This window comes from Syngnathus acus, chromosome 2, assembly GCF_901709675.1.
Source record: "Syngnathus acus chromosome 2, fSynAcu1.2, whole genome shotgun sequence".
Taxonomy (NCBI): Eukaryota; Metazoa; Chordata; class Actinopteri; order Syngnathiformes; family Syngnathidae; genus Syngnathus; species Syngnathus acus.
This window is the reverse complement of record NC_051088.1, coordinates 8,534,456-8,817,988: the sequence shown is the minus strand read 5'-3', so window position 1 is coordinate 8,817,988 and position 283,533 is coordinate 8,534,456. Positions and strand designations below refer to the sequence as shown.

General features: G+C 39.9%; 3 protein-coding genes and 1 long non-coding RNA gene across 5 annotated transcripts; all 4 read left to right on the top strand.

The window, feature by feature from the left end:
- Positions 1-6,134: 6,134 nt before the first annotated feature.
- On the top strand, positions 6,135-10,930 carry trim107 (tripartite motif containing 107). The gene is made up of 4 exons (XM_037239793.1): positions 6,135-6,809; positions 7,563-7,702; positions 9,043-9,210; positions 9,754-10,930. Exons 1-4 carry the CDS (start codon positions 6,333-6,335, stop codon positions 10,460-10,462), a joined length of 1,494 nt encoding a protein of 497 aa, XP_037095688.1. The 5' UTR covers positions 6,135-6,332; the 3' UTR covers positions 10,463-10,930.
- Positions 10,931-11,177: 247 nt separating this feature from the next.
- Positions 11,178-35,552, top strand: LOC119139882 (MICOS complex subunit mic25a-like). The gene is made up of 8 exons (XM_037280941.1): positions 11,178-11,398; positions 12,655-12,727; positions 13,044-13,167; positions 14,165-14,288; positions 23,320-23,403; positions 25,255-25,325; positions 30,368-30,503; positions 34,974-35,552. The coding sequence occupies exons 1-8, from the start codon at positions 11,315-11,317 to the stop codon at positions 34,995-34,997; spliced, it is 720 nt and encodes a 239-aa protein (XP_037136836.1). The 5' UTR covers positions 11,178-11,314; the 3' UTR covers positions 34,998-35,552.
- A 21,470-nt stretch (positions 35,553-57,022) lies between these two features.
- On the top strand, positions 57,023-215,132 carry LOC119119674 (plexin-A1-like). Of its 2 annotated transcripts, none has more exons than XM_037246165.1 (33): positions 57,023-57,204; positions 82,304-83,595; positions 101,519-101,701; positions 139,570-139,701; positions 150,375-150,475; positions 150,580-150,703; positions 151,176-151,329; positions 151,782-151,881; positions 158,780-158,894; positions 167,145-167,345; positions 175,219-175,315; positions 178,699-178,922; positions 181,996-182,147; positions 183,167-183,287; positions 183,732-183,868; positions 185,316-185,483; positions 188,329-188,422; positions 188,891-189,127; positions 189,915-190,058; positions 195,198-195,432; positions 196,321-196,463; positions 201,162-201,259; positions 201,414-201,572; positions 202,099-202,165; positions 204,502-204,648; positions 204,992-205,151; positions 205,717-205,820; positions 205,905-206,001; positions 208,103-208,293; positions 208,977-209,146; positions 209,901-210,113; positions 211,626-211,776; positions 212,693-215,132. In XM_037246165.1, the coding sequence occupies exons 2-33, from the start codon at positions 82,441-82,443 to the stop codon at positions 212,786-212,788; spliced, it is 5,670 nt and encodes a 1,889-aa protein (XP_037102060.1). In that variant the 5' UTR covers positions 57,023-57,204; positions 82,304-82,440; the 3' UTR covers positions 212,789-215,132. The 2 variants fall into 2 exon arrangements, with proteins under 2 accessions (XP_037102060.1, XP_037102059.1); XM_037246164.1 differs by having other exon boundaries at positions 196,321-196,469.
- LOC119119676 lies at positions 114,577-129,592 on the top strand. Its single transcript, XR_005097376.1, has 3 exons — positions 114,577-115,382; positions 125,819-125,825; positions 129,580-129,592. It is a non-coding gene; the product is annotated as an uncharacterized LOC119119676 (long non-coding RNA).
- Positions 215,133-283,533: the final 68,401 nt, after the last annotated feature.

The following is a 283,533-nucleotide window of genomic DNA, read 5'->3' as shown; positions in this document are numbered from 1 at the left end:
GTAACATATTAAGAGTTATTCAAATAACTATGACATAAATAAGTTTATCGAACCATCTGTGTCACTCCAAATCATTAAATCCATCGAAATCCTTGTCCTCTGTGTCAAACAACTCCGCTGACTCCAGAAGTACATGCAGCGCTGATGTCTGACTCATCGTCAGTTACGGTTCCAGTTATGCCACAGACCTATATAACTATATAAACTATATATAAAATGACTATAACATAAATAACAAGTTTATCGAACCGTCCGTGTCACTCCAAATCATTAAATCCATCGAAATCTTCATCCACTGTGTCAATTATAAACAACTCAGCTGACTCCGGAAGTAGATGTGGCGCTGACGTCAGACTCATTGTCAGTTGCAGTTCCAATTATTCCACAGGCCTAGAGCGCCCTTATATTCCGGCTCCTTCATGTGTGGAGCTTGCATATTCTCCCCGTGCCTGCACGGATTTCCTCCAAATACTGGGGTTTCCTCCCACATTCTGAAAACATGCATGGTAGGCCGATTGACCACTTCAAATTGCCGGTAGGTGCACTTGTGAGTGCAAATGGATGTTCGTCTATGTGCCCTGTGATTGGCTGGTGACCTGTTCAGGATGTCAGCTGGGACAGGCTCCAGCATACCCGCAACCCTTGTGAGGAAAATCAGTCCATAGAATTGATGAATGGATGGAAATCAGTATACAAACTGTTTTACAGCTCCTTTAAAAGTATTTTACAGAAAAAGAAAAAAAAAAAAAAACTGGAAAATAGAAAGTGTGATTCAAACTTTTTTTTTTTAGGTGAGCATCCGTCACAGTGCCTAGTCATTGTGTTGCATGGGAAGATGGCCTACCTGTAGGCACCTATAAATAAATCACAGTATGCTATGTAATATTTCCACTGATGTTGAATTTTAGAAGGTGGCATACACTTTTAATGAATGTTTTATTCCTGGCTTCAGAGGAGTGTTGGAAGTTTGTGTGCCGGTTTACTGTTTGGCCACATAGGAGCACAGAACAGCCAGTTCAGGATGATCTGCTTTTAGATTTATGTACTGCACTTTAGTCTGTTGTTGTTTGTTGTCGTTTATTAGTTGGCAATACCTGACCTAGTATTTCAAAGGACAGTTAGAGATAAACAAATTGTGTCCGACAAAAAGTCATAGGCTGAATTAAGTTTTCTCCAACTGGTCTAAAACTAGGAGCATATGGCTCAACTGTCCTCATGTCACAGGACTTTGTTCCTTGTAAAATTTAAAATAATTTTGTCTGATTGAAGCCTAGTGGTGCACTGGTTAGCACGTCCCCCTCACAGTTAGGAGGGTGGCGGTTCGATTCCACCTCTGACCCTCCCTGTGTGGCGTTTGCATGTTCTCCCCGTGCCCGTGTGGGTTTTCTCCGGGTACACATCCCAAAAACATGCTGGGTAGGCCGATTGAGCACTCCAAATTGCCCCTAGGTGTGAGTGCGAGTGCAGATGGTTTTTTGTCTCTGTGTGCCCTGCGATCGGCTGGCAACCCGCCTACTGCCCGATGACTGCTGAGATAGGCTCCAACACGTCCGCGACCCCCGTGGGGACAAGCGGTATAGAAAATGGATGGATGGATGGATGGATGGATGAAGCCCTCGTCTGGAACTAGTCTGTAGATGCATGAAAACAATTATAACCCCACCTATTAAAGGGACACTATTCACAAACTAATAAATAAGTATTCTCTGAAGAATAAACTGTTTTTTTGGTACTCTTTCTACACAATATTGTAAGATCCCACAAGATGGTGTCAAAGCCCAGTGCCCCACATCATTACTGGTATCCCAGGTTAAGATGTGTTTTTTTTTAAACCCTTAAAATAAATACAAATTTTATTCTATGATCATTCTCTAATTCTGAAAAATGTAGACATTGTTGACCAGACACAGAATCAAGCGCCTCTCATTTCCCAGACCTCAAACCCTGTGGCAAAAAAGCTGTGGCATGGGCTAAAGTGTCATGTCTCGTCCCCAGTTCTGTGTCTGTGTGCTTGCCCCTCCCTTCCTGTGTGCCCTTGATTTGTGTAATCACACGCACCTGCCTCTCGTTACCTGTGTCTTATTTAAGTTCTGTTTGCGTGTCACTCGCCGTCGGAGCATTGCACGAGATGTGCGGACCATGCATGTCTCACTGTCACGCGGTTTGTTTTGTTCCTGTCTTTTGTTTCACGCTTTGGCGGTCAGTCCTTTTGGTTTTGTTTAGTCACGTCAGTTTGCCGGGTTTGAATTTTGAGTTTTGTGCAATAAACCCTGGTCCAAGCTGCATTTGGTCGCCCTCGCTCCGTTCCTCCACCCCGAAGCCTGACAGAATGCTCCGACCAACACAGCGACCAGCGCTTGGACCCTCCGCCATCAGCTCCCGTCCGCGACGCCCGATCGACCTCCATCGTCCGTGACGGTTCCGGCGCCATCGGACTTCGCTCCAGCGACGCCCGATCCACGTCTATCGTCCGAGAAGGTTCCGGCGCCATCGGACTTCGCTCCAGCGACTCCCGATCCACGTCCATCGTCCGAGAAGGTTCCGGCGCCATCGGACTTCGCTCCAGCGACGCCCGATCCTCGTCCATCGTCCGAGCAGGTTCCAGCGTGATCGGACTCCACTGCCGCTGATCGCGGCCCTGACTTTACAAGTTTCTGCCGAGCACGGTCCCGATCCCCGAGTTTCCGCCCGAGTGCGGTTCTGTATCCCCGAGTTTCCGCCCGAGTGCGGTTCTGTATCCCCGAGTTTCCGCCCGAGTGCGGTTTTTTTATCCCCGAGTTTCCGCCCGAGTGCGGTTTTGTATCCCCGAGTTTCCGCCCGAGTGCGGTTCTGTCTCCCCGAGTTTCCGCCAGAGTGCAGTACTGTTCCCCAGTCGCCGCCGTGCGCCGTTCGAACCACTTCGAGAACCAGTAGGGCCATTTGGACTAGTGCGCTGCCCCCCCGCCCCCCCGCGTGCCGCCGTGGGGGGTTGTTTTTGGGACGTCGGGAGCCGTCCCTTGTGGGGGGGGTTCTGTCATGTCTCGTCCCCAGTTCTGTCTGTTTTGCTTGCCCCTCCCTTCCTGTGTGCCCTTGATTTGTGTAATCACACGCACCTGCCTCTCGTTACCTGTGTCTTATTTAAGTTCTGTTTGCGTGTCACTCGCCGTCGGAGCATTGCACGAGATGTGCGGACCATGCATGTCTCACTGTCACGCGGTTTGTTTTGTTCCTGTCTTTTGTTTCACGCTTTGGCGGTCAGTCCTTTTGGTTTTGTTTAGTCACGTCAGTTTGCCGGGTTTGTATTTTGAGTTTTCGGCAATAAACCCTGGTCCAAGCTGCATTTGGTCGTCCTCGCTCCATTCCTCCACCCCGTCGTGACATAAAGAGGAGAGTGCAAAGGACATGACCCAGGTTGCTGGATGGCTTAGGGAGATTGTGCAAAGAGTAATCCTCCAATCTTGTGAAATATTATAAAAGAAGATAAGGTGCACTTTGGTTGGCAACAGTACACAAATATTAACATTGTCACTTTGCCAATCTCTGCTCTATATTCACCATGTGTTTACGTACCATGAAATGTAGGAGGCAGTTCCAGTATGGCGAAACCGGACTTTTAGTTCTATGGGAACTGTTGGTGAAATTCCACTTTCTATTGACAATGACAGAATTGAACAATATGGGGACGTCAGTTGTTGTAGTTTATAAACGAAAGCATTTCAATCTTGCTTCCTGCTAATCTAGAGCGGTAGGAGGATGATAAAAAAAGTGACTGGCAAAAAGTTGCGATCCTGTCTTACTACATTCCAAGTCTGTCGGTACATACGTGAGAAATTTGAAAACGTTTGGAACTGCATCAATATCTGCTCAGTAATAAAGTATGTGGCAGATGTATCTGGTTGTAAACAAGCTTCATGTCGCTCAATGAATCCTTTTAATAATTTCAGTGGTTAACAAATACTAAAGCCTCCACATTTCAACAATATCCAATGTTATTGTAGGACTCACCCAGTGAGTCTTCTCCGATGATGTAATGCGAGCACATTAGTACTAAGTTCAATGCGAATGTTGCGACGTGCTTGTTCTATGCACAACGATGAGGTGGTCTTTTCAAACAAATCTCAGACTAATTTGTCTGTGTTCCTCATTCTCTGGTAGAAGCTGGGAAAGTCCGTCAGTTGGTTCAACTTCTTCCGCCTGTTAGTACAACCGCCAGCAGCGCAACAAGCTACCGAGGCGTGCAAGACATTTTTTAATGCAATTATGGCTAAAATACAGTTCCTAAACATTGCTTCTGAAGCGAAATTTATTGTAACCAATGGGAGCATTTGACCGGAAGTCTGCTACCGGAAGTTCCTCCCATAGTAGTTCCTTCAGGACATACCTCAGGAATAAGGAGGATGCATTGTTTTTGTCCGCTTGTTTAATATTCAGATATTACCGTAATTTTCGGACTATAAGTCGCGGTTTTTTTCATAGTTTGGGTGGGGGGGCGACTTATACTCAGGAGCGACTTATATGTGGTTTTTTTTTTCAAAAAATTTCAAAAAAAAAATTTCAAAAAAAAAAAAATGAAACCGCGATAAACGAACCGCAATGTAGCAAGGGATTACTGTAATTTGAATTTCAAGTGACGACAGCAGCGCGAAACCATCTGCGTCACTCCAATTCATTAAATCCATCAATCGTCCTTTGTCAACAATGCGTGCGCGCCGCTGACGGCTTTTGCACTTAAAAATATTCCACAGGCCCATATAACGATATATAAATTATATATCAAATAACTATTATATAAGCAATAATGTTATCAAACCATCTGTGCACTCTAAATCATTAAATCCATCGATCAAATTCCTCGTCCTTTGTCAACATCGCCGCGCGTGCGCCGTGACGCCAGCCTCGTCGTTATTCCACAGATTTACTATATAACTATATTGTAGCGTTAACAAAGTTCAAGGAAAGACGTGGGTTTGGTAAACGGCTCTTTATTTAACAAAACAAACTTACAGGCGTGTGGCGGCGTGGACGTCCAGCCACGAAAGGGGACGAGAGCTCCATACGATAGGACCGGGCGTGCGTAGAAGCCATGACCGAGCTCCATGCACCGTCCTCGGACAGCCACCCGGCTGAGCGCCGGCCCTCGACTTCCATCCACGGAGCTGAAAGGCAGCTCGGTAGAGTAGGACCGGGCGTGCGTAAAAGCATTGTCCGAGCACCATCCACCGTCCCTGGACAGCCACCCGGCCGAGCGCCGGCGCCCGACTTCAATCCACGAAAGTGAAAGAAAGCTGGACGAGTCGATCTTTGTCCTTTATGTAAACAACCGTCGCGCTGCTGACGCGCGACCGCGACGTCGCGTCGCGCTGCTGACGTCAGCAGCGCGACGTCGCGCGTCACTCGTGTTTTTTTTCACTTTTTTGGGCATTTTATGGCTGGTGCGACTTATACTCCGGTGCGACTTATAGTCCGAAAATTACGGTAATTATTCCATGTGTATTTTTTTTTTTTAGTCATCTTAATCAATCAGAGCAGTCAATCAGAGTTCATTTTTTACTAAAACAAATCTGTGGAATCACATTGGACATTCATGATTGCCTTGCAAGTTGGAACCCTGTTCAAGGTCATGTCCTTGATCCCGTAGTTATTTAAAAAGCATTATCATATCGAGCTAATTCTTCTCTATTTTTATAAGGAGATTTTTCCACTGACACGTGAGCTGACAGTAACTGCTGGCGGATTTTTATACAACTGCTCAGTGAAAACAAGAAGGGCTTCTCTGACCTCTGTTTACCGGCAACATGAGTCATCCGGTCCATGTGATTCAATTGTGTGCACTAAAGCAGGTTCCCACATTTACTGTTAGCCCAATTCCAAGCAATGCGTAAACGTTTGCTCGTGTAAAAGCATTTGTCTAATAATACAGAAATAAGAGAAAAAAGCTCATTCCACAGAGTAGTCAGCAAAAACATAATTTTGTGTACGTGATGTAGTCTCTAACTGGAGACTAGCGGCTATTTACAGCTTATCCAGATTGAGAGAATACAATAAGTGTTGATCTGTGTTGCATATTTTTACCACAAACAACCCTCATTGTGCGGTAGCTCTGGAAAGGAATGTTGTTCTGCTTGGTGCGCATGTGCACATACTGCCTATCAAAGGAGAAATTAAGGCAACCGACATTTTCTTGTTGGACTTGCGTGCAGCATAGAACATAGTCTGTTGCTGCTGCTGTTGCTGCTGCTGGTGCTGCTGCTGCTGCTGCTGCTGGTGGGATCGGGAAGATTACCAATGAGTTTTGAAAAGCTCTAAAAGGCAATCAAGGATAGAGCAGCAATTATTCATCATCACCTTCCACCATGAGTTCAACCATGCGAGAGGAGCTCACTTGTCCCATTTGCCTTCAGCTCTACTTAGACCCTGTGGCTCTCCCCTGCGGACACAACTACTGTCAAGTGTGCATGTTGCAGACCCTCAGCAACACCGATACGAAGCTGAAATGCCCCGAGTGTCGCCTGGAGTTTCCGGGTCCCGAATCCATGCAGAAGAACTTCAAACTAAGTAGTATCATCACTGGCTACCTAGCATCAAATTCCGGCAATCAAAAGGAGAACTTGCAGGGGACAGGACAACCGTCCGCGCCTCCTGCAGACGAGGCATTCCATCCGGGAAAGGAGTGTAGCATCCACCATTTTCCCCTTGTGTACTTTTGCTCCACCGACGTGACCTTGCTGTGTTCCAAGTGTTTCATGGAGGGGCTACACCAGGGCCATGAACTTCTCACCTTCAATATTGCTGAGAGCGAAATGAGGCATGCCCTCGAGGTCCGCAGCAAGGTAAGTCTCTTGAATTTGTCACATTTAATAAGAATTACTCGTAATAAATAATGTTGGTCAAAAATACAGACTGCTTTTAATAGTCAGTCAGAATCCATGTTTGCATTTTAATTACCTATTCAACCACTTAATCCTTACTTTCACATAATCCTTACTTTCACCTATTCACCCACTTCATCCAAATTTTCACTTGCTTGGGTCATTATCATTGAGCTGCACGTGAAAGGGAAAATTTACATGTACAAATATTTTTTTTAATAATAGATCAAGTCTTCAAGAGGCTTTATTACAATTCAAAGGTAATCCGGACACAAACATATATGAGAACATGGCACTATACTAATTACCATGTTGGCTCTCCTCCAAAAACATGATATCACTGAAGAGTTAATTGCTCATAGGTGAGTGAATGACGACCTCATCTATACTTAATGTGCACTGTGTTAGACTAACAGTCAGTTAAATGAATTAATATTCCCTGATTGGAAAAAGAACACTATATTTTCTGAGTGGATTTCTACATGTGGAAAACACTAGTGCTTATACTTTGTTTGGACAGTCACACTATCAGTATACATATAACAAAAATAATGTATGAGGGACTAGTGGTGCGATTTGGTTCCGATGTGCTCTTTGTGGAAGCCGATTGTTGTCCCCATTTTTTGTAACGGGACTAGCACGCACAAGTCAGTCTGCCATACCTCTGTATATTGTGATTTGTGATTGACACCTGCAATAAATGTGCCTTTGCAGGTTGTTTCCAACAGGCTACAGATGACTGACTTCCTGGTAGAGCGCGTCAAGGAGCAACAGGATCATTCTCAAGCCATTGGAGACAAACTGGTTAACAAGGCCATCACAACGGTAGAAGTCATGGCTAGGCTGGTCGAAGGGTAAGTAAACAAGAAAAAAAAAACTGGTTTTGTTCTAGCCAAGTTAGGAAAAAAAGAAGCCATACACACTTGGATTGAAAGCTAAAGCTGCAGGTTTATTTTCATGCTGGGTTGCTGGTATGGACAATTTGTCTTCGCAAAATGTCACACCACACAAAAATGCCACAAAATATACTGAAATAATTAACTCAAAATGTATTTGCCTAGTGTAAACTGGGCCTGTTTAACTGAACACAAAGTTATTGTTCTGGTAGGTGAAGGCAACTTTCAAACGATGGCATAAATTGCACATGACGGTGTTTGTCAGGAACGTATGACAATTTTCTGAATTGAATGAAATCGGATAATCCTCGATGACACACCTCTTATAGCAGCATACAATTGCGTTGGGAATCATTGCATAAAAAGCAAGATTGTGAGTGGGTACAGTACATTCATGTTACAATATTTTGTGATACAATTAAAAATTTGGAGTTTACGAAACCTTGCCATAGAAGAAAGGAAAGGCTGTGGATCATTTTGACTCGTGTTACAAAACTGATGACAAGTATCCGTAATGTAATAGGCCTGTGACCTGCATGTCAAATGAATGTTATCTGTCTACTTGTTGAGTCATGGTCTTTCTCAAGTGCACGGATGTAGACAACCTGTTTTTCAAAGTTTCAGACCTTTGATCACACGCGTTGATTTTAAGACAGTACAGGCCACTATTGGAGGGCATTGCTAGACATACTTGTTATTACAACTATCATGTCATGTCATATATTTTCCCATTGAGTACTTTTCAATTATTATTACACTACACTGAAAAAATAATTTCATCAATTGATTTCACGAAATGGAAGCATCTGGATGTTTTTGTAAGTCGAGTAGTAGACCTTTTGAAAATGTATCTGGATCCAGATGAACTTCTCACACAAGTAGCTATTTGCTTATGACTTCAAACTTGAAGAGCAAGACTCGGCACTGTTACCGATAAAAATGCATACCTGACAGTCATTGTAATCTTATCTCGTTTGTCTGCATTTCATTCCACTGATAATATGTCTATTTTCTGCCATGTCAGCACTGTAAAGATGCCTCCAGTCAAGTCACATGGAAAGAAATAACTTATTGATACTGGTTTTTTGATGATGTATATTTTTAGGACCAATTAAAAGCTCTGGTATGATTGTGACATTTCACAAAAATATGACATCCTGTATGATTTCTCTTTTTAGAAAAAAAAACACATCACTATAGGAATAGCAATTCTGTAAGTTTAGAACCGAAGAACATTCTGGCATTATGTTCTCTGGTTAGTACTCAACTTTTCTTCATTTGGGGGGGGATGTGCTCAGGTACCGCGAGAGACTACAGACGCTCCTGGATGAGAAGCAAAGCCAGAGTCGAAGCAGCTGGCAGGTGGGCGTGGGCTCGCTGGAGGACCAACAGAAGCTGCTAGTGGATGCCCAACAAAGTGCAACCGAGGCCCTCAACATGACGGATTCATGCAGCTTCATAAACCAGTATAATTATGTTTTTATTTGATGATTTTACATATTTACAGCTACCATCACCTGACCTAATATAGGTTCAGTTTCCACTAAGTGACGGTGTGAATGAATGCTTGTCTGAGCCCTTGACTGACTGGCAACCAGTCGAGGGTGTAGTTTGCCTTTCACATGGAGACACCTGGGATGACTTTATGACCTCGTATAGCATAAGCCATAGTGAATGGATAAATTGTGGAATCGGATTATTGATCAAAATTGTAATTCAACATACAATTCAGTTTCATTTTTAAAGGGACTGTCTCATAGAAACTTTAACAACATTGACAGTTGTGTAAATCTATTTTTATACATTATTTTTTACTGAATTAACTTACTTTCAAACACTTAAGCACAAAAGCTGTATTACAAAAAACCCTATTCCTTTACAAATGGAACTCTTTGAGTTCAAGTCTTGCGAGACGTTTGCATGACAAGCTTGGGCTGTTTGCACAACTTAAATACTTTTCTGATGAAACAAGGGACATTTGATAAAGCATTTTTCTACCTATTTTTTAGGTTTATAATGATAGACGAGAAGGTAAGGATGGCTGCCACAATCCCAATTTCCTGCAACATCCCCGCAAACGCTCCACTTACCACCAAGCAACTGCAGACAGGCCTCAGGACCGAGGCCTTCCGAGCCGAAATGAGCCGCCTTGCTGAGTACCTTTGCCTCCTCTTCAATCCTTTGGAGCTCACCTTCAACTCGAGCACAGCCCACCCTAGCCTGCAACTGAGCAACGATCTGCGCACGGCCAAGTACAGCGAAACCAAGCAGTCATTCACTGAGAAGAAGGAGCGCTTCACCAGTGCCCCGCAGGTCATGTGCAACGAGGGCTTTTCCAGTGGCGAGCATATTTGGGTGGTGGAGGTGGGCCCAGACAGCATGTGGTCGCTAGGGTTGTGTTACAAGAGCATCCCCCGACGCGGCGACCACAGCCGACTGGGTCACAACTCAGTGTCCTGGCGGCTCCAGTGGAAAAACGGCAAACTGACGGCGTGCAAGTCCTCATCCACTGTAGTCCTGCGTGAAATGGCAAGTCAGCCGCTGAAGATTGAAGTGGGACTGGACTATGAGAAAGGCACTTTGACGTTCCATAGCATTAAAGGCCAAAGAGAGCATCTCTACACGTTCAACGTTGCATTTAAAGAGACTGTTTATCCAGTTTTCAGCATTCACTCCAACACGCCAGACTCTTGGATCACACTCCAGTGTGGCTTGTAAGCATATCTGTTGTATTTCATACGCCATGGTGAATCTGAGTGTCAGTTTATTAAAATGGCACCAAGGTGAAAAACCCTTGGTGTCTGCATTTTAGATTCATTACAAAACTTATATTCTAAAAATATTTATACTCCATCTAGTGCAACTACTGTTATGTGTCACTGTAATTAAGGAAATACAACCAGAATCAGAATCAGCCTTATTAATTTAGCACGATAACATTAAATCATCACTTAAAAAGAGCAGTCAAATCATAGTTTGTTTGTTTACAACAGAGACATTGTTCAGTATCATTATTGACTGTTTAGTTGTTTTGAATAATATTCTTGGCTTTCACATTTTCTTGTTTCATTTAAAAAAAAAAGTATATTGTTGATTGCTAACCCTCAGGAAATCAGCCGTGTTTTTCTTTTACATTATATTTACCAGTATGATCATGCATTGTGATTTATAGATACAAATAAATGATAATGATATTTCTGTGTTCAGTATTATAACTCAATATAAATACAATAATGGCATATTAATTCAACTATATACCCCACTAAAAGCATACATTTTTATACACAGTTATTAGCACTAATTATTTAAATTGAAAATTTTAAACCCCTCTTCAATCTTTATTGCATTCACCTTACTTTTTCTCCGTATAACCTTGTAGGGTTAGGTTTAGGGTTAGGTTTAGGGCTAGGTTTATGGTTAGGTTGGATGGGGGATGCTTACTACAGTCTGGCAACCCGATCCCATTTATTATTGGGCAGTACACGATTATCATTTAAAGTTAGAAGGCATACGCCTTAACTGTATGAAATAGATATAGAACCGATAAGCCATCAAATCACTCCAGGCGGAATGGGCTCTGGCGAAAGTACTACGAGAAAAGTGTCTTTCGGTGTGGACGACGAGGACAGAGTCAGGATTCTTCGCGGAGTCAAGGTAATGCTAAGTCAGCTAGCGTTTGTTGATAAGCTATGCTAACTTGATCCATGTCACCACGCGTCAAGCTAATGAACGGAATCGGAACTATTTAGAGCTCGATCAAATGGACCGGGGGTAAGACTCTTCAACTAAGCAAGAATGATGCGTGTAGGATGCAGAAGGATGCGAACAAGGACGTACAGGTTGATAGTCTCTACGGACCCGAGAGGCCAAACTTCACTCTGCAGCATTTTGAAATGTGTCCTTCTAATTAAGAGTCAATAGATCATTAATGTCTTGTAAGGCGACAATGTCTTGGTTGCTTATCTATTCTGATAAATTCGGCGTGGTTTTCCGCCCAGTATTTCCCATATCTTGCAAGGGGGGGAAGGCGGTGAGTAGCAAGCGCTCCTCCGATCGCCAAAACCAAAGTGTTTGCTACGTAAATTACATTTATATTTAAGTGTTCTAAATCAAAACAAACATCCGGATGTTTGTTGTTAAAACATGGGGCTGAAATAATGTCCATATATTCATCGGAGGTCTGCTGTTGGGCTTCTGACAGCGGTGCCTTCAAGTGCTGTGAAGTGTCGGAATTTTGTAAACTACCCTGAAGGGCGTCAATGTCATCTCTCAGAGTGATGTCAGGGCGTCAGAGTGCATTTCCGAACACCCCCTGTTGATGGCAGCAAACAAGTTCCCATGAAATTTCCTTTCTTCAATAATATTTTCTTGAGCAATATTTTCATTCCTTTCATTTACTGTTGGGAGAGGGCTTTTTTTTGTTTCCCCTCCTTGTAACAGCATGCGTTTCCTTTTTTTCTTTTCTTCAATACAATTATTTTCTTGAGAAGGCATCATCTAGTTGTTGTCAAATGTTAAGGGGGAAAAAAAATCTAAAACTATCCAAACCGTCATTTTACACCAGGTTGCACATTCTAATGTTGTTAGTCTTAGAAATAGTGAGTCACTGGGTTTGACGGTTTTTGGTGGAGCTTGACACAGACATGCTCAACAGTAAAGCTCCTGTGATCCGCTAAAGAACTTTTGCTCCCAGATCATTTTCTTTCCAGCATTCGCAAAAGATGAACAGTTTATATTTAATAATAAATCTTTCTAACTGGAATCCATTTTTGAAAATTTTAACCTTATCTGGTAATAAAGTGCCAAAAATAACCCTTTTCTAAGTTTCTTAAAAAAATGAAACAAAAAAAAGTGATTACAAAAACATTGTTTTTTATTTTGGTAAACATGCTTTCTACATCTTCTTCTAGCTTTCAGAAGATGTTCTCCAGAGGATGAGGGGTGTGGCCAACATTCCTCCACAGCCTGCACAGAGAGACACAGGTATAGTTGCCCCCCCAGTTTACAGCTGGTCCACACAGTTCTCATCATTTTAACGGTTCAGCAATTTGGCATATGAAAATGAGCCTACCATGGCTTTTAATGTGTTTTTTAAATCCTTGTGCAAAGTGAAAGTTAGTTGCCATGACTAAGTTGCTGTTTCATCATTTTCTTTGTTGTCATCATCTTCATCGTCTTCTTCTTTTAAAGACAACAAAGAAGCACTTCCGCCGAAATATCATGTAATATTACATAGATGACACTGAATGTTTGTCAACCATTAACCTTCTATTTGCTATCAACTCTCTCATTACTTCAGGTTCCTCTTTCAGTGCCAGCTCCAACACCCGACCCCAGCAAAAGCCACAACCCCAGACCCAGTCAAGCACCCACTCCAGAAGCACCAGCAAAACAACTTCAAAAGTCAAGGAAGAATCGCTCAGGTTGGTAACAATCATTGAAATCTATTATTTCCTTACTGTTGTTTTAGGGCCTATTCAGGGTGTACTCCGCCTACTGCCCGAAGACAGCTGGGATAGGATAGGGATTATTTCAGTCGTCTGTTCTGCAATGAAAATTTGTGACATTGCTGTGGAAAAAAGGATGTTATTTTCATTTTCCTCAAATACACCGGTGAGGCTCCGTTTGGAGTCACAAAATAGTAGTATTATTTTATCTTTATTTATATACATATTGGCGGCACGGTGGCGCACTGGGTAGCACGTCCGCCTCACAGTTAGGAGGGTGCGGGTTCGATTCCACCTCCGGCCCTCCCTGTGTGGTGTTTGCATGTTCTCCCCGGGCCCGCGTGGGTTTTCTCCGGGCACTCCGGTTTCCTCCCGCATCCCAAAAACATGCTTGGTAGGCCGATTGAAGACTCCAAATTGTCCCTAGGTGTGAGTGCGAGTGCAAATGGTTGTTTGTCTCTGTGTGCCCTGCGATCGGCTGGCAACCGGTTCAGGGTGTCCCCCGCCTACTGCCCGTTGACGGCTGGGATAGGCTCCAGCACTCCCGCGACCCCCGTGGGGACTAAGCGGTTCAGAAAATGGATGGATATATACATATTTTTACTTTTACTCGCTGATATGAGTATTATTCCCACTGGTCAGTTTTCTGAGATTAAGGTCAGAATTCTGATTTTTGAAGTATGGATTCTGCCTTTAAAATCTGAATTCTGAGAATTCACTTTAAAATACGGATTCTCCCTTTAATGTTGGAATTCTCTGTAATTACTGCAATGTTTTTTTTTTTTTTTTAATTTATTTAGGATTTTTTAACTTTGAAATCTTAGGTCAACTTCCCCAATGAAATCTGAGTGATGGTCTATGCTGCCCTCTTGAGGTAGCCAGTATTGAGGCATTGTGCATTGAAGGCATTGGAAGTCAGACTTTATAGACGGCCCGTGGGCAATAAAAGCATGATTGTGTGTGTGTTTTCCAGAACTGATCGCCAGCAGAGTAAAGTGAGGGAGGACTTGGCCCAGATAAGAGAGGCGGAGACAATTAAGTCAATGAGTCAGGAGAGACAACACAATCGCCAGGAGGCTGAGAAGGCCAAACAGTTGGTACATGCACGCACGCGCACGCACGCACGCGCACGCGCACGCACGCGCACGCACGCGCACGCACACACACACGCACACACACACACACACACGCACGTGCACACACATCCACGCATGCACACACACACACGCATGCACACACACACACGCATGCACACGATTCAAATTGAGATTTTTTTGTCATTACAAGTGTAACCAAAACCTGCAACAGTCACAGGCAAACTGTAAGTTTTTTTTAAACTTGTCCATTATATTTTAGGGTTTTCTTTTTATAATTTTGATGATTATAACTGGCGCTTTATGAAAATTCACCATCTCAAGAATTCTGATACTGAATTACACAAGGAGGTCACAACCTAGGTAAGATTTGACCTTATGAAAAGTATTTTTCCGTGACTCTATATTGTATAAACTTTTCACTTTTCGCATTGAGCTAATTAAATAATCTAATTTCACCACAACCTGTTCTAATGCTTGCAAAGTGAGTCACAGGACATTACAGCAGTTTTTGGTTCTTTTCAATGATTGCCAACTTCCTTTGAGTATTGTCTAATTTAAACAACACCCTCAATCCTGAATTTGGCTGGGTTTACAAATATTAAGATGAAATACTTTTTTTTTATTGACCCTAATATTTAGTAGTTGTCAGCTTCATGAATATTCTAAACATTAATTTATTTACCCGAATATCTCTCTTAGCTAAAAGCATGTTTGTGTCTGAAAGCTACGGCTTTTTTAGGCACCATCTTGTTGGGAATGCATCACACCATGAAATTATATTCATCCATCCATCCATCCATCCATCCATCCATCCATCCATCCATCCATCCATCCATCCATCCATCCATCCATCCATCCATCCATCCATCCATCCATCCATCCATCCATCCATCCATCCATCCATCCATTTTCTTTACCGCTTGTCCCCACGGGGGTCGCGGGAGTGCTGGAGCCTATCCCAGCAGTCATCGGGCAGTAGGCGGGGGACATCCTGAATCGGTTGCCAGCCAATCGCAGGGCACACAGAGACGAACGATGATATTCACGTAGGGGAAATTAAAAAGGAAACCTGTAACAACTTGCAATAAGTTTTATGTTTAGTTTGTATTAAATTATTGATGGGATTTTGTGCACATTTGTATAATTTAAAAAAAAAGATATAATAATTCTGCTCATTTATGTTACTGACAAATAGAGCTGAATTGTTCCTGGTATGGATTTCTTTGAAATCCCATGTAGTGGCTCAAAGTGAGGGCCTGGATGTCATATGTAATTGCATTTAAGTCGTCTTTCTGCCTCCTCTTTTTTTTTTTTTCAACATTTCCACTCATCTTGACTCCTTCCATCTGGAACTTGCTTTGCTGTTTTCTTTCATTCTGCTATTGTTCTACCTTCCCTTTTACTGTATCGCTCCTGGTCTTTCACCCTTTCCATCCCAACCGATCACCTCACGCCTCCTGCCCTGGAGAGACTGCATTATCAGCACAGTGCAAGTGGTAAATTGCAGCCCGAGAGTTTCCTGGTATTGGAGATAGCAGTGGTGTGGCGGTGGGTTGGTTGGAAGCAGAGAGGAGAGCTTGTTTTACACGCTGGCCGTGGCCCATTTCGTTTGACTCTCCTCCTCTCACACCTGCTTCCCTCCCTCGCTTTGATAAGATGTGCTGTAGTGGCTGCCTTATCTTCACTCCAGCACTCTCCCGCTGTTAATAGAAAGTCACTAGAGGGACATAGTGAGCACAACAACTGGTCCAACAAGACTGGACGTGCTGATGCCAAAGGCGCCTTGTAATTACACTCTCCTGTGCTATGAATACTTATATGCACATGCAAGTCAAGTGTGTGGCAGCTTTGCGTTCATTCATGCGGAACTCAAATTAGATTCCTGTTATCGTGTGAGTGAAGGTAATGGCTCAACGTTCACGCGCTGTGAATGCTCAAGCAGTTGAAGGTGCATAGCTTTTACCTTTTTAATTACTTTTTTTTTTTAATGCATCATGGTATGGTCATCATAGCATAATGGTCAATTTCAACTTGCAGTATTAATGGTTTATAATGTCAGGGGCATGTGTTTCAAAAATTTGTTTTGTTCATTTAAATAACAATTTGTTATGGTACAATTATGTAAAAAGTCATTTCCAAGCAAAGAAACACTACATTTTGGTTTTAATACTTAAGTAATAATCAAATATCATTAATGTGCTCGACACAACACTGATGTGAATCTTTCTTGATCTCATTGCAAAATACAGTCAGAAGAGTGTGGACCTCAGCAAGATTGTACATTGTCCACATTACCCTCCCTCACCATAATGCAATGGGCATGTATATAGCCCATACTATCCTCCATTAATTAGTTTTAGTTTTTATACCTGCTCAAAACTGGGAAAAAAAGTCTTTTGTTCTGATAGAAAAAGACGAAAGGAGAAACCTCAGATGTTTTTTTATAGCATGCAACAATGCATGAATGACTCACTTTTGGCTCATGTAATGTTTAATTTAGTGAAACAATAACATTCAGGTGATATTTGTCATTAGGCTATAATTTGTCATGAAGAGGTGTCGAAACTGTGCGGGGAAACCCCATTAGAATTCGAGTCCAACACATTAACTTGTCTGGCAACATGAGTACAATTCTTAGTTGGAAGTGGTTTGGCTAGGCAAAATTTTAAGTCAACAGGTTCACTGTATTGCGTCTCAACTATTGCCCCCGCTGTCTAGAAGAACAATTGGGGGAAGAAAAAAAAGGAATTGACTTGATGGAAATACAGTTCAATTGCGTAAAAAGCATTAAATGGGAAGCAAAGTAAACAATATTGAAATGTGAATATTTTGGAATATGGTCTATGAATGATCATCAGCACCTCTACATGTTTTAATAGCTTTTTGTATGCTTAAATGGAAGAAATCTTGTTGAAGGAATGTCTCATTTGTTCTTAAATTTGTCTTAATATGTTAACCAAATTCAGCCCTTTGAATATCTGACACAATGTCAAGGATGCCCCCCCCCACCCCCCCCTCCCTCCACTTGCCTCAGACGCACACACAACACACGCAATTGACCCTGAGCAGGATGAACCAAGTGGATTCATGCATGGTTGTATAGATGGCTGCCTTCTCCTCTCTTTGGTTATGCCACATGCTGAATATTAAATTAAATCACGTTAAATACAGTGTGAAATTCTCTCCATGGACAACTCTTTGCTTATCCCCGTGATAATCCAATTTACCTAATCTCTATAACAACTATGACCCTTGTTATCCTTTTTTCTTTAGAAAGTGGCTACAGAGTAACACAATGGTATGGAACATTGGATTCTAATGTGGTAATCAAGACAAACAATCATCACTGAAATAACTTGGAGCTACCGTGGCTGAAATTTGCTGAAATGCATACTGATGAGCTGCAATGCTTTTGGGACAATGTTCTTGTGATGATTCTGGGTTTTTCATTCATTCACAGATGGGTTCCAACTATTTTTCCAGTGATTTGTGTACAAAGAAAATTATACAGTACCTTCTATGAAACAAGCATCAGGCCCAATTATGTTTTGGTGCTGCGTTGGTAAATTTGGCACAGGGTGTCTTGAACCTGTGCTCGTTGCAAAGATATTTTAAGACGATGTATTTGTGACTGATTTGCACTGCCCAGTTTCAGAAAGGTTGGTTACAGATGTAAGTCATGGATCTTGCAAGATAAAGAGACAAATGCATCTTTATTAAAAAAAAGAATTGATAAGAATAAAAGCATCAAATTACAGTATTTTCTGCACTATAAGGCGCACTGTATTATAAGGCACACCTTCATTGATTTTTTTTATTTTAGAAATTATAAATGACATAAAAACTGTTGCGGAACAGCACAACAGAACAACCCATGACATTGTTACACACATTTGTCCAGATATAATAATACAAAAGCTGAGTTATACAGTCCAGAGAAGGCACCTTTTAACCCGAAGTGCTTGGATAATTTTACTCTTCATCAGTGGCCAAAAATACCAGAAGAGACATGCTAAAAGTCTCATTGATTGCAGCGGTTCACTCAAAACTTTAAAGTTAGTGGTACCAGCATATTTGGCTGGACCATTTTCATTAGTATGTGCAAGATAATTCTTAAAACGATGTCTGATTCAAAAACAATATTCCTTCTTAATTTTGTCCGTTTAAAGAGGCCGCCAACCCCATTTTTTTTTTCTTTACAATAATATAACAGCGCACCTATTTTTTGAGTTTGGACATGTGACATTTGCAAGCTGATCTGTGGTTGGTTGTGTGGGTCTGAGTTATTTAAAAAAAATCCAAATAAGAAATGTTTTATAATACATATATAATAATGATAGATTATTTAATTGGCTAATATAGAAATGTCTTCCTGTATGATATAATGACATGATAAAGAATTTTCTGTTTTACTGGGGCCTTCCATCACTCATCAACCGTAGAGCCTCTCACATCTTCAGATTGTTGTTTTGTTTCTTCTAATCAGGAATTATTTTTGTTCAGTGTTGAAATGTTTTTGTGTTTGCCTTGGCATGCGCAATGCTTCATGCAGCACCACTTCCTCCTACCCCTCCACAGTATATCAGAGCTTCTGTGCAGCAAATGTGTGTTGAGATAGAAATTTCTAACATGACATCTCGTGTCGAAAAAGGGGAAACAAAAAAAGGCATCTATTTTATAGAAGCGGCTGCACCTGGTGATGAATCGGGGCACAACTTCTCTTAGAGCGGAGGCTTCTATTTAAAGGAATAAGGTAGTTCCACTTTCACTCTTGTCCATCAATCTGATATTGAAGCCGCACTGGTAAATTGATCCAGATGTTTTCTTTGATTGGACTCACCTACCTACCTTGTTTATACTTAATGACGTGTCGTCAGCTAGAGATCCGGCAGCGGCGTCGTATCCATCTGAGTCGGGGAGCGCTTTCAGGCTTTGGTAATGGGTGTGAAAGAAACAGCTGTGTACACGTTTAGAGAAAAGCGAGCGGATGCAGATGGGGACAAGCTTCATTACCATGCTACGTATTAGCCGGTGAATTGCCCCATCTTTTATCATGTACTTCTCCGACTGCTTATTTAGTCTGACATATTTCATCTCGATGATGTTAAGCAATGGGAATGAGTAAGAACAAGTTAAATGCGCGCGATCTCTTGAATTTCAATCGATTTGCCAGCCTTTAGGCAAGCGTTATTGTTGAATGAATATGCTGGTGCATGCTTAGAATATTACATTCTAATTTGCGTCTTTAGTTTGAGTTTTATTCCATTTAGCCACAGTGCATACAAGCAGGGGAAGGCATTGGGTAGCAGCAAAGATCAGGTGTCATGAGGAAAAAAAACAACAAAATAAATATCAAGATGAGAGGAAATTTTGAAGAGATAGAGGAGCACCAGGGGGAAAAAAACTGAGTACCGGGGAGATAACTGAGGCTATAGTCGAGGGGAAAAGTGAACAAAGGCGCAGACAGGAGAGGAAAAGGCTGAGGTGCTGATAAGGCAACACCTGTATCGGTAATTGTAATCTGCAGGAACTGATACGCTTCTGCATGTTAAGATAGTAGGCTGGCATTACACGCGTGTGCGTGTGATTTGCGAGCGCTATACCATGCTCCGTACTAAGTGAGGATCTAACTACATTAGCCTGTGACTTTTCTGATGATGTCTTTTGACAAGATGTGCTTCTGATCCTTTTAGTCACACATTTAATTCTCCCAAATGAATGCTTAACAGTGACACAGATGCTTATAGTAAATGCAGAAATCTTACAACAAAAAAGGCCTTAATTATTCCTAAAAATTGCACTAATGCTTAAAAAACAATATTTATATATCTCAAAAGAGATGAAATGTGTTGTTGCCATACTGTACGATCTTTGGAAAACAGAGATAATGTTTCATTTTGGTGAGTGTGCAGATAACCCGCTTTAAGCAATGTCTGTAATGGATATGGATGTGGAAATGTCAATTGTCCCAAAATCGACCCCACAAAATCACCTCATAGCACCCCCTGAAAATTTAGAAAAATATTTTCCCCCTGACAGCCTGAATCTTAAACAAGCTCACTGAGGTTATGGCGCCTTTATTGTTGTCTCAGCAATAATTTCTAATTATTTAAATGCTGCAAATGTTCTGTGTAGCAGATTTGATAAAAAAGAAGATACGCTTTTAGCGGATTCTTTATTGAGACAACTTGCACTCATATTTAAAATGTGTTATCTACTGGGGAGCAGTTGTTATATAATGGGCCAAACTGTTAATGGCAAACAAGAGAAGCTGTAAAAAAAAAAAAAAAAAAAAAATCAAATGGCTCAGATTGTTCTTCCTTCTCTGTGTAGCTGTCTGGTCGTAATTACCAGTCCAATTATTATTGAGTGCTAATTTATTGTCTAGCTGGAAGCTATGTGTTAAATAAACCCAGTGGAGTAAATAATGAGAAGAGGAGAACTGGGAAAGAGGCGAACAGACTGCTGGTTTTATCAGATGGTATTAACACGCACACGCACGCGCACGCTGCCCACTGAGAAGCAGTGAGTCGATAGTCATATATCCTTTGACTAATATCGCAATGCAAGTTCTGTATTATTTGGCCGTGTGCTGTGGATGGTCCATTAGACCAATGATCTTCATATTTTCTAGACTCTGTGCTGTATCCTTACACGGCTTTTGCATCGACTTACTGTTAAGATTATGGAAATAAGTAGAAACTGACACTGTTGAACAACACTGAATATTTTTGCCTGGAAAGTATGAATTTTGAACTACATGACCTTAGCAGCCTACTTTTTTTTTTTAGAGGGCCGAGACATCACACCATACACATTACCATGTTAGCATTCAGCGTATAGGTTAACCTGCATTTGGCTATGCCATCGTAGTTTTAGTGGTATTCAAGATCACAATCAAGTCATCCCCCGATGATGTTTATCTAGATTCTTTTCGTCTCCTTAAGACAAAATGGGTCACTATTTGTGTGTGTGCCCGCGCACGTGTGTCTGTAGTTTGGCTCGTGTGGGCTGCGGTGTGTGCCGAGTCTTGCCTGGCTGCTTCTTATCTAGCGTAGACTTGCAGACCCCTGCAGGGACAACAGGGGAGTTGTATGATTCACTCTCATTTTCCTCTCTGGCTGCAAATTAAATCTGGAACAACACAGTAGGCATACAGATAGGAAGAGTGTGCTTACTTTCATTTGAAGGCGCTCGCTTGTAACTCAAACTTTCCAAGCATAAACCCCATCTTTAATATCAAACAGACAGGTGAACTCATTTAGGCCCTATTTTTCATGGGTACTCGTCCCATCTTGGCTGTGGAAGCATAAACCACATCTGAATCTTTTTTTTTTTTTTTGCCTCGGTTTGTTTATACTCCACCTCTGATTTGATTTGGTGTTCAGCGGCCGTGATAATTATGATGAATCTTCTTCCTAGTGTGTACATGTGTGTCTCTGTTATTGCTCTGATGTTTACACTGTGCCCAAAGTCTCCTACCTTAAGTAATCAGGACATTCTTGTGGATGTTGTGATATAGTTTAGAAAGTTTTGATAAAATATTATTTCATTATTTTTCTTTCCAGGGATAGAACTTTAGGTTATTGTTTTTGCGCAAAATATGGAAGGTGTGGTGTGGTGTCTTGAAACTTCTAAATGTCCCATTTCAATCTGAAATATGTTTATTTGAATTCATTTTGATGCAGTGGTTACTTGCCTACGGTGGCTTCTTCTAATGGTTATTTTAATAATAAATTAATTTATCCATTATTTTGTCAATTAATCAGAAAATTCCTTTTTTTTTTTAATTTTCAACGTTTTTTCCAAGAACAGAGTAATATTTCAAATTGCCAGTAAGGAAAATGCACAAACAAATTGATTGATTCCTATACTGATTTGTAGCATTTTAGAAAATGGGCACAAATCTCAATCATTATTTTTCAAAATAAAAGCATTTAGTTGTAACTTGTAAATGTTTTCTTTTGATTAAATGCAAATATAATCAGTCTCTTTCATAGAGGACTGCTAAAATTTAAGAATATTTAATGTTGACAACTACTATTCTGAAGAGTTGGACAATTTTAGGTAAACAATGTCCCTAAATGATTAATCTATTGTCAAAATAATTTTTGATTCATTTCATAGTTGATTAGTTGTCGATTAATTGTCACACCTCTTACCCACTCCAAACAAGTAATAACGCATCATAAGTATTAAATTTACATCAGTGATGATTTGTGTTATTGATTATATGTACAGTATAATATGCACAGTGCTGGTAAATTCAAGAGGAAACGCTGAGATCTCGGAGATTATTTGGACATCCCAAATTTTAAATTTATCGTTAGGCAGGGTAGGCACTATCTTTCACTAGCGCTTCCAATTCCATCATTTCAAACTTTATTTGCCTGCAGAGTTTTCCCAAATGTCCCACAGTGAAAACCATCAGCACTACCTGAAATGTTAAAACCCTCTTTTACGCCTGTTGCCAACCGCGTACACAATCTGACTGAACACAAACTGAGTGAACACGCAATTTAGCAATGGGTATTTGGCGAACTTTGTAAATCTTTGCAATCTCAGTACATTACAAGCAGCACCCCTACCAACAGTGCTTTTAGAGTAAGCATTCAATTTAGTGTTATGCTTTAGTGATATTTTGGTCTCTGACAATTTGACTACAAAGTGTGAGACTCAGCGGTGTTTCTCTGTTTTGTTATTGTTAGGTAGCATAATAGCTGCAGCGCAATAATTACAGCAACTGGTTACAATGCACAATACAAGCATCATTACAGGGGCATTTTTTTTTGCCAATAAATTGAAATCACAGTGTTTCATCATGTTTTTTCAGTTTTCACAATGTCATACTGCGTTTCATATTTAATCAAAGAGTTTTCTGTTGAAGGAAGTTTTTCATGTTGAGACTTTTGGTTTTGGTCAAACTGCCTTATTACTGCTTCTGTAGACCTGACTAATCCACCATATAGCATTTTGTGTTTAATCCACCTTCATATTTGTGTGTGTGTGCTGCATGCGTGTCCTCATGCAGGCTCAAGAGCTCCAAAAGAAAGAGTTACGACTGAAGGCACTGGACGCATTCTACAAGCAGCAAGTAGCTCTCCTGGAAAAGAGGGTACGCTACATAAACATGAACACATCAATACACTTTCAGAGGCGTCACTTTTACACAAACTAAAAACAGACAAAACTAGAAACTGGTATATTTCGCAAAATCACTTAAGCAAACATACACAACGGATTCTTCAAACAGAAAAGATCAGTGATTTTTAGTAACCGTGGTCCACTGCAGGGAGCCATTTTATTTGTTTTCATTCCCTTTCAACTGTTTGACATTTGCCGGACGGAAAAACGGTGTATTCTCATTGAAGTCTCAGTCTCACTGGGTGCCAACCAATAAGAACCTTTGCATGGCCTTTTGTTGGCAAGCAGTTCCTCCATGTCCTACACGGAAAGGTCCTCTTAAAACATAAACAGTAAAAGTCTACACACCCCTGTTCAAATGCCACATATTTGTGATGTACGTAAAACATGAGACCAATAGATTTATTAAGTTTTATTTATTAAGATAAAGTAAATTTGTGTTGCCCATCATTAATGCTACCTGTAAGCTGAACAACTCAACTGAAAACCAAGCTGAACTCTTTTAAGGGGACCAATTAAAACTGTACAATAACACCATTGCATAAATATACCCTCAAACTAATACTTTCTTGCAGGTTTGACTTTTATTACAGCACCGTTTTTTTTGGGGAAGGACCCCATTAATGTATTTTTGTCCACTCTTCTTTGCAAACATGCCCCTTTCTAATAGAAGCTTGAATGTTTTGTGCTAACATTGACTGGTATTTGGAACCGTACTGTAGGTATGGCGTTGTTCTGGCCATGAGCGGTGTTGGGTTTCACCCAAACGTATAACATGTATGGCACTGTTAATGTTGCTCTTGCTACACCACAAAATTCTGATCTTCAAATTATTCCTCTTTTTGGTGGCAAAACTCACCCCATAAATCTGAGAAAACGCTGATGAGGGTCTAGTCGATTTATTTGGTTGATTCTAAAGTTGTCTTGCACATTTCAAGTCTTTGGCACGCTATCCCAGTGTCAGACGTGCGACTATTTATGAAAGTCTCATTAGCAACAGGTTTGGTATACAGAGGGCCTAGAAGACTGGCAAGCTGGCATACGGACTGTGCAAGCTGTGTTTGCTCTTGGGCCTTGGATGTTTGCTGATATACCTCTCCGCGAGTGCGCCTGTGAAGGACAGAAAGATGTAGAGAATGAGCCCCGTCTGCATTTTTCCATGCATTGTATAATCAGGTGCGCTGCCTGCGTACTGTACAAATGTGTGAATTTCTCTGCTTGTATGCGGGGCTCAGTGTGCTTGCTTTACTGTGCTGTGGTTTAGTCTGTTTGACTTTGCAAAATGTTTTCATTACAGGAGTTTGGCTGCACTGAATCAAAAATGATGTGAGCCTATTGCAGCTTTTCTTATATTAACATTGTCTTACTACTTGATTATTCAGGTATTGCACAGTTTGCCATCAATTTCTAAATATTAAAGGTTGTATGAAATGTTAGCTTTTTTTTTTTAGCTTTTCCTTTTTCATACAATAATTTCAGGAGTTTTCTCTCATTTTCTTCTGCCATCCTTCATTCTCAGCTGGTATAGTTTATTGGTTAAATATTTGGAGAGAATGCTGCGTGTGTGCAGGGTTATGCTAGAAAGCACAGCAGAAGAGAGGTTGCAGTTGTTATGGATTGGCACTGTTTATTTAGTTTTTCCTTAGGAACACTGTCCAATTCTCCATTATTTAACAAAAAGAATGGTGGGAGGGAAAATCATTTGTCTCTTCCACGCAGCTTATATTTACGTTTGGACTTATAATAAAACTTACAATAACTTTCAATCGCAAAATAGTTTACCTGACCTTGTCAAATGTTTTCTGTGCTTTTCGGTGTGTAGAATTTGGAAATATATGAACAGAGCAAGGAGCAGTTCCACCAAGCTGCATCCAAGACAGAATCAATTGTGAGGTAAGATATACACGCGCACACACACATAGATGCACCCACACGCATACACACACAATTTCCCTTTCTGTATTAGCCCCTCAGGGCTTTGACACACACATACACACAATCTGCATGTACCCCACACAGCAGACTAATAAGTAGTAATAGATAAGGATCTCTTCTTTTCCTCATTTTGTAACCAGTTAAATGCTTGCATTCTCCAGAGCAAACCTGACTAATATGATAAGTGTTTTAATTGGTAACTTTAATTAAGTTGAGTTAAACAATACGCACACTCCCTGTGGTCAGTGTGTCTCACAGCGAACCTTTAATGAGCCACACTTGGGAAACGTGCTTCAATTTGAAATACTTGCAGTCAAAGTAAAGACCAAAATTGTGCTTGCAGTGAACGTTTCTGGCAGTGCTTTCTATTACTGAATCACTGTGACTACCAAATAACTTATAAACAAAATTACCGTATTTTCCGCCCTAAAAGGCGCACCGGGTTATAAGGCGCACCTTCAATGAACGGCCCATTTTAAAACTTTGTCCATATATAAGGCGCACCGGATTATAAGGCGCATAAAATAGAAGCTATACTGCAACAAACTGAGGTTGACTAGGGTTGCGGTATGCATCCACTAGCCAATAACCAACGAGCCCTCTGTAAACAATCGCGTTTCTCAAACGATCTCCTATAAAATGATCGGAACTGACTAAAGTTCGATCTAACGCATTGGTACTACTTACCTATGTTTCCCTTCCATATCGATCCGTAGATTTACTCGAAACATTAACAGAGCAGCCTATTTTGACATGAAATAGCCTGGTACGTATAGCAGCTATCGTTATAGCATTAGCCATCCGCAAAGTCCCACGAACCTCAGCTCGCAATCTCCCATGAGCCTCAGCAAAGTGTAAACAATCGCGTTTCTCAAACGATCTCCTATAAAATGATCGGAACTGACTAAAGTTCGATCTAACGCATTGGTACTACTTACCTATGTTTCCCTTCCATATCGATCCGTAGATTTACTCGAAACATTAACAGAGCAGCCTATTTTGACATGAAATAGCCTGGTACGTATAGCAGCTATCGTTATAGCATTAGCCATCCGCAAAATCCCACGAGCCTCAGCTCGCAATCTCCCATGAGCCTCAGCAAAGTGTAAACAATCGCGTTTCTCAAACGATCTCCTATAAAATGATCGGAACTGACTAAAGTTCGATCTAACGCATTGGTACTACTTACCTATGTTTCCCTTCCATATCGATCCGTAGATTTACTCGAAACATTAACAGAGCAGCCTATTTTTAAATGAAATAGCCTCGCGGGTACAACAGCTATTCGGTGACGCCCCCTGACTACAGTTACCGTAATGTTGGGAAGCGATGCGACCTTGTAATTTACTAGTCGTACTAAAACGTACTGAAACATTTTGGCAGAGCACTGTGTACAACCAGTATGGATCAACAAATTCATCAATTGGTCCATATATAAGGCGCACTGGCCTATAAGGCGCACTGTCGACTTTTGAGAAAATTTTAGGTTTTTAGGTGCGCCTTTTAGGGCGGAAAATACGGTAAATGTGACTCCAATAAAGCCCTCATCCAGATTGTCTTGATCATTGGGAACCTTTCATGCCATCTCCATTTTACTTGTGCTCACCATGGTCGGTGTACACCATAGACCGGTTGGCAGCCAATTAAAGGACTCGTGATGCTGGTGTAGGGCAGAATCCTAAATGATGCATGGATATCAAACAATGTATTTCCCTAAACATAGAAATATATACATCTTTTTAAACACACATCTCAAGTTCATACTTTAAAACAAAGAACACAACTTCAAACAGTTTCACGGTTTATATTTCGATATCTGGGCTGTGAAACAATTCAAAGTTAAACAGCACAAGCATTGCAGAGTAAAATTTAAGTAACACTAAAGTGATGTCAGAACCACAGTAGCAATTATGCTGGCTGAAACACAACATTTAAATAGACATTAAAAAAAATCATCTCTAGGAAATAAAACTGTGTCTGACAGAGTTATTTTTGCCTATTAAACAATTATTTATAAACAGTCTGACGACGGTCCGTATTATGGGCCATTTGTTTAGCAGCAAGCTGTAAGCTACTTGCGGCTACACTGCCAACAGGTGCTGTATTAGACAATGTCAGTGCCATCAATTAATTAATTTATTTATTCATTTTCTTCAAATGGCGTCCTTGTTTTCCATTTGAACATCATTTCAGGATGACATAATGTTGATGTTGGTGGCAATAATAATAGCAATCGTAATAGCAATCGTAATTTGAACTGGGCCCCAACTATCAGATTTCCAGGCAGGAAGACAGGTCAAGTGAGCTACCGCCCCATCACGTGCTTCAAGGAGCAACTTTAAAATATCAGCATACCGAAGCAATGATACCTGTAACTTACTGTATTTGGAAATATTTTATTTTGAATTTGAGATTCTCACCACATTTGCGGCAGCGTAGCATGCTGTAGCTGATTGACACCAATTAAAAGAGTGCCGGAGGCTGATTTTATTTTATTTTTTAATCAAAGTACTCGAATTACTTGCGAACTAGTTTCACCCCTTGGGCACATATAGTCAAACAATCATTGCCCATGGATAATCTCGAGTGCGCAATTAACCCTCCATGCATGTTGAACCGCTCAAGTGTTTGGGCAGATGTGCTAAATGCCATTGCACCGTGCTACCGCATTCTCATGTTGTCTTATGTTAACTTCTCTTCCAACCAATATCTTAACTTGACATTTCCCTTGGACACATTTGTTGTCGACGCGGCATTTAACAAAGAAAGTTTCTGTTCAAAGTAATCAAATTAAAGTGTGTTATGGTTGGTGAGGAATGCTGTTTGGGGCTGATAAGAGTATATTATTAATCACACACAAAGCTATAGATATATATTTATGTATAAAAAGAAAAAACAGCTTTTGTGTAGCTGCGATATTTTGTATCTCACCATTTTTTAATTTGCAGCTCTTTTCATTATTTGTTCTCATTTCTCTTTGTGCCGCTTAAGCTCCTCTGTGTGGTCCACAAGTCTGAGGCCTCTGTGTTGTCCGCCTCCACATTACGGGCAGAAATTAAAAATAACAGGCAGCACTGTTAATTAAGTATCTAATCTTACTGTTTATATTTTCGTAGATCAGTCACAGAGAACATCGAATACATACACACAGCAAAACACCACTTTCAGGGCTTGTCAGTGAATGTACTTATTTTAGGTCTCCTCTTTGTCATCTGAAGTACATGGAATTATTGCTTGTACGCATTGGCACCCCTTTATTAATAAAAGAAAAACCCACGGTGGTCACAGAAATAATGTGAATTTGAATCGACTCGCTGTTTTTTAGTAAATCTCCTCTGGTGGAAAGCACTGGCATGTAAACAGAAGATCATCCGGCCATGTGTGCATTCAAAGGTTATAATAATAATAATAATAATAATAATAATAATAATAATAATAACAACAACAACAATAATGATAATAATGCAATTTCATTAATGGAATGCTTTGTTACTAGATAATAATAATGCAATTTCATTAATGGAACGCTTTGTTACTTGATAACCCAAGATGCAGAATTGTTATTGTTTTTTTTTTGTATTCAACACACCTACTATGTCATCAATAAATTTACACGTCAAAATAACATCAGCAGCATTTGGCTTGAAAAGCCTCGAATAAAATGAAGCCCTTGGACAGCCTTCAGGTTGTTGTGGCTTGTAGGCAAAGCTTTACCGGCTCTTTACTCTCTCAGTTTATCTTCAGGCGCCATTATTAATAAGCTCCCTCTGCTATCAGGAGGCTTTGGGTCCACAAATAAAGCCCATTTATTTCAAATTAAAAGACGGCTACTTATCTTTGGCAGCTTCATCACTTGCAAGAGATAAAGATAGCGCTTTGGTGTCTCCTTTGTGTTGCAAATATGATGTGAGAGGAAAGTAAGAAAAATGAGTAAACTCAAAAAGCAAAAGATTAAACAGAACAAAAACTCAGATACGCCATAATCTTTAAAAATGTGTAGAATAACACCAATAGATCCATCCTTTGTGACTTCTCATCTTTTATCGCACTTCTGTCTGTTTTTATTTTCCTCTTTCCTTGTGATATCATTAGCACATTGATGAACTCAACTGTTGTTTGTCAGATGATAATGTGCATTGCACACATGGACATGGATGTACTGCAATTAAAATGTTGAGGTCAGCCTCCTCTGGGTATGAAATCTAAAAGAAACCTTTAATTTGTTTTCCAATTAAATTTGTTAACTACTCTTCACAGAGTAGCGGCATGTGTGCGCTAATTGGATGTCTTGGCATGCTGGATGTGTGTGTGCGTGTCTGCGATGTACTTTCACAGGATGTGTGCGTGCTGTGTAGCTACTGTAGGCGTATGTAACTTGTTGGTCGCCGCTTCAGTCAGTCAGACGGATGCACCCAGACATCAAACCTGTCATAGTTAACAATCACAGATAGACGGACGGGCCAATTATTATACAACCCACATAGCTAATTAAGCATGGCTAATTCAATATCTCAACATAGACTTTTCGGTTGTATTCGATCAGAATGAGCCTTTCCTCGCAATTAAATGTTATTTAGCACTAATTGGGGGATTTGCAGCGAAGCATATAGTGTGCCGTCCACACCGTCAGTTGCTAAAGTGGGTTGCCGTGGGTGTAACTGATATATTTCTTTTCATCTTTCTGTGACCTCGATTTACGATGTACTCGCCTCAGTACAAATGTTTTTTTTCCCTCACGACTTTCTGCCTAGAAAACACAAAAGAAGCTCAGATTGTATTATTGTGAGCTGAATGAAACTTTGAAATTGAAAACTGGGCTCAGATATATTTTGTTCCTAATAGGTGTTTGAAAAAAATAATGGAAGAACACCACTAAATAAAAATAAAATATCCCCTATTTCCACGTAACAATTCATAAAGCAACAGGTCACCAATTATTTCTGAACATTTTGAATTAAAACAACATTTTGCGCATCTTCATTTTTGCGTGTCTGTTGCAGTTCTCGGAACACCGACGGCGTATGTCCCGGCCTGCAGGCTCAGCTTTTATCATGCTACAAGGTGAACGGAAAACAAACTTTAAGATGTTCCGACCTGGCCAAAGAATACATGCAATGCATCAATGCCGCAAAAAGGGTAAGCACATCCTTCAATTTAGTCTTTAGAATGAAATACCTCAGTTTTCTGATTAAACTTTCAGCCAACACTCCTCTGACAATCTGATGATCTAAAGAAAACTATTTAATTAATTTAAAGTTACAGAATAATGATATTAATTCTCAAGAATATATAATACCGTAATTTTCGGACTATAAGTCGCGGTTTTTTTTCATAGTTTGGGTGGGGGGGCGACTTATACTCAGGAGCGACTTATATACATATATATGGGTTTTTTTCACTTTTTTGGGCATTTTATGGCTGGTGCGACTTATACTCCGGTGCGACTTATAGTCCGAAAATTACGGTAATGTTTTATCACATTGAAATGTGCCATTCTGACATGTATTTTTTTTAATTCATATCTGTGGAAATTCAAGAAAAAAACCTTTAGTTGGGATTGGACTCTGAAATGAAGTGTAGAAAACTGTGTCTCAAATGGAAAAGTTAAAGCAACAAACCGTGTTTCTGAGTTTTGTGAAATATATTTTTTTCTTTAGAATCTTTCTCTCGACACAAGCAAAATAATGGACTGTAAATGAAGACTAAAGTGCATTTTGAAAATTAGCAGCTCAAGTTAAATGTAGCATTTGTACGTAAGTTTGATACTACTTACTTGAAATTCATAAAATGTTAAGTGTGAATATGTTGAGACAAAAACCGAGAATACTGGATAGTTGCTTCCACTTGCTGTCACTTCAGAATTATGTTTCACCAAAAGCTGTCATAAGCCTGAGCTACGGTAGTCCAAAAACAATTTAAAAACAAGAAAAGACCAAAACAAGCATGCTGTCTTTTGAGCCGTTGGTCACTGCATAATTTTAGTATGTCTAAATTTGTTGCGTGTTCCAAATGCAAGCCAAATATGAGGAGTTGTCTTCATCATTTTCTTCTCATGTTTGAAAGTCCAATACAAAAGCATACTTTTTATGATCAGCTTCACAGCACGTTAGGGATCAAGACTGCATGTCAGAGTGGTCTTACTGCGGCATGACACTTCCACCTGTTCAAAGTGTTTTGTTATGCATACTATGCTGTAGACCAAATGACAGAGACCCTGCAGAGCTGAATGAGACCGACCGAGTCTGACATGAAATGGTGATATAACTCAAGCGCACTGTCCAGACACTCAGCAGGATTCTCCTGGCATTTATCTGCAGCCTTACATGCAAACGAATGCACCACCCTTTGAGCTGTACAGTCTGATGCTGTCCTCGAGTCATTTGGGGACAATCTCATTATGTCAGTGGCCTGGCTCTCACAGAGGAAGCGAGAAAGAACAGACAGACCAATGGCTTAAAGAAGATCAGGGGAGATGTTAAAAATAAGATTTTAGTTTAAGAAATTAGTTTAAGAAAAGGCAAGGAAATATCTGGCCTGAGCACAAAAAGACAAATGATATTGAGTGCAAAACTGTAGCAGTTAAAATGTCAGCTTCTATTTTTACAGAAAAAGAATACAATATTGTTTATCAATCACAATTCCTGCCATCTTGCACATTGCTATTTTCTGCTTAGTAAGGTGAAAGTTAGTTTGTTAGATAGCAACCAGGATTATGCAAAAACTACACAAATCCAAAGAATGTGTTTCATCATCCTAAAATGAGGAATACTGTTTGTAATCTCATCTCGGATTGTAAACATAAACTAATTTTCTGGTTTATGTCAAATTTCTCTTAAATTTGATTCTCCCACTTTGTGAAAAGGACACCCTTTTGCTTTTGTTTTAGTGTTACCAAATGATTTTGGTCTTTTAAGTCTGTTATTGCTCCATCCAGCAATGACTCCCCATTAGTCAAATACTAAGTTTTAATTGGAATGAAATTCTATTTAAGGATGCCGAGGGAGTATGTAAAGAGATACTGTTAAAACGGTCTTCTCTTTTTGAGATGCAGTTTGTGTAAAACTTTGATTTCTTGCTGTGTCCAAACCAGAGGATACCATCAAGCTAGAATGCTTATAACAAGCACAAACAGAAACACTTTCAAAGCAGACTCCAACTGTTTTTACTGATATTGATTTTATATTTCTTAATATCCTGAAGTATTAAAGGGCATGCTGACTTTTACCAAACAGCCACTACAATAATTGAGTATTTTACAAAAAAAATAGTTTAAAAAGTACATTTTTCCCCCTTCCTTTTAAGAGCCGTGCTGTTACTGAGACCACATGAGCATGGCTAGTGTGCTTGTCAATAATGAGGCAATCAAATGAGAATATTAAGAAGACAAAATGGGACTGAGATAGTGGACAAACGTGTTTAAAATATAATTGAAACTGGTTGGGCAAAAGAACTCAATGATTGCACCGAGAGAAAAATAAGTACATGTGTACGTGACATGTCAAAAGTATGATCTATTGAAATGTGCAAACAAGGAATCAGAAAAAACAACAGGGAGGAAATAGTGCAAACTTGAGAAAATTATAAAAGGGTAGGCGGTTAACAGTTGGGGAGCAGAAAAAGAAAGCTCAATATTGACTTCACATTTGACAAAATTTGCAAATAAATGGTCCGGTACAAAAGTCACGTCATCAATCATAGAAGGAGCATAAAAACGTTACATTGGCAAACTTGGTCATATCACATGCTTGATCAGTCGTAGTTTGTCACAGTCACTGAAATAACCTGTGGCGAAAGCTAAACTGTGACAGGGTTGTTACCTTCTGGACCTCGATTTGAGAACTTTGAATCCAAAAACCTTATTGATGCTGGAAAATAACAATTAGGGCATTGCATGACGCCTTTACTTCGACAACTAATCATGTAAATATGCTCTGACGTGCCACAACGTGCATGTACCCTTCTTTCAAATCTGAGTAAAATACCCTGCCTACCTTAATCATTCTAAGCTTGTGTTGTGACACGTGCAGTCTTCATTCTTTTTCATTTTCCATTCCCTTTATCAGCCAACCATCTTTCTGTCCCCATCCACCATTATCACTTCACTTTTCTTCCTCTTTCAGTCCGGCCTTTTGTTGCTCTGCCATGTACTATCAAGCAGTCAAATCTCGAGCCTCTTTTATCTAGGTTGTGGCCTTCAGACACAGTTTCCAACGAAGAAAAAAAAAAGTTTGCAGGTGCAGAGACATACTAGAAGGAAGCTTCTCAAAATTACCTTGGTTGTGAGGCATTTTTGTACACCTCACAGAGTGAACCCTGACCTTTCCAGCAGTCGGCTTGACCTCCTTCAACACACTCTGATAGGGGGCCCTGATAATAATTCGACATCTGCTTGTATTGTGTTCAATAGAAAGCCTCATCACCCCTTAACCTAGCACTCATTTCAGTCTGGATTTTGCCGCTTCCACCTTCACACACGGGAAGCGGTATTGTGGAACTCAAGGCCCCCCAGCTGGGATAAAAGAGGCCAACAGGGGGGGTGTTCACTGTTCTTTGTTGCATCCAAGTCACTGTATTATCAAAGCAGTCCATTTTATACCCGCCATCCATTTTCAAGTCCTTTTGTCACACATTCCATCTGTCTCTTTTGTGATCGCCCCCAGATTCAAACCTGTATTCCCAGAGAGATCAATTTTCTTTTCTTCTCTTGTCTTTTGTCAATAAATAAACAAATACCATTGCAGTATTCTTGCCTTTCATAGCTGTTTTGAAGACCCGCATCTGGAACTTTAAAATTGCTCATTTGCTGCTTTCCAATAGTTTGCCTACAAAGGCTCACTCAGATTTAGATTGTCCTCTCATTTTTCTCATTGATTTTTTTTCGTGTTTTGCCAAGTGAAATTGTCATCATCGAACAGATTAAAAAAAAGTTTTTGATTTGGTTGTACATACAAGTTTTTTTGTTTTTTTTATCTGACAATTAAACTGACCCTGTGTGTACCAACCTGAGATTTTCAAGTACCTGTCAGCAAGATGTGTGTTTTTTCTATTCTGGCTTTTTTTTTTTCGCCAATAATTAAGCCACGTGCAATAGAGTTTACGTGTAAGCAAAATGGGATTTTTCTCAAGCATGCAACCTGTATAATGCATGGCCGCTTGACAACATTGAGTCATAGAGCTCTATTTTCATGACCGCCGCAAATCCTATGCGTAGTAATTTTGCAGGTGCCCGCAAACTTGCACATTAAAAAAAAAAGGCAGGAGGGGATCGTGCCATTGTGGGCGTGAACACAACCAATCAAAACTTGTATTTCACTTGAAGACATCTGTGGAAAAAAGCCGCAGTTATCTGTGACCGGAGCATAGTCACTGCTCTTGGCAAGCAGACAGTGAAAGCAGTCACAAATCCAGAATGAGCTCGTCATCACCGTTGATGACAAACCTTGTGTATCCATCCCTTTTACTGTTTGCATGCTGGCCACAAGGGTGACGTAAAAACTGTTATAATAATGAAAATAAAAATGTATGCCGCTTTCATCTTTTATTCATAAGATTTTTTTATTTTTTTAATTCTTATTCTCAATAAAGTTTTCATTTTTCTTCTTTTAGAACTACTTGGTCAACCATGGATGAAGATGGAGAATTTCTGACAATGGCTTTTGCTATACCGCTAAGAGCATCACCCTCCATCACGATTTTGTGTTGAATTATGGCAGATTCGAGTTGCTTATCTGTTATCATGCCTCGTTGCTCAAATGTCCTTGTATGCTATTTATCGGCAGTAATAGAAATTCTGCTATTATTATGCACTGCTACATTTTACACAGTACAAAAAAAAAAGTCAATAGTGGCGGGTTCGAGGTCTGACTCAATACAATTTGGAATCAATCTGTTACAAGACCATTAGAGGCCGTTTGCCCGATTTAAACAGTAAAGATTCATTCAAGGCTCTTTTATGCGCACATGAACTTCAACTTCACTTTGCGTCCAGATTTCTGCTGCTTGTGCTGTGATAAAAAAGATGAATGTATGGGGACTGTGCTCGGCATTATTATTTATGTAGATGGACCGCTTTGAAAATGTTGTGGTTTTCTATTTCACACAGGAAGTTTTGTTCCGCATCACCACAAATTGAGTACAACTGGGCTGTACAGTATCATTTGATTTTATTAAACTATTTATAGTTTATTTTTCCTTGTCTGTATTCAATTACTTAACAGAATCCAACTAAAAAGTTGAAGCAGGACAATGAGATGAAGCTTTCAGTTCAATATCACATATGAAATATATCCTACAAATTAGAACGCGAGAAAAATAATTGAGTTTTAGCTGGAGAAGTGAAAATGTATCATGAGGGGAACATGCAAATTCCAAACAGTAAGGCCAGAGCTGAGAGTGAAACTCACAACTGTAAGGCAGACACCTGACCACTAGTCCAACGTACTGCCCTGCAAGAGAACCCATAGGCGGGAAATGTGTATTTATGTAGTCAATAAAAACCAAACCATAGCTTTCAGCAGTAAGGCAACTCTCCCCTTCTTCCGTCTTCTCAGAAATCTGGACCTCTATTAGCATCCTGATCCTCTGCACTACTGCTCCGCAGCCAGTCATGCTTGTGTGTGTGTGTGCGCTCTCTGTGGAAGCCACACACATTCCATTCTGTAACCCTTATTGAAGACTTCCACCTCTCTAATGCCATTAGATGGGATGAGAAAAAGAAAGGTGTTTTAGGGAATGGACAGCCTGCTTAACCCCCACCGTTGTGCAGCAAGAGAACAGTTTAATCTTTTTGTCGTAGGCCGGATTAGTGCTGCGTTTTATCACCACTGGCTCTTTTCGCTGGACCTTGCTGTCATTTTTCCCCCCTCCCTTCTCATCCCTCCTTTCACCATCCACTCTTCTTTCTGTAATGCTTGTTCTGGTACTCAGTGGCCTAATGCATTATAATGCCACGGCTTCCCTTTATCTGTCTATTGTCATTACTCTTTCTTCAGGGTAATACGTTCTTATTGTGAAGACTCTGTCAAGTTGAAATTGTGCTGCTGTGCGTGCAAACTGGGGTGGGACATAAATTTTCCACGTCCACATATTGTCGATGATGAAGCAGAATTGGATTTAATAATATATAATAACATAGTGGATGTTTGGGGATATTTTATGAGCATCTACTGTTTAAGTTCACGAAACATTTCAGATTCAAGCAGGTGAGTTCATTTGTTCTTTATACAATAACGTAATAGCAAAGATGTCATGCTCTGGGAGTTTTGTATTGTTTGAATACATTTGGGTTTGTTTCATTCATCAACATATCAGTGTTCAAAACATTAATCAAAATTCTAAAACCAAATGATCAGACTAGCAAAACATGCTCATCAATTCGATACTGCAGTGATTTATGCCTGCTTGGATGATGCTATTATCTTTGTAAAACCTTCAAAAGAACGCGCTGGCCACTAAGTTGGTGAATATTTCTTCTTTTGGTGATCTTTTTTAGAGCCAAACTCCTTTTCATGGAAAATGCGTAGAGGCGGCTTTTGAGTGTTTCTGGAAAGAATTTGGAGTATGTTTTTATGTTCTTATTTTTTTTTTATGCATTTCCATTGTCATCAATTATTCGTGGATAATCATTACTCACGGGCCAGCCTGTTTCCTATACTTCGCGAACAGCATCAACTGTACACTTTTGCTTAAAAGTTGATATGCCCTGGCAGACTTTATGAAATATTTTTAAATCTTTAAAAATAGGACTGTTTACCAAACGTGGACGTACTATATTCTTTATTGCTTTGTTGAAAAATCCTGCTATATCATAAAACCTTGAAGTTTCATTTGAAAACAAAAAATACGATAACTGTGTTTTGCCCAATCACTCTTTTTTTTTTTAAGCATAATATACAGTGCACATCTTACTAAATAAAGGGTAAATAAACTGTTGAGCACAATTGCACTAAATGAAGTGCTGCTGTCTCTGTCTGGCCGTCCGGCAGATATGCCTCAGAAGTTCCTCCTTTTCATTTTGATATTTTATGATACTACTGGAGATTTCATATTTTTCAAGGCGACACCATTCATGTCTGACGCCTGCTGTCGAAGCTTACAAATGCTTTACGTCAACAGCTCTTTTGAAATGACCGTCATCATGTGTCTGGCTCTTGTGGGCATGGCCACATCCTTGACTCGTGAGAGAGTAACCCAGCGTGCACTGTCTCCTTGTGAGCAGCACTCTGCTAAAGGTGTCCTGACATTGCCCCCGTCATGTATTCACAGGACTGTGTTCGGAAACACACGGCATGGGTTTTATGTTGAAGATATTTACGAGCTCCGAGGGGCTGTCGGCTCTCTTCGACAATTATCTTGAGTCTACGGGACGAACGTGTGAGCACTGTGGTGGCAGGGTTTTGGTGAACTCGGCGTCTTACTGCTGGGTTTGAAAAATAGCTACCAAAATAACTCATTGCATAAGAAATTAAATCACCATTGTGCAAAAGATCATATAATATACACTTATGTAATCCATAATAGCAATAAACTATAACTATGGTTAGCTTAAATTTGCCCGATACAGAGCCTTTAATGGCCTAACAAACAGTTTTGGGATGATGCTTTTGGAGATAGGGGCATTCCGCTTCAAGCCAACTAACCATTCCAGCGACGTGTCTCCTTTAGCTTGGTACCCACCCCAGAGTGGATCGATGCAGCTCTGATTTGCTCAGGGTCAAATCCATCCACTCGTAGGCATACAGGGTACATTGGCTGATTTACTGATGCAGTTTGCCCATCAGTTTGCCCTTTCCAAACACAGCCATAATGCTAAAAGGAGCCTATGAGGTCTGACGTCTGGTCAGCATAGTGTTGACCAATGTGAGCTGTCAAGCGGTGCCAATTTTTTTTTTCTCTGTGGCTACAATTCGCTTTTTTTTGGACATGTCGACTAAGAAATATGATATCAGGTGAACAGAAGGTATGTTCTGCACTTTTAGATATGATGCATCCATCGTATCTAAATGTTAGGACATCTGTGTCACAGTTGGAAGGTCTGGGGTTTGAAACTCCACTCAGGGGCTTCCTGTGTTGTTAGCATATCCTTCCCGTGCTTGTGTCGAATTTCTCCTTTGAAGATCCCAAATTGTCCATGGCTGTGAGTGTGCCTTGTGATCTGCTGTCATCCCACGACACTAATGAAGACATGTGCAATATAAAGTGAATGTATAGAAATAGAATCGCACCTTCCTGGAGTCCAGTTGGGGCACTGTGGAATATAATGATGCTTGCACTTTAATGCTGTAATGATTGCAACATCAGCTTTAATTTTTGTGCTGGTGAGCATGCACGGCGGTTTGTTTGATGCTGAAGATTACAAAGTATGTTTTGAAGTACAGTGACAAATCACCTCTGCAATGCTATTGCAACACAACACATTGAGAGTATTTATTACACCCCAGTAAAAATGCCCCTTTTTTAAATCCAATTTTATTGTACTGTGTTTTCTTTGAATGGATGGGCCAATGTGCATTTTACGTCTATAGAAAGAGAAAACGGATCCATGAAATAACTAGTAACATAACTAAATGAATCAACTTTAGCGTGTCATGTGCAAGATGTAAAATCACATATTTTATACATTTAGCATTCCAACAAGTCAACCAGGTCAAATTATTTGAGGATTAGTAGAATATAGCCACTGCTCGCCTGCAAGTAAAAATGCATTATTTACAATGAGCCAGGGGCAAAACATCAAATTATTTTCGAGCAGCCAGTCTGAGGCTGAAACTGCCCCGTGGACATCATTATTTACCCAACCATAGCAACACTGCATTTTTTATATGGCTCCATCCACAGGTTTGACGCCAAACTCACCTTAATGATGCATGGCACAAATCCTAGTTTGCTTTCCCCTCTGGTCCAGGGATTGACGCACAGGCACTTGACACCAAAAGGAAGAACCCTCGTGTATGTCATCCTCCCACTTTGCAGAGGCTGCATGCAAATCAGCAAGTGTGCACATTTTAAAAAGTATACTATATTCTCTTACTATTTGTATTATCTGCTTCGAAGCAGCTGCAAATTGTGTGACTGCTATAAACATACATGGACAGATAAACAATAATGTGATAATGATAATTATCATAACGTGGCACGTTAGGTCGAACATAATCGATTCCAGCTGGACTTTGGAGTACGTTCCTGGATCACCATTTTAAGTGTTTCATGCATCGTTTTAACATTCTCCCATACAACGGTTAAAATGACTAACGGTAAATGAATGCGCTGCGCAAAAAGAGATGAATGACTTACGTTGTGACACATAAAAAAACAGTTGCAATAACAACAAAACACAACATACTTTTGTGTTTGAGTATGTCAGAGTGTGAGGCCAACCGTTAACTGAGCGTCACGCAAATGCAACAGATTTTCATGAGTTGCTCTTTTCTGTCTTTGTAATCTCCACTGACAAACAAACATACAAGCTTGAGCTGCCACGACAATCCACTTTTCCTTCACAATTGTGCCATAGTTTTTTGCGATTCAATCAAATAATGGTGGCACTTCAAAACTATGCTAGACTCCCCGGGGTCTCATTTTTTTGTTGCAATGATTTGGTAGGTCTGCAAGGGTCAGTCGGCAACTGAAATTGGTTTGCGATTATCCGGTTCTGTCAAGTTGCTCTTGTGTGCGCCTGGCTTTATTATGAAACTCCACCAATTTGTAGTACCGTATTTTCCGCACTATAAGGCGCACCTTCATTGAATGGCCTATTTTAGGAATATTTTCATATATAGGGCGCACCGTAATATAAAGCGCATAGAGTAGAAACTACTACAGTCAAACGTTTGACTGGGGTTGCGTTATTTATCCAATAGATGAAGTAGTGCTAAATAGAATGGCAACAAAACAATCAAATAGGTCATTCAGTCTAACTTCATTAATACAATATGATATACAATACAATAACTGGAGTCTATTAAATTTAAGTTTAAATCACACGTTAGTGCATTCATAATACGCATTTAGGCAATACATCTAGAATATAATAACTCTCAAAATTGTTCAACTTGCGTTTAAAAGTTAGTGCTTTCACAATAACTGAACGTTGTTCAAACGTTAATATTCACAATATCGAACAGTTGGACGAGTATGGCATCCAATATGCCCGGCTCCCCCTTGTCATGTGTTTACCACTGTTAGTACTTTGGGGACGCCCCTGACCACGGTAGCCGTAATGCTCCAAGCGTATTCTACCAGTTGTACTGAAACATTTTGCTAGAGTGCTGTGTACAACAAGTATGGATCAACCAATTCACCAATTGAGCCATATATAAAGTGCTCCAGATTATAAGGCACACTGTTGTTTTCTTGAGTAAATTAAAGGCTTTTAAGTACGCCTTATAGTGCAGAAAATATGGTACAACATTCACCTTTTTTTCAAACTGGCCACCATAGATTTTGCACCTATCCAGATATTTTTTGTGCTTTTTCTGTCACCTTAAAATGCCACAATATACTGCCAAAGCAAACTGCTCCTTATAAGCACACATACAATGCTATAGTTGTTGTGACTTGGCTTGTTCTGGAGTAGGGTGTAACAGATTATTGGCGTTTGAATTAATTTCTATAGGAAGTATTGATTTGATGTACAATATATTTGAATTGACTTGGTCACAGAACAAATCAAACTCACAAGTCAAGAACTTGCTGTATTTGGAAAAATGAGTGTCTTCTGTATTCCTGAGTGAAAAACAGAAAAGAATGGCTAACAAAATTGACAATCAATGTCACTGCACAAGCCTTTATTTCGTCTTCTTTTTTTTTATAATGCTATGAAATGTCTTTGAAATTATACTTAAGTGTTTTACGATCATAGTTTGCGGTAAATTATCTCGTTTAAACTATAGGCAATTTCTGTCTCAACATCCTTCAAACTGCCACAAATAGGTTGACTGTGTGTAAGTGTGAATGTAGCAATATGGATTGAAGTTAGAGAAATTTTGACTGCATTTCAGCTCACAAGCATGCCAGGTTTTTGTGGAGGACAAAAGAGGGCAGCCTTGCACTCACTTTCACTTCTTACATGGTCACACTTTGCGGAGCAAATGTGCATTCAAAACAACAGCATTGCTGCAGCACACTGATTCCCAATGTGACAAAAACACACCAACCACTTAAGTGTGTACGTGTATACAACACGATACACACATGGATGGTTGTATGGAAGACTGCTGTCAACTCCCATCCGGCTATTAAAAAGGACCCTCAGCCCCCTAGGCACGTAACTACTAATGGAGCCTTGATTGGCAGGTAGAGACATGGAGGGCATAACTGTGAATCACTCAACCTGTGTGTACGTGAATGTGTGTGTGTGTGTGTTTTTTTGTGTGTGTATATTACACAATCTCTACTTATCAGTGTCCGTGACAACAGGTGGAGAGGGAACAAAATGGCAACTGGCAGACAAACTGAAGAAAGAGGGTTATGCAGGAGAGCAACTCTACGGTGCAACACATTTTTGTGATAATGTCATTCTAAAAACATATTTATACTTTAGCTACATCTACATATGTTACAGACACACACACACACGCGTATCATATTTATATTTGTATTATTTATACATTATTTCCTGTATGTCATTTATACTATCAATATAGTATTTACATGTTTGAAATTATTATTTATTTCCTGTATGTCATTTATACTATCAATATTGTATTTACATGTTTGAAATTATTATTTAATGTTCTAATGATAACATATGCACTTATATGGTTTAATATACATTTATAGATACACAAAAAATGTATGTATGTTAAAAATGAGAGGGTGACTACTTTGCGGATTTTCACATATCGCTGGTGGTCTTAGAACCAATTATCCGCCATGTAATTTTCTGGATTTATTTTAAATCTCTGATTCAATAGCCCACATATATTCATCATGAAAAAATAAAAAGAATTTCAGCTTTAAGGCCACTTAAGGCCACTCAAAATCTCCGCCCCTAATTGATGATGTCACAACAGGTGGAAGGAGGGAAAAAGTTTTTAGCCACAGGAAACAGGCCGGCTGCCTTTTGGATCACTGCTGATTCACCAGGTGACATTTAAACCAAAGTTGACTGGAAGGAACACATGGAGATTCGTCATGCATTCAACACAAGAAAGGTCAGAAAAAAAAGTGCTGTGCTGCTCATGTTGAAGAGGCGATCTTGTAATGGTTCACGTCATTTCTCACCAAAGATGACCATTGATATGTTCTGTTGAATGTCTGATAGAGAGGTGGTGGTTTGTTTGGAGTTTGGTGGACTGTTGAAGCACAGTACAAGTTTCCCCTGTTTTGCTGGCACATTTCTGTGACAATACAAAGAAAAAAACAATACAAAACAGAAAAAGCAAAGGACAAAGCGACATGAGATTTGCCAATGTCTTGTGCTTTCTTTTGCTGGCTATTTTTTTTGCCCTTCCCTGCTTCTGGTTTCCTGCACAAGGTTGAACATCACTCTGGTACAAAATGAAGGCATTGTTCCAGAAAGAGAAAGCTGGCTTTGCGAAGAGGATTACATCTCAGTGTTGAGCGGTGGGATTCCGTTCCTTCTGGCTTATGGGCTGCATCACTACGCTTTTATGATTGTTTCCGGCGCAGGACTTCTGAGGGGGAAAAGTAAGCTAAATAGAAGGAAGTAGGAATAAAAAATTTCACAGAAATGAAGTCGAACTTTAACTAAAATAACTCGGAAGCAAATGATGCTGTGATTATTTAGTACTGCAAATATAATTCAATACATTTCTTTATTGCCAATAATTGCATTAATTATTTAAAGATATGATTAATCACAATAAATTCCACACCTTTAACCAATTTCTGAATGATATATTAATCCATTATAATGCCCATCCCCGATTTAAAGTAGCAGTCATTATTTAACGATGTTAAAAAAGAATAAAAAAAATATACATATGCGTGAAAATAAAATAAAAATGTGATTGGTGCAACAACACCGACAAATAAATAAAACAATATACTGGTAGTTTTATTTCTGTACTTTTGTTGCTTTTGCAATCGTCACGTTTTCAAAATTGCATACCTATTTATTTTTGCTAGCTTTCTGACAAACCTGCCGAAATTCAAGCAGATCTGGACAATAACTCACCTTTTAGAACATCACAAGCATAGTAAATCAGAAAATGCTTGGGGAATACAATAATAGGCACAGCAGCTTGGGTCAGACTCACATTGACTCAATGTGAGCAGTAGAGTGGGCAGAGCTCCCAAAATATTTGATGAAATGTTAAATTATCACGCTGCAAAATGATACTGAGGTAAATGATGTGCATTTGACCGTCAGAGCGGTTGGCCGGTGGACTCGAGTGCTGCTTTATTCATCCTATTCCCGCTCCAACCTGTCAACGGTTTGACTGGGCCTGCTTCAGGTACTGTACTGTGCTGACACTGATGGCTGCGACATGCACCTCCCATCCACTCAGGCTGAAAACACAACCTGGCATTTTCCTGGAGCTGATGGGAGACAAGGAAGACAGAGCTCTTACCTATTTTGACAGGGGGCCTCACTGCCTTACTTAGCAGTGGCAGTAGAAATTGTGAGGGACTCAGTGCTTGGGAAGTTACAGCAACATTTTCATACGTGTGTTGCCCTCAATGTCCCTAGCGTCGGAGAGTGGCTTGGTTTTAATTCCCGGTTGGCATTTTGCTAACCCCTGCTCGCTTCAGTTACTGTTTCTAAGTCCAACTTTCGGAACGAGCGCTTTCATTGTCCACTCTTTAAAAACTTGAAGAACTGTAGTAAACAAGAATCAAAGAAAGAAGTGACTCGAGTAGGGCTGTCACTATCGAATACTTTTGGACTCTATTAGTCCATCAATTATTCCACCGATTACCTAATCAAATAATTGGATACAATTTGTTTGCATTAAAGTGTAGTAAAAAACACTCCCATGATTGAGCAATTGATCACTAGATGTTAGTCGATTACATTCCCTTGAAATTAGAAAATGTTTATGCGCAACTCATTGCATGATGTGGATCTAAATTTCAGGAGCGTCATACTTGATGCAGTTTGCTGTAAGTAAAGTTCAGTAATGATTTTTTTCAGGATCAAAGCAAAAGAGGAAAAGGCCACATATCTCCCCCAGGGCAATCGCCAGCCACATCGAACAAGGTTTAAGATAAAGTTATGAGCGATCTGCTGTAGTGCACTGGAAAAACCTTAAGCCCCGATACTGACCCTGATTCTTTGTCCGTGAAAGAGTTTGATTAAAAAAAAGATCAATGTCAGAATGCTTGTATCGTTCAACTTCTGGACTGGACTCAATCTTCAAACAAGTTATATAGTAGCTTCCCACCGACCCCCTCTTTTTTGCGTCTTTCATGTTCAACACCTCTACAACCAAATGTCCTCACCTCACCTTCAGGTTTTCTCTATCTTTCCACTTCCTGTCATCTCTCCTACAATCTTGCTCTTGGAGCACACTCTCTCTCTTGTGTTAATCGTGGCTTTTCCTTCTCGCCATGGGGGAAATGTCCATACTGTAACTCATCTGGAATTAATGTGGAGTGTCGCTGAAGGATCGGGGGCGTCTAAGAATGGTTATTATAGTTGATGCAATACAAGGGAGGCCCAATTCTACCTGTGTCCTGGATTCCTGGAACTACAATATTGTTGGGGCTTCACTCTTCGATGTGGCAAAGTCTTACATAAAAATCTTCCATGATTGACTGAAGTGGGTGTAATATTTTCAGAGGAGCCATATCATACCAAATCAACTTTTTGGAACTTTTACACAAGTTTAAAAACATTTATGTTTTTAAAGGCACAAACTGTAGGCAATCACACCCAGAAAGTATTTTGCCATCTCTACTTATGCCTCCTTCAATCTCTAAAAATATCAGACAGATCTCCCTTATAGTTAGGATATTATAGACAAAACGTTTTCCTCATTCACTTAACATTCACAAAATCAAGAATATTGGGGCAATCGTTCTAATATTTTTAAAGGTTGACGCAAGATAAATGGACATGTCAATATGAATTTTGGTGACGATTGGTAACAGTAATTGCACATTAGGTGACATGTTTTAATTACGATAAGTGTTTTAAGACGGTCCCTGGCATTATCACGTGAGTAGGTAAATGAGTAGTTTACACTAAAAAGCCAATTGAACCCATCCCGTGAAAAAAACAGCAGGTGCTTTTACAAACCCTTTTGACATCTAAATTGCAGAATATAATTATTTTCCTTTTTTCTTGTTTTTATCGCTGCGGCAGACCCAACATCACCCAACACGCCGCCTGGGTTTTCCGGGCAACATGTTATTGTGTATGCCATATTGGATGTGTCCTTCATATTATCCATAAAATTTGTAAATTTTATTCATAAAATTAAGTCATTCATTACAAACTCGGATGGCGAGTCTGGACATGACGTGAGGACATTTTATTTGTTCTTCCTCTCCTCTGCTAGTTGAGGCTGATCTTCCTTCTTTGTGTGACATTAGGAGTAGTAGTGGTTTAAACACGCAGGCCAATTTTTTTCGGAGAATACAACTTGTACAACTTGAGACAATCCACGGTACTACTTGCTTCATTTCCTAAGGTCCCAATCGTCATTTGCGTCCGTCATACTCCTTCCCCATCCACCACCTATGCCATCCTCCCCTCATCTTCCTCATGTGTAAAAAGGGCAAGCCTGTCACAATGCTTTAGCCACAATGCATTGTTTTCTCTAAGGCACAGACTGGGTCAGCTGATCTTGACGCTGCACTCACTGTCAGGCGGAAAAGTCCTGAAACAAAGATCCAACAGTGGGCGACATGAAAGTGGTGAAAAGTTCTGAATGCTTGTTTGAATCTTTTCATGCTTAAACTACAATCAGGAACAATAGAGCGACCAAAAGAAATGAAAAGAAAGCATTCTCAAGAAAGGTTTGAGGAACAAGAGGCAAGGCAGCAAATGTAAGACTTTTAGAGAATAAAATATTTTAAGATGTTTAAAAGCAATGTAAAGAAATAGAGTAGAATAGATTATTAAAAAAATGTATAATGCAAGAATATAATTTGGGAAAACATTAATAATACAGATGGGAAATAAAAAAAACATACTTTTTTTACACAAACCTCACTTGTGTTGGAAGCTTATTTGATATTTGTGCAGCAGAACAGCTAAATGCTGCTTCACCAAATTTTCTTCGAACTCTGTGCTCTACTAATTGACCCTCTGCACCTTACTGGGTTTACAGTGTATTCTATAATCATTATTTTAATGTCTTCAGGACCTAAGCCATTAAGTGATTTTATGGACCAGTAGCCTAATTTCAAAATACATTCTACAGCGGACTGAGAACCAGCGTGAAGTCTTTTGGACTGGACTAATATGTTCTAATGTCTTTGTTCTGGTAAGAAGCCCAGCTACAGTGTTCTGAATGAGCTGCAGCTGTTTGACGCTCTTCCGAGGCAGCCCGATCAGAAGACCACGACAAAAATTAAGTCTAAAAGCATGAATATGCTTCTCCTGGTCTGCTAGGAGCATGCAAGTTTTCAGTCTGGATAAAAGTTTCAGCTGGTAAAAGGCTGTTCCAGTGATTGATTGTGACTGCTGAAAGACAGATCCAAATAAACCAGCACACCAAAGTTTGGGACTTGGTCTTTAGTGTTTACTAACAGCAGTCCTCTTTTCTTTTTTGCTAAAAACAATTACCTTAGTTTTGTTTTGGTTTAGTCACCTTGGAGTTCACCTTGGCTTGTTTCTGTCCAAGGCTTGGACATCTTAATTAAACTGTTGTCATTGTTAGCAAGATATAAATCAAGTTTATCTGTCAAGGTTATCTTATCTTCTTATGTTCATGAATTTTTGTGAGTAGTGAAAACATCTTGAAAAATTTATCTGTAATGAGAAGAAGCAAGAGTGTAAGTGTAACTCTGTTCAGTTTGCAACTGATTCAGTGCACTGGGCCGCACTATGGCCTGTGCCAGAGCTCAAATCAAGCTTGTCCTTGTTAAATTGCATAAGAGGCTGAACTGCTTTTTGGCTAAATTAAGTCCCTCTGTTGCGCTGCAGTTGACTGACCCAATCCTTTGCCGCCTTGTTCACACTCAATCCTATGATTCTCTTTCCTTAAGGCACTCTCTAGCCGAAATGCCGTTTTTTCCCCTCCCTTCTGGAACAATATGTACTCGCGACGAGCCAAGCAGGGGCTGTCTTGGCCCACCTGCTTGCTGTGATAGTAAGGGCTTTAATGAAAACACAGTTTGAGGAATGTGAATTGAATTTCATACTTGGACGCTTCAACACTACATGTGGTTCTCTTTAATAAAGACAGGAGAGTGAGTGAGAGAGAGTGAGAGAGAGAGCGCAGAGCCACTCGGGCAAGGGAAGATATGCTGAGGCTTTTCTCATTGCTGCTCCCATTCCTGCATCCTTAAGCTCGGCTGTGTGCTTGTTGTTGCATGGACGTAGGCGGGGCTTGTCAATGAGGGGCAATTCTACACCTTTTCAAGATAACACTGACTGTTCATCCGATTCCAAACATTCCTCTCTCATTTATTTCCTCTGTCCCTGTCTGATACCCTTGGAGTCATCTTAAAATGACTAGAGCTTTTACAATCACACTTTGCAAAGTTTGTTCTGTTTTAGAGTGATGCAAAGCTTTAGTACGGTTTACTGGGTCTACAACCCAGGCAAAATTGACTCAGCCCAATTCCTTTAGGGCTTATTTGTGTTGTCATGTTACTAGTAATTTTTTGTAATGAACGGAATAGATTTTGTTGTACCAGTAAACAAAAAACTGAATTTACCTTATTGTCAGCTGCATGATAAAAACAGAAAATCCCTCTCTCAACCATGTCTGTCTGGGATAACTGCATGTCAAATGTGCTCCTGCTCCTCGCAGCATGACATTTCTTGGAATGATTGAGGTGGTGGTGGTTCTGGTGAGGTGTTGGAGTGGGATAGATTTGTTTTTGAAAATACAGTTAAAAAAAAAAAAAAAACCTTCACTCTTATTCACCCCGGTTCGAGTTTTCAAAAATTTATAAATTCCAGCTTGCATGTCCAGAGAAGGGTAAATTATTTCAAAACAAATAAAATACCTTGAGATTACTTCTTATGATTTAGAGCTGTATAAAGAAATGATGGATTTTAATTTCAGCACACATTGTTTTTTCTTTTTTTATTTAGTAGTTGTCTTTGGTCATCCAAAAAAAGTGAATGAATAAAAGTATATAAAAAATTCAACAGTTAAAAAAAATCAAAAGAAACAAACCCAATACATAGCTGTATTTTTCTTTCTACCTCAAAATCATTTTTCTTCATCTGAACTTCCCCATACACATTTGTGAAGAAAGTTCATCCCATATTTGAAAAGATATCATTTTGATCTAGTTGATTAATCACCACTTGTGAAGGACACAGGAAGCGATTCAATGGATATTTATGAAATAGGGAGTGAATGTAGTCAAAGGGGGCGGCTCGGTGGGGCACTGGTTAGCACGTCCACTTCACAGTTAAGAGGGTGCGGGTTCGATTCCACCTCCGCCTGTGAAGTTTGCATGTTCTCCCCGTGTCTGCGTGATTTTTTGCCGGGCACTCCGGTTTCCTCCCACATCCCAAAAACATGCTTGGTAGGCCGATTGAGCGCGCTAAATTGCCCCTAGGTGTGAGTGCGAGTGCGGATGGTTGTTTGTCTCTGTGTGCCCTGCGATTGGCTGGCAACCAGTTCAGGGTGTCCTCCGCCTACTGCCTGATGACAGCTGGGATAGGCTCCAGCACGCCCAAAGCGGTACAGAAAATGGATGGATGGATGTAGCCAAAGGAACTTGAGCATTTTCCATATTTCATGACAGAGGCAGACAAAAAGAGATTTTGAAGAAAAAAAAATGCGGCAAAAGAGGTCGGTGTCGACAAATTGCAAATGTTCCCTCGCAGCTCTGACTGACAGAGCAATCATCTTGCCGGCGCATCTTGAGGCAACGCCTGGCTGACTGTTGTTAATTGAAATGTAATTGGAGAAGAGTGTGTTGGTGGGATGGCCGTGATCCGCACATCTTATCCACGTCAGAGCAATTAATAACACATTCACTCCTCTACTTGTCTCGCCACTTCCATCTGCATTGATATTTCCAGTGGGCATGAGGAATTAGAATGGAGGAAGAACTAATGGGAAAGGGATTATTCCAAAAAAGGAAGCTAGGGGCAAAGCCTGGAATTGGGCAAAATACCTGTGAGAGGATTTGGTTTAATTGTCTTGGTAGAACTTTGTCTTTACTAGTTTTGTGCACAGGGAAGCATTCTGTTTTCAAAAGTAAGAATATAATACACAATAATTGGCTAAAAACATTGCAGGAGGATGTCACATGATATTTTGTGCCAAATTTGCATCAATTATAGATAGATGGATGGATAGATAGATGTAATTCTGCTGCTCTGTAATGAAAGACATACATTGTTTATTTCAAACCACCACTGTCAAGTGTCAGGATAATCATCCAGCATCATTAGTTGTCAATGTCGCATAGTGAAGCATTGCTGCAAGCGTAAAGTTGCAATTAAGAATGCACAGCAGGGTGAATAAGTGACTGAAGCAAATCAATGACTGAGTCTCGGCCCAAGCACACACACACGCATACACGCGCACGCACGCACACACACTATTGAGTACAACATATCTTAACGTTCCTCAAAGTGGCATTTTACTGAAGTAAGGAAACTAACCTGAGTGAGAGCTCAACTCGGTGATAAATGTTTGGGTTGAAGTCAGGGAGGGGATCTGCCTCTAAAATATATGGCTAAACATATACTGTATGGAAGTGACCCCTAAACATTTTATAGAACACAAATAGACGAGTGACTATTAGCTTTAAAGGACACTTAAATGTATTGGAGAATAGCTTGTACTTTTATTGTGCATTTTACATTTTTTCTTTTTATAAAAAATGTATTATGCAGACAAAAAATGATACTGGACCTAAGATAACGTTTTATCATGGCAAATGTGAGCCTCCAAATTATGTATTGCAATGACGGTAACATTTTTCTACACAGTTGACGAGACTGAGAACTCTGTTCCTTCTGGTACTTTGTCATCACTGGATAAATGAGGGTAGCGTTCAAGTGCTTTTGGTACCTTGGGAATACAGAAGTGCTTTTCAAGTGAAAACCCATTTTCCATTTCTATAGAGGAATAATTGTTAGGATAATACTTGTTTAAAAACAAGATAAGACATGTTTTCATTTGTTCATTTGCTACATAATCTTTACAGGACATGCCACATTATTTCATAAGTGGATTTGTGTCATCAGATAGCAATGGTTGCTTTCTTAGCTAAATAAAAGCACTAAACTAATTTCCACAAGACTGGTTTCTCACAGATGAGTCACTTAAATATGTTGATTTTAGGGGCTTTAAATACATACAAAAAACAAAAAAGGATGGGAGGAGCTCTATACGGTATACCTACACTATAATGGTACCAGTGGTTTTAACTGCACATTTGTTTGAATTCACTTTCTATGATTTCCCCAGCGAACCAGTTAATTTCTTACGCTCTATCCTTTCCTTTTGTCCCCCTGTCTCTCTTAAAGTCTTTGTCCCCACCTCCATCACTTCTCCTGTCTTCTACCCATCTTCTATTCCGTTTACCTGCCATTTTGCTTTCATTCCTTTTCCTCCCTCCCCCTCCCTTTCTTTCTCTCTTTCGCTCATTTTTGCTTTTCAAAAAAGCCCAATCTTCTTTCTCAGTATGTACATGCATCCCATTTCCATCTCCAGAGACCCCTCCTACCTCCGAATCACCCTTCATCCGCCCCTCCATCTCCGGGTCTTGCCAGGCATTTATGCCTCTTTGGTGCATGCTATTACAGCATCCCTATTACAGCATCACTTTGCATTTAGATAACCATCGCCTCGCCACCCTAAATTGGTCCAGAGCAGGGGGGGTGGGGTTAGATTAAGAAAGGAGGATGGAGACAACGAGGTAGAGGAAAAGGAAGAGTAGGATTTGATATCAAAGTTTACCCGAATCCTTTCCAGAGAGATAATTGCAGATGCTGAGCCTTGACACCTAAGGAAATTTCAGATGAAATACACACCGGCAATTTCACCACAAGCAATCATGATCAGCAGTGTATTTTTTATTTATTTTTTTTGCATTCACATTTTCATTCAACTCATCCACACCCACGCCACCACCAGCTGTGCCAACAACATCTCGAGCGCCACGGTGATGCATTCATTAGTAAACGAGTTGTATCCCAGACCATAGACGTAATTGCGTTCTTAAAATAGTAGTCTTAACTCAAGTAAAAACTCTGGTTCGATCGGGTGCCAGTTGGGTCGTTGACTTGAATAAATGATGCTACTGGCTAGCTGGATTGTGTTTACTGTAGCCATGTCTCCACATCACAGGGTTTTTTTTTTTGGTACGCTGGAGTGTTAATGTTTGCATTTAAGCGAAAGAACAGTCAACAGTTGCAAAAGTAAGAGGATATTCTTGAAAAACAGCAGGTTTATGTGCATAATATAGCCGATTTCAAATATTTTACTAGTTATTTTTTAACTATAAGCCGCACCAGCTAAAATCGTTTAAAAGTGTTTTGTTCATATATAAACCGCACTGGACTATAAGCCGCAGGTTTTTTAAATGAAATATCTTCATTTCTGGCGGCTCGGTAGCGCACTGGGTAGCACGTCCGCCTCACAGTTAGGAGGGTGCGGGTTCGATTCCACTTCCGGCCCTCCCTGTGTGGAGTTTGCATGTTCTCCCCGGGCCCACGTGGGTTTTCTCCGGGCACTCCGGTTTCCTCCCACATCCCAAAAACATGCTTGGTAGGCCGATTGAAGACTCCAAATTGTCCCTAGGATTGAGTGCGAGTGCAAATGGTTGTTTGTCTCTGTGTGCCCTGCGATTGGCTGCCAACCGGTTCAGGGTGTCCCCCGCCTACTGCCCGATGACGGCTGGGATAGGCTCCAGCACTCCCGCGACCCCCGTGGGGACTAAGCGGTTCAGAAAATGGATGGATGGATATCTTCATTTCTATTACCTGTATTACCAAAACAAATCCTCTTACAATATCACAAAAATTATACTAGACCATAAGCCGCAGGCTTGTGTAAAAAGTAGCGGCTTATATTTCTATGCACTACTTGACATAGTGGCACAATTAATTCTTTGGTTGCTTGTCCAGTTGAATCAACAAACACTGGTCCTCAAATATGTAGATGCCTCATTTAATTATACTGAAATCCAGAGACATTACCATGTGTCTTTTTTGGGGGGAGGGTGGCTGTCAATCAATTTATTTGAAATATAAAATATGTAAAATGTATTTTGAGACTTTTGGACATTTTGCCAGAGGTAACAGTATAGTTTTTTTTATGTACTCAGTAGTTGTTGTTTTTTTGTCAGCATAAAATCCTCACTACATGCGCGCACACACACACACACACACACACATGTACACACACACACACACACACACGCACACACACACACACACACACACATACGCTTGCACATTCAAAGGCCAAAAGCCCACAGCATGCTATAAAATTAGGAGCTTCCCCCTGTGGATCATTAAGGGCCGAGCTGTAATTACGGATGCATCCAGAGGAGACGCAAGCGGAGATCTTAAAAGAAGACAGGCCTTTCATCCCTGTGTGTGTGTGTGTGTTTGTTGCACCTTTTGTTAGATGTGTGACAGAAAACAAGCAGGGACAAAACGAGTTCAGATGACTGGATGTCCCTTTTAAGCTGCAAAATACAAAAGAAGAAACACATAGTTGGCTTTCTTGGTTCTCTTCCAATCATCCGCTCCTGCTTTTTTTCCTCTCTTCCCAGCATCACTGCTTGTATCAGTAATGGTGGGTTGGGGCAGTTGCTGTCAGTTTGCTTCAAAAACGCAAAGAACCCTCTGATTTTGTCATTGAGCCCCCCAAAAAGCTAGTTGTCGCCTTCCTTTAGGGTTTTTTACAAATGCATAATATTGTTTTAAGACCAACATTAGAATTAATTGAGTTTTGAATATAATCAAAATAAATAAATGAATTACCTTTTGGAGTGTTGGGAATTTGCAATTATGATTTGGTATCATCAGGTGTTTGTGAGATGGAATGAATGCTGTTGGTTAATATTCTGTCCACTGTCATTTTGGCTAACTCCCAACCACACATATATGTACACTATAGGAATGACTGGTTCATGTTTTAGCCAATCAGATTGTAGATTCACCTCCGGAAGGTCATCCCATGCTCACCATTTTGCCTCCTGTGTGTGTAAATGATCCTCTGCGAGGTGACTATATATCTATATATTCAAGGGCAGCTTGTAAAAAAACATGTTATGACATGTTAATCAAAAAGGGACTGAATTGTTTTAATTGGTATTAAAGTGTGATGGGGAGACTTAGTAAGTGGAGAGCTGTCCCTGCAATCATTACCCTAGCAACGCTCAAACTCTCTCTTTCTCACATTACATTTTTTTCCTCGCTCATCCCCTCAATGCGACAGTGTGAAAGTGGCCAGACTCTGCGACGCACACAACTATTATGAAAATATAAAATGAATATTAGTAGTAATATTTAGGCACGGTAGTTTGATCTCCTATTCAGTGACAGTGTGGATTTGGGTGAGAATTGTTTGTGCTGTGTGATTGACTGGCGACAAGACCATAGTGTCGTTGACCTTTCACTTGTCGGCTGTCAACATGGGGCACAATATCAATATCACAATACACAATATCGCTTAATAATGGCCTCCAACCCCCTTATTCAAAGAAGAAAACTCATTATACACTAGCAGGCTTGACTTAGCATTCATCCACAAATAACAATAGCAACCTAAAGCATATGTATGTTTAACTGTACATGTAAAACTATATGACAAAAGGACATGTACATTACATTAATGATTTGATGCATTACAAGTATGATTTGGTTCCTAATAAAGAAAAAAAGGAAAATGATGTCTATTGAAAAGCTTGTCTTATGATGCCCACAGTTGATATGACAACACAATGTTGTACCGTATTGCCTGTCTGTAGAACGGTACAGTATTAACAAGATGTTATTGTGCTGGGACTTCCCTTAAGGAATGTGCATGATAGAGAGTGAGCAGCAAGGCTCTGAGACTCTGATTTACTGGAACAAGCTCTTTTCTGTGTTTTATTCTTTATTATTTTTAGAGCTGGAAAGGTTGGTAGATGCTATGAGATATTACCTGCAGCGTCAAGTGACTGTCACATGGAAAAAATCTCCATCTACCATTCAGTAAATGATTAAGCTGATGCGAGAGCAGATAACCCATTTCTCATGCTGAACAACTGAATGAATTATTCGTACGATTGTAGCTTCAAGGTGCAGATTGGAGTTAATAAAACAGAACACTTCGACTGAAGATGTTCTCGAATAAGACACACAGGTCACACGCTCAGTAATGTAAGCAGTAGGGTATCACCCGCTTACCACATCCTCTCTCTTCTTCCCAAAGAGGAGGAAAACTGTAGAGTCATCACTCTACATCGGGCTTGGATATCAAGATGATATCCACATGGCGGCCTCAAAGGTCATTGCAGGATCACATGATGGGTGAATCTTTGATCAATTCAACACAGTATGCAATTTATGTAATTGTTTGAATAATGTATCACAGCACATTATTATGGGTTTAATTCTTTCAGTGAACACGCAAAGAAAGCAAAACACTTCAGTCTCAAATTGTCTTTACCCATTGAATGAATGACAATGCCATTACTCTGTTCCTCGGTTGCGCCCTGGGATTGACGTGTTGGGACCTGCAGTTACGCCTGTACTGAGTACTTCTCACGTCTGTGGTGTGAGTCTGACGTAGTTTGTGATGCACTTAATACCACTTCAATTCAAAATGCTCACGGGGCCTGGATTTTCTGAACATAGGAGTATTTATCCCACCCGATGCATGCAGCAAGATCTCTTCTTGCTGCCTTGAGTCCTGATGCTTCGTATGCCCTTCACCTCTACATTCAGCCAGGCCTACTGGTTCTGGTGGATGCTAATGATCTTGGTGTGGGGCCATCATCAGCACATATTGGGTTGAAGCTCAGGACGGAGGAGGCATATTCTTCTATGTCCACTTCTACTTTCTGAGGAGCTGCTTCCCTGAAGATTTGCCAGTTTGTGCAGTTGAAGCAGCCACAAAGCACAGAGGCAGCATGACTGAGCCACACCTTGAGACTACCTGACTGTGAGCTTGGACCATTTCCGAATTGGTTTATTGGCTGGGCCCACTAGTATTGAGATGTGATCAGAGAAGCCGAGGTGGGGGTGGGGTGTGTTACTATCTCCCGCGTTGGTATAGCAACACGCTGGTGAGAACTTGGGGGAGTGTCCATCAATTCGATGTAGTTAAAATCACAAATGAAGAATTCCTGCCTTTTTAGGACCAACACATTTCAGGATAGTTCTTGCATTTCACTCTGCGGAAAGGGGTTACCACAATCTTGTTTCTTTTTGTGTTACAAAGGAGTGGCCAGACTGTGAGAATAATATTTGAAACAGCTCCTATTATGATGAAGTGCAGTTGTACACCTCTGCAAACTACAACTACAAAAAATGAACATAGCCTTACATTAATATTTTACGTCTGCTTGGTTTCTTTTTCACATAACCTGAGGCAGAGTCTTTTGTATAATATCTCATGGGAATGTGTGGATATAAAAGTGAAGTGAAGTAAAGCAGTCTTATAACAAGTCTATGGTAGGAGTCAATCAATGTATTTTCTGTTGGGCTTGTCCATGTTAAGGTTGAAAGTGAATTGGAGGCTTTATAAATCTGGACTGGTTGCCGGCGAATCAGTGGGCACACACTTATTGACAAAAACAATCATGCTCACATTCCCCCATATGTAAAATGTTGTCTTAAATGATGCAGGTTTTGATATAATATGGGAACAAAGCATTCTGTGGAGCATCCTTATTACAGAATGGGTGTTGGAGGGGATTTTATATTTTCATACTTTACTGTTTGTATGATCATAAATGATTTTTATTAAAGCGGAATGTCAATTTCATTTTTGATCAGGTCATAATTTAGTTTTCCCCCAAACCGTTGTGATGATTTTGAAGAATATTTTGAAGAACAAGCACATTTTAAATAACCTTATCATAAGGTGAGTTATACACATATGCACAATTAATTGGATTGTTGTACTGTATTCAAATGTAATATATTTAAAGATGAAATCAGAAGTCAAAGGAAAATAGTTCCAACCAAATTTATATAAAGAAAGGATTTGTTCATAAAGTGTTTGTAATGTCTGGTAATTAAACTTTGCTACAGATTTTCTCCAAACTGGAGAAAACGCTTCGAGTCTGAATTTGCCTGTATTGGCTCCATTCTACCTGCTACCCAAACGAGGACAACCACTGTAGAAAGTAAATAGCTGGGTGAATTATACTAAAATCATACAATTTAATATGCAATTTAAATATAAAGCAGACAAATGTAGCAAATTGATTCCATGGGTCCAATGCTGCCACTTTCAGGCCTAATCGAGAGGCGCGCCTGGCAATGCGCTGTAACACAATTTTGACGCCTGGGGGCGCCCTTCTCTCTCGCTTTCTCCCTCTTGTTTCTCTCTCTCTCTCTGGATTATTGGATGTCTGAGCCGAACAGCCTCGCTCTCATTCATGTTGACTGCTGCTCTCCTGTGCGCAGGAAGCCGCGGAGCTGAGCTTTAGGACGGGTGCTGATTCTGCTGCCGCCTGACATCTCGGCCGGGAATTTAAACGACGGCACCACCGCTGCCTTCTTGACACCTTTTAAAGAGTTTTGTCTAGGCAGAAATGATAAGGACTGTGTTAACCAGTAAGTACGAAACTTTTCCCCCGTGCTTGTTCCATCCATAAACCCATCCATGCATTTAAAGTGTGCACGATGGTCATTCAAAATTTCCCGAACCTCTTCTCACATTGTCCGGTTTACACAAATGTCGGGTCGGCGGATGAGCCATCCCTTCTCTTTTCATCCTCCGCATCAAAATCTGTTTGTGTGTGCGCACATGAGAACGCAAAGGCTTATGCATCGACTGACACTCCGTGTTTCTGCACAAGTTCTTTTAAAGCGGGAGTTGGCTTCAACGCACCAGCGCAAAGGCGGTGTGTTGCGTCTCGTACATTGCACTTAGAAATATAAGAATGTGGAATTATTTCATGCACTCCTGCAACGATTTCCACAAAGGTTGCACTGCAAAGTCCCATCTCTCTACGCACCCACCCACTGGCCACGGTATTAGGTACACCTGCACTGTCTCGTGTCATCCAATGCAAGTTATGAACAATAAAATATATACGTATATTATTCATAACTTGTAATAATATAATAATAATAATAATAATAATAACACTCTAATATTAATGCTCACTTCTGAATGACACTGCAAAGAGGTAAATTATTTAACAAGCTACTAATGGTGGCCAAAATGCATAGTGACACGTCTGAGTGTGATGCAGTGCAGCAACTTTAACTGGTGGATGTGGTTATTAGGGTTCACTTGCTCATAGGTGTCTAACTCAAGGCTTACGGGCTGGATCTGTCCTGACATATCGTTTTATATGGCCCCTAAAAGCTTTCCACAGTCTTACTTTGACTTAGAAATTTGAAACTCACCATAAAAAATTGGACTAACAAAATGCAGGGTCAATTATGAAATATGGGGTTAGTATTTGGGTTTGTGGGTGGGCATTTTGGGCCTCTTAAAACAAGTTTGACAACAAAAACACTGGGGTCTCTAATGCTATGGCCACTGTGCATATGTAAAGCTTGTTCACGTGAAGAAAAAAACTATAAGTGTTTCCATCACACAGTCACAATTTTTTAAACTTGGAAAGTGAAAATGAGGCAAGTTGGTTGATCACTTTTCATGTGCCAAGCCTGCTCGAAGGTAAGAATGTGTGTGTAAGTTTGTGCTTCGGGAGCTCATTTCGTTCTTTGTGTCTTGTGAGGATGTGTGATATCAGACTGTGGCTTCAATGAGTACAAGCACTTGCAAATGTACACAGAACGCCACCTTGGCATGCAAACTAGTGTTGCATAGTGACGTAGTGATGCTGATACGCCGCTGTTAGACTTGCAGTTGTGCGCGCAAAGTGAGTCAGGATCTGACTCTGATGTTGCGTCTGCTTCTGGCAGCCTGTAACCTAATTACCTAATTTAGTCCCGCAGTCTTTATTATTAATTTGATCCCACTCCTTTCTAGTAGTGTGTGTGTGTTTGGTGCCATCACAGTTCAGCCTTTAGTTAAAAAACGGGGCTTTGAGGATCTTGTCGGTGGTCAAAGCCTTAAAAAGACTTTATTTTGCCCTGGTTACACCAAGCAGGCAGTGTTTCCAATCGTATGAGTTTGTTAACAGGATTTTCCCAAGAAAATTTTTTTTTTTCAAAAACGTTTATTGATCTCCCACTCCTTTACGCATACATCAAATGCACTTCACTTTCTTGCTAATTGCTTTTACTGTTAGAATTCTGTGATTTCTTTAATTCTTTATTTTTAGTACTGTATTTCATTACATACTTAGTCCCAATAAGCTATGTACACGACTGCCTCCTACAGGACAGGAAAGGAAGTGTATGGCCCCTAGCCCTCATGGTCACAGATGATCATTTGTTAATACAGTTTGTGACAAATGTTTACGCTTTGGTCTTCTTGTAAAAGAAGACTGGTCAAAAGCTATTACCCCCTTAGAATACCCAAACATAATATCTTTGTACTTATGGCATACTGTATTTGTGGCCAAATGTGACTGCTTCGGTGTGGCATGTGGGGAAATTGAATCAGTGAGTCAGTTATTTGGAACGGGCTCGGAAAACCTCTGAAGGTACTGAATGCTGTATAGAATTGCATCTTTGCCAATGTCATTGGATGAGTTTAATTCAGTGTGGATAAAGATAGACTTCCCACAGCTGACGTCACGTTGTTCATCTTCAGAATGCAAAGTAATTGAGACTGAATTGATTCCTTTCTGGCACAGGTTATGGGCAACAACTGTTTGGCTTTGTGACGTTAATGTTTATGGTTTGAGTATTTTGGAATATCATTAACAGTTTCCTTGAATTCCATTGACAATGACTGAACAACCACACGGTTCAATGTTGGCTCCTCACCACCTTGCTTAGCAGGAACGTGCCTTGTTTTGACCAAATCACCAACTGCTTCAGCTTTGGTGTGTCTGCTGAAGGAGGAGGGGGGTCGGCACTCTCTGCTGACAGTCGACCACGCACCCTGCGGTGTGTGTGTGTGCAGAGCGGCTTCATACTTGAAGGGCCTGCAGCGTGTTGGACGGCAATGTCGCTGCTCGATAAAGCCGTGGCGGCGTGTGCTCCTTGTAACACGTCGCAGGATGTCATAGATGGAACGTTTTCAGATTTGACATTTAAATGCAGTGTGGGTCGCCGCAGTGGCAGCTTGCTCACCATGTGCTTCTACTCTTCAGCTGAGATGTGAACCCACATGGCCCTACAAAACACCAGTTAAGGTCAGAATTGGAACAAGATGTTTGGAGGACATTGTTTCAATCAGAACTTTTATCACCCAGTCTGGGTTGGCCTACACATTCCGTTTAAATGTAGGCTAAGGAGGTTAAGAGATGGCCTTTGATTGAGATGTCAGTGGTGGAGTAAAAATGAAGTAATTGCTTCAGACCCATCATTTTCAGGCCCAATTACACAACGTGGTTTTCAACTAAAAACAAAATGAATGTGTTTTTGTGGACTGAAGTCTTGTATATATTTTTTTTCTACATTTTAAAACCATTTTTTTCCGAGGTAATGCAACCTAAAATACTTTGTTTGAGATAAAAGAACCAGTGAAGTATTTTTTTCTACATTTTAAAACGGGTCTAAAAAGTGGAGGTCTGCCATTCCTGCATTTATTACCAATTTTTGTTGTTGTGAAAACTGTGACTTTTACTTGGTTGTTATCATGTTAACGTAAGCTGTGGATGGTTAACATAAAAAAACTTGAATTTATTCCGTTTTGTTTAAAGTAGGGTCTGTCTGATAAAGATCTTTTGAAACAGATTCCAATATTTGGCAGGAAAAAAGTCCCATGATTATTTACCAAAATTTAGTTCTGGTCCCTTAATACCTAAAACAAAGGCATGTATTAGGCGGAACCTTTAGTATTTTAGCTTGATATTTGTGCCATAAATGTATGCAGCACATAAGCAACATCAGTGATGTCATTGCAAAACGTGATTTCTGCCTGAAGCCCTTTAATGTTAAATCCCATTCTTTGAACTCCATCTTTGGCAAAATATAATAATTTCAAACTAAAAACCAGATGAACCTTTGTCACATGCCATCTTTGAGAAAGTTGCATCTGAAATGCATGATGTACACAGAAATCAACTTAAGCGAGAGCCAATTTTATCATTAATAATGCACACCAAGCATGAATATATTATAAACCTTATCAACATGTATACTTACAGACTTTGCATCTTAATGGGCATGTGGAGATTGGAGAAGGATGTTTGGTCCAGTTTTTACTGGATGGGAAATGATGAGTTTTCAAGGAATGCTGTAGATGTAATCTTTTGAAAATTTGAATACTGGCAGAGATGCATAAAGATAATGACATTTGTTGATCATTTTCTTTTTCCTCATTCATGAGAACTCATTAAGATGATTGGTGTCATCTCATAAATTAATTCATTATTCACAATAACATTTAATCATATCATCAAAAGGTAATTTGAGTCAATTCATTTCAGAAAGGTGTATCAAATTGCATGGTAGCACTTCACATGAATTTGTGCCCAAGAAGTAGCTGTCACTTTCAAAAATGATAGTGACCCTGCATGGACCCTCCCTTCCTTGGTCTTTTTTTCTTTTTTCGTTTCTCCAACTTTTCCGATCATGACAGTAAGTACAACACTCTACTTTAATATGAAATAAACAGGAGACAAGGTCGAGGATAAAATGAAGTAAAAAGAGCTTTTTAAGTTCTTGCTATCATTTTGCTGAAAGGTCGTGCACATCAAACAGAGCGGCCAGATTGAAATAGTTCCTCTTGTAAGAGTAGACGCGTGCTCTGATGTGACGGCTCAGTGCAAGACCCTTTTACTCACTTCCAAAACGCAAACACTTCCCAAGATGAAACTATCAACTTGTAAGGGAACTTTATGACATTAACACCTGCTCTGTAGTCAGATGAATGGTGCCTAAACTCTTGTCCTTGTGTTTGAGTCTGTTTCGACAGTTCCGCTGTTGTTTAGTCAGCGATTAAAATAATTTTAGCTTCTTTTTTTTCATCTGCTGAGCATACAGCTTGTGCTGTGAAGTCCCGGAGGACCAATTTAGGCCTTATGCTCTGCGCAGTCTGAACAGTTGAGGCAGCAGAATAATCAGTGCAGCGAGGGTATCTATGCATGTGTGTGTGTCAACGCTTGCATAGACAACAGTATAGTGTACCAGTGGTCCCCAACCATTTTTCATGGTAATACAGATTTTTGTGCAAACTGGCAAGCATATTACAGAGTAGAAATGAATTAATTGGCAAAGGTGATATTGGAAAAAAAACATTTCCTCCCCCAATATATCGATACTGCTTGGTACCAAATGGCTCGAGGAATATACAATAAAAGCCACACATGCGTGTGTTTGGTTCGCAGGGGTGATACGGGGTGGCTCCTCACTTTGTCATGTCACAAAGTGAGAACCTGGTTGGAATGAGCAGGAATACTCCAAGATGAGTGGATGGATGAAAACACCACTCTGAGGGGAGTTTTAGTTAACATTTTAACATGGCTGAAAACTTGATGTAGCATGATATGCCTCCTTTAATGATGTTAATTTTGTTTGACACCGAGGTATTAAAATATGTTCATCATCATGGTGGTTATAGTTTGTAGCACTGTACTGCAGTCTTCTGAGAGCTGCGTCTCCTTCGTTGCAGCCAAAAAGTTGTGGCTTTTACAATTTTCTGTCGAGGCCTATTAATATGAGGTTAGGTAGAGATTTTAATGATCTAGCAGGAAATTCTGTAGTCTTTAATGACATATATCTGGCATCACATATGATCCAAGATAAGGTCACTAGAGCTTATTTATCCGTTTCAGAGGGAGAGCCCAACTTATTCTAAAAGATAGCTGATCCAGGATTTGCGGTAGCTGAGGTCATACAGTTAACATTTTTGTTGGAGCTCTAGAGGCGTACTTTTTCAACACATACTTCGTCTTAATTCCTCAGCGCTTCCTCTGGTAAGGAGAGAAGCGACGGTAATAATTTTGTCTTGCAAAAATATTAGGTGGAATGTTTTTGAAAACATCCACTTGTGCAACTTAAGAATTCTTGGGAAACATGTTCAGTGTAATAATGCGCACACATCTAATTACACAAATGCATGACCTCTAGAAATTATGCCGGTCATGTATTGCTTGTGTCGGTTCTTTCTTCTTCTCCTTCAAGTGCAGGCGTTCAAATAAGTGGCTGGAGAAGTATGATTTCGTCAAACGAGCAACGTCCTTGAGGAAAACAAATGAGGCGGGAGATGAGGAAAAATGTGAGAAAGTGAAGGAAATGACATAGGAGGAGGGGGGAAAAGCATCCGTAAGCAGTGAGGCAAAAATGAGTGCGTTAAGATGAGTGAATGGGAGCACGGTGACAGTGAGTTTTGTTGATTTAGTCCTGCACAAGCCCGTTATTGTTCCTGTTCTAGTTGTGATGGGGGGGCTCTCGGAAGTGAGGACAAGAAGGTGCGATGCAATGCAAACATCAACATTGGATTGCATGCGCGATGACATCATGTCAGTCAAGACTCAAGAGAAACATTTCAGGATTTAGATTGGAGATTTATGATGTGGTGTGCATTAAACATTGGCAATATTAAGCTGCTAATATAATTTAACATTCATACCAATTATCAACTTTCTACCAACATTCAAACCAACTTTCAACTTTTAGTCGTCCAAATCTTCGACCATCTGATTGGTCGCTGGGAGAATAAGATAAAAAGTTATCTCAACATGAATTAAATCAGCTCCAGTGCACTGCATGCTCTCTGCTTGACTGGTCCTTAACACAATGTTAAATTAGACCAAACATTGAAATGTGGCAACAAGGTTGATGGAGCAAAATAAGTTCTTTTCCTCATGTTGAAAGCCGACAGAAGCTCACTTTGCAGTCAATGTTGTGTTTTAAACATCTGCGAAAAGCCTCCTGGCACTGGCCCACTTGGCTCAGTGTTGAGGATGAAATAAATGAAGGTGCTATCATAACTGCTGAGTCAGAGAGAACAGTGACCCGCCCTCTGATCATCTCACACACAAATTGAGGCTCACCTCATTTTGTTGAGTGCTCACTCAAACAAACGTGTGTGTGTGTGTGTGTGTATGTGTGTGAGTGAGAGAGGGAGAGAGAGAGCGAGAGAGAGCGAGAGAGAGCGAGAGAGAGCGAGAGAGAGGTGACTGTAAGGTTGTGTCTGACTTTGAGGAACAGGATTAGTGAACCGTGGGGTGCATCCTCTCATCGCTCATGAAAAGTGGAGCGTGTGGGTTCAGCGTATTACACAAGGACAGGCAAGAAGGTATGCTCTCGAACTCCCTGAAGCCGCTGACTGCAGCATGCGGCTTAGGTTCTCTGGTCTGTTGTCAGAGATGGTGATGACTTATGAACTGATTTATTCGTTGGAACATTTTGTCAAAACCAGTAGTTTTATCTTGGCAATCCTTCTTCAGCACATTTGACTTGTACATGTACAAAAGTTGCTCAACTCTGTGCACCACCACAGTAGTTGTAGAACACATTGATGACATGAGACCAAGCAAGCCTCGTGATGAAAATAAGTTCATAATGAGCAGGAACTAATGTATGGCCCAGCAGCACTGTGGACAATTGCTTAGCACAGCTGCCTCAAAGTTCTGAAGTTCAGGGTTCAAGTCTTGACCCCATATGTACACACGCACGAATGCACACACACACGCACACGCACACACACATATATATACATACGTATATATCATAAATATTTGTCTATATAGCCTCATCCAAATTCCTGTTCCTTTTCCTCTTTTGCCATTGTGTGCGATTCTGTCACCTTCAAATTCCCCAGCACGCAAGGATAAAGGCAAGGATATGGATGATGGAGCACATAAGCGTTGTGCTGTTGATAGTAAATGCTTCCATTTCTACCCCTGAAGCAAAGTGGAACAGTGCAGGGTCAGAAAAATGATGAAACGTATCCAATGCACCTTGAGGTTTTCAGCTTGAAAGTATTGCGACTTGGACGTTGAAATTGGCCCATGAATCACTAACTTTACAAGCCGGTGACGCATGGGGAACCATTGTGAGGTGAGACGGACATGGCGCTTGCAAATGGATCAGAAATTGGAGTGAATGTGTCGAGTTTTGTGGAAGTGGTAGCAAAAGCTTTTTTTTTTTTCCCCAAGTGCAACGAAAGCCTTCAATGAAGTCTGCCTAATGGGGCTTACTGTGATTCCCTTTTTTCTTGTCCCGATTTGTCTTTCTTCTTCCTTTCTCCACACTTGGAATTGAGTGCCATTATTTGGTGTGGGTTTTCCTCCCTTGTCTCTGTATTCTCTGTCATACTCTCTGTTATATTTGTCCCTTAGTCTCTATATCCAAAAGAATGAAAGGAACAGCCGTTTAAAGTTTTACTTTGATTTTATTGGTCTCGCTCTTCCCCTCAAGAATGCAATATCAGGGACATTTATGAGACTAATATTTCATGGTAACATATGTTAAGTGATGGGCCTCCACAGGATTTGGGTCTGGGCTGCCACGTCAGATTATTGTTCCGGGTTCAAGCAACTGAGAATCAATTCATATCCATTATTGCTCTACCAATCATTTTGAATCCTATTGTTGTTGAAATACAAAGAAAACCTTCCCCCCTGAATGAAATCAAGGAAATAGAATAAACATTTTGCAAACTTTATTACTGTATATAATATTCAAAATGATGTTTTAGTGTCTTTACACTTGAATCCACTCATCCATTTTCTTTAGCGCTTATCCAGTTCAGGTTTGTGGGGAGCTGGATTCTGTCCCACCATGCGCCTTTGGAAAAAGACAGATACACGCTGGGCTGCTAGCCAGTCAATGGCACAGCACATATAGATGAGGACAAACATTTACTTTCACATCCTCACTGTCATTGAATGGGAACGGAATCCACGCTGCTTACACCAAAAACAGGCAAGTGAACTATGACACCAAACTTAACCACTGTCAATGAGCACAAATGCCTTTGTTTTAACTTTTAAAGCATAATGAAATATCCGTGTAATTTATCCAACTCTCGGAATGGTCAAAGTATGAAAATAAGTTAACCATTTAATTAGTAGTAACAACACTTTTGCTTCACAACATCTTTCACTACGTATTTCTAAATGTCAGACCGAGAAGCTTCTCAGTTTGAATGTGTGACTGACACAGCTCGGACTACTTTACATCGTGTGTTTATTTGTCTATGTGGACTGTTTGTGTGTGTGTGCAGAATAGCATGCCCGTGCGTGTGTATATAACTGTGAAATTGTTGATGTGACTATAACGTGTTTGAGTCAGCGTGTTTGTGTGTGTAGCCATTGGGGCCACTGGCTTGCTTTAAGCACATTCTTTCTTCTGAGTAAATAGCAGAAAGGGAATTGTTTCAACGTATTTCATTTTTCCTTGTGGACTTGACTGGCTCCTGCAGGAGTTCAAGCCATGTTTTTCTTCAGTAGCATAGATTTACTGTGGAATATCAAACATTCCAGTCATATATTTAAAAAGGGTCAATTTTACTGCCATGAGAGGAATCTGGGTTTGGTTCCGGCGTGATTGTAAGTGGGAATGGTGCATTAGGATGAAAAAAAATATCTGGCCATGATGCCAACAGTGAAAATGAAAAATATTTCCTCAGCGTGGATCTGAATTTTCTAAAATTCATAGAAGTCAGTAGTTAGGACTTTCCTGGTGAGTTGGACACATTGCAGCAGCTAGTGCTACCTTCAGGTCCAACAGTGTTGTTTTGGTTGTGACATATGGAATTGTTAATATTATCACATTGAGAAATATTAGAAATGTGTTTTAATGTAATGAGAATGAAGTTGAAATATTTTGATTAAAAAGTTGCATTTTGTTAGAAAAATGTCTCTCCAGAGACTGCCAGGTAGTGATCTAGTAATAGGATCATTTGGTAAAAAAAAAAACATGTTTATTTAATGATTGAACAAACACAACAAGCGAGATTTCAGTCACTTTACTGTAATTCTTTTTCAGCACTCGCCTCAAATGTAAATAAAATAAAATAACGACACCCGATGTCAAGCGTGTCGTTTTTTTATTGTTTGTCAGACTCATGCTAAAATGTAACTTAAGTATGGCATACTCAGCAGTCCTCATCTTAAAGCAGTCGTACATTTATTAGCGTAATGATGCACCTTGCAAATGACATTTTTTGTCATGACAATTTTTGTAAGACTTTGACTTCAATACTGTAAGACAAATGCAGCTTTACACTTGTGGCGATAAGGGAGCTTTGTTGAAGAGGTTCACCTGTAGGGAACGATAGTGGAGCTACATGATGTACATTTACCTTGACCTATACATCAAACACATTGTTGTGCGTGTCGACATGAGCACCTTTAATCCTGGGGATGCGTATTCTGCATGTTATTGTGTATGTGAGTGACCTATAACTACCATGGGGGTGGGAGAGGAGGCAGTCGATGAGATTCTGGCTGCATGCTGATGCTCCAAAGTATGACAGGAAACATTGCAGAGGGTGGAAATGACCGTCTAGATAGGATGGCAATGCAAACATGGAAAAGTGATGAAGTGCCACTCATTCTGTGATTTAAGAGGGACTAATTGGCAGCACTCTGTGGATGAAACATCATCTGTGACTTTGTGACATTAACATTTTATGCAGTGCGTATAAAGAAAATAAACCAAGTGTACTGTTTGTTTATAGCAAGCCTTGGCTTTCACTTTTATAGTGACCATTTATATTCCCAACTTCCTGACAGAAAAACAGGAGTGTGATTTTTATCTTTTCATCAACATCACAGAGTCATTTTTTTAGGCAGCCCTGTCTTTATCAGTGGCTCATAACTTGGGACCCACATTTTCTGATTGTTGCGGAGTAGTGACCCATTTTGTTAAGAACAATTACGCATTTTCTTTGTTTAAAAATAACATCTGAAAAGACATCTACAGTATGTTACATTTATAAACACAGTTCGAACTGAGATTAACACACTGTCAAATGCATATAGCTAGCTATGACATCTGTTAACCAAAGGCTGAGATGCCCCATAGTATTTGTTTATGGAGTAGCTAGAGCACATTTGTAAAATGGGTCTCCAACCCGCTTTTGGGTCTTGATCCACCAGTGGAGAATCACTGGTCTAAAAAATAACCAAGATCGAAAATGATCTGTCCATCTAGCCCTCCATCTATCCGTATTGATCATCTCTTATTCACTCTCCACTAGTCTGTATTGTAGCAACATCGAGATTTGGATTTCACACCGTTCACTCCGTATTCTGTTTGTTCAAAATGAAGTTTCACCAAGCTTGTTGAATTTCTGTTTCAATTTCAAGTAGTCAGGCCTGAATTCGTTTAGTAAGCATCAACATGGTGTCTCCATTAGATTGTCTAAGCTGGAGTTTTGACACAGACAGCCTGTGGAACTTCCAAACAATCTTGTTTCTTGAGCGCCATTCGTTCCCCTCCATTCATTCTCAGCGACCCTGTTTGGGTTCTGGAAACGATTACTGTGCCAGACGGCCCAATCAGATAAGGCAGCAGCAACTGCAATGGGTCATGGGCAAGGGTTATGGGTCGAATTCCTCGCTCCCTGATTAAAACCACCCTTTGCTGTGTTACATGCTAAACTGTCGCTGCTGTGTGGGAGCGCACAAAACCGAAGTGTTGCACTTGGAGGATGATGTCACATTGACTCATTCACTGTGTTGTCTGTCCTTCACTTTTGTTCAACAGAAACAAGAAGGGATGTTTTGGGTGTTTTTACTGAACCACAGAAAATTGCAATTTTTTTTCCCACATTTTCAGGGTTGAGTGATTCTTAATGTACTGCGCCCTGTTGACATCAGTTATTAAAAAAAGAAATCTCTAGGCTGTAAATGTGTGCCAAAGCAACAGGTGTTGCTAAAACTCTAACCAAAAAGGCTATTTTAGCCCACCAGGATACTGCAGAAAGTCATTTAAGAGAAAAAGTGTTATTGCTTGAAGCAGAAAGTCACTTTCATAAAGACTGTGAATTCAAAATCAAGTTCATAAAACAGTAAAAATATGTTTTAACAAAGGGGGAAATGATGACAAAGAAGGCATGCTCTTCAGAACAGTTTTTGTTATGCATAATTTTTAAATATCAGTCTTTGTGTAGCCATCCTGACTTTGCCTCGTATGTAGCTGCTTTCCTCTCAATGTCAAAACTGCCCTGGGGCAGTTGTAGGCCAAGCCCGAACATTGGTGATGCCTATTTATATAATTCCTGTTTCAATATTTATGGCACTATCTTATACACTGGGATCCACAGCTCTGTTTTTTTTTCCATATTTTGTGGCTAGGTAAGAGCAGCTCAAGAGAGCCGGGACAAGGAGCACATGCCTCATTCATGTCTGGGCCTCAGGTTGACGGTGTTATCTTAAACTGTATCACCTTAAGTGTTCACACACGCAAAACCATTTGTATGTTGATGATGTGTGGACTTTTAAGTCCTGTTTAAAAGAAGCATGCCTGTGGTGAAATCTTATATGGGCTACATTGAAGGGGATTACTTCTCAACTGCAATGAGTATATCAACTCTGCTCAAACATCTGCGCGTGTGTGTGCGCTACCCTACTCCAGAAGTCCTTTGGGGAAATGAATTGGGCTGATGCTGAGAGGGGCCAGATTAACTGATTTTATCACCACAAATGGGACTTGTTTTCACAATCTTAGGAGATTTCCTTCTCATTTCACTCACTCGCTCTCAAACACATACACACAAACACATGCACAAACACACACGCCATTATCATGCATGAGTGTGATTCTACCTGTTTACATTCTGTCACTGTTTAAGGATGCACCTTTTCAGTTAGATGTTACGAAAACTGTATGTAACATTTGTCCTAGGCAATGGGAGTCTCTTGTCCATTTTCCCGTCATGAGCAGGCATGCATCTGTTCTAGGTGGTAGGCGATCAATGAGTAGTGACATTGGATATCATTCTTCAGCTCCTAAAGGAAAGAATAGTCAGTGAAGAGATATACAAAATTGCCAGGTTGACCAGAAATTGAAAACTTGACCTATGACTCAAACTGAGATCTGTAAAACTTGCAAGAATACAGGTATGCAATCTCACAAATCCTTCTTGCACACTTGGGACTACTACAATTGCAAGCTTTCATAGGTAATAATGATAGATGGGTAAAATAAGGGATGAGTGTGTGTTTGTGTGTGTGTGTGTGTGTGTGTGTGTGCGTGCGTGAAATACTCAACCAAAGTAACTGGTCAAGATGGAGCTTGATGGAGCTGTTGAGCGCTGTCAATCTTCCCATGTGAAGTGAAGAGTTCAGCATCCCGTGGGGTTTTGTCTCCCGGTTTGAAGTTGACATCATGTTTACAGTATTAGATTGCTGCCTCCGAGCAGACATGCTGAGAGACATTCTCAGTCTTTCTCTTGGCGCGAGGCCTTTGGATGATCTCACGGCCCCGCTGACCTTCAGGCCCACGGGTGCTCTCTCCAAATGCCTGAAGGAAAACCATTTAATGGCAGAACTTTTACAAAGACTGAAGCCTTGTGTGACTAAATATTTCTTCAGCGGCAGCAGCAGCAGCAGCAGAAGGTTTTCAACTGTGAATGAATGATATGACATGATGATGATTCACGGTGGGGCGGTATTTATTTGTTTTCTCGCTTGCCCTTGGCAGGAACCACAGAAGCCGGGAAACATCAGCAGCACCTTGGGTGTGTTGATTTTCCCCATCTGTTCATCATCAATATGTTCCAAAATACAGATTTATGCTGAATTCCTGCTGCTCACCTCATTAGACCTGTTATTGCTTTTCTGTACTAAGAAAGTACTGAGACTAGTCTTCATCGTACCAATTGTGTACTTCCTGCTTTCATTACAGCATGACTATGATCAAATGCAAAAAGAAGGTCCATAAAGGTGTGCTTGGGAGAGTTTGGTGTGGAAGCACTTGTGAGCCCCGACCTAAATCGTATCAATCACATCAATAAATATTATGCCGACTGACTGTATTGTCAAAATTTGTACAGACACACTCTAAACTGTTGGTGAGTCTTCTTAGAAAAGAGTGGAAAGGTGAAGTTTGACTTTTTTTTCCACTTCCCCAAGCTGGAATGACCAGATGTCCAAATGCTTTTGTGTCCAAAATGATTAACATTTTCTGAGAGATCTCCTATATTTACCGGGACAGCTAAATCACTGAGGTCATAATTTCAGAAACTCTTATAGCCTGCCAAATTCTGGACCACGTTCTTGCCCCCACTCAGCTGAATTATTGCTTGCAAGCATTTGCCTCAAGGTTTACAACAGCAGTGAATGAATATCTGTTACATAAAAAAGATGAGAGGAATAAATTCAATAAGTAACATAACAGAAGGAACTGTTTCATAATATACTGTAATAATTGTCTCCTTTTCTTATTATTAAACATTGATGGGCTTCAGAAATGAAAGTCACACTTTTAGTTTACTTTTACCTTAGTTGACTTATCTATGTATGTATGTGTTAGGAAAGGCAACTCAGAGAAGGGAACGATGACTAAAGAAAGCAATGTTTTTACAGGGATAAAGGTACAGGGATAAGAATGTGCTGCATTTGTGGACCAAAGTTGAACTTGTCAAGATTTATTCCCTCTACCCCCTCCCTGCTATCTTTATTCCTAACCTCACCTTGAATGTCCATCTTACAAGGATGTTTCATCACACATAACACATCACATTACAGTGGTGGATGACAGCCATCAATCAATGATGTGGAATTTTAATAGATTGTTGTAAAACAAAGTACATTATTAATACAAGTTTAATTTCCATTAAAAATAAAATTCAGCTCTGGTACTAGAAACAGCGCCACCCCTGGTCATCAGTTTAACGCAAGCGGTACACATGTTGGCACACACTGCAGGAAACAGTCAAAGAAATTTCACTTTGTTGATTACACTGTGGTGACACTCTTGTAATAGTTTGCCATTCCTCAGAGGGAAATTGTCTTTGCATTTTTGCTGGCCTACAGGGAGGTCAGAAGTTAGGTTCAACTGCAGGCCGCCTGCACACATAAGAGGCGGGTTAGACCTTCTTCCCCCGCCCACCACCCTCCAAGGCTGGGGCCTTGTATGCTGTCAGTGCTAACGCTTGTTAATCACAACCAGAGTCAGCAAGCTGCATCATCCCATCCAACTGCAAATGGTAGGGCCATAACAATCTTCCCTGTTCCTCTGTGACCAACCTTGTTTTCACATTGGGTCCAGCTTTTATTAGCTGTGGAGTTACAGCATAGAACCAAAGCATGTTGTTCATTTAGTATCATGTAGCAATTCTAAGTGTCTGTAATGTGTAGAGGAGAGGTTATTGGTGGTATGACGTATGGTGAGAGACAACCGCTTCAGAAACATTACAACCGGCTTGCATTATGATGAATGACGTGTTTTTTTTAAATGTACTGCCAAGTCATCAAAAGGTCATTTATTTTTTGACCACAGATACATACAAAGCAGTCATTGTTAGTTAACGAGATCATTTTTTGTCCACAGGGATTTTTTTGGAACTATGTATAAGACATAAATTCTGTGAGGAGATACCAACAGTTCAGCTTTTATTTCATGACACATATTAGTAGGAATCCTTATGCGCAGATCCAGGAAAAGCAAAGGTGGTTGGTTTTAAAAGCAGCCAAGGAGAGGAGGTGTGATAGGTTAAACACTTTGGATTTAGTCAATCTGATCTTAACATCGGCATGAACTTTAATAAGCACTTTCATTTATATTAAAGATGCAAATGTAGCCTTTGCAAGGAGATTGATATGCATGAAGGAAAGTGTGTGTGTGTGTTCCTGTGTGTGTGTGTCAGGGTCCTCTGTTCATTAGCCCAGTGTAATTGTGTTAGCAGTGTTGCTTGCAGGCCGGGAAGAAAATATCTGTGTTTAAAGGTCACATCAGAGTAGCTATGACATACGAATAGATGACACATGCATTCAAACCCGGAGACATTGTGGCACATGAGCGTGCACGGGCATACACACACTCGCACGCACATGCACTAACACTGTCCCTCCCTGTGATGCACATGAAGACACATTTCACCAAATTTGTGAGGGTGAGTGTGTTGCATATGCCCCATCTTGCCTTAAGGTATGCATATGTATTTGTGTGCATGTGTAGGTGTGCGAGGGCCCGATTGGAGCGACACTGTTTAATCAAGTGTAATATGGCTTGGCATCTGTGTTAAGGCCGCTGAAAGAGCAGTTGCATTATCTTCTGTGTACGTGTGTGTGTATGTGTGTGTGTGTGTGTGTGTGTGTGTTGACGTTATTGCTGTGCATGTGCTTTGCAGCACTTGATCTTATAACGAGATGAATGCAGGATATGCCAAAGAAAGCTCTCTGACATACAGGCTTTGAAGAGAGATTAGAAATAAATAGCAACATAAAGCACTGCAAAGGTACATAAATACCTAAACTGCAGTTCAACGTCTGCCACACTGGAGGCATGTGAACCGCTTGCTCCTCATTGACAACCAATTTAACATTCTGGTTTGAAAAACTGTTGACTTGTTGCGGTCCTGTCAACCTGTGCTTGTTGTTTTGGGTTAACGTAGGGTACTCGTGATGAGAGCTGCTAATTATAGCCCCCTACTATTTTATTGTTAGAAATTATTGCATCAATAATCTGATGCTTTATTCATCGTTGCCTCGCAGGCAAATGAACTTTTCCGGGCAGAGTTTGTGGTCAGCTACAGAGTAGGTGCTGAAGGAAGTTCAATTTCCTGCTGCAATAGAGTTCTTTGTGGCTGTAGTTATGTGGTTGAGAATTCATGATCAAAACAATGAGGCCAGGAAACATCAATCCATTTATTTTCTATAGTGCTTGTCTTCATTTGAGTCGCAGTTGAGCTTGAGCCTAGTCCAGCTGACTTTGGGTGAGAGGCAACCACTCATAAATAAATTGACACTTTACCTGCATCAGGAGAGCATGCAAAATTCTCATAGGAATGTCGGAGCAGAGATCTGAGGCCCAAACGGCCGGACTGTCAGGAAGACATGTTGCCACTAAGTCTTTGTGGTACTGTATTGTCAAATATGAAATTAAAAGGTAATGTAAATAAAATATAAAATAATTTTAAAAATATATAGAATAGGGTAATTAAACTGAACGTCACACTGCCTTTAAAGTGTGCGGTCTAGTGAGTGATCCCCGTTTGCCGCAGAACAAATACAGTGATGGAATCGCTCCATGTTTCTCTCGTCATTTTGTATTTGTGTTTGACTGTCCCATTATAAACAGCTAAAAGTGCATTGGTGAGTGGGCCGCATATTAGGAGCTTGCTTGTAAGTCAAATTTTACCTCACGACACAAAGCTATAAACTCACAAAAAACTTGCAAACAAATAGAGAATGTTCATGTGTGTGGCAAGATGGCTGAAGGAGCTCTGGGGTCAAAATGGGGTCAAGAATAGCTTCTTGTTTTATTAAAGGCTTTATCCAAGCAGCAACAATAAGTCTCCTGTAGAGGTGATCACTAAAAAAAGCTCTGCTACTTGTATCGTGTACATATCAGTACATCATCCATTTTATATCTGCAAGATTTTTATTGCTATTTATGTCGCAATATAGCTTGTCCTCATCCGGCTCACGTGATTTAATCTGATGTCGTAAAATGAGAAGGATATTGGTCGTTAAAGGCGGCTTGGCTCCAATGTCTCGCAGATCAGCCGTTGTCAAATTAGTGTGTTTACGTCTTCGCCTTCCTAATGGTGGCTGAACATTTGTACTGACAGCTCACTTTACAGCCAGCGCCGCAGCCGCCACAATAAAACAGGCATCTAATGCAACTCCACTATAAAGATGGATGGGATGGATCGCTAAAGCCTCCAAATAGGTGGCCCTTGATTTTCACGCCGTTTCGGAATTTTATTCATCAATTTTGTCATTGTGTGTTCTGGTATTGTTATTATTTTTCTGCATTTACAAACATACAAACAAAAACACTGTGGAGTTTTTTTTTTTTAATGCAGATTTAGAATAATGGACTGTGCCATTTTTTCCCCCACATCATCATCCCCCAATGCCCCCTCTATCTCCCTCCTAGTACATCCTTCATTGTTCCCTCTCATTTTCTTAAACTGCGAAATTGCTGTTCTGTGGTTAGCAGCCAGCTTCGATTATCTCCGCCAAATTCCCTGATAAAGAAGTGTGGTTTTGGCCTATTCAAGCACTTAAAGCCCCGCTAAATGGCTTTAGCTCCAGGGTCCCTGCTTTGGAGACTCTACACACACACACACACACACACTCACTCACACGTATCCACACACACACACGCACGCACACTATCATGACTGTGGTTATGCACACATAGACGCACACAAACTCATTTCGACACTCCTCATGGGAGCTATTGCTGTGTTGATGATTTGTCAGCACATATTTAATATACAGTAGTGTCAGTTTTACATGTGCAATGTGTCTAAAAAGCAACAATAACAAAATATATCTTGGTCTGCCCCAGGACAGCTTCAATGTTTAATTTACTTTTAGAACAATGACAAAGGTGCACTTGGTTTCAGAATTTGAAGCTTACCTGAACGAAATGTGCAAGCCCAAATATCAAGTGGCTAGGAAGCACTCTCTAGAACCACAACTGTTTATCCTAACAAAGGGGAGGATGCACTAACGTGGACAAAAGTTGCTATTGACATTTAGATAAAGGACGCAAACAACACCATCAGCCACTCAACACCACTCGTGAATTTAAGGTCTGAGGCAGTTATTAGACATGTTGTTTTAGCACTGCTGTAATGACTGTAAGCAGTTTATTCCAGAGTGATTCATTCCCTGGCCAAATATTTCACGAAAGTGAGCTAAAAATCATATAAGAAAGCTGCGAAGGACCTGACAAACAAGGACATGTCAAAATCATTCATGTCAAAGCTTGACACATTGTTTTGTTCCAGTGCTTATTGAGAAGCGCATTTTACATGTTTAGGTTGCTGAAACAAGAAACATAGTTAACCCTTTATCTTCTCCTTGATAATTCCAAACCTCTACACAACAATATCAATTGGAGCAGTTCTTGATCGGTATTAATATAAAATGACAAAAGCCTGAAAACTTCAAATGCAATACATCATACTCACCAGAGATTATTTATAGACACTTTATTTCATTGTCCCTCCCTTTGAGCAAGCTGTCTACTCTGAAGTGTCAAATAAATCCTTTTCTGATTGAAACAAGCCTGCCAGCAAGTGTTGGCTGACCTATGCTCACAATGGCCACGGAAATGAGTTTTTAATAAAAGTCTGGCTTACATGTTAAGAGCTCTTACACATATAATTGCTGTCAGGATTGAACTGTATCTATTAAATCCTTAAATCCCTTTCCTGATGGAGGTCTCTGAGACGGAATGAGTATATTGTTGAGAAGACTCGCTCAGATTACAAATGATTAGGACTCAACTACACAGCTCTCTGTGAGTTAATGATGAGTTCACCTATCCTCGTGGGCGTGCGTGAACATTATTGGTCTGGAAACGTTATTACTACTGTGTAGGTATGTCATCTAACTAGAGAATACAGGATCTAATATGAAGGTCTAAAGAGCAGGTGTCCAACTGAAGGCCACAATGTCACAATGTCATGTAATGTCACATGGCTAGCAAATGCTTGCGACTTCCTTTGACTTCTGTTAAAAAACTACAAGTAGAAATCATAAAAATGATATTTATCAAATGCAAGGCCAACAAAACTAGCATTGTAGACAAAGTCAGAGCAGCTTTGCTTCTGGCTAGTGAACATACAGAAATGGGTGTATAGAAAATGAGATTTTTGTTTGGATTTTGTTCACTTTCTGCACTGATTTTTGGGGTCTTCTTACACTGCAAGCAATTTTACATTTTTACTGTTACAACAGGTCGTCTGAGGGCCGCCGTAACTACGATATAGCCGATGAAAACAAGTTTGACAGCCCTGTTTTGACAGCTGCTCTGTCATCACTTCTCCTCTTTAGCCAATACAATGAGTTGCAATAAAAGTGTGGGCGAGTGTGCAGTAAATGTAAAAAGTTTAAATCTGTGTGTTTGTGGGTCGAATGTTAAACTGCTGATGTATTCATATGGTGGAATATGACCGTAAAGGCACCACTATTTTTCAGCCGCGTGGTACAGAAGCCCACGCCAACTCAAACACTCCATACCACATTCCCTTTATTACATTGGACAATGGAGGAGTTATTATTGCTAGTATCGTATGATTACTTTGTCTGTAGCATGGAGGTGAAGTAAAAAGTTGTGAATGTACTGATGGAATTTGCTGTACAATTTTGGTATGACACAGGGATGATTAATTCACTTTTAAGACAGGTCTACCTCTAGAATGCGCTGATCCAATTTAGGATATGTTTTTCCAATGGAAAAGGTCTGCATTCTCCTCAGTGCCATTGCAGTTTATTAAGCTTTCTTTCTAAGTGATGAAATTACGAAACAACATAATTTCATCAGTTTTGAGTCAACATAATTTCATCAGCCACAGAGACGTTTTCACTTCACAAGATCACAAAACGGCTGTAGTCATTGCTGCTGAAAAAGAAAGGACTATTGCAAAGAAGATGCATAGCATTATTTCTGATAAAGACAATTTAAATTTACTTTCTCCTCTTGTCCATTATCCTTCCTGCTTTCAGCAATCAACTGTGGGCCGCTAGCCACACACAAATGACTCAATTTTTGTAGGCAGCGCAGTGCACTCTGGCTTTAAAAGCTGCTGCATTTTGATTTTTGGACAGGTGCAAGTTTCCTTTAGCATATTTGAGAATTTGTCCCCATGCCAGAGTAAGCGTTTTTGTGGGCCGAGGGTGTTTTCTATGACTGACACCAGCTAAAGGCAGGTCTATGCTGTGGCGCAAGCATTGTAGCATGATTTTGGTGGATTTTATTGAGACGCAGACATCTTCTGACGTGTGGTGGATGTCATTGAATTTCATTTGATTCACAAATATGACAATAGTATTCGTCAAAACCCTCTGATTGAGGATCCGCTTCCATTGACCTGGAAGCAAGTCGACTGTGTTCACTCCCACCATGGTGCAAACACCCGTTTCTACCTGCACTCTAACTCCACCCATGTCCATCCACCCCTGTAAAGTAGTTGTTTGGGAGATGCAACAATTTCTCCCGACAGGACCATTATTCGTGTAATCAGTCACATGGCTGATTTTGATGTCAGCTCTCAGCGTTTATAGCCAATGTAGCTAGTGTAGGCTTGATTCGTGGTCAAGACCCCAATACTTTTGTGACTCACTGCCGACAAGTCAACTTGTGCAAGTTAACGTAAGTGAGCTGGGTCTTCATCAACCCTCTCCATGACTCTCAACATTATAAACAGTCAAGAAAACGGACGGCTATACAGACAGACAATGCCTAAATTCTCAGGAGAACACACTTGTTCATGAAATCATTTTTATTTATTGAACATACATAGAACATTAAATATTACGGTAAAGTGTGCAGGAGGAAGTGAGGCCCTTCATTTTGTCCTGTGTATGCGTTCATGACAGGCAATCCAACATTATTTCATCATAAGACACTGTTGCATTGTTTCACATCGGTTAAGGTTGTCTATGTCCAGAAAAATAGCAGCTTATGGTCACTGGTGGAGTGGTGGTTCATTCATCTGACTTCCATTCAGGCAGCATGATTCAGTTCTCACTCAGTGATAGCACTGATGTGAGTGTTAATGGTTGTCTGTCTCTATATGTTCCTTGTGATCGACTGCAACCTGTCTAATGTGTCGTCCACATTTTTCCCCACAGTCAGCGAGGTAAGGCTTCACCTCCCATGTGGCACTGAACAGTATAAGTGGTACAGAAAATGGCTGGATGGCTGGATAGATGTATCAGTATATCTAATCATGTTGGACAAATGTTCAAATGATGTTTTTGCTGGCAGCTTGTGTGACTATGGAGCTATTCAACAAATTCCCCATCCATTCCGTCTCTCATCCAGAGAACCAGAAGTGGAGGCTGTGAGTGGACTCCATCTAGCCGTATTAGCAGCTAGTCAAAATGTCTTTTCAAAAATGGATTCCAAATCAAAATCTCCTCACGTTCAAGAGTCTGTACGCTTCCAGTGCCTCTTTGCAATCCTCTCCTGACCTGTGCTGTGACTTTAACTTTGATACCATCTGTTACACGGTGCATGATGTTAAATAAAACAGATCAGACTCAGATATTGAGTGGCAGTGCATGTACATTTTTTTTTAAAGTGATAAACCTTTGCAAGTGCCCCAAAATGCATAAAATGAGCAGCATGTTTCAGAACAAGCGCATCAAGCAAGCATTGAGTCCCACTTGTCAACTATTTCTTATGCTGCTGATCATGTGTTGCAAGCTTAAGGGTAACTTCACGTGATTCACATTCCGAATGACCCACGACAGAGCAGTTGCTAAGAGGTAAATACGGTTCAATCCGTGTAGGAATTTCACATTTAAGCCGCAACATCAGAAAAAAAATTGCAATGCATAACATACTTCATTTGGTCTTGTTTCGATGTTTTTACAGTTCAATTTGTCAAGACAAAGTGGAAATGTTTGCAATGTAAACTTTTATGCATCATGTGATATTGTTACTTTAAAAATTCTGCTTTGTGTTGATCAATATCTATGCATGGACTGATATTGAGATGCGCACAGTATAGTAAACAAGATGGTGTGTAACAAAAATTTATTTTGAGTCAAATTGTAACATTTATGATTCACCTCCTTGAATCGTATCGCACCCCGTGTATCGAGATACGTATCAAATCGTAATTTACGAGAATTGCGTTCCAGATATAAATCTTATAAATCTGTTTGACGGTGATAATTTGTAGTTTCCTTGAACTGAACTTGGACAGACTGGATTTCGAGACCTTTTACATATTGCTGCATATTAATAACCATGACAAAAGCTACAGCCGTACCATATTGAATCCAATCTTAATCCCACTGAATCAAACCGAATCAAATGGTTCCATTTTAAAATCTTTCTATCCTTGGATTATGTGGTACCCCATGTATCGAGAATCATATTGAATCATCTAATGTGGAGAGATGCACAACTCCTAATAAACAAGATTAGATAGAGGCAGGGTGTGCACTCACATGTTCGCTATGATTTTTGGAGGTAATGGATGTTGGCTTCATGCTCAAGAAGTGCTTTGTATAAATTAGTTTAAGTGTTTGGCTAAGGTCAGACACTCGCTGGCAGCTATTAATCAACATTGAACAGACTTGAAGTGTTCCGCAGCTGTATTGAATGTGTCAGATGAGTTGCGGCATGTCCTCGCATGCGCAGAAACAATATTTCAAGGTGGAGATCACGTCATTTCAAATTTGATTAATAATGACTTTAAGAAATGTTAGCTTCAGGTTCAAGAAAAACTCTAAAACAGATTTTTTTCTCTTTCTCCATTTTTGAGTCAAACTCAGAACGCCTGTGCATGGCAATAATTCTCTCACTTGAAATGTCATATAGCTCTGCAAAATAAATTCTTGTTGAAATTGTAAGATTAATGCTATGGCTAACAAACATGAGGGAAATCCACAAATATTCTCTTTTATGAAGTCAATGACCGGGGGTTACCATGGCTAGCGCAGGTATTTTATTCTCCTTATCACATGGCCATACTACTATTTCATTTCAAAGCTAGTGCTGAAATGACGCTGAACTGATTTAAACTAAGATAAAGAGCAAATGCAAGTTTTGCAATCAGTGTATAATGTATCTTCTTAAATCACATACAACACACTATTAAGAAATATTCTTTATTATTGACACAAATGAAGACATGCAATTGCCGTCACTCATCTAAAAATAATGTTTTTTTTCTTTTTTTTAATCTGGAAATCTTGTCCCATTTTCTCTGCAGCAGTGTTCATATAGTAACTACATCTGTAAACTCTGTAAAACCTCGGTCTAATTTGGTCATTAAAGAACAACTTTCAAATTAAAAACTTCTTTTGTTCTACTTCATAGACATTTCAGTTTTCTCTTCATCTTCTTGTCCCACTTTTGTCAAACGTTTTACTCACATCTTTTCCTGTACGTGTGCTCCATTTTCATTTATTTATAGAATTTGTTGAGGACAAGATGATGAAAATAGCTATCCTGTCAAATAATTCTTAAACCTGCTATTTGTTTTTAGTTTTTGTGAACGTGCAGGGGACTTGTAAGCAATAATGACGCATGAGTGAGTGCGCGTGTGTGTGCATGCGTGAGTGTGTGTGCGCGTATGTGGGCCGTGTCGTAATGTCACATGTGCATATGATTGAGTTAGTTCGTGTCAGAGGATTGTGAAGTCAGTGGGATGGGTGCGCGTGATTGTGAAAAGACGCTCCCGACCGACCACATACTTACAGTACGTGTTGTCTGCTCGCATTTTGTCTGTGTGTTTGCCAGGGACTCTAAACAGGGTCTGTATTGTCCTGATAGGGTTGGCAACAGCGCGGTGATCTGGACCACTGTAATCACGGCTGGGCCCGGGATGAAAGACACTATTGACAGAGTGAAGTGTCTGAAGGGAAGCGAGAGAAAGGAATGTGTTGAATTAGAGAATGGGAAGCACCGAGTGAGAGAAGAGACATTAGTGCACTTTATGAAATTAATTTTGGCTAGCAGGTTTGAAATGATTTTCAGCCAGGTTTCCATCATGTGTTACAAATCTATAAAGATTAGTGTGCAACAGTTTGGAATAGTAAAATTTGATTTACTAGCATTATAGCTATTTAATTAGTTTAACATCATAGCGACCTAACAGTGTAATCAATGGATAGTAGTAAAAACATTTTTTGTTTGTCACCTTCCTGGCAGAATCGAAATAAGCATGCTGTTTGTTCTTTACATTCTGCTGCAATTTCTTATCCGTATGCCTCTGCACACATCGATTCATTTTATATACACACACAACTAATCACAGAGTACAATATTGAGCAACAGCCTAAACATTTAGACAGCCTGTGAATATGCAGAATTTCAGATGATTTAAGTGAAGGGGATGAAAAGTTTCTTGACCTATTGCGGTGGGGACAAAGCAGGTTGTTGAGGTGGAGGGAGATCTGTATATGCAGCAGTTGAAAGGTATGCTGATCTGGGTGGGTGGAGTCAGATAAGTTAGTTTATTAATACAAGTGTTTGTCCTCTGGGGATCCGATAATGATTCGTCAAAGTCCTTTTTTAGTTCTTGGTGGTCAGAAAGGTTATATCAGATGGTTATGGAGAGAGTGTAATAGTGTTTCTTTAATGTAGAGAGGAGGAGACACATTTTTATAAAGGATAGTTTGAAGATTTCTTGGCTGTTTTGGAGATGATATTTGTGTTAGCGGAACGATTGAGTATCCATTCCCGGCAAGAATAAAATCCTTCGTGCCAAATGAGATAACTATGCTCTGTCAATCTATCAATGGGCGGAAATGTTTATAGTGACATCCCATTAGCTCAAATAACTGCATTATAATTTGGTTGCTACTCAAATGAAAGAAACATAAAAACTGGGTTATAATATGGTATGGATTGTTGGTGAAAAGTATGGTTACTTTGAGTGGCAACTGGAATTCATCAATCACAATTCATTATGTTCTCTTCTTTAACCCAAGAAATGTATCCGTTTACCAAGAAAAGTGTGTGAAAAGTGCATCTCATGATATTTTTGATAATAGTGGTGTTTCTTTCTTTTTCACAGACCTCGAGGCGGTTGAAGTCAAAGAACAGGCCATGAAGTTGTAAAAAGCGACCCATATAAGAAGAGCAGCCACCTCCGGTTCTATAACGCCTGGAAGAGGCACGAGGAGACTCAAGGCCTCCTTTCCCATTACAGTCATGCCCTCACCTCTCATCTTCCCCATTTGCCTCATGCTCCTCGCCTTGTCCATGAGCTCCTCCTCTTCGCCCTTATCGCTTCTCCAATCTTTCTCCCCACCAGAAGGTGGGCTTACACATTTAGTAGTTCATAATAAATCAGGCGAGATTTACCTGGGCGCAGTCAACTGGATCTACAAGCTGTCGAGCAACCTCACCAAGCTACGGAGCCACGTGACCGGCCCAGTGACGGACAATCCTCGCTGTTACCCTCCGCCAGGTGTCCAGTCGTGCCCTCATGAGCTCGTGCAAACTCCCAATATCAATAAACTTCTGCTGCTTGATGATGCCCACAACCGCCTAATTGCCTGTGGGAGTACTTCGCAGGGAATTTGCCAGTTCCTCCGTCTGGATGATTTGTTCAAACTGGGCGAACCCCACCACCGAAAGGAGCATTATCTATCCAGTGTTGCTGAGGCAAGCACAATGTCCGGGGTAGTGATCTCCCCAGATGCTTTTGGCGGGGGTGGGAAACTTTTCGTTGGGACTCCCATTGATGGCAAGTCAGAGTACTTTCCAACACTGTCCAGCCGCAAATTAATGTCCAACGAGGAGAATGCGGACATGTTCAGCTTTGTCTACCAGGATGAGTTTGTATCGTCACAGCTGAAGATTCCATCAGACACACTCTCCAAATTCCCGGCATTTGACATCTACTACATCTATGGCTTCAACAGTGAGCAGTTTGTCTATTATTTCACTTTACAGCTGGACACAAAACTCACTTCGCCCGATGCCGGCAGCGAGCAGTTTTTCACCTCCAAGATCGTACGGCTTTGCGTGGACGATCCCAAGTTCTACTCCTACATTGAGTTCCCTATTGGCTGCACCAAGAATGGCGTGGAATATCGCTTGATCCAGGACGCTTATTTGGCTCGACCGGGGTCCCGTTTGGCTCAATCGCTTGGTATTCAAGAGCATGAGGAGGTTCTTTTTGCTGTATTTGCCCAGGGCCAAAAGAACAGAGCCAAGCCACCCAAGGAGACGGCTTTGTGTCTCTTCACAATGAGACAGATAAAGGAGAAGATTAAACTAAGGATTCAGTCGTGCTACAGTGGAGTGGGCATACTCTCCCTGCCCTGGTTGCTCAACAAGGAGCTGTCCTGCATCAACTCGGTAAGTGTGTAATCCTGACTGTTTCAGCGCTGCCTGTTTGCAGCTGTGTCCACATGTGTCTGTTTAATCAAGCTGCTTCTTAGTTCCCGTATCAGCTTAATGGAGGTTCTACAACACCGTTGAAGTGGTCACATGTCCAAGCATAGTGTTTGAAATACTCGAACAATATAATTGGGCATCTTAAGTGGACGACAAATCATGGGAAACTTACTATAAAGTAAAGTGGGTATAGCAAGTATACCACCTAGATCCCTTCGTCTTTCACCAATGTTTTTCCAAGTACTAGTAGCTATCTTTAATCTTCTCTAAAATAACTGATGTCAACAACTTCAGTGCTACTTTGTTTACAATTTATCGTTTGTCCAGAACCAGAAAGCCAAGTCCGACTCAACAAAAATAAGTTGTACTTTTACTTCTGGATTGAACTATCAAATGGAATTGTGGCTATGATTGTGAAATTTGACCACTGTTCCATTCCAGTGGTCTAATTTAACAACCATAGCCACAATTCTGTGTAATAGTTCAACCACAAGCCAACAAATGCCTTACATTCCCCATAATATGCTTCAAATAGAAGTAAACATGCAATACAATGTAATATGCAGCAAATATGCTATTAGGGATCATTTCATATATATATTTTGAATGTTTTTTTAGTAGTGTCTGTAGTCTCCCTGACTCTTGTATAATTCATGCAGTAACTTGCACGGGACCTGCAAAAAAAAAAAACCCTAATAGTTGTAATAGAGTATATTACGGAGAAGAAATTTGGGCCGCTGTAATCCCTACTAGGAATATTTCACACAATCCACAATGTCTTGTCTTGCCCTTTCCTCATAGATGAGCATTATGAGTGCCCTGTATCCTCATGAATAATTCAACTGGTTTCACCTCCTGTTATTCAGTCGATTCTCCGTAACAGCCTGCGATAAATCTCTGAACTATTCTCCACCTCTCTGTCCCCATCATATCTTTCCTCCTGTGCTCTTTTTGCCCTCCCATTCTCTTTAGTGTCTTCCAATCCAGCCTCATTATTTGCATGAAGATTTCATTCATTTAACCAGTCTCATTCAACACTTGCCTGTTTTTGACCTCCCCAATTCATCCTTTGACTTCCTCCATCTTGAATATAGCAAACTTAAACATCATTCATAGCGCCTTTTACTCCTTTTGTGCCTGTCTTTGTCGTGCTGCTACCACCGCATCCCCTCGTTTTATCACCAACTCGCTCTGACCTCGTCTTGACTTTCCGCTGAGTGATGAGGTAAAGAGTGACTTAGTGTGTAAGCCGGCGTGCGAATGTGATCTGAAAACACAATGCAGGGAGAACAGCTGATGCAATGAAAGAGGGGAGTGGGTTGATAGAGACTGATGGAGACTGAAAAGAAGTTGATAGAGAGGGATATCGAAGGGGAAGAGGCTACAACTGCTGAATTATTATTGAGATGGTGCGTGGAGAACAGAGTGAAGGATTGAATGTTAAATAGGTGCATGAGCATGTAAAGACTTTAAAAGACCAGAAAGGACTCATATTATGCCATTTCTTTAAACGAATTAAAACTGTTCCCAGATGTCTCTCGAGGGGCTCTCCTGTCATGCAAATGAGCCACTGCTTACTCCGCCCTCTTCTACTGCGAGGTGTGCCAGTGCTACTGTAGCTTTTTCTTACTGTAACTACTACAGGAATCCTAGGAAAAACACAAAAGAGTGTCACATACACAAGAATGTTAGTGAATGTTCAATTACTTTGAACTTTGTCATTTTCCAATTGCTTTTTTGTTGGACGTAGGTAAAATAGTCACGCTTTTCTGAGAAAGAAAACACATTACAGCCATAATATATTTGTAATGTTGCAACTGCAAGCTACGGTATAATATATTCATAATATACGTATACATAGCTTGTGTTGGGTGGAATCCTCGTACACTAAAAAGGAGACCCCGAAAATGGCATGTTTGTTAAACTATCAATATTGTCACATCGAAGAGAGCAGGTACATTTTTTAATACATACAATACAATACAATATACCGTTATTTATGCAGTGCTTTCACACCAACTTTGACTGTAACAAAGCACTTTACAAAAACATAAAATAACAATGCAACCTAAAAATCCCATAGTGCTTAATTTCTGTTTTATTTGCTGCAAAGTCTTCCACTATACCCAACAGGTCACATTTGTGTTATGTGTTCAGAATATTCCTGCTTATTTAATTTACATTTGAAGAGCGTCATGGCTGACACAGGGCAATAAATGCTTTACATCTCTGTCACAAGCTCATTGGTGATGTGCAAGCTCCATGTGGCCTTGTAGTCTGAAGCGTACTTGTATGCTTGCAATTATGCAAATAAGCTTACAGTTACATGATTGTCCTTTATGGCCATCTGTCGTTTTGCCTGCAATCGATCAAGGTCGTGTCAGACGCACTCGCTCGGGGACACGGCGGTGACAAATTTATCATCTTAAAGGCATGTTCAGACATTCCTGAAGAGAGATGCTAGCCTGACAGCTCGTTGCCTCTGTCGTCATGCCAGGTGGAAACTTTCAAGTGGGCCTGTTTCAAGAGACAAGGTCGTGCTCAGTCAGACAAAACTCCTCCCTCTTCACAAACTGGTCCCCATCAAATGCAATCAAGATTATACATACTGTAAGACATTTTCTACACAACTCATTTTATTAGTACCATTTATCTGTTGGCATGAGTATTGGTGTTCTCAATAAGTTTTATAGTCCCTCAGCGAAGCAAAACAACAATAAAAACAACAAAACCAACAAAATAATAAAGATATAATGTAATTTTAACAATTTATTGAGCAGATCTCCAAACCTAAAATTGAAATTCGACACTCTTTGGTGTCAAACATAGTTTTGTGATGGGCCACTTAATAGTTATGGCCTCCCTCATTGAGCCCTCATCATGGTGAAACCAAATAAATGTTTAATCATCTCATCCTATTATTACATCTACACAACAAATTGATCGCCTAGTTGTTTTGAAATCAGAAGTCAAGAATAATAGTTTGTTTGATTATTGTACAAGTTACTCTAAAAAGGCTAAGAAAAAGTTTTTGCAAAATCACAATATCGTTATTTATTACATACATATGAGAGTTCAATATTTTGAGAAAGATTTTAACGCGAGTCATGGAAGTTGACACACAATTTGCTTTTGCTGCCCACATAAAACGATGTGGTGGGCTAGATCTGGCCCCTGAGCCTCGAGTTTGACACCTGCCTCCAAGAACATGTCAACATGTCAAACTTCTTTGATAGACACATATTGTAAATTACATTTTTCCGCTCACTATCCAACTTTTCTTTTTTTTTTTTTTAAATCGAAAGCCAGTCCAAATCACTGATGCAGCAGCTGCTGGCAGCCACTCCAGTTCCATGGTCATATGTGCTTCGAGCCATTTTCACACTGAGGCAGAGACGAAACACGTCATCAATAAGCATGGTCGCAATTGAAAAGGCAATATCAGCTATCCCTTTATTTGTCTCTGAAATTCCAGAATCTAGTGTCAGTACATAAATTGAGTACTGTTGCGTACATGCATTTGAAAGATAAATTGTCCTGATGATATAACAATATGATTTGTGGATTTAGATTTTACTGGATGGAGACAAAAGTGAGTTCAGCAAATTCAACACAGTTTTTGTCCCACAGTCTGGCAAAATTAAGAATGGCTTGGTCATATTTTTGGAAATAGCTCACAGAAGATTTATTTGGTTCTAATCGGTGATTGGTTCTAATTGGTTCTAATTCTACTTGGTCTAATTTCACACTTGATAGGCAGGCAGGCAGGCAGGCAGGCACACCAGAGACCCAATATTTTTTATACCATCCAATCAATTAAAAAATAAATTAAGATCGTCTACTAAGGGACTTTGGATATAAATTAGAAGCCCTACAGAAAAATATATACAAAATTGGAGACTGGAGAGCCTCTACATTACTATTGTTGTCCCACCTACACTTAACCGTACAGAACACACAGTCAAACATGTATGATCTTTAATACTGTTTGTGTTTATCGCATACTCAACTTTTTTAACCTTAAAATTAATTACATTTCACAACCTAGGAGGAGCCAACCCACAAAACAACCCATTGTCTGTTGCCCTTTCCCGAGGTCTCAACGGACGTATTTTTGTAAAAGCTATTTCACAAAGCTATAGGGTTGTGTCTTTCATTTTTCAAGGACAAATAAAGCCATTCACATCACAACGGTGTGAGAAGTAATGATGCTTGTGATGCATTCGTATTACGCTTCTCAGATTGAAACCTCTCAGTGTAGCATTATCTTCATTTTGAAGGGCAGCCTGCTCTTGGAACTACTTGCTGACTGTTCACTGAACTTGTTTTTGAATAGCGGCTCATCTATTGTTTTGTTTTAGTGATGAGTTCCCCATACATGTTCTCTAGTGAGCTGTAACACCTTGATTACACACGGGGGGGGGTCCATTTAATTAATTGCATCCATTCCATGTTGGTGACCTCACAAATTTAATTAGTGTTAGTGGTTATCAATTACCGTATGTTACTCTCGCTTACAATAGGCTGATTTGTTTTTGTGCTTTTTTTTTTATATGATGTCATTTACACCACATTGTCACATAATTATTGTTAAGTGATAGATACTTTACTTACACTTTATTAATCATTTGTCTGTTATGTTCCATAGGAACGTTTGCGTAACAATGGCTCAGTAAATTGTGCTCAACATCAATGAGTTAACCCAAACAAATTTGTTGGAAAATTTTGAGTTTTCTTTTAAAATCACGAGATACTATATTACAAAATACTCTTGCAAACTCCACTAATTGAAATTGGCTACGAGATTTTTTTAATGATAAAAATAATTCACAAAGATTTTCATAAAAAAATTAAAATTTGTTATAAAATTTTGAAAAGAAGAATGTGCACTCATGTATGTTGAGTTGTTAAAAACATGCTGCAAAAAAAATGCAAGCTTACCCCCTAAACATGGTTCCAAATTTGATACAGAAAAATTGAGAATTTTATTTTAACCAGATTCTTCTTCTTCCAATACTCTACACAATGCATTACGATTACTCTTGAAAGTATCTCTTGTTTGTCAAGATATACAAACAACAATGATCTGAATGATGTACTAACTACAGTTGTAAGGGCATTGAACTTTAGAGTTTCAGTGAAGTTGGTGCCCTAATGGGTGTGGCTCAAAAGGCAGGTCTGTCCCTTTTGCCTCCTCGTGTTGCCTCGTTATTGAAAAGAGGCCAGTGTTGCTCTGCTGGGAGTTAAAGTGCCGGGTGACCTTCTCCGGCTGTGGGCCGCCATCCAGCTCTACAGCTCTTTAAGCGGGCAGACGCGGCTGCAGCGAAACCCACTCAGAATGTCAAATGAGCCGTATTCAGAAATGGCGATGTTATCTTTTTTCTACGTATTTGCTAACGGTTGCCTGTACCTCCTATTTTGTGTGCCTTCAAAGAGGCCATGTGCAAGACAAGCAAGAAAACTATTATTGGTTGCTTTCTTATTAGCTCTGGATTAGTTTCCTTCTCTTCTACTCCTTCTATTAATATTTATCAGTGTTGATTACTGTTGTTCAAGATTACCGTCTATTTTAATGGCATTTTTGTATATGCCGCCTTCCTGGCAGCTGACAAGTGTTTATGTGTACAAGAGTGCACGTCAGTGTTTGTTTCCATCTGTTTCATGCTTCGTTCTTCCCATGTAGTTCCTACTTTATCTTCGGTCTCATTAGAGTTGTCTTGTGCCGCAAAGGATGGATCACCCACATTGCATCATGCTTTGGGCCTCCTGGGGAGGGAATATCATGTCTCCAATGGCTGAGTTTACATCATGCGGGCTAATTTTAATTGTGATATCTCCCACTGCGATATTGTGTTTATGAGTTAAGTTACAGTCCAGCTTGTGAAAAAAATAAACATAACAGTGGAACACCTTCGAAAGTGACATGTTTTCCGGTCGGCATTGTTTTCCCATCATCAGCAGACGGAAGTCAGTAGTCCGTGGGCAAGATGGGGAAAAATGCCCAATGGAAATAATGCAGTGCAGACATAAAAAACAAAATGAGGGAAAATAAATGTTTACCTAATTTTTAAACGTATTGTTATAATTTAACGGAAATTACAAAAAAGTGTGCAGTCTTCGTTGGGTGAGAGATTGAAATCACCTTTTTGTGCTTCCCATGTGGCACTTCACGCATTTAGATAAAGATTTCAGACAAGATTCCAATTAATTTTCATTGGTCCCATATAATCTAATCCAGAATTTGTCTTGCGTCAGAGTAGGGTTAGATAAATTGTCAAAACATTTCTATAGCGATATACGTTTTAATGAGATGTTGTTTACTCTTCATTGTCTTGAGGGATATCGCAGCATGACACAGCAAAATGTTACACAATGTGAGGCATTCTAATGATGTCCGCTGTGACATGTGTTTCTCTTGTGATTTGTGTATTTTGTGTGAAATCGCCCCCATTTGTTGGTGATTCTCAATTGGACCATTTATGAGTAGCGCCTGTGAAGCAAATGTTTGGCACACTGTTGTTTTTTTGTTAACTCAAGCACATGACAGCATGGATTAATGGCCACTGTTGGTTTACAAAAATCTCAGCTTGTTGTGGATTTTGAGTATTTCAGCACTTAGAAACTTAATTACACACAAAAAATATTTCTCTCTCGAGATTGGTAACTCTGTAAACATAACATTGACCTTTTCTAAACTTCCTAAATTATCGAATAATGTGTGATGACTAATACAGTGCATAAACATTTATTGACAACTAACAGTATAAAGTGCATTTCATATACAAGCTTACAAACAACATTAAAGGCCATATACAACATTGAAAGGCAAAATAATATAAGATATTTAAAAACCAGAAAGACTTAAGACATTTAAAAGCAAAGTAGAGGACTACTGTGACTAAAAGACCATACAGCGCAAGAACAGGATTTTGGAAAAATAGATTAGAGATGTAGCCTATATCATTCAAGGAAATGGCACCTTTTAAGGACTGGCAAGTTCATTCATGTGTATGTAAAATGACAATACTTCTTGCATCATACCATGTCAAACTCAGCCATACCATATCAAATTGAATTTAATCCCACTGAATCGATCAGAATCGAGTCATTCCATTTTAAAATCGAACCGTCCTTGAATCGATCACATTCCGTGTATTGAAATACGTAGCAAATAAGCTTATATTGGTGAGATGCACAGATGCTCTGCTCTGATGTATTACTCAAGAATTAAGCTTTTGATATTCTGTAATTGAATCACACTTAATCATCTTTTAAGACTGGTGCAGACGAGGCGTTGTCATCAGCCCTCGTCACCATTGGCCAAACGATGTTCTACAAGGCCCTTCTTATACTGCCTGCAGCCCCTAGGGGGCGTTTTTCGCGACTAACTTGTCATTCTGCTGTGTTGAGGGAAATGCATTTGTGATTTAAAAAAATAAGGCATTTGCCTTTATAAACATAATAAATCCGCTAATCCTTTTTCATCTTAATCAAGTGTGGTCCCAATATAAGAAATAAATAGACTTTCATTCATTAAACATTTTGTGGTTATAGGTGCAAATGTACCAAGCTGCAGAGTTGTATGTACCTGCGTGTTAAGATTTGCTGTGGAAACTCTTCTGTGATTGCAGATTTGAGGCTCACACTTTTGGGTGAGCTCCCGTAGTGGTCTGTTGTAGTTGTAATTGGATTATGGCTGTCAGGAATGGCTTTAGTTGCGATTACACAGATTACGCTCTGCTGTGCTCGGATGGGCAGCACAACTTAAAGAGCATCATCTGGTTTGTGTTACAGTGCATAGAAAGAGCAATTTGGCTTAAGGGAAGCTGTAATGCAAGATGGTATGGAGTGTCATTTCTGTTTCTACTCTTTGCATGAGAGAGCGTCTGGCTCAGTTTCTGTTGTTGAATTTATCCCAAAGGAGTTAGATAGGATGGAGGTCAATTTCTTTGACACCAAATTCATTCAAGCATGCCTTTAACGTTCTTGATTTGGGCGCGGGATCACAGTCATGCTGGAACAGAAAAAAGACCTTCCATACCTGTTTTTTACAGTTGGAAACTGGTTTAAAATATTATAATGGTATCAAAATATACAGAATAATTATTGATTGTGATCTAGTGTATAGTTTCCCATTACTTTTGTCCATATGAATCCATTGTTGCAACTCCAAAGATGATGGCCACGCCTGTTTCTAGGCAAGAGAAAGAAGGAATTGAAACAGATTCAAGGAATTGAAGCGAATAGAAAGATTGTGAAACAATGAAATAGATAAAATATGTAAACACTTACAACATCATGGCTTGAAAACAGTGGAATACATCAAGCTGCAAAGTAAATGCTGAAATGCTCTCTCGCACTTTTGCCTGCAGCTTTTTATTTCCTACCATAACTCTCCCGATTTGACTCAAAACAAATCAACCAAAACAACTTGCTGAAATGTCATTGTGCCTTCCTTTTAGTCTTGAGCTATAATACATAAATAAATATGTTCTTTCCCAAATTGGATGGCACCACTGAAGTACCTACCTTATTTCACATTTGTCAGCCTCCATGAACCAGGAATTAGCCACCATTTGAGAAAATAAAATAACGTAAATAAAAATTCTCCAGTTGTTTTTCCACTTATCTTCTGTTTGACGAGCACTGCATATTTTGAAAGTCAACCAGTAGACTTTTAAAATATGCAAGGTATTTTTATGCAACACACCAAGTGAGGGCCCAAGGATTTTGCACAGTACTGTATGTTATGTTGCATGCTTAGTAAATATACTTCTGCTAATCATGTGCTTTGGTTGCCCCAATAGCATTAAAAAGTCAGTCAATTCACTTAATTTGCACAGACCAATGTTTCGCTAATATTAGTTAATTAATACATATCACTGTTGATGTGCGTTATCCGCTGCTTGTATTCAATATACGAGATGTGCATGTACCGTAATTTTCGGACTATAAGTCGCACCGGAGTATAAGTCGCACCAGCCATAAAATGCCCAAAAATGTGAAAAAAAACATATATAAGTCGCTCCGGAGTATAAGTCGCATTTTGGGGGGCAATTTATTCGACAAAATCCAACACCAAGAACAGACATGAACGAGCAACAACAGGCTAAACGATACGGTATGCTAACGTGACAAACACAAACGAGGAGCTGAGAACGGGCCTGACGTAACATTCAGTTATTTAAAAAAAACTATTACATAAATAACACGTTTATAAAACCATCTGTGTCACTCCAATTCATTAAATCCATCGATCGTCCTTTGTCAACAATGCCGTGTGCCGCGCCGCAGTTCAAATTATTCCACAGGCCCATACAACGATATATAAACTATATTTTAAATAACTATCACATAAACAACAATATTATCAAACCATTTGTGTCACTCCAAATCATTAAATCCATCGATCAAATTTCTCGTCTTTTATGTCATCCTGGTGACAGAGGACATGTCCAGAGAATATGGCGCTTTAAATTACTTTATTTGATTTTTTCTCTCTATTTTTCATGTTTTGAATATGTTCAAGATAAAGATATCAAAGCATGTGAAGTGATCAACTATACTAAAAATAACATGTGAAGTGGTCAACTATACTTGTAAGTGATGTGTTAATGATCAAGTAAAAAGTTGTGAAAAAAAACATATATAAGTCGCTCCTGAGTATAAGTCGCCCCCCCACCCAAACTATGAAAAAAACCGCGACTTATAGTCCGAAAATTACGGTAATGTGTAACGTAGCCTAGTTTTAAGATGCAGACAAATGTTATGTAGATGTGGATATTAAGTGGAAGCAATACACCTTTGTCTATTTAATTCGACACACTTCTCTTGGCCATACTCACAGACTCGCACGTACGTACGTACGCACGCACGCACGCACGCACGCACACACGCACACACACACACACACACACACACACACACACACACACACACACACACACACACGCGCATACATTTTAAAACGCGTGTGTGTGTTGGGAGCTCAAAGCCTCAAGTGCCCCCCATCTGTTAGACAGATGTTTAACATCCCTGCTGCACCTCCTGCCCTGTCACACATGTGCAAACATAGACTTCCTTTACACCGCACACGCACGCACGCGTGCACGCACGCACGCACGCATGCACGCACACACTTTCTTCATCAGTAACCAATTAAAGAGTAGATCTTGGCTCATTGGGGCGAACCGAAGACCAGCACTTCAGTTGTGTTCTCCACCTGCAGTGCCAGGTCACAACAAATAGCTGGACAAAAGTATTTTGTGTGTTTGCCCGTGTGTGTGCGTGTGTGTGCACGTTTGTGTGCATGTGCATACTCATGCATGTGTGTGAGTGTGCGTGTAAGTGTATTTGTTGTTGATGTATTTATCCAGTTTGTCAGTACACCCTCTTCTATATTAGAAAGGAGGAATCAACATATACTGAAATGCATAATTCAAAATATAAGTCCCATTAAATATGCCATAGTCTTGATTTTTTTTTTTCTGAAAATAATATTCAAATTCTGATTTGTGTAAATGCTGGTAAATTTGATCAGTTCCGGCCCTCAAGGGCGGCCGTCCTGGATTTCTTTTATGTTCCCTCCTCTAATACAACTGATTCAAATTATTAGCGCATCAGCAAGCTCTGGAAAGATCTCATAAAGCTCTCATAAAGATCCTGATCATTTGAATCAGGTGTGTTGGCGGGAGAGACATCTAAAACCTGCGTGACAGTGGTCCTCGAGGATGGAGTTTGGACACCCCTGCTTTTGAGGGTCTTCTGTACATTAGCCAGATATTTTATGTAATACATTATTTGTTTACTGACGCTCTGCTTTACAAATGACACAATTTCCAAATCCTCTATGGTTGGATTGTGCAAATATGATTGTGCACAGTAATGGCCATAATAGATCTGATGTGTTTTGTGCAGAAAACTATAGCAAGGTCAGTGCTGCAGGCAACTCTTAGGACTAAATCGAAACTCTCTTTCTTCATTGAATCTAATTAGCGACGACAAGTGCACTGTTGGCCCTTCGTCTTATTCCAGGTTTCCCCTCCTTGTTTCCCGTCTTCACCCACTCTCAGTCTATATCGCAACACACATTCATCATTCAAGACTTTGGTAAAGGGTCTGCGCATGTGTGTGTTTGAGTTTGTGTGCGTACGAACCACATGTGTGTGAGAGAGATGCCCGGGGCTACGCTGTGGCTACATACAGCAGCGGTCTTGGGCAAGGACAACACGAGGGACTCTGTCGTTGTGTCACCAAAGGTGTTCTTGGTTGTAATGATGCTGTGTATGGCTAAAGCTAGAACTAATAATAGCACCATCAGCCCATGGGGACAAGTGACATAACATAGGTGGACACTACAGTTTTTAATGCGTAACGTCCTTCCACTGGGCGAGGTTGGTGGTCAATTCAGTTTGCATGTGAGTGAATGTGAACATCGATGTTTGCCCAAAGAAAGATCACCTCAAATCTGTCAGCATCTAGACTGTTTACAGCAAGGGTTCTCAACCTGATCTTGGGAGTCTGAAAAATGAGTAAATAATGAATAATTATGTAATATTAGTTAAATAGGCAGAAACAATCAGAAAACAAACCTTACTCCTCCCTACCTTAGCTTTTGGCCAATTATAGGCTGATATGTATTAGAGATGCACCGATCCGATATCTGGATCGGATATCGGTCCCGATATCAACAAAATTGATGGATCGGGTATCGGAAAATGCAGCCGATCTGTGAGCCGATCCTTTCCTTAATCTATTGGGACGCGGGCTACGTCATACGTCAGCAGCACGTGTGCCGCGGGACGCGGCTACGTCATACGTCAGCAGCACGTGTGCCGCATCCACGAGAGTTTTCTAAACAAACGCAAACATGGAGCGAACGAAAGAGTCAGCTGTGTGGAGGTACTTTAAACTGAACACGCCAACTAGCTCGACGGCAGTTTGTAATGTCCGCAAAGCTAATGTTGCCAGGGGTGGTGGTAGTACTGCCAGTTATAGTACTAGTACTAAGCGGAGCTTGTTTACAGGGAGCACTTCTCATTGCTGCTTAAATGAGCATTTAGCATCAACAGGTCATGAGTGATGTGGAACGGCACCTAATGTTTACATGTTTACTATTTATTTTAATATTTGGTTACTGTGTGCTTGATCACCCTTTCTATATTTGCCCAGTGCAGTTTCAGCTGCAACATTTGTATATTTTTTTTTAAGAAGTTTGTATCCTAATTTACTTGAATTTAAATGCTGATACACTTTATTGCTGCTGTTGCACAATTTATGTTACAAATAAATAGTTCATTGCATGAATCTGCTTTATCTTGTTACATTTTGTCTTAGGAATGAACTGTGTAGTCATGCCTGATGCCATTGCCTTTAGTCTTTTCTGTTCCACATGTAGAGGTATGTAGCTTGTTAAGTCAACCATAATATCGGATCGGTATCGGGTATCGACCGATACGCAAAACCACGGCATCGGTATCGGTATCGAAACTGAAAAAGTCGGATCGGTGCATCTCTAATATGTATATAATGTCTCATCACATAAATCTAACATCCCTGCATGTACAAAACATTTTTAACTCGTAATGATGAACAAATATTTCATAAAATTCAAATGAATTTGAATTCCCTTTCTATTAAACCGATAATAAATATTGAGGATGAATTAAATAATTCAAATTCATTTCAGGGGAGGCTCGGTATGGCACTGGTTAGCACGTCCGCCTCACAGTTCGGAGGGTGCGGGTTCGATTCCACCTCCGGCCCTCCCTGTGTGGACTTTGCATGTTCTCCTCGTGCCTGCGTGGGTTTCCTCCGGGAACTCCAGTTTCCTCCCACATTCCAAAAACATGCTTGGTAGGCCAATTGAGCACTCCAAATTGCCCAGAGATGCGGATAGTTGTTCTTCTCTGTGTGCCCTGCGATTGGCTGGCAACCAGTTCAGGGTGTCCACTGCCTACTGCCCGTAGACTGCTGGGATAGGCTCCAGCACGCCCGCGACCCCCGTGGGGACAAGCGTTACAGAAGATGGATGGATGGATAGAAATTCATTGCATTCATTAGTCATTTTCCAAGAGTGAAAAGAAAATGTATAGTATTAATATAAAGTGCTTTTGGGGGCATTTAACAAGAGGTGCATTATTACGTAAGTTCATTTTTGGTGGGGGGAAACAAAAGGTGCTTCTTTGTTTGTTTGTTTTGTTTGATAAGAATATACACTGTAGTAATTTTTGGAGGCTAACAATGTCCTTTTCAGAAGAATGTATTGTAATTTTATTTTTTTTCTTGAAAATTGGCAACTTGGTTGTAGAATGTTTTTAGCCTTTTTTTTGCTTATTCGCATGAGAAATATTCAGTTTGGCTCGGAAATATTGGTTAACTTCTATTAATTTTTTCCTAGTCATCTCCGGATGTTTTTGTTTTTCTTGCTCGACTCCAGTCTCATGACCAAGCCCGCTTGATTACCATGAAATTCTGACAATGGCCTGCTGAGTTCACACATGGGCTTATAGATGTTGAATTATGAAGCTGGCAGGGTAAAGTTTGTTTTATGTCTGATCTTCCCGGTTCTCTTTACTGCCTCAAAGTACAGGCGGATTCTTATCCATCATCTCATCTCACAACATCAGGGAGACGTTTTACCATGCCAAATTCATTCTGGAGCATGACAATCACACTCCAACAATGCTGCCAGAGTCCTACAGTACGATAATCGGTGAGAAAGAGAGCAAAGGGTCCTGCAGCAGATGGTGGAAACCCCCCCCTGAGCCTTGATCTCAACATTGTCCTGCCTGGCAGATTATAGGAGCACTTTTTGGCAAATGGATGTTTTTGTAGGCTTTTTGCACTCTAGAACAAGCATAACTAATATTTCACACATCCATACTTTATTCTACTGATTCAAAAGGTTCATGCAAATGTCTTCCAAAATGTTTAAATCGATTCCTGTTAGAGGTTCAAGCAAAAAGAAAACCTGTATTCTCAAAGCGTGCCTCAGTAGAAACTGTTAGCAAGGATTGATCACAAGGTTGTGCATTGCCTAATTCTATAGATACCTACTAACTGTGTCTTTGTTACCACTATCATATCCCTCATGAAATACCATAAAAACAAACAAATTAAAATAATGATTATAATATAATTATTGATCATTTTATTTCACGCGTAGAGTTGAATGATTGGTTTAACGAAGGGGTAGATGGTTTTAGCAGCAAAAATGTGAAAATGTATGACTTACGCCATTACTTTAGGAGGGTGACAATGTTTACATTGTGGTCATATTTTAACAGTTTATACTCAAAAGTTGAGTACATGCAGGGGATCTGAAAAGATTTGTGGGGGCTTCTTTCACTGTCTGTTGTTCAAATATTACCTGAGGAGTCAAGTAAGGGTTGCTGCTGTTCGCCATTAGCGTCATTAGCGAAACTGCATTTGGTGTTTTTCCTGTATGTTTTCCCCACTTTTGTTTGTTTTGTGAATAAAATGAGAGAGTGGAATTCCGATTTTCACTTTATTCTCAACAATGAAAACTTCTAATTTCTGCGTAATTGAAAATCTTTTATATTGGAGAGACTAACACACTGAATATTATTATTTTTTTATCAGCTTGAACTTAATATTACTCCTGACCAAGGTTAAAGCAAATGGAAGACAGTAAAGAGAAACAAAACAAAACAAAACAATAAAAGAGAAGCTCGGGAGCAAATGAACAGATATTATTTTAGTAATGCAAGGTGTACACCAAGATCCTTCCATTTAATTTCTTTTCCACTCAAATGCTTTTTAAAGCTTGTATCTCACTGAACTGTGGATCTTTGCGCACGTAACAAATGTTGATATTCCCTCAGGGTTCCTAAAAGGTTGATAACAGTTGCAAACAGATTTTGTTGAACTTGCATAAAGATTTTACCAGAATAGTTGGCATCACCATTCAAAATCAATCATTTTGTTTTTGAAATTCTAAAACAAAAAGGCAGTCATTTGTTTGAATCTACAATCTCTATCCCCAAACAATTACAATAATCAAAGAAATATGACATTTTAATGCACATCATGATACACACAATGATAATTGGTAAAGTGACAGTGGTCTCATGGATTGTTGTGACACATGACATGCATCACATGTAGGTTTTGATTTAAAATAATGAAATTGACCCTGGTGGCTGAAAGTGTTGCAGTATGTCCTCTGTGAGTTAGTGAAGGGCTAATGATAGAGCGGGTTGGCTACAGGAATTACACGTCTACACGGCCCACAACTGTGAGCAGATGTCAGGTCTGTGTGAGGCCACATTTGTCTGCAGACACGATGCCTGAATGCTCCGCTGTGCCTCGGTCTGAGCTGTTGACTCTATGGTAATGATGCAAGTCAGTCTAAACATAACAAACCATTAGCATCCTCAGCATGCCGGCCAAAGTGCTGTGAAGATGGCGATCGCACTCCTGTGTGTGTGTGCGCGCCGTTGTGTGAGTGAGCACGACAGACACCGGGAATGCAGATTAGTTTACATGTCTGGCTCCCTGCAGTTCATTAAAGTGATTTTATATATGCACATACATAAATAGTTTGGAAAAAAGGTTTGGAAAAAGGAGGCCTGTGTTTAGAGCTGCAGACTCTTTATTTCAATACATATTTGTGTGCATGTAGAGACAAGCTCTCAACATTCAGATATACATCCAACAATGTTAGTCTTGTTGCTGGGATTGTAGGGCACACTAGAACCAGCACCTTGAAGAGCCCTCTGCAATTTCGTTGTACCTCCAGTTTGTTGTTGTACAATGACGATCGACTTTTTGCTGGCCCGTGAAGAGTGCAAATCCTCATATAAATGAAGTGCATTGAAATGCATTTGAGGAACTGAAAATAACGGGAAAATTGGGATGAATTTAGAACTTAGAAAACCTTACCCTAAATAATAATAATAATAATAAACAAATAAAAATTTTGAAAAGTGATAACGCTGAATCCTGCGGGCTATAGGGAGTAGGAGACATGACAGCCGTGTGGAGAATACTTTAAGCCATGTATGGGAATTATAATTGCCAATTATGTTCCCAAAATGGATTATATACTCTGGCTGCTACGGAAGCTGCGGGCCTACGAGTTGTGCTGGAGGGGGCAACCTGCAAGTTTCTTGAGGCCTGTTGCTGGTGACATCACTGCTCGGCTTCGTCTCAGCCAACGGCACTCCCGTCAGGAAGTCGCTACAGCGTAGGACGTTGAGTAAAGTTTTATTTCACAACTTTCCATACTTATTTTTCTTTTTACTCACTTTATTTTGTAGTTTAGACACGGAGATCAACCATCCAAAGGAAAAAGTCAAATATAAGTAGTTAGAATGAAGAAAAAAAAGCAGTAGTGTGAATGTGAATACACACAGTATCCATCCTACTATACCAGTTTAAACTCAGTATTCAATTTTAGATCCTCCTTCAGTAGTTAAATCTGTTGGAGACAGCCAGTCAAAATAGCACCCATCTATCCATTTTCTTTACTGCTTGTCTTTATTTGTAGCGTGGGTAAGGTCAAAACTACAGGGTCCGGCAAAATGATTTGACACATTTGTAGGTTTAATAAAATGCAAATAAATTAAATAAAAAAGTTTTTTTTTTTTTTAAGTTAATTTATTTTCATTTTATTAAACCTACAAATGTGTCAGATCATTTTGCCGGGCCCTGTATATCAGTGACTGTTTGTAAGTCAATCACATATTGACAAATAACGATTCACATTTGTGCGTATAGGCAATTTGGACTCTTCAAAAAACCTAACGTGCATGTTTTAGGAATATGGGAGGAAGACTCAGACTTGAACAAAACCAACACAACCACAGCAGTGAACATACAAATGCCACACAAGAAGGCCGGAAATGAGCTTCAAGCCTTGGAGTGCTCATCTGCGAGACAGCTGTGCTAACAATTACCTCAACGTGCTGTTGATGGTCAATGGACAATGTTTTTCCTTTTGGGAAATGTTACTTATTCATGTCTTGCTATTTATACTTTCACTGTGCATGATGTACGTGCGCGCATGCCATGTGTGTGTCCACTATAACTACCAGAATAAATCCAATTACCATTGTATCACTGTTACATTTGTCATTTGTCCCCACGAAAACACCGATACAGTTGATTGTCAATTACTCATGTTGGAGTCAAGCAAACATCAAGCTATCACCTTCTTTAAATGATATGCCTATTATACACATGCCCACATGCCAAGGTATACACACACGCACACACACACACACACACGCACACACACACGCTCTTTCAAGTAAATCAACTGTGACATAGCATCAAACCTCCCCGTCAATGGACATATACATGTCACACTGTGATTATAATATGCTAATTTGACCTACAATTTTACTTCCTGTCATTTGCACCTCTCTTGATTGTGTGTTCACAGTTGCCCTTTTATTTCATGCACTACCAGATTGGCTTGTTTCTTACCGAGAACTACATTGCCAATCCAGGGTACAAAGAAATCAATACAACATAAGAAAGTAATTTCTTGCTAATGGCACTTTAGTTGTTTTGACATGTTCATATCACTGACTGCTAAAATACTCAAAAGAAAGCAGGCTAGACTCCCCCCCCCCCCCCCCCATCAATAAATAATCACAAAATTAATTTTCTTCATAATTTTCTTTGTCAATACAAGAAAAAAAAAAGTTAATTTTACTAACAATGATTTTTAAATTCACATTGCTCCTCATTAAATTTGCCATGTTTTGCCTTTGCTCAAGTTCTATAAAATGCCTTGTAGGTGCTGGCCAGACTGAAAGGCTCCTGCATCGTTCACAAAATGTGTCATTTTAGTGAGACAATGGCGTTAAACGCATTAGTTGTTCATGGGTCTGTGTCTTTCTGTCCCACCTAGCCGTTGCAGATTGACGATAATTTCTGCGGCCATGACTTCAACCAGCCTCTAGGGGGCACCACCACCATCGAGGGCGTCCCACTGTACGTGGATAAGGATGATGGCATGACTTCAGTGGCAGCCTACGACTACCGTGGACACACCGTCGCGTTCATGGGCACTCGTAGCGGGCGTATAAAAAAGGTAGGCCAGTAGGTAGGATACAGTACATGTAATCATCATTTCCAAAAAAGAAAAACTTTGGGTTAGTACCCAAAATGTGATGTTATATTGGATTCTTGACTGTCGTATGCATGACACTATTTTTATAATAATAACGTTACATGCTGGAGATGCACCAAATTGGTTATTACCATTTTGGCACAGTGTGTGGAACAAGCGATAAGAAGTTTTGTGTGAAGTAACATTATGTTGGGAAAATTGTGGCACGTTGCCAGGTGAGAATGTAAGCACTTTTTGGTATTTTTGTAAGAGTGTTATCATGAAGAGTTTTTGGAGCACTGCAGGTAAGTAGACCTATTTAATGTGTTTGTGCATGTGTGCGATTTGTGCCTCTAAATCTCTCCTCGGTCCCAGGCAAGCAATGACTTTTCATAATAATGCGCACAGTGTGGTACCTTGAAGTTTGTGTAAATCTTGCTCAAATAGCTTTGTTGAGTAGATGTCACGTTGTGAGTGCCAATCAGCATTTTATTTTTTCATCTTATATCCAGCTGAGCTGCCGCTGTAATGTCACATTCCTTGGCAGGGCTCATCTATTTTGGTGTCAAGACTGGAAAATTTGTGGGTTAAAATTCCAAAATGTAGCTGCTGTTATTTGTGAATATGCATTCTTCTGAAAATCTTGAAGGAATTATATGAAAAGTTAAGTCAAGTGCTTTGTGTATAGCTGGGCTGTTTTTGAGAGTGATTCACACCCTTCGCTTGCTGCAATGCGCTGGACAAATAATTGCTAGTCATGCCACAATGATTGCTATGTTGAAAACATTTGCCCATAAGAGCGTCAACATCTCTATAAGTGCAGGTGTGAAACCTATTGATGGTAAAGTCACTAGGTTCCCAGAATGCACTTGGCGTAATCCTTGTGAAGGAACACATTCTAAAAAATGTGTCACTTCCCATCTAGCAGTTGGACATGTCATATTTAACTGTCACATTTGTTTTTGAACTGTTTTTATTTTTTTATTTGTAAATAAACCATGTGATAAGCGTGTGTGAAAATCCTGACATCCAGGTTAATTCCTACTAAGCATGATACTTAACAGAAATTGCATCAATTGGTGCGATGCCCTGGTCTCATTACTGTGTGGCTGGTTGTTTGTCTATGAGTACCCTGCCCTCTGCTCGAAATCAAAACAGGATGTAAGTAATGAAATCAGGAGTGTAAAGATCTGATTGCAAAATAACCTGCACTTTTCACAAAATCTTGCTAATCTAATGACACACATTCTGTTTGGTTCATAATTTAATAAATCTAACCGTCAGTGCCTCAACAGCCATGAACCTAACCAAACGTCACCGGACATAACATAGAAAACTAAGTAGACCAAAATATGCCAATTTACTGTTACATGTTATTGTTTTAATTCGTTATTCAGAGACACCTGACAATTTAGTGGTTTGGTTGGTTAATTTTTAGCCCTATGTGAACTACGGCCTAACTTATTAGCATTTTTATCAGCATTGAACACTGAATTGCCCCCCTGGCCGCACGCACACACACACACACACACACACACACACACACACACACACACACACACACACACACACACACACACACACACACACACACACACACACACACACACACACACACACACACACACACACATTAACACTAACACAAACATGCCTCCTTACAGTGTTTCCTGTCTCTCTGGGTTTTGCTAAGTCGACTGAAACCTTGCCCACGAGTCCTTGTGCTTGACCCTTTGGTCTGCGTCTTTGTGTCTCTGTGTACGCACATAAACACACATAAACACACATAGATAGACACACACACACAGACATGTGTATGTATATATATATATATATATATATATATATATATATATATATATGATGTGCGTCTGTGTGTGTCTGTGTGTGTGTGTCTATCTATAAGTGTGTTTGTGTGTTTATGTGCGTACACAGAGACATTATCTATCTATCTATCTATCTATCTATCTATCTATCTATCTATCTATCTATCTATCTATCTATCTATCTATCTATCTATCTATCTATCTATCTATCTATCTATCTATCTATCTATCTATCTATCTATCTATCTATCGCTCGCTTTCTCTCTCTCTCTCTCTCTCTCTCTCTCTCTCTTTCTCTCTCTCTCTGTATATACATGCATGTATATATGTGCATGTATTTTTGTATGCAGACAGATGATCTATTTCTCTCTGAAGAGTGAGAGGGGCCAATAGCATGATATCCCATTCAATGGAATCCTATTTCCTCTCATTTGGTGCACGTCTTTGCTTGGTGCTAGAGGGATGCAGGATGTGGTTGCTGCCAATGTCTTGACGCACATCAATGCAACTGGATGCGCTCACGTGCTGTCATCTATAAAAGAGAACAGAGCTGGCAAGATGGGACACCAAGTACAACAAATCAACAGGGATTCAACCAATATAAGATCACTAAGCATAACAATAGATAAAGAAAAATAGCCCTTACGTATGAGAAATTAATAACCTTGACTTAATTTTAAAGAAAATAAGTGTATTGCCATCAAATGTAGAACTAGGAAATAAAAGTAAGATGCAATATGTGGGAGACTCGCTGGGATCACAAAGGAAGTGAGCTCTGCAAAGGCGTAGACAGATTGCATTAGTTGAGTAGTGTACGTTATAATTGCCATTCATTGGGGGTTAACCTGTGCTGCTAGGCTCATATATGCAGCTCTGCAGTGTATCAATGTCTACACGTACACTAGAATTCATGGTGTGACGGACTGTGCGTTTGACTCCATTTATTGATCAATCTGTGAATACATAATCACGAGTTAATCTTAAACTAGACAGTCCCTTAGAGGCAGGAGGTGTAAGCTGCTTAGTGAGGGTGTTTGCGTGTGAGGAAAAGATTCACTGATGCCATAGGAAAATCTCGCAACGTTACATTCTACAACTGGTCGAATCAGAATTCCAAGACTTCAAAAATTGTATGGATATTAATTATTTATAAAACAATTATGGGCATTTCGTTTCATGTGCCGTTCCATTTGATACATTTTTCTAACAATTTTCCAACAACATAGCACGTCACTTAGCATAGAAACTAGATTTTGCTAGTGTTCCAATCGTATAAAATTACCCAATTTGTTGACTTCCGAGCCATTTGCCAGAAACATCCTTCGGGGCGAAAAGCCCTCAGATCTTAGTAAAACCCTGAAAATTCTATCATTCGCTTCATTTCATCTACTCTTTGGTCTACCTGGGAGAGCAGGACACTCATGGCACATCAAGCAAGATGAAATGGACCACCCACCAACCAACGGCAGTATTTGAGACATTTGGAAAAAAAACAAGGCTGCAAGTAAGAAAGACCAAAACTGATGAACGTGTGCACTTAAGGTGTGTAATGGGTGATGTGAATGGTTTCACACCATTTCATCATTTTCCTGTGAACAGGAACTGAAGTTACTTGGGCTTTTTTTCTTTCTATTTTCGAAGATAGTCTGAGCGTAATGATTGGCTGGATTACACTGATGGTGAGGTAACCATGGCAATCAGATGATTGACTCCATGCTGGCACTACAATACTCAGCAGCAGGGGCACTATTCAGAGCTCCAGGGCATCAAAGGTGGATGTTCTCCCGTTAGGACCATGACATGTATACCCTTGCTTGACTATTCTGGATCAGGTTAAAACTTTATCAAGGATATTCTCTTCCTTTTGTAATCTTGTTCGTTTTTCAAGGTACAATGTCTTATTCATCATGTGAACATTTTTGCAATATTCCTCTCATCTTCTCAAAGTGTCAGTTTCCCATTTCAAATCTTTCTCTTTCTAATCGCCTTTGATAGACTCTGAGCTAGTGGGCAATCGTAGCTATAAAACTGGCTGTCAAAATGATTAAGCCTAATCAGGGAACACGGGATGGGAGGTAATTTAGCATGGGAATGCTAATTAGCACTAGCATTTAGAATGGCAGATGATGATTGAAGCAGTGTAACGGCAGCTCAGTCTGCTTAAATGGCAAAAACGCCAGCCGGGCAAAGATGATTGATTATTCTGAGTTGAAACTCTGCTGTTTTCCATGTTGGTATCTTGAGTGGAAGCGACCCATAGTGTCTCTTCCATGTGCAAACTTGTAATGAGCAGATGTGCGCAACACCTGAGCACACTAATTCTACCTTGATTGAAATAACTGATTAGTGGGATGATGTCCTATTACTTTCATGTTTTCAGTATCCCTGTCTCCGCCATTTTCATCAGTAATCACATGATTGGTAGGTATTCTCTCAAGGAGGTTCCCAATAAATGTTTCCATCATGCCATTTAAATACAAGAGTTAATACAAAATGATATGAAGTAGTATTTTTATGGCATAAATATTCTTGAGCCCCGATACAGTGATTCCAGTTTCAGAAGCAGGAAACCTCAGGACGGAGGTTAATTGGATGCAGCTACTGTGCCATTGCGGTTGTGGGTTTAACTCCCAAGTGGGCTATCACTTCTTATGTATTACCCCCTGTGTCCTTGAACGAGGCATTATCTCAGATGTCCCAGTGGAAGAATATGGAGCAGTGTTAATGGGGGGTACTGATGTGCATGGAGAACTGGATGGATGTGTTAGGGAACTAATGAATCTTTGATAAGTTGGAAGGCATCCTGGTGTGATGGGAGGCAAAAGGAGCCATCACAGTTTAACCTATCCACTGTTAGGTGGTGGTAATTCACATGATACACATGAGATTTTCCACAGCCTTCTTCACACTATTCGTTTACTGTTTCATCGTGAGTCCCAAATCAACATACACATTTATTTGCTTTTGTCAATTAACCAAAGAAGCCGTGCAGGGTGCCATATTTGATTGAATAGTTACGTAAGTAATCATAATTTATAAATGACACACTTCTCTTTCAAATAAACTTAGCAAGAGAAACAAAAGAAATACTGTTACTCTTTTAATTTCGTATCATGAGGATATATTATTTACATTATGCATACAAACATTTGCAAGATGTGTAATGGTTGTGGTTTTCCACAGCCCTGCTGTTCTTTTTAAGCAACTCATATCAACTTCATCATTGTTACTGCAACCAAACAACCATTTGAGACCATGAGACAAAACAACCTGTATAAGAACAAAACAATATTGTTAGGAACCCGTCCGAATAACTGAAGGAAAACTTCACTGGGGCATTGTCAGGAAGAGCTTTGTTTCATTGTACATTGGATAACCCTCAATCACAGGTTCCTGTTTTGTGGGCCCGGTCTTTCTAAAATGATACATGTTGAAAAGTGTTTATCATTTTTACATGTGTTAAAATACCCTTTTTTTTTTTATAAGTTAATGCTGTATTAACATACCTAGGGTGTATATTGTGGATTTCACTTATTGCAGGGCTGTTCTGGAGGGACTGGGATTTACCAGTACTGTAGTTTATTATTGGTTAATTAGTTTTACTATGCAATCTACATTATTCAGTTGTTTTTCCACCCCAGGGAATACGTAAAGCAAAGACCTGCAGCTTATTGTATTATTACAAGACATAAAATGCATGTGTGCAAGCATGTTAGAATAATCAAAGTTCCCAGATTTCTATTCCTGCTCATGCTTTCCATGCTACAACTCACAAAACCAACACAATTTTTTTTTTTTGGGGGGGTGGGCGAAGGAGTAAAAAATTAAAATACCTTCTGGTGGTTTAAACCATCAACCACATTGACAAACTGGAATTGTTTCTGAGGCTGTGCATGTGTGCGTGTGCGCGTGTGCGTGTGTGTGCGTGTTTCTTAAATAGTACTGAGGGGTCTTGTGGGATTAACTCACATGACTCTAACTAGCATTCAAGATTAGATTACTGTCAAAACAAACTCGCTCTGTCCCTTGGGTTTTTTATCAGTTAACAGTTAATTCTTTGCCATTGTTGTCCTGGATGCGCTATCATATTTTTATTGGGTTTTGGAGACCAACATTACTGTTCTCTATATTAGTTCAAAAATGTCCAAAAAAGGTAATGTAAAAAATAAAAAATAAATCTCCTAAAACATGGTGACCATGATAGAAATAAAGATTGTACACTATATGTTGCCAAACAAAAGGCGTCAAGCATCCAGGAAAACTGCAGTTAATTTTGTTTGTATGGAATCTCATTGAACCAATGGGAGCAGATGTGTGCAGCATAGCTGTGTGTGTTTTTAAAATCCACACGTGGATTGACAGGCTCGGTTTACAAATAAACATGGTGCCAATATAGGTTTTGGTGTGTCTTATTTTGATTGCTGCAGAGGGGAAAAGAAAGGGGCAGCTGCAGTCTAAAGCCTTCCTCAACTGTTCCTCGAGACTGCCCCATCTGTCTCCCCATTTATTCCTACACATACACATGGTCCGTCTGTTAAACACACATGGGGTGCTTCAGTCTTTTAGAACAAGTGCGTGGTGTCATTTATTTCTCATCAAGGCTACAGCCTTCACACAATAGTAATAATTATACATGATAAAAATGTTAAAGACAGAGAAACTATATTAAGTTTATGTCAAGGTGTTTGTCAGGCAGATAGATTCAATTGATTCTACAACTTTGCATTTGCGTTGTCATGTTAATGACACAAAGACACTGGTAATAATGAATGTTCATTCAGATATAATAAAATATACAAAGGGTCAGTGCAATGCCCTTGGTTATGTTTATACGTAGTATTGATTGGTTCATCCCCAGAAGAGATCTACTGTGGACACTAGCAAGAATTGTGATTGCACCAAAGAAGATCTAATGTCTTGAGTGGCCTCTGCAATCAAGGACAACAACACTCAGCGGCACTGTATTGCACAGGCTTCCACTTTCACACACATTTAGTTGTTGGTGTAAAATTGTGGTCTGCAGGATCTAGCATTTAAAAGACAACATGACCATGACCCATCTTGACGTGCTTCAATTCGGGTGATGAAAAATGAGAAGAGAACTACAAGATGAGGGGCACCCCAAAGATTAATTATTATCTCTTCCCGGACAATAATTAACCGTTTGTTTGGATTTGGATATATTTTTCCCAACAACAAAAAAACATTCAAGGATCAAAAGTTTGTATCACAAAACCTTTAATAACTTTACAAGTGTATTTCAATTTTCAACTTCAAAGCATTTGAATATTCTTATCTATAATATGACTGTAAAAATATGTTAAGCATGGTAACTGGTAAATTGAAATAAGACAGTCGCACTTTAACTACAGTGATGTAAAGGGAACTCTAGTCCACAGATACACGTCAGACATTTTTCTTTCTAGCATTTTAATGTCACAAGTGTAAATGGGAGGTCAACCACTGTTAATACTAGGTGAGTGTTAAATAATAGTACACTTCAGGGGTCACGAAACCTTTAGAAAATCTATCTATGAAGCAGGCCTATGTTACTTAGGTCCTATGTTAATGAACCTTGCTTTACATTGTATGGTGCCTTTATGCTGTTTCTTCTTTTTTGTTTCTTCTTCTCTTTTCCTCCTTGTTACTTCTCTTCACCGCTGCTATTCTCACCCCTCATTTTCCTTCCCTTCTTTTGCTGTCCCCAAATCGCAGTACATCAGTTTTTGTCTCTTCAGGCTGTAACTGTCACATCGTCCTTGATATTAGGTGTTCCACGTCTACTAATTTTGTTTACTTACTCCTGTCGCTTTTAAACTATTCAACTCTTTCTTTCCTCAGGGTCTGCTTTCCCCCAACTTTAACTGATTGGGAACACCAGAAAAATCCTGATTATTGTTTGAGAAATTGCTCGGCTGCATGCCTGGCGGGCAGCTAGCTATCACAGTAAAAAGTCTGACGTTTTGAAAGTGACTTTTTCAGTACTACAACAAACACAACAACTCTATACACACACTCTCACATACACTCACAAACACACACACACACACACACACACACACACACACACACACACACACACACACGCACGCACGCACACACACACACACGCGCACACAAACTACATGAAGACAGACGGACAAGTGAATACAATGAATGGGGCCAAGCACCCTACTGCAGCTGGCACGTCTGTTGTATGTGAAAGACTTAGCTCACCGAGCCTTATATCAAAGTTTTAGTTAAGGACAGGCTCCATTCTCAGGCTTGCACACATATGAGTATGGTTTTAAACATGAAGCCCATGGACAGGCAAATGTGTGTGTTGAGCTAATGTAATTCTAATTGTAATTGACGCATGCGCCCAATTGGCAGGGTGGCTGATCTTTAGAATCACACAAGGGGGAGAATGTAAGACATTAAGGAGAAATGGGCATACCAAGGTAGAGCTGAATGACTTGCAGAAGCTTATGATGATGGAACTGTGGAGAGAAAAGAAATATGATGATGGAACTGTGCAGAAAAAGGAAATGTTAATGTGGGTTATGTGTAGATCTTTGGGAGATGGAGGAGAAAGTGAATAAACTAGTGATGGACAGAAATTAGTAAATTGAGTTAACCATCGTGCTAATGATACATAAGGGGGCCCAATTACATTTTTTAATATGTCGGAATATTATCGTTGAAAATGGCTCAGACATATGTTGGATGTTTTAATTCCTTCAATCATTGTGTCTCAGTTGCTTTTCTGGCCACAATCGAACATTCTAGCAGGATGGCGAAGAAGTAGGTTCCTGCATTAAGAATGCTGAGCTGTATAAGATGTGCACCATGTGGTGGGATACATTGACCTTACAACTGAAAGAGCCTGTGATGAAAGCCATGAATGTTAACTGATGATGTACTAAATGGGTCACATGCTAGATACGGTCATGTATGAAAGTAAGGAATTCACAACAAAACATTTTTGTTTTCAGTTTTTGTCACTTCTGTTCCAATACATTTGCTGTTCGCTGTGATAAGACTACGTATGTTGATTTAGGACAGAAGTGTCAAACTAATTTTTGTTGCGGGCCACATCGTCGTTATGGTTTCCCTCATGGAGCCAATAATGACTTCTATGATCGCATACACATAATAAAATTCAATAAAAAGTTCACCAATTTTGTAATTTACTTTGAAAGTGTGGTTTTAACAAAAGCTCATTGCAATATCTCACAGTTATTAAAAGAGAAGACAATTTACAGTTTTGGTATTTTAACAAGAAACAACTTAAGTTGACACATTTGTTGCTTTTGCGGGCCACATAAAATAATGTGGCGGGCCGGATCTGTCCCCCGGGCCTTGACTTTGACACCTGTGATTTAAGAGAAGCCTTCGATTGATAATAACACCCATTTAAAACAGATTTACTCTTTTTTTTTACTGGGTTGATTTGCTAAATTCATAGTTGTCATAATTGTAAGGAGATAAATGAGGTTCTGTTGACCTTTATTTGTCAACAAACAATTTTTGCTAATATACAGTGTTTATGCACAGAAAATTGAGACATGACTTAGGAAAAATACTACTAATAATGAGAAGTGTATAATGAAATATATCAGTCTTTAATTAATGCCCAATAAAGGCCAGTTCTTGCAGACAGTCGTAATCCTGATAACCTTCTTTGCCAAGCAGGAGTTATTCAGCTGCCAGAGTGAACATGATCTTAATGGCAAGAAACTAAAGGGCTAATTGCACTGCAGAGGGCAGGTGGGCTGACTTCCAATGAGCCCAGCAGAGGAGCGCTAACAAAATTAGCAGGGCAAACAGAACACCAATATCTAAAGACCACAAAGATGACTTCATAAGTAAAGAATCCAATAAAAATGCCTGATGACCATCTTTCCATTCATTCATGGTCAATTTAATGTTGACCCTCTAAAAAATGTTCAAGTCATCATTTTGCTAGGACAAAAAACTCTTGGAAAGACTGGGACACCAAAAAATAATATAAACTTAACAAATGTTCTTTTTGCTCAATTGTGACGGACCTTGTAAATGAATACGTTTGAACAGTATGAACAGACAGATTCTGTGACTGTGGGGATAGGAGATTAGAGATGTGAGGGCTGCCCACAACCCCCTGCATCGGCCCAAACACCCTATGCACGGCCGCCAAGAGTCTAAAATTCTCTCCTTTTCCATCTCCTGCCTTCTCTCCCTTTGTCTGACTCTGCCAGACAGATGACAGAATGTGGAGAGAGGGATTATGGAGGAGAGTGAGAGACAGAAGGACAACAGATTCTTGGACAGCATGCATTCCTACTTGTGCCTACGAGCTGGTGCACTTTAGAACCGAAACTCTGTGGACACCCAAACATAACCGCCCACATTCAGTGTATAAAATTTAATTTTAGACCTGGGGACTTTATTATACACAAGTGAGAGCTGATGAAGTTTGGATCGCAGTCCACATTCCAGTTTTTCCCCAAAGGTTCTGCTTAGGGCTGAGGTCAGCGCTCTTTGCTGCAAGCAAGTACTGCAAGAACCTGATGAATCATTTGTTTTGGGGCTTTGTGCAAAGATCTTAAGAGTACTTTTCAGCGTGTTGTTTATGACTTTGACTTACAATAAGCCTTAATTATGTTCCCATCAAAAGGTGTAGTTGTTAGGAAACACCTTGGCAAACTCATCTGCTTAAGTCAGCGAGTGCGCAGCGAAGTGCTTTTTTGGCTGTGCAGGTCATCACCAAATGATTCCCGAGCGCGGCACCACTGCTGCTCACTGCTCCCCTCTCCCCCAGGGGATGGATCAAAATCACACGGGGATGGGTTAAATGCAGAGGACAAATTTCACCACACCCAGATGTGTGTGTCATTGGGACTTTATTATTATTATTTTATTTATCCATCGACTTAAATACCAATGTATCGTATCGACATTTGCACCTTAATGAAATGAGGGAATTCCTTGTCAAATTTGGTGAAGCGTGCAGTCTCTCAGCGATCCAAGAAGTTTTAATAGTGGCGATGATGATTTATATTTTGAATTTTTTTTTTTAATTTGATCTATTCAGGTCAGGGATGGCGCGGCAACCGGGCTAAAGCGCTGTCAAGCCCGACGAGAATCATCTTCAATCATCAATTTTGAAAAAAAAAAATATACTGAATATAATTCTAAATACGGCATGGTGAGGCACTGGTTAGCACATCCACCTCACAGTTCTGAGGGTGCTGGTTCGATTCCACCATCAGCCCTCCCCATGTTCTCCCCGTGCCTGAGTGGGTTATCTCCGGGTTTTCTCCCACATCCCAAAAACATGCATGGTAGGCCGTTTGAGCACTTCAAATTGCCCGTGAGTGTGAGTACGGATGGTTGTTCATCTCTGTGTGCCCTGCGATTGGCTGGCAACCACTTCAGGGTGTCCCCTGCCTACTGCCCAATGAGTGCTGGGACAGGCTCCAGCACACCCGCGACCCCCGTGGGGACAAGCGGTACAGAAGATGGATGGATGGATGGATGGATGGATGGATGGATGGATGGATGGATGGATGGATGGATGGATGGATGGATGGATGGATGGATGGATGGATGGATGATTCTGAAGACTGAATGGCGCACCACTACGTTTCCCCCTTGTAGTTGCTAAGTTAATTCTTGGTGTTTGTACATCAACTTACTATATGTTGTTACACTGCAGCACCATTATAATTCCAGTTTGCTTAAGGGGAACACATTTTATACCAAAGCGCAAATTGGCCGGCAAATCACGGAGTGGAGGAAATGTGACTTCGACTACTTGGCATCAAGCTCTATTAAAGCCCGTAGGGGACAGCAGTGTGTTTGTATGTATAGCTCCCCCGTCTGATTGTTTATTCGGATTGAACTTGCAATTTGCTGTGTCGCTCCCAGGTCGGTCATCATGAGTTGTTTGCCTCTGCAAAGAATGGAAAAAAAAAACGTTATATTTTTTTACATTGTCAGTTAGCCTTAGGGAAAAAAAACTTTGACTCTGGGTTGAAAAGGGAAAACAAAATCAGCTTTCTCCATTCTTAAGCTCCCGTAGAGCTGGGAAAAACGAGGTCAAAGGGCAACAAAGAGGAAGTTTAATAAAGCAAGAAAGGGAGGGAAGAGGGGTCGAGTTTGATTGATTGCTTCCTGTCTTTTCCTTCCTTGCCAACTCACTCCATTCGCTCATAACAGACTGCACCGCTCACTTAACTTGTATTTTTGCCTTATTTATTACAAGCCAGATTGTCAGACAGCAAATAAAAAGCAATTGCAACATTTGTCATTCATCACGTTCTAGATGTGGATTTCAGGTTGATTGCCATACAAAGAGTTGGGCAAATACTCTTTCATGTCATTTTTCTTTTTTCTTTAGTCAGACTTTATTATGCACCGTTGCTGAGTGAAATGATGACAGCTTATCGGATTTTGGATCACTGGGTAATAAATAACCTTGTTTGATTTCTACACTCATAGTCCTTAAGTTGATTACTGCTCACCAATGGTGTCAAAGCGTCACATTACAGCACATTGCATCGCTCTGCAGTTATTTGTATAGTAATGGTTGCCAAGGGGACAGATACAGAGATGCATTAGCATGTCACTGTCTTGCTAATGAAAACATAACATTGTGTTTTATTCTTATACTTAATTGATTCAAAAAGTCATTTTCCCAGTGCTGTATTTGTTATATTCATTCAATGCCACATCCGTGTGTGTGTCCACAGTATGTATTGAATGTCATTGTTGCACCGTTCCAGCCAAAGGGGAAGTGGTGACCCGCATGAATAAACGACATCATCCCCACTACGACCTAAAAACACATTCTGTGTGTTTGCATGGCTGTGATATGCACTATCATTGTTTCTCTGACCACGGTGACACTGACCAGATGCTACGACTATCTGTTTGTGTGTGTGTGTGTGTGTGTGTGTGTGTGTGTGTGTGTGTGTGTGTGTGTGTGTGTGTGTGTGTGTGTGTGTGTGTGTGTGTGTGTGTGTGTGTGTGTGTGTGTGTGTGTGTGTGTGTGTGTGTGTGTGTGTGTGTGTGTGTGTGTGTGTGTGTGTGTGTGTGTGTGTGTGTGTGTTAACGTGTGCAGCAAGTAAAGTTTATGTATAGTATCAGTGTGTGATTGTACTGCATATATAAGTAAAGAACATAGGGGTGGCAGGCACTTTCTGAACTCCTGACCTTGTGGTGAACTTAGGCCCATTGCCATTCAGCAAGCATCACTGTGAGCCTGCTAGCAATGTTGGCTAATTACAACTGTGATGCTTGTTGCGCCCTGCACCCCCTCCTCCTGCCCCCGATCTCCTCAGAGCCCTTGTGCAAATGCATGAGTGTGCGCCTGATGCCTTTAGCACGACTCAAAGGAAACAAGGTCTAGACAGACACCATCTCGGATAATCTCATGCACAAACTCTTTCTCAACGGAGAACTAAAACCTTGTCTGGCAAGCACATGTTTCATGCTCGTCTAACTCCAAAATTTTCACGTTTAGTTTTTAATCATGCTCGTTCCAGTTCAAGGGAATATGCGTATAATGAGTGTAAATGGTGTCAAGGGGTTGTCCTGTCCGGGAAGAACTTCTTTTGTGTGGCCAATAAATACTGTATGGAAACAATTATTTTAACACATAACATGAAAGAAGAGATTAGCATCTACTCTTCTGGTAAGATTTTGAAGATTCTCTGATTTTCTTTTTTTATTTAGTTTTTTGTTCGTTCATCCAGACAAATAGCAATAAGGCACTACACTCTGTTGTACAGGACATAGTTGAGGTCAGGGTCTCCACCTGTGATCTTGTCCAATATAATACAATGTTGTCAAGGTATTTTCTTGTATCGACTGTCTTTGGCCCCCTGAAGTATAAATATAGTGATAAATGTTTTTTGCGTCATTGCACTGGCGAACTGAGTTCAGTTGATGAATTTTAATTCGCTATGCTGAAAGCACGCTGAGAGCATCAGAAGTATGGTAAACAACCTTGTTGGATGGGGCTGCAAAGCTAACTATGAAAAAGAAAGCTCCTTGTTGCAGTCCGAATGACCACCATTAAAATAAATAAATACATTTGGTTCATGTGTTCATCATATTCCCTTATGCTAATATTTTGCAAGAGGTTATGTTTTTTTAAGGACACTTCTCGCTGTGTCCTATTCTTAAACCTGGCACAAAAACTGTTCATGCATATTGTTTCATTTTTAATCATACATTTTTTCTTTGTGTCACAACCTTTACTTAGAAGCTACTTATATATTACATATGTCCAAAATAGTTTTGTGTTTTGGTATGTTTGATGTATTTGAACCTATCAACCCGTCTGCTAACATGATTACCCCCAAGCCTTTATATACACACACATGCCTGGCTCCACTGGCTGGGTGTCCCAATTGGAAGGCCCAACAGGAACAGACAACACCAGAACATCACTGCAGGGTCCCCATGTCAACACTAGCAGATGCAGCATTAATTCAATAAGCCATGCAAAGTCACTAAGCGGAATGGCTGCGAGATGACCAACATAGCAGAGCTGCAGTGACACTTTTTAGGACACTTGAGGCTCTGAAATTTTTTTTTGGGGCAGTAGCCTAAAAAGGGCAGTCATTTTAATAAAAGCAACCAGATACTATGACCAGCATGCGGATTGTTTCGCAGCCCAAACAGTAGTGATGACGTTGCAACATTTTATGTTTGCATTGTCTTCCACAGTGTCTAACTTGAATCATTTTATTACACTGTGATCTGTGAAATATGATCATATTGTGAGATTTATGATCGCAAGGGAAGAGCACTTGACAGAAGATCAAAACTTGTTTTTTGCGGAAATTAATATTGCTACAGAATTTTCGGGCATAGTTTTATTCAATGAAGAAATAATATTCCAGCAGTCCTTTTCATACAGCACACTTAGAATTTAAACATTAAGAAATAAAACTGCTGCAAATGATGTAACATTATAAGATGGGTCAGAGGTAACTCTCATAGTCAACAAATGCAAAAAGATATATACATATACTTTAGCCTTGTGATTGTCCAGTGGATAATAATCCTTTCTCTGAACTTACTAAGATTTCCATCTTATTGTTCTGATACCTGAACAGCTATCTTGATTTTCTTGCTTCTGCTCTATTCAAAGAATCGCAATAGTTACAACAGTTTATTGTTGATCAAATCAAAATGGCCCCAGAGCAAACATAGCCAAACGTAGACATCTCTGTTAGATTTATTTCTACATTAGGCCAATTATTGAACAGACATCTGGACCTTAATTTAACTGACAGGGTGGTGCCACGTTGCGGAATCTATTCATGCCTACATTGTTTTATTTTACTGATCAAATAAAATCAAATAAAAAATAAAAATAAATTGTCCTGTCTGCCTTATACCAGATGTGCCAGTAAAATATTAGTACTCGTAGATTAGAGGGAAAAAAGTAGTTACTGAGCTGACACCAAAACATGTCTCCTGTTTCTCCACCAATTCTTACCCGTTATCTTGCCTTCTCTCAGTGAGTCAAGGGATTCTAAACCGGCTTTAATACTTGCACAGGGAGTATTTGATGACCCGTGACATAGAAACAGGTTGTTCTGTGTTTGTCCAGCTAATATGTGGAATGGAGACCAATCTAGAAGCAGACTAAACAAAGTGCACAGGCTCTACTCTGCTTTATTTTTAATGTATGAAATGTGCATTGTTGTTTTGTAAAGCTAATGAAAGAACAGGTTCAACTATTGTACGCTTAGCCATTTTATTTCTATTTTATACTACAACCCATCTTGAAAAGTGCTTTACTTGCTCCAAGTATAAAGAAACAAACAATATACAGCTAATAGAAAAGAAACCCAAACAATGACCTCTTCCTGGATGCCTGCCTAAGCAAAATGCCAGCAAGATAGCTCTTAGTTAAAATGGAGGCAAATTCCCAGGCTCCTTCACCTTTCAATTTTGATTTTGTATGAGATTGTAAAATTCAGCCCCTAAACCACCATGATCCAAATAACTTTGTAAAGGATATTTTTTGAATAAAAGCATTCATTTTAGAACAAAAACCACCACTAACTGCCGGTATCTCTTAAGCATACAGCATACTGTATTTTGTAATCCCCTTTCATCCTTATGGTGCCATTTACATAGAACCAGTAGTGCTGTATACTGAAATTGAACTGACTTCAGCATATGCTGCCATCTAAGTCCTCTTCTTTACCTCATAGCTCACGACACTGACATGGAATGAACCACTGACATTAGATTTAGTAGCTTTACAAATGTAAACAGAATGGTGTCTTTGCCATTAAATTAGCAGGCTGACATAAAAAAAAACTGGCAAATTGGTATTCCCTCATTAATCAGTTAGGATTAATAGTCCAGTGTTAGAAACTTTGAAAATTTGATACAATACCTCTCATGTCTGGCTTTCATTAGAGCAACAATTTAAAATCAACAGACTGCAGCTGCGGCTTCATTTACGTATCAAAATCATTTCAGATAAAAATGGGGCCTTGTAGAGAGGTGACAAGGAACGTACACTAATTTGAGTGTTGACATGTACCTCAGCTACGTTGTGTTGAATATCCCACAAAACTAATCGAGAACATCAGCAAGGAGAATGTTGTATTTAACCTCTGCTTTATCAATCTGAGGTTAGATGTTCCCTTCAAAAACCCATAGAGCCCTTGCCTTGACATTGAGAAATAATCCTTGAGACTTTATAATGTTCTAAACTTCATAAAATATCACTTCAATCTATGATTAAATATCCCTACAGTTGAGTAGCCGGTTTTGATCACTACTTGGTCAGTAGTTAGTTTTCTGGAATGTGTGACACGCACTCTGCTAGCACAGTGGACAATGAAACGTTGCTGATTATCACCGAGCTTCACTCCTCCCAGGGAGAAGGTTGTAATTCCAAGCTGCTGAGCTAAATGCCTACAACGTACAAGGTTGTGATAAGGATAAGTGTAAGAGGATGAGGTCAGAGGGATGAATGGTAAAGTGGAGTGAGAACGAGGAATTGAGTGGCAGTAAAAAAGCTCGAGGGAAGATCGGGGGATAAAGGCACAGATTGAGAGATGAAGGGGGTGAAAGAGGCTGAGGGGAAAGGGGCATGAGGAGGCGAATGGACCACTAAGCTGCAGTGGGATAAGGAGATGGGGGACCAAGAGAGATTCCTGGAAGAAAAAAAAAACCTGATTATACAAATCCTCCAGGACCCCCTCATCGTAGATTTGTGCCGGCACAAATGGTCACGCACACACCTTCTGTTGCCCCAACACATGTTGATTTGCCCTGCTCTTTGGCACCCCATGGCCAAAACCAAATCCCACACAGATTGGTCAAATTCACAGCCAAGACGGGAGAAGATTCTGAAGTCACTTTTCTGTTCAAACACAGCTTATTCCGTGATGCAATTTGTCAAAATCTAGTTTTGTTTTTAAATTATATTGGTCATTGCTGCTATAAAAATCATTGCATGCATTGATACCATAATAGTGCTACTGTCAATGAATATACTGTCGTTGCTTGTCATTGCCATGAGCCACAATATTCTCCACTGATCAGATTCAAAACCATCAACATGAAAAAACGTTTGACTTTGAACACATTTGGATGAAATTTGGTGTGTAGCTCCATGATATCCAATCACCTGATTTGATCATGATTTTGATGATGTCACCTGGCACTGCTTAGTGACTGGACTGTACATAGGTGTGATTCATAGCTAGCCAATCCTGGATTATTATTATTATCTTTCTGGAAATATACTTTCTCATCACGGTTGTGACCCAGAACAGGATAAACAGTAGAAAATTGATGAGTGGAGGATTTGGCTCAGAATACAATATCTGGAGCCAAAATATTTCTGCAACTACGCATACTAAAATTTGAGAATTAATTTGCACAAAACTTCCAGTGTCAGATGAATTAAATGCACTTTTGATCATGATCTGAATCTGAGTAGTTTTATGATCTGGAAATTATACACTTCTCAAGATAAAAAATGTAGTGTGTAACCTTTGGAATATAAATAGAGGGCACTGCAAGTCATGGTCCCAGCATGAGAATAAAAGTGTAAAAAACGTTTAACCCTATGTTACATTTCAAGATGGTAAACTTTCCAGTGCTGTGACGCTAAAAATGATCTCACCGCAATACACTTCATTAACTCGGCAGGCATTCTGTGCAGAAAATGTCTGCGTTCACCTCCAAAACACTTTTTGTTAAAAAGATTAAAAAAAAAACATGATCCAGGAATTCATATGGAGGTGAATTCATTTAAGGAGGCATTTGTTCAGTTTGGTACTCTCCTGTGTTCCTTTCCCAATCTATGCAGTATATCTTTTAAAATGATCCAATATATCCCACCCACTCATCCATGCATCTTACTCCCTCTGTCATCCACGTCATTACTTCAGACCCTGGGCCTGACACTATAACTCACCTGAAACCTTTTTAAATGCAATCACAGACTGGCTGTTTTGCTACATTAAAAGTGAGGCCACCCCAAAAAACGTCTCCCACCTTAAGAAAAGGAAGCACAGACCATATAGCTACACTCATACATACATATGATGCTTACAAGACACATTGAAGGATGGAAATTGTGTATTTATTAATGTATTTATTGTTTGTTTGTGTATGTATTTATTCATTTATTTCAATTATTCATTCATTCATATAATTTGGGTGATTATTTGGAATCTGTTTTGCTTAATGTGAGGCGATTAAGAGAAACTAGAGTGCACCCCTTGGCTGTAACCAGCAGAGGCATTGGTCATCCATCCATCCATTTTCTGTACCGCTTAGTCCCCACGGGGGTCGCGGGCGCGCTGGAGCCTATCCCAGCCGTCATCGGGCAGTAGGCGGGGGACACCCTGAACCGGTTGCCAGCCAATCGCAGGGCACACAGAGACAAACAACCATACGCACCCGCACTCACACCTAGGGACAATTTGGAGTGCTCAATCGGCCTACCAAGCATGTTTTTGGGATGTGGGAGGAAACCGGAGTGCCCGGAGAAAACCCACGCGGGTCCAGGGAGAACATGCAAACTCCACACAGGGAGGGCCGGAGGTGGAATCGAACCCGCACCCTCCTAACTGTGAGGCGGACGTGCTAGGCATTGGTCATTTAGTCAAAAATACAAGTACTAGTTGTGACAAAGAGAAACATGACATGTCAACTCAGAACAACACTCTTTCTGAAGTGTCTTTTCTTATTTAATATGAAATGTTTAGGTTACATTCACTTGGAAAATTGTACCGGGAACCTTAAAAAACAAGAATGAACAATTAACCAAGTAATGGATTACTAATTCTTCCAGTAGTCAACCAAGAAATGTAGTCTGGTGCTCGTCCCTACAACCGACCTAAACTGCCAAATTTGTTCTATATCCCTCTCTCACTAAATGGCACAGAGCTGGCGTTGTCTCCTATCCAATACACCCCTCCCACTTGCACACTTGAAGGGAGAATAACGATACATTCCTTGAAAATGTAGGTAAAGGGAGTTTATGGAAATGGATGAAGAGGAGGAGGCAATGATAAAAGGAATGACAGCTCGTCCAAAAATAGCAACAGAATATGTTAAGAGAAAGAAAGGGATGTTAAACCTTCTTTTTTCATCTTACTCTTCTGTTTAGATTTTGGAAGAAAAGATTCGAGGCACAGTGAGAACTCATGATAAATAAAGTTACGTATGAATTCACAGAAGTTTACTTAATTTTCTTCATTTTTTATGAGGTGAAAATATATAATCTCACCAAATTTACTGGAAGTGACCAATGAACAATGTTTGAGCATTGTGCAAATCTATGCGTGTGTATGTGTGTGTGTGTTTTGTTGTGAGGGTCAAAGCACTGAATGTGTGTGTTTGAAGCCTTGGTGTTTTTCACATGCAGATCAGCCACATAAGCCTCTTCACACAAGCATTCATGAGGACCTTCTATAGTCTTCAGTGGCTCAACACAAGCCATTGGCCCAGTACAGCTGGCTGACTGGCCACCAGTTCCTTTCAGTGAAAGCAATGCTAGCGGGTGTGCTTGTTGACTCACCCGATAGCATTGTGTGTGTGAAGCTTCAAACATGTATTCACACTTTTCAAAAAGCCTGTTTGCTTCACGTATACCCTCATTTCTGGAGTATAAGCCAAACCCGAATAAAATCCTGTTTTCTTCATATTTAAGCTGCACTGGACCATAAACTGCAGGTGTGTTAATGTTTAATTTCCATATTTAGGAGAATATGCACAAATCATACAATATGATAAAACTCTTGAAAAATCCATGGATAAACCGCACTGGACTATAAACCGCAGGGTTCAAAGCTTGTGCAAAAAGTAGCAGTTTATAGTCCGGAAAACACGGTATATTTACCTCATGCAGTTTTTTTCACCACTGATTTCTTGATTTTAAAGCAAGTCCACAAAGTTTGAAATTTTTTTTCATGTTATAACTAATGAAATGGAACAAAATTAAGTCATTTACTTACAGTTTAGTATCCAATTAAATTTGCACTTTAAAAATATGACGCATACTGTACAGGTATATGAATAGTATATCGGATGGCCGCAAATTCTCTCTTCCACAGCCGACTTACGTTTAGTGAGTTTCCATTCAGTGACAATGTATGAATTGTGAATGGTCCGTTGTCTCTGTATGTGCCCTGTGATTGACCGGCCAGCATCATGCCTTTTGCCTGTTGTCAGCTGGGAAAAGGCTCCAGCTTCCCGTGACACTGAGGAGGATAAGGGGTGTTCAAAGTAAACAAATGGCTCATTTTAAATTGATGTTATCATTCTTTTCACGTCATCTCTTATGTACTTTTTGTAGCCGTCATTCATATTGGATAGATTGTACTGTCTGTCCCCTCAAGCCACAGGCTGCAAGTAGGGCTTGTGACATTCCGCTGGTGAGTTTGTTTTGGTTGGACCACATGACTAGGCTTTAGTTAAAGTAAGCTTTTGCGCTGACTTTGGCTTGATAAAATCCTTGGAAATTTAAATAAACTTTGAAGTAACCCAGAAGAATAATGGCTTTTAATTTTTGGGTTTATTTTTTTTCTCATATTTTCAGCATGTTGAAAAGCCAATAGTTTACTGCCCATAATTGTACTGGTGACCAAGCAAGATTATTCATCATTAGCTCACTTCATAAATGTGCTTATTTTATTGTTGCCAGTTGATCTGAGCCTCATTAAATTCCTTTACAGGGTCATGCTGGATGTGTTGGCAAGAAGAAAAGTATATTACAGCCTAATATGACGACTCCAGTCTTTTTCAACTGGAAACTAAACTTTCAGCTAGACTCCTGTGGACTCCTTAGATTGAGGTCTCCCTCCTCTTCCTCTCATCTCATTAAGTTGCTGTGCCCGAGCTGTCCTTCCAGAAGTATAATTGAAAGCAGGGAGAAAGGCAAATGTTGCTTTAATCTCATTTGCAGGGGAACAATGGGCCGGGGACTATGCGAGATTCATAAAAGTGGCTTTAATGCAGTGGAATTTAATGAGGTAATTTGCGACAGAGCGAGGTGGTGTCCTGCTGCTTGGGAAGGCATACACAAACATATACACACACACATGCGCGCACACACGAACGCACACAGATACACACAACCACGCGTAAATATCTGGTGTAGAGGAACATTATTACACCCGAAAGAAATAATATTTAGTGGGTTAATCGTATAAATTTCAAGGGCAGACTTGTTTGTTATTCACGTCACAATGGTGTCATGGCATGTCTTTATTATAAGCTTAATACATTCAATCCACTTGATTACTGAAACCTATCGCAAATAAAATGTGGATTCAGTATTTAAGCACTTCACTGCATGTCATTACTCCATTTTCTGTACAGCTTAATCTTACTCTGGAGTATTTAGGAAAAGAAGTCTGTATCCTAAAGGCAAACTACCAACTAGACAGTTCGCTAGGCAATCACAGGGCTATCAGTGACTCATCTTTCCTATGTCGTGGCTACCAAAATATATGGTTTTATGACACACTCAAAGCAATTTAATTTGGATGGAGAGATATTAATTCATCAAAATGCTTGTTGTGAATTTAGTCTGCAGTGGTGTAAAATCGCACTACATCATACTGTGAGCTGATTATACAGTAAGTGTGTTTGTTATGATGATGACACAATTCATCCTCTTTAACTGAATGAATGGTTTTATTTAACTTCTGTGTCAGTGTTTATAGCCAAAATCCCTGGCGCACTCCTATAATAAATGCTGAAATCTTAACAACCGCATTAGCCAATGGCGGCCTCCGTCGGTAGAGTCATATGACTTAATTGTGATTGACTTTGTAGAACAGCAAGACAATGGGTCTCCTGTGTGGAACATGTGCCCACGTCCATGAGGGGTAGGTCTAGCGACAAAGAATGGAGTTACTACAGTTGTGTTTGCAATCTGGCTTCTATGTGTCATGGTTAGATTCTTCAACCCGTAAATAAAGGCTTTAAATTGAGGTTATGGGTTCTCCTCTCTAGACTTTTGTGGCACAATCACCAGCAGAAACTGCTTTACAGAGGCGGTGCTGCTTCGCTTCCTGTGCAGAAGCCAATAAGAGTTTAACTGTGCTGTCACTCAGCCTTGGCCAGCTGGAGGGAGGGATAAAAGTGAACACTGACTGTGAGAGAACACAAGGAAAAGAGGGAGAGATTAAAAGCAGACGGATGGATGAGACAGCGAGGAGAGGCATGGGAATGAAGTAGATGAGAATGCCGGAAGAGAGACAGGTGTGTGTGTGTGTTTGTGTTTGAGAGAGAGAGAGACCTCTAGCTATGTAGCAGTGCAGCTTTACATTAACAGGTTTAGTTAGCTCTTGAAGTGTGGCAGTTATCCTTGCATTGCAAGACACCGCTGGCTAAAAGTACCTTCCATGAGGTTCAGCTAACTCCCAAAATCCACTTGGATGGTAGAAACTTATTGATGTCAGGTCTTATATGCATCTTCCTCAAGTATGACCAATCATTATTATAAGTACGTTTTTATTGAGCTAGAATTCAAGTAGGTCATCTGATAAAGAGGGATTTTTATTCCTCAGATTTAATATCCAGTCGTGCATCAAGCGGGCGGGGCCTCACGGTTTTATTAGCTCAGAGATGAGCTGACATTAGCTTGACGGAGGTGACTCACACTTCCTGCCAGATCCATGGGGTTAACGATACTCCCGTCTTTCCAATAGCATGATGTACATCATCTGAGCACACAGATATGATATTTGTGTGTTCATGCATGGCGCGCCATCAGTTGGAGTCACTCTGGGGAGCAACCGAGCAGTAATTGAAACCCCGTGCGGTAAATTGATATTGCGCAGTGGGGCGTCGTGTCAGTTTCATAAATGAGGATTTGATTTTGTGTGATACATGCAATCAGTCTGTTCATGTTATTGTAAGATTTTCCAATCGATCACTTTTGTGGAGAGATAATTGACAATTACAAGAATATGATTAGGTTGATATAATTACTTAATTAAACAAAAGAAAACTCAGAAAACATATGCTTCTGTTAATAATTAGCTGTTAATAACTTATATTACAGTTCCCATTTAATTAACAAAATTAAGTGTGGTCATGAATAGTGTCTGAAAGAAAATAGACCAAAAGCGTTACTTGGATGGGTGTAAATTTGGCCTAACTGTCAAGAGGTTACCGAACATTTAGCACAGTTGATTGTCATGTATGTACTGTAAGTGCAAACGTTTTTACCCAATCATTTCAAAATTAGAACCAATCTAATCTTTACTGACTACTGATTCTTTGATCAGTTCCTTTATTGAGTCTAATAGTAGTCCAAAACATGTTTGTATAAATATATAACCTTGGTCTTTCACTGTAAACTTGACTACCTGACAAAAAGTTGCCTGCACTTCCCTCTTCAACATCCCCAGTCGAAATCCTTGCAGTCCTGCTCTGCCATCAGCGCTGAGGCCCGGGTTGTTCCAGACACCTTTTTCCCATTTAACTGACTCTGCCGCTGATCTCACCCACTGATATAAAGTGAAGCTAATGGAGCGTTCCATAATCTGCTCCATCCATCTATCTATAGGTAATAAGATGTGCTATCAATCCAGAGCAGTTGAGAGGAAGTGATGGGAGAGAAGAGGGTGGGGCCGATGAGAGCACCTCAAGTCATTTTCCCCGCTCACAATTCCTCATAAGGATTGGTAATAACCATTGGCATGAGTGTAATCTTTGCCGTGATGAGACAGCCTGCAGCCAGCCTTGACCCCTGCGACCCTGCCGCTGCCACTGCTGATGATGTCATTTCCTCAAATAGGCCTTTTGTCTTTAAGTGGATGTGTGGGTTTGGTGAGTTGGAGGTCAGAGCTCGGATCTCATCTGTCTCTCAGTACACTGATTGAATCCAATGAACGAAGTGTGTTACAAGCAGTCTTCAAAGTTGGGTGAGCCTTCAGCGTGCGTGTGTGCGTGCGTGTGTGTGAGTGTGTGTGTGTGTGTGTGTGTGTGTTAGCAGGAGATTTCATCTCCTTCCAGGTTTTTGGTATTAATGAGCAGGCTCCCGCGGGGAGTGCCAGCAGTGTTGGCCAGCTCGTTTTTGACTGTAGTATTTTATCATCTCAATAATGCAGACGGCATCCCTTCATCGCTCAGTACACAAGCTTTTGTCTGCTTGCTTCATTGGATAATATGTGCCTCAAGAAACTCTGAGTAAAGAAATAAAAGATGACATCCTTGAACTTTGCCTTTTTTTCCTCTGCATATATGAGGAACCACAAACTATGTTCCCTAAACACATTAGTGCTGGATGTATAATCTCCCACTGTCCTTTCTAATATATTTACCAACATGAGTAGAGCAAATATTTGAAGCAACAGTCAGTGTGATGTAGTGGCGGTGTTCAGCCTTGTTTAAGGATGATACTGCAGATATGTCTGAAAGTAAACATTGCTCAAGCGCTGTTATGGTTGGAAAGTGATGAGATGGTGGAGATATTCCTGGAAGTTAAAATTAAACAACTCCTTTTTTTTTTAAGTATGAGTCACTGTGAGCTCTCAGTTTAACATTCAGTCATGTTAAATCAGTTATAAAGTTGTTGACTGAAAGATGATATATAATGACAGTGTTAATGTGCTCACTCTAGCTTTAAAGGATTTTCCGCCTTCTGCGCAGTTTATAGATTGAATGCAATCCAAAGTCTAAATACACTTGAGATGTGTTAAATAATGATGATATTTTTGTTTAACATGCAGTGCTTTTCAACTTTTTGGTCTTTAGTTTTGCCCAATTTCACAACCTTGGGGTCATTTGAATTTTTCGACTCCACTACACGGTATATTTATGTTCTGCAATTTTGGACACACACTCATAGTGGAGGCAACGAGTGACAATAAACACAATGTTCCCTGCAGCAGCGGTGATTATTTATTTAAAGTAGAGAAAGGGCTTTTTTGCGTGTGTGCGTGCTCACCGCTGGCGTCTGCATGGTGCCAGTGAGAGTGCTGGATGGTCGCACCTCACTAATCATGACATCATGGTTTCCACTAGGTCGTTTCCATCTTATCCTTGTTCAAGCTTTTGTCCTCCTCCCCCTGTCTCCATATTGCTCCGCTTGATTTCTGGTGACTCTAGAGTCAGATGGGGAAAAAGTAGCTGCACACTTTTTTCTTGCTTAATTAGGTTTTTTTGTCACAACAAAACAAGGAGAAAAGGGAGGGTCGAAGTGAAAAAAACAAAAGGATGATGGAGAGATTAGAGCAAAGTCCTGAGAGCAGGATCGGTGTCTGCTGATGCCAGGCACAGCACATGCTATGAGGCCCACCCACAGCAAAACATACCCACATTCCTTCCAAGCTTACTAAACAAATTAAAGCTGTCGTGTTATTGCGGTGTTTACCAATATGTGTGCACACATGTACATTTTAACAAGCATATTTGTTTCTGAGAAACTCAAAACATTAAGGCGTATGACACAAAACTCATGAATTAACCGACGGGACAAAAACAGCTGCAGTTAATTGTTGAGACTGGTCATGTGTAAGTCTTCAAGTGGTTTGCTACCAACCCCTCATTTGCAAGTTCAATCCCCAGACTTTGTTTCCTGTTTGTTTCATCCTCTTACCGACTTTGCATTCCACCCACTAAATATCCTTTTCTGTTTTCTGCTAGCTCACGATCTGGCACATTAAACGCTGCAGCTTTAAGACTCTTAGTGCAGCTTGTCTTTTAAAGCAACCAAATGTATCTGTTTCAAAGCTTTCCATCCAAATTTAACATTGAATTAGAAATGTGAAGGAGAGAGTTTTTGGAAGTCACACTCGGGTGACATTCATTTCATTTCATTTCATTTCATTTGAGTTGGACTATTTGACAAGAAATATTGCAGTGATTTTTTTTCCCCTCCTTTTCATAGTTCTTTATTCCTTCACTCAGTCAGTCTTCTTGTTGGCATTTTCTCTGGTAACTTGCAGTAATAGGGTCCTATCTGGGACTACATTCTGTTTAGATTTTCCCATCAAGTGTTATAGGAGTCAGAATGTTCTATGAAAACATCATGTCGAAGCTAAAACTGTTTTGCCATTATGGGGTTTATGATGCTTTTATTGTGTGTGAAGCCGATTAACAGTGCTGAGAACACATTTAACTGCACTGAAAGCGAGTGGCGGTGAACATTCTGCAGAGCCGCACATGGCATAGGCAGCGACCAATAAAAAGCTGTCAAAAATGAGCAATGGTTTGTACTCGTTTCAGACAACCGCACTGCATCTGGTATTTGTGCACGATCAACAACAGAGTGCGGCAACAGTTTACTGTATCTCATTTATAGAGCACATATTCACTCCTTTATTTGGAATGGGTCTATAATTTCAGTTGTTTGCCTCCAACATGCATTTATTCTCATGTTTCATGAGTGCATGATGGCAAATTCAACTAATAAATAAACCACCACTATCTTTAAAGTCATATTTAGAGACAAATTCAAGAGCTTATTTGTCTCGCTTAATTCCATTGATTAAAACAAAACTCTCGGTTTGGTTTCCTCAAGGTTTGTTTATTTGCTCACGGCTAACAGGGCGCAGCCAGTATTGCGTCTGCTAAATAAAATGGTGCATAGCTTATTTTGCGCATCTCTGGTGAGTAAATGATGGACTCTATTAGAACAATAATGCTAAAATATAGAACATAAAATGAGACTGATCAAATCTGAGATGAATTACAATGATTTTGCATCTTTAAATTGTGAATATGAAAGTCACATTCAGACTAGCATAGTGAAGCTGTAGGTAGAATGAATGTTTTCTGCTCATGTGCACATTTTTAAAATGCCACAAACAAAAATTATATCTTGAGAGCCGACTTAGTCACTTGCTCAAGCACTTGCGGGCTCAAACTTAACACTTGCATGAGGCTCATTTTCATCTGAAATTTTTTTGAAACAAGACAAAACTCACCTTTATTCCAAATCCCACCAGAGTGTGAGCAGTAATAGTCCAAAATAGTTACACAAATCTATGAAGGAAAATCAATGCATGGTATCCATAAATAGCATTACAGTGTCACAATGATGGCCCACCTTTAATAGTATCACTTTATGTCCATTCCTGAGGTTTATCTGCAACGATGTTGCAGTGAATAAAAAAAGATAAACTATTGCAGATGGCTGCACTATAAACAGAAATCAATTTTCACAGAAACATAGATTTTATTTTGCCTATAAACATATTTGTCCTCAAATAGCTTGCGTCAGCTTCTGCTTGAATTTTGTTTTTTGTTGTTGATTTTTAGGTTGCTAAAGGTTGCTAACACCCATGTGTGCATTAGGAAAATTTAAAAAAAAAAGGAGAAGAAGAACAAGAAGTGGGCGCTTTGTTTGATAGGGTTAATGCTGTAGGAAACATTGTTGTGGCTAGAGTCTCTGGGACCATAAAACTTTACAACAGAGTTGGAAAGTATTCTGGCAGTATTCACTATTGCTTAAGTGGAAAGTTTTGAACGTGGGTGGGAACGCAATGCTTTGTGAAAGCTAACAGTCGAGCGTTCGTAGTACGGTGATGTGCCAATATTGTCATTTTCTTCTAGTTTTGTCTTTGGGTACTTATTTTCTTACAGTAAGAATTACTATGATATGTTGTAAAGTGTCCCATACCTTTCTGCCAAAAAAAGAAATGATCTCCTGGGACCTAATAAATAAACTTTCATAATTTGTGGCTTAACTGGACATTAGGGTTAAATATCATAATTACATTCATTACAACAAATATGAAGTCTTTAATCAGTTACATGAATTTTGATCATCAGTTTCATCAGAAAGTTACATTTCTTATTTAACAAGGTTGTTTGTTGCATTCGGGGCTGAATTCACACTGACAACATAATTTCTATGCTTGCTGTTCTCAGTCATGCAATTTTCCCAGCATGCAAATGGTTGTGTTCTGAGTGCTACCTGCTGTTGGTTACAGATACAACTGGTGGCCTGTTACCTCCCCCGTTACACACTTTACATTGATGGACCGGGGTCCATCCCACACTTGCCCACATTCATGTCTATCTCTTCATCCATCCATACATCCATTCATTATCTGAACCGCTTATCTGATCCATGATTGTGCTTAATTAACAAAAGTTCCGGGTTATGTATACCCAGAGGGAGCCTTTTCAAGGAACAGACTCAAAGTTGGGGGCAGAGGAAGGATAACAAACACGCACGCGCGCGCGCACACACGCACGCACGCACGCACACACTCGGAAGCAGTTACGAGGAAAAAGGGCGCAAGTGAAACAATGGTATTTTGAGAGCATTTACTATTTACTTGGTGATTTTGAATAACAAATTTCTAATTGCGTGAAGGCCCAAGGAAGTGCACAAGAACTGACTCTACACCTAAAGTCGTGCTGTGATGGAGATGATTTTAACATACTGTCTGTACAATTTTCTAAAAACATAACACTCCATTTTACAGCATAAGTGTCTCATGGCAAGCCATCTTTGTTTTAGGGGAAAAGAGAGGACAATGAGCCCCCTCGGTGTGTTTAAAGTTTAATTCCTGTGTGTGTTGGCAGCAACCCTTCTGTCAAAGCACATTCCACCACAGGCCACAAAATCGCTTCTTGTCCTTTCTCTAGCCTTTCCTTGGACTTTCTCTCATCATATTCTTTTGCCTTTATGAACATTTCTCTTTTATAACCAGCCAGTCTCCACTTCCCAGCATCAACCTTCTTAAACACAGTCTCTCAGCCTTCACATTGCCTTCTGTTTTAAAAGTAGAAAATGTATCTGACTGACTTGCAATAATTGTGTTTGCTTTAAGAATGAAAATGGGGGTTTCAAAAACGTTTTGATGTATGTTTATTTAAATTTAACATTGAGGCTGCCTTTCTTCTCTGAGCTTTTTTCATAAGGGTATTTGGGTTGCCAGGTAAATAAAAGCACTGCTACTTGTGGAAACTGATTAACCTCAACAGTGTACTATTAATATGACTCACATGAACAACATAGTACATATAACTCAACAAAAAGCAATGTCAGTGAAATCAGTTATCTTAGTCAATCAAATGGATGGATGGATGGATGGATGGATGGATGGATGGATGGATGGATGGATGGATGGATGGATGGATGGATGGATGGATGGATGGATGTTTTAGAAGCAGACACACATGCAAATGTTGTGTTTCCTGTACTGTGAGACTTCTTTGCGGTCACACTTTCTGCACAGCAATGACACACCACCAAGGGAGTTTGTTATTGTCTTCCACCGTATGGCTGTTTAAATGGCAATTTGAAGCTCGGCTGACTCTATAATTAGCTGTGAGCTCCCACAGGATAAGAGTATAAAAAAAAGTCTTATCATATACCCCTTGTAATTACATATCCACAGTAGGATGGCAGACTGCACAGACAAACTGTAGGATGGTTGTTAATGCCTTGGCATCTACGTGTACTGCTGTAGTTACACACCACCTGTGACTCCTCAGACAACGTCAAAGATAAATAACAGCGCAGCAGAAAAGAAAGTCCAAAATATGAGTTCTCTAATTTGTTCTCTCTCCGTGATTCATCTCACACTGCTGACATGAAGCTCCAATAAAGCAGCAGACTGATGTTCAGAGGGAAGCGGTGTGCGTTCGAGGGTGAGCGAGATCATAAATCTAACTGGCCGTCCTTTGTTCTCTTTGCACCAGACACAGCAGAATGTTGAGAGGGAGCTGCTGTCCCAGAGAGACCCTCTTGTACTTATCAATGGATGGCTTTCTTAAAAAAGGTTTCTTGATTCAAGTTGTTTTGGTCTTGTGCAGCATTTGTCAGGCTTATTAACAACACACTTTCCATGATCTTTAAAGGTAGTGCTAACAAAAAAAAAAAACATTAAACTCTTATTAAAATGAGCTTTAGGGAGAAAAAACCCCACCCCTCATTGGCCTCACCTCATGCAATTTAGTTTGATAAATCGTCACAGTGTGACAAAACTATCCAAGAAGAGACTGAAGGGACAGGGGTCGTGACCCAAGAGTCGTGACCCAAGAGTGTGTCTATCATTGCTTCCCGTGTGTGCACAAGAAGTCATGCTGTCTGCTAGCTTCTGCCGCAAAGCGCCGTCGTGCAGATTGTTCTTTTGGCTGAATTTGTTTAATCCCTTGTTAGCAGCTATTAGTTAGCTGTTAGTTAAAAAGAAAAAATTGTACAATGTATGTGGACATGTTTGTCAGGGGTGAGTTTTAAACCTTGCTAGGATCTTGCGCAATCCATCAGTCATTGCAAAGTATTGACTGCATTCTAATTTCAATTGTGATTTTACTGCAAGCTTGCAAAATATGATGCTATCACGTCATTTGGAAGTCATAGGATCTCTGTTCTCCAAACAGGTCATTTGGTGTTTTTCCGTTCCCTCTCTTTCATAAGGCCAAATGGAGCAACATGATTATTTGATGCCTTCACTCATACAGCTATTGTTAGCAGATGAATGAATAGAGCGTGAGTGATGTCCCGGCATAAATATCGCGTGTGTGTTGTTGTCTTACGCTTGTGGCCTTTGACGCGAGGCTGTCCAAAATGTGTCCCGCTCATCAGTCTCTTGCCCTCTCCTCTGCAGCCAAGAATTAATAAACAGCGGCAATTCGCCACAGAAGGAGAGCGAAAGGCAGAGACATTTATCATTCACTCAATAAACGTTCAAACCGTCGGACGCGCCAAGACATTGTTTTCTTGATCTGGCTCGTCCGGGTCAGGTTGCGATCATTCTGAGGCAGAGCATCTTTATTAATGACTCGTCGTCCAGTGGGGCGGTGCCCTTGTTTACTGACACACACATTAATTGCTGAGTCAACACAGAGGTCTTGACTGCACTTTATCAACACTCACACACACTGAAGGAGCATCATTCCATTCTCATATTTGCTTTAATCAACTGCATAATGGGACAGTATTGACCGAGTGTGTGTATGTGTGCGTGTGAATTCCCCTTCTTTTCCTTTTAAACCTTCTCTTGTCGCCTTGTCGACAGCTGTCCGTGAGCCCTCGAGGGCCGCACCTTTCCGCTCTTGACAAATTGAACTCGTTGAGTTGTACTTTCACCACTCACTGCAGGGCAAAGGAAGGAAAACACACACAAACGTACTGGGGGAGTACACGAGCTGCAACGCTGAACTATACACAGCCAGTGTGTTCTGCTTGGCTGCTCATGTGTGTTAGCTGTGGTGGTGCATCAAGGAATGCAAAAGAGCAAGTGACAAGTAGAGATGGATAAAGGAGTACAAGAAGAGAGAAAGAGAAAGGAAATAGATTTACACAAAAGGAATTAGAGAGATGACCATTTTCTTCGAATAGTCCTCATTCATCTCAGCTCTGTCAGCATAAAGCCGTTATGGCGGCACTTTGAAAACAATAGCTCAGGGCTTTGGGTCCAAGTGCCTATCATGTCATTCACTTTGCGTTACCCTTGAACTTTTCAGCCCGACACACTGCAGTGTATGATTTCCTACATTGTCGAGAGTATTTGGTGCCGTATTGCATGCCTCATATGTAAGAGTGTCACTGTGGAATATTTTTAAAGCTATTATTCTATTAATTATTTCATTGATTAATCAAATAGTTTGATACGATTTTGATTGCATTAGTCTATTTAAAAAATCAGATTACTGATTATTAACAATATTTTGTTTATTTGGTATTATTTGTGATTAAGAAAAAAAACCAACTAACCAGTAGATAAGCAATATCACACTCACAAAAAGTATAGACGGTCATTTTTTTTCAAAGTAGATGTTTGCAAATGCCACACAAAAGATAAATCAGTCTTCTATCACAAAGGATCTGAGAAATCCGCAAATTATTACTTTTGAGAACCAAGAATCAGAAAACTTTGGACAACTTTTAGTTAAGAAAAATATATACTGTTGTGTTTAATAAAGGGGCATTATTATTGTTGAGATGATTGCTCTTGACAAATGCAAAGAGTACCCTGTAATGTACACACAGAAAGATGTTTTTCTGAGACGCAGGCTACCTTTTCCCAGAAACTTTTTCACCAACTTCCAAACAATTACATGAAATTCTGCAGCAAGTGTGTGGATTTCATTATGGCCATACTGCAGATTCTGTCTGTGGGAAGAATATAGAGCTGCTGTTTTAGCGCTGTCTGCCTTAGTTGTATCTCCACACTGAGGGGTGGAAGGAAGAGGAGCCTTAAAAAAAGACTTAATTGAATTTGGTCTCAACCCTAACGTGACAGTTCCACTTGATTTAAATTCAAATCTACCATATCAAGACGTGAGTGATTTTTCTGTTTTGTCACTTAATTAAGTAGCACATTATGCAAATGTGGTCCCTATGTAGGAGCCCCCAAAGATCCCACTACTCAATTGTAAATGATTAAAACTTGTGAAATGATAATAACTGATTAACATACAGCACAAAAATTGGCAAGTTTTAGGAACAATTAATTGTAGGAAATGAAGGCGTCGCTATACTTTCGTAGTCTTTTACACAAACAGATATCAAAGCAACGTTTAAATGTTTTAACCAATTGCAAACATAACCCAGATTCTTACAGCACATTTGAATGTGCAAGACAAGGAGAAAAGAAAACAAACATCTCATTAATCCCAGTCTCGAAATTTCCATCTACGGTAAATTGTTTTCCTCAAGCATGAGTGACAATACTGGAGTTGTCTGTCATATTGCTTCATTTGAAAATCCTAAAAGAAACTTCTGTCACTGTGCCTCTGAGTTAAATACAAATGCATCTTTCCCATTAATCGACTCTGTTGGGAAAGTGTCATCCCGTGCATGATAGTTAAGGGAATATGTAAAGGGATAATGACTTAAGCTCCCATAAGTTTAAGTGACAAACTTTAACAGCGCTAATAGTCTTGAGTGAGGCATGCAACAAAAGGATAAAAAAATCCTGCCAGTGTAATTGTATCACCTTGAAACTGAAGCAAAACATTTTTCCTCATTAATAAAATTAATCAGTGAGTATTTACAGTTTGTTTTGATGCTACGGTTTTGATGTTTTTAATTGTTTTCCCAAAAATATTCTTGCCCAAAATCATAAAGATTTGTTTCAGCAAAGCAGATTATTTATTAACTGTTGTCACGGGCCAGCTGTTTGCTTGTCACTCTTTTGACTAGAAAAAATGTGTGCACATTTGTGTGCGTGCAAGTGTGTGTCTCACCGTCGGCTATCTTCTTGTGAGAGCGGTGGTGCGGCAGAGGAACAATGATTAATTTCACTACAAGTCACCTGTGTGGCCAGTGCATGTGTGTGTGTGTGGGAGAGAGAGGGGTGTGCAGACATGTAGTCAGCAGGTATGCTGTGATACTTTGGATGCCCTCCAGTCAGGGTTAGACACATGCGTACTTGCACACACACTTGAGCATTCAGACAGATCTCTGGCTTTTGATTCCAACTTTCTTCATCCAGCCATTTTCAATAGTGCTCACCATGGTTGGACTAGAGCCTATTCCAGCTAATGGACGAGTGGCAGGTTATACCCTGGACTGGTCACCATTCAAATGCAGTTCACATACAGGCAACCATTTTCATTTGCACACTGACAATTTAGAGCAGTGTGTAAAACTCATTTTTGTTGCAGGCCACACTGTAGTTACGGTTTCCCTCTGTGGAATGATATGTCTGTGAAATCATATAAACGTTTGATTGCTATTTCATGACAATTGGAATTGCGGTAGATTTTAGCAAAAAATGTGGAAGTTGATGCACAAGATTTCACAGCACTTACCCATAGAATGGTGTGGCAGGTGCGATCTGGCCTGTGATTTAGTCTTCGATTCTTCAAACTGTCTTCAAACAACATGCATGTTTTTGAAATTCGGTTTGGTTGTAGTATTCTCATAGATCACCATTGTGTGTGTGTGTGTGTGTGTGTGCGTGTGTGTTTGTGTGTGTGTGTTTGTGTGTGTGTGTGTGTGTGTGTGCAGACATGAGCATTTACCAAAACCCTCATCAATGGATGAGCGCAAAATCAATTTTAATAGAGCTCACGCATGCATGCACGCGCACACACACACACACACACACACACACACACACACACACACACACACACACACACACACACACACACACACACAAACAGCAAATTTCATTAAGCAAGTGCCTCCTTTTGTTCATTCCATCATCAAAGAGCTACTTGAATATTTTGGACTCTGCATCATTACTCTTCTTCACTGGCCAGTTTAAACATTGGTTTCCATGAGAAACGCTAATAAGGTTAACAAATACTGCGGCTCCTATATTACCTTCCCCACTTTTCCCTATTCGCCATCACAATCCCTTCACTGCCCTTTTCTACCCTCTACTTGTCCAGTCACGTAATTAAGTGCATAGTTCGCTGATAAGGTCACTAACATATAAGTGGGACAAAGAAGTGTATGACTAACGGGGGGAAAAAACAGATGAGGAGATATTGAAAATGAGGCGTCAGTGACGCCACAAAATGGGCTATGAAGCGTGGGCTATTGATTGATAATGTTGAACATGAATAGGTAAATTATGAAATATTTATTTGGCTTCAAAACCTTTTATTAGTTTCAAAAATGAAATAAATGAAATCATCATGTTTTGATGATTTACAGAGGGGAAGTTCAGGTGTTTGGAAGTCGCAAAAGCAGAAACAGCAGATTGCTTAAAATAATGATTAAAATAATGGAACAGAATAAAACTACATTGTAAAAAAAGTGGTATATGCAGTGAATCACTTCAATGTTTTGAGGTTGGTGGTTCGAATCTGGGCATCGATTTCCCTGTTTGAATTTTCTATGTCCTCTTTATGCTCTGGCTTCCTGCTGCATTTAAAAAACATGCATGATTAAATTTCTAAAATTAAATTTAAGATTGTAAAATTGAGAATGAATGTGAATGCGGCTAGTTGCTTGTCTTGCCTCTCTGGGCCTTGTACGTTGTACCTTGTTATGCCCAAAATCATTTGGGCTGGGCTCCAGCACACCCTAAAATGGATAGAGGAAGTCGTGCTGTAACACAATTTCAGGCACAAACAAACGCAGATTGCTGATCATAATGTCGTGTTTCTTTTTCATAATTTTTCATCCCACATTTTCACTGTTATTTAATGAACATTAATGAAACTCCTGCAGGTATTGCTACCAGATTTAAAAGTATGCCAACCCTGTCAGGCTGGATTTGGTTGCCTTTGATAATGGCCCTCAAAATAGAATGCTCGAAAGAACCACATATCATTTGTAGTCTCTTTTTGGCTGCAAGCAGAAAAATAGGCTCTCTTGATGACACGCAGCATGGCTCGTACATGAGTGGTGAGACGCTTCTCACGCGGCTGCGTCACTATGTTAAGGTGAACGAAAAAAAAATCATTTTGCACATGTGTCTCAAGCGTTTCTACAGAGGTTGTCAAGACTTCTTACATGTTCTCTAATAATTTACTTACCATAGCTAATTTCCCCAGACCTGTGAAGGTCTGGAAGCATCTCGGGAGACGTGGTTGTGGAGTTTTTGACCAGAGTCCAAAATAGAATTCTACAGGGTGAGAAGCCTGATGAATATAAGAAAGGTGTACTGGTGCCCATTTACAAGAACATGGGTAAGATGCAGAGTTGTTGGAACTACGGAGGAATTAAAGGCATGAGCCACACAATAATATTATGAGAAAGAGTAGTGTAAGCTAGACTCAGAACAGAAGTGAGTATTTGTCAACAACAATAAGGTTCCATGCTTATAGGAAGAGTACTACAGATGCAGATTTTGTCAGCTGGAACTGCATCATATCTGTCTATCTAGAGAAAGCCACCAAGAGTGTTCAAGGAGGCAGAGAAGTGTTAAAATAGTCCAGGACATGTGTGACGATAGTATAGCAGTCATGCGGCCTACTCTAGGTGTGACTGAGGAGTTTAAGGTGGATGTGGGACTGCATCAGGGATCAACTCTAAGCCCCTTCTGCTTTGCAATGGTGATGGATAGGCTGACAGATGAGGTTAGACTGGAATCTCCATGGACCATGTTTGTAGATGACCTTGTGATCTGCAGTGAAAGCAGGGAGCAGGTGGAAGAATGTTTAGATAGGTGGAAGCATGCAATGGAAAGGAGTGGAATGAAAACGAGCAGAAGTACTGCGCGGGTTTTCTCCAGGTGCTGCGGCTGGTACATCCCACACCCCACATGTTAGATTTGATGAGGATCCTATATCTTCCCTAAATGTGCTCTCTGGGTGACCAGTCCCAGATGAACATTATCTCTTGCCCAATGTCAGCTGTGCTTCAGCTCATCCACAACCCTAAGAAAGTAAAAGCATTATCGCAAATTGTCGGACCTAAATTCATCAAAAACTGAGAAAGAAAGATGAATAAAATAAAGAGTATTACAGTTTGATGGAAATGGAGCTTAACTAGATTTCACAGGTCGCAAGATGAGAGCAGAAACCTGCAGGCTATTGGAAGAGATGAGAGCGTACGCTCACCTGTGCCCCTCTGCGTCCCTTCTGTGCCAGCTGACCTAAATCCCCCTCCAACTGCCCTCTGCCCGGAGCTGTAGGGCAATTTGCCTGTCGGTGATCATCGTTCCCACATAACTTCACTTCACATAACTTTGTTTTACCTTTTTTGTTCATTGCACGTCTCTCTAGAATGTTTGAGTATTCCTTCCAAAAACATTCCAAATCACCTTCAACACAATAGGCAGTTTAGTCTTCAATGAACCTGCGAATTTCCATAATGGCCATCTTAAAAATGTCTGAAAGTAAGGTCAACTTCTCTGCCCCTCCCCCCGTTCTTTCAAACCGATTTATTTAAAGAACAAAAGTGAAGTGAGTAGCTGTCCTTGTTCAAGCTTTTCTTCACACAAGGCATTTGATTTCATTTTGTTGTAAACTCAGAGCCAAGACATTTTCCTTTATAGAGCAAATCCTGAAATTATTTTGATAAAACATCCCGCTGAGAATCTTCTCAAGGCTGATTCATCATCAATGCAGTTCTTACCTTTTATACAAAAGTGGATTTCAGCTCTCAAGAAAGATGCTCACCGACTGTGTTGACAGGCCAAAGCTTCTGTTGAAAAATATAAAGGCAATGCTGTTGTTGATTTGACAGATAAAAACTACCCAGAGAGGGAAATACTGAAATATTTGAATGTGGTAAAAAGTTTTGAAACGCCTTGGGAAAGGTTTACGTGATAGATCAATTTCACATTCTTTGGAGCTCTGCTTTCACCTCTATCAAGTTAAATAAAATGTAGCTCACTTCAAACATGAATATGTATGACACACATTTTTTGGTTGAAAGTAATTAAATAAATAAAAAAATCCAACTGTATTGGTAGAGAAATCTTTGAATTTACCATAAGATATTTTGTGCATCACTGTTTTTGATTGAATTTTGGTTCATTTGTTGTTTATTGTTGACTCACAATTGGGTGTCTAAATTCCGTGATTGGGGACAGTGACACATTTTTGCCAGGGTCAAATACTAGTTGTATTGTGGCAATCATGCCTGATGGAAATGTTTTCTGAGTGCTTGTTGAACATTGAGATGGCATTTCAAATTATAAAATACATTGTCTTTTTCTGCTTAACCCCTCCTAGATCCTTGTCAACTCAGTTTCCCAACCGGCTTTGCTGTATGAAAGCGTCCTCGTGAACGAAGGCAGCCCCATCCTGAAAGATTTGCTCTTCAGCCCAGATCACCAATACTTGTACACTCTCACTGATCAACAGGTAAAGTGTGAACATACTCTCAAACATTTAACAGCTTTTTAAGTAGCTTATCGACATTAGAATACAGTTGCCACTGACAACACACAAGTCATGAATAAATATCAATATCGGCCGGTGATACATATGATACAAGGATCCGCCTGTTTGTAAACAGTGCCAAATACATGCAACATACACATTTTCAGAAAGAATGACGCAAAGCAAATAGGAGGAAACGCACAAAAAATAGGAATATATTTGACCTTTTGAGCATGAACATGAATATATTGCACCTACGTACATATTTTCATCGGAACATTAATATCATTAAAAATACCTGCCTCAAATGTCTTCAAAGACCACCCCTACCCTAAAGAACTTCAAAAGAGAACGATGCATGTCTGTACGCACTCAAACAAGACTGTTGTAATCATTTCAAAAACAATGTGAAAAAGATTCTGCTCAAAGTGTCTGCTTTGTAGAGGATTTAAAACTCCTACACACATTCCTACATGTCTTTAAAGACACAGAATGTCACCATATTTCACCCCCAACATTAAAAAACAGAGCAATCATTGATTGAAACACTTGATTTTTCCTATCTGACTTGTGAACAAAGGACTGATGTCAAAGCACACAATTGCTCGAGTGTATCAGAGCATAATCATCACTACGTATCACATAACATATGACCCTTTGCGTTGCTCTACTTTTTGTCCTCTTCTCATTTCTTACCTGCAAGACTCTTATCTCATAGCAGCTAATGACCACACTGTGATAACCTTCAGTGAGATGTTCCCGGCGCATAGACAGAACTGCCTTGTGAGTGCTGTGTAATTTACCAAAGATTAGACATAATTGACTTCCATGTGTCTGGATGAGCACAGTGAAGAAGTCTCGTGTAATTGATATAAATGGACAGTGTTGGCCTGACTGGGGAATTAAGCTTGTCCATCAAGGACGGCAGTGCCAAAAAAGAGGCTTAGACTATACCAAAGAGGAGATCCATGAATACAAAGTCAGTGCAAAGGGAAGGCTACACGAGGAGGTATTGCATAAAAATGACCTTCAACTGATCAAAAGCACATCTCCAAAGATGTCTCATATGAAACATATCAACGAAAAAGCTATTTTTAATTAATAGCCACACAGCACAAACTTTTTTCTCACTCAAATTTCCATAAGCAAGAAAAACACAGATGAGCTAAAAACAGTTTATAAAAACAGTTATTAGAGATTCTAAGGCTCACCATTATCATTCCTTTTGTTTCCAAGAAGCATCCTGTAATGCAAAGCTAGTATTGCTCAGCACTTTTCTCAGCAATGTTAAAAGCTGACAAGTCATTCATGTTTCAAGTGTTCCCATAGGTTCCCTCTCATTTGCTGTTATCTACATTAAAGAGATTCGTTCTTGGCACCAGAAAAGTCGTTCTCAATTATTCAAGCCAAGTGTTTTATTTTTTGATGAGCACCAATATGTCTGTGAGGGTTAGCGCCGCGACTGTAGGGAAGACAGGATAAAAGCCTTGTAAAAACCACAATGATGGGCCGCAGTGATACTCTCATGTAAGGGTCAATATGCTTAAGTAGGAAGTACATGTATGATCCTATTCATCGCGTCCTAGAAGAGACAGAGTAAAAGGATTTTGTTTGGGAAGCACGTAATTGCAGTTCCCCTCTAAAGCTGGAACACTGACGATTTTCACAACCATTCTCAGAATCTGTCCGAAATCGAGGTGTGAGTACGTGTGCCAGAAAGGTGGAACACTATAATTGCTTTGTTGGATTTACCCTGTTTCCTTTTGTCAATCATCTTGTGGCATTTCTTCATTTCGTTTTGAATCTACACGAGAGTACAAGAACAAGTGCTCTCATGGAAGGGGCTTCAGATAGCAGAAGATCTCACTCTCCTACTTAATGCATTCATCATGAAAGGGCACCAGAAGCCTCTCTGGAGCATTGTCTGAACCCGAGGCTTTTGGATTATAGTGTTAAATAATTTGTCCTAGTTTGACAGTGGTGACCAAGCCTATTGGTGATGACAATATTTCAGTTTCTGAAGCCGTACACATCTGAACTTTGCAAAAAGCAATTTCCTTCTGCAGTCCGTGTTTAGCTTAAGTAGCAGAATGACCTGACTGTATTCAGCTTACTTTAGCATTTAGAGTATTTGATGTTTTTATTTAAATCAATCTACCCAATACTTGATATCGAACTCAGAGTATGCATGATTTAGCACAAATTTTGAAAATTGACATTCAGCCAGCATTTTTCAAGTTTATCCCACGTCTTTGAGCGAGAGGTGGGGAACAACCTGGACTAGTTGCCAATTAAATGCAGAGCACATGAAGACAACCCAACAGAGGCATTGGAATGACATCCAAATCCTATACAGGAAGGCAATAGCCCAGATTCAAACCCCCAACCTCCAAACTGTGAGTTGGATGTGCCAACTACTCTGCCATTCAATTAAAATTAAAATTTAGCATTCCCATTCCTATCTGATACTTTATTGTACACAAACATGCATTTATTACATTTTAAAAAAGCTAAACTAAACATCCATCACTGAATGGACATTTAATAACATTGTATTGCCACCTTGACAGCTATCTTTGCCTATATGGAATACATAAAAAAATAGATGAAACAGTGACTTTTGACTTCAATGTTTCTCATCATTACATATGAAAACATTTGGCTGTATTAAAATGCAGATTTCAATCATTCATAGTCCATTGCAAAATTTGTATCTGGTCTGAAATCAAATAAATAGAACTGAGCCGGATTTGCAAAGCCACTGGTACAGATAGTGATTTTGACTTTATTCAAGCACCAAAAGACTCTTTGATATCTGTCACTCTTATCTCTCGCAACAATCATACACATGGACCATGCAAGTGTTTGCCAAAGACATTTACTTCTCCCTTCTTATCCCACTTTTGTATTCTAACAAAAACCAACCATGTTCTACTTTGGAGGTAGTTAAATAATTTATAATGACCTCAATTTCCTTGTGTTAAATTAATAAATCAGTGTTATTTCAGACCATGTGCCATTTTTCATGATTAGTTGGTCAAATTTGATTGGACTCATGTCCCTAGTATAGACCTACCGGACAACACTGTAGAAATAGGCAAACCTACTGCTAAAAATCAAACTACACTTACAACAAGTTCATTGCTGGTCATTCTAAGACTAGAGGTCAGTTGAGAGGAATTTTGTCAGCTCAGCCAAAGAGTCCTAGCAGCTGCTTTTACGTTGTTTATTCAGCACTTCTTTTATTATTGTACATTGTACTGAATGGGGGGTTTGCATGTTCTCCCCGTGCCCGCGTGGGTTTTCTTTAGGCACTCCGGTTTCCTCCAACATCCCAAAAACATGCATGGTGGGCTGATTGAGCACTCCAAATTGCCCCTAGGTGTGAGTGCGAGTGCGGATGGTTTTTCGTCTCTGTGTGCCCTGCGATTGGCTGGTAACCGGTTCAGGGTGTCCCCCTCCTACTGCCCGTTGACAGCTGGGATAGGCTCCAGCACGCCCGCGACCCCTGTGGGGACAAGAGCTACAGAAAATGGATGGATGGATGGATGGATGGATGGATGGATGGATGGATGGATGGATGGATGGATGGATGGATGGATGGATGGATGGACTGAACAGCCAAAACAGACGCATACACAGAAGTTCCATTCTTGCTGCTAGCGTAATAATCACTTGTGATCATCTTTTGCAAGCTCGCTCACACGAAATGTCACAAAACAGCAACTCAAAGTCTCTATTTTTTTGTGACTTTAAGGATCTTTTTGACCTTAAAATGTTGGTAGTGTTGTATTATAGGAGTTCTTCTGTGCTTCGTTGTAGTGACAATATATTGAAAGGGGTCCTTTCAATCCCGCCACAAGAGTGAATCTTTAGTGTCTCAACATGCACTTGCCAAAGTCCTGTACATACAATCATCTTTTTTTTCTCCTCCGCCCTCCTTCTCCTCCCCATTCTAGCCTTCCTCTCTCCGTGTTGAATAATAGAAATGCCAAGTGAGGAGAGCTCAAACATAAAAAAAACCCATTTCCCAGCTTGACAGAGCAATTTACCTTTCCCCATATTCACTCACTCTCGTAATTAAAAGTGTTGGATTGCACTATCTTTGTCCCAGAGGTGACTCTCCTATCCTACACAGGCACCCATGCAGACACACATCGACACACAGACACACAAACACACACATTCACGCAACGCACACATACACAATGAGATAATGTAAGAGTGTCTGCTTTGTGATGAGAAGTGCATTTTTGATTAGCTAATGCAAGATTTACATATGGCTATCTTTGTCTGATACATATGTATACTGTGCTGTCTACACACACAAGCGCGCACGCACACGCACACGCACACACACACGCAAACACACACACACACACACACACACACACACAATGCTCAAACAATGTTTATTGGTCACTTCCAGTAAATTCAGTGAGATCACATATTTTTCACCTCATAAAATATGAACAAATGCCTAAGTCAATTTTGCCACTCTAGTCATTTTACCATTACATGTTTCAGTTGTCCCTAACAAAATACATTTTTCATCATGTCATCATGACCCTCTGTAGTTAATGTTGCTGATGTAGCAGTTTACTCAGACTCTGAATGCTCCCATGAATGACATCATGCAATTTGTCATGAACCAGGAATATTGCTATGTATTGATTTCAGGTGTAAAATACCCTCGTCTCATATAATCGCTGGTCATGATGCCACTCTTACTTGATGTGTTTTCATGAAAAAAATGGAAAATGTTACAAAATATAAACAAAAAAAGAAGGCAATTTTCCATCAATGAGAGTGCTGCTCTCCTTGCATGAGCACAAGTGTGGCATCACTCTCCAATGAAAATACAGATACAAAATACACAGTCACAGATATATCATGTGTAAGGAAGACATTATCGGGATATTTTTTTATTTTTTACAATTATTCTCCTCAAAATTACAATATGCAAATGCTTTAATTTTTTTTATTTCTATTTTAATGTAATAGATTCAAGATTCAAAGCGGTTGTTGTCATATGTACAATGAAAGCACTTTCTTTGTACAATGAAACTATTTCGCTGTCCATTAGGATGCCAGTGAAAAAGATAGAATTGAAGAATAAATAATTAAATAAAATAGAATAAAACAAAGTAAAATAAAATAGGGGCAATAATCTGTGCAAAAAAAAATCTAAACACAAAAAAAATAAAAATAGGTTTAAAACTGTAAATAAACTCTCCATATTATATTCAGTTTCTAAAAAAAGACTATACAGCCATCGTTAACTAATTAACACAAAGGGAAAGGTCATGCTTCTTTTCTTGTAAAACAGATTCATGAGGCAACCTCTTGGCAGCTAATGGCTTCACCTCTTCCTCCATGGAGATGCTCAGACAGTGACATAACGGGCTGATGATGCACCTCTGTCTATCGATTCGACTAGCCTTCAGAAACATGTGGCAATACTGCACAATGGAGAAATGGCAAGCCTGGCACCACATTAGAGGGTCTTCGTATTCAATTAACTCAGCATTTACTGCCCTTAGAGATCAGTGGGAAAAACTACACTATATTTCTTAATAAAATCATCTTTGGTATTTTGTCAACTTTGAAGTTGTTTTTAAAAAGCTGACAAAGGCAGTATACAAGTGGAAAGATGTGAGGATATTGAATTTTGTCCCCCTGGTCCTCCTGGCTAATTAGTGTTTTGAGTTTTGAAAATACCATCTCAGACAGTGTGGGCAAGCAGAATTCTATACTGCAGTGGTCGTCAACTGTTGGCCCGTGGGCCGAACCCGGCTCACAGAACTCTTCAGTCCGGTCTGCGACTGGATTCTATAATTATGAGGATTAAAGAGAAAATATCTGTTTCAAGAAAAGCTTGACTTATAAAGGCCAAAAATGCCTTCAGTTTTAATGAAATGCAGAAAAATAAACATCAAAAAATAATTTTGCTGCCAAATTTTGATTTTTTTTTTTTTTTTCAGGGTTCGGTCCCCAAGGCGACTCTCCGGTAAAATTCTGTTCCTCTGACAAATCGTATATTTGGTTACCCCTGGTGTAGCAACAACCCGCCTAAAGATATTACCGTTGAAGCTGATAGTAACATAATTTAGTGTCTTCTCACAGCAGTCATACAGTCCCATCAAGGCTTCTTCTTGTTGTGACTATTCTATGCAAAGCTGATTTTCAACTTGCTGCATGAAACAACATGAATGGTGTCCAGGAGATGAAAACAAAAGAGTCAGTGCAAAACAGTTAGGAAGGAGTGTCAAAGATACCAGCATTTAAACCAAGGGTGAGAAAAAGTCAGTCCAAGTCAACTAAATATTTAATATTGCAGCCTTTTATTATTTGTTATTGAGCTCTTCTGTTTGATTGTGTCAACAGTTATGCACATGCAGGTTTTAGTGTTTATAATAGGTAAACTTTAATCATTTTAATAACGTCTATAGCACGTATCATAGTGCACACTTCACTTCCGGGCAAATGGCTCTGTGGTTGCTGTACGTCTGATAAAGTACAGAGAGAATTATGAGAGTTGATCAGAATTTGATTTGTGAGACAGTCAAAGAAACAGACTGAGAGAACAAGATGGCTTCATAGTGTTGAGAGTAATGACGTGACTAGGATAGGAAAAAGAAAACGTGCTCAAGTGTGTGAATGGAACAAGCAGAGAAAGAACACAGAGATCGAGTAATTGCATTGCTTTTATATACTTAATAATACAGTAGAATTGATGTTATTTCTGCCAAGCAAAGGGTGTTTATTGGATTTGGTCACAATCTGCTAAGTCTGTAGAGGATTTGTTTTCAAAAGCTTGTCAGGTGGCAATTTTTCTTCAATATTTCTACTACTGTAAGGATCAGAACACATTAGCATCTTAGAAGCCCAGTTCTGCCTCATTTATGGGAAAAATAAAACTCCCAAACTTTCCCTGCTGTGGGTTTAATGGGCAGACATAACTAATACCTGATTAGATGTCGGCCTTGGGTGGAATAATGATTGAGAGATCCTCTCGTTATGTGGCAGCCATTTCTTGTTTGTCTACCTCCACCAAGGTTGACTCTGCCTGTGTCTACCTTTGATCTATGGCTTCATTTGCAGTGTTATTCTGTGTAACCAGACACATTTAAGACAGATGGTCACAGAACATAAACACAAACAAAGAGGCGATGAAAAGACATTGTATTGAATGAAGGAAATATTAACAATTTGGAAAAACTCAACCAGATCTATTTTGTTGTCTATTATATTTATGAGGCATCCTTGGTTCAGTAAGTTATGTGGATGCTCAAAATAGATCCAACACATGTAAGGCCAAAGGTCAACATTGTGTTAATCAGACAGTTTGTGAAGACAGTTTAATGACACAGACATATTACGTATGATCCCCCTCACCTTTACGAGGTGCCTTGTCACATACAGTTGACTAAATGAACATGCTGGCCTCTATTTGGAAAATGCACTATACAATACATTGCTAAATAAAAACAATCCTTTAATGGCATTTCTTGTGGAGAGTTGCTTCTCTACATTAGAAAAAACAGTCCAACCAGTCTGTTTTTTTTGGGGGGGGGATGAAAGTCTTGATTTTGGTGTTACCTCACAGAAGCCATTCATCGGTTTGTTGTGGGGCAGATGATGAAGTTATTTTTTTGGCCAATAATGGTACAACACCGAACATGGCACATTCATGTAGAGTGAGTCATTCAACGCAATCTCTCATGTGTTCTCCATCCGTCTACTGCTGCATTCGTTCATCACTCCTCCCCTTTTTCTTCCCATCTACCACTGCAACACTTACCCACCTCTTATATCGCAAACAAAAAAAGGCTCATTTGAAGCTGTTTTGTATTTCAAATACCTAATTATCACAGATCTCAAGCTGTTCCTGGACGTGTCTCGCACCGGTGGTGTCATTCCCTGTATCCACGGCTACCTGATCTTCTAATCCTCATTTTCTTTCCACTCCCCTTCTTCCGCTATCCACAAATGAATGTCTTTGCTGTGGCAAATAGACCTGGGATGGAAATGCCATATTTGATTCAACAATGGTGGTTCATATTTACTCTGTAAGACACAAGGCTCGTGCTTTCCCATCCTATTATGTGTTTTCTCAAACTCAATGAAAGAACCATTTCATCATCCACCACCCGGTCACTAAATCTCATTGTATTCCATTCTCTTTCTTTTGCTGTTGTGCTTCAGTGTGACATGTTTTTTTCCTCCTCCCATCCTTTTATCAGACTGTAATACTAACATGGTATTTGTCCAGGCGCCAAATAATGACAGTAATCTGGTGCTATTTGGTGTGCTGTGAAAAGGGACATGTTGGTAATGGTTGTATTATAATAGTTATCAGGCAAGGGTCACTATGAATCTGCTGTAAACTAGTGAGTTCACACTGTTCAGTCTGAGAATGAAGAGAAAGATGCATTAGTGGCATTTAGTTGAGATATGTGTTGTTTGTGTGAAAGCCATGTGAAATAGCATAATGCAGTATTTGGAAAATACCATTCTAGGCACATATTGCAACCTGAAATTTCAGATTTATATATATGCGTTGAAAATTACGGACACAAACATTAACTGGACAATTTATTAGATTAACGTTCACAAACTAATCAGATTACAAATTATCCAAATATGTACACTTTTGTGGCAACGGTGTAGAAATGCAGTGCATCTTCCAGACAGCTATTTGTTTTATGTTTTTTTTTTTCATATGTATGTGCAAATAAAAATGGCTGCTTATTTACAAGAAACAGGTCTAAGTATATACACTATTTGATTATTTTCTGACTTCTGTTTTTGCTTGTTTTTTTTTTAATCTTTTTTGATACAGCTCTAGTGTGGTGGCAACTAGTAGTAACATATCACCACCAATATTATCAATAGGTAAAGTGCGAGAAATGTCGACTGAGATTTTCAAATAAAGGTTTTTTCAATACATAACTTAAGTTCTCTACGTATTTTGTCTGTTTTTATCCTTTTTATTTATTTTTCAAATAGGGCTCGAATGTTTGATCATTGTCATAGTCGTGCACAATGCTAACCTTCATGCAGCAGATTCCTTGACGATGTCAGTGATATATTTTTAATCACACTTTGCTCATAAAACCACAAGTTAACCAACAAAAGGATGTAGACAATTGAAAGCTCATAGAATTAAAGAAGAGCTGTTGTAAAATTTGCTGTATAAATAATGTTGTATTGTATTGTATCAAGATGAAGACTACATGAAGAAACAGACTCCGCTCAAAGCATAGTCTTTTATTGTTTCTCCCTTAGGGCACATTTATTTGGCTGCTGTTTGAGAAGCAAGTCTATTTGCACAGCTTTATATGATGTCCTTGTTAATATCCAAGATCAGGGCTCCTCGCAGAAATCGTTCAAGCTTCATCTTATCGTAGACTCGCAGACACACAGATGCCAGACAGTCGAGATCTGCTTGACAAAATGAGTAATCTGAGATGTCTATCTGAATGGAGCATTGTTTTGTATGGCATCCATGTATGTTGAGTAAACATTTTCTTCTTGCTGTGCTTGTGTTCAGATGATGGCCTTATCGAAGTGTAGGATTCATTTAAATAACTGGCTGCAGGGCAAATGCTTGCCCGTACTGCATTTATATGTTGTAAATGGTGTTCAAGGTTTACTAGGCTAATGACATCTTGACCTCTGACCCATAGTTAAATTCAGCCGGACTAACAGGAGTAAAGAGGATTACTTCTACGAAAAATACTGCCACTGTGACCTCAGTAGACAGATTTCATGGCCAACCAATTCTAGTAATAATTCGGTTCTGTAAACGTTCCCAGTGCAAGTCTGGCGTGAAGTGCGCACTAACTGTGTGCAGGGGTGAGCTGCACCAACTGTCGGTATTTTCGCTAACGCACACAGCTTGGCGCAGTTAGAAATAGGAATTTTGCACCACTGTGGACGTGAAAGCAACCGACTTGATTCGCAGCCAGATGAAGCAGTTCGTCTACTCTTTTTAAAATCAGCGCTTGTGAGGCTCACAGTCCTTAGTATAGTCGAAACAGAAGCTGAGTTGTTGGAGTTCACGCGGGAGGTTGAAGCGCCAAAGTCCTGCCAGCAGACTTCCAGGGACAGATGATGTAAAGTTGGCCAGATCACTGCCATGAAGAGGGCATTTGAAAACAGCCCTCCACCCTGATGGCCAAATTCTGTGTTTGCATCCTGAATTTTGATGGTGATTTAAGTAAAAACTGTTGGACCTCAGTCGAGGTCTGCACTTTACCAAGTTTGTTATCAGCTTCACTGGTGTAACAGTCTAGCACTTCTGAAAGCCAAATGTCTTCCTGGATCTTTAAAATGAGTTATTAGTTGCAGAATACGACAGAGAGATATCCGTGTAAGCATATGATTTTAATCAGTGTGTGTGTGTTTACATAAGTTGGAGTCAGCAGGTCTCCCCCTCTAGCTTACATTACAAATATGCAGTGGTAAGACATTGCAAGCAGCCGCCTCCACAACCATTTAACTCGTATAGTCACAGTGGACTTGTTCCTTTAATCTCAGTTTTCAGGCACAGACCCCTGGTGGGCATATCCTTTCCCACTTAATATTAACAACTCTAAGTTTGGATTTTACATCAGGAATTGTTAACCATGTATGTATCTTACTCCTAGGTTACTCGAGTACCAGTCGAGAGCTGTGAGCAGTACACTTCCTGCGGAGCTTGTTTGGGATCAGGAGACCCTCACTGTGGCTGGTGTGTGCTGCACAATATGTAAGTGTATGCAGCCACAATTTTTCGTAATGGAATCTGCCAATTGAGCTATCCTATTTTTTTTTTTATGAAGGTGACACATGCATTTCATTCTGCTTTGATAGATGTTCAAGGAAGGATCGCTGCGAGCGGGCAGAGGAACCGCAGCGTTTCACCAATCGAGTGGATCAGTGTGTCCGACTCTCTGTCCAGCCTGACACCATCTCGGTCACTGTGTCAGAAGTGCAGGTATAATGTTGTGTTGCAGTAACTGTGGGGTTTTGAAAGCTGGGGTGAGGACATATATATACGTATGTATATACATATATTGTTGCCGCAGAAACGCTTTTATTTGACGTGTAAGAAAACATACAAGCAAAGCACAATATTGCATGCAAGAAAACAGCATTGTAGTCCAGACGAGCCAATAGGACAAATTCAAAATCAACTGTCAACAAAAAAAACTAACTAACTAACTAACTAACCCTAACACCATCAAGCTGAAAAATATCTTATGTCTTCCTGCAGACTGTTCTGTGTTTATTATTGTTTTAACAAACCAGCATTGCAGACAATGGTTAGGATCACAAGGCTAGGTCTGTAAAGTAACAAAAAGGCTCTAATCTGTCCGGAGGAATCTGGAACTCTTCCATCTTCAAAGGTGATGTTGCTCTATGGTTGTTTAATTGTATTTAATTACCCTAACCTCTCCTCCTCCCAGTTGATACTTCAGACCCAGAATGTGCCCAGTCTGTCTGCTGGGGTGAACTGCTCTTTTGGAGACTACGTAGAAACGGAAGGGCGCATCTACGGTGGTCGGATCTTCTGCTTGTCCCCCACTGCGAAAGAAGTGGCTCCCATCACGCACAACCAAGGTAAGACAGTATTCTATTGATAGTGGTACGAGGAAAGTTTCTAGGGCCATGCCTGTGGAATAGGTTTTAAGAAACATTGTTTTTATAAGTATTTTTGTATAAGGAGAGATAATATGTCAGGTTTCTTGCTTCACCTTCTTTTGTTTTGTAGAAAACTAATCACTAACCATAGAAATATAGACAGGTAACCTGGAAGCCTGCTGATTCAGTTGAAATCTTTGGAGCAGAAATATTCTGTATGTGAAAATGTCAACTGTACAAAAGTGGACACATACTGTGCAATGAGGCAGTTAACATTTCAGAATATATTGACTCGGATTTGACATTAATGAAAGGTTCATGAAACAAATCGCGCATGCTTACTGAACTGCAAATGTCAAATGTAACAAAGGAAAACTGTTGATTAAACATGTCATAAAACGCACGGATGTTTCTCAAACTTTGACCCATAGGTGACCAGCGTGTGATAAAACTGTATCTGAGGTCAAAGGAGACTGGGAAGACGTTTGCTAGTGTGGACTTCATCTTTTACAATTGCAGTGTGCACCGATCGTAAGTTGACTATTTATTGTTTGTTTTTTTTACTCAATTTGTTCGGGTATGAACAAAGTAAACCAACCTTGATCAGCTCCAAATGACAAACAAATCAATCAAGTTAGACTATAAATGAACAGTGGTACTCGTCTGATGAAACTGTTTCCCTTCCCCTACATGTCTTTGATTTAACGAAGCAGCACGTTTTAATTGGGCCAAGATTACTAAAATACATGCTGATTTAGAAAATGAAATATTAACGTGAAAAACCCTCAGTGAAAAAATCCAACCCTAATGACACATTTCAGGAATTTGCTGGAGGTAGGTAACCATGAAGGTGCACAATGACTCAAATTAGGATTATTGGCCTTTGTGGCGATCTGGCAAGAAGGTGAGTTGGGAAAGACATTGATCCAAGTCCATTGAAAATCTTTATTAGAGCCTGCAAATCATGGAGTATGATAACAAGTGAATGGAACAGTTTGTGTGTGACCTTTGCTTATTCATTATCGGTATTCGGGTCATTTCGACAAATCAATGAGTTAATTACATTTCATGCAATGATAAGATTACTAATGGGTGAAGTGATAAATCAATTGCAGAAACATGCAAAACTAAGATGTGTAATTAAGCTAGGGTAACACATTATTTGGCAATAAATGCACCCTAATCTGAATGCCATCTAAATCTGAATGCATTATTTTGTTTACTGCTATTTGAGAGTGCCAGACATTAGTGTAGTGTTATTTTAGGTCTCTTTGCATACATAAGGATTTCTACTTGCTATGGCCTTAATTATCAATGGCAGTCTTGGCACATTTACAAGTTGATCCCAGTTAAGACTAACAGTCACATGACTTAGGCAGAGTCACTCCACTGTCACGGCGGGGCTAAGATTGTATTGACTTTCTTCCACATCGATCAAAAACAGCTTCATGGCTGTGTACTTCATTTTTTGGTATTATTTAAATAGCTCATGTGGACCCAAGCATTCTAAGCCTGAATGCCAACTAAATAAATTTGCTCGCAAGTTTACTTCATATAAACTAATAAAAAACATCTGAAGTGACTTATTTTTGTGTTTGAGAAACCCTGAAGTGAATAGTAGATGAGGAAAGACAGTTAGATCATAAATGTTCATGGTCTTAATTGAACTGACCTGCTAGGTAAAGGGTAAATAAATATGAATAACAATTCATGAAGCATTGCCTCCAGGCTGCCCCCATGTGTGACTTTCACTGTGGTGTAGTTATTGCATCCTTCAATGCGTAATGAATCAATGCTTGAATTAGTATGTGCAGCTCATTTTTGTTTCCCAACAATGGAAAAGATACATCATTCATCTGACAACGTGGGGTGAGCGAATTTTGTCTTTGACAGCGCTCACACACACACATTTGCTAGGCATGAATATTATTAGCATGATTATTATATATCCTTCAAATCCGGGGGTGTGGGGGGGGGGGGGGGGTCTTGGATTTGGGGATCAGACAAGAACACAAATGGTGGATGAAAGGCAGTCCCCAAGTACCCACTTCCCAGATCTGTCATCTCCCCAGCCAAATTTACATTAGCAGCCTGTAAAGGTCTCTTTGCAGTTTCTTGTACACATACTTGAGCGTCTCAACCTTCCCCAGTGGAGTGTGTTCATGCCCACAAAGGCACAAAACACCCTTTTATAAATTGGCCACGCTTCACCCACTTAAATGTGTCTGTGAAAATACCAACATTTCCAACCTGCCTGTGTGCAGAATTAGACCGTACGAAAGTAGAGACTTATATTATAATCACACTGATAGACTTGCACAACAAATCAAACAACAACAAACAATCAAAACAAAAGAAAAGCAAAAAAAACTAATTGTTAATAGCACTCCCCACAAAAATGAACACACATATACTGTATATAGTCTTTGTATGTATATTTTGGAAGTCATTTCTAGTTATTAAATTGCATAGGTATATTAATCTTGTGACAGGCAGTATCCTACCCATCCACAATAGCACACTTCTTCTCTTGTCCAGCTCCAGGACAGCAAGTGCAAAGCGCCCTGTTCTCCTTCTTCTCCATCCCACCATTCCCTTCCAGACACCCATTATTTCCTTCCTGCCTTTTCCACCTTTCCCTCATCTCACCCCTCCTTTTCCTGACCACGACCCCTCTTAGCCATCCCCTCTATCCTCCCCACACTTCATTTTTTGTGTCCCTCTCTCGTTCATCAAGCCTATTTCATTGCCTGCACTCTGCTCTTGGCCCTGCATATATCTGCATAGTAATTGCCCGTTAATTAGCTCTAGCTGGTCTGTCTTTGCAGCATAATGGAGTGAGCTTGGTGAGAGGGCTCACCTGGGCCTCTCGTCGGGGCTTCTTGGCCAAGCTGAATCTTTGATCCATTATGTCAATGTGTAGTGTTTTGTTGTTTGTTGCAGCTAAACTGTATGCTGCTTTTTTCCCCTCCTTTGACGCTGCTCCCCTGAGGACTCCCATGACATTGTTAACCTACAGTGAAGTCACTACCACAGCAGCTGTAACATAAAACCACATATTATACACCCCCACAGCCACTCCCCTCCCTCTAGTATCATCTTGCTACTTTTAATCTTTGACCTCGCCTGTAGGAAGCCTGGCACAGAGGCCACAGCTCTCAGTGGTAGATAATGGAGTTGCCCCCCATGGGCATGTTGGAGGATGAGAGCGCACAGGCTCACAAAAGCAGACACACAACAGCTGACGCGCAACGGCAGGCGCGCGCGTGCGCGCGGCAGGCTCAGATGCGGAGCAGCCCGCAGGCAAGCAACCTGGTGGGGCTCGTGCGTGGACTCACACAAGGCAAAGCACACACTCGCCAGTGTGTGATGCATTTCACATTGCGCACAAACAGGTGCGCTCTCAGTCAGAAGGCCCTCAAAGAGACAGAAGGCACAAAGTTGGCACAGCAAAGGAGGCTGCTGGCTATTTACACAGTCTTTTACCATATTAGACATTTGTATTAACAAGAGGCTTTGTGTAGTTTAATTTAGCATGCAGGAGGAAGAATATTGCATGTTTAAAAAGGAAGAGGAAAAAACAATAACGAGTCCTGAAGGAGAAAGACTGGAGCGAGCAGGAAATTACCCTTTTGAGAATCAGACAGTTTGCGTTGAATGATTCTAGTCCTTTGGCTTTGGGAAGGCTATGTCTAAAAACCTTCGACAAGAAAATTCAATATCAATTCAAATTCAAAAAGCTTTATTGTCTGTTAAAAGAAACATTCATTTTTCTTTGGCGTGCTCCATAAAGCATTACTGTCACAATCACACACATACTATAAAAGAACAACAACATATGTCTAAAAATCTCAATAAATAAGTAGCTAAAATTGAGTTTGTTGAAACAATTAAAGCAGAAGGAACAAAATAATTTTTGTAGACGGTTTTCCTGGCACGAGGGTCCCTGTAGCGAATAGTACATAGTTGGTAAAATGCTTGTCTGCTTATTGTCAGGGTGGCTTTGAGCAAGGCACCAAACCACCCTTATGTTATGTCAAGGAGCCTTCACACTGGCAACTCATGGATGCCTGCTTGCATGTAATCTGCTTCTGGCGCTGTGCAACAAAATTATGCATCCATATATTCATCCATGCCTGATACAAGGGTTTCTAATTAGGGTCATCGGTGAGCTGTAACTCACACCAGATGAGTTAAATATGACTCATCATTTTTTTTATTCAGAATTAAAAGGGGAAACAAATCCGAATGGAATCCGTCAGGGTCAAACTATCATTAAATATATACGTATTTAGCCAACAGGCATTAAGAATAAAAAATACATTAAAGCATTTTTAATGGTCATAAAACTGTAAAGTGTATCACTATTAATATTACAGTGTAACGTGCTAAACTTCAATGCTGAATTTAAAAAGAGAAGATCCAATACTGTTTTTTACATTTTTTAATGTCAGAAAAGTATAAAAAGATGTTATGCATTAAAGCACACAAGTTTGACAACCAGTCAGGCAGTGATGTACTTTGAATATGAGTTTGCTCAACACTTCTTGTTCAAATTCCTTCTTCATTTGAAATTTATAGTACAAAATAGCACCCCCTCAAATGTTTGGTTCAACTGTATTAGAATATGAAAAAGCTGAAAAGTGAAAAGGATCACTGAAGAGGGGGCCCCACACTCACGCCACCCAACTTGGGCTCGTATGTGAAGAATAGCCCAATGTTGGGAGGATGCCCCTTAGAACGATACAAGTGTTTACATCATTGGAAACTGTTTATGGAGTTTCCTGTATAGCCATCAAGTCATTTTTGTTTGCTAGCGCTCCAGTTTCCAATATCTGTGACCTGGCTTAATTAAACTGGGGTTTGAGACCTTCATACTCACTGGTTTTGGACTTCACTGTGACAAGATGCAATAATATCTTCTAATGAGTCTCAGTCTCCTGCTGAGAATCTTCTCATTTTCTTCTATAGCTGAAGAGCTGAGAGCCCAATGCACCATTTCATGACCGCTTTGGATCCTCATTAGACAATGTCAAGTTTTACTGTGTATTACACCGATTTGCCTGTCTTTCTCAGGAGACTTTTGTAGAGTTTCCTTCATAAAGAAAAGAGCTCAACGCAATGGCACTTTTGACCTTTACCAAGAAAGTCACAGTTTAACACTTACTATTGACTGGAAGAAGTCATCATTTACATACAGTGCTTAATTTACTGCAGTGACTCATGATAAGGAATTACATCTTCATAACTCTATTCATAATCTAACTTCATAATTAAAAAATGCAATTAGCTCAGAGAGGATGGAAATGTGTTTGACTTGACTCTGTTGCTGAGGCCTTGTAAAGAGCGCTGGTAATATTGGCCCGGTGTGTGTGTGTGTGTGTGTGTGTGTGTGTGTGTCTCTGTGTGTGTGTGTGTGTGTGTGTGTGTGTGTGTGTGCATGTGTGTGTGTGTGTGTGTGTGTGTGTGTGTGTGTGTGTGTGTGTGTGTGTGTGTGTATTGAAGGGGCGGGTGGTATTGACTCTAGTAGTTTAGCAGCGCACTTATCCAGGCCAGTTGTCCAAATCATTGACAGCTCCACTCTCGGATGCCAATATCCCGGTGACCCAGAGGAATACAGCTATGCCAATGCAGGTGCATTCGTGTCTCTGTGTTCTGTGTATTTGTCGCTTGCCACACACACTGCGTACAAGCAGACGAACAGCGATGCAAGGAGAAATCGATACAGCCTGTGGTTAATAGTGAGGAGCTTCTGAGTCACCAGCTCAACTATAACAAACCTCCGAATGTTAGCATAACCTCGGTGCACCTCTCACCCACCCTATGGTAATCCGCGACAATCGATTGTGCATCTCAAGCAGCAGCTCAGTCGGGCCTCAAGAACTTATTGCTGCTTGTGTCTGTCCTGCGATAGCTACAGTTTCTTTAAATCAACTAGGTATTTTTTAATCCTCCAAAATAAGATGAGTTAAAAACTCAATATTGTTCTTAGGTGCCAATGTGAGTATGAATAGTTCTTTGTCTATATACGTATGCCCCGCTATTGGCTTGTACCCACCTTTAGCCCAAAGTCAACTGGGATATAAAAACATATTCAACAATGGAATAGTTTGCTATCATTTCACTTTGCTTTCACCTCATAGCATTTAGTACATCAAATTGTTTAGAATCCTTGTTTACAACACCACTTTAATAGTTTTGCACAGATTTCGCTCACATTATCAAGCAGTGGGAGCCATGATGTTGTTGTTTTTTTGTCAACTAATCAGCTTCTGAATACTGTATGTATTTTTATGCACTTTCCTTACTGATTTTTTGCAAAAGAAGGACAAGAGGCATTCTGCAGAAAACGGCTTATCTTCGACTGCCAGCTTATTGCACTTAAAGCCTCCAAGAATGGAGCATAAGGAGAGAAGAGTGGATTCCTCTGGTTTTTCTCTCCCTGTGATGTTTTCATCCTCCACTCTGGTCTTGCTGACAGCCTGGATAAAGTCTTAATACGCAAGACCACAGTCACACTTGTCATTTCAATGTCATCGCTACTTCTGCAGTGATGCACATCCACACATTCATCACTAAATGATTATTTTTTGAGGCTCAAACTTGAATCATTGTAGAAATCAATTGTTATTATTATTAATTATTTTTAATTTTCTTATGAATAGGGCCGCAAAGTTTGGTACTGTTTCTGTTGCGGTTCAATTGGTATAAAATGGGAAGACAAGGAAGCTGCTGCACTAAACAGAGAGACTTTGAGAAAGAATGCTGCCTCATGCATCAGAACACGTGACAAAGACTTAGTCTGAGTCTGATAGTGGTTAGCACATCCGCATCACAGTTCAGAGGTGCATGTTCAATTGTGGCTCCCGCCTTCTTGTGTGGAGTTGTCTCCGTGTCTGCGTGGGTTTCCTCCGGGTACTCCAGTTTCCACCCACATTCCAAAAACATGGATGATAGGCCGATTGACCACTCCAAATTGCCCGTAGGTGTGTGTATGTTTGTTTATCTATGTGTGCTCTGCGATTAGCTGGCAACCAGTTTGCGGTGTTCCCCGCCATCCACCCAATGACTGCTGGGATGAGCGGTTTGGAAGATCAATGGGCGAATTTTTTTAAATCAAATCTTCAGTTTCTTGCACTGGGCACAAAAATAGAGGCCAAAAAGTCAACCCTTTATAGAGCACTTGTTAAAAAAAGTTTATTTTGCAAAATTGTTCAGTGTTTATCATCAGATGACAATACATTTCATGATAATTGTTTGAGAAAGATCCTTCTGCTTTCCACAAATATAAAATATGAGCCAAACAATATGACAGTCTGTACTTAACAGAATTATTTGATGGATATTGTTTTGTTCTGAAATGTGCTCTTATGTGTTGGCTTTATTTGTTTATTCCATCAAGACTGCCCTCTTTGTGTCACACATGCAGGTGCCTCTCCTGTGTGGATGGAAAGTTCCCCTGTCACTGGTGCAAATATCGCCACATGTGCACACAGGATGCCAGCGACTGCTCCTTCCAGGAGGGACGCGTCAACACCTCACAGGTTGGTAGTCTCCTTTTTCACATGCAAACAAGAACCAAATAGGTCTATCATCATGTTGTATGTATTCTAATCCAAATGCAAAAATATTCAAGTAGCTTACCGTCTGTCCATGTGAATGATTCCTCCGTTTTTTCTGGATTTGCCATTGATGTTGCTGTGCCTTTTCTTGACAGACTGATTGGCCAAATTGTTGAGGGGTTATAAGGACACCTGTTGCTTGTCTTGATGCAAATGTTGCCATGGCTACAAAGACACTTGGACTATCACTTGATACACATAACCTATAATCTACAGCTGCGTATTGTTGCTGCAATTCTACTTGAAAACTTGACATAGAAGGAAAGAGGAAAATGCAGTATGTATGAAAAAGATGACGCGTTCTTTTATGCATGTATGTGTTGAAGGCAAAGCACACACTAGTGCGGCAACAAGAATACTACTTCTGCAGCGTGGGCTTTTTAGAATTAAGTGGTTAAAGAAAGATGTAAAAAATAAACGACTTTTTGCACAAAATCCATAAGCACCACATTGTTAGCTCCCACGATGTTGTGCACATGTGCCATTGTGTGGCCATTAATAAATGTCACATACAGTACACACATAATGCCTGGAAAGGTTTCCCCATATGTCATTAGTCGTCACATGCCAGGGTGATTGAAGTCACACTACACTGCTTGTCCTCCCAAAGACATCTGTTGATGTTTCTCAGACTGACTTCAAATCATACCCTTGTTGAAAGAGAAAGAAATGCATTTATCTAAGCCACAGGAAATTAGCAATTGTACTAATACGCTAACCTCACAGATGCGCTTGGCCCCTGAAATTTAATTCTTTCCTGTCTCTTCCTGGATCTGTAAATGTATATAAATCCACAATGTTGTGACAGCCGATAAAGAGCGAAGCACATGAGAGGCGACCAGGCAGAAAATTGCTAGTTGGAGAAACACTCGAGCAGGCCATCAACAACAAATGTGCATAAACACAAACAGCGAGAGAAACAAACACCAGAAGGACAAACAAACACAGAAACAAACAAATTGTCTTTGCTCCACTGATTCCAACATTTAGTTGGTGGATCCGACTGGCCCTGGGGTTGCTCGCTATGACTGCATTCCCATTCTGAGATATTAGCGCAATAGGGAAATCATATGAACAAAACCATACATAACATTTCCTTTCTTGGTGAGGTCGGGCCGGGTGGATGCGGCGATGCTTCCATCATGGCTCCACAGGCAAATGAAAAATAAATCCCTCTATTAGCATTTTTATCCTTACAGGTTCTCATCAAATGTAGTTTATGCTGAAATCTGCTCACAAAAATAATTAAACAACCTACAAACCTTATGCTTGGCAAGGAAAATTATTACTCAATGGGGTGCACATTGAGCCTGTTAAAATGTGAGATGCACCACACGTGTGAACTTGGGCTTCCCTAAAGTGACCAGCATGCGCAGAAGAAATTTGAAGACTCAAGATAAAACAAACCCTAAAGTGAGATTCTGAGTGGTTGTTCGTTTCTTTGATTGAATGGTGACCAGTTTAATGTGTCTTTTCTTGCCTTAGTCAGTCAGCTAGGATTCCCTCTGTCACTCCTGTGACCGTAATGAGGATGAACACTATAGAAAACAGGTGGATGAGTTTTCACTGTCATACCATTGAAAAATGTGTTAAACCATAAAATATACGAATCACTCGTGCAATAATGTCTTGTCACATAAGTAAATGGCAACAACTGGGGAAAAGCACACAGTTAATCCTTTATTCATACTGACTGAGGTAATCGTACAGAACGCTGAAGTTTGACAGCAATATTTTTAAGGAAATTTTGGTTTAATGTAATATTACTGGGAAATTCAATTTTCAATGTTTCTCTGTAATTTGTGTAAAATACTGACATAACTGTCCTTTTTTAAAATTAAATTTTTATCAACGACAGGCATTGAGGCACATTCCAAGAGCCTGACCTAATTCCAAATTATAAATAGACTACAAATCAGTCTATAATGCATACTGCACAGTGGCTGCTCCATGGGGAGTTGAACCTGCGGCCTCATTGATAATCAAAAGAAGGCCATGTTGGGCTCCAGACGAACAGCAGGTGAACACGAGATATGTGCGCCAGTGCTCCTCTCCGTCTTAATTACAGAATATATCAGTATGATGAGTGAGCTGGCTCTGCGTTCATATGTTTACGTCACCTTACTGCTGCAGTCGACACAAAAGTATGCGTGCGTGCGTGTGTGTGTGTGTGCCTGCATGTGTGTATGTACCATGAATGTGCACATGTGTGCATCACAGCTCATGTGCGCCATGCCAGCACCCGGTTTTGATCCCTAGCAACCCCTTTCGCCTCTATCCTCTTGTTCCCGCCATTAGCGGCAACATGTCAATTAGAAAGAGGCAGGCATCCTCTTTTTTGTCTATTTGCTTCACAGCTTTTTATTATTATTATTGTGTGTGTCTGCTGCTGCTCAGGCTGCCACACAGCATTGGGCAGCCTGACTCAGAGGCTGTGTGTCTGAGGCTGGCACCGGGTGAGCTTCCCTTCTCCCCCTGGGTCCGTCTGCCACTGATAGACTCACTCTGTGTGCGTCCCGTGTGTGTATGTGTGTGTCTGTTAATTATTCAAAGTATATTAAAGCTTAAAGATGCATCTCCAGATGCTTCTCTGATCGTCGTCGTGTTAAATGGAGAGAGACAGATGAGATGAGAAGCGAAAGGTGGAGCATCCGCCGTAAAACATACGGGGGAGGAGTTGCAACGGTGGCCTAGTTGCAAACTCATACAAACCGCCAGGGGACTTTATATAAATGTGCAAGAATTATTTCTGCAAATTAATAAAAACAAGACAATGATAACCCTAACAATTTCTAGTTGTCCAGCACACCTTTAGAATGGCTATGGTCAGTTTTCTCTCTGCATGGTAAATTAATTTGGAGTTAATGGTAGTCTTAATGGTAATCTCAAACATGACATATTTTTCAAACTTATTGTCATACTTTCACATTTATTTTCCATAAATCAAACTAAAAATTCACAAAATCCAGCTTTGAATTTCTATACTAATTATGTTCAGAGTCACGGCAAACTGGAGCCTATCCCGGTGGACTTTGGGCTAATTTAGCAGACGATATTCTGAACTCGCCAGCAGGGTTATACTAATTTTTATTTTTTTTTATTATTGGCTATTTTATTTTAATTTTCATTAACTATAATAACCTTGTAACCCAGTCAACCACATGGGACATTTTAAGACAGACAATGATTCACACATATACATACGTACACTGTCACTGAACAAAGTCGGGCGAGCGAACCACCAAAGTGTCACAAATCACAATAATGTACTGAAAGGAACGTTTTGATCCTCAAAATAGTCTCATAAACAATATCATTACCTAAATTACCATAGATACTGTGTAGATATTTCAGGTTTTGAAAGAATATAATAAGCAGCGTGGAAGTCACAACATTTGGTGGAAGACAGGTGTGACAGAGGACTCAACAAGTTCAAACAAATATCAGAAGAAATACCTCAAAATGGCAAGAACAAGATTGATGTTGAGGAGATTGTGAGATAGATGAGTGGGAGGCAGATGTGAGGCATGTTTAAGATTTCAGGAGTTGAAACCTGACTTTATGGTCATGACAAAACCTGTGCCTTCGATTCCTCAATAACCGCTTAATAATTCTGTTATTTACCTGGCTTACTTTCTTCCTTCTCGGCGAATGCTGATGATTTGATTCAGAGTACTGTATCTGCTGAGACAGAAATTATTCATTTCTACATTCATACTGATCATATAAGTAAATTGCTTTTTTTGTTAAGTGTTTTCAGGAAGTTTGTTGGAATCGCTGGATCCTTTCATGACTTCTAATTAGCCACGCATTTTAAGTGTCAGCCTCTCAGCCTCAGATGGTGTGAACTTTTTATGTTTTATCTTGACTGCTTTACTGCCTTTTCCACCTCACTCTCTATCCCCCATCGTCAGGGACCGAGATGAGTGGGTGGACTGTGTAAAAGAGTTCTTACAGTTCAAAGTGTCTTTCATTGAATGCAAGTGCTCCTCGTCTGGTGCGATGGGGCCTGGCCTCCTTACACCTGACACCAGTCGAGGGAATCGCTTCATTTGAGCAAAGTAGATGAAAACTTTTCTTATTGAAATGGAGCACAGGGGGAAGTCTCAGAGCTAGAATGAAAGGGAACCAATAACTTTGTTACATTCCCTGGTAGATATTCCTATTAGATACAACCGTTCCACTCTGGCCGCTGCTGCATAGTATGTATTAAGAATCTGGTTGTGATCTGCACAACCAAAAGGTTAGAGGCTAAAGTTCACATTGACTAATATTATACTCACTAAATTATGGCAATCATTGATGGAGGTCATTGTTTACAGTAAAAATGTGAATAGGTCAGTTTTGTTAGCACATGTTCTTGTTAACCCACTGCATATTTTGAGTGGCTCCTATTGATCCACTAGCTGATGGCAATCACCAACATCCTATTCTTTGACTATCTGAGCTTTGATAGCATCCAGATAGACATGCAATCACACTTGGTCATCAGAGATACCACACAGAACTGCAGCATTCTAATGGAGATGTGTGTGAAGAGGTCTGTACAATCAGCACTGTAGAGGTCAGATGCATTATCTTTTCTCCAGCCTTGGTGTGAACCACCTCATCCAGAGACCACTATGCAAAAGATAATGGTCTTGGATCAGGATCTTTGAACCCAGAACATCCCAATATTTCAGCAGCCATTTCACAGTAGTAATTAACATGTGGCGTTACATGCAAATAATAATATTAATACTACTAATGATAATAATTTGGATGGTGTCCAGAAAACATTAATCAATCGGCAGGCATAGTTGTGTTGTTAGCACCAACCCAACTCTGGGGTCTGACTGTGTGAGGTTTGCGTTTTCTCTACGGGTTTTCCCCCCACAGATAAATGCACGTACTGGACATACAGCTCTATACTATATATGTCCACTGTTCATCCAGTAAAGCTGCAGGTCAGATTAAAAATCACATGTGCTGAGTGAAAGATCTATATAGGTAGAATGTTTAAGGGGCTTTGTGGGAATACAACCCAGAACTGCTCTATGTACTGTATTAAATGGATTCATCTGTTGGGATTAGAAACGCGCATTGTCGCAGTTCCTTGAGATATTATGTGTTGAGCATATCGTTACTTTCAGTTCCACCTTGTCTCTAATGATGTCTGGTTCTCCCTCTCTCTTGGGAGATGTGGTCATCATATTGCTACCTTTTCCTTTCCGTGTGTGTGTAAAATAAAGGAACTGGTCGATGGGGTCTTGTCCCCTCCTTTCTGAAACAGTTCATTGGACTGTAACGCTAATCCATGGGGACCCTCTTCACTATGGTGACCCGGTGACACACACGTGCACGCACGCATGCACACACACATACACAGAGATACATCCTCATCTATCATACTCACAGAGTGTCAGTGCTGCTGGAAGGTGGCCCCCTGGGTGATGGCCAGGAGCCAATCAGTGCTCTTGCCTCATCTCTGACATCATCATGGTCAGGACATCTCCTTGCTTATAGTAAATGTAAATTGGGAAGACAGCAAGTAGATGATCTAATAGTTTTAGATTTGTCAATTACATGAAAATGAAGTAACTGTTGTTTTTTTCCTGCTCCACATTCTCCCACTTACTATTTTCTTGTGTGCTGGGAAGAAAGTCCACTGTTTGATTCATATGTTTATAAAGCTGTATATATGTTTTATATTATACAGTATACGGTGATAGGACACTACACAGCTCCTCTAAGAGGATACCGGCCAATGCAGAAACAGTTGGCAGGATTCTCACTTCTATATCTGAATTCTGAGTTTGCAGTGAGAACTTTAATCCTCTTCTGTAGCTCTTAAATATTAGAAGAAAAATTACCAAAATAATGATTCCGTTAAAATACAGCTATTATACATAAAACTTTGATACACATTGATTTTTGAACTTCATAAAGATCAAATGCAAATGCTTTTTCAAAACTTAAATTAAACTTAAATAAAAACATAAAATTAAGCTGTTATATATATAATATATGTTGTTGTAAATATTGTACATAATGTAAATAATGTACCGTACATGAAAACTAAAAAAAAGTTCTGTACTGATTTAAAATAACGTTTTCAACTGGCTGAATTTATCATTAAAACGCTTCCTTTGAATATGTATTTTATCTTGCGACACAAACGTGAGTCTGGTTTTCAATGTGCAGTGGTAGACAAACTCAATTCTGCTGAGGTCTCACCTTCACAACTTTGATCAGAGTGTCAGTAGTTTGCCCTGTGGCTAATGTAAAACATTCCCCACAACTAAGAGTGTGTTCACTGACTTCACAGTGCCAGAGGGCAAGATTAACTTTAGCGTGAGATGAATATGTGTGTGCAGGTAGTAAATGTGGTTGTACGAGTTGACCATGTGAGAATTAGTTTAGCTCAAAGCAATGTGGTTGACTGCCATGTAGCAGCGCTCCAACGTGCCCTCTTCAGGTCTCATCTCCCACTTTAATAAATGAGTCAATTGCTCCCATGAAGACAACCTTGCTTTTTTCCCCCCTCTTCTTCCCTCTTGCTTCACCTCTCCTCACATTTTGCTCACCCACTGGTTTAGTTATACTATCCCACAGTTGATCTTTTACTATAATTAAATCTGGAATTATTTGATGATTTTGGTACGATTTTCCAGGTTTTTCGAGTCGTCCAGGACCGTGTTTGTTTCACCTGTGACTGACCGAAATGTCTGTCAAGGCTAAACACAGGGGAATCTGTTGCACTTTTTGGGAGCAGTAAGGCAAAGGTCATCACCATCATCCAAAAGTAAAAAGGATTGAGATTACTTTAAGGGCAAGAGTGAAAAGAACAAGTGGGGGGGACATCCACAGAACTGAGAATTGCCCCATGAGGAATCCCCCAGTCAGAGGAGAATTCTGTGTGTCTTTGCGTGCTCCACTATGCTCGGACACCTGTCACCACTCCTAATGAAAAAGGCCCCCACAATCCTCTGCTGCCAGCACTTTTTTGTTTTGTGTATGAATGTGTTTGCGTGTGTGTGTGTGTCTACCGTGCAGGATTTCCGTGTTGTAATTGGAACAGATGTTTGAACATGCTCCTTCAACGTTAACAATAGCTTCTACTTCAGAAGAGACACTTCACGGTCGAACCCACGTATTTGGTCATGTGCATTCACACCAACCAAACACAAACACACACACACACACAATCCTTTTTTTTTTTTATTCCATTAGAGCCTTGAGGCAGAGCGGCAGTCCATTCCTGTTCTATCACCACCTGTGAATACTTCAGACCCGAACAGTCGGCCATTCTTGTTGACAATCTGCTTCACTTCAGCTACCGCATCGATTTGTTCTCCTTTCTCTTTTTTCTCAACTTCCTCTACTCTCCATCAAATACAGGTTATCAATCAGTTGGGCTAAACCTAAAAAAAAAGTTACAAGGAGCAATTGAAGCAGTTAAACATACGCATTTGAAGGTAAAACACGTGTCTAGTAATTTTGAAGACAATTGTTATGTAGCAGAGTGGAAGAATCAGTTTATTATCCATTTAAGATGGTATCTCACTCAGTAAATAAAGCAAAGTTTTGATTGTTATATCAACAATTTCTCCTAAAAAAGGTCGAGATCAACAAACTAAACGCACATCTGCACCTTTCTCCAGTATAATGGTGGTCTCTTCTACCTCAACTATGTTGAAGGGCTGGTAAAGCTCTAAGTAACTACTCTAAGGACTCAACTTGTCCTTTTATCTACTTATATGTAGGAATGTATAGGGTGACCATTGGGCCACATTAAATGTTGATTTACAGCAATGTTTTCTTTCATTTAGGCCTATTCTTTTAGCGGAAATACCATTATATATGCAATGCAATACAAGATAGCAAATGTATTTATTTATTTATTCATTCATTCATGATTAAGGGCTGTATAAAAAATTTTACTGTTGGCAAAAAGATGTTTGAATGAATGAACGGTCTCAGAAAACATGACAGACTTCCCGTTTTAAGTGATGCATGAATGTCCTCAGAAAGTACATTTTGCGACTATCAGCTCTGCATTTGAATGTAGCACCATTACTTAGCATTATGTTCAGAACACTTTGTCCATCCAGATTTGTATCTTCACTGAGAGTGCTTCCTACTTTTCCGGTCACATCTCAACCTCTTTCTTCTCGATTTTCTTATCTGCAGGAGTGTCCTCAAATCCTGCCCTCCACTCAGATCTATATCCCTGCTGGAGTTATGAGGCCAATCACGCTGCTGGCACAGAACCTACCCCAGCCACAGTCCGGACAGAGGAACTACGAGTGTATTTTTCACATTCAAGGCAACACGCTCAGTGTCCCGGCCCTGAGGTTCAACAGCACAAGCATCCAGTGTCAGAAGAGCACAGTAAGGCACCACACACCATTTTATGTGGACATGCCAAAATCCACAAATCTATTCTATTTAATAGAGACAGCTTCCAAAGTATGTTGAACTGATTAATGGCAGCTTCTTTATTGGCTGTGGAGTTTGGGGATGGTGTTTTTCAGGCGACTGAGTGATCATTTTTCCAAATCAAGGTCATAGCTGGTTTAGTTTTTCGTGTCCTTGAGAAAGTTACTAAAACCACAGTTGCCTTTGATGGTGTGGATGATGTATTATACGTAGAATCCCTTAGATTTTATATATGAATGGATAGTCGTCAATTTTGCCGTGTTTGATAGACCAGTGTTTCCCAACCAATGTGCCGCGGCACACTGGTGTGCCGTGAGAGATGTTCAGTTGTGCCGTGGGATTGTCCACTATTAATTACGGAGCGCATTGTAAACAGGATCGCCAAACCACTGGTCAGTTCGCGCAAGGCCTGGTCAGCCACTTGCTAATCGTGCATGCATGGAGAATCGGAGAATCTTGAAATGTTATGCTCTGTCGGTCTGATTGTGCTGCATTGGCACATATTCAGTTTATGTGTGTGTTGCTGTGTGATTTTGCTAACAGTGACAGACACTATGACGGTTGTGGTGCGTTTGTCGTCCAATGGAAATCAGAGCATGCAGTTCAACCGGAGAACCTGGATTGGTTATTTTTCACATACATAAAATAAACAGTCAAGTCGAGACACCTCGACTGTGATAGCCACTCAGCTGCTGTCAGAACAGCAGAGCGTCATTAAAAGTGACTTTGTTCTTATTGTTGCAATATTTATAGACCTAGTCTAAAACAGTAAACAAAATCACGTTGATTCTTTTATTTTAATCACAATCACTTTAAATAGTTTATTTCTTACACCGTCTAAAACCTTTTTAAAAAACAGTCACTTTTATTTAAAAAAAAGGAATACAATTTAAAGAATATTTAGTATTTATTTCTATTAAATTATTCGACTCTCCATACACATATATATAGGAATAGGACTTTACGTCTTTCGTTGTAATATAACTGATTTTAATATAGGAGCATAACAGATTTTTGTTGGCGGTGTGCCGCGAGATTTTTTCCAATGAAAAGGTGTGCCGTGAATGAAAAAAGGTTGGGAAACACTGTGATAGACGTTTGTTTATGGACCACATCTGGAGCATTTTTGTTTAGTTGTAACTGTGTGAATGTTTATCATTGATAGATACTATTTCTACCAAATCTTATCAAGGTTAAACATATTTGTGAATTCTGGTAGGCTGATCAAACAAACATTTTAAAACAGTCTATCTGAAGCTGATCAAGTCATTTGACAGCAGGAACTTCTTTATCCACTTTGCAGTGTTACAGCTGTGAGTTGCGTGCGTGTGTGAAGTCGCGTGTGTTTATGTGTGGCCACAGGGATTTCATGTTTCAAATGCCACTCTTTCTTTTCATTCCCACTTCTCCATCTTTGCTTTCAGTCAAACTGTCAGGGGGTAGCAAGCAATAGGCGCAAACGCTTTAAGTTTCAAGTTGATTTCCTGTGCTCTAATCGGGGTGTGAAGCAGACGCCACACCAATTATGACATATTAACGCCAAGGCACTGAATAGCAGATAGTGAGTACTTTAAGCCCTGAATGTGGCAGATGTCTTTTCTTGTGCTTGTCACACTTTTCCCCAGCTAACTGTACTCCCACCGCATTCTTTTGCATGTGCTTGATTTACAGACACTTCTTTTCCTTACTTTTTGTCACCTATAATCTTACTTTATCACAAGAATATTTATTTATTTTTCTTATCAGACAAATGGAATCATGCCCCCAGGTCTTTTTAGCCTACAAGAATTTTTAAAAATTAAAAAAATTAAGAAACAGAAGAGGAAGCCTGTAATGTTTTGCGCCTGCAGAATAAAACCAGCAGGTCAATGACAACATGGACAGAATGCAAATTGCATTTTGTCTGACCCCCTCAGACCTGTTGGAGTTCTGTATTCCTCGCTGTAGAAGTGTGCATATTCAAAAGGAGCAGGGAGCAAGCGATTCCAGATTCTATAGCGCTAAAGATGTAAGTTGGCAGAACTCAAATTGTTTTTGAGGAATGAACAGATGTCTGGATTTGACAAATTTGGGTGAATCCATCTTTCAAACCTGTTTGTACAACATAATCAAATATATAACGGCAAAGACAGTTGCATATTTATTTCATTCATTCAAGATTTACCAGACTGTGGGACCCAATATTATCACTTTAGTAATTAATTTTATTTTGCTTCTTTTAATAGTTTGTTTGATTCTCCAGCACCTGGTTTAGACAGCAAAATAGTCATTTGTAGCCCTTTACAAGTTACTACCAATATGTGACATCCTTTAAGCTTTGCCCAATGTTGTAAATCAAAGTTTTTATTTATCTCTCAATCTCATCTGATTTTACAATAGAAATGATTTCATAAATACAAAAAAAGTCTGAACACAGGGTATCAAATAATGTTTTATTGATGGGCTTATCTATTTTTATGTACATGCGCGTGTGTGCATAGACCACATGAGAACAGCAATGTGGTTTTATGAGCCTCCTCGTCAGGTGGGACTGTGATAGTATTCAATTAAGGGAGCTGTAGATGAAATGATGATGAATTGCGGCACTGTTGTCGACTGACGGAAGCACACACGCATACACATAGGACAGAAAAGCAGCGAGATGGAGCAAACGATGACAAAGCAACAAGGGCTGTGATGGAGGAGGTTGAATGAGTACAGACAGACAGAATTAAAACAAAATAACCAAAGATTTCACCTCAGCAAGCAGATGTGCAGAAACAAACAAATGAGGCAGGAACGTTTTGGATGATTGGGCAGATATGTCTTCAAATGAAAGATGTGCACGCTTGAGAAAGTCATGCTGAAGGAATAAGGAGTCATGAACGGTGGAAAAGATGAATGAGCTTTATTTGCTGTATTCATACAAATATTGAGGAATGGCATGTTGTCCCACCATTAAAGGCATATTTTCGTCTTGGTTTTTAAGCTATAGGGCGGCACGGTGGGGCACTGGTTAGCACGTCCGCCTCACAGTTAGGAGGGTGTGGGTTCAATTCCACCTCCAGCCCTTCCTGTGTGGAGTTTGTATGTTCTCCCCATGCCCGCGTGGGTTTTTTCCGAGCACTCCGGTTTCCTCCCACATCCCAGAAACATGCTTGGTAGGCTGACTGAGTGCGGATGGTTGTTTGTCTCTGTGTGCCCTGCGATTGGCTGGCAACCGGTTCAGGGTGTCCCCCACCTACTGCCCGATGAGTGTTGGGAGAGGTCCGCAACCCCCGTGGGGACAAGCGGTATACAGTAGAAGATGGATGGATCGGTGGATGGATGCAAATGAAACTAATGCGGGTGCTGTGGGAGTTGGTGTGTCTTCCACTTTCTAATTCCAGTTTTTTTAATGTGTGTGTGCATATTAAAAGGCAAAATGAAAGTGAAATATTTGTTATGCAGAGCACTAAACAGGCGGTATATAATATCCATTATGATTGATAACCTGCTCACTTTTACCATTGTGTTTAGTATTCTCGTGAGGAAAGTGTATGTATATGTATGGCAGCAGGCTGTGTCTGGGGGAGTCACGTGCAATAAATCATTGCAAAAATTAGCTGGCAGTGGATGTTCCCCTGTCCATTCAATCTTTCTGTCTCATTGTGCATTACTTAACCCCTTGCCAACACTCAGGCGTCCAATCTACATGTACACTGGGGATCCAGACGATGCTTGCATGCACACAAACAGGGAAATCATGTGCACACGGAGAGATAGGGTGCACACTTGCTGTTTAGGTATTTCAGAGGCCAACCTAGCACATGGCTGATTCGCCACATGACCCCCCCCCCCCTAATTATGCAGAATCGATCGAGACTGTACTATCAGTAATGACCAGTGACCTGCTTTACATGATTTATTATACATACACCTACTCTGTGCATGTATGTGCATGCGGGCTTATATGCGTGTGTTTGTATTTCAATTTTGGCTTTGTTAAATGGAGGCTGAAGCAGTGGCTGTTCCAGAGTTAATATTTATGCTTATATTTCATAATTTTCATCATATTATATGCATAGTTGAATGTTGTCAAGAATATTATGTCCACTCCATCATAAAGAAATCCAGTTCCAGTCACGGAAATCTTTCTGAAATTTGAAATATTTTTGTGAAACAGTCCACAGTCAGCATTCTAACTTAATCGTGTTGTGAAGTGAAGGTCCACTGTGTGCTCATAAAATGCAAACTTTGTCCAAGAAGATTCCTCCTCAGTTGCTGTTTTGCTGTTATAATGCACATTGTCTGCTTGCAGTTCATTTATCAAAAACATTTATGGAAGCCTGAGCAATATGCATTTCTAAGAGCATAACATCTACTTCATGCAATGGATACGGAGAACAATGAGAAATCACAGATTTTTTTTCGGGTGAAATGAGGAACTAGACGATGCATTACGGTGACACTTATACTGAATGTATACAGTGTGTGTTTAGACACGGATTGATTTCGTGGATCTGTTAGTGTCAAACTGTCACCATCATGAAGCCTTTATTAATTGTAGAGATTTTTTTGAAGTAATATTTTAACATCCTCAACCACCATACAAGTGCAAAAAACAGTTATCTACTGTTATTTGTAAAAACTATGAAATTAAAAAAAAGAAATGTATCTTAACCTGTTTACAGTCTATACTCATGGTGCAAAAATAATAATTAAATAAACAAACACAAAAAGGACCCATTCTCTAAAATAAATTAAAAGCCAAACTCACTAAGAATTGATCATTTCAAATTCGCATTGTAACTCTTTGAACTTGAAAATAAATAAATAAATAGAATAATCTTCCAATATAATATACTAATCTACTAATCATGTCATCATAATCTGTCATTGCATTAAATGACCTACAGGGATATTATGCAAAGCTAAATCATGAACAAATGTTATGATTGCAGGTACAAAATGCCATATTTATAACAAAATCTCAGTAAGTTTTAACTGTCAAATTAAAGAGGCAAAAAGTCCCTGTGAAGTAAAGAGACACAAACACTACTTGAAGTCTATTTCGAACATACTCTCTAGGTATCTGCCAAGATGACTAATTACATGAGGGCAACCTGAGCATGCACACAAACTCAGCTTTTTTTCTTTTACCCTCCTCATCACACAGGTAGCCTTGGTAAAAATCTGCAGTTCTTCGTAATCTACCAGATATACACACACATGCACGCACACAGAAATACACACAATATCTATCCCCACATTCTGCAGAGACATGCAATCCATAGAGACGATTCATGTCGCGGGAAAGTAAACGAGTGCAGGAGCAGATAACGAATGAACCCGAGCCAACTTGCAGTGTTACTGTAATGAGGCCGGCGAATGCTTTCTGCTCACCTCGTACTTTGGGTGCCCCAACGTAACATCTCCTGCCTCCTCCTTCCCAGTCCTCCTGTCACCTCTAAATGACTACTCGCCTCTCTACTATACTTTGCTTCCTCTGCCTTTAAACACTTCATACTTTTTGGGACAGTCCCAGTGGTCGTTGTTCACTTTGTACCCGTTTTCCATGTTTTTGTCCTTTGTTGCCGTCCTCATCGTTTTAATGTCCTCTCTGCCTAATTCGTATTCCGCAATAATTTGCTCTGGAGCCGTCCCTAAGCTTGCCTCACCATTTCGCCACATTTCTTTCCCACCAACCCGCTCTCCTCGAGTCTTTTCCCTCAGGAGCCTGGCTACTGTATATGTTGGCTCAGGTAGATTAATTACATGTAGTGACATGCAGGCGCTGGCCAGAGGCTCCGGTAATGAGTTTGATTACTCATCTCCAGCAGCACTGGGGACTCAGGGGAGTGAAGGAAGGACATATTGCCAGGCAGAGGGGGCTCTCATTTGGGAGGGACGGGGTTCAGAACTGCAACTTTTGCCTCGCTGGGTTCCGCCACTCGAAAACTTTTAACAGAATTGACACCGGCACTCGAGATCAAAGCTTAACCACGTCAAGTCAGTGACCTGCTGATAGCCGATAGCGGCGTACGAGGCTAAGTTGATAAGTGGTTTTATAGCGATGACTGACTACAAATGGAAACAATAATGTCAAAACAACTGTAACATGAGTGCGAGTGTGACTATATATATATAGTCACACTCATATAAATGAGATAACAGCCATCCCTTCTTGTTCAAACAAGAATGCAAAGAAAATCCCCTTTTAAAATGAAACATGCTTTTTCTATCAATATTTTCTAAAAGTGAGCAAGTCCAATTTTAGTAAGTAGAGCAGCAGCATTGAGCATTTATTGGGTACATCAAGAAGACTTATCTTTGTTATAAATATTGAAAAATATCGCATTTTGAATAATGTGTTTTTAAGATGTGAAATTAAATAAGACAAACGCATGCATCAGCTTGCAACCTGTTTTACAAGTACATTAACAGTGGCATCTCACAGTTTACAACATTTTAGCTGTCTCTTCTCTTACATGACAATTACATATGCTAAGTGCATAATACACAAGTGCCATTACAAACTTTTCCCCCACTTTATTTCAACGTATTGAAAAAGTTCAGTTACAACCAGGCATGAATTAATGAATATTAATAAGATGGAATGAATGAAACTGGAATGAAGGGTGAAGAGCCACTTTGAACAGATTGTGTTCAAGTTGTGCCAATCCATTGTACTTCCACATTAATTATTATCATCAGCTTTAATGCAAACCTGCACATCATAAATTTGCTTTTACTTCCTTGTATGCCTATTTTTATCTTCATAAGTACCCTCGAGAAAGCCGATTAGACCTTGGGTGATTGCGGCCGTGTGAGAGGGTGTCACGGTGTGGTCTGTGTTGGCATTTTAAAGCATGTGACCGTATGAATAAAGCATGATGTGGCGGGCCGCCGGGGTGGGCAGGAGCCGACTGGAGAACAAGTCCACCCAGTGTTTTGGTGACAGCAGACAAGTGAAACCCCTTAAAGTTTAATGGGGGCCTGGCCTCAGAGGGTCCTATTGTTTCACTGCTGGCTGTCAGTATTTAGGCAAGTATTTAACTAGTGGGACATTGTGGCAATGCTAATAAAAGCATCCCGCCTCGTGTGAGTGTCCTGGATGAGGGTCTCCACTGGATAAGGTTAAAGAGGATATGGGCACAAAGGCAGATAGTGTGTGCTGGAGGAGAGACACTTTTAGTCTGCATCATAAATGTGCTACAAGCCCCACCGCACGCACGCACATTTGAGGTGGTCAAGTTCGGTCTACCAAATCAAGTGTGTCAGTGAGCAAATGGAAAATGCCAATTTCACTTTGCAATTTCCCTCCCTATCGCATCTCTCACTCCTCTCTCATGCGGCCGCTGTATAGTGTGAGTGAATATATCTCACACGTTTACCACTGTTTGAGTCTTGTCTTCACCTTCTTTTTCCTCTTCTATCATTTTGCTGTTGTCGATGGCCCTTTCCTCCAATTCCCATGACAGTCGCACATGCCCATCCAGCTAAACCCCTTCTGTCATTTCCTTGTATGTATGTGTGTGTGTGTGTGTGTGTGTGTGTGTGTGTGTGTGTGTGTGTGTGTGTGTGTGTGTGTGTGTGTGTGTGTGTGTGTGTGCGTGCGTGCGTGCGTGCGTGCGTGCGTGCGTGCGTGCGTGCGTGCGTGCGTGCGTGCGTGCGTGCGTGCGTGCGTGCGTGCGTGCGTGCGTGCGTGCGTGAGAGTGAGAGTGTGTACTATTTTGGTCACTCTGCATGGTCATGCTGGATGACTCGCGCTCTGCCACAACAAGCCAGGATGAATCACAATGGAATTTGTTTTTTTATTCACCTGTTTAGGTGACTCACTCTGTCTATCTTTTCTGTTTCTTAGTATGACTACGAAGGCGGTGATATCAGTGACCTCCCAGTTGACCTTTCTGTGCTTTGGAATGGAAATTTTGTCATCGACAATCCTTTCAATATCCAAGGTAGAACGGCAATTTTTTTCTTGAAATTTGTGTGATTTGTTATTTGGTGAGAAACAATGGCAGGTAAGTGACTCTTAAATTGATGTTGAATTGTTCTTTGCAAATTTCCATGGTAGTCATTTTGTTTTATAATGGTTAGGTAATCCACAGATATTCACTTTATATAATACAGCGTGATTAAAAAAAGAATTCCCTATTTGTATGTTCATATTTTAACATTCTCACAAGAAATTGAAATGATGAAGTGTGGTGCATGAAGTTTTTTTGATTCTGTATTCATCAGCTTTTCAAGTATTGACTCACAAGGAACTCTCGCAGAATGGAAATTAACTTTTTGTAGTTACTCTTCAAGATCTTGTTAAGTTGTTGGTATGGTATCTTACTCAACCAACTCCAAAGAAAAGGAAATGGTTGTTTAGTCAGGACTTTTGACTAGCCCCTCATGGAGTTTGCATGTTCTCTCCGTGCCTGCGTGGGTTTCCTCCGCGTACCTGTTTCCTCACAGATTCGTGTGATTGTGAGAGTGAATGAATATGATAATGATGACAATCAGTTCAGGGTGTGCCTTGCTTACTGCCCCAAGACCACTAGGCTAGCGCACTCTCGTGAGGATAAGCGGTTTGGAAGAAGACAAAGAACAACAACAAATTTAACCAGATATATGTGACATAGACAGATCTACAAATGAAGAAACCTGTGAAAAGTAGAACAAACAATGGGTGAGCATGATGGGTGGACAGCAACTTAATGAATATGCTGTGCAATGGCAGACGGGGAAGATGAGGATAAAGGAGTTGAGAAAGGAAAAGGAAAAGTAACACAAAGATGACATTTATTATTTTAATGACTCTGCGCATGGAGTGGAAAACAATTATGCATTCAGAATTTTTTCTCAAGTGTAATATATTGAGCTGGGGAGACTAATGAATTCCGACGTCCCATTACACAAGATAACATAAGTCGACCTCTCAAGTGTGTCCCACGGAAATTTGCTTAAAATTTGCATACAGATTCAGGTTTACAAACATTTCTGTTGCTTCTTTCTGTCATTTCCTTCTTCTAGTCACTTTTCATTTTCTATTTTTAGATGAAAAAGTGCCCACTATGCGTTGTGTCTGACCCACTTCTGAGAGAAGTCAAACATGCAGTTCGTCTTCCAGATAATTTGCAAATGAGTTGCTTAGAGGTTACAACCTAATTATTCTGCTTGCACAATTTCATTGAAAACATGCTCCTCCGAGGTTTGCTACTGTTGTCAAATCTTAATTGGTTTAAAGTCTTGAATTGGACATGTGCTCGTCAATAATTCCATCCATCCATCTATTTTCTGAAACCGTTTCTTCTGACGAGGTTCGCAGGCGTGCTGGAGCCTACCCCAGCCGACTACGGGCGGTAGGAGATAGACACCCTGAACTGGTTGCCAGCCAATCGCAGAGCACACAGAGAGCAACAACCATTCGCACTCACAATCACACAAACGGACAATTTGGAGTGGCCCAACCAGCCTACCATGCATGTCTTTGGACTGCCACGCAAGCACGGGGAGAACATGCAAATTCCACACAGGAAGGGTGGAGCCAAAACTGAACCCCACATCTCTGAACTGTGAAGTGGCATGCTAACCAGAGCTCCACCGTGCCACTGTAACTAAATAAATTGTGACAATTTCTACACTATCAGCCACATGTTAAACTTCACAAAGCTGTTTTGCCAAGACTTTTGTAGGACTCTAATGCCTATGACATGTACAAAATTGTCATACAGTACTTATGTAGTTGGGCATCTTGAAAATCAAATTCCCTCATTATCATTACATAAACCTGTAGAAAGAAAACATTAAATAATTGTCCTTGCTCGCACAAAGCTTGCATAAAGACTTTCTCCTCCTTGTCTCCTCCTTTTTTCTACCCATCCTCCATTAATCCCTCACCACTCCATTCCCTCTCTTTCTCTTTCAACATCCAACCCGCATTATTGTATTATCCATTTAAGGAGGAGCATTATGGCGCTTGCCCAGCTTTGCCCTAGTGTGAAGTGAAGATGTTAATTAAATCATTCATTTGCTTCAGATTAATTAGTGTTATGCCACTTTTAAGATAAACCATTGCTAATCAGATTAGGGTGTGCTAAGGCCAAGGCTGAGGCAGATGGATTCAAAAAGAGCTCACTTTGAAGTCTTGCACTGTTTGCGAGGAACAGACGGGGAAGGAAGGATGACTTTCTTCTATGCTCAGGGCCACTTTTTCGTTCCTTTTTCAATGCGTTTTTTAAAACACCACAAAATGTTCAATTTAATAGTGTTTGTATCCAATATAACCAGCTCACTCACACACGTACGCACACACACACACGCACACACGCACGCACACATACACACAAAGGAGTTAATGGAATAAATTTTTACACAATAAATGATCAATTTACTTTCTCGTTAAAAGCAATTAATTTACTTTCATCATCACAACTGCTTTAGGCGTGATTAACATTAAATTTATATAAATAAGCATTAAATATATTTATTCACACTATCTCGGATAATTCAGAAATGTTCTTACCACTGAATGTTTTAAACTAATCATTCAACAACACTAAATTAATTTAAAATAAACCCTACAACAACCAGTACTTTACTGATGAAACAAGGATTGGAAACGTCTTGTGATGAGACGTTGCCTAATAGTAACTGAATGACTGATGGATGTAACAAACCAATGCAATTGAGAGTCCAATTATCTGTTTCAATTAATGATCAATCACAAATAATTTTCTGTCATCACTTATCAATGAAGTTATGTTTTTTTTTTTGTCAAATTGAAAAATGTTCTTTCATTGAACAAATCTATTTGCAATGTTCTATGTGACCAAACTGGAAGTACGTCATTGTTTTAGATGCCAGGGATTAACAAATCCATTTTACTCGTCAATAACTGTAATCTAGTTGTCCTGCTCATCAAAAACCAGATATACATAAAAAATATATATTATTAGCCTTATGATGATTATTTTCATTATTTATTTTGTGTGCCTTCAAGCAACACCCTCCTGCCCTCTATCGACAAGCAAATTCCTTGGATAATTGACTTTTACTAACTCTAAGTTACCAAAGTAAAACTTCAAAGTGACTAAAAGTGAATTTGAAACAGACAGAACAGTCTTGTATGAAAGCAGGCACAAGAAACATCTGACAACATCTGTTTGCTGAGTTAGACTATTAGGCAAGATACTTTACTAATGACCAACGATCTGAAGGAGTATTTTCTATTGAATCAGATGAATGTAACGATTTTTTTAAAGCATGATTTACAGCACACGACGAAATAGAAATGTATCTCTTAATAACTGTTATTTGTAATGTTTGTCTTTCACTCTGTTTTGCTATCCAGCCCACCTGTATAAGTGCAGGGCACTGCGAGACAGCTGTGGCATGTGTCTGAAGGCAGACCCCCGGTTCGAGTGTGGCTGGTGTGTCCAGGAAAAGAAGTGCTCTCTACGGCAGGAATGTACTATTGGCTTCAATTCCCACCTCCCCCTGCAGTTGGTTGATGGAGGAGGCTGGATGCACGCTGCATCTGGAAACAGCCGGTGCACCCACCCCAAGATCACGAAGGTAAAATATAAATATGCAAAGGATATGACTACAAATTCAAAACCTTGAAAAAAAGTCACGCACTTTTTTTGCATTTCTTACTTACTAAATCCTCTTGAGACCTATACAGACTACAGCATTTTGAATTGCCTAAACTTGTGTGGCCCTTCATTCAGTATATACATAATAGGAATAAAAAAAACTAATTGAAAGACATAAAAGCCAGGCTCATTCAGTGCCACATCTTAATCCCATCTCCATCGTTTGAAGGGTGTATGGTTACCTGCAGAGATCCAAGGCTGGGCAACATTGATAGGCCATTGCATCATCTCTCTTTGGTGAAGCCCTTAGGTTACAAAAACTCCTCTTGGTGTCCTTCACAGAAGAATGAAAACTGTTCTGTTTTAACTTGTTGCTATTCAAACAAGTGCATGTTAGCTCCTTGGCTTTGCCCTTGGAACAGAAGCTGTATCATTACTCAGTGTTACGTCAAAATGGCACTGCCAAGGGAAAGACCGGTTGATGTTTCTTTGATTGTGATTTTTGTTAACAATATTCTTCCTTTTTGGAATGGTATGGAATTTTTTGTCTATTTACTTGGCATTCCAGTCACAGTACAGCAATAAGGAGGAGCTAAAAACACCCCTGTCTGTTGATTGGTTGAATCATCTGTGTTTGAATAGAATTGAAGAACAGAATCAGAAGAAAAGTACAATGGGTTGCGACAGAGAGGATAGAGAGGTATCTGTCCTAGATGTAAAGAAAAAGCACACGGCAATGATCTATCGTAGTGTCCACTTGCTAAAATTACAATTGAATTATACTGTGCATTGTACCCAATATAGAATGTACTGATAAGATCTAAATCCCTTTTAACAAGCTCAGGGCACCCAAGGGATGGAAATGACAATAGGCTTATTTTTTTTAGAATTTATTTTAGGTAGGTACACTGGTGGCGTAGGTATAGGTAAGGTACAGTGTATGGGTACAGAAGTGTAGGTGTCCTACCCGGCTTTGTTTTGGGGCTTGCTGTCTTGCCATTCCTCCACCGCCTTCACCTCTTTTTTGCACCGTCAGGATGCTTTTATGTTCTGGTTATTGAGCATAGACTGCATCCTCAGCATACAAGCTGCATATGATGACGGCTTTGGCTGAAGAGTACGCGTGATTCCATGAAGCAAGAGTAATGTGTTTTTATTTGCTCGTAATAGTGCAAGTAGAGTGAAACTAGGGGCGATAAATGCCTTGAAGAGTTATGACAGCAAAAAGTAACAGACCTTTTGCTAAGGGAGTAGTAAATATTTTCTTGATGTATTGTTTCTTATGAAAACCTTTGTTCAAGAAGTAGTGCTGTAAAATACTGTCAATGTTTTATATTATCTCATGTGATTTTTATGTCTACAATGAATGACAGACAGTCATCTAATGATGACAGGTATATGTTCTGATTGTTTACATATAATGTAAGACTCAAATATGCAAATCAAGCAATGAGTCGTGTGCTTGTCCTATACATGTTCTTTTTCATGGTGGTCAATTCCTCTGGAAATGTCACTTTGACCTCGGCTGTAAGCTTTTATCACCGATCTATAGTGCATATAGTAATAATGTGATTATTCCGTTTATTTCTTAAAACTGGTAGCATTTTAAAAGGATACATTATAAACGTGATGTTGTTTGAGACAGAGCAGATTCATATTTAATTTCACTTCCGCTACGTCTTCTGCCATTTGTCTGTGCCAAAATTAGCATCGCCAGTTTGCAGTCTGTTCTGCCAAGCAAGAGTGGCATACAAGACAATGTACAGATAACACATAATTACCTTTTGATGCTTGTTAAGGATGAGGCATGTGTAAACATGTTCCTGGTTTAGAGTGTGTATGTGTTGGCGATAACCACCATGCATCCGTCACTCTATTTGTTTTGTCACGCCACACCTGTCCCCGTTACGCATCATAATCTGGCGTGATAAATCACATTATGGTTTCAGGAAGCATCTCCGAGTGTTATCCCACTACAGCCCGACCATGTAGACTGAGGCTTCCTAATAACTTTCACTGAAGCCCTGAGATGTCACTTTGGTTTTGTTTTGCGTTGTATGCCATAGACTTGTTTTGTCTCTCTCTATTATAAATTGAGAGTTTTATTAATAGCATCTTCTTTTTTTTTGCAAGATTTAGTTCTAGTTTTCAATTAACATATATGAATAATACACACAAATAAACAGTATAAAACAACAACACATCGAAACTGACTTAGATAATCAATACAGAGACCTAAAAAAAATCAAAACATAAACAAGGTGCACCTAATGGCGATTGTAAAGATAATCAAAGGACAGGTGACAATTCCATTTCACAGTTCCAGACCAGGTTAATTGTCCATATAGTATGTTATTAGAGAGTCCCAGGTTTCATGGAATTTGTTGATGGATCTAATAATGGTGCATCTGATCTTTTTCAATTTGCGATTGTACATAACATCCCTAATCCAGTAATGATGAGAAGGTGGGGTGGCAGCCTTCCAGATGAGCAAAATTAAACGTCTGGCTAATAAAGAGCAAAAGGCAACAACCTTCTGCAAATGAGCAGGGGGAGCTGATTCCCTAGTGTCAGAAAATCACCCAAATACAGCAACTAATGGAGATGGTGAAATGTGACAAGCATAGACATTGGAAATCACTTTGGAAAAGAAGGACCAAAAAGGAACCAGATCGCATTCTCATTGTTCACGAATATGCACGATGGAATAGGCACGGCAGATATAATAAATTATATCCAGCCTTTTGTCTTTTTATTTAACAAATAGCATCTTCTATCAGGTATTTCCAATCATTTATGGTGTGTGTGCTTGGGATCGATGGGTCAGAGTGTGCTTAATATGTGTGGCCGTGGGTGAATTACTTGAAAGGTTATCTTACAGGCATAATTGGAGACTAAATTGGAGTATTTTAACTCTGAATTAAGAGATGAGAATGAAATACAATGAGTTAATCTCTCTCTCTCTCTCTCTCTCTCTCTCTCTCTCTCTCTCTCTCTCTCTCTCGCTCTCTCTCTCTCTCTCTCTCTCTCTCTCGCTCTCTCTCTTTCTGCAGTTGTTTCCTGACACAGGACCCCGCCAAGGGGGAACCAGGGTGACCATCCTCGGAGAAAACCTGGGTCTACACTTCAGAGACATACAGATGGGTGTCAGGTTAGGCAAGGTGCCTTGTGTCCCCATCGAGACAGAATACCTGAGTGCCGAGAGGTAAATTGGAGGATAGATCCCGACAATGTATGTATTCAGGTACAATCTTGAAGGTGTATTTGGCGAGGCTTCATTTTGAATTTGTCATAAGTCATTGCATTTTCCTAATGGATTCATCTGTATAGATAGACCTGCAGGGCTGGAGCGCTATCCTAAACTACTATACGTAGATCTGGTCTCCAAGCAATCAGAGGATACAAATACACAAACAACCGTTCATACTCACATTTGCTCCTATTAGCAATTAGGGGTTTTCAGCATGTTTTGCGAATGTGTTCCAAACAACCATGAGCCGGATGCAGACTCCACATTGGAAGGCCTTGAACCCAGACACCACAAGGCAGATGTGCTAAACATTTCTGTATCTAACTGTGCTTCCCTGATCCTTGATTTAGAATGATCTATGTTTTTAAAAGCTGCATAATGTAAAATTGGACAATATAAATCCCGCAATTCCCCCTTCAATTCATAACAATTTATTAGTTGACCAGACCGGGATATATGCTATGTGATACATCCGATTTTTCTGTGTGACGATAATAGGAGTCCATCTGTTGTTTCCCTCCATTACTCCCTACATATGTGCTTCCCCTTACTTTGCCATCCTTTTATCCTGACATTTACTCCTCTGCAGGGTCCTGCACGGTTGAGGAATTGAGTTCAGGCAAATCAAACCATCTCTCGCTGGTACAGTTAGTCGAGAAAGGAAGCATGTGGAGATAGCAGAGCGCGTTTCAATTCGAATAGAACACACACTTGAGTTAATCTCCATATCTTGACATTCTGCCACCTCTTCGCATACACAGTATGTTTTTGTCTTATTGTCCCTTCAGTCACACAGTTTGATTTTCTTTGTGCACACATGCTCAAACATTGCAGAAGTAATTTACTATAGCAAGTGTTTTAGTACAGTGATATAATGCGATCAGCTCTTTATCGTGTATACAAATGTGTAAATCTTGATTCTTAATTTCACTGTGAGCTCTTTCTCCCTCTTGCTGTCATCCCTCCACCAACAGAATCGTGTGTCTGCTGAATGATGCAACAGGATACAGAGTACAAGAGGCTCAGGTGGAAGTGTGTGTGAGAAACTGTGTAAATGACTACAGGGCCCTTTCCCCGAGGCCATTCACGTTTGTGGTAAGGACCGCACAATAGACATTGAGACGGCTTTACCATGAACACCTTTATTAATTGTCATTAAACCTTAACCCTTTAAACCTTCATTAATCTTCTTATGTTTCAGCCTGTTCCTCTTTTTGAAGAAGCTCTCCAAACTCATTTGTTTTGTCTCTCTTTTTGTAGGTGTATATGTGTACTTTTTCCACATTGAGCATTTCAATAGAAGCACAAGTGGCAGTAGCTTTTTAGGTTGTTTTTCTTTTTTGGTTACTCTTTACATCTATGCACCAAATAACCTACAGTGTCATACCAGTCCACAGTCTGATGGTGGGGCACACCTGATCAATGCAGAGGAGGGATGATGTGTTGATTTTTTTATTGTTTTATTTTCTTGTTAAAATAAATTTTTTAGATCTAAAAAAAAAAAAATCTGTGTTTGTTTGTTACGTGTCTCTTCTCCAGACACCATTCTTTACCGGCATCCAGCCTTCTCAGGGCCCGATATCTGGGGGCACCCGTGTTACCATAGAGGGGAGCTACCTCAATGCAGGCAGCTCTGTCTCTGTCAGCATTGGACCACAACCCTGCCACTTTAAAAAGTAAGATTATATCTGTCACTCACAACGATACAGACATTTCTGCTTTCTTGCAACAAATGTTTCCCTGTTTGATGTTCAATAAAAGTCCTTTTGACATTTGTTGACCCAAGAAAAGCTCACTGGAGATGATACATTTGGAAAGCCTGGGAAGAGAGCAGAAAGAATGTAACAGGCAACACATCTGTTTAAGTAGTTGTTCATGTGTGAAAAACAGCAGTATCAGCACCATGAAGGATGAGCCATGCCTGTGTACCTTTGCTGTCAGTTCTTTCAGGTGTATGTCATATGTGCATGCACAAGTATTCTTCACAGGCACACAGCAGCACTTGCCCTGAACTCACGTAGGTTTTTTCTTAATCTCAGGCAAGAAGAACATTCCTGGCTATCACAACAGTGGCATGTATGTCAAACGTGGGGATTAGCCCCTGGCTGCTAATCTGTGTTGAAGCAACTACTGTGTGTTAGCTTTGATGTTACTGCAGTCATTTCTGTCGCAGCCCCCTCACGGTAAATCCAGTTGATTCCACTTCACTGCAACTCCGTCTTTATCTGTCAGACCTGAACTGTGCCACTGAGTTTGTAGCATCTTGTCAAGGTTGCTGATGTACGCTTTTAAAAGGGGTTGCTATGGTGACAAGACGACAAGGACATTATATATTATTTTGCCACAAAGGTAAATGGGGAGCGGGAGGGTCTTAGAGTTAGAAAAACAGGAATACATATTCCACAACTTGCCTCACCAAGGTATGTACACCAGCCTCATTTCAATGACGGTGACTGAGAGTCAACTCACTGAAATTGAAAACATACATAGACAGATGCATGTCCATACCGCATTACTGTTGTGTAGTCATGTCCTAGAAAAGCAGCCTAGACGTAGCTGTACCAAATATATATTTGATTATGTTAGCTTGACAGAACTCAGCACTCATGTTAACAACATAAATAGTTATTAACCATCCACAGTCCACACACGGTATTCACACTCGCACACACTTAACACTTTAGCCGTCTGCATCATTCAGGTATAGCTGCAGCAATTCAATATGGACCCATAGTAGAACGGATATACTCTGTTCTGCGCTCATTAGTACATTTTAGCTTATTATGTTCACATATTTCCAATACTTTTTGAAGGCATTGACATTGAATATTTTTACCTCAATTTAACATGCTCTTCACTTACTGATGACAAAACTGAATGCAGTTTGACCCACATAGAACCCCCTGGGAAGGAACTAAGAGTTTGGCGTTGCTTATGACCTCCAAGCTAAAAATGACTTTTACTTTTAAGTATTACAATTAATGATTATACTTTAAGGACAGTCATGTAAATTGTTCGGTATTTGATTAAGTCCTAGAATGTAAATTGTACTTTTTTGGTGTGAATTGTCCATCAACTTTTGTACATAACAGTCCAAACAGAAAATGTTGTTTGTCCATCCAGGAGGAACGCCCATGAGATAGTATGCATAACACCAGCTGGCCTGGCTTCAGGAAGTACACCTGTCTTGGTAGACATAGATGACGCTGAGCTCAGAAATCCAGAGGTCAAGTTTAATTATACCGAAGACCCCACTGTGCTGAGGATTGAACCGGACTGGAGCATTGCCAGGTAAACTTTTGTTTCATGAAATCAATTGACTACATTTTATTCAGCTACAGTTTGCTACAGCTATCACACAAAGCAACAAGGCAAGCAAAGACTGCCGGGAAAAAGCATTACGCACTAGATTGTTTGTCATTTCATCCAATTGTTGCAATAGCTCGACAACACAATTATAAAGAAAAACATGTAGTTAGGCTTTGACAGTTTTTACCCTTTCCCACCAAGATGGCAGTGATACAGTGATAGTGTGAGCACTTGAACAAATTGAATGGTTAAGTTGCTTAGAGACAGAGAGCTATTCAAACTTGTATTCACACCTAGAAGCAGTAAATGGTCTCAAATTAGCTTAACGAACAGCAAATCGTATCTCTTAATTCAATCATTGCCATTAATATTGACTACAGGTTAAATTATCACTTTGGTAGAGTGTTAAAATTAGATTTTTTTTAGTTTTGTATTGACTAAGTAGCTACATAAATTTTCAAAGTCAGGGAATCTTTCTGCCTGTTATATCTGGACAGGGCCAGATGTAAATTCCAAATCAGAGCTGACACTGGCTTCAGACAGAGATAAATTGCTGGTGCCTTCAGAGATTTTTCATCAGGGTGAAGTCAGTTTTTACTCTGAAAGAGATCAATGTTAGAGAGTGGGGTTGTCATAGTCAATTGGCCATTCATGCTTTGACTCTGAGTGTTAATTAATAAAGAGTCGACTAACGACAATCAAGTTTCTACGTTTACCTCAGCAAAGTCTTATTGCACAACTTTATATAATGGACTGCTGCAGTGCATGTCCACTAGTAATTAAATCAAGATATACTCAATACGCCACATTGAACATGAGTAAAACATTACCTGAAGAGCACAGTAAAAAACCTAGCCCTAGTTTGAAACCCTAACCCTAATTTGAAACCCTAGTTTGAAACCCTAACCCTGGTTTTAAACCCGTTTGAAACCCTAACTCTAGTTTTGAACCCTAGTTTGAATCCCTAACCCTAGTTTGAAACCCTAACTCTAGTTTTAAACCCTAGTTTGAAACCCTAACCCAAGTTTGAAACCCTAGTTTAAACCCTAACGCTAGTTTGAAACCCGAGTTTGAGACCCTAACCCTAGGTTGAAACCCTAACCCTAGTTTGAATCCCTAGTTCAAAACCTTAGATTGAAACCCTAACCCGAGTTTGAAACCCTCACCCCAGTTTGAAACCCTAACCCTAGTTTGAAACCTTAGTTTGAAACCCTTACCCTAATTTGAAATCCTCACCCTAGTTTGAAACCCTAGTTTGAAAGTCTAACCCTAGTTGTAAACCCGAGTTTGAAACCCTGACTCAAGTTTTAACCCTGAGATGCATACGTGGGTAAAACAAAACGAAGTGCGTAGGGTACAGTCACTTGAGCATCTAAGGGTTAAGACAAGGGCTGGGTTAACATGCACATCATATTATATAGATTATTATTATATAAGAATAAGAAAATTTGTGTCATTATATAAGTATTATTAAATGAAGAGAATAAAGGTGTAATCTTATTGAGGCTCTCTTTCTCTATGAGCCGGCACATTTATTGGGTAATATCATTAAACGTAGTATTTATTAAGCTTCTTGTTGCTTCGCCATATTAATTGTGTAATATGAACTTCTTGTTGCTTCGTATTTGAAAATATCCAACGGGAGAGTGTAATTTAGCTTGTTTTTATTTTTGGAAGAGATACAAATATTGATAAAATTATATTAAACTACTCATGGAGAAAATCAGGAAAAACATTAAAACAAAATGTTTAATTGTCTGTGAAACTGAAGACAGCGCAAGAAAAAAAAACACCTACATTAACCTGAAGGTAGAAAATTACAGAACACTTTCATTTATCTGGCATGTTACTGACAATGTCACCGTCACACCTCAGCTCAAACAGAAAGTATGACGAGATGATTAGACGTGAAATCTCATTTGATCATCTCGGCCTCATTGTCTGCCTTTGCGTGCCATCAGAGAATTGGCACTTTAACTCAAGCGGTGGTAAGTGAGGGAAGGCATTTAAAGGGAGTATTAGGGCATCATCAATGTACAAGTCCGATGACGATCAATTTGGATGAAGGCAAAGCACTTAAAATGAGTCAATGACAAGTGCTCATCTGGGATCCAAAAAAGAGACCAAGCTAATGGTGGAGGTTAGAAAAGTCTTCTCAAAAATGTAGTTGGGGGAGCGGTTACATATAGTCTCATATCAGAGAAACTCATGGAATGTGTTGGTGCTATCAGGAAGTGTCCATTTACTTTCTACACTTGAACTAAATGCAACGTCAGTAGCTTCTATTTGATCGAGTCATCCGTAGTGGCATTGCCAATGGAGCAGCTGAATGCATTATCAATTATAATTGAGTGTAGAGACATAAGTGATGGATGCAAGTGAGTGTATAGTTTGTAAAGCAGATGAATTACAGCCAAGGCAACCGCCGGTGGAGGACTGGATCATTTAGCAAACTCAATCAATAATGGGACATGCTCCATGATTTTTACTCCAAAACAATCTTAGTGGAAACAGTTTAAAATGTATGGAAATACATCACACCTAGTATGCAACAATATAGACAACAATATTCTCAATTATGATTTATTCTTCACATATATACACATAGCTACAGTATACGCACACATAAACGTAATGAGGAGGAGTAGAGGAAGGAAATTACAGCAGTGTGAGATCTCATAGTGCTAAACTGAAAACGTGGAATCTGTTATATGTAACTAAAAAGGGGGAAGAACTCGAAAGCCTAATTTCTTTTCAGCGTAATAATCCGTTGTATTTGAGGTTGTTCTTGCTGCTGAAGTATAATTGACGTTTTTCTTCTCTGCAGTGGTGGAACTCTTCTGACAGTGAGTGGGACCAACCTTGCGACAATCCAGGAACCAAAGATAAGGGCCAAGTATGGGCAGGCAGAGTCTTTTCATGTAAGTATTATTTGGACACACACAAACTCACTCTTTAGAGTTGACCATTTTAATATTTTTCTTTTTAATATAGATATTTATTTAAAAGATTAGCAGCAATGGGATGGTTACTGTTTTGCTGCATAACAAGGGAAGCTACTTTGAATATACTGTAAATGTTGAATATGAACAAGTCTATGTGGCTGCAATTATTGACTTTATCCTACATTCTAACAAAAGTTTGAATCCTGAATTACAATTGAAACGTACACAATCCGTAAGATTCCCATAGCACAAACATCATTCTCCAACGTCTTCTGCTTAAAGTGACAGAAAGTGTGTTGATTGCTTGTCCACTTCTGTCTAAACCTCTGACCAAATTTCAAAGGTCAGTGAGCCACGCGACTGTCACAGAGAAATGGACAGAACAGCAATGTTATCATGGTTCGACTCACTTAACCTTTCGTATCCTCATGCTCTCATTTACAGAACTGCACAGTATACAACAACTCAATCATGGTCTGCCTCGCTCCATCTGTGGCAGACACTGAGCTGGGCTTTTCCGAAACCGGCACCGGTCCCGATGAGATTGGATTTTACATGGACAATGTGAACTCCTTGGTAGTGGTCAATGAGACTTTCAGCTATTATCCGGACCCCGTGTTTGAACCCCTCAGTTCATCTGGCATAATGGAGCTTAAACCGACATCGCCGCTGATACTTAAGGTCAGGAATATACAGTGCTTATGTTTGCCCGTTTTGCTTATCGTTTTTTTTTTTTCAGTCACATGCACTCAGCCGTTGTAATTAATTTGACTTTAATTTGGTTGTCTTTGTTTTTGATGCACATATTTAAATGTGCATGTCATTTTGCATTGCAGAGTAGTAGATAGATCTAGGTTGTTTTTTTATGATGCATGTGCGTGCATAAGTGTGTGCATGTGAGTGTTTTCCTGGATGTTTACAAAGTTGTGAAGTGGGTTATGGTCTCCTGCAGGGACAATGGAATTACAAACGGGGGGTAGTATCTTTGTGTCGCACTGCCAACGCAACAAGAGACATAGAAGCCATCACCTCTCACTCACTTCTCTTAACTCCCACATATTTCTTTTATAGACTCTCTTCACTTACTTTCCTGAAGTTGCCAAGTTTCATGTTGTTTTGCAATCATCTTCCTCCAGTTTGTCTGTTTCACATAGCTCACTTCCCTCCTTCCATCAGAGTGCAAATTTTAAACAAGAAATAAGTGAGACTTCTCAGCCCACTGGTGTTGTGTTCATAGAAGTGGTGTGAAACTAAAGCCCTAATGTTTCATTTGTATGTGCTGTGATGGGAACACGAAAATAGTGGATAGTCCTTGTTAGGTTCATTGAAGACCTCAAATCGTGCTCACTGTTTGTGCGTTTCAATTGGTTTATATGTTGCCTGTGATTAGTCAAATGGTCTGACTGATGTTCATGACTGCAATTGGCTGTTTTTTATCCTCAATGTAGTTGTCCTTGCCTTCGTTTAGGGTCGCAACCTGATCCCAGCAGCCCCGGGTAACAGTCGTCTGAACTATACGGTGCTCATCGGAGAAACCCCCTGCGTTCTCACCTTGTCTGAGAGCCAATTACTGTGCGAGTGGCCCAACCTCACTGGACAACATAAAGTCACGGTCAGTGCAACTTTCGAGAATACCATATGTATTTTTGTGTGGCCAAAGAAAAAATATAGAATGTTGAAAAACAGGGTTTTCGTGTCTTCCGTTCACTTTCCTGGAACCTTTGGGTTTGATTTTAAAACAATTACAGTACTGTAATTTTCTTTTATTTTGTATGGTGAAATATTAATGATCTTGAGTCAATATAATCACAAAATGATTTAGCATTAAATCTGGATCTGTTTAGCGGAACAAAGAGCGGATATACTCGAAGGAACTCATGGCTGGTTCTGTTTTTTGAATGTCGCAGTTTGCAGGATTCCTTTATTTATTTATTTATTTATTTATTTATTTATTTTTACTTGTAAATATCGACTATTCTAATGATTTACGTCAGATGGGGCTCGTATCAGAGGCAACAAGTTCACTACATTTTGTGCAAAATCTCTACATTGCACCATGCTTTAGTGTCATTACTTCATCGCTGTTCTTCTCTGTGACACCTGCTTGAGGTAAGGTATGTTAAAAGTGACCTCATTCATGTTTATGCGTTTGGAAATATTCCCATCTGACAATCTCAGCAAATAATTTGACTCTAACCTTCCTTGCTGTTGAATTATGGGACTAAACCCTTGTGGCTTTCCTATGACAGATCCAGGTTACGCTTCATTGAGCTTGCACACCAAGGTGGCTGTTAATGCTTAATTAATATGTTTAACTTCACAGGTTCTCTCCTCGCCTGTTGATGAGCATCACATCGGCCTTGTGGAAGTCTTGTGTTTTCACAGACAAAATAACTTTTCACTTGGTCTTGAAAGGAGAAAAGTGCCACGGTGCCGCTGTACACATTTAATGTTGAGTTTAATCTGTTAGGGCTGAAGTATATGATGTCTCATTGAATGAACCTTTCTTCACGCAGGTGAAGAATTTTTTTTTTTTTTCTTTTCAGTGAAGCGTACTCACATCATCAACAGTGCACGCATCAGCAATTCTTTGCTGCAGGTGCTGCTTGTTGTTGTCCCTCGCTGCGCTCTGCTATTACAACATTTGTATTAGTTTTAGTCCGTGTTAAATAGTATGGTAGATGGAATAAAATGGGCATAACCCTGAAGAAGTTTTTTTTTAATTTCTATTCAAATTGCTCCGACACATTCTGTAGCTTTGCTTTGTACCCAGACTGCCGTTTTATCACTTTGATAGATTCCAGCAAACTGGCCCTTTAAGATCCTTGCCCCACACAGTACTTTGAAACCCTACTTTGAAACCTTAACCCTAATATGAAACCCTACTTTGAAACCCTATCCTGAGTTCGAAACCCTATCCCGAGTTTAAAACTCTTTTGTGAAACCATAACCGTAGTTTGAAACATGCAGTAAATGTATAACCCTACCAATACTTTTAAACCCCAGTTTGAATCGTTGAACCTAGTTTGAAACCCTAACCCCGAATGCAATTTGAAACCTTACTGTGAAACCCTAACTTCAGTTTGAAACCCTACTTTTTATTTTAAACCCAAATTCCAAATCCTAACCCTAGTTTGAAGCCCTAATTTGAAACCCTATACCTAATTTCAAATCCTAACCCTGGTTTGAAACAGTGACTAAGCCAGTCAAGGGTGTGGAGAAATTCTGCTGCAGTGGTACAAGACAGATTGTCCACATGAATAAGGTTGTTTTATAAACGGTTGACAGAAGACAACTTAGCAACATCTTTTGTATATTGTCATTTTGTTCTCTTAGCATCCCTTAAGGTTGGCCTTGCTTGTAGAGTTTGTTTTTTAAAAAGTTGGAAAAAGGGACTCAGAAATGTACAAAAACAATTTCACTAGATGCTATAGTCTATCCTACTGGAAAGGTAACCTGGTGCTGTGGGTCATTTCAGTGATAATGAATGACATACTGCGTAGAATAATTAATACAAGCACTGGTAAGTACCCACGACTGGGTGATGGAATTGACTATCAGGTTGCTGTCACTATTGATTGATATGTAGTTCGGCCAATGGCTTGAGCAGTGAGTGAGATGCCAATCAATGATGGTATATAGACTCTTCCATACTATAGAGTTTTTACATTCAGACACTACAAGTGGCCTGGAAGTCTGAGTCATAGCATAGCGTAGCATAGCATAGTATGAATGACATATTTGTAGAAAATGAATAAATGCTTTGGGGGGGATCCTAACTGACATGATGTGATGGAGGAATTATCAATCAACATGTCATCATGTTCACACATTCATGTTGAATCTGAACAGTTATTTCTGTGTCAAAAACCAATGCACCATTTTTTCCCCAAGCATTCAACGGTGTGAATGATGTCAATGCCACTTTCGTCATGTTAGTATCAGAAAGCCAACATAAACAAGCTTAGTAAGTGCAGCCCACAGCAAGCTTTGAGCGCTACTTGTTTCAAACTGTCACCAGACTGCAGAGGGACATCTCTGATTCGCTCTGACTGCAGCAGACTTTTAAAATCACCACATCTCGCAGTGGAGAAGGTCAACCTCAGGCAGACGACACAGCTCTCGCTCTGAATATATTTGGATGTATGTCTGAATATTTGTTCCAGTGCACCCACTCAAAATCCTCTTTAAACTTATAGCCAATGTCCTCTCACGATGGCCTTGCTTTATCTTTTTGACATTTGTTCCCTGGCAGCGACAGCCAATATGCCTCCAAATTCAATGACAGCACATCCGTTTAATTCAGCATGATAGCTCTCAATGGCATCAACCAGCCAGCTTCAAGGTGGAACAACTTATTAAAACCCTTACATGGCACACCATTGCATTAAACCAGAAAATGTCATGCTGAATAGTATAAATTATGCAATATGTTGTGGTTTGAGTTGAGTTTGACAGTTTCTGACAGTGCCCAAACCCCGAAAAAAGCTGCTCCTTCACTTATTTGCATATAAGCATCAACGTTTCAGGTGCTTATGTGCACTCATCAGTACTTATGTATATGTATTATAAGTGCATATTTATATCCATGTGTTGCATGTGATACTTCAGAGAGGGACGCAGCTGTTGATGTTCCCCATGTAGAATGACCTACATACAGGGGACCCCAATGGGTGTCCAGAAAATACACAGTTTGTGTGGGTGTTGAGAGGGCCCTACAGTGTGTGTGTGTGGAGGGGGGGGGATGTCAGCCAGCCTTTGCGTGTCCCCTCTGACGCTCAGCTGCGTGTTGGCAGCTGCACGCCTCCCTCGAGTTTTTCGAAGAAACTCGTTTGTTGTTTTGGCCTACAGCTTTTTAGTTCTTCCATCAGTCCTTCAGTCTGTCACAAGGGTAAAAATAGACGCTCACTTTGAAAATGTGTCACCAACTTCTTTGAGATGCCGGCGCTCACACAGTACTTGTATCTTCTGAGCATGGACAGTATTGTCAACCACTTTTAATCGTGAAACGATAAAACGCTACTTTAACGTTTCTTTGTGAGAAGACACTTCACTTGCTTCAACTCCCATTGCATTGTCTTCTCTTTCCACTTCCCTCTAACACCCCTTGTCGCTCCCTTATTTGGCATACGTGTAGAAAAAAGGACAACAAACACTTAATTGCTCACTCAACTGTAGTCTCTGAAAATTGAGCTCAACATTTGATACAGCGACAACATTCTAGATTGCCCATTGTGTGATGTGAAGATTAGTTTTATTGGGTGGTCATCATTTGTTGATATTATTCTATTTTAAATCAGTTGTGCTCATCTAAGATCTCAAATGTGTTCTCTTGGAAACTTTGCATCCCTTAAATGCTTCCAAGAGCTCTAAAAGGATTTCATTGTGTGCACATTTGGAGCTTAATTTTCCCATAGTAATGAATATTGCTCAAGAATGGGCCTTCGTCCTGCAATCAGTCCACTTTTTTTTTTCACCGCAGGACTTGAACCCTGGCCTACATTCTTACAGTGACTACTTCCACTCAACATTTATATTTATATATTTTTATTTATTCATTGTGTAATTCTACATCAAAGTTCACTTCAAAGTGTGTAATCATTATTCATTTGAGTCGGGTAGCAACCCCCCTGGTGCATCGCTTGATGTGATGGATTCCCACGCTGTGTGTCTTTATTTACTGAGATAAACTTCCTATGCAAATGTATTTACTGAGTGCTAAAACAAATACATGTGTTTCACTTTTCTTAATTGCCACGGCTGCTTGGGGAGATTTGTAGAAATGTAGCTAATTACTCTGCTTTATGCAGCATATGGGTGTGCTTTTTTTTTTTTTACAACTCCATACTTAACATCTAAATCATTGCTAATGACAGAGAGGAGTGTCAGGTTGAAATTTAACATTATCCATGGAATACATGGCTGCAATATCTTTTGTACTTTTTGCAGCCATATGTGTAAAACACATCAATAGCATTGTTTATTTATTAATTGTGTTTGCAACATTGATCATTCTTCCAAAGCCGGCTGCTGGAGGACTTAGCTCATCCTTCAACAGCTCAGATGATAGAAAAGGGAGAGATGTTTCTGCAACTAATAAACTACATTATCTGGATCATTATCATTTTGGTTTTTACATATGGTCCAATGTATAAGCAGTGGTATATTCCGTCTTCAATAGCGTAACAGTTCACGATGGGCTTTTCAATCAATATATCTCCAGACAAGAGATCATAAACAAAGCAGCGAAAGTCATCTTCGAGGTCTTCATCTACCACAGCCTGAAGCATCTACCTTGCAGGCAAAACAAAAAAATCAAAACCTTCCTGGGAAAAAAGAGTTCTCAGTAATTAAGGTGATGTAAGGCTCCCCAAGTGCAGCTGTCAACGATGACTATAGAGGAGATCAAAATTTCATGATTCTTGAGATAGAAATGGGTCAAACAACTTCACTTTCATCAGACCACCAAGTTTCGATCTCCTAAGACCAACATTTTTTCTCCTTCAACCATCTGCTGCTGTCAGATGAACTAGTGCCTGGCACTGTTTATTTCAATCTCGATTAATTCGAATCCCAAGAGAAACATAAAATACACCCATGGAAAAGTAAATATTGAGCAATATGCTTTCTCCTAATCATGCTTTGAGCATTACCCTGAAAATTCAGCTCTGAGAAGTTAGCATAACATGGAAATGTGGCTAGACTTCTGCGAACATTTCAATCATTAAAAATGCTTTCTGTGTGTTTTCAGATCCGAGCCGGTGGGTTTGAGTACTCCCCAGGTACTCTTCAAATCTACTCGGATAGTTTGCTGACACTGCCTGCCATCATCGGGATTGGAGGTGGCGGTGGTATGCTGTTATTAGTCATCATCGCTGTGCTCATAGCCTATAAGAGAAAGTCAAGAGACGCTGACCGAACCCTCAAACGTCTTCAGCTACAGATGGACAATTTGGAGTCCAGAGTGGCCCTGGAATGTAAAGAAGGTATAGGCAGCACACAATACAGCTTTGCTTAAAGTGGAATTGTCTTCATTTGCAGTTTCAATCAATTCATTATACCGAGGTTCGCTTTAGATTTCAGGGGGAAAAAAAAATACCCATAGAAAATAATGGAAAAAGAAAATGCTGATAAAAGTAAAGATTATGGAAAACTAAACTCGAACTAAAGTTATTGATTACAAGTAATAAACAGCATGGAGTTGCTGTAGTCTTACAGCTATAACTGTGGGTCTACTTATTGTACATACATATATTCTTTATTTCCAGTCATTCCTCTCTGAAAAATCTCGTTTAACCTTCTTCTTGAATAAGTGTTCCAAAAAAGACAAAACATTTGCGGCAATGGGAAAACAAATGTCGGTGCACTTATTCCCACATCCTAAAGAACCCATGCTGCCTTCTGCTCTCCCAGCTGTCCTTTAGAAATGTAAGAGTATGTGTGGGCGAAGCATATAAAGAGGTGACATGGGTTCTGAGGGGGCGGGGCAAACAGGGTGTGTAGTTCAATCATCAGCCAGCCATTATTAGAGGCAGACATCACAACATTGACCATGTACAAGTAGCATATGAATAGACATGAATAAATAGTTACACATACGAAATGACAAAGGCAGACCATAAATTACCATATTCAAGCAAAGGTAATGCAGATGGCTGTTTAAATTCGTTCATCATCCAGCAGATGTAACAAACTACTGTCAATGCATAACACATGAAATGACGACAAAACCACTTCAGAGACAAAATACTTATGCATTACACTTGTTCATTAATCATTGATTGAATTTACCATTTATGACATTTAAAATGCATACAACCCACTGCAACAATTTACTGACAATGTTTTCCTTTTTTTTCTTTTTTACCCTGAAGCTTTTGCCGAACTCCAGACAGATATTCATGAGCTAACCCAAGAACTGGATGGAGCCGGAATTCCCTTCTTGGACTATCGGACGTACGCCATGAGGGTGTTGTTCCCGGGTATTGAGGACCACCCTGTGCTTAAGGAGATGGAGGTACGGGTCAGTACACCACCATCTGATCTTCAAATAAAACCATACTAACATGGGGTGGAAACAAATTATTGGCTGCTGCACAGATTAACTAACTAACTGATTAGCATCATTTAGCAATATGCTCGCTGCATGCATAATAAAATACACTTTTTTCGAAAGATGATGTGCATAGTAGCAATTATCCAATAAGTATATAGCAGAGAAGGGCAAATCGGAGCTTTGATGCAAGATGAAAAGTCACAATTTGTTCATCTTAATCACATATCGTCTACTTCATCTTAATGTATTCAGTTTCCTCTGTGAATGCAAATATGTAATCTCATCATTAGTAGGATCTCATGGGACAGACGCACACCATATACTGCCGCCAGCAAGGGTTGCCAGCATCTGACAGAAAAGAAAAATCAATAAAAGTATTGGGGGAAAAAAATAGAGTATACACTTTAAAATTCGAGGTGTAATGTGCATGATAAATCACACTGTCATTATTAATCAAGTCATTATGTACACTCTAACTAGCTCACTGAACATAGAACGGTGCATGCTGTCCCATCCACGTATTACTTCATTTACGGAATGCTTTGTGGATAGACCCAAGAGTTTGTAATCAGTGGCATGATGAAGATATAAAATCTTGTACTGCTTCATCAACACTGCCACATGTTGCAATTTTCCAATCAACTGTGAATGAAACCGCTTTTTTTGTTTGTTGGTTCGGCGGTGATAATAGAGGAAAATGTTTCACTATGCAAGGCAAATCTACAAACATATGTGGAAGCACAGATAATGTACGCAAGTAGGCCTACCATGACCTCGAGCTGAAGCCTGACACGGCTGTTGAAAGACTTAATGACTTGATTTATTAATGTATTTGTGTCAATCATGTAAAGCACTAAAGCTCTTGGCGAAATTAATTTTCTCAAAGCTGCTCTCAGAGTGAAAAGGTTTTAGAACTCTGGTTGCATTCAGTGGGCTTCTTAATTATTCAATGAGACATAAATATGGAGTAAAAAGCATTGTGCCTCATTGGATTGTTTTCACTTTGAAGAGGCCAGGAAAAAAATAATTGCTAACGAAGCAGCTTTATCTTTAGCTGCTTAGCACCAAATACGGTATCTATCCATCATCCAACTATAATAATCACAGATCACTTTGGAAATAGTGGCTCGAGTGGGTGTTTAGCCAATATTGTAATATGCATTTCTAAGAGAAACGGCGCCAGAAACAGACCATTTGGCAACTTGCTTGTCTGTTTAAAAATGTTGTCTGGTTGTAAAATTGAACGGTGGTTCATTGTAATTTATAGTCTTCCACTCCAATGCTGTAGCTGTCCACATATTGTGTATTAATGAGTACATTTGAATTGACAACTGAAAGAAAAGGCCTGCTAAACTAAACTTGTAAGCTTTTATCTCCTAATTATGTGTTGGTACGTCTCAAATAGCATCCTGGTTTTCAAATGGAAAAAAATCCAATAAAAAAAAAATCTAATAAGTAAAAAAATCTGGCAACAGTTACAAAAAAGATAAATGTTTTACATCTGTCTAAATATAATTTCAGTGATAGAGCTGTGGTGAATTTAATACGGTTAGTAATACGGCTACAATTTCAATTCCCAGTCATGCTCAAATCTTAAACATTCCGCTTATCTTTTTGTTTTACTTCCTCCAAAATGTATACGAGACCACCACACTTGTACTAATCTCCGCCCAAATAACAACTGTCGGCACAGATACCAATTTTAAGTAACGTCAAATACGAGCCACGTGCCCGAGGTGACGGCTGCTAGAAGTGAAAGCTACAATTACTGAATTGATAAGAAATACAACAAAACATTTTGCACACGCAGAGCCCGGAATGGTCCGAAGTAAACAACCATCAGCATTTTTGTACACAGCTTGACAGGCGCTAAATCCCTCGATTCAAACGTGAAAGTAGACAAGTAGCTATTAAGTTGAGGTATATAGGAATGCTACATGCTTTCCACTTATGTCTAGACTTGCTTTCCTGTGTATTTCCCAATGGGTTACGTGCGTAATCCAGTGGCCTGTGGAAACCAATGCCACCGGCTTTATTGCTGTGTGACGTACTCCTCCACAAAGACACACCAGCTACCTACATTACACCCATACGCAGATAAACACAAACCTTTTCATGCTCAAGTTAATTTCCTTTTGTTGCTAAAACACACCTCACTTCTCAGTCAATACTTACTATACATACCGTCGAGGGCCAGAAATCTCATTTAGCACTTTGGAGACAGCCCTCGACACTTCATTATCGCACATCGCGGGAGAGAATGCGACGCCAACAGGATGGCGATAAAGGTTGAAAGAGTGAAAAATGCACAATAAGTGAGAAATTGAAACCGATGACCAAAGAGACCAGCAGTGAGAGAGGAGGAGCCGGTGGTTGACAGACAGGCGTCTTTGGGGTGTTTAGTGTGTTGTGCCTGAGTGGTGACAGGTGCAGGCCAGAGGGACGATTGAGCGTGTCACCATCTCTGACACAAACACGTACAATCACGTTACGCCTCAATGCCTTTTCACTCCTTTTTGCTTTCCTTCATAGGAAGCTGGTGGGACTGTTGATGCGTTATCAAAATTCAACAGTTTTTTTCAGTCATGCCATTTCAGAAAAAAAGATTGCTCATTCCTCGCTTATATTTTTCAGCACATTAGAGTTGCCCGGCAGTCTTTTTTCTCTATTTTCTTGACCCTACTGTATTTACCACGGTGATTTACTCTCTCCCATCTCCCGTTTTCTGCATCTTCTGCTTCAACTCCAGCTACAGTATCTGCACATCTTACCCGCCTCAAAATATTCATAAATCTCTTCTTTGGTCTTTGCCTACTACCTGACAGCTCCATTTCCAGCATCCTTCCACCGATAAATCCAGTGTCCTTCCTCTGTAGAAACATGTCCTTCCTCTCTGTCCAAACCATCTCAATCTGACCTCTCTCGCTTTGTCTCCAAACTTTCCAGTCAGTGCTAACCCTCTGATGAGCTCATTCCCGATCCTGTCCATTCTCATCCCAAGAGAATCTCCGCATCCTCACTTCTGCCACCTCCGGCTCTGGCTCCCGTCTTCTGCCCATTGCTACTCTTTCCAGACCATGCGACATGGCTGGTCTCACTGCCATCCTTTAAAACCTTTCCTTTCACTTTAGCTGGTGCTCTTCTGTCACGCTTGACACTTTCCTCCACCCGCTCCCTTCTGCCTATACTCTCGTCTTTGCCTGTCTTCCACACTGTAATTTACTTTGAAACGATGATCCCAATTATATATTTTATATGATAGTGCTCTAGAGCCCAAGAGTGTTCAGGAATAAAAAAATGTCCACAGAAACGGACACAGTCTTTTGCAAGCTTGCATTTTTTTCAAATTTTGAAAAATCATCTTTGAGACTTTCCAAATGGTTGTTTTACATTTGCAAGCCCTTGACATTTATTCTGTCTTGTTTCTATGATGTCATTGTGTACAATCTTACCTTTTAACAGGGAATTTTACAAATAGGTTTTGTTATATCGTTTATTAAAATGCGATATGAGTCTGCTATAAAAACAGTTACTATATTTCTGAGTCCCCTCTATCTTGATTCTCTGTTGCTGTAATCAATACGTTTCCAAAAGTGACTGTCGGCAGGCTTCTGGTTTAATTGATTAGCTGCTTGTTTGTTGCTTTGGCATGCGCCCGGCACCTTGTGAGTGCATTTCTCTGTGTTTTGAATTATCTGTGTGGTCAAAATTGTGCAGGTACAGATATAGCTCGGTTTCTACATGCATACATACTACATATATGATCAGGACACCAGCAGTGTTTCAAAGTCGAAAGTCAGTCTGCTTTATTCCCACTCTATTTAACATCTACAAAATCTCACGGCACACCACCAATAAAAGCTCACAAGATTTCTGAAATCTGTTCCTGTTTAGTTGAACTCAAAGCTTTTCTGTTGGCTGAATGCCAATAGGTGGTTAATTGCATCTTCTGCTATCTAGTAGAAGAGAATGTAATTGTTCTCAATAAATGAACAATGATACATTAGTTGGACCACAGAGTATATTGACACTAATTTTCAGACCAAATGACTGAAATGAGATGTTTGGACATCACTACCCTACAGAAAATTCATTGATGCAGGGGATGTTGAAGTTGGGTTGCTCAAGGCCGCTGAGCAGGTAAATTGGCATTTCTCCAGCAACTAGTCTTGAGTTGAAGCTTACTGTCAGCGTGTGTTCAGGTTTCTCGACACTGGTGACAACCATTCTTTTCTTGACAATTTTCTAACAGGAGCCATCCACCCTGTGATGCCAGAAAGGCAATTATGTCAAATTGTCTGCTAAAATCATTTATCTGGTAGAGAAAAAAAACCAGCAGCACAGCAAGAGATTCACCATCACTGTGTTTGGGGAAAAAAATCAAAAGTGGTTTCTCTCTGTTCATTGCTCATTGCTCTTCTTCTTTTGAATTGTCTTTGCACGCGTTTATGCATAATGTTATTCATTGACTGACACAAGTCAAACATTTAGATTTTATTACTTAATGAGTTAACAGTCAAACATTTAATTTGGTTTGTTTGTTGTTTTCAAAAGTCTTTGAGAAAGGACAGAAATGACAGAAAGGTCTGTGTGGTCTGGTTGCTCATCTCTTCAATGATTCCTGTAATGAATCAGCTTCTCTCTCTTTTTTTTCTTCAGGTCCAGGCAAATGTTGAAAAGGCTCTGACTTTATTTGGCCAGCTGCTCACAAAGAAGCACTTCCTGTTGACATTCATAAGAACGCTGGAAGCACAGAGGTCTGTTTACTTGTTTTACTTGTTATTCATCCAGTATTTTAGTTGAGTGTAATGGTGAGTTAAATAGAAGATTGTTGAGGATGTTGTACTAGCATGACAGCCAAAATCTAAATATTTGTATATTAAATTATCAACACTCACACTGTATTTCCAGGTCGTTTTCGATGCGGGACCGAGGGAATGTGGCGTCCTTGATCATGACTGCCCTGCAGGGCGAAATGGAGTACGCCACAGGAGTCCTGAAGCAGCTTTTGTCTGACCTGATTGACAGAAACCTGGAGAGTAAAAACCATCCCAAGCTGCTTCTCAGGAGGTGAGCAAAAAGACAAACAGAAGCTCCATCAACTGGATAGATCGTGAAGCTGGAAGATTGTGAGAATAAAGGAGAAAATTGAAAATGTCCCTGAGTAAGGTTCAGCCAAGCAAAAAAACGGATTTCCTGATTACAGAAGATCTACATCAGATCTAGATGTAGATGTAGATCTATTTCTACATCTACATCTAGCTATATGAGCTATATCTTGATGTAGATCTATATCTACACCTAGATATACGTAGATCTATCTATAGATATAGATCTAACTATAGCTATGGATCTAGATATACATAGAGTGTTTGTATCTAGATGTATGTAGATCTATATCTACATCTAGACATAGATCTATCTGTAGATGTAGATATAGATAGAGCGTTTGTCATGGCAGTAAACTTCATTTCTTCTTTTCACAGCCCTCCAAAAATAATATAGAAACGTCTTGTGTAATGCAAACATGCTTACTGTTAGTGACAGCTGAGGTATTTATTTTTACTTTGTCTAATATGTTTGTTTTGTTTGCCAGAACGGAGTCTGTTGCCGAAAAAATGCTGACCAACTGGTTTACATTCCTTCTGTATAAATTCCTCAAGGTAAGGCCAACAACTTTTTACTTTTTTTGCAGGATTACAGATTGAAATTGTTGTACTTTCACTTTATTTTCACTCTAATTTCACTCCTATAGCTTAAAGGCCACCATCTGTTGCCGACATATTTTGGTCCTTAAAACATTCTCAAATAATTTCTGTTATGTTGTGCCCAGCGTCAGATGTGGCTCGATGATTCTACAGTGCCAATCAATATGTTCACACTAAGCTTTTCAGTCTCTATTTTAGTAGGAATTTAAGTGTCTTCATGTTTTACTTTAATCCTATCACATTATTATGCATAGATGCCTATTCAGCAAAAACAAGTCTGTGTCTTTTATGTGGGGAAAAACACATCAAATTGCCTCAAGTTGAATGAGATAGATTATTAAAAAATTTTTTTAATGTACGTAAACTGTGAAGTGTGACCAAAATGATATAAATCGGTGATGGTATTGCTGCCGCTGGTTGTTAGCAACATGAGGGAACTTCTTTCATGCTCGCATTTGATAGAGCTGCCACCATCATTATACCACTAAATTGTAAATGTCAGCGTACAACGTAATGAGGGCAGTATGTGCAGCAAAGGCAAATCATGTGGCGAGTCATGGAAGTGTAGGGAGGCAAAAGCTGAAAGGACAACATAACAGTGATATGTGGTTCTTCTTGTTACCAGCTGCAGTCATAATTAGCTCAGATGCTAATGAGGTTCTTTAAGCACATGACAGGAGGTAGTTTGGGAGATGAAAGATTATTGGCCAAAGAGCAAGAAAGGAAGAGACAGACAGGTTTTCATGTCCATCGTAGCTGGAGAACAGAAGGAGGCTTGACAATTAGGATGTCTTTTTGAAACTTGCTTTTGCACTAGGGCACAGTCACAAAGCTATACTCATAAAATTGTTCAAAGGGCCTTAGAAGAATGAAATATTAAGAGTTAGATCAATCAAATTTTGATTGTTTGCCACTAGCTGTAACTTAATTTCTATAGAGGTTTTCTTCTTCTTTATCAATGTACCAGCACTTGGAACTTTCTTTGACCCCATGATGGCATACGTAACGGTTGCACTCATTAAACAAGCATGCAACACTTCCATAACACTTCCCATGAATGCGGAAGAGACGCTGACTTCACAAAACACTCAATAAACCTGTGTATGTGTATGGAACAATTTGTGTGGTGCTAATCTCCAGGTGGCCAAATCAGACAGGTAGGCCACGAAATTTGTTACGGACCATTTTCAACTGTACAGAAGCTGGGTCGAAATGTTGTTATAGAAAATACACAGAGTATATAAACTGAGGCAATCAATATTGGAAAGTTATCCAGAATGTATGTTAGGATTCTAGGTCAGAACTGTCAAGAGGATTCGTTACATATAAAATAAGGTTCATGCTGTGACCATGAATGATCATGACATGTCCTCTCCTTTCATGTCCTTCCTGCATGTTTTAATAATGACAGAGTCGATGCGCAATTTTCTATCATTAAAAGAAAGTGTGACTCACCTCAGATATTGAAATGATGGGGAAAAACAATGTTTTCTCTTTAAGATCATGCTTACTGTATACTATATCTTTAGTTGTACAAATCTGGTACTTAAAATCATGTCAGCGCAAGTAATGATGGATAGCAAGCATCACAGTTAATTGCTGTTGAAATGAGTATAGTGTATAGTTTTTTTGCTAACTTCATTTGCTTTGTTCTTGCAAGTTAAAAGTTTGATTGAGCCTAGGTGAGAACAAAAGGAAGACAGGAAAATAGAGCACTTTTGTTCACAGTGCACACAGATGAGATGCGAAAAACGCTGTTTTGTTTGGATGTCACAGGCTTTTTCAAAGGCTCTTTAAATAGTCTCATCACTCATAACTGCACACTAATAAAATGTAAAACAAATTCTAATGTGTGCCTTCACAGAATGGTCACACATTTAGACCCTAATTAAAATGACAAATCTGACTGTGGCGTTATTCACAGCCATTAGGTCTTAACCAATGTCATGCTAATAGAGCTTCAATAGGCAGTGTGAAATAGAAAGAGGTTTGATGTAACTTCAAGTCTTGGAAGGTTAAAACTCCTTTAAGTCACGTAATGCTTCCACAAGACCGTTTTGTACTACACATGTAAAAAATTAAGTTTCGAGCTTCTGTAAACAGTTCGTGGTAATTGAAAGCAGATTTTTATTACGCTAGCAATGTAAAAGTCAAAGGTCAAATAATTTATAATTCAATGTGAAGTGAACTGAAGGTTGCTTTCCTTGCAAACTGTCTTTTTTCCTGACTATTGCTTTTGCAAGTTTAATTACGCTGTATATTCTCTTTATCTGTGTTCTCCCCTTGACCAGGAGTGTGCAGGCGAGCCTCTTTTCATGCTTCACTGTGCCATCAAGCAACAGATGGAGAAAGGACCGATAGACGCCATCACAGGAGAGGCTCGTTATTCTCTTAGCGAGGACAAGCTCATCAGGCAACAGATTGACTACAAAACGTTGGTCAGTAAACTTAATGTGCCTGTGTATTTTGGGCTTGAAACACCACCATTGCGGTTTCATCGGCGTAAAAGTTAACAAATCAACAAACATGGGAAGAATAATTTCTTTATTTCACCAGTCATACATTACATCATTACAGTGGGATCATTTGTCTCGTGTAATCTTGAGGGGTTCGTATGGTCCGAAAATGTTATCAAATGCTAAATTATGTGATTTATGGTTGCCTTGGCAACCAAAACGTTATCTGTCTCCCCCTCAAATCAAACTAACATTTACATGATTTTGAAGCTATTATTTTATGCATCTTGTGACTGTTTCCCCCTTCCTTTGTTTCATCTGCCAGACGTTGCACTGTGTAAACCCAGAGAACGAGAACGCTTCTGAGGTGACCGTTAAGTGTTTAAATTGTGACACGGTCACTCAGGTCAAAGAGAAGCTGCTCGATGCCGTCTATAAGGGCAGCCCCTACTCTCTCAGGCCCAAGGCTTCGGATATGGACTTGGGTAAGACAAAAGAGCAAATTATGTACCTATTAAATACACAAGATGTCCAGTGCTGATTGTTTTTATCAAAAGGTTCCCAAAGGTGAGGCTCCGGATTTGCAATAATGTGAAATCCAAGCAAGAAAATTGTTTTCTCTCTAATCTAATATCGTAGCTTGGCCAAAGTGTTTTGATAATGCTTACTTACAGGGACACACGTTTCCCTTTGGATATAATAATGTAATAATTGAAATATTGCAGCCGTCAGAACCAATATAAAGTGTTATATTATATCTTTCCATTGCACAGCCTTTGTATATTTTTTGTGTATACCGGAAATGTTTAGTCGTCTGTTGATATGCTTTAATGTACTTAAGAAAGCAGTCATTCATTACATTTTAAATTTGAAGGGAACTTTAAATGATGTCCCCCATGCGCCATTATGACATCATCGGCCTTGCAATGCAACCCACACTCTCTGTAATTGTTTTGCAAGAGTAGATTTGAAAGTCGTTGTCACAAAACTTGACAAAGAAACCTTGTTCTAACTCCATATTTTCTTCCATTTCTATTGAAAAATCTGAAGAATGGCGTCAAGGCCGCATGGCCCGAATTATTCTACAGGATGAGGACGTCACAACAAAAATAGACAATGACTGGAAAAGACTCAACACTCTGGCTCACTATCAGGTACATAAGCATAAAAATTGGCACAAAATGCAGCTTTGCTCATGGAGGAGTAATAACATTTTGGTGGTTCCATTTAATGTGTAGGTTACAGATGGCTCAGTGATCGCACTGGTGCCAAAGCAGAACTCAGCCTATAACATCTCCAACTCATCCACCTTCAGCAAGAGCCTCAGCAGATACGGTACTCGCCTTCTTATTGACTTGATCCCCATCTCTGCCTCCAACTCATCTCTCTTGGGCTGCCTCTATTTATGATGGCTGCAATCATAGCCTCCATTCTTCTTTTTCCTCTCAATGGCAATCCTTTTCATCCAGCGCCATCACCTCAGGCCAAGGCTGTTTAATGGCTATTTCCAAGCAGTCTGTAATGAAAGGCATAAAAGAAGACAGCTGACAAAAAAAGTGAGGGCGAGTGGGGATGAGTGGCAGTGATGGACAGAAGCTCCACATCAGAATGGTGTAAAAATGAAAAGACAGATAAAGGGAGTGATTACTCTTACGATAAAATACAAGGATAGTTAAGTGTAGTAGCTATTAGAACCTGGTCTCACGCCCAAATTCCTGCTGATGTTCATGTTGAAATTGACAATATCCGAAACAATTCATATTGTTTGCACGCACACACACCCCCACAGAGAAAGCATCCTATAGATAAATAGAGTATATACTAGCACATGATACGGTGAGTGCCCACTTATCACAATCAGTCTACTGAGCTCAAAAGTACGACGGCAGGCAGCTACCAATGATCAGTAAGCTGGTGGCTAGCTCCTGCTCGTTTAAAATGTCAAAACCTTGTACTTTTTATTTTGAACTGGCTTACTTTAGCCAGAATCCCGCTGCGTAACGGGGACCAAAGACTGCAGATCTGTTACTGAGCTTACTAGTGTCGTTCAAAATAAATCCTTTGCACTGGCGGGAATCAGCGGCATCCTAAAGCTAAGCTAACTAGTTGATGAGCCCTTCTGTCTGAGGCAAATGCTTTTCATTTTTTTGCTGTGTGTGACAACATGAGACAGGCTAACGACGGAGGCGTTGCTACACTGCTGAGGGCTTCATTGAGCTTACTGCTGAAGAGTTGATTTAAAGCTCATTTGTTGGTTAACAAACTATTCACATACACGTGCATCCACTTCCGGGTGAAGGGCATGAATTCATGCTCAGCCTTATGATCCTTTATGCTCCAACACGTTGCTGTGCCTTACATTTTTTACCGCGCCTATGTAAATACTCATCATTGTGCCAAGCAGTTAAATTTGAAGCACTTTAAATCCACTGAAAGCAAATTTTGGGGACAGTTGTGATAGCATGACTGAGAGCTCCACTTTGTGCTGTAATCATTTTAGAAAGCTGTGAGAAAAATAGGTCATTATCCATTTTCATAATTTAATATTTTATCTCATTAGGGGTGAGGTCGATGATGGTGTGTGAATAAGGGCAAGATTGTTTTTCTCATCTACCAACCAACTCATCAGAATGACCTCCATAGTAGAAGTATGAACCATTCATGCAAATAATCAAGATCAATATGTCCTACTATTTGGACTTTTTTAATTACTCCTGTATTTCAGAATGTGGTAACCAAGAGTTCACTTTGAGTCACAAATTAAATAATAACTATAAGACAAAACTGTTGGAAATATTTCCTCAAGAGTAGGGTTATAATTTGCTTATGTCTTACTATTTCATGGTGATGCTGTGGAATGGTTTACTTCATGTTCTGAGTGTGCATGACAGATAAATATGATGGCTTTGGAATTAAAGTCAGAAAGAACAACAGACACCACTCCAGCAAGCATCTATCTCTTTTTGAGCTTGTGCCCTATTACACCCCACCCGCATCCCTCTAACATACATTACTCTCTCATCTCCAGCATCCCCATTCATCTATCCCCATCCTTTTTGTCCGATATAGGATCAGCAGCATCCTCTGCAGATCGTCATCTCTCCCGTGTGCACTTCACCTCTCCATTTCCGTCTCCCTCGCTATCTTTCTAAACAGAACAGTCGCAGATGCACATCTCCTTGCTTAGCACTAATCAACTTTGACACTCTTACCATGAATAATAAAACACACACAGAGGACAGACAATGAAGGAGGGAGAGTGCCATACTATAAAAAGAAGATGAAATGAAACCACTATGCTTTCTGGGTGGAGTTCAAGATACCCATCAGGGAATGGTTATCTATTCTCTTTAAAACCTTTATGCATAATGTGCAAAGTAGAAGATTGAACTGGAATGAATGAAAGGTCCCTTTGTACTTGCATGTGTGGTTCTAGAGAGCATGTTGAGAACAGCTAGTAGTCCAGACAGCCTTCGATCCCGAACACCCATGATCACCCCTGACCTGGAGAGTGGAACTAAATTGTGGCATCTGGTAAAGAACCACGACCATTCGGACCAAAGGGAGGGCGACCGGGGAAGCAAGATGGTGTCTGAGATCTACCTGACCAGGCTCTTGGCTACTAAAGTAAGCGACAGCAGAGCAAATGCAAAGTACACTTGGTTTTGGTTCTGTTAAAACCTCTGGTGCAGTTCATTAGCTCAAATGTAAGTATGGGATTTGGCATAGCTGTGGAAAAGGGAGCCTTATGATGATGCGATGCACAGTCATTGATCTGTAATCTTAAAGTTCATTCAAATCAACACATATCCTATTCGTATCTGGTTGTCATCCACAAATACATACAGCTTGATCTGAGAATATCCAATTACCATAACCGATTGGGAACAAATTGGGCACCACGTGATTAAAAATGGACTCTGGAACCATGTTAAGCAAAAAAAATAATAATCAACCCAAGACAACACCAGAATGGTATCATGACCTGCCTCAGCTAGTTAACTGTTGAGGAAACATGTCTCTGAAGTCAGCAGGGAGCATAAAGCAGCTGTAATATCACATCCTCAAAATTATCGTCTTCTTGAAAGCATCATTTGCCAATGTCTTTTTGCTTGACTTTGTTTAATGCTCAGATCAAAGAGGGTGCAAAGAGGATGCTGCTTCCCAAAATTTCAGGAGATGTTATTTGTTGTAAAACAGATGATTTGATCATGCATGCAGGGCAATAAAAGTGGATGACATAGGCTCATCTCAGCTTAGTGCATTTTTTGGTTTTCATAGCTTATCAGCGTATTGACCTTCTTCTTCAGGGCACATTACAGAAGTTTGTAGATGACCTCTTTGAGACCATCTTCAGCACAGCCCACAGAGGCAGTGCTCTGCCGCTGGCCATCAAGTACATGTTTGACTTTTTGGATGAGCAGGCAGACAAACACTCCATCACAGACTACGATGTACGACACACCTGGAAAAGCAATTGGTAATTGTCAATTATTGTTTTGCTTTTTTGCATGTCCTATTTCTAATCTAATAGCTATCATGGATGTCAAGTGAAAGAATGTGGTACGAAAACAAAAGGAAATATTTTCTATAAATATCCAACACCAATAAATAGGAACGGCAATGAAAATTGCCATAAATGTGTTTTTGTTAGAGAATATTACGCATATGTTCGAGTGGAACTCTTCCAATATTTATTTGTTTCTTAAACATGTCTCGTTATGCACATTAGCTACAATACAGTCATATTAATCAACTTAATGATTACATGATGGTAAAAAAATATTCCCAACGGAATTAAATGTTGATTAATGAAGGCGAGGTATAGGACTACTTGGCAGGCGGCAGTAGAGGCGCTGTTGTTTCTGTCTCAACTTGTAGTTCAGTAATTCTCCACTTTTATCCACCAAGCACCACTTAAAACAATACTGAACTCTCCAAGTGCCACCATCATGATCAGCATTAAGTGGCCGAAAGTGTTGTTACAGACCTGAAAAGTATTGAATATTTTTGTAAGCCACTGGAATATTTATGCGCAGAACATGAACACTGCATAAATATAGGATCATATACAAAATAATTAAATAATAATTTCTTTAAAATGTATTGAACATGAAAGTTAAATTTAAAAAAAACTTTCCTCAACACTTTGGGACGATGACATAAAAGCCAATAGATTGGGTCATTATTTCCATGTTAATGTTTCTTTGTTTGTCTTTCTCTTGCTTACGCAGCCTCCCTCTGAGGTTCTGGGTGAATGTGATCAAGAACCCCCAATTTGTGTTTGACATCCAAAAGAACAGCATCACGGACGCCTGTCTGTCTGTGGTGGCCCAGACCTTCATGGACTCCTGTTCAACATCTGAACACAAATTGGGAAAAGATTCACCATCCAACAAGCTCCTCTACGCTAAAGACATCCCCAACTACAAGAATTGGGTAGAGAGGTAAATCTTTAGTTGCATTCAGTCCAAGTGAGTATGAAAGCTGCAATATAAATTCATATGCCTCCTGGTGATCAAATGCTGTCTTAAATTTTGAGTGAAAGGTTGTTTGTGAGCTGTTGGGTGAGAGAAAAAATGGTCCTCAAAGAGATTGAAATTGTTTGTTTGTGGAAGTGCAAACAGGTAGCTTGAAGTCAGAGTACAAAGTCGGCGAGAATAGATGGCGAAAACATTTTCTGCTTTCTTGCATCTTTTCAAATCAGCATCTTGCCTCCCAGCTCATTAATATACAATATGCAAAAGGCCAATTCCCTCTGATTTTTTTTGTGATCCTCTTCATCAAGAGATGGAAACGACAAAGGTGATAGGATGATTTGAGGCAACCGTGACATTATTTACTGCTCACTGAAAACAGCCCCTGGTTCACCCTTCATCTTTTATTCAGCACCGAAATGTTACTCGGCGTCAGATAAGTTATGCACCACCGATGCTCGCTGTAGTTGCCTTTCATGGGTGAGTCTATTAATCTCTAAGTAGCTTTTCAAGGCTGCTTCCTCCTTAACTCCAGGCGAGACAGTGTGAAGTATTGTGCGGTTAAATTTTTTTTAGCACAACCAAGTCAATCTATGGCAGCTCAGTTAGCATGGTAACATTGATACTGTTCATAGTTAATAGGCAAATTACAAGACCATAAACACACAGCCAAGGCCTTTAGAGATGAGGTAAGACGTACTGGAGAGGGTTAATTCAGCTGCACTGTAGTTGAACTGCATTTCTATTGCTGCAGTTAACCTTCTACAATGTTGAAACGGTGATCCTGAAAACAGTTATTAGTTCCAACTCAATGTCTGAATGTTCAAATAAATGTATTTGTCATATTGACATGGAATTATTTCAAGCTCCCCATGACACTGAACAAGGTTGGATGGATGTTGCGCATGTGTTTAAAGCAAACCCACTTTGAGAAAGTGCAAGCAGTCACAGTTGAAGCAACTCATTTCCGTCAATTTACCAGTGAATAACAGGTCTTGTTAACAACAGGACTACACTGTCTTGTTATGAGGATAACATACTATGTGTGCTCGAGTTACAAAGAACTTGAGTTTGAGTACACAATGGTAGACACATTAATGGCCTGCCAATAATTTTTGGATTACCTGCAGCTTTAGGTTTTTCCCCCCATTGTATATTAGAAAACATGCACTAATAAAGCCTGAGAAAGTTACACTGGAGTCTCTGATTTCAATCTAACACAACTTCTTTGCCTCTTTTGCAACTTCAGCTCAAAATTTGGCCAGGGTTCCAATACCTTTAGACTTAATCTGATGTAAAATCCAATTAAGTTTGATAATTCCTTTTTGCCGTTGAAGCAGCCAAATTTGGGTTAGTGGTTTTGAAAACAATATTTTCCCCTATTGATCTGAAGATAATTTGTTGTTAATTTTCTTCCTTTCTTTTCTCTCAAGCAAAGTGAAACCAGATGACAATAATGACTGTGCTGATCCCATCCTCCAGGTATTACTCGGATATCTCTCGTATGCCAGCCATCAGCGATCAGGACATGAGTGCCTACCTAGCAGAGCAGTCCCGCCTGCACCTCAGCCAGTTCAACAGCATGTCTGCACTACACGAAATCTACTCTTACATCATCAAATACAAAGACGAGGTGAGGTTCCACTCTAGTATATTTGCAATTCATTCAACTACACGGGCAAACTCTCTTCATCACGACAGCCTTGGTAGCCTGTTAAAACAGCACTTCATTAAACCCGCACAGCTTCACATCACACATTTATCAGGTGAACAGTGTAATATGAAAACCCCCAAGGCTACATCTCACAATATTGTTTTGCAATCACAGATGGTCAAAATCATTTTTCCATGGTATATATATTTTTTAAAATGTTTCTCTCTTGTCCTCTGCTGATTATCACTGTGTCGTTTCTTCCCTCTCGCATGAGTCACCGCGATTCAAGCACTCGACTTTTACTTGCCTCTCGTGGCTCGTGACGGACAGCTATTTATATTCTCATCAACCTTTGATTTCCTCCACTTTATCACAGTTTTATGATGAGAAGTCTCCTTCCTTCCTTCCTCTCCATCCCCCTATTGAAATTACTGTAGCTGTGTTGGCTGCTTGCAGCTGGCTGCATTCAAACATTTGCTCCCCTTCATTACGGTCTATTATCAAGGCGAAGGTGGCTGTGCAAGTCCCACTTAAGATGCATTTTAAGAGCATGTTCCACACAATAACATGAATGTAGATGCAGAATGACGCATATGCATCCCAAATCACCCTTATTCATTACACAAGTTGTTAACATCAGTTTCCAAACATAATCATTCGCAGGGAGCTTTTTATAAGCATGAGCTCATGCCTGGGTTAAGGAAGATCAGTATGTTTTCTATATCTCTGGGCAAGTAGTGTTTATAAATGAAATTTAAAATGTGTCTAAAAATAAGTAGCCTTCTCACATGACGGACCCTTCTTCTGAGTCCAGTTCGGTAACGCTAAACTTGTATGTTTTCAGGACAAGCGTGCAGCAGGCAATAACAACAATAATATTTACTCTCTTCATCAGATCCTGTCAGCGTTACAGAAAGACGAGCAGTCGCGAAGACAGCGGCTACGTGGCAAGTTGGAGCAGGTCATCGACACCATGGCATTGGCTAGCTGAGGGTTAAAACGCTCACTCGGCCAGGCAAGAAGCCTTCCCGTAGACAGCTTTGCGCTCCCAGACATGTGAAAACTGAGCTTGGCAACATTTTGAACAACAAAAGACAGGCAAAGGAAACTACAAGCTCATGAAGAGACAGCAAAGGCTGGAATCATTTTGTTTCTTTTTTACTGAGCTGCAAACCAAGCCTGGAACAACCAAATTGAGCAGTTACTCGTAGAGGGCAGTGGTTGACTTCTCTAGACGCAATCAGGACTACGACCGAGGTGCAAATTCAACAGGCTCAAACTTGAAGACAAAAGGAACCAGGATACCTGATCCCAATTGGGGATTTTCCTTTCCTGTTGCCATTTTCCAGTGGGAGGTCATGCAGATCCAGTGTGACTCCTCATCAGGGTGGAGACTGAGGAGCTTTTGCTGTGGGAAAACTCTTCCTCTGGCAAACTCCAATACCTACCGACAAGGAGTCATTATAGTCAAACAGTTTTATTTTTAAATTTTAAAACTCTGCTTTTTGTCCAATGCCGCATTTGATTCCATCCCCACCAAACTGCCTCCTCTCCTTAGTGCTGTACGCCACTCGTGTTTCTGCTGAATTTGCACAACAAAGCTAAATCAAAAGAGAGCAAACGATATATGAACACATTTATAGCTATATAAATACAGACCTTGTTGTTTGAATTGACAGAGTTGTTTTGCATTTAATGTACAAATGATAGGTTTGACAGGATTTGATATTTCCAAGTGAACAAAAAAATAGCAAGGAAAAGTCGTTACGTGCCATGTTTTACTTTGAATGTTGTTCAGTGCAAAGAGACTTCTTTTCTTTAGATGAAATGTGTTATGAAATGTTGTCATGATAGTGAGACTTATAAAAATAGGTACTTGGAAAAATAGATATATAACTTGCAGAAACGTTCTATATTTCATCAGGTTTCCATCGAAATGCCAAACTTGGTATTTTTAGGATCCAATTTGTTTTACACATCCTGCATACGAGTCGACTCGCAGAAGGCCCCTCCCTTCCCCAGTCAGAATGTTGGCGGAATGACTTGGTTTCCCATTCTGCGACCGTCTAAACAAAATAGTGGTACGGCAAAAGGTGGATAAAACTCGCCTTGAACAGGCTGTGTCAAAGAGCTTTTTCATTTTGGTGCGCTTGTTTTCATAAAGCGGATTAGTGACAGGAATTTGGAGGGAATCCTGGCGGTCTTGGCCAAATCCTCCAAAACATTAGTGGTACATTTCAGTTCAGTTCCTTACATGCCTTTTATTGTGTTTCCATTGTAACCACCCGAAATTTCAGATCGTTTTAGTGGGCTGGGTGGAGCTATAAACGCTAAAACTGTGACTTGCAACAGACGCTGGAGTCCCAGTCGCATTTTAAAGTGTTGCACACTGTACTGTAAACCTTCCATGTTGCTAGTGTTGGATTTATTTATGTTTTTGTTCAATTAAAAGTTCATTTATTAACAGAAGCTGACGCCCAGTGTTGGAAACGCAAGCCTCATCAAAGTTTACTGAATCTGAACTGTACCGTGTTGGACTGAACTCAAGTGTACCACTTGGTAGACGTCTTATGGACCTCCCCTTTCTTTTATAACATTTGACCAAGTTTCATTGAAAAACAGACCTGTTTTGATGAGCTGAAAAGGTTAGAGAGCTGTGTAGTTTTTGTACTTTTATTCCAATCTGCAGTCAAAAAAAGGAACACTATGATTCCATTCTTAAAATGTGAATGTGCTTCGTGCTTTCTAAATTGTATTTGATTTTATTTATTTTTGTGAGGTTTGTTTTCAATGTACTGAAGGCCTTTCTTGCTTCATTTTGTGGTTTTATGAGGGTTAAAAAGAAAATGTCCTAATGAATTTTCTGCATGGGGCCACTTCTCTGTGGAATTTAGTGGGATTTAATTTGAGAGAAAAAAAAGAGAATTGTAATGATTAGAAACCTGTTACTTTAAAACCACTGTTACTTAAGATATCATATCAATTTCAAATCAAAATCTAGTGTTTTCAGTGCAGCATGTTCTTCATGACAATCATGTTGCTAACAATTGTCCAGTTCAAACTTTTGTCCTACTAAATTTTGCTGAGAACACAGCTGGTTGGTCTGGTTATGGAGGGGACGAGGCTACAAAAAAGATAAACGTGAAATAATTTATGTAAAAAAGGCCAATGTAAATCCTATGATTGTTTTGCTGAATAGAGCACAAGACCAGACTGCATAAACAACCACGTCTGATGAATTTTTGAACCAATGGAGAAATCCTCAGAATGTTTAACTTGATCAAAGGCACAGTTCTTAAAATGACTTTGAAGAAAATGAGAAATGCTGCAGTGGATTCTTGTTCTTATTTTATAATGTGTCTTTTTCCATCACAATGGCAAAGCAAAATAGAAGTTCTATAGAAAACAACTTTGTCAGATGTATCGGGAACCTTGAGCAAAGCGCTAGCCCAAAATGTGGCTTTTATTGTTCAAAATGTGTTTTTTAATAAGTATCAGAGTGACCTTGTCTCCTATTCAAGACACAACACTCTCAGAAGCTGAGGGGGAGGCGATATCTTGGCAAAAGTGCATTATTGGGAGATAGCTGCCTTTGAATTACATTGGTGATAATGCTTTAGCTATTCCGATACACAGTTACACATTAGGGTTACTGAAAACACAAACCGCTCCAAACTCAGTTCAATTATCACATGTTTCAAAATTAGACAAGCGATAGGCGGGAGCTCAAGCTTAAGTCAGAAATTTTAGTCCTTATTATAACTTTGGTGAAAATAATGAAAAAATGAGCTCAGTTTATTGGGATGAAAGTTCCATGTTTTTTTGCCTCCTTTGCCAAATACACTTAAGCGATTTAATCCATAAAAGTTAAATTAAGGCAGCCGGGTCTCTTCTTGGTTGTTAAAAACGTGAACAGTTGAATTTCAAGTTCCCCAATTTCCGGCTCCAATAGATGTGTCTCATGGGGGTGGTTATGTGTGAGGTTGTTGTTGAGTCCAGATGTGGCTGTTGAATGACTGTTTTTCCATAATGATAAAACATGATGGACATTGTTGTCCTCACAGAATGGTAATGTGTGTGTGCGTGCGTGCGTGCGTGCGTGCGTGCATGCGTGCGTGCGTGTGTGTGTATGTATGTCATTTCCTCAAAAGGTTGCCTCAACCCTAGTAGACCCCATACCTCAATGAAACACGGGATGCATCGTTCATATGAACGAGCACAGCACAGATATGCTGCAAAGCTGGACTTCCCAGTGGAGTTTAAAGATAAAGGGCTCTATTTTCATGCCCATTGTAAGTCCAGCTGTCTAACTGCATGAAGGAGCACTCAACAAAGTTTTGATGTGTTTGCAGACGTGCGGAGCTTGTCACTGTTGGAAACGGGCTGTTTGCGTTGTTGTGGGCGTAAAGACAACCAACTTGATTCACCATCAATCAAAGCTGCTCCTTTAAACCCTTTAAAATCAGCATGCGAGAGCCATAGCCCTTGACATGGTAGAAGGAGAAACTGATTTGCTGGAGCCTATGCAAGAAGTCAGGGAGCACAAGCAGGAACTACAAGCAGTTTTCCACAGGCGGATGATGTAAAGTTGAGCACGGCGATCACAAATGTGTAAAATGGGCACTTGTAAACCGCCTTTAACCCCAATCGCATGCTTATCAACTTATGATCTTAGCCATCCGTAAAAATGTCATATAAATCATTAATTGGATTTTGGGTTTTTTACGCGATACACAAATGATTCCTCTAAACTAAATGTGAATTCTCACCATATCCAAATGCCCATCTCAGATGCTCTCTATTACCAGCTGGAAAATGTAACATTCAAAAACCCTCAACCTTTTGGGAACAAGTTTATTTGACAGGCAAGCCATCAATCAAAATTAAAAATCCCATCATGAAAATATTAAGGAAAAGAAGGACAGATTCAGACCTCCGGAGAGAATTTGGCCTGGATATCATAGACTGTATTCTCAATCGAAATGACCTGTCTTCACAATCATCTATGCTTGTCTTTAAGAACCAGTTGAGATTCACTCTACCATTTTTACAATCTTTTCTACAAAATTTCTTTGAGATTATCAAATATACAGAAATGATCATAGCCAATTGTGGCTCCTCTCCCTTAAGTGTGGGTGAGTGAGTGAGTGAGTGAGTGAGTGAGTGAGTGAGTGAGTGAGTGAGTGAGTGAGTGAGTGAGTGAGTGAGTGAGAGTGAGTGAGTGAGTGAGTGAGTGAGTGAGTGAGTGAGTGAGTGAGTGAGTGAGTGAGTGAGTGGTTTATTGATTGATTGATTGATTGATTGATTGATTCTTAACTTTAAACATCTCAAAAAGATAAAGAGATCAAGCAAACAGAAAAACAGACAAATAAAAATAACGTACAAATTAAGTTAGATTAAGAAATGAGAAGGAGTAAGTTGAAGTAAAAACAGATTCACTCCTGGCCTCTCTCTGCTGAGCATATTTCTTAAGAGTCAGCTTGAGAATACCAAGCTGTATATTTCATTCTCAGACAGAAGTGTCTGTGTGGTCCAGTAAAGTTCAGATGTCCTTATCTACCTTATAAACAGACCCCTAGATATAACCTTTCACACTTCTTTGGGCTGAAAGCAGCTTGAAGTCTTCCTTTTTTCCACAACTATTCTATGCTAAAAGGTCAGGTTTTGAGAAGTTTTCTTTCTATTTGGTGGACAAATGATGGGGGACCGTACACAGGAGTATGAAATATTAAGAATATAAGCATTTCACTCACCTTTTGTGCTTTTAATGACCTGCCATTATTATTTACATAGGGTCACCCTTCTTTGTCTTCATTCGAATGACTTTTTGCTTATTATTTGTCTGCTAGTTGAAGCGCAGCAGCTTTACGCTGTCTCCCATCGCTTGGAGCGTTGGCTAGGCCTTCAAATATCTCAAGGCATCAGATTACCCCGTTCATCTTGCACTTGTGAAAAATCACTCTCTCTCTCTTTTATTTTCCTCTTTGCTTTTCTGCGCCTGAGGGCTTTTCTGGCAGTTCAATCAACCTGATCGCGCTCAACACAAACACTCACTCTGTCCTCCGCTATGCCCTGACTTAGAATAAACGACAAAGTCTGGATTTGGCTCCGGTGCGGCAAGCTCTCAGCTGGAGATTAAACTGTGCTAAGACTCCCTCTGTTACTCCGGAGACGAGAAGCGGATGACATGGGGGAAGAGGAGAGAAAAGATGAGAGATAATGAGAGAAAAGAGGGAGAGGCTGTCGGTGAGATAAGCCAAATGCAGGAAAGCAAGTTGGCCATTGGCCGAGATCTTGCTCATTCTGTCTTCGTGCAGCTTCAATAAATGATGGCCAGCAGGGGAAATAAGATGGCACTCACTTTCAGCCTGCCTGGTTTCTCACCGTCAGCTGCATCAGGTGCTGCAGTGCTAAATTGCTGCTGATAAAAACTGCTGGTGTCCAGGAGGTCTTTCACACTCAAAGGAAGTTGTACAATAATCAGTGATTAAAATACATTTACATGGATTTCAGAGGCATTCATCTTTTATTTATTTCCTTCAAGAACTGGCCTAATTTGAGGTAAATTTATTTTCATTTGTTACGTAGGTATCTTTTAGCTGGAAATTGAACTTGAGACAACCATGAACAAGAGCAGTGGTGTCCAAAGTTTGACCCGGGGGTCATTTGTGACCTGCCATCAATTTTTAGCAGCCACAGCATATACTACTTTGGATAAATTGCAATTGGCACGACCCATATCGTTTTCCTGGATTGAACTATGTAATGTGACTCAGTGGCAAAGCAGGAGAAGAGAAAATAAAACTGAAAAAAAATCATTCTCGTCTTTTACTTTCTTATTTAAAACACAACACTAAATAGTGTTTGTAACAATGGGCTGGTTTTATCAAGTGAAATTAATTAAAGGTAAAGAATGTCAATGTGACCCTTGCATCCTTTCATTTTTCTGTATGCGGCACTTGGAAGAAAGTTTTGGACATCCAGCTCTTTAGCAATAATGTTTCTGTAACTGTTAAAGCACTAAAAATTAAATGTGTCATTTTTAACAAATTACCAATTTAAAAACCATGTCAAATTGCTAAAATCCAACAAAAGGTAGTAAATACTTTTGTCATTTTTTGCTTTGAATTAGTTTGATTTACAAGACTTTCACAAAGCATGCACCTGTTGCCTAGCAACCTCATTAGTTGCAATTGCTTTATGAGAAGTGAGAATGCAGTCTTTCTGTTACCGTTTCTCTCCTTAGCTAGTTGATTCAGACGAATGCTTACATTTAAATGTATGCTTCACGGGCTCGATAGCAAATCCTCTAGTTTTTTTGGGGGGGGTCATCAGGGCTAGTGGTAAGCCCCCCTTGCTTCACTGTTCTGAGGTTTGTGGTCCTAATCTTGGCTCCAGCTTTCCTGTGTGGAGTTTGCTTGTTCTCAGCATGCTTGCCTAGGTCTTCTCAGGGTATTTTGACTTCCTACCACTTTGTTCAACTGAAAACTCTAAACCCTTGAATCAGGACAGATTCTACATATTTTATCTGGCAGATCTTGTTATATGTCTACAATTGTATTATGAACTCAGTGTTGCCACAGTCACCTTAATAAAGTAACTTACTTTACTGACTACTTGCTGTTAAAAGTAACTTTACTGCTTATGTAATTTTAAAAGTAAGTTAGATATCCAGTTACATTAATATTTACGTTCAGTATCTGTTGACAACACCGCTCAAAATAAAAATAGCTCTTGGTTTGGCCACTTTACTTACCGTACGTGGAAGTGCATTAGCAGTCATGTTTAAGAATAAATTGTGTTTTTCTGTTTTTATTATATAAAATAATGGTGGCTGTCTTTCTAGACATCATTTCACCAAATACAGAGCTGTTTTCAGGGACCTCCTTGAGAACTTAAGTAGAGACCATAAGGGAGTTTTTGAAATTCATATAAATTGGCTTATAAAGAGTCATATGAAATACGTAACTGTCGAGTCAGCGAGAAGCAAATCGGTCATTAGAAATTCCGCTTTGGGACCATCTGAGGCAATTTTCACCAACTCAATCCGGGGTAGCTGCTCTGCTTCTCACTGCCTCAACAGGACCTCACCTCACCTTTGCCTGCACTGTCGCCGCACTTTCATCTCTCCCTATGGCTCAGCAGGTGGAGAGATGCACTGGAAAGCTGGAAGATGAGAACAAACCTGAGGAGATATAATATACAATGCTAGTCATCTTTGAGATGTAAATGTTCAACACACACACACTGACGCACGCACACATCCATCCCCATCTTTTGCTACTCTGCTCCACCTGTCATCCTCTTATCTCTTCCGACCTCACATGGTCACCCTTCCTCTCGCCTAGTCTTCCCGCTCCCCTTGCTCCTACTCGCTCTCTGTATTACTTTTGGCTTAGCTCCAGGCAGCGCTGACGTATTGAAATCAGCATGGGGCTAGAAGAGTCATCTGGTGCTAAGCGGAAGATGCTCCGAGCTTTGGAAAAGCGTCTTAACATTTGGTCTGGAGAGGCTGACAAAGACGATCAGGCGATAGAGCAGTCAAGCTGAGCACTGGGCCTCGATTGCCTCTCGGTCAAATACGGTGAGATAACGAAGCAAACTTGAATCCAATGCCAGCCGTTTGATCTTAAGTTAAAAAACTATTTTCTTCCGGAACCTCAATGAAACCTGCCGCTGTACCGCTGTAGTACAGTTTGGAATTCAACCACGTTTCTCAGTATGATTATGCCATTAAAGCGAACATAAACCTCTGCAACATCATGCCAACACAAGATGTTAACCCAGAAATTTAGCTTCTTACTGTAGGTAATTTATTGTTTCTCAGCTTGACAGCAGAAGCACAAGACCCTCCAACTAAAGTTTTACAGACTGAAGGTTTTCTGCAGAAATAATATTGGGAGAAAAGTTAATGTGGTGCCCTGTACTTTCACTTGCCACCATTTGCATTTAAAAAGCATTTGATTTCAGACTGGAAGGCTGCGTCCTATCTGTTAGAAAAGTTTTCAATAGGATGTCCACTCACAATTTCATCTAGTGAAACATTTAACATTTTTAAAACCAAATACTCCTAAAATGACAAGAAGGTTAATACAAAAATATACCCACATGGAATCCACTGAAAGTTTAGCCTGCCCAAATAGCTTGTTTCTACCCAGTTTAAGGAGTTAAAACATTTACATACGTACGTATATACATAGTTTCGTATACAGCTCACAATGACAATGCATATTTGTGCATATCTGATTCGTATCTGAATTTTATCCATACGTCAAAGATACCCAAATCTGAGCTAAGGATGTCAAATCGTATGCACTCTCTTTCCACAGTCATGACCTAGTATATTGTAATTGGGCCAGGTAGAAGGAAAGAAATGAATTGTGTCAGTTGAACCATGTAATAATGTAAATCCTGTCAATGAACAGGAAAGATTTGGGACTTTGGGACCTCAAAATAGACTATGTAGGTCAAAGATTGGTTTTAGCTAGTCTTATGCAATTTTAAAAAGAAATCAGACAAATCTGTGTCTTAGAGTCTTCAAACATAATTTTTCATGAGGGAGTAATATTTCTAAAATATGTTTATAATAACATCATGGAGAACTGAGTGATATGTTGAAACATAAAATTTACAGTTCTGAAGTTCAAATCTCGGATCTGGTGTATGTGTTTTCTTGTTTCAGTAGGTTAATACCAGTCCGTGTATTTAAAAAATAAAGAAATATAGAACCTATAAATGGAAAAGCTGAGGACAGACACTGCAATTCTTGCTGAACAATCAAATTCTGTTTTGATTATTTTTGACATAGTATCTGACAAAATGTCTTACACAGCCTAATTATTTCCGGAGTGCTTTTATCATTGAGCATGTTCACATTAGAAGCCAGAGTGGGGAAAGCAGGACAAAATCTTGTTGGAGATGACTTTAGTGCAGCAGACAAGGTCAAGGCTTTGAGGGCCTGCATGTGTCATGATGATTATCAGTCAGCAGATGCAGATACGGCATCATGGCTGACAAGAACACCAACCAGCGGACAACCTACATGTATGGACAGGAACTTAGTCCATACCAATGGTGTTTTTCCGTGGTGTGTCTCGCTCCCTCTTTGTTTTTCATCCTGAAAATACATTCACTGAGTATCAAGCACATGTCAATGCAACTGGTAGCACTTTAACCAACAGCCAAAAAAGAGCCCACCCAAAATGGCCCTGTTAAAATGATGCACATCAAAGAAAAGAGTCATTAAATCAATTTGGATCACATTCTTGAAACTAAAAATTCAGTATCGGTAAATAGAAAAACAACACTCTAAACATCTAAATGAAGCCAACAAGAAGATCAAATTGTGTCAATATAATCCTTTGTTCGATATCAATACATGTTCTTGTAAATGTACTTACCTTCATAATACAGGGCAAAGTTAAGTTATTTTTTGTTATAATTGGATTTACTAAATTTGGATAAGTGGAGGCATACATTTCCATTCCAAAGACTTGTCTTTCATCTAATAACTATAACAGTACAGTTTGCATAACAGTGTGCCAAAAAGAGGTATTTTTGTAGCGCCAACCCCTCAGTGACACCTAAAAGGAATATCAAGTAGAAGAAGATGTTCCCTTGGAGCAATTTGCAATCAAATTGTCAGAACAAATGTACAGGTTTTGGCATCAAAGTACATACAGTTTGGGATACGGACAGCCAGATTAATAAAGTTAGCTGCATCTGTAGAAAAGGCAGCAGCTGGTTGGGTGAGTGAGGGTGCAGACAGCGAGTGCTCCGAAAAACCTCGTCTGTGCTCTTTTGCTGCAGCAAACTGACACCACAACCTCCATGCATTTTTCATGAATCATGTTGGCTGACAAGGCTCTCCCGCATTCTCTTTGCCTTCAATAACACGCACGGACACACGCATGTACGCACGCACACGCACACACACACACACACACACACACACACACACACACACACACACACACACACGCACACACACACACACACACACACAAAAAAACATGCAAGCATCCTCTCCACATTCTCCCACTCTCCATGTAGCTTTCTACCAAAATTTAATAGTCCTCTTCAACATTCTCTCTAATTTCCTCACTAATACAAAATTACTTTTCATAATGAATATACAGAGAGGTCAGATGACCCACTGAATTAAAAGTTAATACTGGAGAGGCATTAACTAGTAATATATTCATGCTTTGCATAATAATAATAATCGATGTTAGGATACTATTTGAGATGACTAACACTATAATTGAGGTTACAATCATACGAGTTTTCAAGTTTTCAAAGATATATATATATATTAAAAAAAGAATAAATAAATAAAGGGTTAATTGCACAATAAGAGCACATTCAAGCATTTTCTCGCACCTGGGATCGAACCAAGATCTTACCGAGCAAGAGCCCGTGTCACTAACCAGTCGGCTGTTTCGACATGACAGGCTATGGTCGTATGCACTGTTTTGTACTAGTGATGTGCATCACAGGCCAATAGGGAAAAAGCTTAAGTGAGAGTGAAAAGTGCCACACCCCCCCTCACCCCCACCTCCTGATTGGCTGTTTGAGCTGTGACGTCACTTGGACACTCCATTAGGTACACCGCCATTTTCAAGTGTACCTCATAACAGGCCACTTTATTAGGGAAATATCATGGTCAAAGGTCACAGGTGTCAAGCTCTAGTCCTCGGGGCCGCGTTCCAACATGTTTTCCAAGTGACCCTCGTTAAGCGCACCTGCGTGAAAAGTTTTTGGTCACTTTCACGTTCCGCAGGAGCTAAAACTTTTCACGCAGGTGCACTTAACGAGGGAATCACAAGGACACTCTATTAGGTACACCGCCATTTTCAAGTGTACCTAATAACAGGCCACTTTATTAGGGGAATATCATGGTCAAAGGTCACAGGTGTCAAGCTCTAGTCCTCGGGGCCGCGTTCCAACATGTTTTCCAAGTGACCCTCGTTAAGCGCACCTGCGTGAAAAGTTTTTGGTCACTTTCACGTTCCGCAGGAGCTAAAACTTTTCACGCAGGTGCACTTAACAAGGGAATCACACGGACACTCCATTAGGTACACCGCCATTTTCAAGTGTACCTAATAACAGGCCACTTTATTAGGGAAATATCATGGTCAAAGGTCACGTGTCAAGCTCTAAGTCCTCGGGGCCGCATTCCAACATGTTTTCCAACATGCCCTCGTTAACGCACCTGCGTGAAAAGTTTTAGCCACTTTCACGTTCTGCAGGAGCTAAAACTTTTCACGCAGGTGCGCTTAACGAGGGAATCTCACGGACACTCCATTAGGTACACCGCCATTTTCAAGTGTACCCAATAACAGGCCACTTTATTAGGGAAATATCATGGTCAAAGGTCACAGGTGTCAAGCTCTAGTCCTCGGGGCCGCGTTCCAACATGTTTTCCAAGTGACCCTCGTTAAGCGCACCTGCGTGAAAAGTTTTTGGTCACTTTCACGTTCCACAGGAGCTAAAACTTTTCACGCAGGTGCACTTAACGAGGGAATCACATGGACACTCTATTAGGTACACCGCCATTTTCAAGTGTACCTAATAACAGGCCACTTTATTAGGGAAATACACGAGGTGAATCTTGGAAAATATGTTGGAATGCGGCCCCGAGGACAAGAGCTTGACACCTGTGACCTTTGACCATGATATTTCCCTAATAAAGTGGCCTGTTATTAGGTACACTTGAAAATGGCGGTGTACCTAATGGAGTGTCCATGTGATTCCCTCGTTAAGTGCACCTGCGTGAAAAGTTTTAGCTCCTGTGGAACGTGAAAGTGACCAAAAACTTTTCACGCAGGTGCGCTTAACGAGGGTCACTTGGAAAACATGTTGGAACGCGGCCCCGAGGACTAGAGCTTGACACCTGTGACCTTTGACCATGATATTTCCCTAATAAAGTGGCCTGTTATTAGGTACACTTGAAAATGGCGGTGTACCTAATAGAGTGTCCTTGTGATTCCCTCGTTAAGTGCACCTGCGTGAAAAGTTTTAGCTCCTGCGGAACGTGAAAGTGACCAAAAACTTTTCACGCAGGTGCGCTTAACGAGGGTCACTTGGAAAACATGTTGGAACGCGGCCCTGAGTACTAGAGCTTGACACCTGTGACCTTTGACCATGATATTTCCCTAATAAAGTGGCCTGTTATTAGGTACACTTGAAAATGGAGGCGTACCTAATGGAGTGTCCAAGCGACGTCACAGCTCAAACAGCCAATCAGAAAGTGGGGGTGAGGGTGGGTGTGGCACTTTTCACTTTCATTTAAGCTTTGACCATGATTTTTCCCTAATGAAATGGCCTGTTATTAGGAACACCTGAAAATGGCGGTGTACCTAATGGAGTGTCCGAGTGATGTCACAGATCAAACAGCCAATCAGAAAGTTGGGGTGAGGGCGGTTGTGGCACTTTTCACTTTCCGTGAAGGTTTGACCATGATTTCTCCCTAATGAAGTGGGTTTAAGGTTATTGTTTCAAAGTAGGTTTAGGGATTAAGGGTTAAGGTTAGATTTAGGGTGGGCGTGATTTATTGGTTTGCTCCGCCAACTTGGGAGGGGGGCCACCTGATGTATTTACACATAAATACTTTGCTTTGCATATGCATACAAAGCGAGGTTCCAATTCTAAAAGCACATTCAGGTATATGCTCACACCTGGGATCGAACCAAGTTCTTTCCGAGCAATAGCCCGTGTCACTACCCAGTCGGCTATTTCGACATGGCAGCCCTCGGCCGTCTGCGCTCTTTTGTACTAGTGATGTGCATTCCAGTTAAATGAAATGAATCTTTAGAATCGGTTCACTCAAAAGATTTGTTCAAAAGAATCATTCATCGAATCGTTCGCTACACTTTCTTATTTATTTATTCTTTTTTTTTTTTTACCTCGTGTAGTGTACCTATTTAAGTGTCCATGAAGTGTTCCTAATCACAGGCCACTTCATTAGGGAACAAGTTTAAGTGAAAGTGAAAAGTGCCACACCCGCCCTCACCCCCACCTCCTAATTGGCTGTTTGATCTGTGACATCATTCGGACACTCTATTAGGTACACCGCCATTTTTAGGTGTGCCTAATCACAGGCCACTTCATTAGGGAAAGATCATGGTCAAAGCTTAACTGAAAGTGAAAAGTGCCACACCCACCCTCACCCCCACTTTCTGATTGGCTGTTTGATCTGTGACGTCATTCGGACACTCTCTTAGGTACAACACCATTTTCAGGTGTTCCTAATAACAGGCCAATTCATTAGGGAAAAATCATGGTCAAAGCTTCACGGAAAGTGAAAAGTGCCACACCCGCCCTCACCCCCACTTTCTGATTGGTTGTTTGATATGTGACGTCATTCGGACACTCTATTAGGTACACCACCATTTTCAGGTTCGTTCGCGAAGATTCACGAGTGAGTGACAGACAGCGTTGCTGCTATGCCAGCCGACACACGTTATGCCGACATTGATGTTTTAATTTTGTATTTGTTGGATTGTAGTTGAGGGTGTTATTATACCGAATGTGTTTGTCTTTGACTAAAAGGTTGGCAAAAAAATCCGTTATGCCGACATTTGTTATTTTGGGGGACACCAACTCATATAACAACGTAAAACACATATTGTCATATAAAGCAGTTCACAAAATGTCTGATTTTTATGTTTTAATTGGCGAATATAAAAACAAGGAATAAAACACCAGACAAGTTTTAACATAAATGTTTATTAATAATAATAATAATAATAATATTAAAAGTAAATTTCAAACCAGCAATCTAATGTGAAATTGCAGTAGATATATTGGATAACAATATTTAGGCGTATATATGCATACACGTTATTGAAAAACTACTATAAGCAGTGCCGGCTCTACGCAGGGGCAAGAGGGGGCGTTGCCCCCTCAAACAGATGTCCTGCCCCCTCGAATCAAACTTTTAGAAGTGAAAAATCCGCTGATAGAAACACACGTTAATCAGCCCCCTCTCTTCTCTCATGTCGGTGCAGTGTGTGTCCTCACACAGCCTGCTGCCAGGACTCCGCTCCCCTCCGTAAACATCCAATCACTGTGAGTATGCAGCCAGAGAGTGTCAAGTTACAGTCAGCGCGGTAGGAGTTGGAAGAAGCAGTAAAAACTCCACCAAACTCGTCGTAATGACCCGTGATTTAACTAATGATTAACGACAACTCAAATAATAGTTACTATAACATTCATATTATATGTTCCCCCCCCCTGAGAGATTGCCACCTTATTGTGGTCAGGGGGTTTGCGTGCCTCAGTGACCCTAAGAGCAATACCAGCAGAAGCTTTAATCTTCAGGTGGGACACCCAAGCTGGACAGGTCTTAGTGTAGAGGCCTGACAGAGTGCAATCCACTTCTCCAGGTTGAGATCTGGACACACAGCTAACAACTGCCGTGAAGAAAACACTAACAGTGTTAAAAATGTGTAAAAAAAAAAAAAAAAGAACATGCCCCCTTCACATTTCTGACTGCCCCCTCTTATGTGCATTCCTAGAACCGGCCCTGACTATAAGTATTATAAAATCAAGATTACCCAAAGAGAAGCATAATCTCCCCGTTGTTGCATAACGGCGCATCCCTTCATGCAATAAAGTTAGCCGTTAGCTTGGAGAAAACGTGCATAAAAGAAGTGGTGTTTCAGTGAGTGGTTCTTTCTTTCCTTGGCAAATCGTAAATCTGCATTCTGGCTTACATAGTTCACGCCAGGAGGGAGACGCAACACGTTCACTGACTGATCCGTTGATACACGGGAAGGCAGTTCAGCCATTAACTCGTTCGCGAACGGGAAAGTCAGGATTCGTTCCCTCACTGATCCGTTCTCGCGATGAACTGGAAATGCAAATCACTCACTGACTCGTTCACTCACAGATCCGTTCAGTTGGTGAACGGGAAATGCAATCCACGACTCGTTCGTGAACGGGAAGTTACATCATTTTCTTCTTCGTTTTGTTTTACGGCGAGGTGGCACCAGCTTCAATACGCATCACCTACTGGTTGAAGTAATATGAACTGAAAAAAGAACCAATCACTTTCGGGAGTGATTCGTTCACTCTCGTTCACTGAAGAAAATCGTTCTTTTGAACGAATCATTCACTCACGAGCCAACACTATTTTGTACTTACCCAACGCACTGGTACTTGTATTGTTTGATGTACATGGTGTTCCCACGGGATGTCGTAATATACAGAAAAATGTGTGCGTTGCCGTTGTCGACATTACCGTGTTTACTTGATTGTTTTTTGTCTGGTGTATTGTTTAGTTGTGTGTGTTATTGAAGTTAAAAAACAAAAAAACCGGATCAGTGTGTGTGTGTGTGGGGGGGACGATTCCTTGAACATTTCGTTTGAACGAAACTTTTGAGTGAACTGATTCTAAAGATTCAGTTCACTGAAAAGAACTGGAATGCACATCACTAGCCTCCCCAGTCATGAACCTCACCGCACGTCACTGCTTTGAAAACTTGAAGTCACGTCTCACTATGTCCCAGCTCCCATTTCTGATCCAGGGTCAGCATAGTGCCCAGCAGCCATTTCCCCTCCCTTGTGCAGTGTAGTCAAGTTAGACATTTACTGCTTGTGGCGTCGAGGTCATAATTATGTTTATGCCAAAGATGTGAGTCCTATATATATATATATATATAAAGGAAATTGAATTGATGATATATATATATCATCAATTCAATTTTTTTTTCATGTTTTCAAAAAAAGACCACAAGAATTGAAAATTGGGGTAGTGGAAGATGGATGCAAGACAAGAAGGATCAGGCAGAAAAAACAAATGAAATTCTCATCCAAAATTTAATTCCAAACTCCTTGGCAGGAAAGGGATAAAAACAAAGACCAGACTCCCCCAGGAAGAGGGCAGGGTGGATTACACCGAGTGAAACAACCAACCAGACAAGAGTGTGCAAATAGAACTTGGAACAAATTCCACAACAGGGATCTCTGAAAAGAATGGCACCAACATCATTAGAAAAAAAATCAAATATGTAAAATGAATATAACAACTTTCCACTTTGAAATATCAAATCATCTTTTACTGGAGATATATCTTTGAAGCAAATGCCACATTTAAACTACTGACAAGTTCATTTATCTGAATGTAAAATGATAACACGAAAGTCACCAAATACCATATCAAATGAATGTACATGTTCAAAATAATGATAATTAATAATACAAAGGACCTGTGTGTGAACGTGACCTGCGATTGGGCACGCATAACCCTAACCCCTTACCCTACACTAACCCCTAACTTACATTACCTTAAATTTTAAACCCTACTTTGAAACGCAAACCCTAGTTTTAAACCCTACCTTGAAACCCTAACCCTACGTTGAAAAGCTAGAAAAGTAGGAATGTAACCATTACCCTCAGCCTAAACCCAACCCTAGCCCAAATTGAAACCATAACCCTACTTTTAAACCAGTGAAACCCAAACCTTAGTTTAAAACCCAACTTCTAACCCTAGTTTGAAAAGCTAACTTACTATACATATTATGACATTTAACCAATAACCCTAACTTCTTGCCCTAACCCATTATCGTAACCCTAACCTAACCCAACTTAAAAACCTAACTTTAATTTGAAACCCTACTTTGAAATCCTAACCCTAAATTTGAACATTAACCCTAGTTTTAAAAGGTCATTTAGTTTATTTCAATGCAATTCACTTTGCTAAAAGGTTGGAATTGAAGAGAAGGAGCAAATGGAAAACATAAATGCTGCAGTGGACTCTCACTCTAGTTGCACATATACAATCATACATCTAGGGCTACCATGCATGAAACCTACGCAGGCACGGAGAGAACATACGAACTCCACACAGGAAGGGCGGAGCCGAAATGAAATCCTCACATCTCTGAACTGTGAGGTGACGTGCTTCCAGAGGCGTAGCCAAGCCGGGGCGAGCCGGGGCGGCGCCCCGGTTAGGACTCCCTGCGCCCCGGTTGAAAAAAATCGAGCTTTTTCGATTCTTCATTTTCATGCCGTTTTTTTCTTTCGGTCTTGCGCGAATGTGCTTGCGCTATTCTATGTGCGCGATGTTATCCATTCACCGTTTGCCTCCCGGACCCGGATGTTGTTTTAGCGATCAGCGAATGGCGTGGGTGATGTTCGATTTTTTTTTCCTGTGGGCGTGCGCCCCTACTGGAAAAATTCCTGGCTACGCCTCTGCGTGCTTCACTGTTTTGTTGTAACTAACTAAATAAGGACAATTATCTTAAGATTGGCCAAAAATTTGTAGTTATTATTTTGGGGCCTGACCAAGAATAAATATTGAATTGACCACATTTGGACAAACAGTAGAAGATTGTCCAAATTGTCTATGCTGGTTGTCCATGATGCTATAGAATTTGTGAATGCTTCTTTCCATCACGACTCAGTTTCAATCAGGAAAGGTATTAGCAATATTTCATTATCATGCTGAAAGCATGTTTTGCTACCGGGCATTTGCATTATGACAACACTGCACCGCTTTGTCGTAGTGTATCAAACTGTACCAATTTCGACTTGAATGACTCTCAAAAATTACTTGTGGACACTCATTAAACATTAGAGATCGTTCAACAATTGTGTCTTTTACTGATGGGTGCACAGATGTTTGTTTGATTGGTGTTTTGTGGTCTAGCCCGCCTGCACACATTGTCATCTGCAAATGCTTTGTGTCTGGCTTTCACAGACTTAATTATGATAATCTTTGTATTAACCGCCTCCTCCTGATAGCACCTGAGGTGTTTTGTTAATTGGGTAAACACAATTTGCTAGCACCAACCACTACATATCACATTTCTCTTTTTTTTTTTTTTTTTTCTTTTCAAATCAAATTTTGGAATGTGCCGCATCTTCATCCAGAGTGGGCTTTGTTGAAGCCTTCTCACGTGCTGTGTAGCCCACAAGGCACATCAAAGTTAATCTATTTAGGCATCTGGAGCTAACACCGAGTGCTTTCAGTTTTCCGACTCCAATCAATAGCACAACCTTGGTTTATTTGAATCATTCATAGTCTAATCTAGAAAGTAATGGTTGCTTCAGGGCATGATATGCCGTTCACACTTTGTCTATAAATGATGGTGCGGCATTCATGAGTGACAGGGAATCAATGCAGAGGCCGCCGTCTTAAATGAAATAGGATATTTGACCGCTTCACTTTAAATTAATGAGAATGTTAACGCTCATGATGACATGACACATGATTTACGAAGTTCCACTAATTAAGTAGGAAATAGATGTAATATTATAAAGTACATTGACAAGCTTGGACAAACCACTGGATACAAATGTGACATTGTGGTGAATGCTTCACATATGTAACATTCTAATCTAAAAACAGGAACATTTTGCGTTTTTTGGTACAGTGTTGAATTAATAAATACATAAAATAGTGTAGAGGATTCAAGTATATTATTTTCTAAGTACTGTATGTTTAAAACCCTAACCCTAATTTGAAACCCTAAGATGAAACCCTAAACCCGAGTTTAAAACCCTAGCTTGAAATCCTAACCCTAGTTTGAAAGCCTAACCCTAGTTTGAAACCCTAGTTTGAAAGCCTCACCCTAGTTTGAAACCCTAACCTTAATTTGAAATTATAGTTTGAAACCGTAACCCTAGTTTCAAACCCCAATCCTAGTTTGAAACCCTTACCCTAGTTTAAAAAAATTGTTTGAAACCCGAGTTTGAAACCCTGACCCTAGTTTTAAGCAAATCATGAAAACTTGTTTTGTCCAATGCATAATGTGTTTTTCTCATTTAAACACATTTTTGGGGTTTGAAAAAATACAGCAAAGACCTTAATCATTGGTATCAAAATGCATAGGAGGAGAATTATTTTTCCTTGTATAGTCAGGTGAGTGGCATCTATTCTGAACATTGATTAGTCAAATCAAAGGATTATTGCCCAATAACGTATTCAATAGGTACTATGTATTAATAGAAAAAATGAGGTTGCTAAACATTTGTACCATGTACAAAAAACAAATGTTTACTTTTTTTACAAAATCATTCTAAAGTGTTGCAAGAAAAGCACCCGCACAGTACATATACAGAAAGAACTTCTATCATATAGATGAGTAGAAGTGAAGCAGACACATTCACTTCCAAAGTTCCGCCTTGGAATAATCCTTCATCAGCTATTCTCCTCCTCTGTAATGTATAGTGCATGGGGAGAGAAGCCATGAAAGAGTTTCCATGTATTATTGAACAAATCAGCTGCCACTGTGTGGATATGCTACAATTCAGTGGGAGAGCGTGTGTGTGTGTGTGTGTGTGTGTGTGTGTGTGTGTGTGTGTGTGTGTGTGTGTGTGTGTGTGTGTGTGTGTGTGTGTGTGTGTGTGTGTGTGTGTGTGTGTGCGCCCCCACTTGCGTTAACCTACTGGACGACCAGCGCTTCTGTCAGCTTGCGATGCCCTGTTTTTTGCCTGAGAGCAAAGAGTGGGTTATTAAATACGACTCCCAAGCAAACTCACACATTCACACACACACACATGCACGCACGCACACACACAGAAACACACACACACACACACGCATACACTTTTTGGACAGCTCATCTCGGTAATTAGTCTCCGGATAGGTCCATGGTGCACAAAGAAAAAAATTCAAAGAGATAAATCAGTTTCACAGGGAAAGGTGGGCAATGTTTGGATGTTGGACTCTCTGTTTTGTGTTTTTGTTCTATTGATGCAGTAAAAATTTGTTTTAAATATCCAACCAAATCAATTTTCAAAAGAGAATCTCAAAAATGATTGTCCACAAACATCAATGTTTCACAAAAGTGGAAGCAAAGACAAGGTAAAATATTGAAAATGTCTCTTCCCATCCCTATGTTTAAGGTCTTTTAAAGCAGTTCTATCATTTTTTTTTCCAAATCATGTTCTAGTTCTGCACAGATTTTGTAATTTTTTTAACTTATTTTTTGTTTTGCTTTACTTTGATTAGAAATGTCTTAAATTCTTCTTTTGTAAAATTTTGTATTTTTAACTGTGTGAACCCCGTTGTGTTTGTTTAGATTTTTAGACCTATTGTTTCTTTATGTAGCGCTGGCCAGCCCAGAGAATGAATGGGCCCGGGGTACACCACAACAATGCAATGATGGATGAGGGCAGCCATTGTAATTATATGAGGACCAACAGGTAACGCAGAAAAGAGACAGAGAGCCCTAGCCTGCCAGGGTATGATAGCACATATAGGCTCTGCTCTGTTTTTTTTCTTTTGTCGTATTTAAAGAGCAGCTTGGCTTTAGATAAAAATGCATTGCCATGCAAAATAGGCCATTTTTTTTAATGAGTATCAAACTATCCATTTTGGTTTTAGATCTCTGTAAACTTTTTGAAGGTGAAAAACAATGGGTGAAGGTTCCTACAAAGTGTTTTGCAAAAGCGTGGGTTCCATACTTGGGCACATTTTTATTTGTTTTTTGTTTTCTTTTGTATCTCCACAAAAGGTTAAAGGTGTTTGATGAGACATCTTGATTGCTGTTTGTTGGTTGGTTGGTTGGTTGGTTGGTTGGTTGGTTGGTTGGTTTGACTGAAATCGTTGCAAGACTTTGTAAATTGCGTATTGACTTGAGCACGCTCTTGGTGATCTATTAAAACTAAGAATTCAATCTTTTACTAAAATCTCAAATCGTGGACACAAAATTTTGTGTTCACTCACTGACAGATTGTGTGTGCTGTTAGAAACCGGTGGAAAAGTGGTGGAGGCCACCATATTAAAAGGAGCAATGCTAGACCACTGTTAAATTGTTACTTTGGATTACAAGGTGAGAGAAACAGAGTGTGGAGTATGGAAAAAAACGTCTTTTTAATACTGACCTGTGCGACTGTCCGATTCCACCAAACAAGGTTGTCTCTTGACAGAGTGCAGTTTATCATCACGCTTATAATCTACAAATCAAGCAGTAACATAATAAATGAGCTGGATAGCCTCACCTTGTATCTGGTTGTGTGTTTAAAAACGAATTAGGGAAAGACAGAAATGGCAACGGGAAAAGGTGTATAAAGGGGAACCGACTCCTCATGCATCATACGGTAGCATGTGGGTACACCCACCGTTTCCCGCACAATAACACCACCCATTGGGGAAGCAGTAAGAGGTCAGCCACCACAACCCATCCTCCCTCAAACACCCAAGAGTCAGCGGGACTCACATACATACGCACACATAAGCACAAGTACACGTTGGAGGACGACAACCCCTGGAGCATGCGACCTACATTGTGTGTCCTCCTGCCGCAGATCAATTCATCACCACATGGCAGAGGCCCCCTCCGTGGTAAGGATGTGGGGGAGCATTGGCTTGAGAAACCCTGCGGGTCCTATACACCTGGGAGAACAATACTAGCTCACTCAATGTTACAATTACAGGTTTTGTACACTAGCGAAATGAAAAGTTATTCAAAAAGGGCTAAGTAAAGCATACGGTGTAATGTTGCGCACCTCATTTCAAATACAGGTTATGTTTAGCCAGTAGATTTTTTAGATCTTAGATCTATTTTCTTAGATTTTTTTTGTTATTAATTTGGAATTTTATATTATTTTTCTTTTTTTACGTGGCACATTGCTCCACTCTCAACACGTAACCGGTACAGGAAATTGAAGTTTCATTCTTCCAAGGTGCTACGAAGAACGTCTGAACATGTAACACACAACAAATTAAATAACAAAAGAGGATCCTGGTTGTACATTAAAATGCTTGCTAAAATGATTGAATGAATGAATTTCCAGTCTACAACCAAAACGAAAGAAATGGCTTCACTGTTCAAATACTTTTGGAGCGGAGTGTGTTATTTCTCTTTTGGTGCCAGACGCAATCCCTCTCCTCCTGCTCCCTCTGGATGTGAAGAGGAAAAAGGAGAACAGAAAAGATTTTAATTGCTCTCCTCTCATCCACATCTGCCCCAGCTCATTCATCAGTTCAGCTCACCCCGTACAGAAAAGGGCTTGGGATATATAGATATTTTTCTCTATTTTCAGGGGGGACTCTCTCATGGGATGGGGGACGCGGCTGCTGAATAAAGGGTTGAGGTAGAGCTATCGCCATCGTGTCTGTGTTTGAGCTTGCGTATCCTCATGAGGGCATGAATGGCCTCAAAGCCTTTGGGAGTCTGTGATTGGGAGGGAAATGGGAAATTGGGACTCAAGGAATAAGAAGAAAAGGATGGGTGAAGGTGGGACAGCTGTGAGGCATAAAAACCTACAGAAGGACAAAAAAGGAGAGAACTGGACCAAGTTATTTTGCAAAGTTGGAGGAAACAAACGGGTAGCTGAATGTTCTAAAAAGTACGGCAAAGTTAGTCAAATTAACTTTCAGACTCTTTGAGCAATACTTAACAAAATCATTTCTTGGACCACTTTTAAGCAAGCAAAATGATACGGTGAAACCTCTGAAGTTGAATGTTCCTGCCATCAGACAAGTTGGAAAAAAAATATAATGTTTTTTTTTTTATAAACAAACGGATGCCTCTGAAGACTTTGGCGTTGTCAAATTGTTTGACATGCAGCACCTGCACCGTCACATAATTTCTTTGTTTTGTTTTTCACTTTGTGCGAGGCCTTTGTCACTGTATTTTCATTAACAGTGTAGTGCAACTAAGATGAAAACTGAATAATGACATAAAATTGTTTGAAACAGTTCACACAGGTGCATGAAAGTCTGACAAATATTCCAAATCAAAAGTCTCTTTCAACTTTCAATGCTCGACTTAACAATTTACCTGTTAGAATATGAACTATTATTTGTTTGTAAAATTGCAGGGTGAGCCACATCAAATTTGAATGATAAATGCAGTATGTTTTCCACCACTGCTTTGACCAAAGCGGATTTAATTTGCACCTCAAAAGTATAACAGTTAGGACAACCGCGAAAACCATGTATTCGGATACAGTACTATACTATATGATACAGTTCGGAATCATCCAATATGTGGATCCACCTGACACTAATATGAATTTTAAGGTCAAGTGCTTCCAACAACTGTTCAATGACAAGGGATACATTATATATGATGTATGGTATAATATACAAAAGAGGTCCATTGTATATACCAGGAGGAGGAGAGGAATGAGAGAAGAGGGAAAGAAAAGGAGCCAAGGTCCCAGAGGTGGAGTCCCGGATGCTGAGAGGCCTCAGAGGGACCGTGGGATGATTGTCTGTGACCTCCCACCAACCTAAGCACTGTTCAATGTCACAGTCTGTGTGTGATTGTGTGTGGTTTAAACCACTTCATTGTTTCAATTCCCCATGTATCTGTATTTGTTGGGAGGGTTCACTCCTTCATTTTTATTCTTTCATCTTACAACTAGCAACAGTGGGTTTTATAACTTTGAGAGCCACCCTGATATGTTTACATGTTTAAACATTGCCTGCTCAATATATAACAGTTATCTGCAAATAGAAATTTCAAGATCCAGATTAAAACATTGATGGCGATGGGCAGAAACCTTCCTTCAAACTAAAAAAAAAGCGTCATTTCCAATCCGGCTCCAGCCAGTCTGAATGGCTCCCGCCTCTGGTGGGAATTTACCCCATCCAATTTGGCTGCCATGTAGCTGTTGCTTCATCCATCCATCCATTTTCTGTACCGCTTAGTCCCCACGGGGGTCGCGGGCATTCTGGAGCCTATCCCAGCTGTCATTGGGCAGTAGGCGGGGGACACCCTGAACCGGTTGCCAGCCAATCGCAGGGCACACAGAGACAAACAACCATTCGCACTCGCACTCACACCTAGGGACAATTTGGAGTGCTCAATCGGCCTACCAAGCATGTTTTTGGGATGTGGGGGGAAACCGGAGTGCCCGGAGAAAACCCACGCGGGCCCGGGGAGAACATGCAAACTCCACACAGGGAGAGCCGGAGGTGGAATCGAACCCGCACCCTCCTAACTGTGAGGCGGACGTGCTACCCAGTGCGCCACCGAGCCGCTGCTGTTGCTTCATTTTCATTTATTGTTTTTTTGTATCACACACACACACACGCACGCACGCACACACACACGCACACGCACACTGACACCGTCATATGCGGGAATCGAACTCACGGTGTCGGCACACAAGACAGGCAAGTGTACCCCTACACCATCAGCGACTCCTGTAGCTGTTGCTTGTTATCTAGTCTTTCTTTTCATTCTCAACTTATATTTTGAAAGGAGAGCTAGGAGCATTGATGATACGAAAAAAGCCACTTTATTTAGCCAAATTATTATACATTGGTCATTAGCTAATTTTAATCGGAGATGGCTTTAACCCTATGCTTGACACTCATTTACCTTTTTCAGATTTTTGAGATATTTTTATTTTTCATTATTACAATTCATAATTAAATCCAATGCAAATTTTTCAATTATTGTTTTTTAATCAATTATTATACCATTCAAATTCGTTTTCATTCCTTCCTTAGTATATACCCTTCTTATAAATTTTATGTATAGGTACAACATTTTGCGTGTCTTGGGAAAGATAGCATTAAAGACAAATCAAAACTTTAAAACCTTCCTCTGCTGTTCAAGGCTCAAAGCACTGCTATATTGCTCATCAGCACAGCCTCCATATTTGTGAGCACTTCACTTCGTCAGCCCAAGGTCCATGTAAAAGTGCAGTAGTAGTTATCAGTGTCCAACACCTTACTAAAACCTTGTTTTTGTCAAACATGTGTATGTGTGTGTGCGTGCGTGTGCACGTGTGTATATAAAATGTGCCTGTAAATGCTAATAATTTGTCCGCGTCCGGATTTCTCGTCCCGCTCAATTTTTTCTTAATTTCATTGAACCAACATCTCATAAATACTTTTGCAGCTGCACCTTGAGGCAGATGAGTCATCCAGCAATGGATGGAAAATCTTCCCCTAATTTTTGCTCATGCGACTTATAATCAGGTGTGTCTTGTAGTCCAGAAATGATGGTATTTCTCATTATGAAGCATTCATTTTCTTTAATCTGTTGTTAATCCAATATCTTTACCAAACCTCAATAACAGGCAAAATGTCAGGGCTGGATTAGTGTGCAAATTCTGGTAGCAAGTCACTGAGGGGAAAAAAGAAATGGGTGCTAAAAATCACAAGTAAACATACATGTCATCTCCTTCTTTTGACAGTTTTTTATTTTAAGGTTTGTCTTTCTCCAAATTGTGACAAACAAGAATCTTTGTATGTCATCAAAAATAATCCTATTGTACCAAATGTACCAAATTAAAATATATGTACCGTAATTTTCGGACTATAAGTCGCGGTTTTTTTTCATAGTTTGGGTGGGGGGGCGACTTATACTCAGGAGCGACTTATATACATATATATGTTTTTTTTTCACTTTTTTGGGCATTTTATGGCTGGTGCGACTTATACTCCGGTGCGACTTATAGTCCGAAAATTACGGTAATTGCGTTGAAGGGCTTGATTAATTACATCGGCTCAATCTTCTATGAAGTGATGAAAATTGCAGACTAAATGAAATATTTAATTTACAGACTCTGTAACCTCTTCCATCACAAAGTGCATTGATGATGTGACCCACACGAAATACATCATCACTCGGGCGAACTGGAAGCCATGGCTGACAGGCGATGTCCTCAGGCTGCTGAGGGCCAGAGACAAAGCCTACAGAACTGGGGATGAAGCTGGCATGAGAACAGCGAGGGCCAACCTGTCCCGTAGCATCAAGGAAGCGAAAAAGGCATTCACTTGCAAGATTACCGCCCACTTCAAAGACAGCAGGAACGCACGAAGCCTATGGCAGGGCATTCAGACCATCACGGACTACAAGCCCGCGCCGCAGATCTGTGAGGGCAACATCCCTCTGCTCAACGATCTGAACCACTTCTTTGCTCGCTTTGACGCTCAGAACAGCACTTGCCCACTGAAGACCCCTCCCCCTCCACACGAGCAGCCCCTGTGCCTCTCTGCCGATAGCGTGAGGAGGACACTTGCTGCTATCAACATCCGTAAGGCGGCAGGCCCAGACAACATCCCAGGTCGAGCGGTGAAGGACTGCGCTGAGGAGCTTAAGGGTGTCTTCACAGACATCTTTAACACTTCCCTGCAGCAAGCCATCGTCCCATCATGTTTCAAGGCTGCCACCATCATACCTGTGTCGAAGAAAACTGCTCCATCCTGCTTCAATGACTACCGCCCCGTGGCACTGACACCCATCATCATGAAGTGCTTTGAGCGGCTTGTCATGACACACATCAGATCCATTCTCCCCCCCCACCCTTGACCCCTCCCAGTTTGCATACCGAGCCAAATGGTCCTCTGAGGATACAATCTGCTCTGCCCTCCACTGAGCCCTCACCCACCTGGAAAAAAGAGACTTGTATGTGAGATTGCTGTTTGTGGACTTCAGTTCTGCATTCAACACCATTGTACCACAGCGACTCATCTGCAAATTCGACAAACTGGGACTCAGTACCTACGTACCTCTGCAACTGGCTACTGGACTTCCTCTGTCAGAGGCCTCAAGTAGTACGTGTTGGCGACAATATCTCAACTAGCATCACGCTGAGCACGGGGGCCCCCCAAGGCTGCGTGCTCAGTCCGCTGCTCTTCACCCTGCTGACGCATGACTGCACTGCAACCTACAGCAACAACCGCATAGTGAAATTTGCTGACGACACGAGTCTGGTGGGTCTCATCACCGAGGGCGACGAGACTCAATACAGGTCGGCGCTTGACCTTCTGACCATGTGGTGCAGGGACAACAACCTCCTGCTGAACGTCAGCAAGACCAAGGAGATTGTTGTTGACTTCTGGAAGGGTCACACCCAACACCTGCCACTGACCATTGACGGTGCTGTGGTGGAGAGAATGAGCAGCACCAGATTCCTGGGGGTGCAAATCAGTGAAGACCTCTCCTGGACCACCAACACTGCATCACTGGTGAAGAAAGCTCAGCGCCGCCTATACTTCCTGCGGAAACTCAGGCGAGCGAGTGCTCCACCAGCCATCATGACCACATCCTACCGTGGCACCATTGAGAGCGTCCTCTCCAGTTGTATCGCTGTGTGGGGTGGAAGCTGCACTGAATACAACATGAAGGCCCTGCAGCGCATAGTGAACACAGCTGGTAGGATTATTGGTGCTTCACTCCCCTCCCTGAAGGACTTTTACACCTCCCATCTCACCCGCAAGGTGACCACGATTGTGAGTGATGTGAGTCACCCCGCTCACACTTTTTTTGATCTACTGCCCTCTGGGAAGAGGTACAGAAGCCTGCGCTCCTGCACCACCAGACTCACCAACAGCTTCATACTCCAGGCTGTTAGGATCCTGAACTCTCTCCCCCCTCTACTCTCGGGTGCATAACGTCCTGGCCTTTTGGGCCACGTTGGCTGCCTTGCACTACTCCTCCTGTACTTTTGCGCTATATACTGACTGTCTGCTGTATGCACCATTGCTCCATTTCAACCATGTTGCTCTTATTTATTTATTTATTCATTGCTCTTATTTATTCATTGTATGTGCCTTCTTGTTTTTACTTTTTGTATTGTTTACTTGAATGTTTATTTGTCCGTGGACCAATATAATATAATATATATATATAATATGTAATATGTCTTGTCACCGTGGGAGAGTAGGAAACGCAATTTCGATCTCTTTGTGTGTCTTGACGTGAAGAAATTGACGATAAAGCAGACTTTGACTTTGACTTTAATTCTCCTTACCCATGATACCACTTTTACAGAACTGTAATCTGTCTAATTTCAGAGTGAGATAATTGCTTTTATAGTATTACATAAATCAGTGAGGTCAGGAAACCAAATACACTCAGAAACAATGAATGACAGTTGACATTCATAATGTCTGCTCAATGTTTTGTGGTTCCTGTTTTATTTACTTACTCTACTTTCTCATGTGTGTTTCCTGCTAGTTTCATCGTGTGTGTGTGTCTGTGTGTCTGTGTGTGTGTGTGTGTGTGTGTGTGTGTGTGTGTGTGTGTGTGTGTGTGTGTGTGTGTGTGTGTGTGTGTGTGTGTGTGTGTGTGCGTGCGCACATACAGACCTTTGCAAAAAAAACTGTGCAACTGGCTGTGGTTAAATGCCAATTTGCACATGCTAATGCTCCCCTGTCTTTAGCCACATTTGAACCTCCTCCAGGCAATGAATGTGACTGCTGGCACTATTAGTGTTGTTTACCATAAAGTCTTTAATGATATTAAATCAACTCGGATTCTCTAACATAATAAAAAAACATACTGAAGTACGTGCACGGAATTTTAAAAAAGTATAACCATAACAATCAGGATGTATAGGAATAAGCAAAAAAAAAACAGACGTCATTAAAACACCATCCATACACACCTTTAGGAAACGGCATCAAGTGATTGGAACCTGAAGGTGTTGCCATGGCAACCTTGTTGTTGAGGAAGAAAAGTCCTGCAAAGCCTCCATAATCAAGACTGGAAAGTCAGTTAGACTAGGACTTTTATGCTTCTTGAAATTCAGTGACAGCATTTGTGAAGGGAAAAAAGGGGGGGTCCATAAATTATTCTGTGATTTCGGAAAAATAATTGGGACTGAGATTTCCTTTTCTTTGCGTGTGCTCCAAGAGCGAGTGAAAAAGTGAGCCAACATACTCTTTATGCACTAAGAACAAAGATGCACAAAGAATAGGCCACTCAATAAATTAAGCGGTTGACTGGATTTCTTTCTTTGTTATTTCCTCATGCTACCAAGGTATTTTGTATGCTTCCAACTTTTTGTTAACAGTTTGGGGAAGGCCATCTCCGTGCCAGCATGACCACAAAGAAAACTCAATATATTGCGGAGCTGTAAAAAAAAAAAGAATTATGCCTGGATTTTTCAAAAAAGAAAACAATCATTGGTGGGCATTGTTTTTAAATGAGCTCACAGTTATCCATCCATCCATTTTCATCACCACTTATTCATTTAAACCCTTTTCAACCCTATCCGAGCTGACTTTGAGCAGATAAATTTTTGTATCCTTCAAAATACTGTAACTTCACATAATACATCGGGATTTGTACTGACTGATATGCCGTTATACAGATGCATAAAGATATTTAGTGAAATGTAGCATATGCTTTGAGATTTGTAAATTAATGAAGGTTATGAAGGTTTGCTGGAGGTCCACACGTGTTGTGCTAAACGAGAACAACATACAAAAATCAATTAGAATCAGCCATCTTTTCTGTTTACATTAGTCTCAAACGCTTTGAGTTTGAAACTGGTAAAATCCAAGTGGGATCAATTCTACTTCCCACCTTACTGGAATGCAACATGAGAAAGGCATTGGCTTGGTATTGTGTATACCATGATTGTAAAGCGGATTGACTAATTCCCATGGCTTTATTAGTGAATTAGTCGGTGATGATTTCACTGAGTCGAGTCCCAGCTAGAGTAACGTGTGTCTGTTTTTGGCTTTAAAAAAATAATCTTTCTTAAATTGAGTGCCCTGTAATAATTTAGGTAAAACTCAATTTTTATTTATGTAACGACGGCTGTAAGAAAGTGGTGCACATAAATGATTAGAGACAATAATTAAAATTAAAATATAATCATAAGTAACTAATTAAAATGCTATCTTCTATTTAAAATATACAGTAGCTCCCTAAAGCATTAACTCTCATTGTATACCAGCATGTTATATATTTTTCACACTTGTTAGTAAATCTGTATGTAAATGTGAATGCAAAATGAGGTGAGAGTGATTTTACAAACTGCAACAAGCTTATAAAATGTGCTTCTTTCCCAACCTGCACTTTGGAAGGAGCAACCCATTGGTGCATTTTCATCGATGCAATGTCCTCTGTACCTACCGCGAGTTTCACAGTGTTGAGTGTGGGTGTCAAAGAGGTGGCAATTTAGCAGAACCAAAGCAGAAAACGAAGAGGCTGCATAAAGGTTGTGTGTAAAGACATTTAAAAAAAAAAATCTCATTGTGGCCACAGCAGTGCGCCAGCAATAAGCAGGTTTTAACTCAAAGATGAAGATAAGAGGAGCAGGCAGGGAGGAGAGCAGCCAGAGATGCATGCTTTTGACAAGGCAACCAAGGGACAGAGTGAGTCTTAAACTGTGATAAACTGCACACTGTCATAACATTAGCATAGTACGGAGACTTAATGTTTGCTCAATTAACATGAGAACGATGAAAAATGGCGATGGATTAATGTAAATATTGGAATTGCATGCATCCCAAAATTTGGCACCCTGATATTTAGAAGGTGCATTCAGTGGCTGCATAGTTGTTTGAATTTGTAAAAATGCCAGGGATCGTCATTTACAATTCGGGGTAGCAAGGGATTTCTCAGGGCAAAAGTCTGGACCTCAAAACGATTCATAATTTGCATAGCCAACTGATCCAGCCATCCTCCGTACCGTTTATGCTCATTAGGGTCTTGGGTTTGCTACAGCCAATCCCAGCTGACTTTGCAGGAGAGGCGGGGTGCAGTCTGAACTGCATGACACATATAGACCGACCAGTCACACGTACATCCACGCCAAGGGACAATTTTGTGTGTCCAATTAACATGTTTTCAGAATGTACAAGGAAAGAAAAGTACCTGAAGAAAGCCCACTCGAGCATATAGAATCTCCACATAGGAAGGCCGGTGTTATGACTATCATGGGGTCCCTCATGTTGTCAGATGCTATGGTCCTTTCACAGAGCTGTGCATGGCCTGGTTTAAGCTCTGGTTGCTCAATCACACGTTGCCATATCTTGTATCATCTCATCCCTCTCCTTCGGGCGCTCTATACTGCCACATCCAAGCCTGTTCTTTGTTACTTTGGTTGTGCTGAATAGGTAGCACTCACTGAAAAAGATAAAACAACTCTAAGCATGAGTGTTAAAAAGTATGTCGATGATTTAGGTTGTTGCACCATTTTTCCATCCATGCATCCATCCATCCATCCATCATCTGGACCACAAAACATCCCCAAAAGCAAAATTCTACAAAGCCTCAAACGTCATGCTTTATTTTGTTTTGTATGCCTGGCCTTTAACAAGCCAATTAATTGCAGCACATATGTAACTGGAATGTCAAAATGGAGACATGTCCACCAGAGAGCTGAAGATCATAAAAAAAACCTAACCACGTAGAGTTTATGCTGAAGCTTATTTTCTTAACCGCTCAAAAGATGACATAGAGAGCCTACTTAGGAGGGAACTGCTAAGAGTTCACAGACAGCAGATCGAGAGGAGGCGCAAGGTCTTCGCTTTTGTTGGGAAAGTTATCAGGGGTCTAAGCTAGAGAGGAAGAGAATGAGGCTGCTTTGACTTTGGAGGACAATGGCGTTGGCCTTGATTATTCTTTGGAAATTTTCCCTTTTTGGGAGAAATGTGATCACAAGTGTTTTTTTTTTTTTGTGCCCTGCTAACTAAGAGGGGCCAGTCTCGTCATAAAATGCCATGGCTATTTATTTGTTCAAGTTCGGCCTTGCCTACAAGGATGGTCGGAACGAACTTTTACTCAGACACATTTCTCACACACATGATTTATTAGAGCAATTTAACTCCAAGCACAATAATGAACTTTGTTAAATGTTATGCCACTGTCGAGCAAAACCATCACATCTTGTCTTTTCGCGCAATACAATTGAGAAATCTCCACTGCAGATGGCATTGATCACCTCTTTCAATTCCCAAAAACACTGTTTGTGAGTGGGGCTGGGATGCGTTGGTGCTGCATCCTTTGAAGGACTGTGACAAGATATCATGGCCACCAGTCTGTCCGTCTGGCACCCCACCTGCTTTGTCCAAGTGTCCATCTGCACATCACACATGAACCATCCAGCAACACTCCTTTTACAGTAAAGGACACTCACTCCATTAGTGATTTGCATGGTGAAATGACAAAGTAAGAATGACTGCGCTAGTTTGAGTACTGCTCATATTGCTTCAGGCATATCGTCAAAAAAAATTAATTAATAAATAATAAATAAAAAATAAAAAATAAATAAATAAAAATAATAAAATAAATAAATTTGCTCTACACATCTCATCCATAACAAATATTTAATACTGTTGAATACTTGCAGACACCAAACTGCCACTTTCAATACTTTCTGATTCAACTCTTTGATGCCTGTAGACACTTTGGGGATCACAATGTCAATTCCAAGTATTGATTAGGTTCTCAGGGCCGTAGAGTCTAAGAGGTTACATTCAACTATTTTTGTCTAATTTACTTCTACGCTACATCCAGCTTGAATGCACTGACCTAGTCTTCCCACAATCTCAGTGGGTGGATGCACCCACGGTCACGTTTGCAGCGCTGACATGACCTTGGTGTTGTCTCCATTCAGATACTGTCAAAGCATAGAAAGTCTCGAGGCAATTGGAGCCGCCACACCTCATAAAATATGATGGGGAATGAAAGGGCCAAGCAAGAAAATGAGTTACTCTCTGCAAGAAGTCTATACGCTGACTTATGTCAACTATTGATTGAGTTTACTTTTTCACTAAGCAAACTAAATCATACACTAAACTGTCTGCCAGTGTTACTGAGGATTGTGTTCTCACTGCAACTAAATCTTAATTTACAAAAATTTCAAAGCACTTCTGGCAATGTGGGTGGAACCATTTTAAAAACTAAATGCTAATGTTTTAGTTTTAAATCAATACAGAATTAAATGGAAAATCATATTTTTAAATTACAGTATGCTCTAGGTGACTTTGTCACGTGGCACAAAAAATAATAATCAGTTAGCTCAATTTTGCTTGCTGGCTTGTGGCCATTTTTCTTTTGTATCACTTTTCAGTAGGGATCAGATCTGGAAGATAGGATAGGCTGGCTTTGCTGTCCGACATCCACGTCTTCATTTGGCTATTGTCCTGCTGGAAAAAAACATACTCAGACTTAGGGAATACTGTCAAAACTGAAGGAAGCCAGATGTCTTCCAGGACAACTTGACATGTACATATATGGGTGGAGTTGTGCATTCTTCACAAGACGCTTTGCTGAAGGACTCCTGGAACATCTGTACAGCATATAAATTCAGGCAAAGATCTAACGTATATGTATACGGTACATAGTTTAAAAGGCATAACTATCAAATAGTTCAGTGTGCTGCATTATCCTTATTATGTTTGTCATCTTGTAGTTAGCCATTTTGAAAAAAATATATTTCCTACCAAATCCCTCCATAAATGAAGGGAGGTCTCTTGTTTTCTTTTCTCAGCTAGTGACACTCCTTTCTGAGCAGATTGCAACGGTTCATTCTCCAGGATGGGAATCAGATGGGAAGGGATACATGTCAAACAACTATAATCTGTCTCTATTTGCATCTTCAGCTTCCATCCTGCTCACTGTGTGTTTACCTTGGCATGGGCTGTTTTGGATCAGATTTGTGTTGGCTTGGCCTCTGCCCCTTCCTCAACTCTGCCCACTCAGGTTGTTTTCCAGCTTGTCAGCCACAGAGAAAAAAAACAAAAAGGGATAAATGGAAGCAGGAGCCCAGAAACGCCTTGAGATCCAACTAGCATGAAGTACCTTGATAGCAGTACTGAAATGATACCCCTGCAAAAGTATGAAACAGCAGCAGTGAAATGAAAAATCGGAAAAAAATAAGCTAAAAGTAGACTTGTATCTACCGTAATTTTCGGACTATAAGTCGCACCGGAGTATAAATCGCACCAGCCATAAAATGCCCAAAAATGTGAAAAAAAACATATATAAGTCGCTCCGGAGTATAAGTCGCATTTTGGGGGGCAATTTATTCGACAAAATCCAACACCAAGAACAGACATGAACGAGCAACAACAGGCTAAACGATACGGTATGCTAACGTGACAAACACAAACGAGGAGCTGAGAACGGGCCTGACGTAACATTCAGTTATTTAAAAAAAACTATTACATAAATAACACGTTTATAAAACCATCTGTGTCACTCCAATTCATTAAATCCATCGATCGTCCTTTGTCAACAATGCCGTGTGCCGCGCCGCAGTTCAAATTATTCCACAGGCCCATACAACGATATATAAACTATATTTTAAATAACTATCACATAAACAACAATATTATCATACCATTTGTGTCACTCCAAATCATTAAATCCATCGATCAAATTTCTCGTCCTTTATGTCATCCTGGTGACAGAGGACATGTCCAGAGGATATGGCGCTTTAAAGTGTTAATTACTTTATTTGATTTTTTCCCTCTATTTTTCATGTTTTGAATATGTTCAAGATAAAGATATCAAAGCATGTGAAGTGATCAACTATACTAAAAATAACATGTGAAGTGGTCAACTATACTTGTAAGTAAGTGATGTGTTAATGATCAAGTAAACATTTGTGAAAAAAAACATATATAAGTCGCTCCTGAGTATAAGTCGCCCCCCCACCCAAACTATGAAAAAAAACGCGACTTATAGTCCGAAAATTACGGTATTCATTCAATTGATGATATCTTTGCTTTAACATTATCTCAGTTAATTACTTTTTTCCCCATCTCTAAAATATTATTTTTTCCAATTTGAATTGTACAGGTTATGTTACGTTAATGGTAGAAAGTGTATTAAAATAATAGATCTCGTTTTTTCAATACCTAAAGAAATAGTGATATTTGAAGAGGCTGTGTGTAGGCTTTTAAATCCACTATATATATATATATATATATATATATATACATATATATATATATATATATATATACCGTATATATATATATATATATATACCGTATATATATATATAGAGAGAGAGAGAGAGAGAGAGAGAGAGAGAGAGAGAGAGAGAGAGAGAGAGAGAGAGAGAGTAAGTACATACACAAACACACAGACACACAAACACACTGACAAATATCACGTTGCTCACTTTACCCCAAAACTAAACTTTGTTGCGGCAGTGAAACAGCAACGCTGTCAAATGCTTGTCAAGTGTAAGTAAGTACACATTTGCATTTGTTTGTATCTGCATGCATGCTGTTACAGCAGGTTTAACATTCAACACATGCCTGCCATCTTCATCACAGAAGCTCTCAGCCACATCCCGTTTCCATACAAGGCTGAAAATTGACTCGACTCCAGCCGAGTTCCTTTGAGAGTACACTCCGCAGGAGGTATATTTCAACACTCCACATGAATGATAGCACCACTTTGTACACCACTGAGGGAAATATTTTTCTCACCCTTTATGATGGGCTCTCCAAAGTTGCTGGCTTGGTCATAACAGGACAACTTTTCTTTAAAGTAAACACTCTGATCCTACCTCGACAGTGCTTTGAGTGACTCATTGGGTTATCAAGGATTTCTCATCATCTTTGGCACTAGCATTTCCCACAAGAAACAGTACCGGTATATACTATTTTACTTTTGTGTGAAAACATTTATTTGATGCCTGCTTATACAAAAAGGCATTGCTTAAACAGAAAATGTTTTAACTGTTATTTTTAAACTTGCTAAACTTATGTCTGTTGGTATGATATGCATGTCAAGGTGTAAAAAAAAAAAAAAAAAGTTCAAACATTCTGGGAGACTGTAGCCAGTCATTTGTTAAATGCTCGCATTATTACACTGACAATAACTAGTATACAGTTAAACTGTATATTCTCAGTTGAACTATTTAATGGATGCCAGAAAAATCTGAATACAGTTTATTCTGCAAGATACAGAATGAAATATATTCCCAGAGTGGTTATCACTCTTACAGTGTATTTATTGGCTGGCCCCTCACAGGAGGGTAACTTTGCTTGGCCCATGTGACTTTGTGGGACTCGATGGTCTTAACTGGATTTCGATGTGTGCCACAGAGTGCCATAGTTAAGAAAGCCAAGCGAGAGAGACAGAGACAGAGAGAGCGAGAGTGAAAGAGAGAGAGAGAGAGAGAGAGAGAGAGAGAGAGAGAGAGAGAGAGAGAGAGAGAGAGAGAGAGAGAGAGAGAGGTCAGAGCGATACAACGGCCTCGCTCAAGTCACCTATCTTCACCTATCTAATCCAACACGCTATTGAATTGAACACAATTACCTGACTAAAAAACCAGGACCAAAGATACTTAAGGGGACACAGGATGATACAACTGCAAGAATTAAAAGCAGATAAAAGTGTTTATACAATGTTGGCTCAACAACCGTTCCTTAATACAGCAAGAATATAAAAGAGAAATCATCAGAAGCATCATCATTATCTGATTTTGGAAGTAATTTGGCAAGTGATAATGGAAAACAGCAATCATCTGTGTTGTTTTCAAATGTTGTGGATACACTACGTCCGTCTTCTATTATTATTCCACTTTCATGCACTTTAATTTCCTCACCTCGCTGGCCGTGCTGTAACAGTTAAAAGGGGCAATGGTTGAAAAGGACTACACGAATACAGACACCTTCCGAGACATTGTAAACGATGACATATAGCAGTAAAACTGACACAAAATGCCTCCTTTCTATCTCAATCGACACGCTATACTGTAAGACCACATCTATCACAATATCTGACAGTTCTGTGATCTCTTGTATACTACCAAAGCTGTCATCCTTATATGATGGATTTTAATGAAATGTCTCCCACATCAGGAAGATAGGAAAGCTGTCAAACATCTTAGATTGATGATGTCAATGCGAATTAGTGGTCACATTCACCCCGCCCCCTTTGGCATAAAAACAAATTCAAGTTCATGTTGATGAATCTTGACATGACCATAACACATACACTTAAGTCACTCAACTTTGCCTCTAAAACTGCAATGTGGTGTAACTTTTAACTTCCTCAGAGAAGGGCAGCTGAGGTACACTTGGTGTTGGGGAGAGTCACCTCACCCCAGGGCCAATCTTGGGGTTAGTGTGAGGACCCCTGCTACTGACAGGGTGTCAATACAAAGCAATTTACAAGACCTCGATGAAGAATCGACCCCACAGCTAACAGGCAATTTCTCTGCTCTGCTGGCCACTGCAACCTGCTGACGACCAAATCAGAGCACAGAAGTAAACAGAGACTGAGAGATTAGAGGACAGAAGAGAAGACTTTAGGCTCTGGACTGCATGTTGTGTAACAACAGCACATGCCTCCAAATGCTTTGAAAGAAAACGGTTCCATGCAAATGCCGGTGCATTACGCATGAGACCCACAGACGCACTAGCTGGAGACCAACAGAGAATCATTCATCATTCTTTTGATACTGCTGATGTAAAAAGGACAAAATAAGTTGGGAATTCAACAATACAACATTCAAGATGATGAGGAATCAAGAAAAGCTAAATTAAAACTGCCACTTATCAGGAAAAAGATGCTAAATGGAAAAAAAGGCAACGAGAAAACTGATTGGCTATGACCTAGACAAGAGAAAGACTATCTGACAAGATTAGAAAAAAACTACTAAATGCCAACCAACTTGACAAAGGAAAAATAAAAATCCTGGAGTACCAAAATACACCCTAACACCTCTGAAAATGCTTAAATAAATAAATAAATAAATAAATAAATCCTTATTGTACTTGCTAATTTTCAAAATGAAAGACTCACTTTACAATGTTATTTTCAATGCTCTAAGTGCAAAGGGTTTTACCAATATAATTAAATATAATTAAGTGTCCATTCTAAATAATTTCATATCAAATTAATTTACATCCTGCAGCGGTCAACGTGATGGTAACACAATCTCTCTGCTACACAATGTCATTCCCAGTAAGTCCTTGGTGGCACAATGGATAGTGTCGATCAGTGGTCCCCAACCTTTTTGGCGCCACGGACCGGTTACGTGTCAGAAATATTTTCGCGGACCGGCCTTTATATGAATAAATAATACATTTATATAAATAAATAATACATTTATAACAAATGTATAAATATGATGAAATAAAATGATACGACTGGCATAAAAACAAGTATAAACGACATCGTTTTTTATTATTTATTTATTTATTTATTCATTAGTAATTTTTTTTATTTATTTATTAAATTTTATTACTAAAACTCACCATTACGTTGAATTAGTGGGAGCACTGAGGTTGTTTCACAGAAACGAGCCAGTCCCATCTAGGCGTAATCGGAAACAATGACACCCAAAGTGGTTAAGGTTTGTCTTTTAATGCAGGATGCTTGGTCTCCATGTGCCGAAGCAGTTTTGAATTTTATTTTGAATTTTTTAAATCCATATTTTAAGTGGGACTCCAGAAATGTTCTTTTTTTTATATTTTTCAAAAATAAATTCTTACTCATTTTTGCTAGCTTTGCGGGCTCGATTGGGGAAACTTGTCACGTGACCGGGACGAGCGTCTTGACCTGATTTAATTGATCGTCGATAAAAAAATAAAAATAATAATAATTTCGGTGCGGCTTGGCGGCCCGGTACCAAGTGACCCACGGACCGGTACCGGTCCGCGGACTGGGGGTTGGGGACCCCTGGTGTAGATAAACTGTACTTGAAAGATGCTGGTTTGATTCCTGCCTCGGACAGATATCAGTCCATTATTATTACAATTTAAAAGTTTGAACACAAAAGCTAAGGTGTCATTAATACAAAATAATGCCACGCCTACTTTTTTATCACAGCATTGTTGGATTGCGTATTTCCTAACCCTGCAAAACCGAACCTAACTATGGAAAACTTGCTAAAAATAAAGGTTTACTTGCAGAAACTGACAAGTGTCATACACATTATTCTGCTGTTACTGTCATCTCTATTATTGAAGCCAATCATGTGCACCTACATCACGTCATCACAAATTCACATCAATCGTCATATACGTCTTTAAAGGTATCTGTGCCTGTTATTTCCCATTTATTAGCCTCCCCAAGCTATGTGCACGGATTGCCTTAGATGGTAACATTGCCATTGCCAACATGGCCGCCACATTGATGCGTGTTTTAAGCTGCGAAGTATGATTTTCTATGATACAATTGGGCACCATGGCGGGAGCCTCACTTATAATTAATTCCCATTTTCCCCTAGAATCTGATTGCAGGAAAAGAGGGATACGATGCAGGCTGCCCTCTTCCAAAAATCCAAATGAGCTTAATCGACCGCACTGCACAATCTCATTTAAGCCTCTCCTTGCTCATGAATTAAACTATTGCAGAAACCTGCTACAGTCCAACTGCCGCCTACTAAATCACAGCAAATCGCTCTAATCCCTGTACGTAAGAGGGGTCTTGCAAATGCTCCCCCCAGCCTGATCCTAAATCAACGCATGGCTTAACATTGTGTTTAGTGCTGCGTGATCATTGCAAATAAAAGGAGGTTCAACTTCCATCTTCCAGATTGCATTGCTTTTACCTTTGGGGGGTACACAGTGTTTCACTCTAATGTTCACATCACTCCGTTCACCTGCTTCCCTTCTGACGCCCCCAGCCAGCTTTGTCTCAAACAAAGCCTTCTTGGCTCATTATACAATTTTCTGCTTTGCTCTTCACTGAAGGAAATATTGAACATCCCCGACGAATGTGGATCCAAATAGTTTGGTGTTGAAAACTTTTTAAAAGTAAAGTGAAAGTTGGTTTAAAGGGTCAAGGAATTTACTGAATGCGTTTTTATGAGTGCTTGTGCCGACTTTTCATAAGAGGCTGATGATGAATCTCCACTTCCTTCCAACAAACAAAACGTAAGGCCAAATTCGATTACAGTATATGTGGTAAATTATACCGAAGTTGGGTGCATAGTTAAGATCCGTCTAATTCACTTGCTAGTTGATCTGCTCATTGCATTACTTCTCCATGATATGGACATAATTTCCACCCAGGCAGTGCGTGTGTGTGCGTGCGTGCGTGTTTGTGTGCATGTGTTTGTGTGCATGTGCGTGCATGTATGTTTGTGTGTGAGCGTGTGCGTGCGTGGTTAATTACAATACAGTTTCATTTCCCCCACTCCCTTCATCTTGCATTCGTCCCACCCTTTTTTACATTTGACCTCATCTCTTCATCACCTTCATTTCCAAGTTGACTTTTCTTGTACGACATTCCTCCTTTACCCTTCCCTTCTTTACATTCCTAACTACATCCCAGGTCCACTGAAGCCCGGTTCCCCAAGCTCCTTGTTAGGACGGGCTCAGGTGGCTGCAAATAAGTTGAGATGAATGAGGTGTCATTGCAACGTGTGCCCTACATGGCATCATCAAGGACCAGAGCCTGAGGCCAACCTCCCATCGGTTTTTCAGGTCAGACCAAGACCACAACAGTGCCATCCCATTGCTTGGCTTTGAGTCATTTATTTTTTATTTGACTTTTTAAAAGACAGTTTTTATCCAAATTTTAATTGCCTGTGACCTGACATGGGAAGAGCAACTAGCCTCAAAATATTCACCCTTTGTAGATAATATTAGAGTCACGTCAGAACCACAACAAAGGCAGAATACCGATGCTATTTTGCAGTATCAATCATAACACCACTGCTGGAGTGGCTTCATTCTGTTTTAGTTATGGGCTTTAGCAATAGTTAAATCACTGCTTATAAGGTTGGATGAGTCCAGCATCTAACAATAAAGCTGTGTTATTATAGAATAACCTTGATTTTCCATTATGATACTGGAGTAGAGTCAGCACAGTGCAGTGCAGTGGAAAAGGGGCCAAAACTTTACTGTTTAGTATAAATTCGGGTTAAGGAACAAATAAAAGTGACAGATAACCCCCCCCAAAAAAACTGTTCGAGCTTCAAAAGTTGATCCCATAATTCTTCTACTGTTTGCTTGAATAATTACTGTACTTTTACCCACCTGGATATTTTAAACAAGTGCCCTGATACAAACAAAATCAATGTTCCATTTTCCACTGCAGTGCTTTTGAAAGCATGGTTGAATTGTATTGGTAATTAGCATGAGCAAAAAAGAAAGAAGAAAGAACAGAACGGAAAAAAAGTTCGATACTTGTGCTAAGAATATAGTAGAAACAATGCCAACCTCACTTGGAAAATAATGACGTTTAACCTCCCAAGAAACCACCAGCTCTAAACAGCTATCGATTGGCTAATCGCGTTCGTTTTTGATTCTATTGTTGCCTAAAGTAGTATTTAACCCCTGTGACATGGTGTATTAAGAGGGAAATCAAAGATGACTGTCGGCTGGAGTCAAAGCCAGACTGATTGGAGAGGAAATAAGAACATATACTTTATGTTGATTTCCTGTAAACAGTACAACTGTAAAGTATTCTTTATTTCTCGGTTGTTAACTTATCTAAAAAATGCTGAATCGTTTTTGCAAAACCACAGTACCAGTGAACAAAGCGAAATCATTTGTGTTTCTACTACAAGCTATCGAAGCAATGTCGACGTAAATATGATTTAACCAAGGGCAGGCTCCAACACCTAGTAAAGCAGATTTATGGAGATTAATGGTGTCTTGAATTCACCTTTTTGACCTTCATGTAATTACACCTTTAAATGACTTGTTAAGGTTAGAGTATACAGATTAAACGGTTTTTCTTGTTTTCTTTTTAGATGGGCAACCTTCAACTCTCCTGATCAAATAATTTGAGCAGCATTAGCTCACAGAGATGCTGAAGCAGGGGGAAAGGTGTCTCCCTGAACACATTAAGATGAATGCTATTACAACAACTCATTTAAAGGCTAAGAGCTAATCAATAATCACTCTTTAGTACGAGGCTTTATTCACCTGCAGGTAATTCAAGTCTTTGTATAACATTATGTTTGATTGGCAAATCCTAACTTTACTCTTAGGTCGCATTTAAAATCATTAAGAGAGGAATGCGGGGGCGGAATATATAAATACATAATTTGGAAATTGCCATCTTCTCACTGAGAATAAATTCAAAACACACAAGCCTGTAGAGACTCATTTTGAACCACAAATTAGGCGTGATATTGTAATAATAATTTTTTGGAGCATACTTTTTATGTCGCACTCACAAAGGTAGTTTGCTGAACTCTAAAATGCTCACAGTGTGTTGACTTTGATGTCTTAATGTTTGCTTTTTGGACCCCCCATTGTGGTTGAGCATAAAAATAAACCGAAACATTGACTTTGATAAACACAACCGGCAATAGACTAGTTTTTATGATTCACATAATGATTATTCTTTATTTTTGGCAAAACGTAAAGTGAAATGTCACTCAAGTAGTTTAGTTTGTAATTTGAGCACAATTTTCTGAAAAACTACATTTCAAATGTTGGACATAACTGCAACCTAATGTAGGGCACCAACATTTTGTGCTTGGAGCACTGTAGCCCCTAACCTTAAAGATTTAGGAGGGCTGGAAGAATAGTTAGAGGGACATATGATAAATTTAATTGCAAAGTAAATATTTTCACCGTATGACTGATAGTAAGTGCTGCAATGTTTTCAATTGACATATTGGTGACCAATACATAGGGAGGCTGAGAAAATAATTCATAAATGTATTTTAGAATATCAGATAAAGGGTTGGAGGGTCTAAACTGGGGCTAAAAAGATTTCTGACGTACATAGCCCCCCCTCAGCCCCAATGTAGCGCCACCCCTGGTCCCGACTTTGCCCCTCCCTGACCAAGGACGTCAAACACCCAGTTATCTTCTGTCTCATCAGATTGACTAACATTATCCTTCTCTCTGAGGTGTGTTAATAGTTCTCAGAATAAAAGGCTATCTTGTCTACTACTAGACAAAGTTGAATGTTTTTGGCAAAGTGTGTCTACATATTGCAATGTCATCTGCTCAAAACAATCCTGGTGCATATTTACCCACACAAACACCAACAAAATCTCAACTTTAACATGCTTCATTCTTAGTTTAACATTTCATTATAACTTAGATCAGATTGGACTGCAACTTGGAGCTCATTGATCCCGAACAACGTAGAGGCCACCCAGAGGCTACTGTACCAATATGGGACTTTTCTCTCCCCACACTGCAGTTGAAATCAGTGTCCCTCGGTGTTGATACCTCGAGCATGAACCTCAGAGTGACCCATCTCTGCAAGCAGCTGAGGTTATCGCTCACAGCCCCCACCGAGAGACACTGTGGGCATGCGTTGGTAGGTTCAAGTATGCTCTGATCCTGCAGGCTTGAGATGGATCCAGAGCCTTATACCAGGGCTGGTGCAGATGTTAGCTGGCTATCAAAAGTATGTGGATGTTATCACTGTGAATACACAGTGAGACCAAATCATCAGAGCCACTATAAGCACATCAAATGACTGAGGTCTGGCCATGTAGTAAGTGAAAACAACACCATGGAACAGCAGTCAATCAAATCACCTCTTGATGTGATCCTTATTACCCATAATAATCATATGCACAACGGGCTTTTGTAGTGAAAGTGAAGAGTAATATTTTGTCTCCACCTAATAAATGATAGAACAGTTTTGGTCCTCAATCACACCTATGATGAACATTTTACAGTAAAATAAAAATGAGTTAGGAGACACTTTGTGAAAAGCAGAGGTGCGACCAAAATCTATTGCAAAATATTAATTATGTTATAAAGTAGCCAGTTCTCTTCCTGTGAAAGGTCCTTTTTTTTAATCTTTGAACATCAAACAGTTTTTATTTCTGTCATAAAACCAAGTGTGAGACTTTAGAAGAGAGCTACAGCAGGTTGCTCTGATGTCTCAAAAATGTAAAACTGTTTTAATGATCAACATAAGATCATTTATGTGTTGGACATCATTCAAAATCATTACATAACTTATGTGTTGGACATCATTCAAAATCATTAACTTTCTTACATCTATTAATTCAATCCTGAAAATGTGAAGGAAGAGTAATTCACGTTTGTCATTGCGAGGTGTCAAAAAGTAAGTAAGGCAACTTTAGGGGTGAGTTTAGCCCAATAAGCAGGATACTGTTCCAGGCAGGACGGTTGGTCTACAAACAACACATTATAATTGTAGGATTATATTCGAACGAGTCCCAGATTTAAGCCAGTGACTTGCACAGTCATACACGAAAACAAAAGCAGATGCACACCATTACAGTTTTGACTTTGTTTGTCAAATTCAGTTGGTTTATTTAGTTATTAGTTTTAGTATATACACAGTATATGGCGTATATTAGCATTGTATAATAAGGAAACTATGATTTGCAAATAACTCCTTGACCTTCTTTCTTCTGTACAAATGCACAGCAATACCAAAATAAATACATTTAAAATGAGACCTGAAAAGCTCACGTATGATATTAGTGACAAAGACAAAAACGGACATTTTTGCTTGAAAGTTCTAGTTAATTTAGTAAATGTAACATGAAGTTTCAGTTTTCATTTTTAAGTTACGAAAATGTTTTTTCAATTGTAGTTTTCGTTATTTTGTGAGTTTTCAATGACTATAATAACCTGTATGCACACGCCAGTAAATCCCATTCATTCAAGCATGTGACTGTGCACACGCTGCTTCTGTATTTGTGAACATACAAATGCAGCATGTGCAAAGCGTAATGGAATGCTAATGAATGCAAAGCGCTTGATGTTGTGGCCAGCAGACGGCCAGAGGAGGACCGCCACAGGGCTGACAGGTACATGCACACACACCTTCTCAACATACCTTGTAAAGTGCATTCCGTCTTTTATATTCTGTGCTTTTTTTTATTTTATTTATTTATTTACACATTTCCATTCATGTTTTGCTCTTTTAGAAGTTTAAATGTCTTCCCTCCCTTTCCCTGGTTGAATCTCACCATTTCCCACTCTTTCATCACCATGCCTTTTTGCTTTATTTTCCTTTTTTTCTCCATTCTTGAATTTATAAACCATCAACACCATGTATGGTTCTAAGAAGCGAACAGCGTGAACTCAACGGATTTGACGGGAGGGGGATAAAAGGGGCAACCTCAAGGCAATAGCTGCAATGAATAAGACTCGTTTTGTTTTTGCCTGAAAACAACTTCTTCAATCAATGCACATGTTTTTCAAACAAGGTAGCAACACATTTACTTTGCAATCTTGACAATGCATGGCATGATTCTTCTCAAAACTGATCAATACAGAGTGACTCAACTAAATAGCTGATACAGTGTAATGACTGTATAGCATTGCATCAAACCAGAGACAAGGCAAGAAGGAGGGATCTAGATACACAATCTAAAAACCAAAGTAACAATAGGAAATCTCATGCAGAATCATTCCAATTATAAAAAAAAGAGGCAAGGGCACATACGGACCCTTCTGAGTTTCTGCTCCTTAACTTTACATGCGTGTGTATGTGACATTTTCATGGTCGTACTTTATGATCCCATCTGAATGATAGACTATAGCATATCTCGGCGCCCTATAAGCAGAAGGAATGTGCTCTTCACCATGATACGGAGTGGAATGCACGTTTAACAAAAGATATTAACATCACTTCAAGCAAATACGTCACTAGTATCGACTCTTAAATTTTCATCAGATTTGATACAAATCCATTACAAGCTTTTTGACTTTTATCGCCACATTTTGCATTAAAGAATTATTATCTAGGCAATGATGCCTTATCTTATAAAATGGAGTATGTCATTGCATGGAACACCAGCCATGAAACAGTGGTGACAGGTGAGTCAAATGTGTCGCTGGAAACTGATTATCAACCGATTATAAACAAATCAAATTAAAGCACACTACACAAGTAAGCCTGGTCATTAAACATTAACATCATGGGGAAATATAATTTGCATCTCTCATATACCCCATAGAACGTGCCAGATTATGATATCAACCATACAGGTGGGAAGAGCGTTGCCAAAAGAAAAGCCTTATTTGTTATTTGGTAGGCAGGAACCGTCTTCATTAAATGTCCAGGATATGGTATTAAAAAAAGAATAATAATGAATAATTAAATAGAGGTAGTAGTGATTCAGGGCGGCACGGTGATGCACTGGTTAGCATGTCGCCTCACGGTTCAGAGGTGGTGGTTTTGATTCTAGCACCGGCCTTTCTGTGAGAGTACTCCGGTTTCCTCCCACATTCCAAAAACATTCACTCAGCTGGGATCACATTCACACTAACAGTAGGAACATTTTACAGTCTTTGGTGAACCCAACATGAATGTTTTCTACCCCGAACTGGTCGCCAATCAATTGTAAATGAATGAGATATAGATTATAATACATTTTTCTATGTTTAGGGAGACTGAGCTGACTTGAGTGAGATGTAGATTTTCTGTATGACAGTAAATCTAACCTTTCTTCGTCAAATAAGGCCAAAACCTACAATAATGTTGCTGTAGCAGCAAGTCAGATATGCACAGAGCATGCATAAAAATATGATTGATATGTTATACTTATCACCCTTATAGCTTTCTGCTGCATTGCAATTTTCATATTTCCCCATGTGAGCAGAGGTTTCCTCATAGACTTAAGCTACATCATGACATTTCCATTTAAGCGCCAGTCTCGTTACCACAGCGGTTAAGTATCTAATGCGTTGCGTAATTGCAGAAAATAGCATAAGAGTAGCAATGAGGTGTCTCGGTGGTTAATTCGCTTTTATCGACTGTTATAGGGGCATAGCTCCTTCTCCATAGGCTCATTAATAGGCAGCCACATTTAGATGTTCAGCCTAACCAGTCAACTTGAAGACCTGAGATGATGATGATTATGACTATTGATGAATATTATTATTGTTATGATTAATTTCATTAGTTGGGGAAGCATTAAATAAACAATCCAAAAAGCCATTTGTTGGTTGTATTTCGTCCTGCAAAAGTACAAACGACAGTTCTACCTGTGTCCATGAAGGAAAATACTAAAAGAAAGAAAACTCCACCCACGAGCACAATTAGACTGCACTTTATGCTGGAGTGGCACTGGACACAAAACAGGGTCTTTTTGTGTCACTTTAAAGCTTTTACTTAGTATTAAATCAATCAGCTGTGTGCATTTCTTTCTATCTATGCTGCCTCTTAATATGAGGTTGAGTCACAAGGCGCTCTGCAGGTATATATGGTAATGTCAGAGCTCGTCTGTGTAGGCAAGGTAAGGTGTGCCGTTGTGACGAAGCTTACTGCCGAGCACCATTGCAAATGCACATCAAAAAGACATTAGAATGACCTAGGAATGTTTGCACATCAAGTAAACCCTCCAAATGTATACAAAATCTGTAGCCAGGTGTTTAATCAAACTTTATTATTAAAAGTGGTGATCATGCATCCAAGCAATAAAATGCACAATTCTATTTTTTTTTCATTAGGGACAACTGGATCAGTGTTCCACGAGATGTAACAGGTGGCGCTGTAATTCCAAAATGGTTTGTACATTTAGTTCTGAAAATTGCGTCATATGTCTCATAATTCTCATTGTGCTGTTACTATTATCTAATCTAATGTCATTATTTTCTAGTTTTTATTTTTCATTTTCTTTTTTTTAATAATTGCCCCTTCCTTGGTTATTGATAAATAAAGCTTTACTTGACCCACCGGACATTGTCATCCATTATCTTAACAGAATCCTATTTGGCTGGTGTTAATTAAACAGCGGTGGCTGACTAAAGAGCCGAAACGGCATTCAGCGTAATTTGACTAGGGCACATTCACTTAAGCGCTGGTAACTTTTAATCATTCACAGGACAATAGAGTCAACCTCAGCCGGTTAATTATCATTTGGTTCACAAGATTAGCTCTTTCTTAGGGTTACAAATGAAAGAAAACAGCCAATTAAATCTAACCAAACAAAACTGACTTCAATTCACTTGCAAGCCACTAAGATACACACCAAGTTGTGCAGAAAATGGATGACTGCATGAATGGTAACAAAAATTAACATGATTCTCTTAAATAAAAGACATTAAAAATCAGATTGATATCAAATTAAAATAAATTGGATATCAATTATCAGGAGTAGGTCACTATCAGGCATGTTATTTATTATTACGGCGGACCGGCAACTGATTGTTTTCCTTTTTAAAATATTCACTTAATATTTTCTAACAAATATTTTGTTTTGTTTATAAAATGATTTTGTTTAATTGAACCAGGCCATTAGTTTAAAAAACAAATGGTGATATTGTCCTCATTTTGGTTAAGTTGGGTATACCTGCAACGGAAAACAATTCTTCCAAGTCCACAGGAGTCTGAGACTTTGATATTTCAAAGCACATTTTGGAGAATGACTGAATGCCACTCAACTGCTAAACATTCTGATCCAGCTTTAAAAGGTTATCAGATATTGATTACCATGGGAGCCGACATTTCCTGGGTGAACCAGTACCTACATGTGATGCGACTATTTGCGTCAGTGGTGTATTTATGATGTAAATTCCATGTTTATTGTGTGAAGACTCCTCATAGAGGGACAGGTGGTATAGTTGAGCTTCACTTTTTGTGCCTTGGGCCTTAGCATTGCAGTTAAAAGGGTAAACTGCTTTTTTAAGATCTCGATATTTTGAAGAATTTTGCTGTTGCTAGGTAACAGAGACACGAGTGGATCTGACTGAGTTAGTAAGTAAAGAATATCTGATGTCAATTATGTGAATTATGAAAGTAAATAAAAAAGCTTACTATATACTTTAAGAGAGATGCTTTAGTTATTCTGTAGCTTTTGTTTAATTTCTATTGTGTCTATGAAAACAAAACTCTCAAAAGTCTCAAGTAAATGACCTTGACATGAGCTCCTCACTACTTGAGATAGAGAGGAATTCAATAGAGAACACTTTAGAACCATCAGTCATTAAACATTTGACTTTGCCATTCAGGGGAAACAAGCGTGTAATCAAAATATAGTTCAGCAACACCATAGTCAAGCTTGTCAAATTGTCATTATTTCCAAAGTGACACATGACACAAGAGCCATCTCAGAATGTAGAGTGCTTCACATCATCTCAAATTTGCCAACAACTACTGCCCTTTGTCTGTTTCTTGAAAGCAACATTTGGAGATGAGTCAATGCAGTGGCCAGAATTTAAAAACAGTAAAATAAGCACAATTATGATTGTTTCACTGAACATTCGAAACCTTTCGACTGATACAGAGAAAAGAAAATATGAAGAATTACCATCTGGTCATCAGTCACACTTGCATAATTTGGCAATTTAGAGTCTTTGATGAACATACAATGTGTCATGTTTTGAGATTAAAAAGAAAGCTAGAGAACCCACACAAAAGCCTCCAGAACCAAGGTGTGAACCAAATTCACCTGAGGTAAGATTTGAACTGAGAAATTCTCTGATGTGAGGCAGACAAACGTCAAACCACCGTGCTGCCTTAAAAATCCTTGTGGCAGAATCTGTTGCAAGTGCAGTCAAAGTCTGAAGTCACACTGCAACCACTGCCAAATCATAGCAGAATACATTTATGGCAAAAGGATCATGTTCATTTGAAATATACAGTGCTTTGCTTTTCACATAATTTAGTAAATTCTTAATTCTTAAATTCTTACAATGGGCGGCTCGGTGACGCACTGGTTAGCACGTCCGCCTCTCAGTTAGGAGGGTGCGGATTCGATTCCACCTCCGGCCCTCCCTGTGTGGAGTTTGCATGTTTTCCCCGTGTCCGCGTGGGTTTTCTCTGGGCACTCCGGTTTCCTCCCATATCCCCAAAACATGCTTGGTAGGCCAATTGAGCGCTCCAAATTGCCCCTAGGTGTGAGTGCGAGTGCGAATGGTTGTTGGTCTCTGTGTGCCCTGCGATTGGCTGGCAACCAGTTCAGGGTGTCCCCTGCCTACTGCCCAATGACAGATGGGATAGGCTCCAGCACGCCCGCGACCCCCATGGGGACAAAGCGGTACAGAAAATGGATGGATGGATGGATGGATGGATGGATGGATGGATGGATGGATGGATGGATGGATGGATGGATGGATGGATGGATGGATGGATGGATGGATGGATTCTTACAATGATGTTTGCATTCCATTGAATGAATTAATTTTGTCCATGTCGCTTATCAGTTGGAGCTTACGCGACGCGGGAAATGTGGCAGTAAAGTTTACAAACTGCAACGGTTTTGACATCTGACAATGAGCTCTGTCAGTTTTAATACCAATCGTACGTGTTTGCTCTTGCTTAAATGGTCATTAGATTTGATTTGGAAGCGAGAAGCCCTTGGCTGCACCTGACCTCATGCATGAGATTGACTGTGCAAAGGAAGCCAAGATGATTGTGTCTTCCTTTTAGCCAGCTCTAATGAGAAGCTTTTAAGAAGGATGAGACATTGATTAGTGAAGGGCTGAGGTTGAGCAGTGAGATGAAGATGGGCATACAGATGATGGGAAGGGAAGGAATTGAGAGGAGGAACAAATACGTTTAAGCGGAAAGAGGCAGAGAAACAAGAAGGCTTTAAAGACGATGTGTGGGTTGAAGTGGAGATGTGAGGTGAAATCAAATCAGAATGAAGAGCAGATATGAGGAGGAGGAGATGGAGGAAGGATTTAGAGTGGTCTGGATGGACAAAAAAACAAAAGCAAAGATTGATGAAGCATGTATGTGATTACTAAGTTTAAACAAATATCCAGGTGGTCACTAATTTAATTTATAATAGACTTTTAGCGGTTTATTGTGCGAAGGAAAACAGGATTACAGGAAGTGGATTGAAATCATTTAGGTAGGCTACACAACTTTGCAATTACACAGTTTATGTTTACAATTGCACAATCCAGTCATAAGTCCCTGTTTAAAAGATGGTACAATGGCTTGTGGACTCGATCTTACCATTAATCTATGGAATGCACAAGTATTTTCCATTTGTGGTACCTCAGCTTGACATGTGGATAGTGTTTACTTTGGCGTTTGTTTATTTCAGAGCTCCTTCATATATTTTTTTTGTTCCTGGATAGAGTTTTTAGAGTTTGTTTCAAACTATAATTTGCCAAGGCTTTGTGTTAACATGCAGACAAAACTTGGTGGTGTGCCTTTCGAGTTAGATATTTGAGTTGTCCAGGTAACAACAGCAAAAAAGAATTCTGGCAGCAGATCAACCGAATTGCCTGGATTTATTTTACTTTCTTGATTCTGACATTTTTTAGACCACCTGTTGCTTGGCAGAGCAAGTAAGTTAAGGTACGTAAGTGCTAACATAACATCATTTAACAAATGGGGACAAAAGCCTTATATCACAATGGAAACAAAAATATTAAAAACAAATTCAGCTTTATCTGACTCCGCAGCTGCTATGGCATTTTTTGTGTTGCATTAGTAGTTTTTGTGTACTCCTGCTAACTATCAACAATCATAACATAGTGAAAACATGCTCCTTAGCAAATGTTATTAATGCTATCCATGTACAGAAACGGGTTTTCTCAAGTACTGTGCTGTGTTTAATTACTCCACTGCCAGGCATACTGAGCATCTTATCTGACGATGGTGACTATTTGATTTATTCATTCATGTAAACGTCACAAATGCGATTAATTGATGGGCTCTAAATTAGAGGAAGGTAGTTTTTGACAACACACAGTGAATAACAAGGTAACAAGGCAAGTGTAGAATACTAATTTCATTAAGTTGAACGGCAGTAGAAAAGATGAAGTTAACTAAATATGTAAGTAAATCAATGATAAAGATCGTCCTTATTAATTAGAAAATTGAAGTCGAGTGCAGAAAAATTCCCACGTTTCAATATGGTAATAATTTGCATATCTTGCCAGCCAACCACATGCATATTTGCATCCAGAACATGCACAGCAGCATATTATTATCATCTCCAAGGCAACACATTCAATGGACAATGCAAGTTCTACCTTGACCTTCTGGAGCGCCTCCCTCTTCTTCTCTACCTACCTGGCTGTGTCAAGCTGTCACTCATAAACCAATCATAAGCTAACATCTCCCTTCTCGAGTCGTCGCTCACCTTTGACCCAGCTCTTGAACCCGGGACCAGTCCAATAAGGCTCCATGTCACACCGAGGCACTCGCCCGTGGCACGCAGAAAGAGCCGCCAATCATCCAGGACAATCCAGGAAATGGGCTGGCCCGTCCTTGCGGAGGCACGGACAGGATGAGGGGCGATGGAGTGGAATTTACGGGCTATTGTCATGCTGTCGCAAACACACACAGACACTTTTATAGTGAGAGCATATTAGAGTGTGAAAATACTTGTAAAACTTTTTTAAGCAGATAGCAATGGGTAGTTATCACCAATAGTAGTTTAACTCTGAAGAGTTTATCTCAGGGGTGTCACAGTGTTTACAAAGTGGCTTACTCAGTATTTTTTTATTTGCACTCCGCAGTTGAAGTGTTTCTTGTGATCAGTTTGCCCTTGAGAAACAGCAAGCACTGTGATGATGAGATTGTTTTTTTTTTATATGATGTGCAACAGTGGAGCCATTGGCTTGCTCCATTAACCTTTAACATGCTGCCGCGTGCATCATTCAGTCATGCCACCGGAGGCTACTTGGAAGAAATAAGTAAGAGGCAATACAATAGAAAATAGGGTACTCTCTTAGTATTTGCAAATCACCGATGGAAAACTCACATTACATCTAAGCTGTTTCAATCTTTCAGAACAGCTGCTCCTCCATGCGATGAAATATAAGTGGAAGTTGAATGGGACCTGAGCATTTTCTATTGTGATTTCAAACATGTGGAACGAAATTTGCACGTTTGTTTTTTTATTTAAATAACACTTACACTTACTAGATTGGCTCATGGGGAATGTAGTCTGATTATAGGTGCTATTTGTAACATTCATTAATCATTTCACAATGTAAAGAGAGGCTTGATCAGTAAGCTCATCCCTGGAACCAGCGCACTGTTAAAGGTCATTTACAATCTTTTTGAAATAATATCCCTTTGACTATGATCGCATCCCTTTTGTCTCTGAACTAATACTGGAAGGTTTGTTAAGGATTAGTGTAACCTTTTATGAATGTAACAAATATGCTTTCTCTCCACTCGCATAACCAGACAATAACACTCATTTTCTGACAGTAAATAGACTTTCTAGTGATTTTCGTACACAAGATAACTCAATGTGCATTACATAGAAGTACCACATTTAAAAGCAGTAAAAATAAAAGAACTAACGACATTTTAAAATGAAGTGCAGAAATCAAATAAGGTTTACTAAGACTTCTAAATGAACACAGTGCCAGAAAAGGGTTTTCAATAAAGCTTCAAAAGTTCTCAATCATAGGCATGGGAAAAAAAAGCATAGTTATTAACCTGGACTTCTGACTGCAGCATAGCAGCAAAATGTTGCTTCACCATCTGTGCTTTGAACTCAGAGCTCCACTAATTGACCCAGGTCTACAGACCTCAGGGCCATACTGGGCTTAAATGACATTAGCGTTTCTTTTTGTATCCAGGACCTAAACTATTCAGTGTATAGTCCAGTAGCAACTATTTTTGCCATACTGAAACTGGCTACCTAGTAACTGTCCTGCTAGTTCAATTAGAAGATGGACTCGCGATGTATTTTTTCTTTGCCACACTAGCAGGATGAATTACAAGTTGCAAAGAGTACAAGAGTCGCTGCTAATAACAAGTATCCCATCCTCTTTGTTTTGAATGCTGCATTAGCAAAAATGAAAATTAAATTATTCATCCCGCAGAAATAATAAACAACCATTGCGATCCTAATGGGAATGTCTTCCATCTATATTTCATAAGCGAGCAAAAGATTTAAAACAAACTGCTTCATTATAAAAACACACGCACTGTAATTGGTATGATTGCCTCCCCAAACACCCTCAGTCAAAATCTTCAAACAGAAGTCCATGAAGTGTCTTATCCTAACAAATATATTCCAGCTACACAAATGATGCTGTTGTCTTCCTCCCTTTCTGTCTGCTGAAGTGATGCTATGCATATTCGCAAAGGCTAATTTTCTGGCATTCCCTTCCAAGTCACCCTTGTGTGATGTCTGTTCACTGCAGGGAGCAACCTGTCTGCATGCCAAGACAAGCACATACACAACAGAAAAGGGTGACAGCAAGCAGCACAGTGGAGCGAGAATCCAACTGTGTTTCAAATGAATCAGAGATGGTGATCAGCGATGAGAAAGTCAAACCAAATTTCAATTATTTTGTTAAAACTAAAGAGACCCGTACTATGGATAAAATGCCGTTTATTCTATCTAGGACTTATTTGAATCATTTCGTCATGTCCTCACTAAGGTTCTGACTCCTAACCCGATCCATCCAAATTGCACCATTGCATCATTGATACCGGACAGACATGTAATGATGGGAAATGACTCTTCAAATTTGCTTCATGAACCAGTTGTATTTTTTGTACGGCACTTTATGTTCAATATTTGGCTGAAAGTACACCGACTTGTCATTTGTTAAACCCCATTCAATCCGAATCAGTCAAAAAATACAATACTGATTCATAAAGCAAGTTTGAAGCAAACAGTTTGACTGATTTGAAAGTTTCTGTCTGCAACCGAATATTTGCATCGTCACATTTCAACATATTACAAAAAACAAAAGCACAATCTGAAGTGGACAAGGAGAGTGTGCCAATTTCATTTTCATCCCCTCCAACAAGAAAAAAAAAGGTTGCATTGACCACGCTTTTGGCTTTGCGAGGATTATATCAATGAAATGAGAACTAATTATACTTTGTGTAGATAGATTAGTATCCATCCATATATCCATCCATCCCTTTATCAAGTTATGCCCTCACCCCCTCATTTCTTCGGCCAATTTTTTTAACTTTTTACTTCTATCTGCATCATCATCTCTCCCTCCATCCAGCAACTTTCACACGCCACCTTTTCCCCCCACTTTCATTTATTTCAGTTTGTCATGCTTTCCTCTCATCCTTGCTTTCGAGCAGCCTGAAAAGGAGCACGCCAATCAGAGCATGCCGATGAAATTTTGGTGTCTTCGGCCTTGCAGTAATGAAACATTTAGATGCAGGCTCAGCGATGACTTTGCATTAATGTCTTGTGATGGTGGAGAAGACGGAAAGAGTGCAGGAGAGAGGGGACACTTCACCTTAATAACCCTTGCAAATCTACGTCACATACCAGGACGCCCAGATAATCAATTTCCTCAATGAGTTGCTATCATGGCTTCAAAAATGTTCAACAGTATGCCCATTGGCATTTGTGTGCATGCGTGTGTCTAGATCATGTGGGCACCAAGAATTCTGATGTCATGTTCTGTATCCAGTATATGAAATGAATGACGACTGACATGTTTCATCTGAAACCAAGAGTGTCAAGGAAGGTTCTTTAGGATTGTTCCATATTTGATGTCATACTAGACATCCAATATATAATGTGGCTAAGACATTATGTGAAAATGATGATTGACTGGCTGAATTAGCCTCCTTGGATTGCCCAGCTTCCATTTTAATGCATTCGCAAGAGAGAGAAAATGGAATCATTGGCGGAATAAAGCAGGCCTTGAGAACTGGAGGCAAAAAGCTTTTGCCCAATGCTTTCTCTTTATTACCTCCACCAAGGTTATATTTTCATTAGCGTAGGTTTGTCAGTTTGTATGCTTTGATTTGTGTGCAACTTTTCACAAACCTTTTTAAAAAAGTGGGAGCCATTTCTACGGTAATAGATCACTATTTTGAATGATACAATGTGAAGGGCTACCAGTTTGATACACATATGAAACAGCAAATGAATCATTTTAATATTATTATAGGTTTTTAAACATTCAAATTTCCCCATAATACTGAATAAGGTCTTCCAAACATTCCAAAATCGTTTTGTTTTTTGCTTTATATAATTCTGATGAGCTACTTTTGTTTTCTCTGGTTTGCTTTTGAACGTCATTAGTGGGTTGTGCTTGTAAATGCTTTTAGGTGCTGTCATTGCTTGTGCGAAGCATATTGAGTTGCCTTGGGTATGAAATGTGCTATTGCTATAAAAAACACAGCTTTGCCTTGCCTATTGCTAAACCTATTTCTACCATTATAGTGTGCAGTTCACGAGCCAGCTATGCTTTCACCCCAGATACGTACTATGAACATCTTGATGCTCTTATTTCAATTCTTAAAGAACGGGGTGACAGAGGAGACATTGTGGTCAAGCCTGCCGTCCATGCGCTGGTCGAGAAGAGTCCCAGAAATCTATTTGCTAATGAGTTAGGTCATGAGCCATCTGATGACTAGGGCGTCTGGATTTGTGGAAAGCACCAATATAACATGGTGGAATACGTTCCCATTTTAAGCAGTTATACTTAAACACAGATTTATGTGTAAGCAGAAGAAAGTTGCTACATAAAGTAACATCTATTTTTAGCAGGGGCGTAGTTTCAAGCAGTCAGCAGACAAATTTGCCAGGATTGTTAAAAGTACTCATCTCTGTGCTGTTTCAATCAGAGGCAAGAATCTGGCAGAATATCACGATTGATTTTCATGATCGTTATATTATTGAATGTAATTTAGCTATATGATATTTCAGTTTATTGGTATCCTCCTATGTAGTATTTCACGAAAGAGAAGTGGCCAAATTTGGTTGTCTGCCCGATGCCGCAGAGAGTCCCAACTTTGGTGTTTTTGCACCTTCTAGGGGTGCGAGATAACATTTCAAGGAGTGTGAAATTGTTCAATTTAATATAAACCTATATTGTTTTCTCATCTCTCATTTGAATTTTCCTATTTGTCTTTGCACACTTCTAAGCTGGGAGCAGGTTTTTGGCACTAGTCTCAAGGCATCCCACAGCCGCATGGAGACGATTTAAGTTAGCACCACTTTTTCACAGCTCAGATGTTGCATATTTTAGGAGGGCTATTGGCATTTACATAGGCCATTTGTTAGCTTTGTTGTCTTTTGAGATGCCTTTGCCTAACTCCTGCTGTCTTTTGTCTGTAAATTTGCAACAATGAGCCCGTTGACTGTCATACAAGTGCACTTACCAGGAATCTGTCTTCAACACTTGTCACTTCACATCAATCGCTTCATGTGTGCTGGTGCCGCTTGGAGGCTGTGCGCTATTATTCATCCCCAGTCAGTAAGTGAGTATGACATGGCGAGATAAAGGCTTATACCCTTATGCAGGTCCGTGCGCAAATGCAGGCACTTGCTTAGCCCGATTACACAAGAACCTAATATAGTCATGGGTTTAAAAATTTAAAAAAACAAAAAAAGAATATCTGTCCAGACCCAAAGTCAGCTGGGATAGGCTCCCTCACACCTACGACATTATAAGGATAAGCAGTACTGGAAATTTCACCAGCAATAAACATATGGTACAGGAGTCCCAACTGACATATGTAATTGAAGGATTTGTTCTTAGAGACTGAACCAAGTAAATCATTTTGTGAAATTGTTGAAATTGCTCCTCAGCTTTTTCATGAACATTTTTGGGGTTTGCAAAAAATATATAATGTATATTTTGTGGACTGCCCCTAAGATAGAAAACCCCCAAGGAATAAAAGTCTAGCACCGCAACTGGAGCCAAGGAAAAGCAACAGGATGATCTTAATGCTCATTATTCATTCGTATTATTATTGTTTCTGGCTACCAATGTCCAGATATTTAAAGAGTAGTGGTAGTAGTGCTAGTAATGGTAGTTAGGGTTTACCTCATTACTGTCTGGTTGCAAATCTTTTCTTATTTGAAATGACCTTGCTTTCTATCTTCTTTTGTTATTGCCTCCATTCAGCCTACTATCTAGAGAATTCAAAGCTAATAGAAATGTTATCATAGTGGCATAGTATTGCTTTCATCATTTCGAATTCAGTACGATATAAGAACATTATACACAGGCACAAAATACTGATTCGTCATAAAAGACAGAGGAAGAAAGACACAAAACTTTTTTGTGACAAGACTCCATTTAGAGTGAAAGCAATGGCCCAAGATGCGCCTGTGTTATGCCTGAAAATGAGCTTTTTCCAAGTAAATGCTGTTTTAACTCATCCCAGTTTTGCCATCTTTTGTCACATGCTAGCTGTAAGCCAGAGCTCAAATGTCTACATAACTCTTCAGCATGAGCCATAATATTGTGCAGGCAAGATCTTATTAATTCCCCATCCCCAAATCAATGCCATACCGTTATATCACTATGAAATTCTTGGACATTGTATTTATTCTCCTTGTAGTATCTCATCATCACTTTCTCTCTCGCTCCATCTATAACTTCGTCATCTTTTCCTGGTCTGTCCTTAGGGAATGCGATGAAGATGAATGACAACAGGGTCATTTTACCACCAGCGGAAAATGTCCCACTGATAATAGAAACAGTCAGCGTGTGTGTGTGTGTGTGTGTGTGTGTGTGTGTGTGTGTGTGTGTGTGTGTGTGTGTGTGTGTGTGTGTGTGTGTGTGTGTGTGTGTGTGTGTGTCTGTGTGTCTGTGTGTGTGTGTGTGTGTGTGCGTGCGTGCGTAATATGCACATTACACAAGAAAAACTAATGCACGTACATATTTTCAACGTCCCCAAGATTATAATATATGAGGAATGTATACAGCCTTCAAGGAATTATTAGAATGTAGGGCAACATCTCCACAAATAGTGGCACAGCCTTCAACCTTGTGCTGGCACTTCGAATTAAAATCACTATTTGCGACATCAGAAAGGAATAGTTCACTGCTGGAATTTCCCAAGACCTTTAGACTAAAATGTTATTTAATCTTACATAATTTGGTGGAAATTACTATTCATATTATTCATACATACCATATTTTCCTGACTATAAGCCGCTACTTTTTGCATTAACTCTGAATCCTGCGGTTTATAGTCCATATTTTAAGGATTTGGGGGAATAACGTGGTATTTGGCTTTGTCAAGCTAACAAAAAAGGCAATTTTCTTGTATGACACTTGATCATGGTTTGTTGTACATTAGTATGTATAATTAGCATGACTATAACGCTACATAACTGCGTTCCACAAAGAATTGCAAAGTGGCACAAATAGAAGCAAGGATATATCCAAGCTGACTTTGGGTGGAGAGGCAGGGTACTCACCAGTCAATCACATGGCAGGTGAGATCAAAAAGGAAAGGCCACGATAAAACTGCCACTTGAAAAAAATCCCCTTAAAAGTGCAGGCGCATTCTCAGGAGAGTTGTCTCTTCAAAAGCAATACGGACAGTAAACACAAAATGATGAAGGAGGTTGGTTATTGCTATCAAAGTGTATTTGGGGATGATAATCTTGTGTGGAGCAATAGCACCTGCAGTTGAACTTTATGGCATGGTTATTAGATCCTCTCCACACGAGAGCGACTTGGAAGTCTGGAGGTTCTTGCTGTCTACTTTCACACATTCATAAATTGCTTTCTCCAATTCTCAAACCATTTTTTAAGCTTGAGTCCAGTCTTGAAAGGGACATACAGTTGTATCAGATAGAAAAAAAATGCTTATTTATCTGATTTGGTTTTTTTCACCGCTATGTTATCACTGAAGTCAGTGGGAGGTTTTTAGTGAAAGACAACAGAACCTCTAAAGTTAAATGCCGAATGAAAGGTTAAATAGACAAGACAGGTACTTGCATCTTCCCCAATTCCCTTAAAAGCATTATTTTTGCTTGCTTTGTTTAGTGCTCCTGAATATTCTGCAACTATTACGGTAAGCTAGTATGCATATTAGTCGGCTATATTGTCATATTTTCTGTGGTATGTAAGTGTAAAGTTTAGTTTCTGTTAACTATGCCAAACTCAGCCTCTCTTTTGTAATGAGCAAGTTGGAAAACTTGCTGGGAAACTTGTCAAATCTATGTAACTTTTCCTCATTAAAGTGGTGACTTCTCCAAAACTGCACACACTGTGCCCAACACTGGCAACATTTACTAACTACACAGCACTCCAATTAATATATTTATAGCACTTTATGTGTCATCCATTCAACTGCCTCTTCCTGACTCTGACCTGGTGGCTCACCAACGTCATCGTCATAATTACCATGATCACATCCATCGTTTAATTGGTCTTATCTCCTCGTTTGCTGCTCGTTACCTCATTGACTCACTTCACGCAGTGAAGCAAAAGACAACAGACGAAGATCAAGAGCAGACATGTGCCCCTGTAGAGCAGAGGAAAATAGCGACAGCTCATCTGTCACGGCAACGATTTTCTCAACAACTGTATGAGGGAGAAACCCTTCTGCTGCTTGCAGTGACGTGCAGTCACACACATGGTAGCACACAGACATAAAACAAAAAATATTCTACCGTTCATGCCGCCACAAGGCTTGGCCAAAATCAATGTCATTTAATTTTTAGCACAAAATAACAAAGACATTAGACTTAAACATATGGGCATTTCTTGGAAACTCCACAGGAAAGCACAAAAATCATCATACACATCGTCCATCAATCCATGTTCAAAAAACAGTAAGAGATCATTATTTCTCCATAACAATGCTCATTTCTTTCTTGGTCTGCTATTTTTAATTTCATTGTCTTTACCATAAAATGGTCATTTTTTGTTAGATTTTTTGTATCGACCATTGCTTTTTGTCACTGTATCATTGCTCTAATGCGCTCACTCCGTCTGTCATTTGGCAAGTCGAGCCTAGTGGTGGTGTCACTGGTAATAGGGTCCCATGGGTGCTTGCTGGCTGTGGTCTGAGAACTGACTGCATAATATGTAATGGGGTCTGCTTTTAAAAGGGTCCATGGGTGGGTGCTTTGATGCAACCCTGTGCAAGGGGAAAAATCTTTAAGTGAACACAAAGCCCCCAAGAGACGTTTGCAATTGAAGTTGAATATTGTTACATGGCTGTAAAGGGTCTGAAAATTAAGAGGTCTTAATTAGCCCCTTACCTCTTGGTTAAATGGTTTTAGAAGGGACCAGAACAATTCGTCAGAGCATTTTGTTAGCTTTCACACTGTCAAATTTTACACCTGAGTGAGGATTGATTTGAACACGAGATCTATAAACCTTGGGGCTTACGTGGTTAACCTCAAACAAACGCAAAATTAACAACCATATAATAATAATAATATATATATATAATATATATATATAATAATCCAAAACTCTGCATTTCCAACAAATATTGGAGGTATCCCAAAATTTTTAAATCTGGGGATAAAAAAAAAAAAGGTATGATTGGGGCAAATCAAGTAAATAGTGAGGGTGAAAAAGGATTTGGTGCCCACAGTCACCTGCATTATCATGCAACCACATCTAAGTTTCCTGTGATGGTTAACAGTTCTGACATGTTGATCCCTGGTGATTGAGCAGTACCGTGTTGGTCACGCAAAGCTGGCCGGTCTGGTGGATATAGATAGCAGCGCTCTGTATATTTGTTTTGCAAGGTGAGGTTGGAAACTCAAGCCTTTCCAGGCTATCGGCAAGGGAAATGCGCCTGGCTGGGGGCCGCCATGCCCCGAGGCGTGGGTCACCGCGGCACACTGCACCCGCCAGTTGAATACCCCGTGCGGACTGCGCGCATGCGGTTTCGCGCCGTCGCAGGTCTTGCTACAACATTTCCTGAGATTTTACAGGAAGTGCATTTCACGAGCTGGGATGTTATGACAATGAACGCCTCAAAAGTGAAACATTCTTCAATGGAAACGCCAACTTGTCGCAATAGTACTTAAGTGAAATTCTACAAATATTGCTTTAATTTAGAAAAGTCTGACGTTTATGCTAAATTGAAGCCACTCCTAGTATATCTACAGCATTCACAAAGGACAGAAAACCAAGAGACCACTTTACAAGTGATGACATAAAGATTTCAAAGAGAATTTTCACCCTTTGATAGCCCGAAAAGGATTCATCCAAACTGCCAATATTTGGATGACAGCCCGAAGGTATTTTGATCTACGATACATTTCAGTCAGAATTAATGATGCACCACACAAATTGTGCTTTTGTGAAAATCTGAACATCTTTCTGGATCAATTAAATTCACAATGTATGCAGCTCTTAGGTTGCAAGACAAGGTTGTAATTCATTAGGTTATTGGCTACATCTGACATATCCAAATAAACTTATCACAACTCTCTGTCTATGGTCTACATTTATAATACATTTTGAGTGACCTTTCTGAACACAGCAGCAGTCGCTCTTCAATGGATCAATGTCATGCTTCATAAGGTAAATGGGTAAACTGTGTCACCGCATAACTGTCCCTTGAATGTGCCTTAAACATTTGGTGCAACAGGTATGCCATAGTGATGTTTTTTTTTTTTTAGTAGACTCCCATCCACTGACACTGACAAGTACTGTATTGCAAAGAATCAAAAGGGCCTGCCTTCTTACCAGCAGACCAAAACAGAATAAAATTACCAGCTCTGTGAACAGGAAAACCTCAGGGCTATGCATTAAGCCCCCCAAAGTTAATGTTGGTCAAATTCATGGTTATGACTTCATATATTAAGACTTCAATCATATACTGTATGCATCAATAACTTGAGTTTTTGTCAAGGTTCATGGTTTGCGTGGTGGTGGCAAAAAAGGAGGGCACAACTGTAGGGAAGCAGAGAGGCAAGACCGGTGAGCACGAGTAATTGAAAAAAAAGATAAATTAATTTCAAACAAACAAAAATGCAAACAAGATACTGAGATAAAACAAATAACTAAATTAACAAAGTCCAGGGCAATCAGGGAACAAACTCACAACAAATGGAATCAGGATTATTAATACTCAGGCAATAGCAATATACAACAACAGAAACAATTAACCAATAAAGCCAGAAAGAAAGGGTACTCATTTATTAAAAAGTGTGTAGAGTAGGTATTTTGGATGTGTGTAAAAATTTGCATGGTCAGAGCTGTGACAATTTTACACACATCCTCACACACAAGTTAAAATTCATAGAAAGTTTAAAAAAAAAAGAAACATTTAAAAGAAGAGAAAATACTAAAATAGCCATTATTAAGCACAATTCAAAAGTGTGTGGGAAGGAGTGGCCGTACCCCTTACACTATCAGATTACCCATAAAGTGTATCTTAAATGAAAGAAAAAAAATGTACCCCCACGGATGATCATATTCATATACAGTTTCAACATATAAATTGACACGTATATAATACAATTGCACCAGTGCTTGTGCATACATATGCCGGGAGTCAAGGATATTTACCTTTCAGAATTGAAAAGGATGTTGCAGAATAGTTTGTGCTTAGTTTCATGAAGGGCTACGAGACAATGGAATGGATGTTTTCTCAGTTTGAGTGAAGGTAGGTGAGAACTGTGTGCCTTTAGCAATGTAGAAATGTTATACAATATATGGCATCTGTCATAGGTAAGAGCCTAGAAATATAATTGGAATTGGATTCTATCTCTAACGGCATTTTCCTTCTTCCTCACTCATTCATTCATTCCCACAGGTTCGACTTTTCCGCACATTTATCTTGAAGTTAGTCAGTCAGCCTTGACTTTGGATCTTATCTTCAGGAAAGTTGCCTATGATTGGCAATTTATTTTTTAACACCTGCAACCACATATACACAGATATTGCCATTTGCTTCCTCTCACACTTGTCCTCACACAAACGCAAGCTGTGAACGTGTGTTTGAGAGAGTGTGATTACTGGCGAGTGTGTGCCTGCATCTGAGTCACTCTTTATGCATGCATCGGTACATTTTTGTTTATATCTTGGAAAGCAAATGTGCCTGTATGTGGTGATTCTATGTCTGCCCAGTGCACAAGATGGTAAGCAGTGATTACATAGTAATGCCGGGGTTGTCAGGAAGTCAGCAGGCAGCCAGCTTTCAGCCACAGTGGGAGGTGGTATGATCATCACTATTATTCCAGCCTCACTTTCCTGAAATGCAAACTTGGAAAAGGGGAACGGGTACACTCTACCAGACAATTACTAACAAAGAAAGCAAGCAAGAAAGAAGGCAAGAAAGAAAAAAAGAAGCATAAACAAAAAATCTCAGTAATTCATCTGGCCCCTGTGCATGCATACCTGCTTTAACTGGCACAAATTCAAACTAAAGCTGTTTAAACTGTTTTACTAACGTGAACTCTTGTTATCATTGCACTTGAGAGATGTGGTGGTGCACAAAAATAATGTTACCCGAAGGGAAGGCAGCATTGCGCTAGCTGAGAGATACATTATAGCGCCAAGTAGTGGGCAAATTTAAAATTAAATAGGATGCATGAGTTCATTGCATTCCGAAACATTATCTGTGGCTTTTGTTATCTTCTCACTTCTCACTTCATTCTTACATTCCATAGTGACAGAGAAAGGATAAAAGACAGCAATTCTCCATTTTATTCTTTGAAAGCATCTTTTACCAAGAAAATGAAAAGTTCCCTGTGACTGAGATGACCAGAACAGGTTATAGTCTATTTTTTGTTCAGAGTTAGCTGGGATAAACTCCAGCTTCCCGTGATGCAGGACAGGATGAATGGTTGAGAAAATGGATGAGTAAAATGAAAGCAGCAAGAATAAAAATGGCCAGACAGCTGAGTTGTTCTCTGCTAGGAGTTGAAATTATCAGTGAAGAAAAAGCAGAGGCTACTATAGCAGATCATTAATAGTCAACCAGGATGTACCGCAGGGGGATCGGAGGCAGCTTGATAATTCAATCTGTCAAGTCGCCAGCTACAAGCCAGGCCAATTAACTGCAGAAGAGGCAGACCCGACCCTAACATTCTTTACTTGCCTCATCCTTTCTCAACATTTCTGGCACATGTTATGTTACATGTGCAGTGGGGGGGAAAAGAACTGTTCACCCATGTTCGATTGCCAGTTATATATATATATATAGATAGATAGAGAGAGAGAGAGAGAGAGAGAGAGAGAGAGAGAGAGAGAGAGAGAGAGAGAGAGAGAGAGAGAGAGAGAGAGAGAGAGAGAGAGAGAGAGAGAGAGAGAGAGAGAGAGAGAGAGAGAGAGAGAGAGAGAGAGAGAGATACATTAGACATAGATCCGTACATTATGTTTTAATAGAAGTATTTATTTGTATATATTTATAATTATATATACCATAAAGGGAATGGCTATTGCCTGCATTCAAAAATCCCATGGGGAAAGGAGTCAAGGTTTAGTGGAATGTTTCTGATTTAAGTCAAAGATTTTCTTATTTTTTTTAAGGCTTGTAATGAAAAGTAATGGTTTACAGTTAAGTACAATACTTAAAAAGGTTTTTTTTTCAAGTCAAAATGGTTTTCAAAAAACAAATAAAAAAAATTGCTGTCCCTTGCTTTCATGGCACTACTGGTATGACTTGTAGAAACATTTTATTTTTGGAAAACTGATGTATCCCTTCAAACATATTGGCAAGGCAAGGCAGCTTTGTTTTAAGCACATTTCATACACAAGGCATTTCAATGTGCTTGGGAAAAGAAGTGATGGGAGGCATGACCGTTTTGAAAATGATACAGCAAATCTGCAATTTCTCTTCATATGCTGACAATTTTGATAATCAGCAAGTAATTTCATGTGGGAATTTAACGTGTACCAGCAGTGCTCCCAGTTTGATGGGTAAAGTCAGCAATATCGATAAAGTTCGATAAATGTCCCCATTTTTGTGTCTGGTCTTATAGTGGCCAATATAATCCCCCTGGTTTACGTATATTAATGACGGTGCCATGTTGGGAACGAATGTGACATCAAGTCATTGACCACTTGCTAACGAGTGATACGCCAGATTGCTGGCCTATGGCTGTAAGTCTGTCTCATTTTTTTCTAATTGCGAGGTGACCCTAATAAGCCGCCGTAGGGGAGGAGGGGAAGAAAAAAAGGCAAGCCAAGGACAGCGCATCAGTCTCACCTGCTTCCTAATTTGACAGCTGGAATCTGTTATAACTATTTATTTACCTTCCATCAATATTGATGCTGGAAGTGACTCAGATTTATCAGAATCTGACCAAGAAGATGCCAGGTTGTACTCAGATTGGTCGGAATCAAACCAAGAAAAGCTGTGCTGTTTTGAGGAGGCGGCCAAGCCAAGACGGCTGTCAACGCTGCTGCGTCAAGGCTCTCCTTCAGCTCCCCTTCTTTCAGGCAATATAAGTGTGCCCAAGGCATCACGACAAATAGGCTTGCTTTAATACAACCGGTGTAACCATGAGCGTGTTTGGATACAGGTTTTTTTTAGGGGGCGTGGGGGGTAAACCTGATACCTGTGGGACTCCACAGGTGACATTACAAAACTCAGAGGTTACGTTGCCATTGATTATACACAGTACCAAGACAACGCCAGAGGAGAGCAATATTTCAAATAGATGTGCCTTACGACTAGTTCGGCATGTAGTCTGCTTTCGCCCGATGTCACCTGGTATAGGCTCCAGCAACACCTGCAGCAACTGTACAGAATAAGCGGTGTTGAGAATATCCCAAACGGGTATTTTTTTTTTGCATACCTCAACTTTTCCATTCTTTGATTCCACTTGTCCCAGCCTTTTTGTAACATGTCATAGAATAAATTAATGAACAATAGATATCTTGTAGTGTAATCAACTGATTATAGGAATAGGATTTGCAAATCAATGCATTCTATTTTTGTTTACTTTTTACACAACCTCCCATTTTCATTGGAATTGGGTTTGTCTGGCAGCGCAGGAAATTACCACATTGTGTCGCATCAGCATCTGCCTATACGAGGCGAGAAGATGCTGTTTGTGGACAGATGGTGAAACAACAGCGCTGATAATTGACAGCTAATTGCAAACACTCAACGGCTGTTCAAGCTTTCGAACAAATGAAACCTGAGTGATATTTCACTTTCACTTCTCACTGTGAAGGCGATAAACAAAAGATAAGCAGTCCTGTCTTGTTGCCCCATCCCACACACCCTTTTAATGTTCCGCTGCAAATGAATGCTTTCACCACATTAAAAATCCACTCATCAAAGCATCTGAAGGAAGCCAAAGCAAATGCAAAAACTGTGTGTGCGTTTGTATTCGTGTGCACGTATGTGTGCCGAGCATGATGAAGGCGGCAAATCAATTGCGGTACAATGTTGGAGAAGCAACTCTTCATGCTTGTGAAAATGATAGAAAATGGAAGAGTTTGAAAAGAGTGATTGGAAGGAAGGTCACACTGAATTATAATGAAAAGCATTGCAGCAAGCCACAAAGAAACAGTGAATTATAAAGCGTGAGCCACAAAATCTTTGTCTGGTCTTTGTGCAACATTTATTAGATTTTAATCAGGATTCGGTTACAGTAACAAGCTGAGAGAGCATCTCACCAACTGTCAGCGAGCCAACAAAAGATCAATTTTCACTCACCCGCTAATCCATCAATTTAATCAGCCATCATTTGACATCCATCAGTGTTCTTAAGAATGTTTCTCAATACACCTATTCAACATTCATCCTTCCGCACACCTAAGCATCAATTTGCCATTCATCCATCGATCCATCCAACCAACCACCAATTTCCCATGCATCCATCCGTTCAACCACCCACTGATTATCAACGGGCCCATCAGAAATGTCCTCTTTATTCTCTATGAGACTGTCTTGTTTGAGCACAATGTATGCCGTCTCATCTAAGAGAGGTTTCAAGTTTCTGTATGCGTGTAAATTCTAGCTGTAATCATATATTTATTTGAAACATCTCGCTTTGATAATCCTCCACTGAACAGCCCTCCCCAGTGAGATCTTCACGTAACTCCAGACTACTTCTATGAAAGTTTACTGTAACTCTGTGTGAAGGGAGGGGGAGCTATAAAGGCATCATCTGGCATCATAGAGGCTCCTCGTTTTCCCCCGACCATATGAGAAATTGTGGAAACTCTCTGATGAACATTTCTTCACAGGAATAAAACAAGACCAACATGGTGCGTGAGAGTGAGAGCTGGATGTGTGGAGTGGAGGAGATGGAGAGAAGAGCTAGAGGTGGAGATGGGAAAGAGATGAGATTAAGAGAATGAAGCAAAAGACTGGTGGTGTGGAACCAAATCTGGCTCTTCGTCATTGGGAGAAGCTGCCTTAGTGATGATGACTTTTTGGGGTTAGTACAGAAGGGACCTGTAACTGGTGCACACATGCGCACCGACGTCTGCGCACAACCGCTTACAGCCGAGGGAGGATTAAATTGTAAAGAACATGCACACAAACAAGCTCCCTGAAACACAAGACAAAATATCAAACAGTAATCGCATCAGAAAAGTCTTGAGCCTGCGCCTCCCGGTGAAGACGTGCTTTTTTTCTTTTTAATAAATTGTCAGAGGGCAAAGGGAGCGTTGTTTGATTGTGACGGCTTTACGGCATGTTTGCTTTCTCTCTGACTCCAAACAAGTCGAGAGTGTCAATTAGTGCCAGCAGATCAGGAATGCCTGGCAGTGAGAAAAACAAACGGTTGTCTTTGTGCGAGCAGGATTAAAAAGAATGCGAGGTGGAGACAAAGGGACATGTGTGTTGTATTAACACTGCAAACTCATGATTTGTTTGTTAGCAGCGTCACTGTCAACTGGTTCGGAAAAGTTTTTCTAAAATGTGTCAGTATGTGCTGCATATGTGTGTTTATGCAATCAAGCCCCAAATTATTTGTATCCCAGCACTGTGCATAATTGTGGGTGTCACTCTATTGAGCCTAATTGCAACAGGGAGTGGCCAACAGTCAAAAATATTGAATTTGGATGGATGGATGGATGGATGGATGGATGGATGGATGGATGGATGGATGGATGGATGGACGGACGGACGGACGGACGGACGGACGGACGGACGGACGGACGGACGGGCGGGCGGGCGGGCTGGATAGCGAAGAAATGGCGGACGCAAGAGTTGTCCTCCCAAATTCTTTGGACTTTTAATAGAATAAAACAACAATGTGACGTACTAGGGCTGCAACCACCAGACTCAGACACAGAATTGTCTGCTTATTTATTGGCAAGAGAGCTTGAGTTTAAAATCAAACATGCACACATTGACTAGAACTTCTCTGGAAGACCAGCTGAAGCTGAACACCACAGCGATCTAATTAACAACTGCCTCCTGAGACACGTGGGTGTACTGTTGCGTTGTGCGCGTGTGTCACTGTGGGTGTAGTACATTTTATATATCAATATAAAGACGCAAGAGTGTAGGCATAGACACTACATGTGCGCCCAATCCGTAGCATTTCATTTTACATGTCTTTGAACCCGTTTTCACCAGGATACTTTGTGATCTAATAATGAACCTGTGCACTGCCAAGCACTCATCACGAGTCACACCATGGAGACGTGCCCAGCATCTAACCTCGAACATCAAAACACAAAGGACAGCAAAAGTGTGGTAGCCGAGGAAATGGCATGAAGAAAAACTCTCACTATCTGCCCGCTGACAGCTCACGGGAACGCTGCAGGTAACAAATCAAACAAGGAAGTCAAAGCTCCAAAACATTTAAATGGAAGTGAGGCACAGTCTCACAATGGTCCTCCCCTTATCTCCCCTCAAACACCTGCCATGTCGCCTGCTACTTATCCTCTGATTAGAGCTGTAGTCATTTTACTGTAATTCACACACACACACAAAAATGATTCCTGAAATAAAAATATTTTATGCTGTAAGTGAGTGTGGGAGAGTGTTGAAGCTTGAAGAGAGGAAATGAAACATTCAAGTTGTAGGTGAACATGGTGTTCTGAGATTGGGATAACGAAGTAGACATGCAGCAAAGGGAAGACAAAAACTGGGGGAAGTCCAAAAGGAGGTTGGATGAGATCTCTGCTGCATAGTCGCCTTTGTGACACTGCTGATCTCTACTTCACACACAACTCGGTCTTGAGTCTCTAGACGACACCTCATTGTTTTTGAAATCTGCCAAAACATTGTCAGTGCCTAAATAACCACATGGATTCCACTTCATGACATTATTTGGCTTATACTTTCTTTCTTTGGATCTAATGCATGATAAATGCTGACTCCAAAAGGTTGGCAAGTACATGTGGTGTTACGAGAAGACTTTTTGAGGTTCGTCTAAGAGGTACTGTTCATAATTTTGTGCATCTTTGTCATAATTGTCGTGGTATTAGATTTTGGGCTTCATAGAGAAAAGGGCAATGAAATAATCATTTTCAACAGCATCTATTCAAGTAAAGATTTAGCGCATAACTAAAAGTTCACTATGAGACGAGCGCGCCCATAGCTTTCCTCCTGATGGTTATGACGCACAGATAATGAAACACAGTGACTGTGAATGTAACACAAATTAAATCAGGCATTTCAATTTTAATCTTGTGACTCCCCGAACAGTCGTGAATCACAATGTTGAAGTCTCTCGCCCACCCCCTTCCCATCTGTCAGTCATTTTATTGTCTTTCTTCCGGTTATCCTCCTGTCACTCTTTCTCCTCATTAAGACAGCCCCAGACCCCCCATCTACCCTAACTCTGGGGCTCGGAAGTGCTAAATCACTTTGAGCTCAGACAGTTAGAAATTACGTGAAAGAGAAAGCAATGCTGACCTCTGGTGGCCATTCATATGGGTCAAGGTGTGCTACAGCATCATATGGCGGTGTAAATCCAAGTTAGGGTGTTGTTGAAAAACGTCAATTAAATGGTTTTTTTGACTGCGGCACACAAAAGCATACAGTAATCATTTTTAAGCACTTTAAACAAGAATTGCATTTTGTAGAATGCAAGCCAGTGCTAAGGCCAAAAAATCTCAGCCTCGCTTTCTCTTCGATTTGTTAAAAATGTGAACCATTCATTAAAAATGTTCCTTGCAGCATACATTCAAGCTTGTGTATTACTGAGACTAGTGACTGTGTGATTTGTTCCAAATGTTTCTGTTTATTCTTTAAGCAAGGTTATTCATTATTACTTGGGTGCTTTGGCTATGTGAATTATTTGAATGCCTGGTTATTTTTATTTTGTATTATAGAGGGATTTGGGAATGACAAATTGATGGATTATACAAGATGTCCAGCAGGTTTATAATAGTTTTGGATTTTTTAGTCAGTTTTGACATTTGGTTTTTAAATTCTGCTAGTTTTAACTAGTTTTTCCAAAATGTTTTGTATTATTTTAGTTTTTAATTTGTTTTAGTATTAGTTTTAATATATAGCGAGTATTTGTCGAGTGCAAGATAAAAAAAAAAGGTCAGCAAGTATTGTATAATAATTGTAGCTGTGGATGAACGGCAATACAGAAATAAAAATGTTTAAAATTAACCACGGAAACTTATGTGTTATTCATTGACAAACACTAAGGACATTTTCACATCAATTATATTTAGTGAGCTTTGCAAAG

Bases quoted from the DNA above. Each gene is read 5' to 3' on its own strand.
- trim107 (XM_037239793.1), top strand. From the start codon at position 6,333: ATGAGTTCAACCATGCGAGAGGAGCTCACTTGTCCCATTTGCCTTCAG. The intron at 6,810-7,562 runs GTAAGTCTCTTG...GTGCCTTTGCAG, and splicing joins CCCTCGAGGTCCGCAGCAAG to GTTGTTTCCAACAGGCTACA. The intron at 9,211-9,753 runs GTATAATTATGT...CCTATTTTTTAG, and splicing joins TCATGCAGCTTCATAAACCA to GTTTATAATGATAGACGAGA.
- LOC119119674 (XM_037246164.1), top strand. From the start codon at position 82,441: ATGCCCTCACCTCTCATCTTCCCCATTTGCCTCATGCTCCTCGCCTTG. The intron at 150,704-151,175 runs GTATAATGTTGT...TCCTCCTCCCAG, and splicing joins TCACTGTGTCAGAAGTGCAG to TTGATACTTCAGACCCAGAA. The intron at 151,330-151,781 runs GTAAGACAGTAT...TTTGACCCATAG, and splicing joins TCCCATCACGCACAACCAAG to GTGACCAGCGTGTGATAAAA.
- LOC119139882 (XM_037280941.1), top strand. From the start codon at position 11,315: ATGGGCTCTGGCGAAAGTACTACGAGAAAAGTGTCTTTCGGTGTGGAC. The intron at 14,289-23,319 runs GTACATGCACGC...GTCCTCATGCAG, and splicing joins CTGAGAAGGCCAAACAGTTG to GCTCAAGAGCTCCAAAAGAA. The intron at 25,326-30,367 runs GTAAGATATACA...TGTCTGTTGCAG, and splicing joins AAGACAGAATCAATTGTGAG to TTCTCGGAACACCGACGGCG.